This window comes from Onychostoma macrolepis, chromosome 08, assembly GCF_012432095.1.
Source record: "Onychostoma macrolepis isolate SWU-2019 chromosome 08, ASM1243209v1, whole genome shotgun sequence".
Lineage (NCBI taxonomy): Eukaryota > Metazoa > Chordata > Actinopteri > Cypriniformes > Cyprinidae > Onychostoma > Onychostoma macrolepis.
Window position 1 is genome coordinate 11,588,030 of NC_081162.1, and position 242,166 is coordinate 11,830,195.

Below are 242,166 nucleotides of genomic sequence, written 5' to 3' on the forward strand. Positions count from 1 at the left end.
TTTTGTTTATGTATGTGAAATTTTGCTAATAAAATAAAAAGGTTAACAATAAATTCTAGATCCTTATTGCTTTTATTTTCATAATACAAGATAACATCCTTTAAAGTAAAGCAATGATTAATATTCATTAAATTAAATATAAAATCTGCCAAATCAATCCAAAACTTGTTTACGACATTACAGTCAAAAAATAAGTGAGTCAGCATCTCTTTCTCATCATTACAAAAACAGCATATATCATCAATATCAGAGAATCTTGATATTAAAGATTTAGAAGGGTAAATAGTATGTAGAATTTTGAAATGTATTTCTTTTATTTTATTATTAATATTTAAAAAGGAATTAACCAAGCTCTTCTCCAGTCAATATTATCAATTTTAGAGTTCCAAAAAAACTTCCCTCTAGGAGATATTTTATTTTGTTTTTGGAAAATATTACAAATATGTTTGTTATTGCATTTTTTCTCAGTTAGTTCAACACCTTCTAAAATGAATTTTGAGTTTGTCACAGATAAAGAATTATAACAAATATGACTTTTGACAAGTTGACGAAGTGTTACAGAAATAGCTTTAATAACTGAATTAAATTCCCTAAACTGTACGGGAAAACTGTAAGTTGACATGAATTGTTCGTAAGTTAAAAGATTCCCAGAATTGTCAAACATTTTTATAAGATGATTAATGTCTCTGTTGAACCAATTTGTTAAAAATAAAGATTTATTTGAAGCAGTTATATTTCCATTATTCCAAATGAAAGAGGTGTGAGGAGAGAAATTGTGACAGTAACAAATTTTCCAAGCGAGAAGAGCTTGCTGATGAAATTTGGATAATTTAAGGGGGATTTTAGAAATATTATAATCACATGTTAACAGAAATTTCAAGCCACCAATTTGATTAAAGAGACTATGGTTCCAAAGAGAATTAGGGGTGATCAAACATCTCTTAAACCAGTTAATCTTATTTACGTCCTCAAAATAAAGCATCTCCAGACCTCCTTCAGCCTTCTTATTAGTGAGAACCTTTTTTTTTTTTTTAAGTCTTTGGGATTTATTTTTCCAAATAAAAGAGAACAACAAATTATTAATATCCTTGCAGTTAGAATCTTTAACATGCAGTGATAAAGCAGGATAAACAAACCGAGATAAACCTTCAGCTTTGGATAATAAGGCACGACCATAAATGGAAAGATCATGTTGTAACCAGCAATTTAACACTGCTTTTGTCTTCTTTAATCTAGAGGAAAAATTTAGGTTTTGCCTTTCAAGAACATTTTTTTGTAACAAAAATTCCTAAGTATCTGACAGAGGATTCTACTGGAATGTTCATTATATATTTATCATTTAAAGTGTGTAAAGGGAGGATTTCACATTTAGATAAATTTAGTTAAGCCAGAAGCCCTTGAAAAATTATTGATGAAGGAAATAGCATTGGGAATAAAAGATACGTTCTTTAAAAATAAAGCAGAGTCATCTGTCAATTGGGATATCTGAAGTACATTATCAAAAATGTTAAGACCTTGGATTTCATCATTATTGACAATACCGATTGATAATAATTCAACTACTAACAAAAATCAATTGGGCAACCTTGACGCACTCCGCGATTAATATTGAATCTTTTAGTGGTGGAGGTATTAAGAATCACAGAGCTACTAATATCAGTGTAAAACATCTTAACAATATTAAGAAAATTATTCCCAAAGCCAAAAAGTGCCATAGTTTTAAACAAGAATTCGTGTTCAACTGTATCGAACGCCTTAAAAAAAATGTCTTCTACATTCTCAGCATAGTCCAAAAGGTCAAGCACTAGCCTAATATTATTAGTAATGTGACGACCTTTTAGAAACCCCGTTTGATATTCACTGGTTATGTTATTTAACCCTTTCCGTAATCTGTTAGCAAATACCGAAGCAATTAGTATATAATCAATTGTTACAAGGGAGATCGGCCTTCAATTTTCTAAAACAAAACAAAACAAAACAAAAAACCTCAAATCTTTGAATGAATGTTTGGATATGTGATTACGTCATTTTAGTGCGACAGTAGGCACTGTGGATGGCGCCATCCTCACAACGTGCGCGCTGTGTTTAGAGCCGACTGCGAACTGTTTTGATCTCACCCGGCGTTGACATATCTGCGGAAGGTACGTCAACAAGAACTGCAGCTTTAGAGAATGTTTTGGTGCCTCAAAACTCCTCCCGCTGAAGTAATTTGTGATGTTAAATACTTCACTTTGCTCCGTAGGCCAACATGCGTGACAGTAGAGTATCTTTAGCCACCCAGCTACACACTAGATCAGGGATACTCAAATCTGGCTCGCGAGATCCATTTTCCTGCAGAGTTTAGCTCTAACCCTAATCAAACACACCTGAGCATGCTAATAAGTGTCTTCAGGATCATTAGAAAATCACACGTAGGTGAGTTTGATCAGGGTTGGAGCTAAACTCTGCAGGAAAGTGGATCTCGCGAGCCAGATTTGAGGATCACTGCACTAGATGCTTCTCTGCTTTTGTTCGAGTTTGGATATTTCACTGGGATGAATTCACATTCCGAAAGACTGATCAAATTCGCTTCATTGAGATGTTATTTTTAGCGGATGACAGCTGACAGATTTGCCAGTATGATGATAAGAATGATTGACATGTTTCCATATACGTTAATCTTATGCCGTAATTATGATACCGTAACGAGTTACACACTTTTGCCATCCTCTGTTTCACAGATCATGTATAATGTGTACGGTTCAAGGGTTTCATACAAAAGCAGGCCGAGAAGAACCTCTGAGACGTTCATAATTATGCTGCTGCTGCAGTTATGAATGCGTAATAATACAGATACATTCACATGCACGTGGACATGTATTATTCCAGATCTGTCCACTAGTGCTCTTGTGTTGACCTACTCTTGAAGGTTGATGGTACTTGATTATAATGCACAGTATGTTTCGATTTTGAGGCTGATTATAGATCAACGAAAACATAAATGTCTATTTTCAGCCCGTTTGTAATCTGTCAGTCATTTAAATCTGACATGGCTTCAGTGATGTGACTCTGCGCTATCTTCAGATGTTGGGATGTGTTTTAAGAGCACACACAGGGAATGTATTGATTGTTTGTGTTCATTGTCAGCGTTTTCCCTGAAAGGACTTGCAGATTGATATATCAGCCAGGTTGGTTAATCGTTTGATTAGCATTGGCTGATATGAATGCCTGTTTGGTCACTGAACAGTAGTGATAGTTTCTCTTATTTGAGTTTCAAAATCTACCAATAGCGTTGTCAAAGCATAATAAGCAGCATTCAACCTTTTTTTAATGAATTATAGCATAATCTGTTAAAGTATATTTAATATGAAAAATTTGTGAATCCTGTTTACACTAGCATTCAAAAGTTTGAGGCTGGTATATTATTTTTAATGGTTTTCCAAAAATGCTTCTTATAGACTGCATTTATTTGATCAAAAACACAATAAAAACACTTATGATGTGACTTTTTAATGTAATTTGTTCTTGTGATGGCAAAACTGAATTTTTAGGAGCCATTATTCCAGTCTTAGTGTTCTATCATTCTTCAGAAATAATTCTGATATGCTGATTTGCTGCTCAAGAAACATTTCTTATTATTATCGATTACTATGAATATTGAAACCAGTTGTGCTGCTTAAATGGTTACTCCACCTCAAAATTAAAATTTTGTCATTAATTACTCACCCTCATGTCGTTTGTGTACAAAAAGTATTCTCGTAGCTTTGTAAAATTACGGTTGAACCCCTGATGTCACATGGATTATTTGTGACCCTCGACCACAAAACCAGTCTTAAGTGTCAATTTTTCGAAATTGAGATTTCTACATCATCATACAGCTGAATACATAAGCTTTCCATTGATGTATGGTTTGTTATGATTGGACAACATTTGGCCGAGATGCAACTATTTGAAAATCTGGACTCTGAGGGTGCACAAAAAATCTAAATATTGAGAAAATCACCTTTAAAGTTGTCTAAATGAAGTTCTTAGCAATGCATATTACTGATCAAAAATTAAGTTTTGATATATTTACGGTAGGAAATTCACTAAATATCTTCATGGAACATGATCTTTACTTTATATCCTAATGATTTTTGGCATAAAATAAAAATGGATCATTTTGATCCAGCGACTTAAGACTGGTTTTGTGGTCCAGGGTCACATTTTACCGATCTCCTTGCTAAGTTCCTGGACGTTAATCATGTTAATTCCATTGCTGTCTATGGGAGGGTCAGACAGCTCTCAGAATGCATCAAAAATATCTTAATTTGTGTTCCGAAGATGAACGGAGGTCTTACGGGTTTGGAATGACATGACAAAATTAATGACAAAGGTTTCATTTTGAGGTGGAGTAACCCTTTAATATTTTTTTGGTGGAAACTAAGGATTTTTTGATGAAAAGATGATTTTATTTTTGATGAAAATAACAACATTTATTTGAATTAGAAATGCTGTCACCTTTGATCAATTTACTTTGCTTGCTTTTATCCTTGCTAAATCAAACAGTTCATAAAAAAACTTTACTCAACCCAAACTTTTGAACAGTCAATTGTCAAGTTCTGTTATATTGTTATGTAGTGTTACATGAAAACCTGCAAGTAATAGGAGATTTGAAAATAGTGATTTCCAAACCTGAAGAAAAAAAAGTTGGGCTACATTTTTTTATTAAAAGTTTAGTTTTTATTAATTAAAGACAACTGATGGAATCCCTTTATCCATTAAGCATGTTTTATTAGATTGTGCTGGTTTTAACTCGTTGAGAATTGTTTTTATTCAGTTAACTCTTTTGAAGAGATTTTTAACCAATTAACTAATTGAGTTAAGCCAATTACAGTTTTGGAGTTTTTAGCAAAAATAAATTATAAAAACACAATATAATTCAGCCATAATTTTACTCACCATGAAAATAGCCACAGAAGCTGGAATGGCGTTAAACAAACAAACAAACATGCAAACTTGACAACTGATGTGGGTTGATGTAGTGTTATTTGTAATACATTAGGTCTGACAATTACATAAATTGGAAAGCAGTATGTATTGTACATATAAATTATAAATAAAATTATAATCGTGATTCATGTGTCTTGCAATGCATTTTATGTATCAGTGTAGAAACACACTTTTGTCCCCCAGAATCGTGTGCTTATGACATATGCCAGCAGGGGCTGACTAGCTGAGCCTTGACTTCATGTCAGATTTGTCTTTTGTGGCTTTGTAATGTTTGACATATATAGGCTACTAGTCACAGCTTAAATGTCATGTTTTAAAGGCCAGTGAAATATATGTTGCAATACCTCAAATCCACATGACATTCTGCTCAAACACCTGAACCTAAAGCAAGATCCTTTGACCTTTTTTTTATTTTTTTTTTTTGAAGTAAACAATCGTTTTCTGTGCTCTTCCCAGATCTGAACCTACATTCTATATTAATTTGCATGTTACCTAACATTTGGTGTGTACATGGAGGTGCCCAGGTTAATAACTTATCCGTTTACACAAAGACTGTTTATTTTTATTTTTATACCTTTTATTTGAATTCAGATGATATGTGTGCACCAAAGATGGAGTGCTTGAGTCTTTACGCACAAGATTGCCTGGAACCAAAGAGTATAGAAGACCTATACTCTTTGCTGGAACTAACAAATCGCAGCTGCCCCCTACTGCTTGAAACACCTTTGTACATGCTTGCAGAGTAGTTGCGTATATCGCTCTAATAAGTATTAGTTTGTACTTCAAGCATTGCTTATAACGGTGTATTTTTTTCTGCAGCACACAAGGCAAGAGCTTTTGAGCTCATAATTGGAAATGCACAGCATCTGTGCTTTATTTACCAGTGATTAAAAAAATGGGACTCGTTTCTATCACAGCATGGATGCCATTTAACCGGCTACTTTCTGTTTGTCCATGAGATGGGAAACCTCTAAAGCCATCTGCTGTACTAGTCCTGTTTTTGGCATCATTCAGGACAGGTCGCTGAAAAAACATTTGTCAGTTTATGTTTTGCACAAATAGGGGGCAGAGTTGCACAGCAAAGATTTCCAGCTTGATGTTATTTTCCTGGGTGAAATAAACAAGTCTGGGTTTATGATGCAGATTTTAGTTGAATTTTCTTCAGGATTTTTGGAACAGTTGACAGAACTGTCTTTTACCCATCAGGCCAGCACACCGTTGTCTTTACATGCTGCTTTTTATGCCTTTCAAACATAAAAATTTGATTTTTTTTATTCATTGTGGTTGTGATTTCTAATTTCTAATAACTTATTTAGAATATAATTTAGAATAGAATATTATCTAGCTGCCAAGGTTTTGTAAAAAAAAAAAAATAAATAAAATAAAAAAAAGGCAAGAAAGACTTTTGATAGTTTAAGCATTGGATAAATCAGTAATGTTTTGCAATGTTTGCCATCTTTTTCCAAGAAACCTGTGTATGAAATTAATTAACCTGTCAAGGAGTTACAGTTCATCTTACATGTTACTTTTTTTTAATTAAATAATTTAATAATAATAATAATAATAAGCACCAAATAATGAGCACCAAATAAGCATTTTAGAATGATTTATTAAGGATAATGTGGTACTAATAATGTATGTGTGTGTGTGATATTTATTTATTTATTTATTTAAAAACCCAGGAAATTGCAGGAACATGTTACATTTTAAATATAATAAAATTGAAATAAGTTACTTTAATTTGTAATAATATTTTACAATATAACTATTTCTGATTAAATAAATGCAGCCTTGGTGAGCATAAGTGACTTCTTTCAAAAACATTAGGAAATCTGACTGACCCCAAATATTTCAATGGTAGATTGAATATAATGTTAAAAAGGTATATTATATTCTGTGGTATTGTAATATGCTGGTATAAATAAAACTCGTTGTTAAATAGATCCCCTTATTGACCTTGAGTTTCAAATGTATGTGTTACTGAGTAAGTACGGGGTGTGTAGTTAATGTGTGGTAGCTAACGAACTCCAGAATTATTCTAAATGTTTCATAAAAGCAAAGGACTCTGGTGGGTAGGAATGATTCCAGTCTATTGAGATAGTAAATGAGCCGTATCGTGTGCTCTGTTTGTGTCTGCAGCTTTACCTAATGGACATCCAGAGCGCCAGCTCAGTGGTGCTGCAGGCTTTGACCCAGGCCACCAGTCAGGACACAGCTGTGCTAAAGCCTGCAGAGGAGCAGCTTCGCCAATGGGAGACCCAGCCTGGCTTCTACTCAGTGCTGCTGGTGAGAATCTGCTACATACGGCCTCAATATGAGCAGTTTAGTGGTGCAATAGAACAAAGTAAAAGTGGGTAATAATATTTTATGTGGCTTTTACTCTTTTATTTCTGTAATACATGTCAGCTGAGGCTCGTGGCATGTCAAAAATATCTTAATACAAGTAATTTTATATCAAGCAAGGCAACTTTGTACATTAATATAGAATTCAGGCAAAATTCTGTAACAGGTTTTTGTATATTGAAAATGGCCTATCTAGTCAGATGTTTGTTCTGTTTAATTCAGGTGTTACATAATATGAAGCTGTTTTTGTACTGATGCCAGACTTTTGTTGATGTGTGTCCACAAAATTTTAATTTTATTTTTAAGTCACTAAATTGTTTATGATTTTGGTCATATTGCTCTCCCCTAGAGCTAGACACCACAAGAGCCTGCATAACAATTACAACAATTATTTTCCCCTCAGAGAGATTAAATAATCATCTAGGCTTGAGTACAAACAACCACAGCACAAAAGTCTGATCCATTTCATCCATCTTCTGTTTCTAACCTGCTGCACATTTCCACTGAGGGTAGAGCAATAATGTGGTCATTTCTGTTGTGCAGTAACTTTTAAACGTAAATGCAAACACACTCACACACACACACTCACACACAATTATTAAAGTGCGACTAATACCAAAAAACAGAACATTACAGAATTAAAAACCATTAATACTTACTGGTGTTTGTTTTCTTGCCAAAATGATGTCTTTTTCTGAAGTATGATGTCATTAGTGAATTAGATGTTGTTGCTTTTATATATTAAAAAATTAAAATATTGATATGATAATATAATATAGTAAAATAGTAAAAGTCATATACACCTAGGATGCTTTGAGGATGAGTAAAACACAGGCTAATTTAAATTTTTGGGTGAACTGACCCTTTAAGACCATCGTTCATCTTCGGAACACAAATTAAGATATTTTTGATGAAATCATTGAATAAAGCCATCATTTTTGTTTTCTTTGCACACAAAAAGTGTTCTCGTAGCTTCATAAAATTACAGATGAGCCACTGATGTCACACTATTTTATCAGTGTCCTTGGCCTTGAACGTGGTAGTTACGTTGCTGTCTTTGCAGGGTCAGAAAGCTCTTGGATTTCATCAAAAATATCTTAATTTGTGTTCTGAAGATGAACAAAGGTCTTACGGGTTTGGAACGACATGATAGTGAATAATTAATGAGAGAAATCTAATTTTTGGGTGAACTATCCCCTTAATAAATGAACAGTTTTTAGTTTTAAAAGGAAAAATGTATCAGTGTGGTTTACTGTTTTTAAAAAAAATAGTTTTTTTATATTTTTTTCCTAAATATGTTAATGATGGGCACATGAAAATGTGCCACATAGTAGAAATGACCCTTGTGGTTTCTTGGCCGCTGGGCCGTGACATTGAGGGAGATTTTGTTGGAGGCTGATCCACCTGAGCTGTGGGCTGACATCCTCACCAGATGGCCATTAGCTGTCATGACTCATTTTGCAATTCATGCCATGCCACTGTTTTATTTATGAGCACTTTTCTTACAAAATAAAATAAGAAATTAAGCTTTTTAAACCAATGAAGTAGGCAGCAGTTCTTAAGGGATGTCATGTGCTGCCAGTGATGACGAACCAAACAACACTGGTCTAAGTGGTCCAGGAGGGCATTGATTTTGCATACTGAATTCAAATCATTTTCATAATAATATGCAATTTATTTTTTCGTCCTCTGCACTGGCACATGAGCTAATTTATTTGAAATGTGAAATTAATATTTTAAACTTCATACTGGTTGCAGATGAATTAGTAATGACCTTTGAGCCGCACAGAGGTTAAATGCTTCTGAACGCAGAGCGTATAATTCGTTACATGTCTTGGCTTATCTCCTCACAAACACCCTGACTTCTTGTTTTTTGTCTTTAGAAGTGAACTTTTCCAGTTTTTTTGTAAATCTGGCCACCTTTCAGATGCTGAACAAAGGCAGATGGGGAGGACATTTAGACCACTTTGCTGTGTTTACAGTGGAGACTGTGTTGTCCCGGGGCATGATATTTTTTGGTTTAAGCTTGAGTTTTCATTGGCAGGAGGAGCAGAAGGTTCATTGAAGAACTTGGGTCAGTACCAGTAAATCAAATTCCACCACTGATGCTGTTAAATAAAAAAAATATAAGTAGGTAAATATAACACATTATTCATGATTAAAACGAAAGTAGTGACATTTGTTGTTCACAATAAGATCTGTAACATGCATTTAAAAATAGATGAAGTGCAGTGAAGTTTCACTGCATGCCAACTTTAAATAAAAACATATAGACAGCTCTCATTGCCGAAGTGAGTCACTGCTCTGTACTACAAATTCTCCCCTTCCTCAATGCCTGATCAAAAATCTAGCATGTGATATCTGTGCTAAGCTACTTAGTTAAGCTTTTGGAACACAAAGAAAGGGAAATATATAATATTTCAGTAATATTATATGATATAAAATTTAAACATCATTAATAGGGTGATTTAAGAATAAAGTATTTTCTCTAATCTGGCACAAAATAAATTACCCATAAAAAAAAAAAGTTCCAAAGGGAATAGAAATTTTCTTTTCTTTTTTAGTAAAATGATGCTCAAAGGAATGTAAGGAGACGATATGGAAATTTGGGTCAACCAGAACAAAATAAATTTTGTTTATAGGCTAGGAACTTTATAGGGTTTAAAAGATTGACCCCAAAATTGTAATAATTCATCAAACATTGATCATTAGGCCTTCTCAGAGATTTTTAAATTAAGGGTGCAGTTACAAATCTGTGGGTGCAAACTGAGAGTACGGATTAAGAAGTAGTGGGCACAGTTTATCGGACTTAAAAAAACAAACAAAAAAACAACAACTCCTATACGGCCTTAGGGCAGTTCTGTGTTTTTGACGTCCCTATTCAGAAAAAATAAAATAATTCTTCAGGATTTGCGGAAATGCCAGTTTCTGCTCTCGTGGTTGTGTATGACTAAATCTTCTCTTGCTCTTTCAGAGAATGAGGTGTCTGTGGACCCTCAGGCCTGGCCAGTACATCCCTTCTTGTCCCCTGAGGGGGCTCAGCAGCGCCTGTGTTGTCATACAGCACTGGCTATGGTGGTGTAGATGTCCTCTCAAATCCTTTAAGCCTTCAAACTTGGCACAGACTCCTTCATTATTGAGGTTTAGCATGAAATAGGATTGCAAAGGAACTGAGCACAATCCTATGTATCAGCAGACTTTTTTCCTTCAATGATTTCTGCAGGCGTCGACTTTGACTGCAGCGCTATAAGAATGTCTGTCACGTCCCATCAGCCTCTCTTATCTGTTTGTATTTGAGCCAACCTGCTGTCACTCGGTCTGTCACCCAAAGAAATCAGCCTGATTTGTATTGACTCTCATTTAGCTTATTTGTCTACCCAAATGGTGCTTTCGCTGACCTTGAGGTGAATTAGGCGGATACGGCGAGTCGATTTTTTTTTAGTCATGTTTACTTGTCAGCTGTCTATTGATATGATATTCAACTGTCACATTTTGAAAGCAATAAGTGTCTGTTTGCGTCAGAGCCGGGTAATGCGCCCTCTCTGCTGTTGTTTTTGCATGCAACAAAGATTTGTCCCTCATGGTTATCCTCGGTAATTTATTACCCTTTGCTCATCGTCTTGTGTAGAAAATGGGTCTCTGTATGGACTCTTATTTGGCAGAGTGGAATGAGCCCTGGTCTCTGAGCAGCCGAGTTTGGGGGTTTGGTGTCCCTGCGTCAGAGCCTGGCGGCGATGCTCCCTCTTGAACGCAGCTGCTACTACATATTTATCAATGAGCATTAGCTTTCCTTGGCCTGCTCCTCGCTCCCCACGCTCTTATTCCCGACATGGCATGCTGGATTAAACCTCGAAACTCACTCCACTGTGGAATAGCCTTTAATTATTCAGTGTTAGACCTTAGCCTCGCTAACCTAACTTGCCTCACCTCGCCTCAGGAAATGCTTAAATCCTCTTTTTTTTTTTTTTTTTTTTTTTTTTTTTGTACATTGTTGCGTATTTTTTAATGTGACTTCTGTAAGTGGTGTCAAATGGAAGTGCAAAAAATTACTTTTATTTAAAAATAAATTAAATAAAACTAATAAAAAAAAAAACATCAGGCACTCCCCCTCATCTGCCAATAGTTGAGAGGCCAGGGCAGTGGCGAAACATATATTCATATATTGACAAATAATCATAAGTTCATATATAATCCTATAGAGCTCTGGAGGTTGACGTCATGCAATCTAAACTCCACCATTTTGGCAGGCCATCAGGAGAGCGCTAGAGCGGCTGTAGCATTGGTATTGACAGTGGTCGAACAATAATTTAAAGGCAGCGTCTATTTGCACTAAGTGTAAATAGCGATAGAGGCTATTTACACTGTGTAAATAGCAATTAGATGCGATTTACACTGTGCAAATAGCATATTTTCTTAGCGATGGATGCTATTTACACTATGTGCGTGAATATCACAACACTGCGGAGACCTGAGGAAAAGCGGGTTTTAAAGTCCAGAACCTAACCTGGAATAACCTAACAAATCAGTCGGGGCTAAAGCGGTTCCATAAAGTAATTTGTGAATGTTTATTTTTAAGCAGCCCTTAATGTCGATCATGGATCAAATCGATCCACCAAGTCATATATCTCTGTTGTTTAATGCATTTGAGACGTTGTGTTTTCCTCAGTGCATAACTGACATGAAAGACCCAGCCACGTTTCATCTTCAATGCCCTTGCTGATGGAAGGAGGTTTTCACTCAAAATCTCACGATACATGGCCCCATTCATTCTTTCGTTTACACGGATCAGTCGTCCTGGTCCCTTTGCAGAAAAACAGCCCCAAAGCATGATGTTTCCACCCCCATGCTTCACAGTAGGTATGGTGTTCTTTGGATGCAACTCAGCATTCTTTCTCCTCCAAACACGACAAGTTGAGTTTTTACCAAAAAGTTCTATTTTGGTTTCATCTGATTCTCCCAATCCTCTTCTGGATCATCCAAATGCTCTCTAGCAAACTTCAGACGGGCCCGGACATGTACTGGCTTAAGCAGGGGGACACGTCTGGCACTGCAGGATTTGAGTCCCTGGCGGCGCAGTGTGTTACTGATGGTAGCCTTTGTTACTTTGGTCCCAGCTCTCTGCAGGTCATTCACTAGGTCCCCGTGTGGTTCTGGGATTTTGCTCACAGTTCTTGTGATCATTTTGACCCCACGGGGTGAGATCTTGCGTGGAGCCCCAGATCGAGGGAGATTATCAGTGGTCTTGTATGTCTTCCATTTTCTAATAATTGCTCCCACAGTTGATTTCTTCACACCAAGCTGCTTACCTATTGCAGATTCAGTCTTCCCAGCCTGGTGCAGGTCTACAATTTTGTTCCTGGTGTCCTTTGACAGCTCTTTGGTCTTGGCCATAGTGGAGTTTGGAGTTGGACTGTTTGAGGTTGTGGACAGGTGTCTTTTATACTGATAATGAGTTCAAACAGATTCCATTAATACAGGTAACGAGTGGAGGACAGAGGAGCCTCTTAAAGAAGAAGTTACAGGTCTGTGAGAGCCAGAAATCTTGCTTGTTTGTAGGTGACCAAATACTTATTTTACCGAGGAATTTACCAATTAATTCTTTAAAAATCCTACAATGTGATTTTCTGGATTTTTTTTTTCTCATTTTGTCTCTCATAGTTGAGGTATACCTATGATGAAAATTACAGGCCTCTCTCATCTTTTTAAGTGGGAGAACTTGCACAATTGGTGGCTGACTAAATACTTTTTTGCCCCACTGTGTGTGTGTGTATATATATATATTTTTTTTTTCTATAGGATTGAGGTCTGGAGACTGGCTAGGCCACTCCATGACCTTAATGTGCTGCTTCTTGAGCCACTCTTTTGTTGCCTTGGCGGTATGTTTCGGGTCACTGTCATGCTGGAAGACCCATCCACGACCCATCTTCAGTGTTCTGGCTGAGGGAAGGAGGTTCTCATCTGATATTTTATGGTACATGGCCCCGTCCATTTGCCCCTCAATGTGGTAAAGTCACCCTATACCCTTAGCAGAAAAACAGCCCCAAAGCATGATGTTTCCACCTCCGTGCTTGACTGTAGGGATGGTGTTCTTGGGGTGATAGCCAGCATTTCTCTTCCTCCAAACTCGACGAGTTGAATTGATGCCAAAGAGCTCAATTTTGGTCTCATCTGACCACAGCACATTCTCCCAAGCCTTCTCTGAATCATTTAGATGTTCATTGGCAAACTTCAGACAGGCCTGTACATGTGACTTCTTGAGCAGAGGGACTTTGCGGGCACTGCAGGATTTCAATCCATTGCGGCGTAGTGTGTTACTAATGGTTTGCTTGGTGACTGTGATCCCAACTGCCTTGAGATCATTAACAAGCTGCTCCCGTGTAGTTCGGGGCTGATCCCTCACCTTTCTCATGATCATCCTTACTCCATGAGACAAGATCTTGCACAGAGCTCCAGACCAAGGCCGATTGATGGTTGTTTTGTATTTCTTCCATTTCCGAATAATTGCACCAACAGTTGTCTCCTTCTCACCAAGCTTCTTGCTGATGGTCTTGTAGCTCATTCCAGCCTTGTGCAGGTCTACAATCTTGTCCCTGATGTCCTTTGACAGCTCTTTGGTCTTGTCCATGGTAGTGGAGAGGTTGGAATGGAAGATTCTATGGACAGGAATCTTTTATACACAACGAGCTGAAATTAAGAGTATCTTCTTAAAGTGACAGGACTAATCTGTGTTCCACATGTGCACATAACCAATCTGTGGGAGCCAAAATTCCTGCTGGTTGGTAGGGGATCAAATACTTATTTGACTTACTAAAATGTAAATCTTTTTTTAACATTTGTTTTGCTGCTTTTTTCTGGATTTTTTGTTTGATATTCTGTCTCTATCAGTTAAAATAAACCTACCATAAAAATGATAAGCCCTTCTTTTCAAATAATTATTGGTTACACAGGGGATCAAATAATTATTGGTTACACTTTATTTCAATAGTCCACTTTAGACATTCTACTAATTCTCATTAATTTGCAACTACGTGTATACTAACTCTCAGTAGGGTAGGTTTAGGGTTAGTAGAATAAGTTGACATATACTTGCAAAGTTTCTCATAGTCAGTATGTTGTATGTTGTGGACCCATCAAAATAAAGTGTTCGAAGATATTAACCAGACAGTCTACTAATGACTGCTAGTTGACATGTAGTTGCAAAGTTACTTGCTGTTAGTAGAATGTCTAAAGTGGACTATCGAAATAAAGTGTTACCTAATTATTTTCCCCACTGTATATATACAGGTGCATCTCAATAAATTAGAATGTCGTGACTCATGGAAAAGTAATTCAACTCAAATTGTGAAACTTGTGTATTAAATAAATTCATTGCACACAGACTGAAGTAGGTTAAGTCTTTGGTTCTTTTAATTGTGATGATTTTGGCTCACATTTAACAACAATCTCAATATATATATATATATATATATATATATATATATATATATATATATATATATATATATATATATATATATATATATATATATATATGGACGTCATGTATAGGTATGTGTATGCAGGGCGTAACCACCATAGACATTGAGGGGACAAGTACCCCCAATAATTAGAAATTGCCAAATGTCCCCCAATATTTGAAATTCTTGTACTGATCTGCTGTCCTCCATTACGCAGCGCTCTTGTTAAGATGACAGAAAAGCTTTAAAAGTAACATTTGCAATCTGCTCTGCCTCAGCGCGCTAACAGCGCTCGTCAAAATAATTGAACTGGCCAATCAAATCAAAGTAGGCGGGGTTTAGTGTTCACAGATGCTGAGGTAAGATGGAAGCTGTAAATCATTTAATGTTTAGTCAACTGTTTTACGATAGAAATGTTAAATGACCGACAGTTATATTCAGTGAAGCAAACTGCTCGACTTTTTTTTCTCAAATACGCCCATTTTAAGAGAGAGAGAGGAAATGTGCGTGTGTTAATTATCTGCATCTGTTTGTCTGTCCTTGCAAACGATGAAACTGAATTTAGTCCTACTTCAAAAACACGTCGTTGCTGAGAAATATAATGTAGCGATTCAGTATGGAAACTATTTTATTACAATAAAAGTCGCGGGGTAGTGTTTACAAGTTTCTGTGTGCGAGTGACGTTAACGTAATAATCAGAGGCGCGGGAAGTGCAGCACCCCCTTTTTTTTTTCTGTGGGCAACTGTTTAACTGTTGGGAATATAAAAAAAAAATAAAAAATCGGAGTGTCTATTTAAGTGCAAATAGCCCGGTTGTTGGCAGAGACTATTTGCACTAACTCCACTCACAAAAGTATTACTGAGATAGTCAAATTTGCAAAAGACGATAATCAGTCGTATGTTGCAGTGGCACAGATGGTAAAACGCTTGTCATACTTCTTTTGACACGATCGACCGGGGTTCGAATCTGTCTTTTGGTGAACTTTTTTCTCCCTTTTCAAATATCAAATCACATCAGAAAAACATTTATTTTTTAATAAAAATGAAGGAAATAATCAAAAAGTTGTAAATGAAGTATCGGGTAGGTGTAGGGAGGGCTTTTGTCCTAATCCATTTAATAATTTGAAATAAAATTAAAAGATTACACTCAATAAGTTATTGCATACTGTTTTATAATGTATTACAATGCTGAGGTGCAGATAATTGCGACTATTTGCAATAAGTAAATAGCAGAATATCCTGCTATTTTAACATAGAATAAATATAATCTAAAGCTATTTTGCACTGTGTAAATAGCATATCACTAAAAATAATGCTATTTTCACTTAATGTAAATTGCCTCTTTCGCAACCCCCAATTATATATATATATATATATATATATATATATATATATATATACACACAAAATTGTTCCCCAATGTTCAAGACATGATTACGGCCTTGTGTGTATGTATATGTATGCATAAATTTAGAGCTGCAGCGATTCGTCGACGTCATCGATTACGTCGATTAGCATAGGATGCGTCGATGCATGGCACTTTTTGGCCACGCCCATTGCGCGAGGCTGCAGTTATCCCTACTTAAGGCTGTTTTTCTACCATGTTTAACACAAAACAAGACTCTAGAGCAGAAGGTAAAGGCTAGTATGGCAACATCACTTCATAGAGTTGCATTCATAGAGCATTTTATTATTATACGACCGTCAGAACCGCATATAAATATAGCCAAACTGACGCCTTTACATGTCAAGATCCAACTGCATTCTCGCATTCAAAGCTGTGCTGAATGAACGGAACAGCACTGGAAATCGAGTTGCCTATATAATGATGACTGGTTTAATTCACCCACAGAGACGGAGAAATGATTCGCGTTCATCTGAAGATCCACAGGAGCTGCAGTCAGTGCCGTGGCGCGATCGCGCGAGCTCTGAGACGCGCGCACCAAACGCGCTCTCTGCACTCGCTAACAAAGCATTTAAAGTCATTGTTAGTTGTTTAACTGTGATGGATTGGACAAGCCTCGACTGGGCTCATTAACAAGCTGCTCCCGTGTAGTTCGGGCTGATCCTCACCTTTCTCATGATCATCCTTACTCCATGAGACAAGATCTTGCACAGAGCTCCAGACCAAGGCCGATTGATGGTTGTTTTGTATTTCTTCCATTTCGAATAATTGCACCAACAGTTGTCTCCTTCTCACCAAGCTTCTTGCTGATGGTCTTGTAGCCCATTCCAGCCTTGTGCAGGTCTACAATCTTGTCCCTGATGTCCTTTGACAGCTCTTTGGTCTTGTCCATGGTAGTGGAGAGGTTGGAATGGAAGATTCTATGGACAGGAATCTTTTATACACAACGAGCTGAAATTAAGAGTATCTTCTTAAAGTGACAGGACTAATCTGTGTTCCACATGTGCACATAACCAATCTGTGGGAGCCAAAATTTCTGCTGGTTGGTAGGGGATCAAATACTTATTTGACTTACTAAAATGTAAATCTTTTTTAACATTTGTTTTGCTGCTTTTTTCTGGATTTTTTGTTTGATATTCTGTCTCTATCAGTTAAAATAAACCTACCATAAAAATGATAAACCCTTCTTTTCAAATAATTATTGGTTACACAGGGGATCAAATAATTATTGGTTACACTTTATTTCAATAGTCCACTTTAGACATTCTACTAATTCTCATTAATTTGCAACTACGTGTATACTAACTCTCAGTAGGGTAGGTTTAGGGTTAGTAGAATAAGTTGACATATACTTGCAAAGTTTCTCATAGTCAGTATGTTGTATGTTGTGGACCCATCAAAATAAAGTGTTCGAAGATATTAACCAGACAGTCTACTAATGACTGCTAGTTGACATGTAGTTGCAAAGTTACTTGCTGTTAGTAGAATGTCTAAAGTGGACTATCGAAATAAAGTGTTACCTAATTATTTTCCCCACTGTATATATACAGGTGCATCTCAATAAATTAGAATGTCGTGACTCATGGAAAAGTAATTCAACTCAAATTGTGAAACTTGTGTATTAAATAAATTCATTGCACACAGACTGAAGTAGGTTAAGTCTTTGGTTCTTTTAATTGTGATGATTTTGGCTCACATTTAACAACAATCTCAATATATATATATATATATATATATATATATATATATATATATATATATATATATATATATATATATATATATATATATATATATATATATATATATATATATGGACGTCATGTATAGGTATGTGTATGCAGGGCCGTAACCACCATAGACATTGAGGGGGACAAGTACCCCCCCAATAATTAGAAATTGCCAAATGTCCCCCCCAATATTTGAAATTCTTGTACTGATCTGCTGTCCTCCATTACGCAGCGCTCTTGTTAAGATGACAGAAAAGCTTTAAAAGTAACATTTGCAATCTGCTCTGCCTCAGCGCGCTAACAGCGCTCGTCAAAATAATTGAACTGGCCAATCAAATCAAAGTAGGCGGGGTTTAGTGTTCACAGATGCTGAGGTAAGATGGAAGCTGTAAATCATTTAATGTTTAGTCAACTGTTTTACGATAGAAATGTTAAATGACCGACAGTTATATTCAGTGAAGCAAACTGCTCGACTTTTTTTTCTCAAATACGCCCATTTTAAGAGAGAGAGAGGAAATGTGCGTGTGTTAATTATCTGCATCTGTTTGTCTGTCCTTGCAAACGATGAAACTGAATTTAGTCCTACTTCAAAAACACGTCGTTGCTGAGAAATATAATGTAGCGATTCAGTATGGAAACTATTTTATTACAATAAAAGTCGCGGGGTAGTGTTTACAAGTTTCTGTGTGCGAGTGACGTTAACGTAATAATCAGAGGCGCGGGAAGTGCAGCACCCCCTTTTTTTTTTCTGTGGGCAACTGTTTAACTGTTGGGAATATAAAAAAAATAAAAATCAGTGTCTATTTAAGTGCAAATAGCCCGGTTGTTGGCAGAGACTATTTGCACTAACTCCACTCACAAAAGTATTACTGAGATAGTCAAATTTGCAAAAGACGATAATCAGTCGTATGTTGCAGTGGCACAGATGGTAAAACGCTTGTCATACTTCTTTTGACACGATCGACCGGGGTTCGAATCTGTCTTTTGGTGAACTTTTTTCTCCCTTTTCAAATATCAAATCACATCAGAAAAACATTTATTTTTAATAAAAATGAAGGAAATAATCAAAAGTTGTAAATGAAGTATCGGGTAGGTGTAGGAGGGCTTTTGTCCTAATCCATTTAATAATTTGAAATAAAATTAAAAGATTACACTCAATAAGTTATTGCATACTGTTTTATAATGTATTACAATGCTGAGGTGCAGATAATTGCCACTATTTGCAATAAGTAAATGGCAGAATATCCTGCTATTTTAACATAGAATAAATATAATCTAAAGCTATTTTGCACTGTGTAAATAGCATATCACTAAAAAATAATGCTATTTTCACTTAATGTAAATTGCCTCTTTCGCAACCCCCAATTATTTATATATATATATATATATATATATATATATATATATATATATACACACAAAATTGTTCCCCCAATGTTCAAGACATGATTACGGCCTTGTGTGTATGTATATGTATGCATAAATTTAGAGCTGCAGCGATTCGTCGACGTCATCGATTCGTCGATTAGCATAGGATGCGTCGATGCATGGCACTTTTGGCCACGCCCATTGCGCGAGGCTGCAGTTATCCCTACTTAAGGCTGTTTTTCTACCATGTTTAACACAAAACAAGACTCTAGAGCAGAAGGTAAAGGCTAGTATGGCAACATCACTTCATAGAGTTGCATTCATAGAGCATTTTATTATTATACGACCGTCAGAACCGCATATAAATATAGCCAAACTGACGCCTTTACATGTCAAGATCCAACTGCATTCTCGCATTCAAAGCTGTGCTGAATGAACGGAACAGCACTGGAAATCGAGTTGCCTATATAATGATGACTGGTTTAATTCACCCACAGAGACGGAGAAATGATTCGCGTTCATCTGAAGATCCACAGGAGCTGCAGTCAGTGCCGTGGGCGCGATCGCGCGAGCTCTGAGACGCGCGCACCAAACGCGCTCTCTGCACTCGCTAACAAAGCATTTAAAGTCATTGTTAGTTGTTTAACTGTGATGGATTGGACAAGCCTCGACTGGGCTCATTTATTTAAAAACGGGCAACTGTGATAAAACATCCTGGTGTTATGACGCCATTTTTGATTCTGTCGCTCTAGTGTCCTGAATATATAGCTGTGACTCCAGCTGTTCATTCATACAGAGATGTATTCAAGCAGATGTTTTAATCTGCTGAATAAATAAAACTTTTTAAGTCTTTCACCTGTAAGCAACTGCTGTCAGTCCCAAACAGTAACTGTGAATGCAGCCATAAAGTGCATTTCTATTGTTTGTATTGTATCACTGCCCTGTTATTCTTTCTTTCTTTCTTTCTTGCTTCCTTGCTTTCCTTTCCTTTTCTTTCTTTAAATTAATACAAAATAAAAATTAGTTATTTTTATTTTTTATTTATTATTTTCTTTTTCATTTGTATTTTTTTTATTAGTTATTTATTGTTTTTATTATTTCTTTCTTTTCCCCTTTTTTGTTATTTTTTCTTTATTTGTTATTTTCTTTTTTTTCTTTATTTATTTTTTGTAAAGTATTAATTGAGAAAATGTTTGAATAAAATATTAAAAGATATAGCAGAAGTTACTGTTATTATTTAATGATAGTTTAACTAAAGAATTAATGAACTGATAAGAAAATAATAAATTGATTAATTGAAAAATAATCGACAGATTAGTCAACTAATCGGAAAAATAATCGAGAGATTAGTCGACAATAAAAATAATCGTTAGCTGCAGCCCTACATAATCCATAAATTATTGTTGAATTACGTATATGTATTTAATTTAAGTTAATCAAAGGTGACCGTAAGGTAGGGATGCACGATATATCGTTTCAGCATCGATATCGCGATATGCACATCCGCGATAGTCACATCGCAGGATGTGCGATTTTTAGTATACTGACTGTTATATTTATACTGATCGTTTTCGCGACAGCTATCGCATCACGCCACCCCGCGACGCACTGTCTTCACTGGACGCGAAAAAGCGACCGTTGCAAATCCTTTGAACTTTGTGTCAGTACGTCATAAAAAGAATGAGGGATTCACTCGCAAGGATTTGCCGTGTCGCGCCGCATCCAGTGTAGACGGCATCACTGATTATAATGGGTTCTATTGTATTTTGTCAGCGCCCTTTGTAGACACGGTGAGAGTCACTCAGATATATGTGAACACTGATTTCCATTCAGTTCCGTGTCTATTTGTGCCTGAAATGACACATACGCCGAAACTGTCAAAATGCATGTCTCTGCAAGTATCCTTGTAAACACAGTTGCTTATGGCTTAGGTGAAGGTAAAAAATTGATAAAGAAAATGGATAGTATGCTCACAGCAGTTTAATGTTCCTAAGGCTTTCAGTGTCATGAATGTTAATCAAACAGCAAAACACAGAGAAAAATCACTTTTGTAGCTTTAACAGATTTATTAGATTTAATTTATACAGTGTTATTTTACATTTGATTATTCAACCAGTATACCTGAATACTGTTAGACTTACTGGAAAAAATATAAAGCACTGTTTATTTATTTTATATCTTTGTTCTATTATATTTATCTATGTTTGTAATTTGTTCATTTTTCTATGCTGATTTACTCATCTACAATATTTTTTTTCCATATAGAGCTTTTCAAGTCATCTGGAGGTTTTTTTGTTGTTTTTTTCATATCGCAATATATATCGCAGAAATACAAAATATCGCAATGTGAGTTTTTTCCAATATCGTGCAGCCCTACCGTAAGGACATTAATATTGTTGTTGCAAAATGTTTCTATTTCAAATAAATGCTGTGTTTTAACTTTCTATTCAGCAAAGAATTTCCATTAAAAGAATTTCCCCAAAAATATTAAGCTGCGCAACTATTTTCAGCGCTGATGATAAATATTTCTTGAGCACCAAAGTAACGTATCGTTGGAGACATCTTGACATCAAGTGCTACTTGCTGATTAACATATTGAGAAGAATGATTTCTGAAGGTTCATGCGACACTGAAGACTGAAATAATGACTCCTGTAAATTGCCATCATAGTAATAAATTGCATTTTAAAGTACATTAAAATATAAAAGTTATTTTAAAATGTAAAAATATTTCACAATAATGCTGTTCTTTTTCTTTTCTTTTAATTTAAAATATATTACCGACCCCAAACTTGTTGCAATCCGTATGGTGGCTTATAGGCCTACTATTTATAAGATAAAGTATGACAATTCAACTTTTCACTTCACTCCAAAGTTTGATTGTTTTTTGGTTTATAGGTTCATATCTCACTCTTTCTCTTTGGTCTTGTTCAGAGCATCTTCAATAATCACTTGCTGGACGTCAATGTGAGATGGCTAGCTGTCCTTTATTTCAAGAATGGTATTGATCGCTACTGGAGAAGAGTTGCACCCCAGTAAGTACATCTGATTCTTCATCGCCATTTCTAGACTTTTCTATCAAGGTTGTTTCTTTAACTGAGAGATGAACATGATGTTCGTTTCAGAAATGTCTTCATCGCCCACATAGAACCATTATCGCATTTATGTCAAAGCAGACCAGGCAAATCTCAATCTAACGACTAATAACAGCCCATTAAGAAAATCATGGTCTAATGTAAAATTACCTTGAGTTTTTTTTAATAGTCATATTTATTTAGCATAACAGAATTTTGTCTTTGTATCCTAATTGTAAATGCAGAACACTGCACGAATGCGGTGGGATTTACAATTTCTACCACTGTTATTTGCTTTATTCAAACCTCTAATTGTTTCATAAATTTGAAGTGACATTTAGTCAAGCTGGCATTTCATTGTTGAATATGAAACTAAAACAGGTATTCATTTTAGTGAAATCCTCTAAATTACAAAGTATTTAAAGATGTTATAAGCATTTTTGCTTCACTCGCAGCACCAGATGGAATTGCAAAAACAAAGAATTTTCAAAAAGGTTTCTCAAACATTCCAAACTGAACAATCTCATAACTTAAGCTCTTGTCAGAGGACTGAGTTCAAGTTTTATGACTGGCTAACATCTGTGGGCAGCGTGTGGTTTCTTCTTTTTGGTATGTTAACAGAGCCTTAGGCAATGTGATGTAGAAAGTGTTGTTTCTTAGGACATCTATTTCAGTGTTTCATGTCAGGTCGAATGTTATGTATGTTCTGGTTCTTCAAAAATAATGCTTACGGCATATACAAAGTTACATTTGTATGGTATTAATGTGCTGTGTATGAAGTAGAGCTCTGTATTGCCAACTCTCACATCTCACACATCACAATACAGTAATCTTTTTATGTGTACTATACACAACTACATAACGATTGATGCATCACAATCATAATTAAATCACAACTGAAAAGTGGGAGATATTGCTTTCAGTCTCTCATGCCATTAGCTCCATTAATTGAATTGTTGGAAATTATATGCATGAGCACATAAAAAAAAACCCCATCAATACAAGGACCTGAAGTGTCGATGCAATATTGTGAGAAATGGAGTTACAATATAATATTGTATCAGACAGAACAGTCCCGGTATCAAGGGTCCAGTGTAGCTAACTGCAGCTCTTAAAAAACCTCTTTGTCTGGTTGTTCTGTCGTTTTGTCCTCAGAGGTGACAGACCAGCCGATTTAGAGAGACTCTTACTTTAGTGCTTCTGTCACCTATGTGGCCTCCAGTGAACGTCTAATTAATTTGAAGCTGTTGCCCTGCTGTAATTCACAGAAACTCTTCAGTCAAATTCTGGTTAGTCAGTGACCCGCTGGAGATTTTGGCTCTGCTGACAAAAGTGCTCAGTCCTCAATGGTGTACTAGGTTAAAAGGGTGTGATTTTTCTCTCAGCCAGCTTAGAACAGTCTGTACTCATGTTTTAATGCCATTGTCGCTGTACATTTTTCTGTACTGTAATTTTATAGGAAAAACTCTTAGGAAATAGAAAAGTTTTTAATACTTCCATTCAAAATCTTGAGGTCTGAAATGTTTTTTCATTTAAAGAACATTTAAAGAAGTCTATTATGCTCTCAAAGGCTAGATTTTTTTAATGTGAAATATTATTGCCATTTTAAAATTTTAAAAAAGCTGTTTTCTGTTTTGAAATATTTTATATTTCTATATTTCTTCTATATTTTTTAATTTATTCCTCTGATGGGAAAGCAAAATTTTCTGCAGCCATTACTCCAGTCTTCAGAAATCTTTTTAATATGCAGATTTTATTTATTTTTTTTACTAAAGAACATTTTTTATTATCAGTGTTGAAAACATTGTGCTGCTTAATGTTTTTGTGGAATTTATTTGAAATCGAAATCTTTAGTAAAATTATAAATGCCTTTGCTGTCAATTTAATGCATCTTTGATTAAAAAAACAAAAAATAAAAAAATAATCTTACTGAACTTTTGCATGGTAGTGTGATTGAGCAGGATATCTAGTTCACACCTTTTTTTTGTGAAACATTTTGCTTGAAAAGTGTGCTTGGGCTATCTTTATAAAAAATAAATGTCACTTGTATTGATATTTTTTTTCTTTACCTAATGCAATGACATTCATACATTTTTAAAAGTGACCTGAGTGACCAAATACTTTCTGTCTCTCACACTCTGTATTTCCCTCTTTCTTCTCAAGTGCTCTCTCTGAAGAAGAGAAGTCATCTCTCCGTGCAGGTCTCATCACTAATTTTAACGAGCCGGTCAACCAGGTTAGTGTGCACATTCGGTTATACACCTGCACACGCACACCCACGCTTGCCACATGAAGAGAAATGCAGTTCATTCCCTAACCATATGCTCTACCTGTCCTATTTATGATCAGTCATCTAATAAAATGAACTATCAGACATGATTGAGTACCATTAAACTCCTCTGTTTAGTGGGTAAGAGTCTGATCTGTGATTCTAGTGAAAGATCAATGGGCCTGGAGTCGAAAAGCATTTAAAGTCTGTGCTGTAATGTGTTGTTGAGCAATCTTGGAGACATTGATTTTTTGGGGGGGCAGTTTTATACTGTGCATTAATTTGACCCTTGAGTTTGAATAAAGCCTGACTCGTTATAAGAAAAGCCATTATAATAAAGAGGTATGACATCCATGGATTTTAATTAACATCGGTTTCTCTTATAATAACAGTAGATGTTTCATTTTTAAATGTAGTTTTAACTAGTTAACTCTGGTAGTAATCGATAAGCTAAGTTAAAAGGAATGTAACATTTTTATTATTGGTAGATGTTGATTTTGAGGGAATATGGACAATAACGCAAGCAATTATATTGACAAGTTAAAAAGAAAAACATCTTTTGAACATCCATTTAACATAATATTTTTTCTCATTTGTTACTGCATTTTTCAGTGCATTTGCTTCTGTGTTCTGCAGGGGTTTTGGATGGGTTGGTATTACACATTATTGGCTAATGACTATGCTCAATTCTTGTTGTGGAGTTACGTCACAGGCACATGAAAATTAATTGTAGCCTTAAATGTGCTTTCTTATTATAGACGATGGCTGACACTGGAACGAATTGCTAGAGACTTGCATACATTAGTGAATGAAGTAGATGTAGTACACAAACACTACCCTGTTATTTCCATATTGGATGCAAAAGTGAAAATACAAAAGTAAATTAAAAATAAAATACAGAAATAAGTAGTGAAGGGATTTTCAAAAATTGTGATAATGTTAATATGTTATAAATATTTATTCATGTATTTACTTGGTAGCTTAACTGGAAGAGTGTGCTGGTAGCAACACCAAGGTCATGGCAAGTTCAGTTCTCAGGAAACGCACATAATAGTGAACTTTATACATGAAATGCACTGGAAGTTGCTTTAAATCAAAGTGTATGCTAAATGCTTAAATGTAAATGAGAATTTATTTTGAGAGATACAGAATGTACCACTAATTTTTCCTATTATTACAAAACGGATCACGTGAATGGAATATTTTGGAACTTTGGTCTAATTTGCAATTATAATCTTAGTTAGAACATTGCTGTGTAATTTGCATTGAGTGTTAGATAATCAGAACAGATTACTGCTTTGCCAAAAAAGAATTAACAAAACACACAAAAACAATTGTGTGCTTCACATATACACAAGCAGTTTTTCCATAGATTGTGTTTCTGGCACTGAAACAGTTTCCTTCAAACTTCTCTCTATATAGTTATTTATATATGTATATATGTGTGTGTGTGTGTGTGTGTATATAGGGATGTGCGCTACGACTAATTTGACTGTCGCTTAAACGGAAGTTTTGTATCCGACTAGTCTAGAAGCTAGAAACCCCCAAAAAATGACAAAAGAAGAAAAACTGTGCGTGTATAACAGCCTACACTTGAAATACTTAATCTTTGCATCACACTGTCAAATCCCTCAATGAAATCTGCTAAAAATAGGTCACGATTATGCCGTATGCTTGCCTCAAGTTATCATCATTTAATTTTAGGCGGTCGTTAAAGGTCCCATGGCATGAAAATTTCACTTTATGAGGTTTTTTAACATTAATATGAGTCCCCCTAGCCTGCCTATGGTCCCCCAGTGGCTAGAAATGGCGATAGGTGTAAACCGAGCCCTGGGTATCCTGCTTCGTCTTTGAGAAAATGAAAGCTCAGATGGCCCAATCTGGAATCTTCCCTTTATGTCGTCATACGTCATCCCCTTTCTCTGCTTTGCCCGCCCTGAGAAAATGAGCTACTACCGTGCCAGGCGAGCGCAATATTTTTTTTTTCCTCGAGAGACATCATGGCTTGCAAACGAGCGAAGCATGACAGTTGCTCAGTGTTTGGATGTACAAATGAACACCGAAGTATTTTTTTTAGTTCCTTCATCCGAGCCTATGGCTAGCATTAGCTACATGATAATAACTGTAACAGCATTCATAAACAAACCAACTAAAGTACCGTATCCAGACACAATATTTTAAACTAACCATTCGGAGACATCCTGCTGTAGCCACTGAGTTGCAACTTCTTCATCCGGTGCTTCTCCATCCGGATCAGATTCTGGGTCAAACTGAAAAGCTTGAATGACTGTGTGTCTACGAGCCATTGCGATACATCCACTGTCAACATTAGCGCATGGTAGCGCAAGCTGGTTAAGGCCACACACCCACCCTCCACCTTGCCCCGCCTCTCTCCTCCTCATTAGCATTTAAAGCTACAGACACAGAAATGGCATCCAAAAAGCAGCATGTCATGGGACCTTTAAACAGAAAATAAGGAAGAGCATACACTCAACATAAACCAGTGCATAGCTTATTTATTCAGATCAGCTGGAGCAATGCAGAAATGGAAAATAGACTGACAGAATTCTTCATTTTCATATAATGTTAGCCAACATATTAAAACACAATTCAAAAACAATAGGAAAGTTTATCAATACTTGAATACCATTAAAACGGCTTTTAAAAATATGTTGGCTATATTGTCTAAAAACAAAACAATGCTCGTTTTACTTACTCGGGCCATGCGCATTTGTTCAGCGAATTTAACATGTTAATGTGGTCTGGAGAAAGACGGGACTAGAGGCGATTCTGCACTTGAAAAAAAAAACTTGCTCGGCAGGAACTGAAGTTACAGGCACACTGAGAGATAACTACAAGCAAGCAGACAATTTCGAAAAGAGCCTGGAAATCCCGCACCACCACCGAAGTGGGTCTTCGTTTAGAGGAATAGACAGCGTGGATGGGATCGCGGACCGCAGTGGCAGGTTGTAGTGTATGACATCATTGACATTTGCTGGCTTTGGCTAGCCTCCAAGCTAACGCATACGTGCCTGTATTGAATATGATTACGCATCGCTCCAGTAGAGTTATTGTAAGCCAATTTGACATTACGCAGTTTACGCACAACTTTTCCGTTTCCTTCTAATTCAAAATAACCCCACACCATGCTGGTTCTTCGCTGGTCATTTCGAGCTCGCCGCAACTGACATGAAGAAAAGGCATGTGAGGTCTGAGGTAAAAAAAATTAGCTTTTAAAAATATTTATATTTAAATATTTTGATATTTATTATTTTTCAAAAGTTTTATTTTAGCTTGTTGTTAAAATGTTTTAAATATAACGTTAAAATTATGGTAATTTTTTTCTCGTATAATCGACAATTGATTTCAGTGTCGACTAGCAGGAGCTGTACTGTCTAGTCAACTAGACCCGCACATCCCTAAAAAAAATATATATATGGTTGATGAATGTTGTTTTGTCTCTCTCAGTATTGAATATTACAATGTAAAAATGGTGTAAAATGAAATATGCTATAAGTCTCCTCCTTCATTACAGCCACAATGTCAAAGAGATTTAATTGCTGTAATTGCTGCTTTAATGGTGGTAACACTTCTGCATTTATGGATATTGGATTAATTAATTTAATTAAAATGGTTAATTAAAATCTCATAACCATTCAAGATGTGTTTGAAAGGGCTAAATGCCCACATGAAGTGATGACTGTTACTTCAATAGTCATTCATTTCACATTTAAATGAATATTGATGTATTCACAGCCAGCTGTGAAATCTGCTGCTGGATGTGTCCTTGAAATGTAGTTTTTATACTGCAGATCGCCACACAGATAGCAGTGCTGATCGCTAAAGTGGCACGCCTGGACTGTCCTCGGCAGTGGCCCGAGCTGATCCCTATTCTGCTGGAGTCTGTGAAAGTTCAGGACAGCCTTCAGCAGCACAGAGCCCTTCTCACCTTCTACCACGTCACCAAGACTCTGGCCTCCAAACGCCTCACCACTGATAGGAGACTCTTTCAGGATGTGAGTAGAGCCCTCATGCTCCTTACCTTCAGCTGTCTTATTTTCTGCTCAACCTTTTCCTTAGGATTTTTTTTTCTAGTTGACTATCGAGTTTGTGGACATTGACTTTCTTGAGGTAAATATAGTGTTGCATGCCATATTGTTTGACATGGACCATCATTCATCATTTTTTTCTACTCCACTAGCATGTGCCTCTAGGAGGCACTGTTCAGCTGTGCTCATGTACACCCCCTGCCCCAGTTCACCGATCATCCCATTAGATGTATGAGCACTCCTGTGTAAAATATGAGCAGATGTTTTGACTTGGAGCTGTATCACCTTTCCCCCTCCTCTGCATTTCATTGATGTTCTGACTGGCCGCTAGATAAGACACCTGTACTTTCCCATGTTGCTGCAAAACTCGTAATTTTGACAAGTGATTTATCACCAGCATTTGTTCGTGTTAATGCAGGTCCTTTCTTCTCCACAAAGAAATAATTTTCATTTAACCTTTGAAAACTCTTTTCTCAACATCACAATGCGAAGAGCTTCCTTAGAACAGTGATTCCCAACTGGAAAACGGTAGAACTTTGCTTTGTTAAACCTGTAAAACATAAATCAAAATTTAGCGATTATTATTTTTAAACGAGAGCCAGTTAAGTCTTGAGAATGTTTCTACATGAGTTCCTCTTCAACTCCCTAAAACTTATGCATCTCATTAAAGGAAAAAAAAAATACTTGGGAAGTCTAAACATTTAACTGTGCTTAGTTCACCCACAAATTTAAATAAAAGGATATTTTGAGAAATGTCTCAAATGTGTTTTTAAATTAAAAGTCATTTGTATCCATTTATCTTGATTACCAACATTCTTCAAAACATCTACTTTTATGTTCCACAGAAGAATGTAAGTCATTCAGTTTTGAAATAAGGGTGAGTGATTCTTGACAGAGCATTGCGTCTGCTATTTGACATGCTGTTTGGACTTTAAAGACCTCTAGAGGACAGGTTACTTTTCATATAGACTCATAAAGCACTGTCCAGGCTCACTGTAGTAAAACAAGATTAATGAGTAGTGGGTGTGGGCAGGCTAACAAGACTGAATTGAGTGTTCATATGGGAACTATATCCATCAGCCATAGTCATAAACAGATCTGATTTTATTGTGTTGGCATAAGGCTCACTGCTGGCGTCATATTAGCCTTTAGGTTTTCAGAGAGTAAATCTGTGACTCACTAATTCAAAGCAGAAGTGCGCTTCAGCACATCAGTGGAGCTGCACAGTATGCGGCATTTATGAATGCGCCACAAGTTCATTTTGAATTCATGACACGATGCATCTAAAGGTGTGACAAACACACAAGCTCCTCTCATCCAGGTGCTTGTCACACGGGATCTTCTGTGATTGTTGGTGATCAGTATGTACGTTACGTGCGCAGTTATATTTTCTCAAATAATCGAAAGATTCCGAGTTGATTTAATACAAACTCTAGATTTGTGAACAATCTAAGTCTTTAAGTCTATTAAGAGAAATATTTTCTCTAGACATCATGGCAATGTTTAGATAAACTCTTTTCTTCTACAACAGTGTTTTAACATGATAACAGTAGCTGTTTTAATATCCAGAGGTTTAAAATCATTGATGACCAGCGTGCAGCTTCTGTTTTTTAAAAATGCTAGTCTCCGTTTTATTGAGTGAGCATTTACAGAAAGAAAACATGTCTGAAGTTTTACAGTGTGAAGCTGAAAGCAGCTGATATAATTGGTCTCTGAGTGCAAGGATCATTTAAAAGCCTTAGCAGTAACAAAGAAAAAACAAAAAGTAGTGCAGCGGGAAGTAATATATTTTCATGGTTACATGAAAATTATTTTTTGTGTATTTTGTTTTATGCATTTGCTACATCAACATGGATCTAATATAATATTTTTCATTAATCTGCAATACACTGAAAAGCTACATTAAAATTACTGACAGGTGAAGTGAATAATTGATTATATCATTACAATGGTACCTGTCAAGGGGTTGAATATATTAAACTACAACTAAACAGTCAGGTATTGAATTTCATTTGTTGGAAGCAGGAAAAATGGACTTTGACAGGGCCAAATAGTGATGGTTTGAATAGATGATTTAGGTCAGAGCAACTCTGAAACAGCGAGTCTTGTAGTGTTTTTCCGGTATGCAGTGGTTAGTACCTAAAAATGGTGCAAGGAAGGAGAGCCGGTGAACCGGTGTCAAGTGGCCCTAGGCTGATGAACATGGGGAGCAGAGGCTAGCCCGTCTGGACGGATCACACAGAAGAGCTGCTGTAGCTTGAATTGCTGAAAACCTAAAGCTGGCCATGACAAAAATGTGTTAGAACACAGGGCATCACAGTTTGCTGTTTACGGGAAGAAGGCAGGCCGGTGGATTGAAGCAGTGTTATGCCCTGGGCAATGTTCTGCTGGGAAATCTTAGCTCCTGGCATTCATGTTCATGTACCAACTTCCTAGAGATTGTTGCAGACCATGTACACTCCTTCATGGCAATGGTATTCGTTGCTCTCAGTGGTCTGCTTCAGCAGGATAATGCACCCTGTCACACTGCTGAAATTGTTCAGAAATGATTAGAGGGACATTGCAAAGAGTTCAAGGTGCTACCTTGGCCTCCAAATTCGGATCTCAATCCGATTGAGCATCTATAGGATGTGCTGGACCAACAAATCTGACCTACACTGTATTAGGCAGTTGGTTTTAATGTTGTGGCTGATCAGTTTATATATTTCTATAGTTATCAGTTAGGGCTAGGCATGTGGCCCATAAAAATTATTTAATATCAGTCGAAATCGATAATTATTACAGGCAGATTTAAAGTTTAAAGGCAGATTTTTTTTCTCCTAAGTGAAAGTTGTAGAAAGCAGATCATTAATTGTGGTTTTTAACTACTCTTTATAGTCAGAACATGACAAACACTTTAATTTTTTTATTGGATTAACAAAATAAATGACAAAAACAAAACAAAAATTAATTTCTTGGTTTCTGCATATTCTAATGAGTGATGTTGTTTCAAATTATAAAACAGGTTTGTGTTGCCTGACTTTGACATATCTTCAGCACATTTTGCAGTGCAGGCTGCAATATTAATAATATATTTAAAAAAAAATTGTCTCTGAGAAATGTACATTTGACAGTAGCTTGAGCTGACAGTAGTAGCTTAAGTTAGGATGCAGATGTAAGTTTATGTTCATGATCAAAAAGAGTAACATCTGTAAAAATTGTAACAACCTCATTTTTATTAATTTTTTTCGTACTCCTTTGAGTTTTATTCAAATTAACAATTGGTCTTCCATATATATATTTACATCATGATAACCACAGTTAAAACCATACATATAGTACCTCAATAGTATAAACGCACAAACGTTATAGCTTAATCACAAAAAATATGTAATTATATATTCCATTACTCGTTTAATACATTTAATACATGTCTACATTAATAATATGATAAAATTCTATATATCCCACATTTCTGTCACAATGCTGTGGTGTAGTTACTATACTAAATCCATAGTAAATAATGGCAATTTGTAGTTTGAAAACTTTACAATAGATGCAAAAGATAGTATTGTTGCGCACAGTGTTTTTGTCACTGCTGTTTAATCTGGCTTTACAATAGTTTAAATTATCAAGTTTTTTTCTGTTCTTCACTAAATTCAAGCACTTCACACTGGATCTCACAGCGCCGTTTGGTGCTCATGTGACTGAGACTCATCAGCGAATAATATCATTTGCTTTAGTGAGCTCGTGCTGAGTGGCTAAATGGTCCGTGTGGTGTGGTTCAAATGAGTAGCGTTTTTCATTTTTATTTCAAGTTTATTGTCAACAGACAACACATACATTTAATAAGGTATTTATAAAAATGCCTATATAAAGATAAAATGCCTCTGAAAATCAGTCCCGGGGCAAATATTGCCCCTTTATGGAAATGTAAATTTCTGAAATGGTTTTGCATTACAGCGAGTAAAAGCTGTATTGTCTGGTCAGTTTTTGGTTTCAGTGTTTTAAAGTAGTTTACAAGTACAGTTATATCATGTGGCATGTTTTCATTATGCTTCCCATCTAGTAAGAGATATGTCATAGCCAAGCCCAGAGCTCTTATCTGTACACGTTGTGGGTTCTGAACCCCTCAGCATCGTATTCAGTATTCAACAAGCGTTCACTTGCTTTTGGAGGCTCCTGGAGCTCAGTAAAATTCTCCAGTGGTTGTATTGTAATGAGACATGCCAGGTGCTTTGCAGTTGATAACTCCCAAGTCTAGAAGCCCAATACACCTCAAAGCTTCGAACTGATATTTCTTATTTAGGCTAGGCAGCGAACACCTGCCATAGGCATATTTAATTGTATGCACATGTGACAATCTTCATCTGGAGGTGGGGATTGTATGTAAACTGCAGCTGCACGCTGTATTCCTCAGTATTTAGCAACTTGGGAGCAAAGTTGCTTGTAATCTTTCTTCTAGCTAATGAATCAGCACAGAACAAGCGTCTTCTGTTAAACAGTGATACGAACCGCTGTGTAATGAGGAATTAGCAGAAATGTTCCCACCTGTTTTTTTGTTTTTGTTTTTTAAGTCTACTTGGATATAAAGATGATGGATTGGCATTGCTCATCCCTCCAATGGTGGCAATTTGTTTCAGGTAGTTTTGAGTCACTTCAAGGATTTATTTGCTAATAAAGTTTACGAAATTAAATCTGCCTCTTTGCTGTAAAGATACATGAAGCACGAAGATGATTTTGAAAAATGGCATCTGCACTTTTTTCTCTTCAACTTCTTTTCTGGACATTTTTCTAGTATGTTTTCTGTCTTATGGTGTAAATTAGTCTGCATTTATTGAGCGCTAGAGTGAATTTATGACCTGGGTGAAGAATAGATTAAATAAATCGTCATCAATGGGAGAAATCAGACTAACCTTGAGCACTGTGGAAACTGGAAACTGGGATGAGCGCTTTATTGACAGTGCTATAACAGCCACACTTTCAGTATTTCATGTCAAACAAGGCATTGACGTGCAGAGGCCCAAAGTGTTGTTCGGCTTTATCAGGCACTTCACATAACTTGGGCCCTGTTTACAACAGGTATTAAAGAGCGATCTCGGCCAAGGAGGTCCTTGAGAAAAACATCCATTGGCATTCGCATTCATCTTAGTACCAGCACATCTTCTATATTATATTGTAATATTAGTGATATTGTGACGTTTACAAAATTGTTTTTATTGAATGCACATTTGAATGGCTGTCTTTGGAGAAAGCTGCACTTTTCAGCCAGATGGTGGCGAACAGGCCATGCTACATGCCTTGCTTTTGTTTTAGTTTTTTTTGTTTTGTTTTTGTTTGGTTTTATCTTGACAAGACTGTTGTTTTTTTGTTGTTTGTTTGTTTTGTCTTGACTTGACAAGACTGTCGTTTATTTTTGTTGTTGTTGTTAAGACTGTTGTTTGTTTTTGTTTGGTTTGGTTTTGTCTTAACTTGACAACTGTTGTTTTGTTTTAGTTTTTGTTGGTTTTGTCTTGACTTGACAATTCGTTTTTGTTTTGTTTTTTCTTGACAAGACTCGTTTTTTTGGTTTTGTCTTGACTTGACAAGACTGTCATGTTTTTTGTTTTGTCAAGACTGTTGGTTTGTTTTTGTTTGGTTTGGTCTTGACTTGACAAGACTGTCATGTTTTTTGTTTTGTCAAGACTGTTGGTTTGTTTTTGTTTGGTTTGGTCTTGACTTGACAAGACTGTTGTTTGGTTTTAGTTTGTTCTGTTGGTTTTGGTTTTGTCTTAACTTGACAAAACTGTCGTTTTGTTTGCTTTTTTTGGTCTTGACAAGACTGTTGTTTTGTTTTGATTTGGTTTGGTTTTGTCTTGACAAGACTGTTGTTTTGTTTTGATTTGGTTTGGTTTTGTCTTGACAAGACTCATTTTGTTTTGTTTTACTGTTTTATTTTCAGTTTCTATCATAATAGTAAATCTTGACAGGGTGATCAATTTTAAATTGTAGGAGGCTAACTGTACACTATCCCTTACATGCTATATTTTTCATTAATTCACAATATATATTTCTATATTAATCAGTGATACTGGTATTTTTACCAAATTTTGTTTTTCATTACAGGTAGTCAAGTTTTTGATAGGTGAGAAAGAAATCCTTTGCTGTCCAGTGCACAGTTGTTGTTTTTGACTGTTTCCAAACATTTTGGGTTATCTGTACCTGTATTTAGCACTGACCACTTTGGATCACCTACTTGTTAATATCAAGTCTTATGATCTAATGTCTAATCATCATGGCACCAGGAGCAGGACACGGTGAAGTGTGAGCATTTACACTGGAGTATATCCATTCAAGTTAGATCAACAATTTAACAAACTTTCCCTGACCTCAATTTTGGGCGAGGGCAATTGGCACTGAAACAGCTCTTCATCCTCACTGCTCATCTTCAATTCTGATTATTTTTTTTTGTCAGTTTTCAGAAGTTGATGCAAAAGTTGATGTCAGCCACACACATTTTGTTTGGAAAAATGCTACGAGTTCATCGCTTGACTATAAATTCAGTGTAGGTGAAATGTTCAAGTTTCTATCAAGAGGTTATGCTTAGTTTTAAAGTTAACTTATTTTACTGTGCCAAATTAGTTTGGAGCGGAAGAAAATAATTAGTTTGTGCTGACCCCTCCATCTGACCTGTAGCATGACATAAGCTGCTGCTTCTCTTAATGGTCACGTCATGTTTTGTGCAGTGTTCTCAATGTAGTAATGATTGGATTATGCAGAATTCATTATGACATTAGGTTGTGTCCTAAGGATATAAGAATAAGAACTTCAATTTCCATGGTAATTTAGCAATTACTATACATTCTTAAGTGCATGATATGCTTCTGTTAATGAACATCATTTAAAGATGTGCACTCTTAGATGATTATCGCAGCTGTTCCTTCATTCTGGCTTTTGGTAATTGCTGATCATTTCACCTGTCGATAGGCTGTGTTAGCAAGTCCATGTCATACCATATAAATGCACAAATAACAACAAAAAACCCTCATGCTGTTGGAGAGGTTTTTTAAAATGTGCTTCACAGTCTACACATCATTTGCTCTCATGATAACTATCATTTGCCACCTGGTCTTTCCAACAGTTGCTACATTTGCACTACAAATGGCAAATAACTATTTTCAGCCTTTTGGAAAATGTAAACAGCCTTTGCAGTGCAGATCAAAATTTCAATACTAATTGTGCTGAAAAAAGTGTCATCTTTGCAGATGCACAAATTGGACACCTTTTGCATATTCTACAGATGATCTTTCATCTGTAAAATGAGGATGTTGACGTATTTCAGAACAAGAACATTTGCAGTATATCAAATGGCAGTCTGCTGATTGAGGTAGAAGAACTCTTTGCTTTTGTTGCTTCTGAAAATAAATTTTTAAAAGCAAGGATAATAAATTAGTGGCGTGTGATGGAGTCTGAAATGAGGAGGCAATAGCATCTCTCTTGGAGATTTTTTTTCTAGTGTTCCAGTTCCATGTGAGGTTTATACCTATATTTAGATATGTAATATTTAAATATGAATTGATTTCATTTAAAGGAATTGTAATTATTAATAGCAATGCACTTTTTCTTATAATTAAATTAAACTGAATTCAATTAAATTTCTTTTAGAAATCATAAAAATTAGACATTTTTAATAAAAAAAAAAATCAAAAATCAAATATGTTCATCAATTCTGAATTTATTCAATCGAAATACAGTAAAAACAGTGCTATTGTGAAATATTATTGCAATTTGAAATAACTGTTTTCTATTTAAATAGCTATATTTCAAAATGTACTTTATTCCTGTGATGGCAAAACTGGATTTTCAGCAGCCCTTACTTTAGTCTTTAGTTTCACATAATCCTTTAGAAATCATTCTAATATGCTGATTTCGATTAATTTTTTACATTTATTTATTTTACTGTCAGTTATCTCTTATTATTATATAATTTTTTATTATTTCCTTTTTGAGGAGATGCTGACTTTTTTATTTATTTATTTATTTAGGCAGAGCCCTGCAATAAATGCAGTTGTCTGCAATGCAGTGTGTAAAACCAATTGGGAATTTGTGATGTATGGAATTCCCAAGGTCATTTTTCAATATATAGAAATGCTTTGTGTTATTGTCCTGTCCATTGTGGACACATTCTATTACCTGCATTCCCCAACCATCAGTTCACTAGATGCTCTGCCTGTAGCGACAGGTCAGGTGTGTGTTTGTGCCTTCTGCAACCCTATGGCTATCGCAGTGGTGTAAATGATGTGCCACATGTGCAAGACTTAAAAATGTCCAGGGAAATACAGTATACTGTGATCACAACCTCACGTGTTAAAGCGTCACAATAGCAGATTAATATGATCCTGTTGAATTGGATTTGACAGAAGAAACTGTTCTCTTACCTCACTCGGGAGTCATTATTGATTGCTTGTAAGAAGGTGTGTGATAAGAATATAGATGTTGTTTTAATGTGAAAAATAATTAATTAAATAAATATGGATATTGCTGCCTCTTTGTGATCTTGCTTGTGGAAACCTACAGAACAGGCAGTATAAACCGTAATGCAACACCTTTGAGTTCTGATGTAATGTGTAGAAATGCACTTTCCATGTGCAGGCTAAAGTTAACCATCACTTAATTACTCTTCTTTTTGATTCTTCTGGATTGTTCCTACAAAGTAGAGGCTAAAAATATTTTCAAAACACTGTAGAAGTCAGATTTGTTTTTAATTAAAGAAGTCTCTTATGCTCACTGATTTGCTGCTCAAGAAACATTTATTATTATCAATGTTGAAAACAGATGCTGCTTAATAGTTTTGTTGAAAGTGTAATACATTTTTATGGATTCTTTAAGGAATAAAAAGTTCAAAAGAATCTCAGCAACATAATAAATGCCTTTACTGCCACTTTTGATCAGTTTAATGCTTTGTTGTTGAATAAGAGTGTTAATTTATTTAAAAAAAAAATAATAATCAATATTCAGTCACACAGGGGAAAATAAAGTCATATAGGTTTGGAAGACATGAAGCTGAGTAAATGATGACAGAATTTTTTCATATTTTATGCTTTGTTAATATATAGGGGAAAATATTAACCTTACGGTGTATTTAAAAATTTTCTTTCATTTTTGACTACTATCCAAATAAGTCAGTCCAAACTAGCTATTCAGAGATGGCTTAATGTTGGATAAATTTGACTTACATTTGTCTTTCTAATTTTTATGTACATTGAATGTTTAACTATAGAAAAAGTTACACAAACCAAGCTTTCAGACATTTGGTACATTCATACCTCCAATTTCCCCCCGAGGTTTAAGGACCTCTTTTCACTGACCATTTGTTGAAAAGGGATAAAATATTTTCACAGCCATTTTTTTGTGCCCACTGTGTGTAAACTGCCATATACTTTTGTCTCACCCTTTAATGCCTATAACACTTCACAATTTTCAGTCTTTTATGTAATTCCAACTTTCGGTAAGATGTCAAGAAATAGGTCATAAATTTTCACTTTTCGTGCATCTCTCATGGGCATTCAGTCAGGCACGTTGCCATAGTGACAAAAAGGCCAAGCCCCAGTCAGTGTAGATGTGTCTCTGTTCCTGTTATGGACTGCAAATTGCTTTCTTTACAACCTCAGTGTGACACACACCTTCTGTAATATGAGGGTAGAATATGCTGCTTTTCTCCATGCAGTGCATTTTAAGTTAATTTCTCAATAACAGCTGCTTTAGTGAGTTTCTTTCAAGTAGTCGTCATTATGTTCTTTCCTCCCCTGAAAATGCCATTTATCATTATGAAAAGTCATTTATTATGCAGCTCATATATGTAATTAATGCTAATCTATCATCATCTGCTATGCAAAACAGAACACAGAATGAGTTTTTGTTCTTGTCAGGCAGTTCCTCTGAAGTGCTCTTCAAGGAAAGAGTTACGTGCCGCAGTCTTTGATGACGTGCTTGCTTGCTCTCTGGTGATTTGAGAATATCATTAAATGAACCGTGGAAGATATTACTGCTGACGTCTCACTGTCCTCAAGCTATGACGAAAAGGTTTTTCTCTGTGTGCTGGATAATTTTGGAATGTAAACTGTATGAATCACAGTTTTCTTCATACTGTAGTTTTTTTGCATTTGCAGTTTGCATTTTTTTTAAATTTAAGCTTTAAAAGAATCACTGCCCTTTAGAAATATCTGGCTGCTGCTGTGTGAATATTGATGTCATCCGTCTGTTATTGCAAAATAAACCCCTTCAGGTTTATAGATGGTTATGGCTTTTTACCAAATAAATAAATACATGTACATGGAATAATCTTACTTATGAGATTATATGTATAACACTTTACAATAAGGGTACATAAATAATCATGTACTAATGCCTAAAATAATACTTAATTCAACACATACTAATGATTATTAAGGGAGTTAACTAATTATGAACTATCCTTAACTACGACTGGCGTCATACGGATTCTTGCATGAATAACGGCAGCCTTAACTACATGTTAGTACATGTTTGATAGTTAATGCATTAACATTTATGGGTAAACTAAATCAAACAGCCTCGTTAAGAAGGAATAAGAAATACTCTGACTTTGAAATTAATTTAAATAATTGAATATTGAATAATTGAATTCATTATGATTGGGCCCCCTCAAGTGAGGTCATGTCAAAATAAACTTTAACAAGCCATTAGCTGATGTTAGTTCATGGGTAGTTAATTATGAGTTGACACAATGAAACATTAACAATGCGAGAGTGTCCTCCTTATTCCTTACACCACCAATACAACAAACAATGATTTTGTTATTTTATTATTTACATAATTTCACAAATATGGACTCTAAAAAAAGTCCAAACATAATGTTACCTGTAAAGACACACAGAAGCTCAAAACAATGCTGTTAATTACTGTACATCTTTCCAAAAAAAAAAAAGAAAAGAGAAATGCAATCATGAGTTTAATTCGGTTTACAAAAGCAGGTGACATTTATTAGATTAAAATATCGACATTACTGTAACAACAAACCTTCCGCTCCGAGCGAGCGCATAGTGCGCCACTGAGTGTCCCACCAGAAACAAACCGTGCATACTGTATAGTTCTGTTTATTTAAAATTATTAAATTATTGTTTGTTAAAAGTATTAGTGCCATTAATTAGACAGATATGTTAAATCAAACGTAGAAAATAGACCAATAACTAACACTAATATTTTGTATGATTCGTTTATGTTTAGTCATAACGTCTTTTCCTCTCGGGACTACAGTAAGGTTTGTTTCTGGTGGGACACTCAGTGGCACACTCTATGCGCTCGCTCGGTGCAGAAGGTTTGTTGTTACAGTAATGTTGATATTTTAATCTAGTAATGTCGTCTGTTTTTGTAAACCGAATTAAACTCATGATTGCATTTCTCCTTTTTTATTTTTAATTTTTAATTTTTTTGGAAAGATATGTACAGTAATTAACAGCATTGTTTTGATCTTGTGTGTCTTTACAGGGAACATTATGTTTGGACTTTGTTTAGAGTCCATATTTGTGAAATTATGTGAATAATAAAATAACTAAAAATCATTGTTTGTATTGGGTGGTGTAAGGAATAAGGAGGACACTCTCGCATTGTTAATGTTTCATTGTGTCAACTCATAATTAACTACCCATGAACTAACATCAGCTAATGGCTTGTTAAAGTTGATTTTGACATGACTTTACTTGAGAGGGCCCAATCATAATGAATTCACTGTTAACTACTTACTAAACTCAGCTCATGATTTGTGTTATACGTTCTATCAAACACACATGTACTAACACAGTGAGTATTCAGCCCGGTTAAGAGATGCTCTGAGTGGAGGTACAGGATCATCATGGCTGTGTCTGGGTGGACAGTGAACTCTTTCCAGTTTGAGCATTTCATTAGGAATTGTTCTACAAATGTTCTTTGTGGGTTGTTGTTTTTTTTTTTTATTAATCCGTGTATAAGACACAATAGGGTGAGAGATGAACATAAAACAGACAAGATCAGTCATTAGTGTATTTAGTATTTTCTACACTTGATGAGGAGGATCAACTAATCCTTTGCCACCCAATAATGTTTATGACAGCTAAGGATGTCAAATGCTCAAATTATGATAGTATTAAATTATTTAAATTAATTTCAAAGTCAGAGTATTTCTTATTCCTTCTTAAAGAGGCTGTTTGATTTAGTTTACCCATAAATGCTAATGCATTAACTATCAAACATGTACTAACATGTAGTTAAGGCTGCCGTTATTCATGCAAGAATCCGTATGACTCTAGTCGTAGTTAAGGATAGTTCATAATTAGTTAACTCCCTTAATAATCATTAGTATGTGTTGAATTGAGTATTAATTTAGGCATTAGTACATGATAATTCATGTACCCTTATTGTAAAGTGTTACCGGTAACACTTTAGTTTAGGGACCAATTCTCACAATTGACTAGCAACTTATTAGAATGCATATTACTAGCATATTGACTCTTTATTAGTATTAATAAATCACATATTAATATTAATGCCTTATTCTGCATGACACACACACATATTTATTTGAAATTGTTATTTCACAATATTCTAATAAAGACAATAATAAAATAAATGCAGGCTTTGTGAACATTTGAAGAAAAATTTGAGATGCAGCATTATGTAGATCTGAAGATAGCCCAGGAGTGGAAGTATAATGAAAAATGTGAATTTCTCCCATATGAAGAAAACCATTTTGGGTAATCCTGCAGCTTATGCACAGTAGTAGCATTGGGGACTAGCTTTATCTGTCTATGGTGCTCCAAAGTAAAGTTAGCATAGTGGGTGCACCAAATCAAAGATGCACCGAAGCAGCGAAGACTTTAAGCATATCTGCCAAATAGTTCAATCACATCGTACCTCTGAACGCCCCCTAAGAAACTGTCACCAAATGCTAATTTAACCCCTGTTTTTGTGCTTCTGTTTTTTTTTTTTTTAAAGCTGGCGTCAAGCATCTATAGTTTCGCTTGCTCTCTGTGGAATCATCACACGGACACATTCCTACAGCAGATCTACGCAGGAGACCAACAGGCTGCTCTTAGCTCCCTGGAGCGTACTCTGCTCTCTTTGAAAGGTACACACACACACACACACACACACACACACACACACACACACGCATACAGTCAGTGCTGAAACACTCATTGCTTCTTAGAAAATATCCCAGCCTACGCCTGCAGATTACAGACTTAAGCAGCTATACATACAAGCACCGACACTGGTTGAGTTAATGCTGCAAGCCACTCACTGCTCTCGGCTGGATAACTTTAGTAGTTTAAAGACGTCCGCAAGCAAACGCGAACAGAGAGTCAGGCTTAAAAATGGAAAATATTCTGCTAATTTTAATTACTTGCCTCTTTGTCAGACAAACTCATTCAATCAACATTAATGTATTTAAAGGGATTTTGAGATAAAATGGAAGAAGTGGTTGCACCCAAATGTAGGTTACTACCACTGAACATGTTGAACAAATTAATCCAATATAATTATTGTCTAATTATTTCATTTTTTTTTGTAAAATTAGGGCTATAAATCGAAATAGTAATAATGCTGTTTACTTTAGTGTTTACTTGAAAACTTGATTGTAATTTTTCCATGAAAATAAAAATAATTCTGTATTTTTTGTGCTTGTAATGTTTGTTTTTTTTCCTTTTCTTTTTCTTTTTTTTTTTTTTTATTGACTATTTCTTATAATTATATTTGCTTGGATAGCATGATGGAATCTTTGGTGAGAAATACTTTAATTATACATACCTGTCCTTTTTATTAAGGCCCGAGCACCATGGTGCGAGGACCCTATTGGAATTGCTGCATTTATTATTTATTATTTATATATATTACAATTGCAGCTTTAATGACTATTAAATTAGAGAATGCATGAAATATTTGTGGTTAGATTTGTTGCTCTGCAGGACCGTTTTCAGTGTATAAAAATAATTAAAGGCAAAAGAATTTTTGAAAAGAAATGGTGACCCATGATATACACTTTCTTTTTAACCATTCATGTAAATGATAGTAAAATAAGTGAAATAATCGCTGTAAACATACTGAGCATACAGATTGGAATTAAAGGGATAGTTCACCCAACAATGAAATTCTGTCATTAATTACTGGCCCTCAAACCCGTAAGACCTTTGTTCATCTTCGGAACACAAATTAAGATACTTTTGATGAAACCGGAGAGCTTTCTGACCCTAATTGTTGAATAGAATCGTTATTTTAGTTCTCTTTGTGCACAAAAATTATTCTCGTAGCTTCATAAAATTAAGGTTGAAACACTGATGTCACATGGACTATTGTAACGATGTCCTTGCTACCTTTCTGGGCCTTGAATGTGGTAGTTGTGTTGCTGTCTATGCAGGGTCAGAAAGCTCTCGGATTTCATCAAAAATACCTTAATTTGTGTTCTGAAGATGAATGAAGGTCTTACGAGTTTGAAACGGCATGAGGGTGAGCAATTAATGACAGAATGGGAGAACTATCCCTTTAAGGCTTTTTCTTCAGCCTCATGTAAAATACTTTTTATATTCTAACATACATACACTTTTCCAAAAAAACCAAAAAAAAACATTGATTCCTTGATTGCTGTGGGCATAAAAAGAGAAAAAAATCATGGTGTGGCCACCATCATCCCCTGACCTCAATCCTATTGAGAACCTGTGGAGCATCCTTAAAATGAAGATCTATGAAGGTGGGCGGCAGTATATCGCCAAACAACAGCTCTGGGAGGCAATACTGGCATCCTCAAATGAAATACTGCCAGAAACTATACATGGATGTTCAATGGATGAGAGAATTGTTAAAGTCATCTCCAAGAAGGGTGCATATATTAATATGTAACTTCAACTGTAAATAGCTGTTTTGTTTTAAAGTGTTTATTTTTGGAAAAATGATCTGTCCATGCAGCACATATGTGACCCTAGACCACAAAACCAGTCTTGAGCGTCAATTTTTTGAAATTGAGATTTATACAAAATCTGAAAGCTAAATAAATAAGCTTTCCATTGATGTATGGTTTGTTAGGATCTGACAATATTTGGCCGAGATTTCCAACTATTTGAAAATCTGGAATCTGAGGGTGCAAAGAAATCAAAATATTGAGAAAATAACCTTTAAAGTTGTCCAAATGAAGTTCTTAGCAATGCATATTACTAATCAAAAATTAAGTTTTGATATATTTACAGTAAGAAATGTACAAAATATATTCAAGGAACATGATCTTTACTTAATATCCTAATGATTTGTCATAAAAAATAAAAACAAATTATAATTTTGACCCATACAATATATTTTTGGCTATTGCTACAAATATACCCCAGCGACTTGAGACTGGTTTTGTGGTCCAGGGTCACATATGACAGATTTCTGTTTCGAGTTGATTATAATCAATTGGATGTTTTCAAACTGCATTCTGCATAATTATTTGGAACAACATATTTTTTTGTATTTTTTTTTTTTTTAAATATCAATAAAACTGTTGGCATTATCACTTCTTTCACATGTAATAACATTCTCATTGTAAAATAATATTTGAGGAAAAAATGTATCTTTAATCATACTGACTGATTTGGAAAAACAAACAAAGATGGCATGTGCATAATAATTTGGAACACAGTGTATTAACAAAAAAAATAAAAAAGTTTTTTGTGACAAATATATGGCATTTATAAGTAACAGTTGTTGTATATTTGTTTGTTCTACTTGCAGTACTTCGGAAACTTACTGTGCATGGATTCACTGAGCCACATAACAACATGGAAGTCATGGTAAGTTCTGGAATATTTCAAATAATAAAAGAAGGTCTATCATCCTTCATATATAATATAGCAAAAAAGTTTAGTTTTTCTAATATTTACTTACTGCTTGTTTAGATGTGATCTGAAAGCCAGGGTTGATGTTTTCTGGTGTTCACTTTTAAAGCCGCTAATCACTTCTGCACCCATAAAAATTCATTTTGAAGAAAGACAGGTTGAATTGTGAAAATTGAGTAGTTGTTTGCAAGGAAAATCAACATGAGGGTTATGATGTTGGAGTTCTGATATTAAAAATAAATCATTGCACATAAATGAGATGCTCATTCTCAAGTGGAAGATGGGGCTTGGGAAAAAAAAGAAAAGAAAAAAAACAGGTCAGTGTGAATATTTAATGCATTACATGTCCTAAGGTAATTATGCATTAAACATTAGAATATATCTCCTTGAAACACAACATTTTGTATTGCGACGTGCAAAATAATAGTGATTTATTTGTTCATTTTGTTGTTTAAATGGGTTAAATGAGAATTTTGTCACAACATAATCTGAATGCGAGGAGAATTTGCCGGCACAAAGCACACGCTGAAGTGCAGCCAGCCTCTGCAGGAAGCCCATATGGTGCCTTCATCTCTTAATGCATCTGTGGGAGTTGGCTTATCAGAGATAATTTTCACATTACAATGATGCGAGCCTTCCTAAACCTTAATGAGTCTTTGAAATTGAAATTGAAACTGAACAATGAGTCAAAGAAAAGGTTTTGTAGCGTTGATAGTACAATGCAGAAAAGATTTCATGTAATAACTGTTACGCTGAGCTTTAAAATGTATTTGTTAGTCTCAAAGGACAGTTAGAATTGCTTCATATACACACATACTTTCTATATATAGTACATAGAGATGTCTTTATAGTAGCGCTCGGTGAAATATTAAATATTCACAGTATATTCATATGAATGTGACATTCCCATTTCTTCCCTTTCTGCTTCAAAGAAGATCCCATTTTTATTCTAAGTTTATGTATTCAACCCTTGATCCGGCAGTCCATTTGTTGGATTGTCAGGAAGGCTGCGTCTTTGGAGCCTGTGCCACTGACATTTTGAATTTGAGCTTATTAGTTGCGGTAAAGGAAATGATGATGGCACCATTATTGATCCATTCTGGAGGTAAGACAACTCAAAAGAGAATATTTTCAATGAGCTGCTGCCTCCGGCTATCAATCAACTGCCAAGCGACAGAAACACGGTGTTCTCCCGGTAGGGCTGTAGCTCTCTTGTCTCTCTGGAGACTCTTGGACTTTAATGTCGTCTTTCCGCTCAAAGCCAGACAGTCGGTGTCATAAAATATCCAACTTTTTCCCAATCCTCTTCATCCTCAGTGCATCATTACTCCATCATTATCAAACGCAAAACATCTTTAGTCTACCTTTGACTGAAGTACAGTGCCTGAAGTGGACTTCACATGGTGTTCAGTCACCAGTGAGATATCACATCGCAGGGAGTGAATATTTTCAGAACTGCTAATGGCATAAGAATATAACAGGAAATTTACTTACCAGTCAGTCATTGAGTGAATTTGGCTTAGCGCAAAATGTTGTCGTTATATGATATACATTCAGGAGTATTGTATTATATTATTTTTATTGTTTGTTGTATGAATTTATATAAAACTTATTGATTACTTGTATCTTAAAATATATACAGGAATAGGGTGTTTGAATTTTAAATATATATCAGGGTTATTATTGTTAACTAAAACTAAAACTAAAGCCAAAACCATAAAAAACATTTTCGTTACTTGAAATAAAATAAGCATTTGAGCTTGCCAAAGGAACATTTCTCATTTTTGTTTAGTTTGTTACATTACTAAAATAACTAAATAAACTGAAAAGTAAAACTAAAAATACACTAAAAACTAAAACCTAAAATTTGATAAAACTGATAGACATATTAAAAAAAAAAAAAAAGATAATTTTTTTTCAAAATTACTAAAATGTTAACTAAATTAATAAGAAAACAATAAAATCCAATCCAAAATATTAACTGTGTGTGTATATATATATATATATATATATATATATATATATATATATATATATATATATATATATATATATATATATATATATATATATATATATATCTCTATATCATTTTTCGTATTGATATTTATATATCATTTGTTTTACATCTTAAAAAATATTTTCGTTCTTAAATTACATAAAACCTAATAGTAATTTATATATTAAAACATAGGCTGTACTGTATACTTCTGGCATATAAAAACTGTTTATACTAATACTGTTAATGTATTCTTTATGAAGTTTATATAAATACATATTGATGTGTAGTTAATACATTTATATGAAATATGGTCATTTTATATTGTTCAGTAACACTTTATTTTAAGGTGTCCTTGTTACATGTTACATGTACTTACTATTATAATAACAATACATTTTGCATAATTATATGCAAGTAACCCTAAGCCAAATGCTAATTCTAACCCTAACCATATAGTAAGTACATGTAGTTAATTAATATTACTCAGTAATTAAGTACACCTTAAAATAAAGTGTAACCTATTGTTCTTTTATTTATATATTTAATGTATTTACAAATATTCATTTCTGTATCATTGTACTTGAATGTTGTCTGTTTGAAATTGCATAGCACTGAAAATAAGTAAGTTTTGTCAGATAGCTCCTGCTTCGTGTATGTGTGCGCATCTTAAGTCATAAAGAAATTGAATGTACATTAATATACACACAGTAGCATATTCACTTCATTTATACTTCTACAATGACAGTCAGTCAGCCCATTGTTTAATGACTGCAAAGTTTTAGTGTTAAGAGCAAATTTACTGCTGTAATTTACTGTTTGTGGTGCAGAAATTTCCATCTGTCAGCTCAGTGTTACTTGTGCCCTGTGTTGATCAGACTGGTTCCATATATTTAACGACCGTTCTAGGATTGTATCCTGGCACGGCAGGCACTCTCTAAATCTCTCCTCCGACACACCACATAAACAGCCTGTCCTTCCCCAACCTGAGTTAAGATTGCCTGGGGCTTCCTGCCAAATCTGCCTTCAACGTGACCCAAGAAAGCCTAGATGTTGTCAGCACCAATAGCACCGTGGTCGCTAACCACACCTGATACCGATGTTTCATTTACTACCTCTGTCTGCTTCCCTAGGGCTTCCTCAATGCAGTCTTTGAGCGGCTAAAGCAGTTTCTAGAATGCTGTGAGTATTATTACATGCTTTTCTCTTTTTTTCTAATTCCAATGGTGTTTTTGAGTTGTTTTTTCCATCGACAAACTTTTTAACATATAATCTTTTTATGGCGTAGTCAATCACCTGCTGTAAACACATTGATAAATCCTTACTGAATAAAAATTTGAACATTAATGTACATTAATTAGATTTTAAGGTGCACTGAGGATTTTTTATGTTGTGCTTAGTTTACGTTTTCAGTTGTTGCCATTGTAAAAATGTGCTGTTTGCAGTCAGCCATGATTCATTCTGTCAGCAAAAGTATCCAGTAACAGGAGGTTACTGAGATGAAGGATATCTGTGATATCAACCTGTCTACTCCCATGAGGCAACCGACTCCATGTACAACAATTAGGCTAATTGTATGACAGTTCTGTATTTTCAGTACTATTCATTTCTTTGTGGAAAACCTTTTTTTTTTTTTTTAATGAGGACAAATAACTAAGAACTCTGTTAAAGACTTTTTTCACCACAATGTACTGAGAGACTTTTTTTCCAATTAAATTTTATTCAAAGCTATTCAAAGTATTTTATTCAAAGTGCTATTGTATTGTAGCAGAATTGGATTTGGAGGAACAACCATTTAGGAGAAATAAATATTTGATTTGAGGATTTGAAGTTTTTAATCCTCAGCCTATCCAGAGATAACAGCCATTTTTTTCAGGTTACAGAGTTCAGTTATGTGATATTGAGTGAAGAAAAAAAAAAATTCCTGTTCATTTTTGAATGTCAGTTTAAGTCATTGACACATCTACAGTTTTTTTTTTTAAGACTATTAAATAAATTTATATAAAAAGCTGTTCATTTTGAAACATTAGTGGGTCCATATACTTTAACATGATCTTTTCTCCAGCTTAATCGAAAATAATATTCTAAGTAAAAAGGATTTATACGATATTTCTGATTGAGATCATAAGGTTAATTCTGACGGGCTGGGATTCTTTATTGAGTGCATAGTCAAAGGCCGAACTAATTTATATCTGAAAGATCACCACTTCAAACGAAATTTCTGCTCAAGCGAAAGACAATAATGCCATATCTGCATGGTTTCACCTGGAGACACTGTGCCCTGCTTTTCCCAGACTCGTCGTTGCATGAGTTATATATCATCAGATGAGACAGAAGAAAGCTGTTATCTACTGGTGAAATCATAGGCAATATGTTCTCCTGGCTGGGCCGCAGGTCAGGTTCCATTCGGCCTGTTGGTATTTCAGTGTGGATGAGAGACTTAGCTTATGAGCAAACAGAATGTGAAATATCAACTCTGGGCCAGATAAGGTCCCCAAAATAATCCACGCTTTTTTGGTTCTATTCATTTCTTCATTTCTCTCTGCACCAAGAAATTGATGCCCAATCCCCTTGAAAGGTTACCCTGCTCTATCACACTATATCACGCTGTCCTGAGTGCTGACTTGTAAGAAAACAGATTAGTCTTTGCCGTTTGGGGATGCTTTTTTGGTTTTGTAATTTTTGGCTTTCGTTTGACTTATTTAGCCAATGTAATCAATAACAAGAGATGCTTTAAATACACAGTTCACCTAAAAATGAAATTATGTTGTCATTTACTCATCCTCATTCTGTTCCAATCCTAAATGAATTACTGACTTCTGTGAAACACACCCCTCTTTGGCATATAATGAATGTGAATAATAGGGGCTTTCTCACAGTGTAGTTCTAGGAAGCCAGCAGGGTGGTTCCAATAGAACCAATTTCCCCCTCAGGCCATTTTCCTGGTTGCATTCGCGCCGACTGTGTCACTGGCAGTTCCTATAGAATTGTTTTAGACTTGACAGTGTGATTCCTTTGGTCCAGATCTATCTAGGATATGCGACATTACAGAATTCGTATTTGCACCCAATACAATTTCAAAATCCGAAAATTTCAAGATAGGTTGACAAAACAGAGAAAAAGTAGGGTCAGGAGTACAAGGGGCATAAACTGAAAGAAATAAAATATTCCTATTCTCCACTATTGTTTTTATAAGAGTTATTCTACCGTCTGTATCACAACCTTTATCTAAAATAGTAATATTTAATGTCTTCCGCACCAATATTAGGACACCCTTGGTTTTCGTATCTGAAGATGAGTGAGATACCACTTCATACAACTTATTACACCTGCGTATATCCTCCTCTTTCAAATGGGATTCTTGAACTAACACTATATCAATCTTTCTTCTTCGCAAAAAATCCAGAAAACCTGTATGTTTGTGAGGGCCATTTAGGCCTATAATATTACAACTCAGAATATTAAGATCAGTCATAGGTATTGAACAGAATTACTGCATAATAAGACAAAATACAAGTTTGAAAATAAAACCAGTTGAGTCTACCATTAAATAGGGTTGGGTATCGTTTGGGTTTTTTTCGATACCGGTGCCAAATCGATACTTTTAAAACGGTGCCGGTGCCTGAACCGATACTTGTTATATATATATATACACAGGTATATGTATATATAAACATACTGTATATGCAACTCATGAAGCTCCAGGAAATCCCCAATATGGACAAAGGCATTGCTATTGCTGTAACTGAGTAAACAGAAGATATAAATGTTTTGAATGATGAAACAAATACATTAAACACTCGACTACAACAATATATAGTTTATCTGTGTTATTCAAGCCATCGCTGGTATTTTCATAATAATTAAGTATATTAATAATCCATTGCTAATTGATGCATTAGTAGCCTATGGAACATATTTTCTGTTGAGTTGCGAGTTACTATGATACATATTTTCTTTTGAGTTGCGAGTTACTATGATATATCGATATATTCTTTATAAGCTTGATACGAGCGCAGCTGAAAAGATATCTAGGGAGGACACAGACTGAACTGCTGCGGAGAAAGTGCATAATACAATTTGTTCTAAACGTGACAAGCTTTATATGAAGGGCTTTAAAAAAAAAAAACTCGTAAGATATACTAGCCTATAGTTTATAGTTTCAGTTTAAAGCGGCTCTGACAGAGACGTGCTGTTTAATGTGTTTGAGATGTGCTGTTTTCCCTAATGCATACTTACATTTCACAGATAATGTGAATTTACATATTCTCCATCTGTAAATGTTAGAAAGCTATGGAAATATTTCCATTTTACTGTCAGAAGTGCGTGAGCTTTTGCTTTGCGATTCTCCGCTAAAGTTCACAGACTTCATTTAGAACGAGCGCCGCCGCGCGCACGCGCGCCAAACAGACGGAGCGCAATAACTCTGACTAAAATATACATTTTGCTGAAATATTTGTAGTTGGACAATAAATGTGATGTATGCAGAATTTTAAACCTACAAGTAAGTGTATTTGTATGATAGCACTAACTGTAAAGTAATGGGGTAATCAAAATAGCCATTTCTACTCAGTCTGTGTTTAGTAAATTTAACTTCTGCTTTAAAAGCATTATTTTTGTTTTTAGATTGAAATGTTACAATGTTAGAATGTAATGTGATTTTAACCCTTTTTGCACATAATATATGCCAACATGCTTACATTCACTTTATTTGTTTAATCCAAATACAAAATACCGAGATATACACAACACATCAGCCAAAAGATACCGAGATATGAATTTTTGCTCATATCGCCCAGCCCTAATTTAAGCATGTTTAGCTTAGCTAGTTAATGGAACGCTACCTGCTGCTGTCAGAGCAAGTGTAATTTTTCTGCATTCACGCGCTCCTCAGATGCTCTCATTTCCCGAGTTGTGCTTTTAAGTAGGAATGTGAAAACAGCACACTTGCGTTACTACTACAAAGATTTGTTGGACTTGTATTATTTGAGCTTTCCGACGTGAGTTCACGTGCATTTTCTCAGTCGGGAAATTATTTTTTTCACGTGCGGTGCCGGTGATGATGCTTCTTACGTTCGTTTCGGAGAAACAAAGGAAAAATATTTTAATCGATCGCTCAGGCATGGCACCGAAATCTGCGTTCTGATTCGGTTCTAGTACATACCGGTTACTTAGGTACCGGTGCCATATTGGTACTATGTTCACTATTAAAAAAAAAAAAAAAAAACATAAATACATTCCCATGAACTATGGCAGATCAAACCAAGAACAAACTTTGATCTGCCAGCACCCCTTAATATGGTCCGTGGCGTCAACAAAAACCTGCACATTACTGAAGCACCAACATTGGCCCCATAGTCACATATTGATTAGGTAGTATCTCTATTTAAACAAAAAAAAAAAAAAAAGAGAGAGAGAGAGATAAAGAACACAACTAAAACATAAATAAAATTACTTCTTAATCAGTAAGCGATACTGTATGCACAATGAAAGCTTCTAGTAACTATGAATTAAGAAGTGAACATTAAAGTGAACCGTGAAAAACAGTCACCTAACCATTTAGAGCATCTCTTCTCCGATTAGACAGCAAATGTCCAGCTGAAGCTCACTGAGAGTTGGTGGATGAATGAGATGTGAGAAAAACTCTTGCTTCTTCTGGGGAGTATAGCATTTTAGGTTCACCTTGATTGAGAATGACCTTCAGAATTGCAGGATAAAGAAGAAAATTCTGGATGCCAGCTTCTCTCATTTCCTTCCTTACTGGCGCAAATGCACTACTGCTTTTTGCGGTGACCGGAAAAAATCTGGAAAGAATGACAGTGTTGCTCCGTCGGATGTTTTCACCGGGGCGTGACGTCTGGTGGCCCGCAAAATGAGCTCCCTGTCTGTGTACTGCAACAGTTTAAAGATGAAAACCCGTGGTTTAGCGCGATCTGAGGAGAGCCTTGTGTACACGCGATGCACTTGCTCCACTTCAATCTTTTTGCCCACCAGAAACTGGAGCCATGTTCTTTTCAAAAAGCCCATACGGTCGTCCTTTTCGGAACCTTCAGGCAATCCGACCAGATGCAGATTGCTGCGCCTATTGCGATCCTGTAAGTCCACAACCTGTTGCTCGAGCGCGGCTACACGCCTATCGTGATCTACGACAACTTTCTTTTGTTCTCTCATCTCCCCTGTAAGAAGATCCAATTTAGAGCATAGCGACTGAACAACTGACATGTGAGAAGCGAACTTGTTCCGCATCGCCGTCAACTCGGTTCTTAGAATGTCCTCATCATCTTCTAAGGTAGCTTGGATTTCTACTTAATCGGAGAAGCCGATGGAGACATCTCCTGCTGTTTTCGATTGTATGCCATCAGGGAAAGTATTATTAATGAATAAAACTTAAAATAAAACGAAAAAAATCAGCAAAAAGGGGGCCAAACGTACGGAGCTAGGTTCATGAGCACGTCACGTGAATTCTTATGCGCTAAGGCTTTTAAAGCAAACCAGAAACTTTATGTGCAGAACAGACCAGAACAGAATGTGTCTATTTTCCCAGAAAACCCTCCAGTGATCGAATCATCGAGTCAGTGAATGGTAATCCGGAACCGGATCAGGCAAACTTGTGAAATCATTCAGACATATTTTGAACCTTCATGAAGAAGAGCTAGATTGGATTTTCAGTGAGTTACAGCTTGAATTTCGATCTGTTTGGCCTTTAGAAGACTGAGAATACCACAAATGGACAGCTTTTATGATACTTTATGGTGATTTTTGTCATTTTGGAGCTCGACAGCTCCAAAAGGTTTTAAACAACATGTGGGTGAGTAAATAATGATAGAGTTTATATTTTTTTAATACTATTTGCAGGCCGGCAAGTTGGACCAGGCAGTCTTTGCAGGGAAAAGCTTGAGAAGACCATCATTTTGTTCACCAAAGTTGTAAGTCTAAAAGTTTAGTCAGTTAGAGGGCAAAGGAAATAATCTGGGCACTTATACTTGAGATGCTATACTCCTGAACTGTGGTTTAACGTAGCCTCTTATGCTCTTTACTAGCTGCTGGACTTCCTGGAATATCAACCATGGCCTTTCATCCCTCTCATCCAGCGTTCGCTGGAGTTCGCGGTCAGCTACGTGTTCACCGAGGCTGGCGACGGAGTTGTTTTCGAGCGTTTTATTGTACAGTGCATGAACCTCATCAAGATGATCGTCAAAAATGATGCCTACAAACCTGCCAAGAACATTGAAGGTAGGCAGCGTAATGACTTTGGCATGGCGTGCCTCCATTTTAAAGTTCTAGCTTATTCGAATAGGAAATGGATAACAGCCTTTAAACACATCAAGGGCATTTCTGAGTTGGTAGAGGGCAAGAGTGAATCGATGAGATGCTCATAATGAAATTGGCTGTTCGGTCGCTGGCTGAGGCTCCCTAGATAGAGATTGAAGTAAACTGATATAAAAATTCCTCCCGTTTCAATGTTTTATTGCCTTACTAATGGACTGTAGGAGCACATGAGATGGTTTAATGAATGATATAATATCTTGAACATTACTATATGCATAATTGTATATTAAAGTGATGTTGCAATATGCATTACAGACAGTAAGCCGGAGAGCCTGGAGGCACATAAAATTAAGACTGCATTCTTTACACACCAAACGCTGACGGAGATTGGCAGAAGACTGGTGTCCAAATACTTTCTGCTGACAGAGGAAGAGCTAACCATGTGGGAAGAAGACCCAGAGAGTTTTGGTAAATGTGAATTATGAACTCAATAAATTTATGAACTCAAGCTGTGAAACATTGAAACATACATTGTTTGTATTTTTCTGGGCTGTTTGCCATTTGTAATTAGAGAGATGGTAGAGATGGGGAGTAGAATTGATACACGAGACAGAATCTCGTATCCCAGAGCCACAGCTGTACGTGGAAGGAACATTAACTGCTAGGTCACAAAAAAAAACAAATATATACACACACACACAACACACACACACGCATACATTACATACACACACCAATGTAAAACAGTATATTATTAATATTATATACTTATTTACATGAAATATTATATTTTACAATAGAAGTATTGTATTCAAATATTTAATTAAAAATGTTTGGTAATTAAATTTAAAAAGATAATTAATAAATTAGTTTTTGTATAATTATTAGATTCAATAGAAGGAAACATTTTAACAATTTAATAAGCATTAATGCCATTAAAAATTACATAATTGCACATACATATGCAAGTATGTTCTGTATAATTTTTTACTGAAAACATTATCTACCACAGACCTTAAATTATACTCAAACATTGTACATTGCCATTCTAAAATCCCACAGGATGTTCTTTTCTAAGTTTTAGAACAACAAACTGAACCGTACTGTTTCAGGTGTTCATTAATGATGACTATATAAGGCTCAACCTGTCAAAAAGAAGAGGACAGCATAACCTGAAAGCATGAATTAGTGAGGTGAAAGTAGCTATGCCAACAGATGTACTACCCGTGAACTTGAAGTCAAGAAGCTGCCCTGTCCTGTCAGTTAACCGAGCCCTGCGTTATGTTATGCCCAGAGATGCTGAACCGTACCTGCCACAGTAATTTAACACATGTAATACCTCTCAAGGAAATGATGCTTCACAAAGTACAGTTGGCTGTAATTTAAAATCTCTTGGTGTACTTTGCTGGTGTCATTTTCTAATCTATATTCCCATGGTCCAGTAATTTGTTTATTGAGTTGGGAATGCCAGTTGCTGATTCGTCCAGGGGTCCTGCTGTCAAGGCAGCGTAATTGCGATTAATTCAGTGACTCGGCAGCAGACGGAATTGTTCTGGCCTGTTGATGACCAACCCTTAGGAATATAAGGTGGTTAGAGATAATAGAGGAGGTGACATTATCACTTTTAATGACCGGATCATGATTGAATCATGGGTAGAGAGAATCCTGCCACATCTTTGGGGTGCGACAACCAGGATATGGTTTCTGAGAAAGGCTTGCTTAAATGTTAGAATTTGTGACGGTTAAAAGAATAGTTATTTACTGACCCTCATTTCTTTGTTCAGTTTTTTTTTTCTTACATGGAATATCCTTCCTACTCTTATCAATATAATCAAAATGGATGAGGACTGTTACTTTCAAACTCTAAATGACAGCGAAGCACTGTAAAAGAATCATGAAAATTGGAGAAATTCAGCTCACTGACTCAATGATTCAGTCGTAGTGGTTAACAGGTTTTGCTTTTTGAAGCTTGACAGCCTCAGTCCTCCTTCAGCCCCATTATATTAAACAGAATGGACAGAACATTCTTCAACAAAGTTGCACGGTTTGTAATGACATAAAGATGAATAACTGGCTGAATTTTTATTTTTGGGTGAACTATCACTTTAAAGTGCATGATATATGTTGTGACAAGTTGTGTTTAACGTCGTTTCTTTCTTCAGCTGTGGAAGAGACAGGCGGTGACTCCTGGAAGTATAGTTTGCGGGTAAGTGACCTCTCTTCTTCCATGAAATACAGTTTAACTGATTTTATAATTATTTTAATGTTCAAAGCTGTTTTTTTTTGCATATGGAACATTTCCATTTGCTCATCTTGTGGTAAACCACCTTACAGAGTGTTCCAAGGTCAACGGAAGTGTCAGTAAATGCAAAGTGACTGAGTTAAAAGGAATCAGGGGTCTGTCTCATTTCTGTGGAATTTACATAGGGGGGCCGTGACTCTACAGGGTCATTTGTTGCTGCCCTCATGCGACTTGATTTGCATTACATCTGGCTGCCTACTTAATGTGGCTTTTATGTCCTGGCTTTAAAATGACATTGGCTGACTAAACTTATAACCTCAAGCGAGTGTAGCGTTTTACATCACATTTGTCATATACTCAGTGAAAGACGCTGCTGTAGAGTCATTTAACCTTCAGGTAATTTCGAAAGGGAATGTCTTAATGATGTTTTGGGCTTAAATAGTCTTTCTGAGTGCAAATATTTGTAAGCAGTGTGAATGTTGCACATCAGTCGAAAGCAGTGGATCTCAACTCGCAACTTAGCCACAAACATAATGCATGTCTTTTCTGATTGTATTGTGTACAGCAGGAAAAAAAATGTAGTAAATGCAAATAATAATTTGCAATTAACCGTATGATTGGGCCTTAGGAATTTAGGAAAGCAAAGGCTTTTTTTTTTTTTTTATCAAAGAAGAAATAGAAAGAAACGTGGAATCTAGTTATAAAAACAGAATGTACTGTATAACGCGGAATGTCATTGAATTTGTCAAAGTTTGGATGAATAAATCAAAAGTAGGTCATTACACTTAAATCAAATCACGATATGAACTAGTATCTGTAAATGTTAAGCTGCAAAAATACCATTTAAATATGAATCCTGCGTGTCTCGTTATGAATGAATGCACAGACGCGCAGATGAGGTCATAAATACATGAACAACAGTCGGTATCTGCTCTATTACAAATAATTTTTTTTTTTTTTTAATACCCAAAACAGCGGGATTACAAGATGGAAATATAGACTAGAAAGATATTTAAACTTGCTCTGCCCTTACCTCCATGACATTGACTCACTGCGGAGAATAAATACAGGATGGGAGGAAAATATTTCTTTCCCTTGCAGTTTTATCATTGGGTGATCATCATACTGTATATAAAATTGCGGGATTCAGGGAGCCGCTATTATGCATTGCAACTGCTTTTGAATGCACGATCGCTTTTTAGTTTCACTTTCACTTTCGAGACTGGCAATCGCATGCGTTTATACTATGGAGCTGCAGTATTTACCACACATTTTACAAGATTAGATGTTTGTCAGTTTTGCTCATGATATGCAAATCATTCGTCATCGTCCTTACTCTGTTTATGTGGTAAATGAAATTTTATGTACTGTAATGTAACTGTAACAGGCAACCGTTAGCAGTCAATATTCGTTTTCCGTGCCTTTCTGAATACGGATTCACGCTTTGGGCACACCCCTAACCCCACGATGTCATCGTCACATCGTTTATCAGAACTACCTCCTATCTACTGAATAGCAAGATGTTAAACTTGTGTTTAAAGAAAACTTATCTAAAAGGGTCACATAATTTGATGTTTTATATTACATTTTATGTTATATGTTATGTTATATGTTATATGTTATATGTTATGTTATATGTTATGTTATGTTACATTTTCACTGTTTACAATGGCAGGGCCTGCCATCTTGTCTCTTTGGCTTGTTGTTTCTGATTGCACTTTAACCCCAAGGGGGAAATACAGATCAAATCCCAGAAGGGAAAATCAAAACAAAATAAAGTTAAAACTTGTTTTGAACAATTTCTTTGTCATCTGCAGATTGATTTTAAGTAGGGGATTTTTTTTTTTGGCCATATCGTCCAGCCCTAGTATTACTATATAAAAATAATTATAAGTATAAACAACAACAGTAATACTACTGCTAATTATTATTAATTAATTAAAATATAAAACAAAATAGAAAATTATTTAAAAAAATGTAAACTGAATAGTAAATAGTGCTATTGTAGTATTTCACAGTAATATTTTATTAATATTTATTAATATTTTTATTTATAAATAAATAAATAAATAAATAATAAATAAGCAACGATTAAAAAATAATAATGTCCTTGAGTGCCCTGAAAGGTGCCTGTAAGTAAAATGTAGTAGTAGTGGTAATAATAATAATAATAATCCATAATAATAATAATAATTATTGTTATAAATAATAATAAAATAAAATATTCAACAAAATAGAAAAATACAACAAAAAAGACACTGAATAGTGCTATTGTAATATTTCACAGAATAAACAACAACAACAACAACAACAACAACAATAATAATAATAATAATAATAATGTCCTTAAGTACCCTGAAAGGTGCCTATAAGTAAAATGTAATAATAATGTATTTATTTTGGTATTACAATTCTTAATATTATTATACTACTATTTTTGGCTTTTAAATGTTTTCATTTTCTAGTTTCATGATGTCAGGCTTTTATTTTGGTGGAAAAATGCACGGGGGTCCCAAAGGTTCTCTTTTGTTGACAACAATTGGTTTATAAGTGTTTCTCATTACAAGATTGGAAAGGTGTTTGGTGCTTGTTGCATTCCCAGTGCAATTCTAAGTGACCCAAACTCAGAGCAGATGTAGAGATAAGTTGTTGTAGAGCAGCATTTACTGTGATCCGAACCGCTCCAGACACAGAAAACACTCGATCATCAGCTGCTGTGCTGTCTCACTCTGAATCATTCAGTGCATATATTGAATGAATTAAATCCCAACCTTTCCGATTTAATAATCACACTAAGCCATACCGCAGTTTTGGATTTGATTAACTGTGCAACCCTTTTTGATAGAAGTCTTCCAAACCTCCGGGCCAGAATGAAGTCCTTTCTCTTGTCATCATCCATAGTCAGTCCAGGCACCTGCCCTAAGTGCCCTTATTGATTCCGTTCTGAACTGTATGGATTATGTCAGATTTCCTGAAGGCATAGAACATATGATTTGACATGTGTGGTGATTGTTGAGCTTGCCACACTTTGCAAAGTTGTGATATTTGACCTCCTTTATTCCCTTTGGAGGTCAGTGTCCCAGCATGTAATAATAGATGCTGAAGGCCACAGAGTCAGGTCTCGCACCCTGACCCCTCCTTCAATGCACACTATTGATTGTGTTGGCTAGAGTGATGGATACCACGGAAAACCGATGGTTTTCTTTTCATGTTTTTGTGTTGGTATGTAAATGTTTTGTTTAAATGTTCCTATATCGAATGCTTCCTTGTCACATCCTGTTCTCTTTGTTTTACTCGATATCTTTACAGCCGTGCACAGAAGTGCTTTTCTTGGACATTTTCCACAACTACAGTCAAACGTTGACACCAGTGCTTCTAGAGATGGTGCAGAATCTTCAAGGTTGGTTTTATCAGATTTTTTTAATAAATATTATTTAGGCACTATATAGGGATAGAAATTGTACCAAATTAAATGAATCAGTTATTTTAGTAATTTTATTTTATTTGACAAGTATATAATAAAATGTAAACTTTATTCATTTATTATTTGATAATTTTTAACCATGATTTTCATGTTTTGTTTCATTTTCAATTTTTTGGTATTTTTTGTAAAACATTTTGTAAAAATAATAAATTAATTAATTCAATAGATAACTATATTAATGGTTATTGATTTTCATTCCTAACAAAATCCTTGCTGGACAAACAGCTTAAATGCTGTTATTGGTTGGCTTCCCCGTCTTGTCATGCTGGTTAGACTGTTCTGTTTTAAAGATTGTAGAGTGGCTTTAACCAGATAGACCAGTTTAAACAGAAGAGAGAGAGAGATGCAGAGCAGGGGAACATGATTAAGAACCACTGCTGCTTTAGAGCATTGATTTTGAAACTTGTAAAACCATTAGAATCGTTAGAAGACAGATTCGCGATTCATAAATGAAAATATATTTTCGTGCACCCCTAGTTTTGACAGCATTGCAACAACTCTTCCTCTTCTCTAAAACAACGCAACATGGCCTCGCCCCCTTCGTTGCATGTTCCTGAGGGCGGGGTTTATCTGGGTTTGTGACGTAGTAACTCGTTGTAGTCCCTACGAGCCGTTTTTGTAGGCATTAAACTGCCAGAATTTTAAAAGACGATATCTCCATTTGCATTGAACTTTCAGCGTCGTAACTTTACAGATATTGTTTATGCTCAAACGACAACATTACACACTAACTAAAGTAAAAAAAGTGAAATCGCAATCAACCACCCCTTTAAGTTGTTGCTTTTTTTCCAGTAAGGATGGATTCATTACGCTTTAAGGAAAGAAAAAGTGAGCAATGACTCCTGGCATTCAAGGACACAGTGAATGAATTAGACAAGTCAAAGCTTTTAATGTGCTGATTAAAGACTCGCTGATCAAATTAAACTCACTGGTTAAATGAACTGTCATTATGTTGTGATATTGAAAGAAATGTCACATGTGTAGCAGGAGTAGTTAAAACGGTGAAAAAATTTCTTTTTGAAACCAAAAGTTCATACTGCAGGTCCCTTTTTATCTATAGTAATTAAAATGTTAGCATCTTACGTCAAATATTTTGAAAAGCCAACAAAAGGGCAGTGCTGAAAATGTGCCCGGATGCCACGCGGTTTTTAGAGAACCCCTTTTTGAAGTGTTTCAGCATGGAAGTACTGTCATTTCTAGCTTCCGCCTGACATTAACTAGAGAGGCTGGGTTGACATCTAATGACACATGCCATGCCATCAGTTCTTAAAAGCTCTTTTTATTTACAAATTAGGAATTTTCTCTACCTTTTTGTGAGGAAAAACTGACAAAGTCATCTGGGGTTCTACATTAGATGTGGACTTTTTGATTGTAGCCTTTCAGGGCAAATGTCACCTTTATAAAGCTTACCCTGCTAAGCTAAAGCGCTAGTGCTGCACTTACAGCTGCGTGTAGCAATTAAGCTCGCACTTTCAGCCAAATACAAGGACCGTCTGACAAGCGTTACGCTCTCATTGCTTTTGATCTGGCTCGCTAATTAATTAGTGAATGACTCAAATGAGCTTTCCGTGTAAATTAGTTGATTAAAATTTACTATCATGATTAAATTAGGATGATGTGCTGAACAAATATTCTTATGGACATTCATAAGGATCTTTGAGTGTTTTGGCATGGAATTCGAAAAGCCCATGTTTTATTCAAATGGTGACAGCAGCCCTGAAAGTTCTATTTTTTGCAAATCATGCGTCATTATAGCATGAAGTCAACATCATTATAAAAGCACACATTTAGATGATGATTCTAATAATGACCCCTCAGTTAATTTCCTAGTAGTGTCATTGTCTTTTTCTCTTGAGTGTTTCCTGTGTTCTAATTATACTTGGACAATAAGGAGAGTCGCCTCCTCATTGTCGCTTTGGGATGGCTAATTGTGATTGGTTAAGGGAAATGGGACAAAAGTTTTAGTTGCTTATGCTATTTTATTACACGCTCTGCCGCTCTTACTACTGTTTGCAAAGTGCTTGTTTGCAAAGTGGTTAAGTCACAATTATTACAGATGTGTGAAAGTGCTAGATGTTCGCTACAGGCCTAAAGCACATTGTGTGCAGGTTGTAAGGGAGAAAAAAAATAATAATTTAAAAATCACAGTGCCTGCTTTCTCTCTCTCAGGCCCCAGTAATGTGGAGGACCCAGTGCAGATGCTCATGAAGGATGCAGGTACCATCATGCATTACTGGTTACCCTCAAACACACTCAACACCATTGGTCTCAAACTCAATTCCTGGAGGGCCACAGTTCTGCACAGTTGAGCTCCAACCCTAATCAAACACACCTGATCCAGCGAATCAAGGTAGAAACTTCTAAGCAGGTGTGATTTGGAGCTGATTGGAGCTAAACTCTGCAGAGCTGTGGCCCTCCAGGAATTGAGTTTGAGACCACTGCTCAACACCTTTCTCTTCAGTCATACAGTGAGGTCCAAATGTCTGAGACTAAAAATCTGGCTCAATCCAATTTAGAAATGTAAATTGAAAAAAAAAAAAAAAAGTGTTCTCTTATGAAATTCAGAAATATTGAAATAATTTAAAAGTGCACTATTAGTAATGTAAAAATAGCTTAAATATTGCATATGTAATCATGTTTGTGTGTGTGTGTGTATATATATATATACATACAGTATATGTGTGTGTTTACACTGCTGTTCAAAAGTTTGAGATCAGTAAGATTTTTAATCTTTTTAAAGAAGATGCTCATCAAGGCTGGAACTTTTTGATAAAAATTACAGAAAAAAACTGTAATTTTATGAAATATTATTGCAATTTAAAATAAGTTTTCCGTTTTAATATACTTTAAAATATAATTTATTCCTGTGAAGCAAAGCTGAGTTTTCAGCATCATTACAACAGTCTTCAGTGCCTCATGATCCTTCAGAAATCATTCTAATATGCTGATTTGTAATCAGTGTTGGAAACAGTTATGCTGCTTAATATTTTTTGGAAACTGTGTTTTTTTTTTTTTTCAGTATTCTTTGATGAATAAAAAGTTAAGAAGAACAGTGTTTACTCATAATAGAAATTATGTTACAATATACACTACTATTTCTGTATTCCTGTATATTTCTGTTCTACTGTGTTTTTTTTTTTTTTTTTGGTTTTTATTTTGATCAAATAAATACAGCCTTGATGAGCATAAGCGACTTTATTAAAAACATTAAAAATCTTACTGATCCCAAACTTTTGAATGGTGTGTGTGATATTATAAAATTATTTAATTTTTAATATTATTTGTTTATTTAAATTTAAGATGACTTACAGCTCTAGGTGTGTTATATGCATTACATTTCCATGCATTATTTGTTTTTTCTTTAAATTTTTTTCCCCCCATGTTGACATTCAGTCTTTCAATTAAAAATTATTAAATGGTATTTTTTTTTTTTTTTTCAAAATCATTTGTTTCTTTGCAGTTTACAACGCTGTAGGTTTAGCTGCCTATGAATTGTTTGACAATGTGGACTTTGATCAGTGGTTCAAGAACCAACTCCTTGGGGAGCTACAAGTGAGCCATAACAGGTATGATTTAATAAACATCATTAAATTAATCTGAAAGCCATTTTAACCTTCATAAAAACACCTGGAAGTCTGTGTTAGTGAATGAAGCCAGAAAGTCACGGGATGAAACATCGAAACGAAACATCTTAAGCATTGTTTTTGTAGATGAAACCATATTCACTCCTGTTATTGTTTTTCCCAGGAAGTAATGTCACTCCACAGGTGCGTTCAAAGAAGATTGTGCAGTGATAGAGTCTTACCCTTCTATAGATAAAAGACTAAAGCTTTCTCTTAGAAGTTTTTTTTTTATTATTGCATTACTCCTCTGTGAGCTCTGATAGGCGCTTTATCAAAAAGAATATGGGATGAAGCCCAGCACCTTCAAGTTTCTTGCTGTTTTGGTGTGATTGTTTCTGGAAATCTAGGTTGGTTACATAAAGGTGTACAGGTATACACACATAATTTAATAGCCTTATTTTTTTAGTATTTGGCCTCGGGAGTTAAAAAATTGTGCAGGATAACATCAAAATGCCGAATGAGGACAGCCCCTGGAAAGAGCTGATATCTTTCACTTTCTCACAAGTCTTTTTAAGAACAGCACGAAGATATCGAGATTTAGATCAACAACTCAGACGGGAGCCTGGATAATCTTTACTCTTTGCCTCATTGACATTTACTGCCTTCTACAATAGCAGTATTATATCAGCTGTGGTTGATGGATTGGTTAAACAACATTCTTCTGGGAGACTCCAGCGGTGCATTTGATGAGGTCATGAGAGTTGGGAAGATGTGAGGTATCAGATATGTAAAATAAACGTCCTGTGGAGAATGGTGTTGAAATATTCTTTGAAGGCCATGAGGGTTAAGAAAAGAAACTTGGGATTTAAAAAAAGAAAAGAGATTTTAAAAGTGAAGAATAAGTAGGTGCAGAAGTGTTGGGGAAGATGACTTGACAAGCTACTCATAATTTATAGTTAAACTACAGTCAAACTGCCCATTCAAAGTATTCAGCTATACTACAAGATAGTGATAAAAAGTTGCCAGTGACACTGCCTTTTTTAAATAGGGTTGTCAAGTAAATTAATATTTATCTCTTAAACAGACATTACAGAATGGCTGTTTTTTAACATTCTGAATTCTGTCAATTCGCTGTATATAAAAAAAAAAATAGCGATCTAACTAGCGATGTAGTCTTGTTACTTTTTGTTATTTACTCCCCAACACTGCTGTGCATTGCCTGATGCAGTTTTTATGTTTTGGTGACAGTTCTGTGGGAGGACAAGACACAGATACAAAATTTAAAAAGAGGTAATAAAGACTGTGACTCTACACAAACCATCATTTGTGACTTTAGAGAGAGAGAGAGGGGAGAAACAGACCTCTGATGTGGAAGATCTCATTACGATCACATTTGAAACCATGACCGCCAGTGTCTCCTTCCATTCACCACTGTTTGTTTTTGTTTGCCTGTTTCTTTCTCCTGATGAGTGAGGAGAGTGGGATTTAAACCTAATTTGCATATTTCGTAACGTTGATGTTGACATTTAAAAGACTGTGAAATTTAAATTTGAGTTTTGTGACTTTTAGTCCATGTTTTGAGGTCATCTACACTATTGTTCAAAGGTTTGCAGTTGATTTATTTTTTTTAATAATTTACATTAAATTTACATTGATCAAAAGTGACAGTAATGGTATTTATCTTGCAAAATATTTTTATTTCAAATGCTGTAATTTTGAACTTGATATTCATGAAAGAATCCTGGAAAACTGTTTTGAACCTTGATAATAAGAAATGTTTCTCAAGCAGCAAATCAGATGATTTCTGAATAAGGATCATGTGAAGCGAAATTCAGCTTTACCATCACAGGAATGAATTACAGTGTAAAATAAATGCAGCCTGGTCAGAATCAGAGATTTATTTTGAAATCATTTAAAAACGTTTCTGACCCTAAACAGAAGAGCATATGCAAGCAAACAAAACAACAGTGATTTTTAGCAGATACACATTTAAAAATATAGTTTTCCAATCAAATTTAACCAAAATGTTGATGACTCATTCTGTAGTACATCAATTTTTGCATCAATTTTGCAAATTCTTGAAGAGAACTTCATTTGAAACTTATTTTCCAAACTTAGAAAATAAAAAAGTCAAAAACAGTAAGAAACCACACTTCTTTTTGATTTTATAAGATCTTTAAAAGAATAAAAGAACTAAACTAAAGAAATATCCAAAAATGAAAATTTGCTGAAAATGTGCAAAGTACATTGGAACAGATTTGGAGAATTTTAGCATTATATCACTTGTTCACCAATGGACTCTCTGCAGTGAATGGGTGGCGTCAGAAAGTCCAAACAGCAGATAAATACATCGCAAAAGTCCTCAAGTAATCCATACGATTCCAGTCCATCAATTAATGTTTTATGAAGTGAAAATCTGCATGTTTATAAGAAACAAATCCATCAAGGCATTTGACTTCAAATCGCCATTCTGACAGCACCCATTCACCGCAGAGGATCCATTGGTGAACAACTCACATAATGCATGTAATAAAGTTTCTTCAAATCTGGGGCCTGTACCATGATGGTAGATGAACAAATTCAGAGTTACAGGATTAGTTTCGAGTTGACAAAACCAAACCACTCCAATCCGGCTTTGTTGGTACCATGATGCTGATCATCAACTTTCTTTGTTAACTCAGGCTTTGATCCTGAGTTTGTGGAGCATGTGCACATGAATGTGCGACATCAGTGGCGGACAGCCAATCACAAGCCTTGGTTAAAAGTTAAAGGTTTTGCTAAAGGTTAAGAGATTGCAAAATATGATTAATTTAAATGCATTTACAAAGAAAAAGTACTTGTTCAGGAAAGAGGACAAATAAAATAAATTATCTTGCTTTATCAGTGCAGTCACAAGTGAAACTTAAGTTAGTTTATATTGTTGGAAATATACAGCGCTAGAGACTCGAACATGTAAGGTCACAGTCATTTTTAAAGCGTTATCTATTGATTCTACAACTTATTTATATTATATACAATCTGTATCTATTAACATTCATTTAAAATAAATTAAAATAATGTAATCATCATTAAGGCCAGACCATTTTTTTTTTTTTTTTTTGTACTAGTGACCTTTAATTTGGAGCAAGATAAACTGGGAGAGTGACTTTTTTTTGTGTCAGACGTGTCAGTTTGCTCATATCTGATTGGTCCAATTTCAGTTTGAGATCTCTAACTCAGAACATACACTCCACAGCTAACCGGCAGGTTAAGTTACTATGGCAATGAACGCAGCTAAAAGCTAAGCTACTTTCATGGTACCTAAAACCCAGAGTTGGCGCAAGCTAAACTGAAACTTACCTGGCTAACCAGCTAATCCAGCTTCATGGTACAGGCCCCTGTTCAGCTGAAGGAACAAACTCATCTACATCTTGGATGGCCTCAGAGTGAGTACATTTTCAGAAAATTTAAATTTTTGGGTGAACCATTTCCTTAAGGAAATGAGAAGAAAAAGTCTTGCATTTCAAAGTTCCACAGTTGTTTGTAACAATCCACTTGTCTCATTTGTTTTGGCAAGCACATAACATACTCAAGAGTGCCTGTGTTGCAGGCAATGTATGTGCAAATGTGTGTGTGTGTCGGTGGACTTTTTTTTTTGTATTGCTCCAGTGGGGATCAGTCAAGCACTCGAGTGCGTGAGTGTGTGTTCATGGGCATTGAGGCGGTCTCTGCACTCGCTCTTGACAGAGCAAGCAAATGTACGCCTGCCACTCTTTAATCAGGCACATTTGTCACTGTCATGATGAGACAGTATGCCTGAGAAAGGCTCAGAGGGATTTTCAGAGAGACATATGAGTAACCCTGGTGCTGACATCTGCCATCTGTGCCTTGGCCTTTGTAATTTGACAAGTTTATATTCAGCAGGAAGTTACCAATATGCATTATACCTTCGTAATTCGTCCTCATTGCTTGTTATGAGAAACGGCTGCAAATTCCTTGACCTTGTACACTGTAATTTCTCCTGACTGGCAGCCCTCCAGACCTCCCATTGATTCATTACTTCGTTTGACCTAGCGTGTCACGAAGTCCATACTCTTGCGCTTTACCTTGGCAGACAGATTATCTGAGCACTGATCTCGTGGCTCTAAGGTCAAAAGAGGCAGCTGTGCTGAACAGGTGTTGCTATGGACCAGATCAATAGGCTGGGGAAGCCTGTTGCATCCGTCTTCCCCATTTACAGGAACTCTGTCGTGTTTCTTCTCCACCCTGGGATTTTACCAGGACACAATAAACTATTACTTCGCTTGGATAGATTATGGTCCAGGACATTGGGGACAGTGCACTGGGGCCACTAAGTGGCCTCAAACCTGAATAAAAGGGACTTCAGTTAACGTTCATATAGATAGATGTACAGTATGTGCCAGTATTATTAATAAATAAAATTTGCACTAATTTGTATATTTGTACTATAAAATTCATTTGTTTGTGAATTGGCCTACACTGGCTGTGCTGTATATTTTTGATTCAATAATGCAAAACTGGCTCACTTTATAAGTCATTTGTTCATGACTCAGACTACACTGCTCGTGCTGTATGATTGTTTTTGCGTGCAACACTTGTGGACAGCCTAAAAAAAAAGAGATTTCTTGGCATTTATTTTGCAAACTCTAAAGTAAAATTTTAGTTCTCACTGGACTAAAATCCATCTTTGCTACCTCCACTCTTGGAGTTCTTGAAGGCAGGCGTCCTTTCTTTGTCCTAGCTGGGTCGCGTCCTTTGGTGCACGTGGAGAATCAGGTTAATGCTCAGCGACCCTCAGTCTCTCGTCACATGCCATACTCTATTGCGTTTCCAGTACAGCACAGCAGCCACACTGCAGGCAAGCTCGGAGAGCAGCAGCTTGTGTGACGGTGATGGTCAGTGTGCGATTCACAGCAGCGTGAAATGACCTTTTCAGCTCAGAGCTTCAGCATGGCAGCTGTGGTGCCAGTTCAGCTTTAGGGGGACTAAACTGTGTCGAGTGTTAAGTCACAGATGTTACCTCATCCCAGACTCACACTAACGGATGTCATATGACTTATGTTTGTTATGCTGTGTGGTTAATTTGCTTAGCCACCAAGGCGCACCAATTTCGAATAGTCGAAGATTCTATGCTTCAAGAGGAGGAGCCTAATTCGACTACCAATCTCACAGTGGAATATTCGCAGAGGTGTTATAAAAGGGGAATTGTGCCATTTTGGCCAAAGTTAATATACAGCCAATTAGGGGTGGGAATCTTCAGGCACTTCACGATCCGATTCCGATTCTGTGAGTCACGATCCGATTCCAAAACAATTCTTGATCTACATTTTTCCCCTATTAATTCTTCTGCTGTGCAAATACATCTTTACAACTTTACATCTTAACCAAAATTGGAGTTTCTATGCTTTTTGTTTATAGTTCATAGTTCTCTGTGTGTCAGTACTGCCATCTTAAAAGTAGGGGTGTGAATCTTGATTTCACGATTCAATTCAACTACGATTATCATTATCAACTCATTATCACAATGCGTCACATTCTCAGTTTTCAATATTACTGCACATGGCTACATTTTCATATAAATTTTAAATCAAATTTATTTTGTGCAAACTTTACTCTATTTTTATTATTATTATATAAGCAGGCTACTTTTTAAAACAATTACTTATTTAAAATAAGTGTTGTTTTTTTTAAGTACAGTGGGGCAAAAAAGTATTTAGTCAGCCACCAATTGTGCAAGTTCTCCCACTTAAAAAGATGAGAGAGGCCTGTAATTTTCATCATAGGTATACCTCAACTATGAGAGACAAAATGAGAAAAAAAAAATCCAGAAAATCACATTGTAGGATTTTTAAAGAATTTATTTGCAAATTATGGTGGAAAATAAGTATTTGGTCAATAACAAAATTTCATCTCAATACTTTATATACCCTTTGTTGGCAATGACGGAGGTCAAACGTTTTCACATACTGTTGCTGGTATTTTGGCCCATTCCTCCATGCAGATCTCCTCTAGAGCAGTAATGTTTTGGGGCTGTCGCTGGGCAACACGGACTCCAAAGATTTTCGATGGGGTTGAGATCTGGAGACTGGCTAGGCCACTCCAGGACCTTGAAATGCTTCTTCTGAAGCCACTCCTTCGTTGCCAGGCGGTGTGTTTGGGATCATTGTCATGCTGAAAGACCCAGCCACGCTTTCATCTTCAATGCCCTTGCTGATGGAAGGAGGTTTTCACTCAAAATCTCACGATACATGGCCCCATTCATTCTTTCGTTTACACGAATCAGTCGTCCTGGTCCCTTTGCAGAAAAACAGCCCCAAAGCATGATGTTTCCACCCCCATGCTTCACAGTAGGTATGGTGTTCTTTGGATGCAACTCAGCATTCTTTCTCCTCCAAACACGATAAGTTGAGTTTTTACCAAAAAGTAAAAACTCAACTTGCAATCCTCCTCTGGATCATCCAAATGCTCTCTAGCAAACTTCAGACGGGCCAGACATGTACTGGCTTAAGCAGGAGGACACGTCTGGCACTGCAGGATTTGAGTCCCTGGCGGCGCAGTGTGTTACTGATGGTAGCCTTTGTTACTTTGGTCCCAGCTCTCTGCAGGTCATTCACTAGGTCCCCCCGTGTGTTTCTGGGATTTTTGCTCACAGTTCTTGTGATCATTTTGACCCCACGGGGTGAGATCTTGCGTGGAGCCCCAGATCGAGGGAGATTATCAGTGGTCTTGTAGGTCTTCCATTTTCTAATAATTGCTCCCACAGTTGATTTCTTCACACCAAGCTGCTTACCTATTGCAGATTCAGTCTTCCCAGCCTGGTGCAGGTCTACAATTTTGTTCCTGGTGTCCTTTGAGAGCTCTTTGGTCTTGGCCATGGTGGAGTTTGGAATTGGACTGTTTGAGGTTGTGGACAGGTGTCTTTTATACTGATAACGAGTTCAAACAGATTCCATTAATACAGGTAATGAGTGGAGGACAGAGGAGCCTCTTAAAGAAGTTGTTACAGGTCTGTGAGAGCCAGAAATCTTGCTTGTTTGTAGGTGACCAAATACTTATTTTACCGAGGAATTTACCAATAAATTCTTTAAAAATCCTACAATGTGATTTTCTGGATTTTTTTTTTCTCATTTTGTCTCTCATAGTTGAGGTATATCTATGATGAAAATTACAGGCCTCTCTCATCTTTTTAAGTGGGAGAACTTGCACAATTGGTGGCTGACTAAATACTTTTTTGCCCCACTGTATACGAAAGTTTACAGACAATAGTTATGGGTTTTTCTTTGTTTCCTCAGCATTATTGCCGTTTGATTATTACTGATGAGATCATAGACAGTGCTAACAGGCTGCATTCACACTAATGCACAGAACTATTTTGATATATCAGATGTTTTGTCCTGCTCTGAAAACATAACTGACTGTGTACATCAATTTCTTATAAAAGTATTAGAAAATGCAAGTGCATTTAACCGCGGCCGCAAACAAAACACAAAGCGCACGTGAAAGTCTGTCAGAGCGCTTCTAATAGTACTGCATTCCAAATGGTTTAAAGGAAGCATATCTAAAGTAAAACACGGCGGGTGGAAGCACACACTGACAAGAAATGTGAACGTGTCTCACAGCGCAAATTCTGTGCAATGAAGCCCGCCGCGCTTCTAGCGTGCACACGTGCCATATACGAAAAAAAAAAAAAAAAACAAGCTCAGAATCGATTATGAAATATTCAGAATCGTTGAAGAGAGAATCGTGATGCATCGGAGAATCGATTTTACCCCTACAGCCTATTATGATAATGCTGTAAATAAGAATCTTAAAAGAAAGAAGATTTTACAACCCGAATTCCGGAAATGTTGGGACGTTTTTTACATTTGAATAAAATGAAAACTAAAAGACTTTCAAATCACATGAGCCAATATTCACAATAGAACATGGAGAACATAACATTTTACACTTATCCACTATATGAGCTCATTTCAAATTTGATGCCTGCTACAGGTCTCAAAAAAGTTGGCAACAAAGGGCTGAAAAAGCAAGAAATTTTGAAAAGATTCAGGTGGGAGAACAAATAGCAACTAATTAAGTTAATTGACATCAGGTCTGTAACATGATTAGCTATAAAAGGGATGTCTTAGAGAGGCAGAGTCTCTCAGAAGTAAAGATGGGCAGAGGCTTTCCAATCTGTGAAAGAGTGCGTAAAAAGATTGTGGAATACTTTAAAAACAATGTTCCTCAAAGTCAAATCGCAAAGGCTTTGCAAATCTCATCATCTATAGTGCGTAATATCATCAAAAGATTCAGAGAAACTGGAGAAATATGTGTGTAAGGTACAGGGCCGAAGACCTTTGTTGGATGCCCGTGGTTTTCAGGCCCTCAGAAGACACTGCATCACTCAACGGCATGATTCTGTCATTGACGTTACTAAATGGGCCGAGGAATACTTCCAGAAACCACTCTAAGTAAACACAATCCGCCATGCCACAATCATGCAAAAAGGAAGGTATATGTGAACATGGTCCAGAAGCGCCGTCGTGTCCTGTGGGCCAAGGCTCATTTAAAATGGACTGTTTCAAAGTAGAAAAGTGTTCTATGGTCACACGTGTCCAAATTTGACATTCTTGTTGAAAATCACAGACGCCGTGTCCTCTGGGCTAAAGATGAGAGAGAGCTTCCTGCGTATTATCAGCATTCAGTTCAAAAGCCAGCATCTATGATGGTATGGGGGTCCATAAGTGCATATGGTATGGGCAGCTTGCATGCTTTGGAAGGCACTATGAATGCTTAAAGGTATATAAAGGTTTTAGAGCAACATATGCTCCCCTCCAGACGACGTCTATTTCAAGGAAGACCTTGTGTATTTCAGCAGGACAATGCAAAACCACATACTGCAGCTATTACAACAGCATTGCTTCGTAGTAGAAGAGTCCGGGTGCTGAATTGGCCTGCCTGCAGTCCAGATCTTTCACCTATAGATAACATTTGGCGCATCATTAAATGAAAAATACGTCAAAGACGACCACGAACTCTTCAGCAGCTGCAAACCTATATCAGGCAAGAATGGGACCAAATTCCAACACCAAAACTCCAGAAACTCATAACCTCGATGTCCAGTCATCTGTTCTGAATAGAAGAAGAGATGCTACACCATGGTAAACATGCCCCCATCCCAACTATTTTGAGACCTGTAGCAGGCATCAAATTTGAAATGAGCTCATTTTGTGCATAAAATTGTAAAAAAAAATTCATTTTTCATTTTATTTAAATTAAAAAAATATCCCAACATTTCCAGAATTTGGGTTGTAAAATCTTCTTTCTGAATAAATCCAACCACCCCTATTACAGATTTAAGTTTCACTTTCCATAATTCGTGACCGACAGGAGCATCTTGGCGGCAAGGATTTAAATCTTTAACAAGACTCAAATTGACACAGGCAGAGTGAAAGACTGGATCAGGTAGGGTACAAAATTTCAAAACATTTCAGCCGGTTCTAATGTGATTTTTGCATGCTTTAAACAGGCTAAACTTAATGAGATCGCTAAGAAGACGAGGGACAACCTTTTAGTGATTATAAAGGCAGTGCTTGCTTTCTAGGCTACATAGCCTACAATCCATTCAGAATTTGTATAGAACTTTTATTTTTTTGGCCACATACAATGCTGCAAAGTTTTGGGAGTGACATCCGCATATTTATGTGGGATTCACACTTGAAAGAGCAATGGACGGGACAAAAATATACGTGAAAATGTAAGTGAATCAAGGCTAGAACACACTTTCTGTAGCACGCACAGTATTTAATTCTGGATAAAACTAGCTGTTTGAGCAGTTTTCACAGTAGCTCATATTTATACGATCGCATGGAGTTTTATGTGGCAGTAAGCTATGCGTCAAAGTCAGAAAAATTAGCAGGGTATTTGTTAATTTCCTCTGTGAAAATGATTGATTTCATCTTATGTGGATTATTTGGTTTTATTTAGTGCAAATCTCTGGTTTCATCAGCTCTGATAAGTAATAAACAACATATGCGGCCGGCTAATGTTGACTTTTTGTAATCTTTTAATGAAAAAATAAAACATTATTTACCCCATTTTTATCTGCGAGGCATCCGTTACACACATTCCCTGTGTGTTAACGTCAGTATTTATGACTGTTGAATGTATTTTGCACCCCACCCTCAAACATATAATTCGACTATCAGTCGACTATCGGCAAGATTTGACAATTCTGATTCGACTATGTAAATCCTTAGTCTTAGTTCAGTAATTTTTTATTTATTTTTTCTGTGCCATTTTTTTCCCCCCTTTTTTCATTTGTTTGTAAAATATAATTTTTTTATTATTACATAATACACATTTAGAATGTATTGTTATTCATTTAATAATTTTTGTTGTTATACAAGTCTTTGTTTTCTGTCTGAAATTGTCACTTTTATACAGTCAGATTCAGATATGCTTTTCAGTATTATCTGTACACCATTGTGGATCCTTCATATTTTGAAATATGTTTTATTTCTTCCCTCCACTGGCCTCTAAACAGCAATAAAAAATTAAACACACTGTGGCTGGTTACAATACAGGTCAACTATGTGATCTCTTCCCGCGTTAATGGGCAATTTTTGGCTAGAATAAGTTGTAAACTGGACCAGACTTTATGCTACAAGTCAAAAGTCAAGCTATGCTGCCCCATCCTGATTAAGTAGGCGTCTTTTGGCCAGAATAAGTCTGGTTTGAAGTCTGGTTACTTGTGAATACATTTTGATCAGGCGGCATCTTATTGTCTGAGCGTGTGATTCTTGGCAAGAATAAACTGCACACTGGACCAGATTTTATGCTGATCAAAAAAGTCTGGGGTGGCAGATTGTCCCAAACTAAAACTTTACCACCAACTTTATCAGTTATAAATATCCATTCTTCATATGCTTTCAAAGCGAATAGGCACATTTGCAAATGAGTCACAGTGAAACCTTTGTTTCTCATCATGCTTGCTTCATTAAAATGGTTTGTTGCTCATTAGATGTGTGTAATTGAAGAAATGTTGCTGTGCTTTGTGTACTGTATGTGTTTAAGAGCACAGCATGGCAGGGCTCGTATGATGACTCAGCTATTTGAAAACGGTAATGGAGGGTCCTTGAAGCTATGTTTTCATTACAAGTCCCTCTGCTGGATGCCTAATTGTCATTGAACAGTAAGATGTCATATACAGATACTTTCATCCTTTCAATGCTTGCTTTCATGACAAATTTAAGAGCGACAGCCCACAAGATTCAGTCTCCTTTTATAGAGCTTCACTTCCGTACCCTTCTTTTTGACACAGACAAGACTGAGGTTATCAGCAGTCTGAGTGACGTCCCCTGCCATAGTCTGTTTTGACGTGTCTGAGCTGCAGCCACTTGACAGCAGCCCTCTTTAAAATCAATCATTCACTGTGAATAGAGGCAGAGTTTTATGGTCAGCATCTTTCAGGCCTACTGAGAATATATATATTTTTTTACCCCCCTCTTGAAGTGATTCAAATACTAAATAGCAGAATTTGAATTCCCTGGCAACCACGCATATATGAATGTATGCAAGTGGAGGTCATAACTAAATCACAAAATTCAATTTTCAGTGCACGACAGTCACGGCGCTCTGATGCATTTAATAGTTCTTTCTCCAGTCGTACAACGGCAGGAACTCTGTCCCCTTTTCCCATTTTTGTAAGATGTGTTTTTTTTTACAGTAATAATATAAATTACGGGACCATGCTGTGAAAACCCCTTGAGTCTTTCCTTTTTAGTACTGACATTTTATTTCTTGAGAGATTGCGCAGAACATTGGCAAAAGGTTGCATAAATCTGACGAGATTTATTAACCACTTTTAGACAGTACCTCAGGGATGCATACAGTAAAAAGTTTTTTTTTTTTTAAAGTACAAACTTTTTATTTTCTTCATATCAACAAAACAACATCCATTCAAACAAACAACAGGAAGGGGGAGCAACAGACACACCACCAAGAATATCACAATCTGAAAGAAAAAAAAAAAAACTTTATATGGTCATTCCTTTATATAGTCCAAAATGTTGGAAGAAAAACATTGCCATGCATCGATGGTACTAGGTTTAGCCTTGTTAATTCATGCTGTTATACATTCACAAGTCACTATTTTAAGGAGGCTATGAATCCAAAATGTTTTTGCACACGTGCGGAGTAAAACAGTTTTGTATTATTGCCTTCTTTGCAGCTGTAAAACCAGCACACAACATTCTCTTCTTTAATGAACTTATACAGAAGTTAGAATCGTTATTGAGAAGACATAAACCTGGATTAGACACGTAATCAATTTGTAGTAAAAAGGACAAAACCGAGTTCACATGAGTCCATAGATTGACAATAATTGGACATTCCCAAAACATGTGGTGAAAAGTACCTGCTGATACAGTGTTACAGATATGACAGTTATAGGTCGATTGCAGTTTCATTTTAAGCCTCTTGTAAGGAGTTATGGATGACTTTGAAATGGATAAGACGATGAGCCAAGTTTTTAGAAGTTAAGATTGGATTAGACCACACCCTCTCCCAGTCGACTGATAAATCAAAATCTGTTAATTCATGATTCCAGATAGATTTAATAGAAAGAGACTTCGCAGTGTGATCATTAAGTTTACTATATATTAAAGAAACCGATGGACGACCAGAGGGTGGTGCGATCCAATCCCATATAGGATGAGAGGAAATAGGGGATGCCCAGGGAACTCCATAGGCCTTGAGAGCAGAACGTAACTGTAAAAAGACAAAATTTGATGATGCTAGTAAACAAAATTAGTACTTAGTTCTTGAAGTGAGCAGAGTCCCTGGTTATCATATAAGTCACTGCATGTGTTTATGCCCAATGTAGACCAAGAGGGCTTGACAAATGGCCGATTTCCACATAAAAAAATTAAAATTGTGCCATAAGGGTGTGTTGTTAAAAAATTTGAAAGGTCCTCCCATCAGACGTTCCACCCTTGTCCAGATCCTAATAGAATTGGCCACAACCGGGCCAAATTTATATTTATCTTTTTTATTTCCTATCCCAGCAAATAAAATAGCTTGGAGCCTATGTGGTTTAACCTTGTCAGCTTCGATTACTCTCCATGAAACTTTAGATTGAGGATCAACCCAAATATGAAGAGCTTTAAGTTGGAACGACCAATAATATAATTAAAAATTTGGCACAGCCAATCTTCCTGAAAGTATAGGATGCTGCAATGTGACAAGTTTTATTCTGGGTCGTTTATAATTCCAGATAAACTGGGAAAGTATGGAATTGATCTCCTTAAAGTAACCTGGAGGAGGGGAAAGCGGCAGCATAAAAAAAAGAAAATTAAGCCGAGGTAACACATTCATTTTGACGGTGGATATTTTACCTTGAAGAGAGACTTGAAGATCATTCCATCTTTGAGTGTCACTTTTGATCTTGACTAAAATGCTATTAAAATTGTTTCTGGCAATTTTATGAATGTCTTTATATATGGTAATACCCAAATAGATGAAATAATCTTTAATAGGAATGAATGAGGGGATAGGAAAGTTAACTTTAACATTGTTGTTGTTTGGCATTAAAGCAGATTTGGTCCAGTTTATCTTGTACCCCGATAAACTACTAAAGTGATCAAATTCCTTAATTATACTGGTTATTAAAATGATCATCAAAAATGGTTAAAATGGTTATCAAAATGATCTAAATATAAGATAATGCCATCAGCGTACAACGAAATAATATGATTATGGTCATGAATCTTAATCGGTGGAACGTCAGAGTTCCTAATGGCTTGTGCTAGTGGTTCAAAGGATAAACAAAACAATAAAGGGGAAAGTGGACATCCCTGCCTCGTTCCTCCCTGTAAAGGGGAACGGGGGGAGATAATATTACCAGTTAAGACTGATGCCTCAGGTGAGTGGTAAAGTGTCTTAATCAGAGAAATGTAATGTTCACCGAAACCAAAACTTTGCAGAACTGCCCACATATAGTTCCACTCTAGCCTGTCAAAGGCTTTTTCTGCGTCAAGTGAAAAATCCGAACAAGGACTCGGAAGAGAGTCTACAAAATCAAGTACATGAAACAGTCGCCGCATATTATCGGACGTGTGACGCCCCTTAATAAAACCGGTTTGGTCCTCTTTGATTAAGCTATGAATCACTTTCCCCATGTGAGAGGCAAGAGTTTTAGCATAAACTTTTAGATCGCATGGGATGAGTGATACTGGTCTGTAGTTGGAGCAATCTAACGAATCTTTACCCTTTTTAAGAAGCAGTGATATCAGTGATGTTTTCAGTGGTAATTCAAAGTGCTTAAATAAAAGGAAATGAAAAAGTAATTAAAAAAATAAAAATAAAATACAAAAAAATAAATATATGTATATTCTAAATATAATTCAGGAGGGAGGCCATCTAGGCCTGGTGACTTGCCCTTCTGAAGGCTTTTTAGTGCTTCATGGAGCTTGTGTGTGTATATATTTTTATATAAAAAAAGTTTTTTATTTATATATAATAAATCACATTTAGTTTAGTAATTTTTTTAATAATTAGTAATATACAGTTTAATAAATATATACATTTAAGCATGCATACAATATGTCTGTGTGTGTATGTGTATATATATATATGTATGTATGTGTATATATGTATATATGTGTATATATATATATATATATATATATATATATATATATATATATACAGTGAGGAAAATAAGTATTTGAACACCCTGCTATTTTGCAAGTTCTCCCACTTAGAAATCATGGAGGGTCTGAAATTGTCATCGAGGTGCATGTCCACTGTGAGAGACATAATCTAAAAAAAATCCAAAAATCACAATGTATGATTTTTTAACTATTTATTTGTATGATACAGCTGCAAATAAGTATTTGAACACCTGTCTATCAGCTAGAATTCCGACCCTCAAAGACCTGTTAGTCTGCCTTTAAAATGTCCACCTCCACTCCATTTATTATCCTAAATTAGATGCACCTGTTTGAGGTCGTTAGCTGCATAAAGACACCTGTCCACCCCATACAATCAGTAAGAATCCAACTACTAACATGGCCAAGACCAAAGAGCTGTCCAAAGACACTAGAGACAAAATTGTACACCTCCACAAGGCTGGAAAGGGCTACGGGAAATTGCCAAGCAGCTTGGTGAAAAAGGTCCACTGTTGGAGCAATCATTAGAAAATGGAAGAAGCTAAACATGACTGTCAATCTCCCTCGGACTGGGGCTCCATGCAAGATCTCACCTCGTGGGGTCTCAATGATCCTAAGAAAGGTGAGAAATCAGCCCAGAACTACACGGGAGGAGCTGGTCAATGACCTGAAAAGAGCTGGGACCACCGCTTTCCAAGGTTACTGTTGGTAATACACTAAGACGTCATGGTTTGAAATCATGCATGACACGGAAGGTTCCCCTGCTTAAACCAGGCCTGACTTAAGTTTGCCAATGACCATTTGGATGATCCAGAGGAGTCATGGGAGAAAGTCATGTGGTCAGATGAGACCAAAATAGAACTTTTTGGTCATAATTCCACTAAACGTGTTTGGAGGAAGAAGAATGAGTACCATCCCAAGAACACCATCCCTACTGTGAAGCATGGGGTGGTAGCATCATCTTTGGGGTGTTTTTCTGCACATGGGACAGGGCGACTGCACTGTATTAAGGAGAGGATGACCGGGGCCATGTATTGCGAGATTTTGGGGAACAACCTCCTTCCCTCAGTTAGAGCATTGAAGATGGGTCGAGGCTGGGTCTTCCAACATGACAATGACCCGAAGCACACAGCCAGGATAACCAAGGAGTGGCTCTGTAAGAAGCATTTCAAGGTTCTGGCGTGGCCTAGCCAGTCTCCAGACCTAAACCCAATAGAGAATCTTTGGAGGAGCTCAAAGCCAGAAACCTGACTGATCTAGAGAAGATCTGTGTGGAGGAGTGGGCCAAAATCCCTCCTGCAGTGTGTGCAAACCTGGTGAAAAACTACAGGAAACGTTTGACTTCTGTAATTGCAAACAAAGGCTACTGTACCAAATATTAACATTGATTTTCTCAGGTGTTCAAATACTTATTTGCAGCTGTATCATACAAATAAATAGTTAAAAATCATACATTGTGATTTCTGGATTTTTTTTAGATTATGTCTCTCACAGTGGACATGCACCTCGATGACAATTTCAAACCCTCCATGATTTCTAAGTGGGAGAACTTGCAAAATAGCAGGGTGTTCAAATACTTATTTTCCTCACTGTATATATATATATATATATATATATGTGTGTATGTGTGTGTGTGTGTATGTATTTGTGTAAGAGTTTTGCATTTATGGTTTAAATTATTTTACATTATATATTTGTTTACATATTTATAGTAATCAGATTGCAATTTCTTGCTTTTTTTTGTGTGTAGCCCTCCTTGCCACACTGCATATTAAATTCCTATTAAAACTGAATTAAAATTATTTAATAGGAAAAGGAGGACTCTTTGGAGACTCCTTAGACTAATAAGTGAGCAGGAAGGTAAAGTGCCCTCGGCAGCAGGCCTGTTTACCTTTATTTGCATGTTTATATGTTGTGCTGTGCTCTGTTGAGAGTAATCACTGGTTACATGTCATTTAGCAGATGTGTTGTAGAGCAAACACAATGTTTTGATGCGTCATTACCTTAGAGTGGACTCGTTATGACTCGCAGCTTGGCTAATAAGTTTGATCTCTCTGTGGAGTGACCTTTATAGTTAATGTAATGAGGTGCTGGTGATATTAGTTGTGGTGGTTTTGGGTGCGACGCTGAAGTTTTTATCACCATCGGCTCTTAATTACTCTGTCGCTCACTGGCAAGCAGACGAAAGCAGCTTAAACCCCTGGCACGCTCCCTTACTTTTTATCAACGCCAGTGGCACAGCAGCCTGTTTCTCCAGAGATATTTTCTTCCAAAAAAAAAAAAAAGCCTTGAAATGATCCCTCCCAGACTCTCTTTTATTGTCTCCAGTGACCTGAGAGATCCTCGGGGCTCAGAGTCATGCCTGCTTTACTTTTGAGAATTGATCCTGCAAAAACGTTTCAAAACTGGGACTGGTTTTTGGTGGGAAATGCAGGTTCTTTACAAAAGCAAATACCCTGATTCACTGCTTCTGATATATTTATTATTTTTTATTACTGCTTGAGTCTTATTTTGAATGTCCTCTATATTTATGCTTAATATTTATAATATTTATCTGCAGACATCCATAAGAAAGTTATTCTGAGACGTAAAAGCTAGCAGCCATCTGAGCGAGGAGGAGAGTGAGAGTTATTGACAAACATAAATCAATGTACAGATGGGTGAAAGCAGCAGACTCATATTTAAAAGATATTAACCTACATTTTACAATTCATCCTTCAAACTTTTGTCACCTATTGTTGAGGACAAATGAAAATAAATAGATTAAAGTGGAAATAGAACACAGAGAGCGGGACAGAATAGCCAGGAAGTCCATGTGCACATGCATATTCCACAAGCTGTACACCCTAAACTTCTTTAAGCTTTAATAAGAATATATGTCTTGATAGGGAAATGATGTGCATTTCAATGTGGCCAATGAATAAATATAACAGTGATTATGAAAATTAACCATTGATTAGGTTATTGAGTGGGCATAAACTTGGAAATATATAAAGTACCCTTGGATTCACTGCTGTATATGCTTTTTCTAAGACATGTAACGCTCAAATCAATTTCCACATGCACTTTAATTGTTTAATCTCACAGTATAGAGGTATCTGCGGGCATTCTGTAGGTGGAGTTCATTCATGTGTGCATAATTTTAAGATAATTTGCACTTATTAAAGGAGGATTTTTTGTTCATTCATAGGAATGTTTGGAATTTTTGTTACAATTAAGATTATTATATGCCTGTCTTTACAAAGAGCCCCCAGTGTTTTATTCTGGATTCATGCCAGGTTTTATTTCTTTTTCTTTTTTTCTGAACATAAAGTTACTGCAAAGAAAGTTTTTCTCCTTTTGAATACTAACTTTACGCAATTTTTCCTTCTGGGAAACCTTTAAGTTGTACAGTATTTATGGAGATGAGAAAAGTTTAAGGTGTGCTGAATATAAGATTCAAAGATTAAAAGACAATTTGCAGACATTATCTCTATATTGTGTCTTACACCTGCAATTCCATCTCAGATAAAAGAAGTGTTTTGAAGAATTTTTAAACCATTAACAGGACAATGCACAGGAATGCTAATTTGGCATATTTTGTTTTTTAGGTACAAGTTGATCAGAAGGCGGGTGATCTGGCTGATTGGACAGTGGATCTCAGTGAAGTTCAAGCCGGAACTGCGGCCCCTGCTCTACGAGGTCATCCTCAGTCTCATGCAGGACCCTGATCTTGTGGTAAGTGAAGCTTACAGGATGTCCAGGTTTCTTAAAGGGATAGTTCAGCCAAAACACTAGTACTCTGTTATAATTCACTACAAATCTTTCTTTTTCGTGCATTCGCAATGAATGTAAGCTGAGGCTTTCAAGCTTCAGAAGGTACATGAATGCACCATGAAAGTATATTAAAAAAAAAATATAAAAAAAAAATGGATAAATTAAATGGAATAGCCTCCGCACCGACAATTAAATTATTTTAATTAAACCATGTTGTTGATGAAAATAATAAGATAAAAATAAAAGTGGTGGTTATTATTATTATTATTAATATATCAATGATTTTGAAAAAGTATCTTAAAATAATACCACTGTTTCAAATAGCAGCATGCTGTTTTAGCAGCGTGCGCTGCTGAAAGCTGAATGAATACCTGTAAACTGAAGCGCTTATTATTTATACAACATAAACATAATATTATAACTTATATATGCACAAAAAGACGCAAATGTGCAAGTGATCTTGAACTAAGTTATGCACTAATAAGATGTGACGCGCTCTTGGCTCTTCCCGGAACAATGTGCTGAAACACGACAAATTAAGCCAAAGAATTCACAACGTTTTATAATAATATGTTCTCATTATAATATTATATATATGATAGTCCCGATCATTAATGTTGTGCGCTGTTGTTTGAGCTTCATGCGCTGAGCTGCATGCGCTGAGCTAAAGATGATCACTGAAGCACTCTATTAACGCTCTATTAGCTTAACCAAACGAATTATATAGGCCTATGAGATAAATCAGATGTATATGCAATGCATAAAATAAACACAATATTACAACCTACAATTGCACAAAAGGCTGCAAATGCACAAGCGAACTTAACTGTGCAGGAATGTGTAGCTCCGTTGTGGATGCACGCTTCCCGTAACAACACGCTAAAACATGGGTGCACAAAGATTCCATTAATTATTTAACAGTAATATGACAGACTTGTCCTGCACATGTTGCACTTCACTGTATTTAGCTTTTCGAAGTGATTCCAATAATATTTCAAGCAATTAAAAACCATCATGGCGAACAGTGCGCATCTGAAGTGCCTCTGCAGGAAATAATGCGTTATTTATCGCTTTAATATATCGGCCAAATTTTTTTATCGGTTCGATAACAGAAAAAATAACATTTATCAGCCGATTCCGAAATGGTGGCCGATATATTGTGCATCCCTAATTTATATACTATTATAGTTTATTTAAATTATTAATTATCTTTAATTTTTATATTTTTAGTATATTAATGAATATTATAATAAATATTTTAGTAAACTATATTTAAATTTTAAATGTAGTATTTTTGTTGCGTTCTTGTAATTTTTTTTATTCGTTTTTGTTCTTAAATATTACTGTTTAGGATTGATTTTTTTTTTTTTTTGATATTTTATTTGTTTCCAGTAATTAATTTTAGTGCTTCAACTTATTTCAGTTAATAGCCAAGGCAATATTTCTATACATTTTTATCTAATATTTATATTTTATTTTAGCTTGATTTCTGCTAATAAAAATTTGTTTTTATTTAGTTAGTTTTAATTAACGATAATAACCCTGATGTGATGTTATGCAGGAGAGCAATCATGAATTTCAATGCGCATTACCAATTATTGACTTGCTTTTCAGCATTGAAAGTCTTGACAAATCACCCATTGGTTCAAATCAATATTGTCTTCCCCTATTAGGAACGCGTGAGGACTCTGATTAGTCGCGTTGTGTCTCGGTAAATAATGAGAGACTTATGAACAGCACCATTAATCAGCAGCACCAGTAATCACTAATACGACTGCCAGTGACCAAATGCACCCTCCAGTCTGCAGCTTAGCCACATTCAGTTCAAAATCAATTTCATGTGCACTGTGAGAACCTTTTATGGTTTGTTTTGGCAATTGCTGTCCAACACTTTACCCAGTATACAGTCTTGTATTCGTTTGCTGTTCAATAGAGTTTCCTTTTCTCATTGGATATTCAGATATGTAGGTTCAAGCTGTTAAATGCATTGACCGAATTAACTGCCTGCATCAAGACTGTGCAGTTTTTTAAATTTTTAAATTTATTTATTTTTTTATTAGCTTATCTAATTTTTGTTTTAGAGGTGGCTCTTTAAGGGGGGTTAATTTAGAGACTAAATTTCTCAAGGGAATTTATCCAGCTGACGATATTAGCATGCTGTGCTATAGTGTGCCAACAGAGACTGTCAGAATGGTAAAACCCTGTCTGAAAGCGCTCTAAATTCCCTACCGTTACAGCACAGCTTCTGTACTCATCAGAGCAGCAAGGTTATAACACATTCATTGCCTTCAATAAATTTCAAGACAGTTACTGTCTGATCTCAGATAGCCAGCTGTGAGCAGTGTCCCCATTATTTTGCATAATCTTTCTTTTATGGAGACTGTGATAGGCTAAATATCAATAACCTTTTATTGCACAAAACTGTTCATTTGTTGAATCTCCTTCAGTTAATGTTGAGTTTTTAATTGTTGGTGTTTGTACTGCTTGAAGATATCTAGTTTTGCACATTCTTAATGTTTTTACCTTAATGTGGTAAAAAATATTTTTATATGCCTCTAGGATGTCAGCAATAGCTATTGGAATTCACCTTATGCAGACAGATGTTGGTAAGAATCCTTTCTTGTTGGTATTATCGGAGTCTGAAAATGGAATGAAGGCTTTATCAGCTGGCAGAGGAGTGGACACGTTCGTTCAGTGATGGAGAGAGAGGAAAATTATCATAGAAGTGTTTTTGGGATTTCTTCGAACGTTCAAGGCAAAGGATGATCCACAAATCATTTTCATTTCCTTCAACCTGATTGGAATTTTGATTGCGGTCGCTGGCTACGAAATGCTGCGTTCTAAAATAGGGACGGCAGCATGAAATCATCCAAGCATTTTATCTAGGTTTAACTCCTACCTGTTGTCCATTCCTGGCTTGATTACATTTACATTTAAGGCATTGATTACGGCACAGTATGCACCACAGAAAGTTATTACTGTGCAGCATTTAGCATGAAGATGAATATGTAGTAGGGGTGGGCAGTATGATCAATCTTATATCGTTGTATGCATAGTTTTATATCATGGTAACTGCATAAATCACAATATATTTATTTTTGCAGGAAATTAAATGTAAATGTAAAAAACTAAGACTACTAGCTAAAGTGTTTCTACTTTTAATTTTTTTTAAATTGCATTTTTTAATTAGAAATTATATTGACGACACAATTTTTCACGGAAATTCTATTAAATATCCCCCTTTAAAGAGTATCCAAAATGAATATGATCAGTTTCACAAATTTTCAGATTTGATTTGTGACTTAATCTTAAAATATTTCTTATTTTATATAATTTCTCTGTTTTATTTGTTTTTACATGTAGTTTTATTTAAAGGTGCTGTATGTAGGATTGACACTAGGTATTGCAGTCCAAATTCAAAATATTGGAGACAGGTTTTTTTCACCCGGCCCCTCCTCCTCAGACTTGACGCACACGCAAGGTTGCCAGATTAACAACACCAACAGGAACGAGCGCACATGACGATGAATGAAATTAAATACGCTGTGTTTTCCGCCAACTGGCAACCCGGGTGCCGAAATACAACTGGCAGTGGACGGGTTTCACAAACCATAACAAACACAGACATTCCGGGCCGGAATGCACATTTTCAAAGGAGAATAACTGACTGTAGCATTGTTTTTCAGATAAACAAGTATGTTAACTTAGCATGTTTCTTAAATATCTGCAAACATATTATGGTATTTTTATGCTTTAGTAGAGTCAAAATCCTACATACAGCACCTTTATTTAAAGGTTTTAATTACATTTTAAATACTAGATTGTCAATGTGAAATTCAGTGCACATTAGATTAAGTAATGCCTAATGCAACCAGTTAGTAATTTTACCCCCGGTCTGAGCTGTTTCAACTTAAATAAACTTGGACTAACTAATCTTAAAATATATCAGTATATATCAGTGCCTTTGTTTTGTCTCGAGATGCACCCCAGTAATGTTTTTTTCTAAGCATGTTTATAAAAATTTCTTAAACGTCCTAATTGAACTATAGCCTAATCCTGGTTTAGTCTAAGCCCTGTCTGTGAAACTAAAATTCTCTCATATCGCTGTATGGGTAGTTTTTTTTATAATGGTAACTGCATAAATCACAATGTCGTTATTTTTTAAAGAAAATTAAATGTGAATGTAAAAGTCTAAAATTACTAGTGAAAATGCTCATATTTTGCATTTTATAAAATTTACATTTTTTATTTTTTTAAATGAAAAATTTAAAATTTTTTACAAAAATTCAGTTAAGTAAAAGAATGTTTTACTATTTGGTATGTCCCTCTTTTACTAAAATGACAGCAATATGAACAAGTTAATTCTGCTGATCAATGTCACAAATTATCATATTTGTGACATAGTGCAGATTTTTTAATATTTCTTATTCATTTTATATCGTTTCATTGTGTGTGTGTGTGTGTGTGTGTGTGTGTGTGTGTGTGTGTGTGTGTGTGTGTGTGTGTGTGTGTGTGTGATTGTTATTTATTTAAAGGTTTAACACTAGAACCGGCAGAGGTCGCTGTATACCTAAAAGCGCCAGCGGGTAAAATTTACTCACACACATGGCAACTGTTTTTATATGGCTAAAGAACATTATTTCACTGTATTATGCCACTGTCTTCACAAAGAAGTGTCTAGAGTCATGAAATGATTGTCTAGTCGTCAACTATATTTTTACCCTGTTGTTTTATGTTCAAGACTTTTTAATGCAGCCTACACTAATCCATAATGGTCAGTAAGCTAAAAAAAAAAGAAAACAAAAAGCCTGCACTGACATCGAATATTAGTAGGTAGTAAATATTTGGGTGGTGTAATATTATAATACAATGTCATTAATCACTATATTAGGATAACCCATGTTATTAAAATGACTAAAATTGCCAATATACAATAATGAGCAATAATAATTCACCACACTGCATAGGATGATGCTATGACAAATTCAAGCGCACAGCTTCACCTAGGCCCAATTATTAATTTTAGTTATATCATTTATAATTTGAATAAGAGAACAACACCAATAAACTTGTTTTATTCATTACATCATAGATCGAATTTTTTCTTTTTTTCTTCAGGAAACGGCCAGACTAGAATAAACAGTAAACGATATGGCAAGACAAAGATGAAATAATAAAACCAAAGTTAGACCAATTATGAGTAACGTTAGGCTAAAACATCTAAATATGATATCTGGATTACTGACAGATGAGCCGACCCAGGACGCATAACTTACCATCAGACTCTCCATCACTCACGGCATTTAGTGTTTCTAATACCTACCTTCCATAAATCGCCTTCTTTTAGTCATTTTGACTTTATTTATGAAACTGATAACCGCTAAATCAGTGAGTGGAAGGCGTTGCCTAGAAATGTACAATGTTAAAACATAAGTGGCAAGAAAATGACAGTGTGAAAATACATGCATTATATAGCGGGTAAATTTGACCCGTGAGGTATAAATGCTCCGTTTTTTGATCTGGTTTTATCTAAATAATTTTTAACAACATTGGATTGTAAATGACAGAATTTTAGTTAAAGTCAATGACTGGGAGACTTGAATGTTTTGTTGAAAATCTGTTATGTACATTTGAAAAAGAGCCACGGGTAAAATTTACCCCGTGGCGGTTCCAGTGTTAAATAAAATTTTAAAACTAGATAGTCAGTGTGGACTCCAGTGTACATAAATAACTTTTGTTTTGAATTGTGCAAGCATCTCATAATAACTCATCTCATTTTCTTTACTTATTTTTGACACGTCCCACTCTGTAGTTTCATATTCCATATTTCTCTCAAATAGCATGTAAATAGTGTAACACAGTCCTGCCCATTCATAATCCATGTGAATTTTTCTGGCCTCATGCTGTTTGCGCCGTCATACTGCCCGACCTTACTATGTTCTTATTTATTCATTGATCTGTTCATTGTATTTATGGAAGCCTGTGTAGTCTAAGCACCAATGCCGATGTGAGGCCCACTCTCTCATGTCATATCGTCCCTGCAGGCTTCACAGGCTCACCAGATCCAGTTTAAATATTTAAATTGTGGAGATGACAGACCATTAGCATGCTGTTCAAATGTCTGAGAGCTCCCCGCCAAGCACACTCGCTTGGGTGTTTGTGTATGTATTTACGTGCATGCCACGGGAAATTGGAGTCAGAGACCACTGGAACGAGGCAAACCACGGGCTCACCAAACACTATTAAATCTCCTTCAGCTATGCAGCTGGTAGGTACGTGTGACGGGGAGTCCAAATAAAGTTTACATGTTTAATATTAACTTATCAAACCGAGTAAAAACCCAGCTCCTTTTCACTCAGCTGACCCATCCAGAGAGGTAACGGTGAACAAATATTATTGAACGATGGAAGACGGAACAAACTGGGAAGGCCGATAAGATATTCATTTAATGTATTTCACATTTCATCGCATACGTGTCAGGCATTGAAATGTTGTCACGTCTCAGGGGTGAGTCTCAAATGGCGACAGAGCAATATGGATGTAAAACCTGAGGCGTTTATAGCATTTCATCAGCCTACTGGGGCTTATTTTCTAGGGGAATCTCTTGAGATCGTTTAATTTTGGCTCCTTACTTTGGGAGCAGCATTTTTATGGTGTAGCATTAAAGGGCATAGTACACCCAAACGTGAAAATTCTGTCATTGCTTATTGACCCTCATATACTGTATGTGAAGATATGTGACCCTGGACCGCAAAACCAGTCTTAATTTGCTGGGGTATATTTGTATCAATAGCCAAAAATACATTGTATGGGTCAAAATTATAGATTTTTCTTTTATGCGAAAAATCATTAGGATATTAAGTCAAAATCATGTTCCATGAAGATATTTTGTCAATTTCCTTCTGTAAATATATCACAACTTAATTTCTGATTAGTAATATGCATTGCTAAGAACTCAATATTTCCAGATTTTCAAATAGTTGTATCTCGGCCAAATATTTTCCTATCCTAACAAACCATACATCAATGGAAAGCTTATTTATTATTTCATAAAATCGATCCTTATGACTGGTTTTGTGGTCCAGGGTCACGTGTTTTCATGCTGTGAAAGTTATTAGAGTCAAATTTTGCTGTTTTGAACCCCATTGCGGTGTTTCCCACAGAATTTTCCAACAGACTTTGTTGGACCTTGGAAGAAAATGTTGTGTATTTTTAAATTTAAATGCATCAATCTGGTGTACTTTGGGAAAAATTAAAAGTCCCAACCCCCTGTTTGAACAGAGTATGAAGTCTTTTCATTGACTTGTACCTAGACTTTAAGGTGGACTCAAACTTCTTTTTAGTTGATTGTGTCTCAGTCCACATCACTTTGACACTGGTGTTTTAGAAAGCCAAAGAATTAAAAATAAATAAATAAATAATTTAAACAATATAATAATAATAATTCTTATTATTATTTTATCCCCAAGACAGTAATAAATTAAACTGCAAAATAAAAAAGTAAATTAATATTTCATTATACAAATAATTTTATTTATTTTACTGTAGTAAAATTACTTCTCTTGCAAGAGTTAAATCTTCAAGCTTTTATTTTGCTGTAAATCTGCAGTTTCTTTGAAAACAGTTTTACAAATCCAGTGAATTGGTCCATCCACAAAAATGTTTGAAATTATGTGAGCACATGCAGAAATAGAGTTTAGTGTTATTTAGTGTGAACCAAGCCACTCTGCGATGCTTGAAAACACCGGATCATGAGCTGCTTGCTTGTACTGTAAGAACAAAGTGCCATGTATAGAATTTGTATTTTTGGGTGAACTAATCATTTAAATGTAACTTTTGGCTACAGTTTTTATCTGCAACTGTGACCAAAACACATTTTAACCAGGAAGCAAATGGCTACTAAACAGATTTTACTTTCTGCAAATTAGCGGGCTCTACATTCATAGTTTTCGAGGTGAGCCATCAGCGCTCTAGAGGTGCTGTCATGTCAGTGTGCAGACGTGCGGTGTGAGTAGTCTTGACAGTTGCCGCGGGGCCCGGAGGCTTCAGGCAAAGACGAACTACTCTTACACGGCTCCAACATATCAACAACTCTGGAGCTTTTACCCTTCTGCTTATAAAACAACCCATCAGTCATTTTTTGGGTTCAATTAAAGCTCCACGAGTCTAGAAATTCATTATAGGCCAGTCAACCACCATTCAAATAATGACATGTTGTGGTCTGTGTGGTTTTGATTTCAGGCTGAGAGGTTGCAGATTCTAACTCTGTGTGAGTGGCAATTTTTTAACAACCAGTTAAAGTTATATTTGTTTGTCAGAATGTGTTTACCAGGAACATTTTACTTGTGTCCTATACACAGTAAATGCAAGGTATTCCGGTTAATCACAGATCCAAAATGGTCCAGTGTGTAATCTATATGTGAAAATCAGTGATGGGCAGTAGCGTCGCTACAAGTAGTGACGCTACTAGTTTAACTACATTTCTCAGTAGCGTGGCCGTAGCGTCACTGCTTTCTGAATCAAATAGCTTTTCGGTAGTTAAGCTCTTTTTTTGATCAAGTAGCGCGGTAGCGTCAACAAAAGCTAACGTTACATTTTCCAAAGAAAGCATTCTGAAACTCGAGCTCAAATCAGAAATATAACAGCTACGGATCACTGATCCTGGATCAGTAAGTGACACCACAGACACTAAAGCTCGTAACGCCATTGGCTCCTTAAGCTGTCAGTCAAACCTCATTATTCCTCCCGCCTCTCTCGTCAATGAAGTGCGGCACACATTTTGGAGCATCTCAGCTTGTTTGCAGTCTGAAGGTAAATAAAGAACTGTTGATTGAATAAGTACAGCGGTTTCTTTACTCAAAAAACACTATTCATAAAGGCTAATGCCTTTTTGTTTGCTTGTTTGTTTGTTTGTTTGTTTTTTGTTTTTGAGGAGCGGAGAAGAGTTCTAGTATTTGTTGTCAAGTCACAGCCAAATAGCTCGTGCGAGCGCTGAATCTTTCATAATATGATACTTTGGCCAAATAACAGAAAAAAACTGAACGCCCAAATAATGACAGAAAACTGGGGAAAACGGGACACGAGTCAGGAGAAAAAATAAAAAAAACCTTCGCTGGTCAAAACCTTCGTATTTGAACTTGATTTTGGTGAAATGTTTATATTAATATCTAATGACACATGCAACGATGCAAATAAACATAGCCTATCTGTAGGCCTAAACATCTATATGGTAACACTATACAATACGATTTCATTAAAATACTTTTGTTACAGTATTTATTCATCTTTGTTAATGTTAGTTAATGAAAATACAGTCGTTCATGTTAGTTCACAGTGCATTAACAAATGTTAACAAACAACTTTTGATTTTAATAATGCGTTAGTAAATGTTGAAATTAACATTAAGATAAATGCTGCAGAAGTATTGTTCATTCTTAGTTCATGTTAACTACACTAGTTAACTAATCTTAACTACTGAACCTTATTGTGAAGTGTTGCCATTTATATAAATGTATCTGTATACAATAAAGCCACAATACCAACTACAAATAGGAGGTTTCCGGCCAACAGCAAAAATTAATTTTGCCTATGTTACAATATGAGGTAAATCCGGCCCTGTATTTGATACTGATTATGTTGCCAAATTGGTTTGGAACAGCTGTTGAATAAACAATTAAACTGAACATGCCTGTCTATCTGCTTGACTGACAGTTTTATTGATCACTGAGAGAGCATTGACTTGGTATGATGTTGGTTCAGTAGAATTTTTTTTAAATTATTTTTTTAAATAGCTTGGATGTAGTAAACTACTTTTGCCATGTTGCTGTAGCTTAGCTTGCTACATTTCCCAGGGCTGTAGCTTTAATGTAGTTAAGCTTCATTTAAAGAAGAGTAACTGTTAGCTTAGCTCACTACATTTTCCAAGTAACTTGCCCAACACTGGTGAAAATATTTTGTTTTGTTATAATACAGATGCAGATGTATGGAAGAGGATTAGGGCCAGTCAATAAAAAAAACAAAAAAAACAAAGTCATTATAATGTGGGATTAAACTCGTTAAATTTCAAGAAAAAATGTCAAAATAAAATGTTGTGAATTAACTCATTAAATTTAGAAAATAAAGTCGTTGTGTTTTGAGAAATAAAAATTACATTTTAGAGAAAAAAAGTTGAAATAAAATGCAGAGAATAAACTCTCTTGTGTGTTTGATTTGAGTAGATATATAGATTTTTTTTTATGTGTAAATTAAAAACTACATCAGGCCTTAAACCTGAAGCTTTTTGTCGCAGACTTGAAACATATAGGGGGAAATTATATCATATGTTTATAATTATTTAAACTTCATTATAATAATTTATTCAATGACTTTGCTCTGGGTGGATGGCAGCTGTGGTCTTCTAATTATTGACCTCTGTCAATAGTCAATAGCACTGAATGGTAAGGTGTGTGCGAAAAATGTGCAGCGTTTGGCCAGTTCTGAAATGAGGGACCTCACCAGATTTGGAGACAGAGGAGCTCTCGTGCCTCCAGGAGCTTTCAACACAGCAGTAGATCATTTATCTTACATGTTTCAACGTGGCCCGAACTCTATTATGCAAAGGAAATGAGATTGTGCTACTTCTATTTCATGGTTTGTCAGCTTGAAAAGAACAGACTAATCGCTTTCATATGCACGCACCCTCATACATATATACAGCTTGTATGCAGATACTGTACACTTGCGCAGCAGCCCTCAATTGCACTGGGGAAAAACTACCTTCTCTTTATTGTTTTGATGTCTGATTATCCATGTCAGTGTTTTTGTTTTGTATCATCAGTTATTATGGATATTGTAATGTTTATCTCCTCATTAAGCTTGCTGACTCAAAATTAGGTTTTTGATTTTGTCAGCAATAATGAAAATAAGCTGAAAAGAATTGTCATGACAAAATAGATTTAAATCATTTGAATTAAAACGTTTTTTTTTTTTTTTTATAAATATGAGAACAAAATAACACTTCGAGTTATTAAAAATGTGTTTAGAAGGGGAAAAAATGAAGAGAGAATGAGTTTGAGCTGTTTGAGCTTCTTAAGATGAAATACCAGGAAACTAAACCACTTTGCTAACTCACTTGAGATTAGGGCTGCAACAAACGATTATTTTGATAATCGATTAATCTAACGATTATTGGATCGACTAATCGCCGATTAGTTCACTGATTAATCAGTAGACTTTGTTTGATTATTCAGCTTTTGCAACTAGTTAAAATATTAAGTTACACATATTCTAACATAAATAAAGGTCACTTCAGCTTTAGAAAAGCATATTACGTAATTACAATTAATTGGTAACACTTTACAATAAGGTTCATTAGTTAACATTAGTAAACATGAACTAAGAATGAACAATACTTCTACAGCATTTGTTAATCGTAGTTAATGTTAATTTCAGCATTTACTAATGCATTATTAAAATCACAAGTTGTGTTTGTTAACATTGGTAAATGCACTGTGAACTAACATGAACAAACAATGAACAACTGTATTTTTGTTAACCAACATTAACAAAGATTAATAGTTAAATGTAATAAATGCATTGTTCATTGATGTTAATTAATACATTAATGTTAACAAATTATACCTTATTGTAAAGTGTTACCAATTCATTATACAAATAGATGTATTTGGCACACAAAATAAGATGACAGACAGAGACACTCTCTCACCATTTAATTAGCTACATGAAAAAGTAACCAAATGACACATCTTTCACATTCTGCGTAACATCTCCTTTTGTAAGTCATATAGATAAGAAACAAAATAAAAGTAAGTGATAAGACGCTTTGGATAAACTATTTTATTCACAACATAATGTCTTAAAATACCTTATAGGGTTATGATAACCAAAACAGTCCTGAGCTAGATCATGCTTTGATTTCTGTAAACCAAACTATCACTTTAATGAAATTATTTTTTTCCCCACTAATAAAAATATTTTATCATTAGCTAGCTCCACACTGGAGAGCTGCTTTACAGAAAATCAAGTTGTAATTCTAACTGAAAGCAACACTGACTCTGGTTTTTCATGTTTAATACCGTAAAGCTACTTGAATTAAGGCTATCTATTGCATAAAGTACTATATAAATAAACATGATGTGACCGGACTTTACTGGAGTAACGTAACATTACTGAAAAGCAGAGCTCATGCAAACATCTACATCGTTGTAATCAGATGCATTTTTAACTGCTGCTTTCACACTGCTGTCAGTTTTTGTTGTGTTTATTTCGTTACTGAGAGGAAAGCGCGCAATATATATTTACATATTCATCAAACGCCGCTCAGGTTCGGGTGTGTCTTCTTCTCATGAATTGCATCCAGGAGAGCTGAATTACATTCTTGCGCTACAGCGCCACACTGGTCAAACCGCAGTATTGCAGGCTCTTACATTAGGTCATATGAGATCAAACGATTACTCGACAACAAAAGTAATGTCGACTAATCGTTGCAGCCCTACTTGAGATGTAACGATATTATCAATATCGTGATATCGCGATGGCGTATTGTATTTATATCACATTGCTTACATTATTATAACGGTTGTTAATTTTGTAAGTATGTATTTTGTGACACCGATTTTAACTTAATGAAATATGAAACATTAAAAAACAATTGTTGGTAATTATGACTTGTTAGTAGAAACTTTTGTTTATCTGTAAAGCATTACGGATTCATGAATAGGGTTGGGTACCGAAACCCGGTACCAATATGGCACCGGTACCTATGTAACCGGTATGTACTAGAACTGAATCAGAACGGAGATTTCGGTGCCTCATTTCGGTGCCATGCCTGAGCGATCGATTGAAATATTTGTCCTTTGTTTCTCCAAAACAAACGTAAGAAGCATCATCACCGGTACCTCACGTGAAAAATTATTTCCCGACTGAGAAAATGCACGTGAACTCAAGTCGGAAAGCTATAATAATACAAGTCCAACAAATCTTTGTAGTAACGCGAGCGTGCTGTTTTCACATTCCGACTTAAAAGCACAACTCGGGAAATGAGAGCATCCGAGGAGCGCGTGAATGCAGAATTTACACTTGCTCTGACGGCAGCAGGTAGCCCTCCATTAACTAGTTAAGCTAAACATTCTTAAATTAAAATGCCTAAAGCTGAAATTATATTGTATTCACGTTTTTAAACCTGTTGTCCAACCAAAGAGAACATTATAACCTTTTTAGTCCACAACACCAGTTAAATGCTTCCTTTTGTGATCTGATGTAGCATCTTGTCACAGAATGAGGCAGAAAATATGTTCATTAGGCTACTAATACATCGATTGGCAATGGATTATAAATATACTTAATTATTATGAAAATACCAGAGATGGCTTGAATAACACAGATAAACTATACATTGTCGTAGTCGAGTGTTTATTGTATTTGTTTTATCATTCAAAACGTTTATATATTGTTTACTCCGTTACATCCGTTCCATAGCAATGCATTTGTCCATATTGGGGATTTCCTGGAGCTTCACGAGTTCTGCTACTTCTGTGACTGGATATGTGGATTTTTTTGTGTGAGGGCGCCCTCTGGCATTCAGTATGAATGAAAAAGATATCATGTGTTTAGTGCTAATGGCCAATCCAATTATTAATTGGAAATTTTTATTTATTTATTTTTTATTATTTTTAAGTATCGGTTCAGGCATCGTTTAGGCACCGGTACCGTTTTAAAAGTATCGATTTGGCACCGGTATCGGAAAAAACCCGAACGATACCCAACCCTATTCATGAAGTGCTTTTTTAAAGACTTTTTAAAATTTTTTTATTTCATATGCATTTGGTAAAAATGTTATTTGTTGCAGTTTTTGCCATTTTGCAGGTCTGTCTTGAACACATTTTAAGCCATTTTTAAAACGTGTGAAAATAACATGTCGAATATTGAATACAATGATGGGACATTTTCTTCAAAGCACAAAAACTATAGCTAAAACAAAAACTGTGAAAAATGCACGACTCTTGGATCTGTGTTTGCGTGGGAAGTCTTGTGGGGGAATTACTGTGGCAGCTGTGTCTTCTGCGATTGCTTGTGGAGACTAATAGCTATTATTCAACAGCTTCTCCATTCAGACGAGCAGAAGAAAGCAGGATTAGACGCTCATATCCATAACGGAGGCAAGCTGAGCAGACTGATAACAGTGATACGGGCAGAACCTTTGGGTGAGCAGACCCATGTTGATCGACCGCTCTGGTTGGCCAGGTAGCACATGGACCCGTCCGACATCCGCAGGCAGGCGTCTACCTCGTTAAAGAGTTACTGTCACAGAATCCCATCTCGTCACTCATAATTCTCTCATATCTGCTGGGTGGGTGCTCTGTACTCTGGCAGGGAGCGAAGTGCTTTATTTTCAGCCGGTGTTTGATGTTTTATGCTGCAGATGCCTCTGAGAGAGAAGGCGGCCCTGCTTATCTCTGCTTTTATTCCTCTGTAGAATATGTAAGCCCTCCTAAACCCATTTCAATGAAGATGGATTGAATTCGGTAACGGTCGACATGTTTTTTTTTTTTTTTTTCCCAGTTGACGTATTGTTTCTGGTAGTTACATGCCTGTCATTTAGCAATGAAAGTGCTTAGAAAATAGCAGGTTTTGTGTGTCTTAATTGGTGACTAAATAGGAGCATAAATGTAGTGCAAACTGTACGACTTGTCGCTGCTCGCTGCACTTACAGTCTTCTACGAGTACAGTTGTAGCCCCCTAGAGACTTATGGGATGTTCACACTTGACAGTTTCTGTCTCCAAAATCACACACTGCCATCTAACATGCTTTCATTCATCTAACAAGAATTATTTGGTTACACTTTATTTTTATAAGGTGTCCTTGTTTCCCTGTTACAGTGTAGTTATTAAATTATGTACTGAGTAATATTAACTCACGGCATGTACTTATTATAGGGTTAGGGTTTAGTTTAAGGTTAGTTTCCTGTAGTTGTGGTATTTCTTTAGTATATACAACAACAAAGTAATCAAAATTGAGAGTTTCCAGCATTTCCATGAACATGAACGACAGCGACCATTGGTGATGCAACAAAGCAGCTGTCAGCTGTAAACAGACTTTAAATGAAAGAACTATCTGAAGATGAATCAAACCAAAATGTCTTTGTTGTCAGCTTGGGTCTTTGTCCGTTAACTACTTAATAAATGCATTGCTCTAGGCCCTTGGCTATTACTCAGAAAATTGCTTGATCATTAAGTTTGATGTGTTGGGGAAATTTCATCATCTCCTGCTATAGCTCGTTATAAAGCTGTTTGTGGAGCGCAGCATGCTGTCCCATCAGCCTGTGTAATAGATCATTGTGAGAGGGTGGCAGGGTCTGTCATTAGCCACCTGCTTGAGTCGCACTCTTTATGCGATCCTTGCTAACACCCTCAGGCTCCTCCGTTATCCCATACCGGCACAACCTTTTAATGATGTTAATTTTGTTTTGGTTACAGGCTAACTCTCAAGATTTATATGTTGAGGAAACTTGAGTAGGCTTAGAGGTCTCTTGTCAACATGCACCACACTGATTTAAGGTGAAATTAATGGCTGTCCTTTAAAAGAGTTCTTTGGAGGTGAAGCGTGTAAAATAGTTTTGCCTAGCCCAGTTTAGGGTAAAGAGAAAACTATAAGTAAGCCACCTGTATGCAGACTTCCTGCAGTGTACTCTGGTCAAGGCAGGGGTTGGCAGACGACCTGAGTGGGACTACCTATTTGACTGAACATTGACAGATGGGGATGGGGCGAAAGCGATGGTACGCTCTTGGGGAATCGCGTATACTACCATTCAAAAATGTTGGTAATATTTGGTATCTTTTTAAGGCTGCATTTGTTTAATTAAAATGCAAATACAATAAAAACAGTAACATTTTGAAATTGTGTAATTACGTTTAAAAATAACTGCTCTCCATTTTAATATATTTAATAAATGTTTTTTTTTTTTTTTTTTTGACACAGCTGAATTTTCAGCAGCCATTACTTCAGTCTTTAGTGTCACATGATCCTTCAGAAATCATTCTAATTTGTTGATTCAATCAAGTTAATTCAAACAAGTAATGTGATGAATCGGTAAAAAATGTCTCAGAAATGCTTTTGTTCAGAAGGTGTGGAATCTCTGAATCATTATTTCCATTTCATTTGGTGTCACTAGTGGTGTGGAAGAGACACACTTCAGCATTAAAATTTCATACTTCACAGCCCAAATCATGCTTTATTAATTTTTGTATAATAATGCAATTTTTCTGTGTTTCAGGTTCGCATCGAAACAGCCACAACTCTAAAGCTGGATATCCTTTCCTCTGATGATGCTAAGCCCACCGTAGTTTACAGACTTAACACCAGGCTGGTCATTTGTCAGCTTTAATTGGATGCATTTAAGCACTCTTGTAATTAGTTTGCCTATTAACCCGTAGCCATTCAACAACTCCCACTTGTTTGCATGGCGTCGTATGATTACTTTAATCACTCTCATCCTCATTCATCTGCATGTCAGATAATCATGTGTATTTAAGAGTTCATTGCTTCTCACCTGCAGTCATTACACTTAACTCAGCCTTACCCGTGGATGACTTCGAGTTCAGAACTGAGCAGTTCTTACCGGTAAGATTGGTTGTTTTGAACATGTGACATCATTGCATTTAATCTGTTGAGTTAAAGGTCTTCATTAGCAACTCTTTTATTCCTTTTCAGTACTTGGAGTCTATATTCAGCCTGTTGTTCCAGCTGTTGCAACAGGTCAACGAATGCGACACCAAAATGCAAGTTCTCCACGTTATTTCCTGCGTCATCGAGAGAGTCAGCATCCAGGTGAGCTTCAACCCTTCCTAGAGGTCAAATGAAGTCATCTGAACGCACAGGGTTCAATCTTGACTCTACAATCAGTTGCTTTTCTAGATATTCCTCAGGCCACAATTTGTTGTTTTTGCACACTGAAAGACACATATTGATGTCATATCATTACTAGACCATGCTGACTGAGGACAAGGCCACAACCTGCTTTGAAAATAACCTTTAGCTATTGCGTGAGCCTTGACTCTGAGTCATTTGATGAATGACATTTATTGTAGTCATGTTAGAATGCAAAGCTTGTGATTTAAGCTTTGTTCAGTCAAACGTGCATAAATTACAAGCGGTTCGTACCGTGTGTGTGTTGGAAGCAGAGGTGGGGACAAGTCACATGTTCAAGTCTCAAGCAAGTCCCAAGTCCCTACCATCAAGTCTCAAGCAAGTCTCAAGTCACAGTACAAACAAATCAAGCAAGTCAAGTCAAGTCAGTGGCTCACCTCAAGCAAGTCAAGTCGAGTCCTGATAAGGGTCAAGTCAAGTCACAGTATCAGACAGGAACAATTATATTTTTGCCACACGACCTTATTCATTTTTCCTTTTTTTCATTTCCTTTTTTAATTATACATTTTAAATACTAATGTTTTAAATATAACATTTTGAAAATAGACAAAATACTACTTTGTACGTCTGATAAGTCTGTAATTGAGAAAATATTGATAAAAATACAAGATAAAAATATGTATCTCATATTTATGTTATATTGAGTTTGACCATCCTAGGAGACAAAGATAATAGATGTTTGAAAATGATTTCGCATTAAATATCTCCAGTGAAGACTGGGATTCAGTCTGGGAGCACGCTAAAGAATTTCAGTGTGTAACAAAACATGCTATTCAATTTTAAATAATATGCTGACTACAAATCACCCCTTATATCAGAAATAAAATGGACCCAAAATTTTTCATCGGATATAGACACCCTATTTGGACTGTATCTTTCACTTTGCATGATTGCCTACATTGTTCTTGAAAACTATTGTCATCATGGCTCAAAACAAGAAGCCTATTGCTGTTAATGTTTATGTATCTTCCCCTGTAGCTTATCCATTTCTTTGATTTTATCTTAATAAGAACTAAATTGACAGCTGTGCATTTAAGGTCTGCTTAAGCTTTTTGTTTTGTTTCGTTTTTGTTTTCTGTTTGTTCTGTAGGAAAAATAATTAATTAAAAAAATCGAATATAGAAATATGAAATTAACTGATAGACCAACTCAATGTCATTAATGCCGCCAGTAAGTGGTGGCAAATCACAGCTTTATCACAGAAGGGTTCACTGAACCGATTCATTCAAAACAGTTGATTCGTTCATGAACAAGCAAGAATGGGCCACTGATTCACTCAACCGATTCGTTCAAATCCCTGGATTGGTTCAGTATTCAGTGTGTTGCTTAGAGACGCGCGTAACTCTAGCTGTGGGCTCAACGGAACTGTTGGCAGCCGCGCTGAAAATATTACTAAATATCGTATATTATAAATATAAAAACTTACACTAGGGCCATTTTGACAACATATCTTGGATTTTGGGTTCAAGAGAAATATCACTAATCGATAAAACACTGTGGTTTCCGTGGTACAATTCCATATAGCCTATTGATTTACACAGAGGGATACTCGACACTAAAGCACTGTTTTGAGAGGCAAACGCCAGCGAAATTTAAGTTTGACGTCGTTAATTATAAACACGAGATTAATAATTTATAATCACTTTAATTTAATGACAGACCTAAACTGAATTTAAGACCAATGCTGTTTTCAACTAACGAACAAGCTTACATACCTTCCTTTATGAAATGGTGACATCCTGGCTTTGCAAATGCATACAGTTTGGAAGAGTGTTAATCCAAACATCGCGAGATTCTCTTGCTCCATGTTTTTGGCGCGCTGTGTTCCTGTGCTCGTGCAGTGTCATGAACTGCGCAGACTCGGATCACTTCTGCCGCTGGTTCAGTGGCTTGCCTTTTGTTTACCAAATTATGTCGTAATGATTTATAATAATAATAATTAGATTTGTTATAAAGTCAAGTCCTGCCGAGTCATGAAGGTCAAGTCAAGTCAAGTCTCAGGTCACTGGATCTCAAGTCCAAGTCAAGTCGAGTCATTTTCTTTATTTAGTCAAGCAAGTCACAAGTCCTTAAATTTGCGACTCGAGTCAAGTCATGTGACTCAAGTCCCCCACCTCTGGTTGGAAGTAACCTTCCATGTCAACTTCGCGCAGCACAGGAGATACTTAATGCCCTATCGAATGATTTAGTGCTCCTCAATATTGCCCCGTAGGAGCAGATATTCAGCTTAAAGATTAGTCAAATCACCAGTATTAAATATGAAAGCGTTTTCATGCAGCACGTCCATCCATTTTTTGGTTCATGCTAATGGGCCGTACCACCTTAGGAGAAAATTTATTCTCGTTTTCCATCATTATGCGCTCAGAAATGTATCTTTTGACAAATCTTTTTGACATTTCAGTTTTTTACCTTTTTCGCTACTTGTGCAATAATGGCTTTTCTGTCATACTCTCCTTGATCTTTAACTGCTTTGTCATAAGTTCCTCTTGCCAGAGCTTAACTCTTTTCACCTTTTGTTAAAGTTTATGTCACTCATGGTATGAAATCTCAACTGGCCGTGCCATTTTAAAAGGTGTGGAATGTTTTAGTGGGGCTGTGTATTGGCAAGAATCTGGTGATATGATACGTATCACGAAACAGGGGTTGCGATACGAGATATTGCGATACTGTACACAGACCAGAACACACTGGGATCTGCATTTGCAATAATCAGTCCCTTTAACATTCAACATTATTGAACCACTTTTTGTGCAGTACGAGTAAAGGGGGGAAAATTCAAGTGCTTGCAGGATTCTTTAGTCAAATGTATATGTATAAAATGTATTTTATAAAAAGACCATATGTATTTTTAGACCCTACTTTAAAGGTTCACAATTTAAGTTTACAATTGTGACATACAATGTCATAACATTTGATCTGAACAAAAAATGACATCTGCTTAATATCAATGAAAAATAAAGTGCTTGCAGGATTCCTAAAGAAAACAAAAATTTTTTTACAAATGTTTCAGAAACGTTCTCAGAACCTTTCAACTTAGATTTTTCAGTTTGTATTTATGTTCCTCGTGGAATCGGCGAGACCGCGACGCAAGCACCGCCCAACTGTACAAAACGCCCCCAACACGTTCCTGTCTTTGTGTAGCATCTACAGCTCTGCATTTTCTTTTGAAGGATCCTAGCATTAGGGATGTGCAGCATTTTAAAGAAAAAGAGAAAGTTTCTTGTGAATACGATCCTTTCAGTCTTACATTGAGGGAAGCATTTTTTCTGCCTGTTTCTGCGTAATAGTGAGAGAAAGTTTAAAATTAGAGTCACACTGTGAGATATAAAATCACAATTACAAGGAACCATAACAATTCAAATCTGTTGAAGCCGTTTCAACCTAGAGTTGAAAAATAGTCAATTGCATCTTTATTTCTTCCAATTGCAATATCTGAAGTTGTAATTGTGAGCAATTAACTTTTGATTGTTTTTTCAGCACACTTGTGCTCATTTCACATGGGATGTTGTTTTGTCTTAAAGGCACAGCAGTTAAAAAAATAAAATAAATCTATGTTAAGACCTTTGTGAAAACCCTAGTTTTGTCACTTGTTGTTCAGGCAGGGCTTAAAATTATGTTTAAAGGTTCAAATTGGCAGTGTAATCTGATTAATTTACAAAATATTTAGCAGTTAATTTAGTCATGTTTCTTTTTTTAAAGATATGCAAATACTGTCATCAGTGGTTTGTGCACAGTGACAGACTGCTAGCGGTGTATGTTTCCTTCGAGCAGAAGAAAATGCTGATAAAGCACCAAAATGCTAGGAGCTTGACAGCAAAAAAACAATGTTTTCTAAATGTTTACTAAGCTACTGCATTCAGTTGCAATGAGAAAATGTTAAGTATGTTAGAAATTTACATGTGAATTATCATTAAGACGTCAACACTGGAAGCACTGAGTTTTACATTTGTATGTAAATAAGATGTAATTTAATGATATTGTTCTGAATTTCATTTTTTTCTTTGCTGGAGAAGCATTCCAACAGTAAAGGATGCTAATATGAAAAGTTTTAATGCACCACTGCAAAATAGACCAGGAGAGAGATGTGAGAGAGGATTCAGGCAGATATTCCTAATCCATAGGAATAATTCATGGAATATAGTTCATTAAATCAGGTACCAAATCGCAGGGCAGAATAATGCAAGAGCAGCATAAAAATAAAACCCTGCAACACAGTGCTTACTAAGACTGAAGTAGCTCTTGCCACAAAAAAAAGTCTCTCGGAAAAATTTAGAATTTTTATCATTGATTAAATTGAAAGATTCTATATTAGTTTTATCAGTACTATTGTTTTTGTTTATTTTTTGTTTTTTTTTGTATAGTGATTTTAAGAAAAATTTTATATTATTGTAAATGATGTATTGAAATGATATTGTTAATGTTGCCATGAATATAGCCATTGTTGCTGATATGGTATTAAAACATACATAAATATATAAATTGTACTGACATTTCAGGGCCGTTCAAAGAAAAACAGGATAATAATCATTAATAATAAATGGTTGTTTTTATTATTGAAACATTTTTAGAAATGTAAATTAATAATTATATAAAAATAATATAGTGATGATAGTAATGATGATAATACTACTGCTATACTAGTTTTTATAACTTGTCAATTTTTATAATTTATTGACCTGTTCTCAGATTTTTTTAAATTTTTTATTAATCTGAAACAGTCAAGTTCAAACAAACATTTATTTTGTGTGTGCGCCTTTGCAATTGAGATCAGTGCTTGACTCTACCCCCTCTCTTCTAGATTCGACCGTACGTGGGCTGCTTGGTTCAGTACCTTCCTCTTCTTTGGAAGCAGTCTGAAGAACACAACATGCTCCGCTGTGCCATCCTCACTACCCTCATCCATCTCGTACAGGTACGGCATACACGCGGGGCCAAGAATGAAACAGATAACGAGCCTTTGAAACGGTCGAGTCGGGTGTTTAGCATTCTGTCTGTGTTTCAAGTGCTCACTTGAACGTGATGCGCGTACCTTCACCGATGGGGGGCCTTATTTTCACTGTCGTCGTCTGTGAATATGAACAAATATGCCCTCGAGCCCTGCTGAGCACTTCTCTGGTTTTCTGATGCTTGCAGAAGACCTTTATTTTTGTACGATACACTTCATCCTTTCCTGCTGTGAGAGTATGAACACACATGCGGACAGGGGCTTGTTATTGATGGGTGTATTTGAGAATTGCCACAGTGCTTCTCCATCTTCCTCCACATGGGATCCCGCAAGCTGCTCATTTCATCCTGTCTTTTTTTTTTTTCCTTTTTTTTTTTTTTGCTCCATGAGTCAGAAGCAGTTTCTGTGTCACTCCGGCCCCTGAGGAGATGACTGACACTAACATTTAAACCATACGAAGGCTGCAGTAGCTGGATATCTTGAGCTTGGTTTAACTGAGAACTCCACTGAGCAACACTTTGCTGATGCAGGAACAACCCTTTTCACACTTTTTGCCAATTTGTGATATATATATATATATATATATATATATATATATATATATATATATATATATATATATATATATATATATATATATATATATATATATATATATATACATACACAGTGATGTGAAAAGTGTTGGCCCCTTCCTGATTTTTTTTTTTTACATGTTTGTCATACTTTAATGTTTCAGATCATCAAACAAATTTAAATATTAATCAAAGATAACACAAGTAAACACAACATGCAGTTTTTAAATGAAGTTTTTATTATGAAGGAAAACAAAATCCAAACCCACATGGCCCTGCGTGAAAAAGCAGTCAAATACCACTAGTATGTGTGTGTGTGTATGTGTATGTGTGTATATATATATACATATACATATACATATATATATATATATATATATATATATATATATATATACACACACTAGGGGTGTCAACGTTAACGCGTTAACGCATGCGATTAATCAAAAAATTTTAACGCGTTAATATTTTTATAACGCAAATTAATCGCTTGATAAGGTTTGACCCCAACTTCTTCCCGTCGTCGCAGCGCGGAAGATTATCTATCATTGTGTGACGAGGGTACAGAGAACCAGTGTTCCCAGGGTAACGACACAAGTGGGCTATTTTGAAAATACAGTCGCAGGAAAAATTACAGAGACGTTTTGAGCTACTTTTTTAATGTACCGCGGCCGCCCAAAGTGTATATAGACAAATAAAAATTAAATAGATCCTTTTACTAATGTGTATTATACTTGGAATGTATCCCTGGCAACTTAAGAATGGAGAGGCGGTTGTAACATCACAAACAACTTGAGTTTCAGCCAGAGCAGCAGAAATAAACGTGACAACAGCCACTATAGATTATTTAAGATAATAAACACATGATTACGATAGGATATGGTCTGTATGTGATTTTTTTTTTTTAGATTAATGTGTACATCTGAAATGCTCATTTGTGCAGCAATATAAAAGGCTATAAATAGCATATTTTAACAACAGTAAACGACCAAATTCCACATGTGATCGCAAAAGGAAGTTATTACAAACACTCGATGGTGGTTTGAAGTGAGTTCTGAGTAAAAGTGTACTATTAATCTCATAAATTGTCTTATGAAGCATGATGCTTGATGTAATGTTAGCTCTAATGCAGCTGCAGAACAGGTCCAATTCTTCTTCATAATGCATTGTGTCATAATACTTCACGTAAGGTCGCAAGAAATGTTTTGTTGTATTTATTTAGAAATACTTTTGATAATAGTTGGGTAAATGTATACTGGGATTGAAGCGATGTGGCTTGGTAAACGTTTTATTGCCAGTTTAAAGGCTGATAATGGTTGAATAAAAACAAAATAATAATGATAAAAGAATAATAAGGATTATGTCTCATACCTGGCGGAAGTGTGAAAGGTTCCGTTTCCTTAAACTAGTTTGTCATGCATTTCTTTATTTCAACACACTTACAGGTAAATCCTAGTATTTTAAATTTGCGATTAATCATGATTAATCACCGTCCACGACTGTGATTAACGCGATTACATTTTTTAATCGATTGACAGCACTAATATATACACACACACACACACACATTAGTGCAGTCAATCAATTAATCGCAATCAATCGCATCCAAAATAAGTTTGTTTACAAAATGTGTGCACTGTGTATATTTATTATGTATATATAAATAGACATACATGCATGTATATATTTAAGAAAAATATGCTGTTTATATATTAAATATATTTATATATTATATAAATTATATGAATATAAATATATTAGGGCTGTAACGTCCCAGTCGATTAGTCGATTAATTGGTCGATACGGTCTGGTTCGACCAAAATTCTGATTGGTCGATTTTTTTTGCCGCGCTCATTTCATCAGTTTGGCCGCGCTCATTTCATCAGGTGGAAAGCACTAATTGCTAATGGGGGTGTTTTCAGAGCACCCCTGTTTCACAGGTAACAGTCTGTTTTCAGAACACCCCCATTGTTTTTTTTTGGATTAGCCCAACCCACTGGAGAAGAGAGACAGATAAGTAGGCTTTAGAAGGTTTGATGCTGAATATTATTTATTTAATAATAAGCTAGTGGACTCAGCGGTTTGGAACACATATCAATATACATCAGTTCTATTCTAACATGTCAACAACAAAAAAATCGACAGTGTGGCAGCATTTTGTTAAAATTAATAACGGGAAAAAGGTTGAATGCAAAGTTTGCAAGCAACAGTTTGCCTTCCACAGCTCGACGACAAACATGACGTATCATCTGAAAGCGGTAAGCTAACTTGTCTGCGTTAGATTGCCCTGTCTGTTTTTGAGTAGGCTACATGAACATATCAGAATTGGCATATTTCAATATTTTAGTGTAATAATCGTTTTATAACTGCAGGCGCACACATCCGTAATGACGGTAGAATCCCCCAGACAAACCCAGACCACGCTGGATTTTAAGACTCTTTTTTAATATTCTTTTTTTATTAAAGTGGACGCGCATTTTGTGTTTATTAAGAGTAAAAGCTTTAAGTCTCTTATGTTCAGCCTCACTCTGTGCGAGCTGCGCAGAGCGGCTGAAATGATAGTGTCTGACAGTTATACTTATAACATATGGCAAAAATAATTTTCTAAATTATGTTGCACATTCCTCAAAAGTTCTTGTGATATCACTAGTTGACAACATAGTACTGTTTTCAGAAATCACAGGCTATGATATTGCGCAGGTGCACGTGATGCACCGCTGTCAGAGACGACAGACTCGTTGGTCAGACTCATTTCAGTGCAAAATAATTAGGTCAAAAACGATTTAATATACTGCAAATAGCCTATTAGTTTTTTATGTTTATTTATAATTAATTTAGGCAGACAACAAGGCTACCAAGTACTGAGCACAGTGCGCATCTAATTAATGTAACGTACGTTTTTTTTTTTCTCCACAACGTCATTTTTAGTCGATTTTTAGTCGAAAGTTTCAGGACTTCAGTCGACCAAGATTTTCTTTGGTTGATTACAGCCCTAAAATATATACATGTAAAGCTAACACTTTACAATAAGGTTCATTAGTTAACTACATTAGTTAACATGAACTAAGAATGAACAATGCTTCTACAGCATTTATTAATCTTAGTTAATGTTAATTTCAGCATTTACTAATGCATTATTAAAATCATAAGTTTTGTTTGTTAACATTAGTTAATGCACTGTGAACTAACATGAACAAACAATGAACAACTGTATTTATATTAACTAACATTAACAAAGATTAATAAAGAGTGTAATAAATGTAGTGTCCATTGTTCGTTGATGTTAATTAATACATTAACTAATGTTAACAAATGACACCTTATTGTAAAGTGTTACCCATGTAAATATATGTAAATGTTTTCAAAATGTATATTTTGTTTGTATTTTTATATACATAAATATATACAGTACACACATTATGTAAACAAAAACTTTTATTTTGGATGCGATTAAACGTCACAAATTGATATATATATATCAATATAGGTAACACTTTACAATAAGGTGTCATTTATTAACATTAGTTAATGTATTAACTAACATGAACGAACAATGATTAACACATTTATTATAGTATTTATTAATCTTTGTTAATGTTAGTTAATAAAAATACAGTCGTTCATTGTTTATTCATGTTAGCTCACAGTGCATTAACTAATGTTAACAAGCACAACTTGTGATTTTAAAAATGCATTAGTAAATGCTGAAATTAACATGAACTACGATTAATAAATGCTGAAGAAGTATTGTTCAATCTTAGTTCATGTTAACTAATGTAGTTAACTAATGTTAAGTAATGAACCTTATTGTAAAGTGTTACCTCAATATATATACATGTCACAAATTGACAAAAAGTGTGAAATGGGGTGCGTGTACATAAATTGTTCTCTGTTTAAAATTTGTTGCTTTGTAAAGTGTTACAAAAAAATTCAAATAAAATAATGCAAACAAGCCATTGGACAACTTTACTTAGGCTACATAAAAATATAAATATAATAGCTGGACAATAAGGAAATTGTTTTAATCAAATTTAATAACTCAATCTGATACTCGAGAGTTGCGAGCAGTTTGAGAGTGTGCACACTTTTAGCTGAGAGTATATTGAAGACCATCTCTCAGAGAGTGTGCGAGGACTTTATTGGTTCAAATAGCTGGAATGTTTAAATTGGCAGGATTTAAAGGATTTGACGTGCAAGTGTCAATTTCAACTGTCCAAATGTGCACTAGTCAGAGCAAACTCAACGCAGACATGGATGTGAGGTCATTTGTGCATTTTGAGAGATGAGAGAAGACACAGTACCATTTGATCTCAATCGCTCACACAGTTTGTGAAATTTCATCTCACAGAAAGTTTTAAAATGACTGATCTGCTCTGATGATCTGTTTGGATTCAACCTACATACTGTATTGCATAAATGTTTGCAGGAATTTCCCGCTTTATAATTGCGAAACCTGCGGGAATGTGTAGAATTACGCACTCTGCCCGCAATCTCGCAGGAAAATGCAGGCCCTGATTTTATACATAGTTACGAAGACAAAATGTGTAACTCCTTCTGTGGACGTGCTTTTTGTAGGAGAATTCATTTTTTACAATAGTGCTCTCATTATAACATTATGTATATGACAGTCCTAGTCATAGTTATTAATGTTCTACATTTCTGCTTTGAGTTGGGTGTGCTAAAGATCACCAGTACAATGAAGCACTTTGATAGCAGGTTTTGTTCAAATCAATGGTATTTAAAGTCCCCCTGTAGTGAAAATCATGTTTGTTATGCTGTTTATTTTTCTATGTGGTGTTTTTAATTTGCTTTTAGACAAACCAAGTGCCAAACCATTAATCAACACCATTGCTGAGTATTTTCTCCTTAATACGCGGTTTGAAACAGCCCTTTTTTTGCTACGTCACAAAATTAAATAACCAATCACATCAAGGGATAGATTCTAGTGAGAAGGCAGCAGGTTAATCCAGTATAAATTATAGAGTTTGTATGCAAAATATGCCAATAGGATTACCAACACAAAACCAAAAATAAAATAGAGCAAAAAAAACCCATGAAACAGTGGTTTAACGTGAATCTAGAACCGCTAACTTGAATAATAACCCGCAGCAACCGTGTAAAAGTAGCCCGGAGTCAGACCCACTTCTCCCGCATCGGCGTCTGCACTTCACACGCATTTGCTCACGGCTGCAAACTGGAATCACAAACATGGCTGCATTAGAGTCTTCAAGGAATTTTGAGGACAAAACATCAAGTAAGTAACTTTTTAACGAATGTTACAGTATCCACTCTAGCTGTCCGCTAGTAAAAACATTGAGGTCCTGGCTGAGTGGAGGCGGGGCTAATTTGCGTATTCATAGATCCACATATAGTAAATAAGGCAAGGGTGTAGAGTTGCATTCAAGCTATTTTAAGGCATGAGAAAATTATTTTCACAAGAAAAAAACATTTCACTGACATTTTGACTTTTAAGGGATAAGATTTTTGACTACAGGGGGACTTTAACTCATCAGATATATTTCCTGTAGGATACACTTCGTTATTTATACTACACAACCTTATAATTATGACTTATACCTGCACAAAATGCCTCGAAGTGAAGGCACGCAACAACTTGTAGAAACGCGCAACTAAACTTTAAAAACTCGCCGTTTTATTGTAATAGTGTTCTCACTATAATGTTATATATATATATATATATATAGTTATTAATATTCTGCATTGCTGTTTGAGCTGCTCTCGCTGCACGCTGAAATGATAATCACCGTAGTAAGCCTACCATGAGGCACTTTACTGCAGCGCAACTCAGCCTGATGCATTTTGTATGAGATAAATAATATATTCACGATATATATAAAAACTAAATATTGCAACTTACAGTTCTACAAAAGGCTGTGAGTGACTGCAAAAGCGAACTTGACTGCTAGTCATGAAGATATAAGTCTGTGGATGCATTCTTGCGAATATCGTTAGAATGTCATTACGTTTAAATATCATTACATGTAAAAATGTGAATTTCAGTAATGACATTTAAATTATTAAATTAGTACTAACAATTATTTGAAAAGAATTTAATAATAAAGCATATTTGACTCGTGCTTGCAAAATGAGTCGGAATGTGCATGGGCAAATTTTGCGCAAAAGGCGAAAAAAATTGAAAATTTCGAATTTTAGGGTATGTTTTCTGAGAGGAGTACCTTTGACATCCAAGCACCCACATAAAGACGACTCCGATGGCGATCTATCCCAATACACACATAGCCTGTTATATCTTAAGTGGACGTTTGGGGAACTTGGGGAAAAACATTGGATGTGTAACATTAAATTAGATCCGTGCATTACACAATGTCAATGCAGGCCGTCTATTGCAGTGGTTTTCAAACTTGTTCCTGGGGACCCACAGCTCTGCACATTTTGCATGTCTCACTATTTTACACACCTGATTCAGATCATCAGCTCATTAGGAAAGAGCTCCATGAACTCAAATGAGTGTGTCAGATAAGGGAGACATAGAAAATGTGCAGAGCAGTAGGTACCGAGGAACAGGATTGAAAACCACTGGTCTATTGCATTAATGTTAATTAACCGATAAAATAAAAGAGAAGCGCTCAATGCTTTTGATTGATTGAACTGCTTTTGCAGTTTTCAATAATCAATTTATTTGTAATGAACACACTTAAGTGATTTTTACATTTTACTTTTTGTTTTTCTTACTTAAATGTTTATGTTTAGATGTAAAATGAAAAAGTAATACAATAGGCCTACACTTGTTTCTTTCTTATATTTGTTCTTTTTTTTTTGCATCGGTTCTTATTTATAACAACACAGATTTAAAAAAAATAGCTGTATTGTGATTATTAATCTAGTAATTATTATTAAGAAAAGAAGTGGGGGAAATGATGCAATGTTGCTGGGTGATTTTGCTTTGGAACCTTCAGAAAACTTTAAAATCATTTTTTCTCTAAATTTACTTTGCTGACTCCATCGATTTCAAACAGGTGTAGCTCAGTCATTTTTCGTCTCAAATTATATGTCATTTTGAAGGTTGTTTAATGGAGAATGTAAAATGTAAAAACTTTGAAAATTTGCTCGTTGTGAATGTCATTTTGCCAGCACAGGTCACATATCAAGCCCCCATGCCTCAGTTATTTTTTGTATGTTTTAAATGTATTGAGCACATGGAATTGGCCTTTCAGTGAACTTTTCTATGTACAAATGGTCAGTTATACTTGTGTGGATCAGAGTTAATGTTCATTTCATAAAGATTCCTTTGAGGAGTGTTACTGATTAATCATCAGCTTGAATGAGCTGTTCTTTGTCTTTGAAAGTGCTCTGTGCTTCAGTAACCACATCTTGCATATTAACATTTCTCGCTCACGTTAAAAACCCTTCATTACAGCATCTTCAGTTCTTGCAAATCACAGGCACATGAGTCAGTCTGAAAGATCGCCCAAGGCTTGGCCGAAATTTGCATACATCCTAAGATCCGCCACTTGTGCCAGCTTAGTTGACCAGCTCTCATTATGTTTTATTTATTTATTTATTTTTGCTCAAGTCCTTAGATTTGCATATTAAAATGCCAGCAGTCCTTCAGGAAACCATCTATTGTGTGCACATCTTACCACCCGCCATCAACAGTTTGCTATTAACCTTGCATTTGTTTGTGTTTTCTGTGGCCTCCTCTGCCAGCCATATGGTATCACAGCTGCTGCTCTCCAGCCTGGCACAGAATGCTGAAGAGACAATATTACCAGTGAACATTCAAAGTCAATCATCCCTAAATGGCCCTATCATGGGTCCATCCCCAAAAGCATATTTTTGGCAGATGCTTCAAAATGGATGCTCTCTTTACTACACATTCGGATATGATTTGTTGACCTGCAGAAGCCAAATTGCCTTGGCACATGCCATGGCTTGCAAAATTGGCCATTTTTATGGACAGAGGTGTTGTTTGGGAACATTTTTTGGTAAACTAGAAAATTCTGTGAGCCAGCTGGAATTGTTGTTTGGTAAACTTGATAGTAGTGGATAACTACTACTTTGTGGTTGCACTCTATACATCAGGCTAGGGCTGCACAATTAATCAAAATTAAATCGCAATCGTGATTAGGCAAAAGCTGTGATTGTCATGCGTATATTTCAGTGAAGCACGGTTCTGTGATCAGTAGTAAACCTCCATTTGAAGGTCATAGGGCACTTTCGCGTTGAAACTCCAAATATGCCCCGCAGAAGAAAACATCGTTCCAGGAAAAAAAAAAAAGATTGATCTGCTTTCATTGATTGAACGTGACTAATAAACACAGGACTACGACAATATAGTTTATCTGAGTTGTTGTTCTTATTTTTTTCATTATAATGAAGTAGGGCTGCATCGTTTCAGCATCGATATCGCGATGTGCGATGTTTACTTGCGGTATATTTATACTGATCATTTTCGCGACAGGCTCGTGTTATGTCGCGCCATAACAGCTAGAGGCTGTCTGCACCAGATGCGACAAAGCAACTGTTGCAATTCATAGTCATAAATAGAACGCGGCATCAGTTTAATGTCGGGATTTGTCGTGCGCGCCGTATCCGCTGTAGACAGCATCACTGATTATGGGTTATTATTTTGTCGCGCCGTTCGCATCCAGTGTAGACACAGTGAGAGCCACGCAGATGCACGTGAACACTGAATTCCATTCATCTCAATATCTATTTATGTCTGAAATTACACATATGCGCAAAACTATGTCAAAATGCATGTCTCTGCAAGTATCCAACATGGTTGCTTATGGCCTAGGTGAAGGTAAACCATTGAGAAAGTAAATGGATAGTATTGGTTCACAGCAATTTAATGTTCCTGAGGCTTTCTGTGTCATGAATGTTAATCAAACAACAAAACACACAGAGAAAAATCACTTTTGTAGCTTTACAGATTTATTAGATTTAATTTATACAGTAAAGACTATGCAGTGTTATTTTACATTTGATTATTCAATATCTGTACTTAAATACTGTTTGACTTACCTGAAGAATTGAAAGCACTTTATTTCATTTGTATCGTTTTTCTATTTGCTCGTTTTTCTATTTATCTATGTTTGTAATTTGATTATTTTCTATGCTTATTGATTCACCTACTAAATCACCCCAATCACTGATTATTTTTTTCCAAATAGAGCTGTTCAAGTCATCTGGTGATTAAACTCTCTGGAACAGAGCTACACAGAGCTGTAGTTCATTGACAAGCTACACAAACTGTTTTCATAATCTCAGAACGATTTCATCAATTTCATAGTCATGCAATTAAATCGGTCTGCGATTAAGAAAGCGGTTTTGTGTAGCTTGTCAGTGAACTACGGCTTCATTGTTAATTTCTGGCCGCAGCGGTCTCCCTTCTAGCCACAACCCTGGAACGACGCGCATTACCTTTCTTTTGCAAGGCTTATTTGGAGTTTCAACACGAGAGCGCCCTCTGGCCTTCGGATGGAGATTTACTAATCACAGAACCGTGCTACACTGAAAGATGCTCATGACAATCGTATTTGATTAATCGTGCAGCCCTACATCAGGCATAGCCAACCACCCTTGCTACTGAGCTACAGTATACATATATGTAAAATTCAGTTCCAAATCTGCTCCCACATCTGTCTGTCAGTCTTAAATTTAGTTATATTAAATGTTAAGGCCATAAACAGTCTTAAACGGTACAAGAAAATCTTAATAATAATTTCAAGAGGCCTTAAATTTGCAGACAGAAAGTCATATGGTTGCAATATGGCTGAACATGATGATTAAACTTCAAAAAGCTATGATTTCATGAAATAAACATGAACGCTGCATGTTTTAAAGTCAGGTGCTGCGCTGCTTTGTGTACTGCTGTTAAGGGGAAACGGCTACATTTCTGGTGTTCCGAAAGTGCCACCTGCTGGCAGAGAATGAAGTTGCATTTTCTACAAGTCCTGCTGTTTTGCGAAAATCAACCTATGTTCAATGTTGACTTAACTTAAAAAATTTGAGGAAACCCGTTGCCTTAAAAATTTTAAGTAAATGATCATTTAAAAAAAATAAGTGAAGTGAATTGTCAAGTTCACTTAACTTTTTTTTTTTTTTTTAATTATTATTCACTTAATAATTTTAAGGCAACAGGTTTCCTCAATTTTTTTAAGTTGTCAACTTATCACTTTATACAGTGTATGTTTTTATTCTGCAGACATGCAGAGTTGTAAATGTGAACTGGTGCATTAACAAAAGGGTAATGCATTATAAAAATGTAAATAATTAAGACACTAAGATATACTTATTTGTTTTAAAGGTTAATAAATTAAAAATTAATATAATTGATACTGTTGACTCATCATCTTCAAGTTCTCATTACTGATTTAAAAAGAATGTATTCTCATTTTCCTAGATCACAAAAATCTTATTACCATGCTGTGGAAAAAAAAAATTATATTAATATTTAAATAATAATAGAATAATACTTTTATGAGTAGTGACATACTTAATACACCGTGTTGGTGTTTGTTGTACTACCCTTTTTATAATAAATGCTGATTTTCCAGATTTTTATGCATATTTTTGGACCAAAAACTCCAGCTTTTATAGTTTGGTGCTAATACAAACTAGGTAGTAAAACATCTGGACGCATGACAAAAGTACATTGTTGTACTCAACTTTCAAACTACAATTGCTCAATACCTTGTCGTCTTGCCAAGTTATGACTCTTGGTGTCTACAGTGGGTGTCCTTGGATTTTGTTTGTTGTTTTTCATCTTTGGCCCATTGACAGTTACAAAGCTTCACCTGGATCCTGCAGATAATGCATTTCTACCCTCTCTGAGCCCCCAGAGCTCTCCATCTGTGATTTTGATGGACAGCTCTGAATCAGCGGACTGTCGAAGGCAGTCATGCCCTGAACTTAAGAGCCCTTTGCGGTGGTCTTTGTGATGAGCCCTCATCAGTCAGAGGCTGAGTGGACGTATCTTACTCAGGGGAGAGCACGGCTGCTCTCAAGACCGGGCCCTTGAATAAACCCAGAAAACACATGACCACTGGTGTGTTCCTGAGATTCCCGTACTAGAGAGCATGGAAAGCTGACACTATCGAAACCTGCTGCTATTCAGTCAGAAAATGATGTTTCTTGTGCTTGACTGTAAGATGGAATGAAACTCATTTTGGCAGCATTTCCTTGAATTTCCCTTGACAACCTGTTATCACATTTTTATCTGAATACAAATGTTTTTTGCCTGCATTTTCATCGCACAACCTGTTGTTTTGGTAGGACTGTATAATACAGCTGATATTCAGAGATTTTAAAACAATTGTAGGAGAAGCCCAAGCTTGTTAAATTTTATTCTGAAAAGTTGAGTGATTAGTTTTCCTTATCCTGGTATGATGGGTTGAAATGTTTTTGTGTTGTTCAGGGCCTGGGAGCGGAAAGCAAGAATCTGTATCCCTTCCTCCTACCGGTTATCCAGCTCAGCACAGATGTTTCTCAGCCCCCTCATGTTTACCTGCTGGAAGACGGTCTGGAGCTGTGGTAAGTCTCCAAGAGTGTATATGAGCCAAAGGTTTAACCTAGGAAAAAAGTTTCAACCCAATCCCTAGGTTCTTATACCTTTTGTACAATTCCAGTCAAAAGTATTTGCATACCTGACTGACTTAATAGGCTTAAAGGTGTATGCTTTAATGGATGAAATGGGTTATGTAGACAAATATGAATTGTGGCGTTATGAATATCTTTTCAAAACTGTTTTTTGGACTGTATAGTGTAAAAAAAAAAAAAAATTGAGGTCAATAAGTGTTAGTGTACATTTAATAATAGTCTTCAATAAGCTTCCCAAGTTAGAAAATGAAAATCTGCAGGGCTGTGACATTTTCAATGTGGTAACTTCTTCCAAATGTCCATATCTGTTATTTCATAGTACAAAGATTTACAGAACAACAAGACTGGCTTGTGTTTTTTTTTGTGTTGTTTTGTTTTTTGACTATCATCCTGCCTACTTTACTGCCTAATTTTACTTTATTTATAACTATTTATAAATAAATGTATAACTATTTAGTTAATTATTAGAAAAAAATAACGTTTATAATGTTACAAAATATTTCTATTTCAGATATATACTGTTCTTCTGAACATTCTATTCATCAAATAAACCTGAAAAAAATCTACTCAGCTGTTTTTAACATAATAAAATAATATTTTTTGAGCAGCAAATCGAAGGATCGCTTTGGATCGAACAAATGCTGGCTTGGTGAGCAGAAGAGACTTCTTTAAAAAAAAAAAAAAAACATTAAAAATCTTATTCAAAAACGTTTGACTGGTAGTGTATATCAATTTTTATATAGTTTAGAAGTTGCTCAAGTAAGTGGCATTTAACCTTTAAAATAGTACTTCTCTTAGCATGATTATCACTTTTTAAATTAAAAATACATATGGACAAAATACATACGGCATACGTATAATACTTTACATACTACAAATGGATAGTGTAAAACGGACATATGATTAAACATTAGGTGTTCATTAGTTGGCACTGTCCATGCCAAGTTGTCAGTGCAACAAAGCAATATAGATAGCAGTTTGCAAATAAATAAATATGGTTTGATTTTAATCCTTATTATTAGAATTGGCGAATTCATCAATTTGAACAGTTTTCTAAACTTCAAAACTGTTTAGGCCATATCAGATGTTGTTTAAATAGGTGATTCAGCCTCATGTCTTTGACATATGGAGGAATGGTAAAATAAAAAATAGCACACCAATAGAACCAATATAGTTCACAATAAAGGCCGATCGATTTGGTGGAGATTGAAAAGACCACATTCAATCAACTCAGGATGAAAAGAGAACACATTTTGTTTCTATACCAAAGGGGTCAAAAGTTATAAGTGAATGAAAAGTCAAACTTTGAGTGGATCAGAGCACTAGTCTCAAGCAGTGGCTGCCATAGATCAATACAACAAAGACAACAGACACACCTTTGGTAAAAAATGAGTTGGTGTATCCACTGTCCAAACTTGGCTGGTAGTAGGGGTGTGAGTTATCACGATTTTTGATTCGATTAAATTGTCTCCATGATCTGCTTTTGAAGAAATATTGTAGTATCATGCATATTCTATCAGTTGCAGTGTGGCGCTGTAGCACAAGACTGTAATTCAGCTCTCCTGGATGCAATTCAAGAGAAGAACACACAGCGTGTCAGAGCAAGCGCAGCCAAATGAACCTGAAGCTGTTGAGAGGCATTTGGATGAATGTGTAAATATATGCTGTGCGCTTTGCTCTTAATAGCGAAATAAACACAACAAAAACTGACAGTGGTGTGAAAGCAGCAGTTAAAAGCGCATCTTGATTACAGCGATGTTTTCACGAGCTCTGCAGTAAAGTCCAGTCACATCATGTTTATTTATATAGTACTTTATGCAACAGATAGCCTTAAATCAAGCAGATTTACAGTATTAAACATGAAAAACCAGAGTCAGTGTCGATTTCTGTTAGAATTACGACTTGATTTTCTGTTATAGAGCAGCTCTTCAGTGTGGAGCTAGCTAGTGATAAAATATTTTTAATAGTGGGGAAAAATATTTCATTAATGTGATACTTTGATCTTTGCAAACCAAACTTTGATCTAGCTCAGGACTGTTTTGATTATCATAACCCTATAAGGTATTTTAAGAGATTATTTTGTGAAACAATTGTTTATCCAAAAATAAAACATCTTATCACTTACTTTTATTTTGTTTCTTAGCCATATGACTTACAAAAGGAGATGTAAGGCAGAAGGATGTGTCATTCAGTTACTTTTTCATCTATTTTGTGTGCCAAATATATATATTTGCATAAATTAATTGTATAATAATTGTAATTACATATGACTTTCAAAAGCTGAAGTGATTACCATTATATATTTGTTAGAATATGCATAACTCAACATTTTAACTAATTGCAAAAGCTGAATAATCAGTCAGTGTCTACTGATTAATCAGTGAAATAATCGACGGTTAGTTGATTAATCATTCCAATAATCGTTAGATTAATCGATTATCAAAATAATTGTTTGTTGCAGCCCTAATATAAATATCAGTGATATCTCAATTCATTGCAGGAGTAGTTTTATCTCTTCTGATTTCATTAAATTGTCATTGTTCCCTATTGGTCCCTATTACTTCCTTGGCATTGTTAAAGATTGAATTCTGTTAAAATTCATTATATTATATTATACAGTGGTAGCCAAAATTGTTAGAACACTTGGCATATTTAAGAGGTTTCAGTTGTTAATGCTGAATTGGTCATAATACTCATAAAACAAACTATTGCCTGAACTATCTGCGACGGAAGGATTCTGCTGGAACATTGAAAATGATGGACTGGCCCCCTCAAAGTCCAGACCTTAACCCCATCAAGCAAATTTGGGGCGAGTTAGAAAATAAACTAGACAGATCTATTGTGCATTCAAAGGAAAGCCTTTGGCTTGAGCTGCAGAAGACATGGGATAACATTAGTGTTGAAGTTCTCAGGAAATATATTAACACTGTGCCAGAGAGATGTGCTGCTGTAATTGCTGCAAAAGGTGGACATACTAAATATTAAAGTTAAAAGTGGAACAAAAACAGTACAACTCACTTCATCTGATATTTGTTGTGCTCAAAGCAACCATCTGCATGTTTCATGAACATTATGAAATTAAATCATGTTTTGGAGGCAAAAAAGGTCAATATTTTCAGATCTGTCATGTTTTCTAATAATTTTGGCCACCACAATGTCTATTTTTTTTTTGTACTGTTAACAGAGGAATTGTTGACAATTCCATTAGTGTGTAAAACGTTAAAATCTCTCATAAAATGCTCCAAAAACTACATGTGACTCATGTGGCTTTTTCACCTCTGCTTTCCACGCCGCTCAGCAATGCCGATGGTGAGGGCAGCACAGAATAATGTGGCATGTACCCTCCTCCAGCTCTTATGCTGTTTTGTTCACGGCATGGGTTCAACTCTGCAGCTGGCCACTGTGGTGAACATAAGGAGAGGACAAATTTCCAGCTTTCTGTCAGCTCTCTTCATACAGCTAGCTTGCTGCTCACAGTTGTACAAGAAGTTTACCCGGTGGCATACTGTTTATGCCTGCAACATCACTATAGCAACCAAAGTGGATATGCCTACACTGTCTGAATTCCAGTCCTGATTTTGGGATGCAAAAACAAAAAACACTTTGTGATTGTTCATAATATGAATTCAGTATTGAATTGGCCTCATTTCAGTTTAAGAGTTAATTAGAATTAAATTAGCCACACCTCACTAAAAGTTGAATTGGAATGACAAGAAAGATGAATTTTAATTCAAATTAATTTCTGGAAATTAAAGTGTAATACCGATTACCAATTAAGTTTCCTGGTAAGAACTCTTACAGTTGCTTTTTGGAATAGCTGTAGCTTGTTTATTAAAGATGCAGGACAGCCACCTAGTAGTGCATTTCAGTAATCCAGTCTACAGGTCATGAATGCATGAACTAGCTTTTTTGCATCAGAAGAATTTAACATGTTCCATGGCTTGCCGATGTTTCTAAGGTGGAAGAAGGCTGTTTTTGTAAAATGTGAAACATTATTTTCAGAGTTGCTGTCTAACAAAACACCCATGTTTTTGACTGTTGAGGAAATAACAGTACATCTTTCTAGAAGCAAATTTTATTCTAAGAGATTCTTTGTACAGGTTTTTGGTCCAGTAAGTAATACCTCTTTCTTATCTAAATTTAATAGAAGAAAATTCCTGGTCATCTGGTCTTTCACATCTTTAACACACTCTGATATCTTAGATAATTCATCTGGTCTTGATGAAATATATAGCTGAGTATCATCAGCACAGCAATAGAAACTAGTCCCATGTTTTCTAATAATATTACCAAGAGGCAGCATGTATACTGAAAAAAGCAGAAGGCCCAGGACAGGTCATTGTGGCACTCCATACTTTACTGGTGCTATCTTAAATGATTCCTCATTTAAATAAACAAAGAGGTAACAGTCAAACATGCAGAAGTTAAATAATTTTAATGCCTGTCACTGCATACAAGTATAATTTTGTAATCAGTCTTTGAGTATGTTGTGGGCTACAGTGTCAAACACAGCATTAAGATCAAGTGAAACTGGAAAGGAGATGCAGCCTTGGTCTGATGCAGGAAGCCATTTGTAATTAACAAGTGCAGTTTCTGTCATGATGGGGCCTATCACTGTTTGCACAAAATTTTTAATCAGCACTGCACAAGTGTTATCAACATTGATAGTAATAAGAAATGTTTCTTAGGTAGCAAACCATCATTTTAGAATGATTTCTTAAGGATCATGTAATTGAAGACTGCCATAATATTTCTATTTTTACTAAATTTCATTTGTTTTTCAAAAAAGGTGTTCAATTCAATTCTGAATTGCACATAAAGAGTACATTTTTTCGCACTTTTATTTTAACAACATTTTCATGTACAATATTACATAGCCTTTAAATAGGTTGAGATTTACCCAATTCATTGACCTTTCACAGGCTTGACTTAAGGAGATGGGTGTCACATTTCAATTCAGTCCTTTGTCATCTTTGTTGAACTAATTTCTAACTTCAGGAATACAGCTAAAGCATTGCAGTGGTATTAACTACCCTCAGTCTAAATGGGTTTCCAGTTAGTGGCTGTTTCCATCCTGTCGGATCCTTTGTCCTGTCAGCCAGTGACACACGTAATGCTTAAAAGATTTGTGAGACAAATTGCCTGTCCAGATGCGAATGATAGCATGAATCATTGGAGTCGTGCCTCAGAGGAACGGAGACAACCCTTTTTTTTAATATATAAATGCCACACATTACACTTAGCTGTGCTGTCAAGCGACAAGAAGATGCGGAGTCAGGAGAAATCTTACGATTAAATTAATTTATCTTTAAACTGTGTCCTACATACTAATCGATATTGTCTGTGATAAGCTCAATGCTGCTTTGTATTTACCATAGATTTCTTTTCTAGCTCTGTAATTCATACACCCCCCATCTTTATCTCCTTTCTGAGTGAATTTCTTTTCTCTCCATTCTGTCAGTCTTCTCATTCTCTTCTCGATCTCTTTAAAGAGGGTTTATTTCCCCCCTTTAAGTTCAAGGCTTCAGACTCGCTCTCTAGGTTTGTTGTTCCTCCCTGCTGTCCATTTATCATTTTCTCTGAGTCACTCTATCTCTCTTGTATCGAGACAAAGAGAGTCGCTCTGTACAATAACCCGACCTGCACAAAGACTCCTCTGTAGCCTCTGGATCAAAAATAGCAGCACTTCAACAAATTTAGCAGCATCCATTCATTTTCTGGAATGCTTTTATAAAAGATCGCCTGTTTTGTTTAAAGATAGAAGATGTTTGGCTTGCAGCAGGCCTTTTTATGAATTGATGCTGCTGTAGTAGAGTTTCCATGGACACTAAAAGCATAGTTCTTTCATTGTAATATTACTATCATTTGAAGGTTTTTTTTTCCATGTAATGATGACATAGCAACATCTTTGATTGAAAAATGGTATTGCATATTAAATGAAGGCTTTCTAAATGGCATGATCTTTCTCTCCATGCAGGTTGGTGACTTTAGAGAACAGCCCTGCCGTCACCCCTGAGCTTCTGAGGATCTTCCAGAATATGTCCGCCCTACTTGGTTAGTAGTTGCCTCTTTAAGTGTGCACTTTCTTTTTTTTCTTTTTTTTATTAAATATCAAGCTGAAAGCCAGTGCCAATTTAACTGTCAAATGGACATGCCCTGAAATGCAGGTCACAGACTTTTTTAGCTGAATTCATCATCTCAATTTGAATTCTTGTTGACCTCAATCCTTTGAAATCATTTTTAAATTATATATTTTGCCATTATTTGTCTGTATTTTCTTATCCCTGTGTTATTACAAACTCATAGGACATTGAATTTTTTTTCTCTGAATCACAAAAAGCGAAAAAATATCCTGGACACTCCTTTTAATTTAATGGAGGTGAATAAGGACTTGATTGGTTTAGCTACAAAAAGGATGCAAAAGCACCGTTAAAGTATCATGCAAGTGGTATGCTATATTCCAAGTCTTCTGAAGGTTTATCAGAAGACCACACTGAAATTTGTTGTTTACTGAAATTGTATCATCTGAGATGGCTTTCCTTTGTTTGTTCATGAGAGAAGTAGTGAGATCCATTTCTTTTCTTTTGAGTCATATCATTTCAGTGAATCTGATTTATATTTCAAGCAGTGAATTTTGGGCTTCAGAACACTTAAAGGGATAGTTCACACAAAAATGAAAATTCTGTCATTAATTACCCACCCTCATGTCATTTCAAACCCGTAAGACCTTCGTTCATCTTGGGAACTCCAATTAAGATATTTTTGATGAATTTCGAGAGCTTTCTATGACCCTGCATAGACAGTCAAAAACTGACGCATTCAAGGCCCAGAAAGGTAGTAAGGACATTGTTAATTGTTGTGATAGTCCATCAGTAGTTCAACTGTAATGTTATGAAGAAGAAATTGTTGAATAAAGTTGTTATTTTTGTTTTCTTTGTGCAAAAAAGTATTCTCATAGCCTAATAAAATTAAAGTTGAAACACTCATGTCACACAATTGTAAAAATTGCCCCTTCAAGTTTGCTTTTTTTTAATACGGACCAACATTAACTGCCTTATGGCCTTGAAATGCATTTCACTGATTTGTCTTGCTGAATTTACAAAGCAGGACTTAAAGAGGTGGTTGACTTTTTTTTTCTAGGCTTGATTGTGTTAATGCTTTGTTTGTTAAAAAACGCATTATTTTTCACATAATTTACCTTTATTCCACACCGCTCTGTCCCTTCTCCTCTAAACGCGCTGGTCATTTCCTGCTTTTATGAAGCCCCTCCCTCAGAAATACACGATTGGCTCTGATTGGTTAGCTGACCCAGAGTGTTGTGATTGGCTAAACAGCCTCCAGGGTGCATCTGAACGTCCCGCCCCTCACCTCAGCGGCATGTGCTCCGGTTGTATTGTAAACAATGGCGTTGTCTATAGCCCCTTTCGCACCGCTTTAGTTCCAGAACTAAAAGTACAGTACTAAAGTACTGGGACGATTTTGCGCGAACTATTTCCCAGTACCATTTAAAGAGTTGCATTCGCACCGACAGTGGGTACTAAGAAGTGACGTAAGCCGGTTGACAGCGACGTCATTTGTGCGCGGCGTTCAACAACGAAAACAAAGAAGGACAACGTTAACAACAGGAGGATGGAGGACGCTGTGATCGGAGCTGTGTTTTTGTTGTGTCTTGCGGGGTTCACAATAATGGACATGGAATGTCGACGTAACGTATACATCAAGCGATTGAAAGATCGGAAAGGAGTTCAAAATGTTCAAAAGTGCCTTCACTTCAGCGTCCGTCCATCTATCGCTGTTCTCCATTATGGCGAAATATAAGTTAATGCGATGTTTACACAGTATGTGTTTACGCAGCGTTTTAAATCATGGTGGGTGAGGGCGTTTTCGTACGCGTTTAGCCAATCAGCATACACTTACGTCACGATAGTTCCTATGGAACTGTTTTAGACCTTACTCTGAAGTAGAAGCTAATTAGTTCCTCCAAACGGAGTTCTGGGAACTAAAACAGTTCCTAGTTCCCGCGGTGCGAACGCCAAAAAGTGGGTAGTTCCACAATTAGTTTGGGTACTATGAAAAGGTTCCTGCGGTACGAAAGGGCCTTATATTGCTTATCAGTTTGAGCCCGATTGAGACCCGCAGGATATTAGTGAAGAGGATCACGCAGAACCTGTGCAAGCACGGCTTTTAATTAGCGGGGATGCTAAACAGCCTCCAGGGTGCGTCTGAACGTCCCGCCCCTCAGCTCAGCGGCATGTGCTCCGGTTGTATTGTAAACAATGGCGTTGTCTATATTGCTTATCAGTTTGAGCCCGATTGAGACGTGCAGGATATTATTGAAGAGGATCACGCAGAACCTGTGCAAGCACGGCTTTTAATGATAGGCCTAAGTTTTTTGTTTGTTGTTGTCTCATACTTTTATATATGCTGTTATTTGTAAATGCTACTATGTTAGCTTTTAATATATGGTTTTATCCTGATTAAAGCTTTAATACAGTACGGCTGATGAACTGAATGAGAGAGAGAGAGATGCAGAGCAGGGGGATGCGAGGAACAGTATTAAGAACCGCTGCTAGAACATTGGTTTTGAAACTTGTGAATTCATTAGAATCATTAGAAGACAGAGTCACTCCTTCCCTCTCTCCCTCCCTTTGACTGGACTTTGAGATATTGAGTATGTGTCTGTTGTTGTTGTTTTTTTGTTTGTTTGTTTTTTTTATTTTGGATGTTATGTATGAAAAATAAAAAATGTTGATAACAAAAAAAAAACATACATTTGCATAAAGCATCAAAAAAAAAAAAAAAAAAAGACAGAGTCACGATTCATATATGTAGAGATTTTTACGCACACCCCTAATTTCCTCTTCCTCTTCTCTAAAGCAGTTCCCGGGGGCGGGGTTTATGTAAAATTCTGGGTTCTTGACATAACGGACCTGGGAAGTAACTCGTTGTAGTCCCTTACCAGTCGTTTTTGTAGGCATTAAACTGCCAGAATTTGAAAAGACGATATCTCTGTTTGCATTGAACCTTCAGCTTCATAACTTTGCAGATATTGTTTATGCTCAAACAGCAACATTACACACTAACTAACGCTAAAAAAGTGAAATCACAGTCAACCACCCCTTTAATTCATCCTCTTCAATTTTTTCAATTCTTGTTGGCTGAATATTAACTAGTTGACCTCAATCCTTTAATGAAATGGGTTTTTAAAATTTGAAGTCAGTTTGATTGTCAATCAGCAGCTAATACATTTGATGTACTCTTTTATTCATGACGGTGTTATTCAATTAATTGAACAGAAGGCAATTTCATATTCTGGTTGGTAGTTGTTGAGCTCTTTATTCTGCTCAGCCAGATTCTTTTAGTGGTTGTCTCTTGCTAGCATATTTTAATTCACTTAAATGTTATTTTGGTTGTAATAGAACTGTTTCTCAGACGCGAATACGATGATTTACAGAGTGACTGAGGCAACACAAAAATTGCTGGTTTTGCTTCCCTGGGGTTGTATTAGAATTAGATAATTAATGGTTTGATTGGGGCACTGTAATTAAATATGCTTGCATCACCGCCTCCTAGCCTCTGGGAAATGTCACACAGAAGTGTTCGCTCCAGAGGAGCCGTTCAAGCGTAAGGCCAACACCTCTCATAACCTCAGACAGTCGGAAAGATGCGTAGCCATCGGAGTCGAGGGTTGCTAGAGGTCAGCACAAGAGAGAGAATAAGAGAAAGCATTTCATTAAAGCATCTGCCGGCGCATTGAAATGCAAAGAGAGGCGGCTGATTGAAGCGATTTTTCCATTTGCATGCTCATTTCTCCTATCCTCGTCTCTTTCAGGTGCTGATGGTAATATTAGCACAAGGGCCTGTTAAGACTCAGTCTCTTTCATCCATTCTTCGGGAAGCCAGTTAGGAAAAAAATTAAATTTCTCTCTATGGATTGGAATGAGGATGGCCTCTGACCGGAAATTAATCTGTATCATCTAGAGATGTCGAAAGTACCTTTGTACAAACTTGATACTTATATATACAGTGGCATGTGAAAGTTTGGAAACCCTTTGCAGAATCTGTGAAAAATTTTAGCAAAATAAGAGAGATTAGGGATGCACCGATACCGATACATGCGTTGTGCATGTTTTGCTTGCTTCATGAGTGTTTCTGCATTAGAAAGAAAAGCAAAGAAAAACGTGACTTCTATTTCTGAAAATATCACAATTAGGAGATTTATAACGAGTGGTTCCCTGCATTATTACAGCAAAACGCGTGATTTTAGCAGCTCTAATACCATAGAGCAAAAAAAAAAAAAAGAACAGTGAAAGTAACAAAAACTTGTAAAATACATTTTAATGTGCATAATTAAGTGTGAAAATAATCGAAGGATATACAGTCAAACCAAAAATTATTCAGAGACCAAATATAATTTTTGATATTTTTTACTAGTGGGTGCAGGACACTATAGTTAATTTATGTAAGTGAGGATAGCAAAATAAAGTAAACTGTGACCATATTATATCCAAAAATTCTTCATACAGTGGACTACCAATAAAATTGATACAAATTTGGAACCAAAAATTATTCAGACTGAGTCTGGGGAAAAAAACTGAAGTTCAGGTTTGCATGAACCTAGTTGACAGCTTGCCCAGGAGACTACAGGCTGTCATTAAGGCTAAGGGTTGCCTGACAAAGTATTGATAGTTGTGTAAATATTTTCATACTAACAGCTGTCTGAATAATTTTGGTTGATTGTAATCCATCACATACCTTTCTATCAAAGTTATCTGATATTATCGAGCTGAATTTGTTCTGACACTGTTTAACTCTGAGTTCTTGTCATATTTTACTGCCATAAACTATAGCGAATAAACTGCGATAACGTGAGAAATGTTGAAGGTGTCTGAATAAATTTTGGTTTGACTGCATCTGTTTGATAAATTAAGTTAACCAACTAACATTATAAATACACTTTTGGTTTCTGTACCCAATATTTAAAAAATTTACAAATGCAATGAAAATATCGGTATTGGTACTCGGTATCGACAAGTACCAAAAATAAAAGTATCGTATCGGGCGAGTACTGGAAAAAGTGGTATCGGTGCATCCCTAAGAGAGATCATACAAAATGCATGTTATATTTACTTACTGTACTGAGTAAGATATTTTACATAAAAGATGTTTACAAATAGTCCACAAAACAAAATATTAGCTGAAATTATTAAAATAACCCCCTTCAAAAGATTGGAAACCCTTTGTTCTTAATACTGTCTGTGATTACCTGCATGATCTAGGACTTTTTTGTGTGTGTGTGTGTGTGTTATGGTTGTTCATGAGTCCCTTGTTTGTTCTGAACAGTTAAACTGCACATTGTTCTTCGGAAAAATCCTCCAGGTCCTGCAGTTTCTTCAGTTTTCCAGCATCTGTTGCATATTTGAACTCTTTCCAGCAGTGACTGTTAGGGCTGGGTGATATATCAAACGCAATGATCATGCGCATCTCGTCAATAAAGCCGGTTCTGTGATTAGCGGTAAATCTCCATCACCTGCTTTCAAATGGAGCGGCATTTAATACACAGAGCCGTAGTTCACTGACAAGCTACACAATATTGCGTTCATTATTGCAGATGAATTGCCTTCGATAATGAACGCGATATTGCGTAGCTTGTCAGTCAACTTCGGCTCCGTATATTAAATGCCGCTCCATTTGAAAGTAGGTGATGGAGATTTAGGACTAATCAAGGAACCGGCTTTACTGACGAGATGCGCGTGACAGTCACATGCGATATATCGCCCAGCCCTAGTGACTGTATGATTTTGAGATCCATCTTTTCACACTGAGGACAATTGAGGGACTCAAACACAACTATTAAAAAAGGTTCAAACATTCACTGATGCTCCAGAAGGAAACACAATGCATTAAGAGCTGGGGGGTGAAAACTTCTGAAGATGTCCAAATTTTCCTTATTCTGTAGAAATATCTTTCTTTTTTTTTTCCATTTAGTACTGCCCTTCGGAAGAAACAGAAGATACTTGCATGTTTCCCGGAAGACAAGTACAATTTACTTTGATCTTCAAATTTAAAAAGTTTTCACCCCCCGGCTCTTAAAGGGATAGTTCACCCAAAAATGAAAATTCTGTCATCATTTACTCACCCTCAAGTAATTCCAAACCTGTATGAATGTCTTTGTTCTGCTGAACACAAAGGAAGATATTCTGAAGAATGTGGGAAACAGAGCAGTTCTGGGGCACCATTGACTTCCATGGTATTTTTTTTTCCTACTATGGAAGTCAATGGTGCCCCAAAACAGCCTGGTCACAAACTTTCTTAAAAATATCTTCCTTTGTGTTCGGCAGAACAAAGAAATTCATACAGGTTTGGAATTACTTGAGGGTGAGTAAATGATGACAGAATTTTCATTTTTGGGTGAACTATCCCTTTAATGCATAGTGTTTCCTTCTGGAGCATCAATGAATGTTTGAACCTTTTTTTAATAGTTGTGTTCGAGTCCCTCAATTGTCCTCAGTGTGAAAAGATGGATCTTAAAATCATACAGTCACTGCTGGAAAGGGTTCAAATGTGCAAAAGATGCTGGAAAACTGAAGAATCTGCAGGACATGGAGGATTTTTTCCTGAAGAACAGTGCTCAGTTTAACTGTTCAGAACAAACAAGGTAATCATGAACAACCATCACAAAACAAAAAACAGTCGTAGACCATCCAGGTAACCACACAGTATTAAGAACCAAGGGTTCGCAAACTTATGAAGGAGGCTATTTTGAGTCACTAGTAACCACTAGATACTGTATAATGTACGTTGTATATTTTTGTTTTCTCAGTGTAAACAAAAACAGCAGATTTGTGCCACAAAATCAATTGCAAGTGTATTTTAACCTAATATATCTGCTGATATTGTCATAATTAATCAAACAACATAAACAAAAAATATTATTTCTTCATTCTTTATTTTAATACTCTGTTGTATCATTGTTTTATAAAAGCTTAAAGCAACATTTATTTCATTGAGATATACTTGAAGACTGTATGCTTTTGTTTTAATTTAATTTTATATTATACAGGTGCATATCAATAAATTAGAATGTCTTGGAAAAGTTCATTTATTTCAGTAATTCAACTCAAATTGTGAAATTCGTGTATTAAATAAATTCAATGCACACAGACTGAAGTAGTTTAAGTCTTTGGTTCTTTTAATTGTGGTGATCTCAACAAATTAGAATATGGTGGCATGTCAATCAGTTAATCAACTCAAAACACATGCAAAGGTTTCCTGAGCCTTCAAAATGGTCTCTCAGTTTGGTTCACTGGGCTACACAATCATGGGGAAGACTGCTGATCTGACAGTTGTCCAGAAGACAATCATTGACACCCTTCACAAGGAGGGTAAGCCACAAACATGCAATACCAAAGAAGCTGGCTGTTCACAGAGTGCTGTATCCAAGCATGTTAACAGAAAGTTGAGTGGAAGGAAATGGTGTGGAAGAAAAAGATGCATAACCAGCCGAGAGAACCACAGCCTTATGAGGATTGTTAAGCAAAATCGATTCAAGAATTTGGGTGAACTTCACAAGGAATGGACTGAGGCTGGGGTCAAGGCAACAAGAGCCACCACACACAGACGGGTCAAGGAATTTGGCTACAGTTGTCGTATTCCTCTTGTTAAGCCACTCCTGAACCACAGACAACGTCAGAGGCGTCTTACCTGGGCTAAGGAGAAGAAGAACTGGACTGTTGCCCAGTGGTCCAAAGTCCTCTTTTCAGATGAGAGCATGTTTTGTATTTCATTTGGAAACCAAGGTCCTAGAGTCTGGAGGACGGGTGGAGAAGCTCATAGCCCAAGTTGCTTGAAGTCCAGTGTTAAGTTTCCACAATCTGTGATGTCATCTGCTGGTGTTGTCATAATTAATCAAACAACATAAACAAAAATATTATTTCTTCATTCTTTATTTTAATACTCTGTTGTATCATTGTTTTATAAAAGCTTAAAGCAACATTTATTTCATTGAGATATACTTGAAGACTGTATGCTTTTGTTTTAATTTAATTTTATATTATACAGGTGCATATCAATAAATTAGAATGTCTTGGAAAAGTTCATTTATTTCAGTAATTCAACTCAAATTGTGAAATTCGTGTATTAAATAAATTCAATGCACACAGACTGAAGTAGTTTAAGTCTTTGGTTCTTTTAATTGTGGTGATCTCAACAAATTAGAATATGGTGGCATGTCAATCAGTTAATCAACTCAAAACACATGCAAAGGTTTCCTGAGCCTTCAAAATGGTCTCTCAGTTTGGTTCACTGGGCTACACAATCATGGGGAAGACTGCTGATCTGACAGTTGTCCAGAAGACAATCATTGACACCCTTCACAAGGAGGGTAAGCCACAAACATGCAATACCAAAGAAGCTGGCTGTTCACAGAGTGCTGTATCCAAGCATGTTAACAGAAAGTTGAGTGGAAGGAAATGGTGTGGAAGAAAAAGATGCATAACCAGCCGAGAGAACCACAGCCTTATGAGGATTGTTAAGCAAAATCGATTCAAGAATTTGGGTGAACTTCACAAGGAATGGACTGAGGCTGGGGTCAAGGCAACAAGAGCCACCACACACAGACGGGTCAAGGAATTTGGCTACAGTTGTCGTATTCCTCTTGTTAAGCCACTCCTGAACCACAGACAACGTCAGAGGCGTCTTACCTGGGCTAAGGAGAAGAAGAACTGGACTGTTGCCCAGTGGTCCAAAGTCCTCTTTTCAGATGAGAGCATGTTTTGTATTTCATTTGGAAACCAAGGTCCTAGAGTCTGGAGGACGGGTGGAGAAGCTCATAGCCCAAGTTGCTTGAAGTCCAGTGTTAAGTTTCCACAATCTGTGATGTCATCTGCTGGTGTTGGTCCATTGTGTTTTTTGAAAACCCAAGTCACTGCACCTGTTTACCAAGAAATTTTGGAGCACTTCATGCTTCCTTCTGCTGACCAGCTTTTTAAAGATGCTGATTTCATTTTCCAGCAGGATTTGGCACCTGCCCACACTGCCAAAAGCACCAAAAGTTGGTTAAATGACCATGGTGTTGGTGTGCTAGACTGGCCAGCAAACTCACCAGACCTGAACCCCATAGAGCATCTGAAGGCCACTGTCAAAGAAACCTGGGCTTCCATACCACCTCAGCAGTGCCACAAACTGATCACCTCCATGCCACGCCGAAGGCAGTAATTAAAGCAAAAGGAGCCCCTACCAAGTATTGAGTACATATACAGTAAATTAACATACTTTCCAGAAGGCCAACAATTCACTAAAAATGTATTTTTTATTGGTCTTATGAAGTATTCTAATTTGCTGAGATAGTGAATTGGTGGGTTTTTGTTAAATGTGAGCCAAAATCATCACAATTAAAAGAACCAAAGACTTAAACTACTTCAGTCTGTGTGCATTGATTTTATTTAATACACGAGTTTCACAATTTGAGTTGAATTACTGAAATAAATGAACTTTTCCAAGACATTCTAATTTATTGAGATGCACCTGTATATACGTATATAAAATAAGTTATAAATAGTCATTTAAATGCTTGCTTAATGTTAATCTTTACAAACACTAATAGTTTAATAATTCAAATGTAATTTCGCTCACACTTTGTTTTAAGGTCCAATTCTTCCTCCTTTTAGAAGCTTTTGCCTAAATAAACTACTAATTTGCTGCATATTAATAGTTAGTAAGGTAGTTGTTAAGTCTAGGTATTGGGTAGGATTAGGAATGTAGAATATGGTCATGCAGAATATGTGATTTTTAAGTACTAATAAACAGCCAATATTTTAATAATAGGCATGCTAATAAGCAACTAGTTAATAGTGAGAATTGATCCATTTTTCATATGTAATAATGCATATAAAATGTGTACATCAAAATGCAGTGATTCCTAAATTCACTTGTAGCATTTAAAACAACTGGTTTTAGTTTTTAGTGTTTTATTTTTGTTTAGAAAATTGCACAGAATATCATCCATTTATCTGTTGTAAGTCATAATATGAAAATTAATGGCATATGGTTTTTTGAGTAGAATAGTTTTGTTGTTGCATCAAAACTGTATTTCACTGGTATTGATACTGTTTCGGTATTATGTCAACCCTAGTATCATCTCAGCAACTGAATTTTCTTCTCTGAAATCTTGTATTCATAGCTGTATCGCTTTTAAAAATGTGAAGTAGGACAAGAAAAGTAAAAATAACTCCTCGACAGAATGTGAAAGAAAAAGTTTGAGGTTGTCGCCAGCACTCTAGCGATCGCAGCGCAGCGTTCGGGCGAGCTTATCTGCCTGAGTGATGAAATCTCATCATCTGTTGTAACTCTGTGTTCTTAGCACTGTTCGACAGGGGAGCAGATCTCTCGCTGTGCGCCAAACAGCTCACTTTCCTCATCTCTCACTGCTCGCAGCTCCTCACCTGCTGAGGTCTGGGATGAGAGGCTCCTGCCACGGCCCTCCTGCTGACTACTGTCTTTCTCTAAATCTGTAGCGTGTGCGTGATACTGAGCTGGTTTACTGTGGCACTCCCATTTGCTTCCAGTTACAGTGAAATGGCTTTAGTAGTGCATTTAGCTTTTAAATGTGGAAATTGGTCTGTGATCACTTGCTATCAAAGTGTAGAAAACAAGCTGCTTGTATTTTAAAGTAGTTGAGGTCAACATTAAAGTAAACCAAGTCTAGTTTAATTTAAAACTATATATATATATATATATATATATATATATATATATATATATATATATATACATGATTACATATGCAATATATATATATATATTTTTTTTTTAAATAATTCAACGGCCCGTCGTCAATTATTCCATACATATATATATTATTCCTTACATAAATGCTACTTAAATCGCTATTGTGAGTAGGATTATTTCTTCTGCATTTCATCCAACACCTCCGTTGCTAATTCCAAAACGTCATTTTAAACCTAGTAACTGAGGCTTGAGCCGTTGATAACAGACTAATAATGCAGTTAATACAGTTAATAACCAAGTTATGAGAGAGAGAGAGAGAGAGATTACCTCTGTGCGTCTCTCAATAATGTTCGGCAGCAATGTCTCTAGTTTTAGTGAAACTTGGTTCCTTTTGTTCACGAACAGTGCCGTTGTTGTTACCTCGCTTGTGAGAAGTCATGTAGTTTTTAAGTTGTTTACTGATAAAATCGTCAGAGTAGCGCTAACAACATTAGCGCGATGTATGTTAGCTTGTGTGCAAACTGTTATGTGTGTGCGGTCTGTGAGGGAGAAAGAGCGGGAGAGATATAGTATGTGCTTTCCGTGTACATAATAAAGCGTAATTTTGTGGCAAAAACATGGACATGATCTGTCGTTTTTATCCATTTGTTTACTATATTTATTTGTTTGGCCAGTGTCGTTGTGGGTTTTGGTTATTTTGCTGTTGTAAGACCTTTGAAATAACAGAAATCATTTGGTGAAGTGATATGGTCATGTAATAGAGTGGGGGAACTATGACTTTACTTTGTAGGCGGATCGGCGGTTAGCATGAAACTGGTTCCCTCGACAAAAAGCCAATGGGATTTTTCCATAAGCTTTTGGATTATCGCAAAAAATAAGCTCTGTGTTCAATCATAGTTCATGAAACTTACACGTTTTGTCTATCAAGATAATCTTCACAAAATAATATAACGTTGATGAATTTTGAAGCATAAATAAAAGCGCCAGAACTGAAAAGCTAAACTTAGGCTATAAACGAACTACAGCACCACGGTCGCTCGCCTTCAGCGTCACGACCACCGTGCTCCCGACAACTGTCTCAAACTTATTTTTAACATGTTTAGTGAAACGTATTTACTCTGTATATGAATTTTAATCCACACTACATGAACCTTTTCATATAAACTGGAATAAATACAAAACTAGAGCCAAAATAAAACTGAAATGAGACATTAGTAATAAATAGTATAGTGAATAAATGAAATAATCTTAACTAAAGGACATTTAAAGCACATATTTCTGTACATTTTGAAATAAGGTGCATTAAAAGTCAATAAATCCTTGATTAATATGAATATTTTAATTAAAAACGTATCCCCGCGTATTTAATCTTTTAAATAACAACAGTTTTTGGATATGGTAATATTAAACTTATTTTAGTGAACAAAGTACCACATTTCAGCTATCGTTTTGTTAGGGTGGATACACAAAATGTTATTTTATCCTTGCTTTACAATCTCTTTCTAACAACTTCATGCGGCCGTACACATTTATTTTTGACGTGGCTTTAAGCACTATGCATCATTAAAGTTTCACTTTCACCACGTAAAGCCAGTAAATGTGGTGTTTACATGTAATAATCATAATATGAATTTACCTACTGTGGTATGAACCCAGAGTCTCCGCATCAGTAAGCCATAAAACGAGCATCTTCCCTCCGAAGACATGTGTCGAATTTCGGGGCAAAGCAAAAAAACATTGTCAAACAACAATATAAAATGCTGTAAACTATTCATTGGTTATCCTAAAATTAATTGTATTGTAAATTATACCACAACTGGAAAATACTAAATTGATATACTGTTCGGCGTGATGACGTTTAATGTCTCCGACAGCACCTGTAGTCCCATTTAGCAACTTGTTAGCAACCGTCTTTTTTAAGAAACGTAACAGCTTAAAAAACTCACAAGTGTGGTGTGACTGGTGTGTTTTATGTCGTAGAATAAAACGTGAAAGTATCTTGAGCCTGTGTGAACCACGGACCTTATTTAAGGGATTTAACCAAAATCCCATTCAAAAAAGCCATTGACTCTGAGACGATGGAACCGGAAGCGCTAAAATGCTAACTCGCTTCCGGGTTTCAGTTCATCTTTTTTAATAAATCTGCAAAAATGTCAACAATTCTGTGTTTTTCTGTCAATATGGGGTGCTGTGTGTAAATTAATGTGTGTGTGTGTGTGTGTGTGTGTGTGTGTGTCTATATATATATATATATATATATATACAGTGAGGAAAATAAGTATTTGAACACCCTGCTATTTTGCAAGTTCTCCCACTTAGAAATCATGGAGGGGTCTGAAATTGTCATGAGCAAATTATTTGAGCTGTTTAAATAATCTGCTTTACAGTTGTTTTTTTATTTATGGCATTGTATTGTCATGGAGACAAAGTTGTAAAATTGTATATAACTATGCAGAAAAGGTTTTGTTTATAGTTGACTTTCCGCACTTAAGTCATGTTGATAAACATTATTTACATCATGTGGTTTATACAGGAACCACTTCATGAAAACCCAGGACTTTCATGGACTTTTTTTCAGCATTTTATACAATACAAAGACTTCATCTAATACATAAAATTTTTCCCAATTGACCTTTTATTTTTCACATCTTTTTTTTTTTTTTCCTTTATAGAAGGATTTACATTTATGTATTTGGCAGATATTTTTATCCAAAGTGACTTACATTGTACTCGAGGAATATGTACATTTACATTTTATCAGTTCTTGCTTTCCCTGGGAATCGAAGAATATACAAGGATATTATACAGACATTTAACTCTTATACAAATTAGGCTAAATAAATAAAGCATTATAAAACCGATACAGCATTTAGACCTACTATTGAAGCTTTTAGTTGAACTCCAAAGCAAATGTTGAACCTGAATAACTTTTCAGATTTATCTTGTATCAGAGGTATTCATTTTTTTTTTTTTTTTTTTTTGCTACTAATAGTTTTTCTTTCCTCTATTTTGTATTGTGCGTGTAAACCACATACACCTTTTCTTTTTTAATTACCTGCACTTTTAAACTGAATTTTCCAGTCAATTTTACAGGTCTTTTAGCCTTTAAAATTTCTAAAAGCTAAATTCGAGCACTTTAAAGAACCTTCTGCGAACCCTGTTACATTTACTGTTTACTGTTTAAACAGTGAATATTTAAACACCCACAGTTTGACCCTATTTACTTCCATTTTATGTGCTTCAATATAACCTTGATTTTTGTTTGTGTTTTTATATGTGTACATATACATAGAAGTCCTGCTCAGTTTGATAAAGCAATGATTTTATATCAGGATACTAAAAAATATAAAATATAAATATAAAAAAAATTATAGAGTTGCTACCTATTACCTTCTACTCAACACTTTGTTGACAAAGTTTTTCATTAACCATGAATGAAAAATTGCAGCACCTCTAAGAACACATTTGATATTAACTGTGGTATACAGAGGTGGAATGGCATTATTCAGTGGGTTAAGTTTGTGCTTTACACATTTACTCTGTGCTATTAGACCTGCAAAGTTACAGGAGTTCAGTGACTTTTCTCGTAGCCCGCATGGGGGTTAGAGCCCATAATGGAAATGTTGACACTTGGTTTAATAAGATTTTCAGAAATGTAATGAACTTCTCTATTTGTGACAGCAGAGCTTCATTAGCAGTGTAAATACTCCTACTCCAGTGGATGAGGTCACCATGCGTATTCTCACACATACAAGGGATGTGCATCTCCATAACTGAGGCCGATACGATACGCACAAAGATCAACCTCAGTCACTGTGGCTACTTATGCTGGAAAGCTAACCTGGTTCAGGGCAGGCAAACTGTCAGGCTAAGCTGAGCTCACTGACCAATAGGAATGCAATGATATTACCACTGACTCATTTCACATACTAGCCTTTCTCTCTGGTTTTATAACAGCTGTACCTTTTATAGTTAGAACAGATACAGTATCTCACAAAAGTGAGTATTATATCTTCTCAAGGGACAATACTATAGAAATGAAACTTGGATATATTTTAGAGTAGTCAATGTGCAGCTTGTATATAGCAGTACTGTCCTCTAAAAATAACTCAACATATAGCCATTATTGTCTAAATAACTGGGTACAAAAGTGAGTACACCCTAAGTGATAACCTACAGTTATACGTCATTTAACCGTGCAAAGCCACATCCTATTCATCATGTTCATGTTTTTGTCTGCTTGACAGGACCATACAAATTTGTGTATCTTGTATTAGAGCAGTTAAAATTTGGTGCTTTAAGTACAGTTCTTTCATAATGACCACTGGATGTTCAACATGGCACCTCATGGCAAATAACTCTCTGAGGATTTGAGAATCAGAATTGTTGCTCTCCACAAAGATGGACTAGAAGTTCGGTAACACCCTGAAATTGAGTTACATGACAGTGGCCAGTGTCATACAGAGGTTTTTTCAAGACGGGTTCCACTCGGAACAGGCCTTGCAAGGGTCGATCAAAGAAGTTGAGTCCTCGTGCTGTGCTTTAGGTGCAGAAACTGGCTTCAAAAACAGATGCTTGAGTGCTGCCAGCATCGCTTTAGAGGTTGCAGAAGCGGAAGGAAGCCTCTTCTGAAGCTGGCTTACAAGAAAGCCCATAAACAGTTTGCTGGAGACAACCTGGCCAAGAGCATGAATTACTGGAAACATGTCCTGTGGTCTGATGAGACTAAGATAAACTTGTTTGGCTCAGATGGTGTCCAGCATGTGGTGACACCCTGGTGAGGAGTACCAAGAAAATTGTCTTGCCTACAGTCAAGCATGGTGGTGGTAGCATCATGGTCTGGGGCTGCATGAGTGCTGCTGGTTCTGGGGAGCTGCGGTTCATTGAGGGAAACATGGATTCCAACATGTACTGTGACATTCTGAAGCAGAAGATGATGCCCTCCCTTCAGAAACTGGACCGAACAGCAGTTTTCCAACATAATAACGACCCCAAACACACCGCCAAGATGACAACTGCCTTGCTGATGAAGCTGGAGGTGAAGGTGATGGAGTGGCCAAGTATGTCTCCAGACCTGAACCCTGTTGAGCACATGTGGGGCATCTTCAAGCGGAACGTGGAGAAGCACCATGTGTCTAACATACAACAGTTCTGTGATGTCATTATAGAGGAGTGGAAGAGGATGCCAGCAACAACCTGTGCAGCTCTGCTGAACTCCATGCTCAGGAGGATTAAGGCAGCGCTAGATAACAATGGTGCCCATACAAAATATTGACACTTTGGTCACAGTTTTGACATGTTCACTTAGGGTGTACTCATTTTTGTTGCCAGTTATTTAGACAATAATGGCTATATGTTTAGTTATTTTTAGAGGACAGTAAATTCGTACAAGCTGCACATTGACTACTCTAAAATATATCCAAGTTTCATTTCTATAGTATTATTTCTTGAGAAGATATACTAAAATGTTTGCTGAAATGTGAGGGGTGTACTCACTTTTGTGAGATACTGTAGCATTAGAACATTACAATCTAACATTGCTCTTTAAAGCATTAACAATCACTAACCTAAAAGTTAAAATCACTAAATTCAAACTACATTTTAACTGCTACAAGAAACACACATTAACTCATCTGAGTTTAGTAATTAGGACTGTATTAGCTTACATTTTATTTACCCATTACAATAGTCCCTTTACAGTTACTGCTATCATAAAATGCATATTTGACTATTATTGCACTCCGTCTGTTTAGTGCGCAGAAGCGCTCGTCCACTCGCGTAAGCGTCCGCTCCTGACAGCAAAATGGATATATTTGCATGATTTCTAACATTTGCCCATGAAAAATATATTCGTGACATGTCAGTTATGCACTGAGGAAAACAAAACATCTCAAATGCATTAAACAGCACATAAATATTCGCTGTTTGCCATGGTGGATCGATTTGATCCATGATCGACATTAAGGGCTGCTTAAGAATAAGCGTGCACAAATTAGTTAGACTGTGTGAACTTACATTTTCGTTTATAACCACTTCAGCCCCGATTGATTTGTTAGGTTATTTCAAGTCAGGTTTTGGACTTTAATCCCCGCTTTTCCTCGGGTCTCCGTAGTGTTGTTGTGATTGGTCATATTCACATGCAGCGGTGATGAGAGAACACACTTGAGAAACAGTTTTGAGAGGAGAAATCAATCTACATATAAAATATTGGTCACAGATTATTGGTCACTTTCTAAATGATAAAAGTGTAGCGCAACCACTAGTAATTATATATAAATAAATCGGATTTTACCAATGAAAATATGTTAGAAATGATACAAATGCCAACTTGTATCCGATGCACACTTTTTAAACCGATGCATCGCATCGTTAACTTTTTTTGCCGATGCACAGAGCGAATCTGGGAATCTTCCCATCCCTAACACATACACAACAGAAATCCTATAATAAGTAGACTTAGGGCCGTGAGATTGCCTTTTAAATGCCAAATAGTTTGCGGCAGTTTTAATAACCTAAGGAAAATACGTTTGTGTGGCTATTTCAATTAGGGCTGTGACGATAACCGCATCACCGCGGTAATGAGATGCCGACCGCGGTGTTATGTACCAACTGGGTGTACCATTATCACCACACTTTTTTTGCAAGGTATTTGCAGGAGGAAGCTAGAGGTCTGCATTCCGCGGGACCCGACCAGATTTCTTGCAACGCGGGATTAAATTCCCGAATAAAACACGGCAGCGGTCGGTAACTCTGGTGTAATTTGAACGGGAGTCGGCAGTCTAACAGTATCCCGCTCCCGACGTCCTTTCAGAACAGCATATCTGCACTTTACTCACTCTTATCGCTCACGCGCTGCACGCACTGACCAGTGCTTTCTGTGTCATGTATTTTATTGCGGGGTCTGTGTGCGCAGCATGTGCATAACGGCCCTCAGACAGAACAGGCAGGTTGTGATGAGTGACAGAGCAGAATAAGGATGGCAAAGCAAAGTGTGGATGCGCTGTCCTTGAAGGACGTTCAACTTGGACTGGAAAATGGTCAGTTTACTGCTAAGAAACCCACGTCAGGCAAGTCTGACTCGGACATTCTTCTCAGGGATGTTAAATTGTTCGGTTAAAAAGTGATTTAATTTCGCAATGTCTACAAGCCAACGGTTTTGTTTATAAATTTAAATGACAGATGTTTTTTTTTTTTTCTCTGCGGCACTTTTCCTACTGTGTTGACAGCAAAATGTTAAACGAATTTTGTATTTTGACAAGATGAATAAAAATAACAAATGGGGGGGTTAGGGTTAGGTGTGTCGTGTGATTAACTGCCAAACCGCGTTATTTGTTGCTTCTTCACCGCGGTAAGAAAAAATCCCATACAGTCACAGCCCTAATTTCAATAGTGCCTCTGAATGTCTGAAATGCCATCGGGCTGATGCCTAAGCCTGTTTGCTTTACTTACAGCAGTTCACAGTAGCACAAAAGTCATTGCTTTTTCAAGAAATATGTTTCTGTGGTGAGTTATTTCACTGTTACTGATGGCAGCGGTTAATGATACTGACAGCACTGGAATTGTCCCTTCTTTCCACCCCGTTTTATCAGGCCCTGCAGTAGAAACTTTCACCGAATTGTCTTTTTTTTTGTTGACCCCAGCGGCAAAAGCCCATAGATTTTCTCAAACCAAATTTGACTTCACCTCATGGACGTTTCAACGACCCTTTGACTGATTTTCTGAAGAGGTGGAAGAATATTTCTTTTTTTTTAGTCCGTCTCACTTGAAACTGCTGAGCATGCACTACTGTGTGTGTGTGTGTGTGTGTTTTTCATACTTGTGGATGTTCGTTACTGCAAGGACAAGTAATGAGGCACCCGCTGTTTCTGACATGCTGAGAAACACTTTGCACGCTATAGATATGCTGTTTGTCTGGATTTCATCTCATCAAAGGATGCTCCATCTGTCTTCTTGAATCTCTATGGTGAATCTCCTGACTTTTTTTTTTTTTTTTTTTATGAAAACATTGGCCTAGATGCTCAGGCTGTTAGCAGTGTTTATTGGCTGTCAAAGAGACATAGCCACAAGCCTTTAGCAAAGATTAGTGCCCATAAGAGATGCTAGAAATGGAGCGGTGTCTACATCTCATAACAAGCTCTCAGAGGCATGAAAATTTTTTTAAACTTTTAAAAGCGCTACTCAAATATCAACAAGGGGCTATGTACAAAGTCAGAATCCACTGACTATGTGAAAACAAAGTAGTACTTCGGTTTTGGAATTTAAAAAAATTAATATCCGTCTTTCGGTTTGTCTGTAGTATCTATCTGTCCATCTGTCATTCTATGTTTCTATTGTTCTGTCTGTCTATCTATCTTTCTGTCGTTCTATCTGCCTGTCTATCGTTATATTTGTCCATCTATCATTCTGTCTGTAGTTCTATCTCTCCATCTGTCATTCTGTCGTCTATCGTTCTGTCCTTCTGTCTGTCCATTATTCTGTCTGTCTGTAGCTTCTATTTACTGTCAGTCTGTCTGTCTATCATTCTGTTGTTTTGTCTGTCCATCTGCCATTCTATGTCAGTCTGTCCTTCTGTCTGTACGCCCGTCCATCTGTCTGTTGTTCTGTCTGTCCATACATCCATCTTCCATCTGTCTGTCATTCTATTGTTCTACCTGTCCGTCTGTCGTCTATCGTTCTGTTCTATCTGTCCATTTATCGTTGTCATTCTGTCTCTTCATCTATCTGTCATTGTTATTCTGTCTGTCTATTGTTCTGTCTGTCTGCCATTCTGTCATTCTCTGTCCATTTATCATTCCTTCATTCTGTCTTTTCGTCCACCTGTCTGTCTTTCTGTCTTTCTATCTGTCCGTCTGTCCATCTGTAGTATCTGTTTATTGTCTTTTATTCTATCAGCCTATCATTCTGCCATTCTTTCTTCGCATCTGTGTATTATTCTGCCAGTCTATCATTCTGTTTGTCCATCTGTTTGTATTATCTATTTATTGTTTGTTGTTCTATCTGTCCATGTGCCATTGTGTCTGTCTGTCTATATCTATCTATCTATCATATATCCATCCATCCATCTATCTATCTAAAGGGCCATTATATCAATAAATTGCTTTTTACAATTGCTCCTTTAATTAAAATACTAAATTAAAAGATTATGGTTGAATTAAATGTTGAAATGTCAAGGTCTTGTCTGGCTGTTGCTCTCAGAAGATCACCTTTTACAAAGCTTCTCTTTCAGTCTCTTTTGTTTCCAGTCACAAGATCTGATTTACAATAAGAGAGAATGAATTTAAATGTCTGTTCTAGTGGAAATCTGTGACATGTCTTTTGTCCTGCATGTTTTGTATGTCTATTCATAACAATGGACCATACAGGGAGAGAGCAGTTTATAATCATCATAACAGTGATGGCACCATTTGAAAATCTGGATCACTTTAATATCCTACTTCAAGAAATAGTATAGAACGAAGATTTCATTTCTGTGAATAAAAAGATTACTGTGTTCCTTATCAGTTGAATAGCCACTTGTATTATGCATAGAAAAGTATAAAAAGGCAGAACTTTTTATGCCTTGTAGCTTGTCATGAAAAGCATAAAAATGTCTGTGGTTTCAACACTGTGCTTAATAGCGCTGGCAAGGAAACGAGTGAGAGTGTCACATCATTCATACATATTGAAATGCAGTTTATTTACATAATTTTCTCTACAAAAGAAGTTTTTAGCACACCGGTGGGGCTCTTCACAGGGTACATCTAATTCTCTACTGCAGTTGAATTATTGTAGCATTATCACCACCTCTGTGACAGCAGATGCATATGTGAAGCTTTTGATTAACATTTGATGGCAAAATGTCTGCCCATTAGCTTGTTTGAGTTTCTTTTAGAAATGTGGCTTCATGTTGACCAGACAAATCTTACAGTTTTTCTTGTGTACATTGATTTCAGTGATATTTCGTATTGTTAAGGTAATGTGTTTACTCTTACTTTGGTTCGTTGCCTCAAGCTATAGCTAGCATGTGACCTTTTTAGAAATAATTTAATGACAAAAATCCACTGAGTTTGGGTTGGTTCTTCGAGAGGTTATATATCGCTTGTCTTGATTTAATGCCAGTGAAAAAGAATGGCAGCCGTGTGAGATTTATAGAGCGGTTTATTTTTTTATTTTTTTTCGCATTGTCAATGCCCTGCACACATCTGTTCAGCTGACAGTTTTTTTTTTTTTTTTTTTTCCTTCATGCCTCTGGGCGCTTTGTGCTTGGCCCTTGGCCGTCTGCACTCTCGAGCACTCAACAATTCTGAAGGCCTCAGATCAGCTCTTAATGTCTTAATGGAGCAAGAAACAATGGCTGAATATTAAAAGGATGCTATCTGGCACAAGGGGCGAAATTATGAGATTTGTTTCCCACTTCAGTGCACAAGCAAATCCTTGTATCCTAGATATTTAAATGGTCACACATCATTATTATAAGCGCTATTCAGTTTTTTCTAGTGTTTCTCTTGAAATTCCACAACTTTTTTTCAGCTTTTTAAAATATTAATAGGATTTTTCCAGCAAATTTGAGCACTTTATTAAATAAAGACACTAACTTCCTCATTTTTATTTGTTTATGAATTTATTTATTTTGGCAATGTTGTCCAGATTTATCATGATTAGCAAAGTTAGAATGAGTACTTTTTCATTATTCCTAGTTTATACTTTAGTAATTTATACATGTAGTCCCTTCCCCTTCCTCAGGATTGTTTAAAAACAAGACAAATCTTTGAATTCATCCATTTTAAAGCTTAGTTGCTGACAGATAGATGTCTTACGCCATTGTCTCTTGTCGTTTTTATGTGTGTCACGTCATGTGCTTCTGTTTTTTAAGACATTGTGTTATGTTAATAATAGTTAAGAAACATGCTGTTTGATCCCATTGTTCCTAATCTAATTGTTGTGTAGTTTTTAGTTGTTCAGGTGAAATGCTTACTATTCAGATTAAATAATTATGTAATTGTGCTGTTTTTTATTGCATTATTGCTTATAGTTTATTTTGGCTCATGTATGATTATTACCTTTTCATTTTCTTGTTTGTAATTTGTATTTGATAGAGGTGTCTGTAAATGTATTTTTGTACTATTTCAGTTACACCAAAGTTGTTGGGTTTTTTTTTTTTTCACCAGTAATGCATCTGCCTTAAAGGGATAGTTTACCTTCAGTTGGTCCCCATTGACTTGCATAGTGTTGTTTTTTTTTTTTTTATAATATGGAAGTCAATGGGGTTCCAGCAACTGAAGGTGAACTATCCCTTTAAGATTTAAAAGTACTTCAAAAGTAGTTCATAGTTAATGCTATTTAATTGCCATTCAGGTTGCTTATACAGCCTATATCAAACTGACGTGAAACTAGAAGGGAAAAAAGAGATTTGAAGTAGCTGTATAGCAGCATGTTTAATCATGCATTAATGGACTGGTCATTATATTCTCAGAGGGAGCAGGGTTTAGTCAGAGCAGGATTAGCTCATAATTCAGTCTGACTGCATTAGTCCAAGAATTCCCAGCTAATTATGCTCAAACATGGATTTGAATACAAGCTCCACAAATATTCATTTACAGTTCCCTGTGGCATCAGTAATAGATTTCAGAGAATCCTAGCACTTTGTTCCTTCCCAGAAAAAAAATATTTTATAATACTCGGATTTAGCTTTTATGGTCTTTACATAAACTCCAGTAATGGCAGTGCAGACATAATGATTGTGTTTTCCAGACATTGGCTTTATTTATTTATATGTGTGGCATTGCCGTTGCTTAATTGACATCACACTGTGCTGTCAGAAGTTTTTTGTCAACTTTTTCAATAAAAAGAAGGGGAAAAAAGCTTTGAAAGGGATGAAGAATGTATCTTTGGTATTAATTGTAGTGTATAATGTACCCTGAATGGTGCTGCACATGTTGGTTTGGCAGATTTATTCAGTGTTACCAAACCTGCTAAATGACATGACATCAGTATATTTTCTATTATAGGCTTTAACTCCATGTGGGCTACTGAAATGTTGACACTTGGCTTATTAAGGTTTTCAGGAATGTAATGAACTTCTCAATTTGTGACAGCAGAGCTTCATTAGTGGTGTAAATATATCTGCTATATCATCAGTAATAGATTGAACACTTCAGAGTTGGAAAAAAAAAAAAAAAAACCTGTGTTATACTCAGATTTTGTGGTTCACCAAAGCATCTTCTCAAAAACCTATTGTAGGCAGTTAGAAGAGAGATTATGATTGTTTGGTATAATTGTTTTTTTTTTTTTTTTTTTTTAAATTTAAGGCACTTTTCTGTCTTAGGTTATTACATAGAAGCTGTTTAATGCAAACAAACAAGCATTTTCAGTTCTGTCATTTCCACCACACTTAAGAGAAATCAAGAAAAATTGAATATTTTTGAAGTGAGCTATGAAATTATAATTTGCAAGACTAAGAACATAAGTGACTTTTTTTATTTATTTGTGCAACTGTCATTTCAACCACAGAATACTAGTAAATTCAGTATAATTTGAAATATGATGGAAATGACCTTTTCATCATATTGGAAAAATGACAAAATATGACACCTATGATGTTTGTACATCAACTGTTGGACATTGTCAGTATGCAAATAAGTATGTCTGTGTGTTTTAACCTGCTTTATTTTAAGTCCACAAGGCCAAAAGTGGCCACAGGTGAAGAATTGCCCAGGAGTTCTGTCGTCTGTGGCTTTGAAATAATATCTTTCATAGAAATAACATCAGTCACTCTGCTTATATTCATTGTACCGGCACATACATTAAATCAGATTTGTTTACACAAAGCCGGAAAAATAACTGCCACCTAATTATGAAATAGCAGGTTTGTAAGTATGAGCCGTGTTGCAAATTTAAGTTCTTTTTTTCCCCTCCATCTTTATTCTGTTCTTCAGCTCGTTTTTTTTTTTTTTTTCCTCTGTATAATAACAGTGTTCATGATGCACTTGTTACTGTGCTCTAGAGGCTGAGCAGAGCTGCTGTTCTTCTGATGACATAAATATTCATGGACTGCACGAGATGGTAGAAATTAATTTGTTTCGTACCTCATCATCATTATCTGTCTGCGAATCATGGCTAGGGGAAGCAGAGGAGTATTTTCATTTATTTATTGTGGAATGGGAATGATTTTAATTTTATTCAAATAATTTGAAGCATTCTGCGGACAGTGTTCTCATGATAGTGCGGTAAGAGGAGGAAGCGTAAAGTGCTCTTGTACAGGAAATGGACCACTCAACGTTGTCGAAAAAAAACCCCATTTCAGAGAACCAGCTGCATTATATGAACATTGTGGGGCTGTTTTGATATATATATTAAAATAGTAAATTTTGTAACAATATTTCACAATATTACTGTGCGTGGTGCGCATTAAAGCTGCAATAAACGAACATCTCCTAACATCTCCTTTTGTAAGTCATATGGGTAAACAAAATAAACGTAAAACATTTTATTTTTGGATATTTTATTTAATCTCTCTCAAAATACCTCTCACAGGAAAAAAAGTAAGTTTTGATATATATATTAAAATAGTAAATTTTGTAACAATATTTCATGATATTACTGTGCGTGGTGCGCATTAAGGCTGCAATAAACGATTATTTTGATAATCGATTAATCTAACTACTATTAGAATGATTAATTGACTAATCATCGATTATTTCACTGAATAACCATTGATTATTCAGCTTTTACACTTAGTTCAAATATTGAGTTATATATATTCTAACAAATAAATAAAGGTAATCACTTCAGCTTTTGAAAATCTTATTATGTAATTACAATAATTATATACAAATAAATATATTTGGCACACAAAATGAGATGACAGAGAGAGAAACTCTCATTCGCTATTTAATTAGCTATGTGAAAAAGTAACTGAATGACACATCATTCTGCCTAACATCTCCTTTTGTAAGTCATATGGGTAAACAAAATAAACGTAAAAGTTTTATTTTTGGATATTTTATTCAATCTCTCTCAAAATACCTTTTAGGGTTATGATAATCAAAACAGTCCTGATCTAGATCAAGCTTTGATCTCTGCAAACCAAACTATAACTTTAACGAAATACAATTTTTTTCCCCACTAATAAATAGATTTTATCACTAGCTAGCTCCACACTGGAGAGCTGCTCTATAACAGAAGGTCAAGTTGTAATTCTAACTAAAAGTGACACTGACTCTGATTTTTCATGTTTAATACTGTAAAACTGATTGGTTTAAGGCTATCTGTTGCATAAAGTACTATATAAATAATCTTGACGTGACTGGACTAGAGTACCGAACTGGAGAGTTTGTGCATTCTTAACTGCTGCTTTCACACCGCTGTCAGTGTTTGTTGTGTTTATTTTGTTATTGAGAGGAAAGCACGCAGCATATATTTACATATTCATCTAAACGCCACTTAGCAGCTTCAGGTTCAGCTGCGTTTGCTCTGAAGCGTTGTCGCCTTCTCTTGAATTGCATCCAGGTGGGCTGAATTACAGTCTTGCATTACAGCGCCACACTGGTCAAACCGCATTATTGCAGGCTCTTACATTAGGTCATATGAGATCAAACAACATTTGTCAACAATTTTTGTATTGTCGATTATGTTGACTAATCATTTCAGCCCTAGTGAGCATAATGGATTTCTTTCAAAATCATGAAATTTTAAATATATGTGAATGTCGATGGATGGATGGATTCATTCCTTCAAAATGGCCTCTGTATTTTCTGTAGTGATTTGTGCATTTTTGTGTCCATCCTGCTGTCAAAGGGGATTGTGATGTTGAGTTTGAACATAACCAGCTCAGAAAAGCAATTTTATCTTTAGATCATCAGCTGAGGATGGCAGAAGTGCTGTGTGTGTCACCGTGAGGTTGTGCAGAATGGAGACCCTCTTGACCTTTGAAAAGTACAAAACGCGCTGCGGTTCCAGGCACAATTGAAGCAGTGATTCTGCCATCTCTCATTACTGTTAACAATATAAGGGTCACCTCATCCTAAAGCCCTTGAAATTCACCCCAAATCCTGTTCAGCCTTTGAGACATTTTTCACTGTTTTTTTCAGCTCAGGTCACCATGGCTTTGTGCAAGGTCATCTGCAAAAGGGAAGTCGGGACAGTCGGCCTCCACGGTGTCCTGATTTTCCCAGTAACCAGTAGAAGTCCATTAAAATCATTTTAAAAGATAATATTAAAGTCTTATTTAACAGGATAAAGGCCACAGTTCAGTTCAAGCTCAATAAGATCAGCCACAACATCTAATTGAAAGTACTGCGTCAAAGTGATTATTGGATTCCATAGCAACTGTAGCAATAAATAGCAAGATAAGCAGCAGATGAGTGGCTTGCTCCTTGCTTGCAGTTGCTCTGTGGAAATACACTCATTGTTCATTGTTGTGCCGATATGTATTGATGTAATTGCTATATGATTACCTCTTTATTTACAGATTAGTGTAGTGTATCCTTGATTTATGTGCTTCACTAGAGCCCCAAAAGGAAAATAGGGAAGTTTGGAAAAGGGCTAATTAAAATTAATTGCATGTATAGCTGAGAAAGGTCTCCATATGAACTTCATTCAAAGACATTACAATATTTTAATGAACACAATGAATAGACATCACAAAGTGGCTTTAGATGTCAATATTTTATTTCCACATCAGTGAACATTGTAAAACACTGTGCCTATGTATATGTATATGTATATGTATATAATATTATTGTTCTAGCATTCATTTTTTATCTTTTAGTTTTTAAAAGGATGTTCATACTTCTATCAAGGATGCATTAAATTAATCAAAAGTGACAGTAAAAATGTTGTTTACATTTTAACCAAAAAAAAATCTATTTCAAATAAATTGTTCTTTTCAAATTTTTATAACAAATATATATATATTGAGCAGCACAAATATTGTCAGCCTTGAAACTGATGATAAATTTTTCCATAATTAATCCCACTTAAACTAAAAAGATGTTGTTGCGTAAAGGTTTAAATGCATGAAGGTCTACCACTGCGGTTGTTTCCTGTTGTCTTGTTTTCCGTCTGCAAGGAGTGTGAGTTCTGGATGAGTCAGAGTTGCGGCGCAGAGTTGTTTGTGCTCCAGACTGATGTTTTGTTATATGAAATGTAACCATTTTCCTGTCTTTCCACACAGCTTCTGTCTCCCTCACTGCTGGTGTTCATGTTCTCTCCTACCTGTTATTTTTCTCTCAGAGATATTGCTCTGTGATATTGCTTCACCCTGGTATCGTTCTTACTTTGTTTCTCTGTTTCAGAACTGAGCTCGGAGAACGTACGCACGTGCTTTCAGATCATCAATGCCTACATTTATCTCTCGGCTACAGATTTCTTACAGGTTGGTGGAAAAAAACTTCAAATAAGCAGACATTCAAAGATGGGAATGGCTGTGTGAACATAACCTTATTTGCACTTTCTCAAAAGATGAATGTGGCATAAATCTGAACAGACTAGTGTGTGATGTTTCAGTTTGAAATATTTTTTAATAATGAGTGACTTCTACAGAGTTGTTCTTGTTTGCAGGACATATTAAGCTCTGTAACTTTAAAAAACAAAAAAACAATACAATTCTATGCAACCTTTATAGATTTTGTGTACACAACTGTAAGTAAATGAATAGAGTGAATAACAGGTTCCAAATAAAAGGTAAAGTGAGCTCAACTGAGGATGTTGATATGTGTTGATATTTTTAATCATCCTCTGAAAATCTGACATTATACCAAGTAATGTTTTAACAAACCTTATTTAAAGTTAGACAAACCGATCCTCAGAATTGATCACATTCATTGCTAATGTTGTCATTTTCAAAAAGTGAATTTAAGGTCTCCGGAACAATCAATTAATCATGAATTAAAAGAGGGTTCCCAAAATGTTTTATTGGGAAACTTCTAATTGGATAACAGAAAAAAAATAAAAAATGATGAAACATCTGGAATATTTCTCATAATTAAAAAAATAAATTGAACTTTACATTAGAAGGTGATAGCAAAAATGGCAACAGACACTATTAAGTGAATAAATAGACACTTTTGTTTACTTAATTTATGATGAAAGAATGTTAACTAAAGATAGGATGTGCGATATATCATCTGCGATAATATCGTAATTGTTGTTTTAACGATGTGCGATTTGACATTGAGTATTTTGCCAAAAACATTCAAAACGCACCCTCGGAGTGCAAATGTGAAATCTAGACAAGTGCACGTACGCATTTAGAGTGCGTTCTTCACTGCATGATTCAGTCTATTAAAATACATTTAGAATGATCACAAATTCAAAACATGAGGGCAGAACATGTATGTATTTTACCACTTTAACCATAGTTAATCAATTTCACACGAAGAGTGCCGTTTTTCTATAAAAAAAAATTACCATGATTACAAATGTGATATTGATTTTTTACAACAGTTCAATAACCAAGTTAATTAAGAGACTTCTGTTTTAGACACCATATTTCCTGTTTTTGCGCTATTTCGACGACAAAAATAATTCCAAACACAGCCACAGCACACAACCATTTAAATGATTCGGTTCAATCGCAATGACTCACTTATTAACAGTGACTTGCTGCCACCTACTGGTGGTTTTAATTTCACATTTAAAGTATCTTTTATTATTTAAATAATTTCAAATATCACTGTTTTATGTTTAATATATCAAAACATTATTTATGCATTTGTTATTGCAGGTTAAATGCATTCATGTCTTGTATTAAACAGTGTGTAAATACATCTAAATGCCACTTCAGACGCAGCTTCTGTTTCCTCTGCATTGCAAAGATGAATTTTGTTGATACTGATATCATTTGTTTGGTAACAGCCCAAATGTCGTCTTACTCTAATTCACTGATTTAATGGACACTTTTAGAGAAATATGGCTTTATAAAGGTACAAATGCCCATAAAATGTAAAAATCAGTTTAAACTTATTGGAAAAGATTCATTTCTATCAGTGTGAACTGACCACCACACAGAATATGAAAAACTTTAGGAATCAGCTGTCTACGGCAGTCCTTAAGATATCAGCACAATAACATATCGGCAAAATATCGTCTGATTATCGTTATCGATAAAATCCCAGAAAATATCGAGATTTTTTTTTTTGTCAATGTCGCACAACCCTAACTAAAGATTTCCCTTTTTTTTATTACTTTTCGTTATTTTAATATTTTATTTAAGCAATAAGCCCTAAGAGGTTGGAACAACTAAGTGGCATGACAATTATTACATATAAAATAAACACAGCAATAAAAAATTATGTATTAATGATAAATAATAATCATTCTGCAAAGCAATGCCAGTTCATCAGTGATGTAATACTGATATATTACAAGTGTATGTTATAAATCAAAACAATGTCTTCAGCCAGTCATAAACAAGGACTGAAACTATTCGTCTTACAACCAGATATGATGCACAGCATGACAGAAATGATTGTGCTCTGTTTTTACATGTGGTCATCTTTCTGTAGAACTATGCTGAAGCCCTTTGCAGATCTTTCTGTGAACTGCTGAGAGACATCACCACAGAAGGCCAAGTCCAAGTTCTGAAGGTACGACTCGATCCTTCCCCGCAAGGCTCTTTTGTGCTCGTCGTCTTGATGCTCTATTGTGAAATGAAGTGCCCTGGCACTGCTGCAGAATAATCACTAGAAAACGCATTCCTCAACCCTGTCGTTTTGGTTTTGAGTAGTCCTCAGTCAGCTCAGCTTTTTTTGAAGCCGTTCTTGACTTCGCTTGCTTTAGCTAATGCACTCGAGATCTTAGATCTGACAGAAGGGGTGTGCTTTTTGACACTGTTTCACACAAACAGTTGGGGCAGATTTTTACTTTGAAGAAATGATGAAAGGGCTACGTGCGGGACCCCAATATTTTAATAACTTATTTTCAGCCATTTTAATTCATTCATTTAGCAGTGTGACCAGTTGGACCTTCTAGCACAGATAATTATCATACAGGGGTCATACAGCTGAAGCATGTCTGATGTGGGCTTCAAAGCGAGGTTCTTGTCTGCACTGCAGTTCCGGTTCTCTCTGGAGGCGGGGGGACAGAGCGCTGTGGAACGGCTGCCAGGATGCTACCATTAGAGATAAAGCTTTTCGTTTTGGCCTCCAGCTGCTCCTTCATAGGTTAGCAGATGCTCATCGGAGACCCCAAGCCAATTTGGAGCATAAAACACGCTCTGCGCCTCCACAGGAAGAGCTGGAGTGCTAGGAAGAGCGACGTTATCCAAGGTTTTGGATATTTGTGTTAATATTAGTGTTGTATTGTGACAGCACTGTGGTTGTGTCATCTCTTAAGGGCATTGTGAAACTTTTCTAATTAACTTTAGTTATTTTTCTCCCTCAATCTTAAGTAGCGTGGAGCGCAGGTGTGTGTGCACGTGTTTACCCGCTCCACATCTTCCATTGTGCCAATAGGCAGCATCTTTCCACGAGAGTGAAGCCAACTTTAATTGGAAAAAACGAGCCCAAGGTTATCTGAGACTTACATGTATATTTTTTGACAGTTTGATAGAAATCCTCATTTTGTGCCTTTTGATGGTGGGAATCTGTGTGTACAAGACGTCTGTTGAAAATAAAAAGTAGGGTATGCTGGAAGAAAAATCAACAGCATTCTCAATCTGTTTAGATTGATTGTTACTGAATCCCTGTATATTATTCCTTCAGAACCAGTTTTGGTGGTCCTTTTGTCCTTACCGTGTCGTCTTATTTGTTGTCTTGTACAAAAGAAACAATAAATTAATAAATTAAATGTACAGTCTTTATATATTAAAATCAGAGATTGTCACTAAGAAGCGTTTGCTATTTTACAAATCTTCTGAAACCATGCAAACAGAATATGCTTTCATTTTTTGTGAAAACTCCTTAAAAATGATCCTTCAGAAAACATTCTAATATGCTGATTTGGTGCTTAAAAAAACATTTATTATTATCAAATGTTGAAAACTTTTTTTTTTTTTTCAGGATCCTTTGATGAATAGAAAGTTCAAAAGAACTATATTTATTTGAAATTGAAATATTTTGTAATATTTTGTAAAAAAGGGTTTTACTTACAATTTTATTCAGTTAACTGATTAAAATAATTTTCTTTAATAAAAAATCTTTCTGAACTTTCTGGAAGGCAGTGTAAATTCAGTATGTTTCTCACAAAGACGGTGAATGACTTCAGAAGACTTATATTAATAGCACATAAGTCATATAAAAGATTTATGATACTACTTTATCCTTTTTTAATTTTGGCAATATAAATCATCATCCACTTTCACTCTATAGAAAAAGCAGCATGAACATTTTGCTTAACTCATTTCGTGAACAATTAAAGCTTTAGAATGAATAAATAACTTTGTCATGTGGTGAACTGTTCTTTTAAGGGTTAATAAGTTACAATTTTTTCTACATATCAAACAACCTGTCAGACCTGCACTCCTCCATTTGCTTCTCTACATGGGAACTGTTCTGAATGCATTAAAGCATCTGTGTAGGCAGTGAAAGTCTCAGACGTGTGGGCAGCCATTCGATTAACCTCACAGGGGATCCCCTGCCTTCTTACACCGCAGGTAGCATGTTTGATACGTAAATCATTGGGTCCATGGGCAAGAGCTTTGTAACTCTCTAATTGACTGTTCATTTTCATCAGCAGTATCTAGCGGCGCCGCTTTCTCTTTATTGACATTTTTAATTAACACAGAAAGAAGGGTCCATCTTCTCAGTAAAATTAGTTTGGAGAGATTTCACTAGAGTCAAAGGCTAAAGGACAATGAGAGATGACAGGCCATTTAACTGTCTGACGGTGTACACGGATCAAGGACTTTACAGTTCATGTCCTTTTATGACAGAAATCACCTTTTTCAAGAGGAACTCATTTTAAGGCACTTCTGTTAAGAGTACTCAAAAATCAGATAGAGATGTCGCTCACCATGTCAATAGGATTTACCAGGCTTAAAGTGATAATTCAGCTAAAAATTAAAAGTCTGTCATCATTTATTCACCCACATTTTTTTCCAACTTTTATGACATCTCTGTCTGTTGAATAAAAGGAGAAAATCTGTGCTGTTTTTTTGATTCTATGCAACTTCAATGAATGAGAACCCAAAGCTTTCAAGCTTTGTTCCATAGAAGAAGCAAAAACATAGTTTACGACAACATGACAGAATTTTCCTTTTCATCTGAACTATCCTTTAAGAAAACTTGCATGAAACTAGGGCTGTGTGTCAGGCCAGCTTGAATGATTTCAGTGAGGTTTAGGAAAATGTTTTTGGCCTTCTATCCGCCCTGGCCAGGACATCCGCAGGGAAACATGTGGTAGTTAGTGATTGATTTGAAGAGCAAACTGTGCAGCTGGAGCCAAGTACAAGTGGGAGCCCGTAGGGGCGTCCTTGGATGCTCACACACACTGACCACTAGCTTGCTAGACTGTCAGTGCCCAGATCCTCCTCTGAGAAACATTCTTATAACTACTTACAGAACTGATGTGGTTTGTGTATTTCTATATGATGGATAGTAATGGAATGTTCCGAATTCAAGCTGTATCAATAGTTGTAGCATATCCACCTTTTTCGTCAATGCGGAAGTAAGCCTATGTGTAAACTTCTGGTTCATTAGCCGCTATAGGTAAATAACGAGGAGAATAACAACGTGCAGTAAACGGTAAAACAGTTTGCACTACAAACCAGTGTGTTCATAATTAAGATAATACATTAAAATAATATAAGACACACTAATTTTCAATATCAAGCAGCAAAACGAACTGTTTTGTACAGCTAAAAATAGCTGGACGCGGATGAGACCGGAAGCTAGACCCATAGAATTTACAAATGGCCGCGCCCATTTTTACGTAAAGAAAAAGGTGGATAGTTACCTCAAGAAATAGTTTTGAATCATCCCTCTTTTTTTTTAAGCAAAAATGCTGGTTACAGTAAGACATTTGCTTATAAATGTTCATTCTGTATGTTTCAGAACTCAAAACTTTCTTGTTAGTCTAAAAACAACTTATATTGAAGCCAGAATGACAGCTTGTGGAATGTGCCACTTTGATGTAATAGTGTGACTAAACACCACCTCCAAAGAAGAAGATCACCTGCTTCTACATCACTGCCTGTTTAGCCCCGCCCACCGATTTGCGCATGTAGTATAAAAATAACGAGAGTGGAAAACACAGGTCTATGCAGAAACCAACTGATAAACTATATTTGATTAACTTTATTCTTAATGAAGTTCCAGACCGCGTCAGTAAGAACTCGGTCCTTTGTTCACTTCAATTTACCACGGATTCGTTTACAAACAAGGCACAATTCGATGCAGGGTTTTCAGAAAGATTGAAACTGAAAGATGATGCTTTGCCTAATATATTGCATCCGATATCGCACCACACAAGTGTGAGTAACTGTTTTCTTTACGTGGTCACTATTGCTTTGTCTGTTATTACAGATCATTTGATATGAACTCTATGAAGGATGTAGGCTGCCAAACATACTCAAATGTTAAGGCCCGTTCACATCAAGGACGATAACGATAAAGATATACAGTAGTTCTAAAAATAGTCTTCAATACTAAAGAATAGCAGAGTCCACACCACAGCTATAACGATAAATGCACAGAGAAATTGTGTAGCTGGAATCACTTTCAGAATAATTTTTTTTCTAGCTGATAAACGATAAAAACATTGACACTCAATCAGAATCCTGTTATAACGAGCTCAAGAATTTAAAGCAGCAGAAGAGCATGCGCTAAGAATAAACAGACAATATCATTCGCTGGTGTGGATGCTAATATTGTTATCTTTATAGTTATCTTCATAGTTATCATCCTTGGTGTGGACAGGCATGTAGCCAATCATAGCAGTGGGTGTTTAGTTCCGAGTTTACAATCCACCACGCCTATTCAAACAGAGCGTTCTGATGAAAATAGCCTATTTTAAAATAGTTTTTTCAATGTAAAAATCTTGATAACATTATAAGTGGACCTCAGAGAACAGTTCAAAATAAAAAAGACAAAGGCAGTTCATGACCCCTTTAAAAAAAAAAAAAAAAGTGTTTACAACAATGTGCAAAATGTAAGTGAACCTCAAAGTTTCTTTTTACGCTTTAAAAAAGAAAGTGGCATAATTCCCACAGCAGTTTGAGTTTGGAAAGGCTGTGCCAGCTCAAGCTTTCTACTCCATCATGGCTGTAATCCAGATACATCAGACGCATTGGTTTATTCATGTTGTTTCTAGATTACCCCACTGCAGTCACTTAAGTAAAGTTCGGCTCTATGTGCCAGGCTGTGTGTGCACCAGTGGCTTGAAGAAGAAAAATGAAAACCATAGCGCACCTTGAGGGAGAGGTTCATCCTGCATCCTGTCAAAGTGAGGCTGGAATAGGAGGGTAATGGCCTTGGGCTGCCAAGATCCCTTCTCAAGCCAATACATAGTCTGACAACAGAATTCACACAACTACAAGCTCCTCTTACCCTCTTTCAGAACAGCTAGGCAATTTCACATCATTGAAAACTAGTTGGTTGTCCTCAAGGTCAGAAGTATGCAGCAGGGCTGGGTGATATATATAGAATATTTATGATATATTCAGTCTGATTTTGCTGGTGATATGATATTAAACAGAGTTGTGAAATTCACAGTAATTTAATGTGCTTTTTATTTGCCCATTCCATTTCCTAAAGGCCATGCCAGTAGGCTTGTTCCAGGCATTCTCCTTCTTGATTCACGATGATGTTAAAATATATTAATAGAGTCCCTGTGGTTTGATTCCTGCATAAAAAAAGACTTGAACACTGTGCCCTTGAACAAGCCATATATGACCCTGATGTTCTGTTAAGATTTCTCTTTCTTTATGTGTGAGTTCCCCAAGACCTCAGTTCCCTAAAACAATATTTTCTAATAATTTCTAAATTAATCTGTATTGGGATCTAAAAAATATGATCGATTTGAGTACATTGATTTATTCCCATTTGAACAAGTTTAATAAAAAATGTTCCAAAAAATTTTGAAATTTCATTCATTTTAAAGTTTGCTTATAAAAATATGTAAGTTATGTTTGTAGGTATAGGTCTATATATTAGACATATGTTTTTACTTCATTTTCCTCCATAGTGTTATAATTAACATACCGCCCAAGTTATGTGGAACCCATGTCTTTAATGTTTTTGCAGAAAACACAACTTAATGCAGTAGGAAGGTTTTGATTTCACACTGTGGATAAACCGAGGAATTTAAAGATGAGCATTCAAATCGTTCACAACCTTTTTTAGTACTTGGAAATTTTAGGCTGTTAAACTTCCAATTTCTACTCTTGCCCACTTTAATTCTCTTTCCTTTCGTTTCTTACAGGTTGTTGAAATTGCCATAAAAGTAAGTCCTGTATTGGGCTCCCATATGTTTCAGCCTCTTCTGCCAGCTGTGTTACGGGGGATAGTTGAAGGCGAAGTGAGTGTGAACACAGTACAGTCTATTACAGTAGTCCTGTTGTACTCACCTAATTTCTGTTAAAATGTACTCTTTCCAGTTTTTATTGTTTACACATGCTTGTGTGTTTGACTACAGAGGTATCCTGTGGTTATGTCGACATACCTGGGTGTGACAGGTCGGATTCTCCTGCAGAATTCAGGCTTTTTCACATCACTTCTCACTCAAATGGCTATGGAATTCCACCAGGAGGTAAGGATGAATGCCAGGCCACCCGATAGAGCAGTGCATTATAAAACAGCTAGTTCTGATGCAAAAATACCTGTTCACTTAACTACACTGTAAAAATATTTACAATAACAAAGTTGTAAATAAAACAAAGATTATTGGAGTATATTTTACAAGAAAAAATATTTTTTCAGTCTTTCTACTGCAAAATTTCACTGTTAATTCCATGTTTACTTGCTGTTTTTTTTTTTTTTACTAGCTATTTACAAGCAATATAGTTTTACCAATATTTAATTTTTCAGTGTGTATACATACTGTACAATTTCTTTTTAGATTTATTATTTGTGTATTTTTCATATACAAATCTAATTCAATAATTTAATTCAGTTTTAATTTTAAGGTTTTAGTCATTTTGTTGTGGTGTTTTGTCATTTCTGTTTTTAATTATATTTCTGTATTTTTTAGTTCAGTTTTTATTTTGAATGTACTTTATTTCAGTTTACCTTTATTTTATTTACATTTATTTTATTTATTTTATTTGTTTTCGTTTTTAAATTTGTTGTAAAGAAAAAAGGTCGTCTTTACCAGTGAAACTAAATAAAACTAAAGTAGGCTATATAAATAAATTATTCCAAAATGTTAAATCAAATAAAGTTTAGTGCAACAGGTAAAACAAAGATGCTACAGCAGGTGCTTTTTAAATCAAATTAAGTCAATGTAATTTTAAGGTAAAATAAAAAATAATCATCCTGTACATAACTGACGTTTACTTCTGACTTACTTCTGGCTCTTATTTGTGCACCAGTACACCAACGGCTGTTTGCATCTTGGCATCTGTTTTTCTGTGTTTGTTGTGCTTGTGCTGAATGTCTTCCACACAAATTACTTGTTTGCGAATGATTACAATGTAATGTGCAAGCGGGTGCACTTCCAAGACAAAAAAACGGTTCCGATTTATGGCCGGTTAACTGGTGCATCCCTAATAATAACCCTGATATAATACACAATAAATATTCAGTATTGCCTAATAACCGATATGGCAATGTATTGTGCATTCCTTACAAGAATAGTAGATTAATAGAACATTTAATCAATAAGTTATAAATTATAAATAACCATGGCTCAATATACACTTTAATAGTTGTTATAAAAGCCAAAAATTCAATATTGGTCCATAACTAATTACTGTTATGGTTTTAAATAAAGAACTCCAGCTCACATGCCTCAGATGTTGGAGGACTAAACATAATTAGATGAAAAAATCTCCTCTTTCCCCGATACTTCCTTTATACTTCTTACCTTTATGTCAAGGTCAAGTACACTGAAGCAAAAAATTAACAAACAAACAAAAAATCCTCAAGCTTGGCCTAGTTTTCTTCTGTGCAGCGTATCTTTAGTTGGGTTTGTGGGAGCTGATCTTACTGTAATTTGATCCCAGTGGACCAAGATGCTTTGCCGAGCCACCCACACAGCATCATTCCCTTTCAACCCTGGGCCGTATCTCCCCACCGAATAATTGAACTCATTTGCACTATTGTAGTCTCAGCATATATCAGTATTCTTCTTAATTTCCTCAATCCCAGAAATATCTTTCCTGCTGAGACCCCTTCATTATTTACAGTATCAGCCAAATAACTTCAGAGATGGAGCTTTTTATATATTCGCCCTGTCCGGCAGCTCAACATACCTTAATGTTTTCCTCTTATCTTATGAAGGGTGTATTAATCTTGTTCCCAGTGTGCCTGGCTCACCTGTGCACGGCTAAATTATAAATGAGAATTATGTGAATGAGATTGTTTATCATGGTGATCTCTGCTTTCTCAGGCAGACCAGCTTTTGGGGAGTATGATTGAGATGTGGGTGGACCGCATGGACAACATCACCCAGCCTGAGAGGAGAAAGCTCTCTGCCCTGGCGCTCATGTCGCTTTTACCATCTGACAACAGGTTCGTCATTATATAAACACCTGCAGGATCATCCTATCACATTTGCATGCAAATGTCTGAAGCTTATATAGCAGAAGTCATCAGCAAGCTGTACAAGTGATAACATTTAAATAAATCATTTGACATTTACCTCGGAGACCATACAAATAAAAAAATCACTTTGTAATGATGACTCGCCGGGAGAAATGGCTTGTTGGTTTTAACCACATCAGTAGTTTGGATATTACGAGTCATTTACATTTTCACGCCTCAAAAAGCACAAATAGCAACACCTGTAGCAACATCTATTAGAGTAATGGCAGCCAGTATACACAAGCAATATTAATTTGGGTAAACTTACCTATTAAGCTCACCAAAATCTACATTGAGATATTTTTAGTGCACAAGATATTGGTTTCAGTACAAAAAGTTATGTTAAAATAAAATATTAATCTCACACAAAAATATTTAATTTTATTTTAAATGACAAAGGCATTTCAATTAAGATATACATCATTAAATTCAAAAAGTCTGGCTGTGCTTAATGGGTATATTTTTGTACCCTTTAAGCACACCCCTGTTCCCATTAAGCTCACATCATGTTTTATAAAAAAATTATTGTTTATTTTAAAGAAAATTTTTAAAGAATAATTAAAAAAATATATTTTTTTGAAGGTACAAAGTCAATCACAAAAAACAGAACACTAAAATCAAGCAACAAGGCATTCAAGTCGATCAGTTATTTATTCATAATGAAGTGTCATCTAAGCACATTGCAACATCTAGGCTAGTAACACATTCAAAAATCAAATAAAACAAACCAATAAAACATGAAACAATGAAACTAGCCTCATTATGAAAGTTCTTGTTAAATGGATGTCAACTTATCTATAGTCTCTTAAGGCTGGAATACACTACACAATTTTTTCCCCCGATTTTCCACAGATTTACAGTTTGGAGAAGTTGATGCTAGTTGCCAAAGACCAGAGCCAGTCTGCAGATTTGAGTCGACAGAATCCATAGAAAATCGATTAACTTAACTTATAGTGACAACCATCAGTTAATATGTAAAATCTGTTTATGAAGTATTTACATAGACGTTCAATGTGGAAGACCTTAAAGAGAGCACACTGAGCTTAATTGGAGCAGCAACAATTTTTAATAAATTTCATGTAATATTTATTAAAATGACAGGATTTTGCTATTAAGTTATGTATTAAGTTCATACATATTTTAATATGAACAACTATTATTAACAATATCTATGAAATTATACTTTTTCTTATTGATGTCACACTGAAGCTGTGTGATTTTCATAGTAGTGCACCCTTTAAGCTCACCTTACAATAATATGAAATCTTTCAAAATTACAGCACTGTAAAACCACAGACTCAATTTATAATATTATGGATGTAAAAGTACAAGCCAGTAATGCCTGTGAAGTAATATATTAGTGTAGCACACAATTTTATACAGCTAGTCAGCTAACTGTGTTCTGTAGCATCTGTGCTATGTTGCTAAAACTATCTTTTGGATCTAATGTAATTATTTCCCACATCCAAGTTCCAGGTTATAATATGCAAAAGTCTGAACATTAATCTCTTAATTTTACAATAAGTAGTGAAATTTACCCAAAATAAAGGCTTAAACATCTAAAAAAAACACACATTTAAGGGGCTCCTCTTTTGGTGAAAGTTTTCAGACAGCTTTCAAAATGGCCGCCAGACAGTGTGCACACATGGAGACACATATCTCAGCGTGAAATGATCTGATTGACTTGAAATTACAGGAGGTATATAGTAACAAACATATCATTCAGTTAAGACATCAAGTAGGATAATAAATTCTTTTTTCTTTTTATAATCTGATCTCAAAATGGAAGTGTGCTTAATGTGTACGTGAGCTTAATCGGTACGTTTACCCTATAAACTTTGCCAAAATGGAGTGATCTTCCACATTTTTTTCAATGACCCTGGTTCTAGAAATATTTTTCTCATTTATTTTCTCTATTGGCATTTTTTAAAATTAAATCCTCAATAAACTGTGAATAGCTAAGCTATGTAAAAAAAAAAAGTTAAGCTATGAACCAAACCATCTAGAGAAGAAACACATTATACACCTTGATTTGAAGCATAGGCCTAGACTTATTTGAGAATCAGAGAAAAAGACAAAGGAACAAAACGGTATACCTGTCTTTTTTGAGGGAATGAGGTACTCATCCTTTGATGCATTGCAAAAATAAATGTATTCATAAACAATTGTTTGATCTGTCATTTGACTATGAAGCTGAAGTCATAATAAAGTTTCCATCTTGGCCGTTTATTAGTACTTATAGGGCCCTATTTTAACGATCTAAGCGCATGGTCTAAAGTTCACGGCGCAAGTGCACTCAGGGCGTGTCCAAATCCACTTTTGCTAGTTTAACGACAGGAAAACGGTCGGTGCACCCAGGCGCATGGTCTAAACTGGTTGTCCCTATTCTCTTAATGAGTAATGGGCATTTTTTTGGGCGTAACGTGCAATAAACCAATCACAGTCTCATCTCCCATTCCCTTTAAGAGCGAGTTGCGCTCGCGCCATGACGGATTCGCTATTTAAACGGAATAATTTTTAATATTTGGCATGTTTGTGTGCTGCTGTGCGTCCCTGTGTGTAATAAGCAAAGTGAACGCGCATTGTGGACCCGCCCAGAGGGGCATTTTCTACTAACGCACTCTTTAAATAAAAAAAATATTGCGCCATTGACTTTAGACTTTAGACCAGGTTTGAGTTGGCAGTCTATTTTCGGTTGCTCAAAATAGCAACGCGCCAACAATGCGCCTGAACACACCTCTTTTTTAGACCAGCACGCCCATGGGCGCACAAATGGGCGCAAATGCATTTGCTATTTAAACAACGCGGCGCAGGAAGGAGAAATGAGAACTGCGTCAGGCTGAAACTAGCAAAAACACTTGCGCCGCGCCTTGTGCCATATTGCGCCGGGTGTATGATAGGGCCCATAAAGCACATATTCTGCATGACCATATTCTATATCCTTAATCCTACCCAATACCTAAACTTAACAACTTACTAATAATGAAGTATTAATAAGCAGAAAATTAGGAGTTTATTGAGGCAAAAGTCATAGTTAATGGTTTATTAATAACAAGAATTGGACCTTAAAATTAAGTGTGACCGGAAAATTCAGTCATTTCAATAGGAATCCACACAATAGGGAATTTCTCATTAGGATGAAAGATTAGTCCACACAAATTTTCAGCAGGTTGAAGATGATTACACAGATTCGTCCTGTTGATCAACAGAAAGCTGCTTGGTTTGAAAGTGAGCAGTGCTTTCTATTTTGCTACACTATTGACAGTAGATAATAAACTTTTTGCTCACAAAATTTCACAAATTGAACTTCACACCATTAGTCTTAAATTAGTGCTGTCAAACGATTAATCGCATCCAAAATAAAAGTTTTTGTTTACATAATATATGCGTATACTGTGTATATTTATTATGTATAAATACAAATACATGCATGTGTATATATTTAAGAAAAATGTTGTTTATATATTAAATATATTTATATATAATATAAATATATAAATGTATATACATGTAAATATTTTCAAAATATATACTGTGTGTGTGTGTGTGTGTGTGTGTGTATTTATATATATATATATATATATATATATATATATATATATATATATATATATATATATATATATATATATATATATATACACAATAAATAAACAGTACACATACATATATTATGTAAACATAAACTTTTATTTTGGATGCGATTAATCACAATTAATCGCTTGACAGCACTATCTTAAATATAAAATTCTAACATTATCCCAAGTTTAAGAGCAGCAGTAAAATATGGTCATATAAAACTAATTTGTTTGATAATTTTGTTGGTTTTAGAATCTTTGACTTGATTTTTAAGTGGGAAAACACATAACCCTTGTACACAACTGTGATACTCTGAGGGTTTTTTAGTAGCTTTTTTGCTCTCAAAGGGGACACTTTCTTATGAATTAGATTCTATTGTGAACAATGGTAAAAAAATAAATAAGGATCTCTGCAGAATAACACATTTGCTTGAGTTACTTTTCTTTTCAATCTTTTCAACTCTGCATACATGATTCTGGCAGCGACGTTGACAGTCAAAATCGCATCATTAAGGGAAGAGATGCACCTGTTTACCTCCACAGCACACATAATGTAGTGAATGGCAATAACAGTACACAATGAGGTGGTAATTTGCATGATTGTCTTTTCTAGGAAACAGTGTCAAGAATCCTGCACTGCAGACATAACATATTTTTATTCCATGTGGCAGAGTGATTAACAAGATATATTTAAATTTCATGTCAAACAGTTTGCTGATCCTTGCCACCTTAAAGACCAGACCATCTGTCCAGTCATATTGCTTTTACATGTGCAGATTGTCAGGGGAAGAGAAACGGTGGAGAAAGTCATGATTGACTCTCCTTCTCATTTCTCATTACAATGTAAATATTCAGTCTGGCCACATGAAAATGCTTGAGCATGTCTCTGCATGCAGGCTCTTCCTTTTCTGAAGGGCAGCCGGTCATCTGCAAAGTATTTGACGCTCTGGATTTATCTGATCTATTGCATGTGTCCACACTTTGTATGTATGTATGTGTCTGTATGTGCCCATTGTGAAATCTTGTATCATGGAATTGCATTGGGGAATGTGGAATCGATTGCGGGTCCGCAGCAGGTCTGTTGTCACCTTATTTCATTGAGATTGATCTTACGGGTCATTGTTCTATGAGATCAATAATGGCATCAATACCAAATCCCTTCGTTGTCAGTCTCCCTCCCACCCAAAGTAGTGATTAACTGGCAACAATGACAGCTCCATCATGGCCTTGTTTTCCTTCTGCAGTTTTGAGGACTTTCCTGTCATATACAGGAGAGGCTCCCCATGCGGCTTAAACCTGAGTCTTGGGATAGTCATGCATTATCACGCTTGTAGAGACAGCCTGGATCCGTGAGCCATATCTCTGAGCCTCAGTCTCTGAAGCGCAGATGCATGATGTTGTTTTCTCCATTATTGCCACATCTTGCCTTCTGCTCAAATCCAATCCAGTGTCAGAATTAAACTTTTCCATTACTTTTTCGGGGTAGGGCTGCGCAGTTATTAAATAACCATTATTACTGTTATGGCTGCTACAATTTAACTGATCAAGAAGAAAAAAAATTCCAAAAATATTTATTATATTTTAGAGATACTGTCAAATGTTTTCGCTTAGTGTGTTTTTTGCAGCATTGGAATGCAAAAGGCATCCATTCAGTACTGGACAAAACACCCAAATAGTATTTCTTTTTTATTTTTATTTTCTGTGAATCAACTTTAAGAATTGTGATTACAGTATCAAGAGCAATAATCAACAGTGTTTGATTATTTGTCAGAATTGTGGAGCTCTATTTCAAGAGCTATTTTTACTAATTAAAAATGATGCTGATGTGAGTCATCGTTTATGTCAAATGCTTAAATTAAATGCATTTATTAACATATTCAATCAGAATAATTCGATTTGAAAATTATTGCCTATAAATCCGTTTTTAGATGAAGAGTATTAAGCAACATAAAATTGAACACTGATGCCTAACCAAACAACAACACAAAGGCCATAAGTGGATTTTTTTAATAGAAACATGCTACCATTCAAACTTTGAGTCAGTTTTGTTTTTTAGAAGAAAAATAACAAAGTAATACTTCAATTCAGCAAGGATGCATTAAATTCAATTCATAAAGTCAAAAGCGACAGTAAAGATGTTTATAATAAACTTTTCATCAAAGAACCCTGGGAAAAAAATTTATTTTGGTTTCCACAGTGAAATGATGACTTCTGATCATGTGAAACTGAAGCCTGGGGTAATTGTATTTTTAGTTTTCTGAAACTAAAAATACAATTTCACCTTAAGTTTCAGACCCTGATCCAGACAGGGATTTTTTTTCTGTCTGGTGTGGCTTAAATTGCCATTTTAATGACTGTTATATTACAATATTGCAATATACAAACTTATTTTAGAGAGGAATTGTGCTCTGCCAGTCAACAATCATCCTTATTCAGATGCTTTTTCGTCTCTCTTTGGACTCGTGTGACTTGAACGGCGCCGAGAAAATTATGAAAGCAGACTCTGAAAGGATATTTAGTGGCGCCGAGAGGCTTGCATGAAATGAGGCCCAGCATATTAATTTTCACAGGCATTCAGGGTGCTTTGAATGGCATTTTCTGATCCTGCCATTACTATTCTATTTGCTGTGTTCTGACTCCCTCTGAATAAACACCTGTGGACTCACAGCAATGCCCAAGGCACTGAATGTTTCTTCTCTGAGGCGCAATACGTCACAAATAATTTCACCCCCTAATGAAGTATAACCGCAGTGATGACAGCAATGAAACGATACAGATTTGTCTCTGCTTCAGTCATTTGGAGAGCGCAGAATAAACAGATGATGATAATAATGATGTAATGATCTCCGCACATACAGCCAGGCCAAAAAAGAAAGAGGGATATGCAGATTGGGTCTTGGTTTTTACACATGCACAAACAGAACCATTCAGAGTGTTTTCAACCAGCTGCCTTTGGAATAATGATGTTGCAGTTTGCCAGTACATTTAGACAGTTTAGAGCAAGCTGCTTGCTTGATTACAATTGGAATACTTGTGGAATACATGATGTAAACAGTGGTTAATTTAACATAAATATCAAGTAGCATTGCCAACACTTAACGACTATTCAAAAAAAATAATCACATTTTTATATATATATATATATATATATATGACTGCAAAAAATTTACATATGGCAAAAAAAAATTTAAATTTTTAATGTATATTCAATTAATCAGCATTAATAATTGCAATAACAATATTAAGAGCAATAACCAACCATTTTGATATTTGTGTTTTGTCAGTACTTTTATGTGTAATTCACATTGCAAAAGGGTGTTGACAGTCTTAAAGGGTTAGTTCACCCAAAAATGAATATTAGCCTGTGTTTTACTCACCCTCAAAGCATCCTAGGTGTATGTGACTTTCTTCTTTCAGACGAATCCAGGCCAGAATCCAGGTGAATAAAGGCCTCCTGTAGCGAATCCATGAGTTTTTGTAAGAAAAATATCCATATAGCTTATATCGAAATCCTCTGACATTTTTCTTTACAAATCCTCATTTTGTGCTTCTAATTCTTGACCAGCGTTTTGTTTTGTTCTCTTTCCGCGTTTGTCACTAATCACACAACGCCGACGTCCTACATCATCCGCCGGAATGGCTTCTGAGTACCACAGTCAGCACAAGTGAGAGTTTGAAATATGTATATTTATCTTACAAAAATGCATGGGTTCGCTACAGGAGTCCTTTATTCAACCCCCGGAGATGTGTGAGGCACGTTTTATTATGGATGCACGCACTTTATTTCATGTCGTCTTTACTGTTGACAAAGAACACCCGCTTATCCCCATTGTAATGCTTGGAGGGGCCAGGACAATTTTTAATAACTCTGATTGGATTCTTCTGAAAGAAGAAAGTCACATATACCTAGAATGCTTTGAGGGTGAGTAAAACAGGCTAATAGAGGCCCTAAAAAAACTGAAAAAGCTGGAAAAAAAACAACAACATCCTAATTCTAAAGGTCAAAGATTCTGATGGTTAAAGGCTGAATTATCACTTTTTTGTGCATGAAAGCTTAACATTTATAAAAGCACAAAAAAAAGAGAAAAATATTATTTGATTTTACAGTAGTCTTACATAAATGCAATTCTTCTGATATGTTGTCCTGTAAAATCCTTTAAAAAACGGTAGTTCTGCAGGTTTAATTGTCCAAAGGTGCTGGTTTGAGTGTCATTAGTTGTTATACAGGCCTCTTTTTCAGGTCCAAGCAGTGATAAGAAATCTTTAATATGATGCATCTTTGATAGGTCACTAGCGCAGCTCTTGTAGCTCTAATATTGGTGGGTTGAGATAAGATTGCCCCCTACCCTGTATTATACTAAAAAAAAAGTAATATTAAAGCTGTAAACTTTATTAAATGTATAGCTGAGTAGATATTTAGCTAGCTATGGTGTTTGCCAAGTTTGCTTGTAGCAGACTTTCAGGGTGTCTTCAGGCAAAACAGTAATTGGCTTTTCATATATTCTGATATATGCTTAGCATGACACAGTTTGAGTTATTTAAAACTTTTTTCAGTCATCAGTTTTGAGTGGTGAGCCATATGCAATACTGAGAATTTTACTTTCATGTATGAAAAATGAATGAGGGCGCAGATAAAATGAAATGAGCACCTCGTTTTGGATTAAGGAAACACTCAATTCCTCAGGACCAGGTTGCAGATGGGTGATAGAGAGGCACATGTCATATTGCAATTGTAATTTCATACCACCCGTCTTTCATTCCTGACCAATTTTTTTTATTAAGTCATATCGGCTGTGCCCCTCTCCCTTAGCAGCTACAGTACCTCATCATCTACCTCTATTTCACCAAAGCAGAGATGTGATTGCTGCTCCAGAAACGGTATCGACTAGTTCATTTCACCAAGCAATGTTTTTGAGATTTAGAACTGACCCTCCTTATCTGGCTTTTCATTGAATGCTGCATGTGAGCAGATCCGAGGCGGAGAAAGAATCGTCACAGGGTTCTAAGTGGACAGTCGAGGGATCTCGTGTGTTTCAGCTCTGAGTGACGAATGAACCAATTTGACATTGGGGGGTTATATTGAAGACTGTGATGGAAAGCGCCAAACACAGGAAATTTGGCCCTGCCACACATTATAGAAGAAAAATGTGCTGGGAAGGTCAAGACCATAGGATGTTTTCATCCTTAAAGGGATGGTTCACAAAGAAATAACAATTATGTCATTGTTTACTCACATTCGTGTCCTGTATTTCTTCCGTGGAATACAAAAAGGAAATATTTATAGCTGAATGTCTGATATTTTAGATCCAATGGAAGTGAATGGTAACCACAGCTGTTAAACAATATTTTCAGTGAATAATTCTTAAAATTTCAGACTGTTTCTCACACAAAGCTGTCGTATGGCTTCAGAAGACACAAGTTGAATGAATCAGGGTTATTATTAATTTCTCCTTATTTAACTTTCTTCAGTTAAATAAGGAGAAAACTGAAGTCATTGCATTTGGAAACAAAGATGAAGTTCTCAAGGTGAATGCATACCTTGACTCTAGGGGTCAATCAACTAAAAACCAAGTCAAAAATCTTGGGGTGTTTCTGGAGACAGACCTTAGTTTTAGTAGTCATGTCAAAGCAGTAACTAAATCAGCATACTTTCACCTCAAAAACATTGCAAGAATTAGATGTTTTGTTTCCAGTAAAGACTTGGAGAAACTGGTTCATGCCTTTATCACCAGCAGGGTGGATTATTGTAATGGTCTCCTCACCGGCCTTCCAAAGAAGACCATTAGACAGCTGCAGCTCATCCAGAACGCTGCTGCCAGGATTCTGACTAGAACCAGAAAATTTGAGCATATTACACCAGTCCTCAGGTTCTTGCACTGGCTTCCAGTTACATTTAGGATTGATTTTAAAGTACTTTTACTTGTTTATAAATCTCTAAATGGTCTAGGACCTAAATACATTGGAGACATGCTCACTGAATATAAACCTAACAGACCACTCAGATCATTAGGATCGAGTCAGTTAGAAATACCAAGGGTTCACACAAAACAAGGGGAGTCTGCTTTTAGTTATTATGCTGCCCGCAGTTGGAACCAGCTTCCAGAAGAGATCAGATGTGCTAAAACATTAGCCACTTTTAAATCCAGACTCAAAACTCATCTGTTTAGCTGTGCATTTGTTGAATGAGCACTGTGCTACGTCCGAACTGATTGCACTATGTATAATCACTTTCTATTCTTAAATGTTTTAAATTCTTTTAAAATCAATTTTTAAATCACTTTGTTTTTATTGTTGTGATTTTTATTATTTTTAATAATGACTATTTCACTTCCTTTTATGTAAAGCACTTTGAATTACCATTGTGTATGAAATGTGCTATATAAATAAACTTGCCTTGCCTTGCCTTAATAATTAAAATATAAAATAAGGTTAAAATACAATATACAGTGGGGAAAATAATTATTTGATCCCCTGCTGATTTTGTAAGTTTGCCCATTTAAAAAAAATAAAAAGAAGGGTTTATCATTTTTATGGTAGGTTTATTTTAACTGATAGAGACAGAATATCAAACAAAAAAATCCAGAAAAAAGCAGTGTACAAATGTTAAAAAAAGATTTACTTTTTAGCAAGTCAAATAAGTATTTGATCCACAAGCAAAACATGACTTAGTACTTGGTGTAGAAACCCTTGTTGGCAATCACAGAGTTAAGACGTTTCTTGTAGCTGGTCACCAAGTTTGCACACATCTCAGGAGGATTTTGGTCCACTCCTCTTTACAGATCCTCTCTAAATCTCTAAACCACAGATTTTCTATAGGATTGAGGTCTGGAGACTGGCTAGGCTACTCCATGACCTTAATGTGCTTCTTCTTGAGCCACTCCTTTGTTGCCTTGGCGGTATGTTTCGGGTCACTGTCATGCTGGAAGACCCATCCACGACCCATCTTCAGTGTTCTGGCTGAGGTTCTCATCCAAGATTTTACAGTACATGGCCCCGTCCATTTGCCCCTTAATGTAGTAAAGTCACCCTATACCCTTAGCAGAAAAACAGCCCCAAAGCATGATGTTTCCACCTCCGTGCTTGACTGTAGGGATGGTGTTCTTGGGGTGATAGCCAGCGTTTCTCTTCCTCCAAACTCAACGAGTTGAATTGATGCCAAAGAGCTCAATTTTGGTCTCATCTGACCACAGCACATTCTCCCAAGCCTTCTCTGAATCATTTAGATGTTCATTGGCAAACTTCAGACAGGCCTGTACATGTGACTTCTTGAGCAGAGGGACTTTGCGGGCACTGCAGGATTTCAATCCATTGCGGCGTAGTGTGTTACTAATGGTTTGCTTGGTGACTGTGATCCCAACTGCCTTGAGATCATTAACAAGCTGCTCCCGTGTAGTTCGGGGCTGATCCCTCACCTTTCTCATGATCATCCTTACCCCATGAGACAAGATCTTGCACAGAGCTCCAGACCAAGGCCGATTGATGGTTGTTTTGTATTTCTTCCATTTCCGAATAATTGCACCAACAGTTGTCTCCTTCTCACCAAGCTTCTTGCTGATGGTCTTGTAGCTCATTCCAGCCTTGTGCAGGTCTACAATCTTGTCCCTGATGTCCTTTGACAGCTCTTTGGTCTTGTCCATTGTAGTGGAGAGGTTGGAATGGAAGATACAGATTCTATGGACAGGAATCTTTTATACACAACGAGCTGAAATTAAGAGTATCTTCTTAAAGTGACAGGACTAATCTGTGTTCCACATGTGCACATAACCAATCTGTGGGAGCCAAAATTCCTGCTGGTTGGTAGGGGATCAAATACTTATTTGACTTACTAAAATGTAAATCTTTTTTTAACATTTGTATGCTGCTTTCTTCTGGATTTTTTGTTTGATATTCTGTCTCTATCAGTTAAAAATGATAAAACCTTCTCTTTTTTTTTTTAATTGGGCAAACTTACAAAATCAGCAGGGGATCAAATAATTATTTTCACCACTGTAAATTTTGAAAAACATTTCAGTTAGCTGGCAACATTTCTAATTTTCGTTTAGTTTTAATTGAAGGACTACATTTACCATCAGGAAATAAATAAAAACTAGAACTAAACTAAACATAAAACTGGAATTAAAATGTGAAAATAACCTAAGTAGTTATATTAAAACAAAGTTTAAAAAGAAGAATAAAAAAAGCACAGTTACAGTGAAATTAAAAGAAATTCCAAAAAAAAAAAAGTACAAAAAAGCAAATAACACTTAGCTTCTCTAATCTTTTTTTATTCTATCTATTTTCTTTTTATTTATTATAAAAATAACAAAAGCAAAAAAGGCCTCTAACACTAGCTTGCTCTATTCTGTTTTCTTTTTATTTATTATATAATTTAAAAAAAAAAAGAACTTGCTACATGTACTGCGTTAAGCTAAGTGAGACTTGTTATAGCACTTGCATATTATTGCTCTTTTGTTGATTTTGATTGCTTCCATTGTCCTCATTTGTAAGTCGCTTTGGATCAAAGCATCTGCTAAATGACTAAATATAAATGTAGATTCAAAATGTTGATACAAACTATATATAAATAATACTAAAATAGCACTGGTATTGTTTTTATTTTGTTTGTGTGTTTGGATTAGATTAGAGCAGCTCAGACATTCCTTTAAACTTCTCCATTTGTGTTCCACAGAAAAAAGTCATACAGTATGTGTTTGGAATGACATGATGGTTGTAAATTATGACAGAAGTTTAATTTTTAAATCAGCTATGTCAAACATATGGCTTCAAGGCTGTGAAATGGAGAGACTGTTCTTCATAAAGTGCTAACTATTGCCGTGTCACAGAAAGCATAAAGAACAGCTGCATTAAGGGTTTAATCTAATGAATATCTTCACATTTATTGGCAATAACTGCTTCAGATAATATGTGCGGTCTAATGTGCAGGTCCCTTAAGTGTAGTTCAGATTTTAACAGTCAGTCAGACTGAATATTTCTCTTAAGCTTTTGATTGTTCCCTTGCAGAAAGGGTTTGTGAGTGCAAGCTATTTCCAGGCTAAAAAGGTTTTTTTTTTTCAGACAGAAAATCTTAATACCCATGGGTAGGGTTGTCAACGGTACAAGTGCTTTGCTACCAACTCGATGCAAAAACCTAAAAAAAAAAAGAAAAATTGAATACATAAAAAAGTCGCAATAGCAGTCTTTCTAAAGTTTAGTTAAAGTCGAGTAGCAACTCTGTACCCACGCTCTGTCACACTGACAGGTGACTGCTTTTCGACGCTCATACGTGTGTTTTCCCACATGCAAAGACATTCTTTGTTGAAATAGCCATTTTGATGTGGTAATAAAGTTTAATTGAGAAATAATTGTTTTTTTAGTTTGTTTACTAACTGAAGTAATATTTTGAATAGCATATTTATTTTCCAAACTGTTATTGAGTATTGTGAAATTTCATTTTCTTTGCTTTCGACTACTAAAATCACCCCCATGACATCCCTTCTCACAGGCTTGTGAAGACACCTTAAAACATATTTCTGTCACGGTGCTCTCAGAGTGTGAATGATGGAACATTGTGTTCATTTTCTAAATAACATTTTCCTCTGCAATCATTTTTCAGCGTGATCCAGGACAAGTTCTGTGGGATCATTAACATCAACGTGGAAGCGCTGCACGATGTTATGACGGAAGACCCTGAGACGGCTACCTTCAAGGAGTAAGTTTGATTCTCTCTTTTTGATGACACTTCTCCTCCATAGAGGCATTTTGTCTGCCTAATGACCTGGAAAATGGTGGACAAGGGCACACACTGTCATGGCGGGGTATTTCATGAAACAAATGCTCAGCGTTAGGAGAAGGGACTGTGATCTGTGTCAGTGTTTTCTGCCTTCTTGTTACACATTATATATTCAATATAGAAATATAAAAATATATATATATATTTAAAATATTTATTTTTACATTTACATGTAGTACATTTTATCTAAAGCGACTTACAAATGAGAAGCAATCAAAACCAACAAAATAGCAATAATATGCAAGTGCTATAACAAGTCTCAGTTAGCAAACGTAGCAAGGGGGGGGGGGATGTAATAAAAAGAAAACAAGTAGATAGAATAGAAAGAGGATATGGAATGCTAGTGTTAGAAGGTCTTTTTATAATAAATAAAAGTAGATTGAATAGAAAAAGAAATAGAGAAAGCTAGTGTTAGAAGCATCTTTTTAAAGGAAACAGGCAAATAGAAAATGAAGTGTTAGAGCTTTTTTAAATAAAAAAGAAAACAAATAGATCAAATAGAATTACAATAGAGTACTAGAGTTAGAGGGTCAAAATCTTCTTATTATAAGATTTTAATTGTGTATATTTTATGAAATTATATTATATTATATAAAATGTATAAAATATATAAAAATCCCACACAGTATATATATGCAATATTACATGTGTATATGTATGTAGTCTATACACACACACACACACACACAATAATTAAAATAATATACATTACTATATGATTATAAATTTAATTATAATATAAAAATTTTATATATAATATTAATCTGCAATTATATATTAATTAAATTATGAAAAAATATTTTACAACTTACATTTTGATGTGGATGCTTGTATATAATTCTATTCTGTAATAAGAGTAATACAATTAATTGTATTTTAATTATATTAACAAATAAAGTTAAATTTATAGTTATGTTTCTCTCTCTCTCTTTATGTCTATCTATATATTAACTAATTAAGAATACAAAAATTAATTAACTTCTAATATAGAATTGATATTCATAATGTTATTCTGCAGTTATATATTAATAAATAAAATAATATTTTACAAATTAAATTTTGATGTGGATGCTTGTATATAATTCTATTCTGTAGTAAGACTAATAAAATGAATTGTATTTTAATTACATTTAACAAATTATTAGTTATATTTATAGTTATGTTTCTCTCTTTCTATCTATCTGCCTATATACAGTGAGGAAAATAAGTATTTGAACACCCTGCTATTTTGCAAGTTCTCCCACTTAGAAATCATGGAGGGTCTGAAATTGTCATCGTAGGTGCATGTCCACTGTGAGAGACATAATCTAAAAAAAATCCAGAAATCACAATGTATGATTTTTAACTATTTATTTGTATGATACAGCTGCAAATAAGTATTTGAACACCTGAGAAAATCAATGTTAATATTTGGTACAGTAGCCTTTGTTTGCAATTACAGAGGTCAAAGCGTTTCCTGTAGTTTTCACCAGGTTTGCACACACTGCAGGAGGGATTTTGGCCCACTCCTCCACACAGATCTTCTCTAGATCAGTCAGGTTTCTGGCTTTGAGCTCCCTCCAAAGATTCTCTATTGGGTTTAGGTCTGGAGACTGGCTAGGCCTCGCCAGAACCTTGATATGCTTCTTACAGAGCCACTCCTTGGTTATCCTGGCTGTGTGCTTGGTCATTGTCATGTTGGAAGACCCAGCCTCGACCCATCTTCAATGCTCTAACTGAGGGAAGGAGGTTGTTCCCCAAAATCACGCAATACATGGCCCCGGTCATCCTCTCCTTAATACAGTGCAGTCGCCCTGTCCCATGTGCAGAAAAACACCCCAAAGCATGATGCTACCACCCCATGCTTCACAGTAGGGATGGTGTTCTTGGGATGGTACTCATCATTCTTCTTCCTCCAAACACGTTTAGTGGAATTATGACCAAAAGTTCTATTTTGGTCTCATCTGACCACATGACTTTCTCCCATGACTCCTCTGGATCATCCAAATGGTCATTGGCAAACTTAAGTCAGGCCTGGTTTAAGCAGGGGAACCTTCCGTGTCATGCATGATTTCAAACCATGACGTCTTAGTGTATTACCAACAGTAACCTTGGAAGCGGTGGTCCCAGCTCTTTTCAGGTCATTGACCAGCTCCTCCCGTGTAGTTCTGGGCTGATTTCTCACCTTTCTTAGGATCATTGAGACCCCACGGTGAGATCTTGCATGGAGCCCCAGTCCGAGGGAGATTGACAGTCATGTTTAGCTTCTTCCATTTTCTAATGATTGCTCCAACAGTGGACCTTTTTTCACCAAGCTGCTTGGCAATTTCCCCGTAGCCCTTTCCAGCCTTGTGGAGGTGTACAATTTTGTCTCTAGTGTCTTTGGACAGCTCTTTGGTCTTGGCCATGTTAGTAGTTGGATTCTTACTGATTGTATGGGGTGGACAGGTGTCTTTATGCAGCTAACGACCTCAAACAGGTGCATCTAATTTAGGATAATAAATGGAGTGGAGGTGGACATTTTAAAGGCAGACTAACAGGTCTTTGAGGGTCAGAATTCTAGCTGATAGACAGGTGTTCAAATACAATAGTTAAAAAATCATACATTGTGATTTCTGGATTTTTTTTTTTTTAGATTATGTCTCTCACAGTGGACATGCACCTACGATGACAATTTCAGACCCCTCCATGATTTCTAAGTGGGAGAACTTGCAAAATAGCAGGGTGTTCAAATACTTATTTTCCTCACTGTATATCTTATGACATTAATTAGTTACTAATAAGAATTATACAAATAATTAATAATGAATTTATAATATAGAATTCATATGAATTGGTGTGCCACATCAGAAAACAGTATGTATGTTTGTTTGTATATATAGTTTTGGGTTGTATGTAAGTTGGTCATGAAATGTGCATGATACTAGGGCTGTGCAATTAATCGTATTCGATTATCATTTGATTGTCTGTATGATGAAACTGACAAGCTAGGCAATATCGCGTTCATAATTGAAGACGAATCGCCTTCGATTTATGAACGCGGTTTAGTGTAGCTTGTCAGTGAACTACGGCTCTGAGTATTAAATGCCGCTCCATCTGAAAGCAGGTGATGGCGATTTACTGCTAATCACGTAACCGGCTTTACTGACGAGATGTGCATGATAATCGTATACGATTAATTGCACAGCCCTACATGATACTGTGTGGCAACCAATATTTCATGACTTCAAGATATGGTGTTATACCCTTAAGTTCACCTCTTAAGGCATTTTATCATTTCCAGGCAGGATGGATTCACAACCTGCCTCATACATACTTCAGTGGGGTGTCAAAAGAGTATTCATAAATGGAGTGAGAGATTACACAGCTGCTGGAGAACAGGGAAAAGTGGCACATTTTAGAAATGATGTGTAACATGAATGTAATTTCTCTACTTTGCTCTCGCTCTTTTTACACACACACAAACACGCACACCTTACACACTCTCTCTGGCTGCCTGTCCTCTAGCTGCATGCTGATGAGCCACTTCGAAGAGCCAAAGCTGACAGATGATGAGGAACCCCCAACAGAACAGGACAAGAGGAGAAAACTGGTGAGTGTTTTACCCTGTGCTCAAAGGCCACAGGTGTGACACCCTCCTGTCGATGACACATGCCACCAAATGGCTGTTATTGATGAGATATAGCGGATGCTGATATAGAACATTAAATTGATTTGACGAATTGAATTCACTGCATTGCTACTTCAGTTCACAAACCAACAGCTCAAAAAGTGTTTAATCTAAAGAAATCAATTTCTCATGGTCAAGGTTGACGAACATCCTACATAACACATAGGGTGTTCAAATTCTTCATGTGTCGCTATGGTTCTGGCACAGTAAATACTTTGTATGCATTAATATAGGTGTAGATTAATCAGCTAAATTGATGTGAGGCCAGTATCAATAATAACTGGTATTTTAACACTATAATCTAGACTGTACGTTTGCAGTTTCTTTACAGAGAATTACTGCATTTGTAACTGATATGTATTTGGTGATACTAATGTCCCATTAGTTAACGTTAATAAGTTAATACATTTACTAGCATTAATTAACAATGAGCAATACAGTTGTTACAGTATCTATAATCTTTGTTAATGTTTAGATAATTGTTTCTTCATGTCAGCTCAGATCCATTAAATATTAACAGACAGCTTTTGATTTAAATAATGTTTTAGTAAATGCTGGAATTAAGTAAGATCATTAAATTCTCTGGGAGTATTTGTAATTTGTTAGTTTATTGTTAAAAATGTAGTTAACTAATATTAACAAATGTGAAGTGTTACTACTTGTTTGATTAGATGAACCTTGGTAGAAAAGTACCGACTCGTGGGCGGCAAACTGTGTGGTTTGTTTTTGTGTTTCTCCTCTCTTTTTATGGGAACCGTCTCACCAGAAGTGTTTCAATAAAAACAATAGTGAGAGAATAAAATGCCATTGCAGTGTTTTGGAGAGGATTGTCATGAAATCTCAGTCTGTCTTTTCCTAATGTTATTTTTGTGTGACACCCACATGAGCATGTTTCAGCTGAGTGGTGCTTCTGATAGAAAATCTGCCAACAACAATAGCTTTCAAACAGCCACTGAAAATGAGCAAATGTACTATGTGAAGTGCAGTAGTTCAAAAGCATGTTCGAGCACTTTTAAGTGAGTCATTTCTCTTAATTGTCTGTATGGTGAAACGGTCCTGGTGGTATTTGATGCTTTCAGCTGGTAGCTGGTTTGAAATGAAGCACATTTTTGTATTTGTAAGTCACAACCTTTACTCAATGGTCTTATGACAGTGTTTCTTTGTTAGAGAATGACGTGGGATGAACCTCAGTACCAGAGTACTCGAAAATGACAGTGGTGACTAATCAAAACACAATTGGCTTTTTTTTTCTACAAAACATTCAGCAGAAGTATGTATAGTATCAAAAGTATCATTTTTAATTGAATACAGTGCTGTTGTTGATGATACCTTGTCTTTGCAAATTACAGTTTGCATTAGTACTATAGCCGGTGACATGTAGACCGTTCACAGCATCACAATGCAGCTGCTTTTTAGACACATAAAGGTCATTTACACAGAATATGTTTTTGCATTTAAGGGATAATTCACCTAAAACTGAACATTTTGTCATAATTTACTGTCCCTCAAGTTGTTCTAAACCTATATCCATAATTAATTAACACTTAATTATTGTCCTAACCAACTCCTAACCCTAAACATACCCGTTGGTAACCCTCTTGAAATATTTAACCTAATTTATTTCAATATATTCTATATATTCTGGTTTTAAATTCAGTTTTCTTGGAAAGAAAGACTTGTGTCTGTGAGAGACTTCAGTTCATTAGCCGCAGCGCTTCACGTCTGATGTGTGACAAACTTAAAGTGCAGTAAATGGTAAAACACTTGCGGTACAAATTGGTGTGATTATTAGTACTTTAATAAATGTAAACTAATTTGAATACAAATACTAATTTACAACATCCAGCATCACAATGAACTGTTTTGCACAGCTAAAAAGGCTAAATGGAGATTGCTGACTCCCCCTCAAACGGTTCACGCTAGCTCCTACATTAAAAATAAGATGGAACGAAAAAAAATGAATAGTTTCCATGGATCTAGTCTTTGCATCTGTTTGTTTAATGTTTGAATCAGGTCTCCTCTGTTGGAGTAGATAGCGCTGTCCCAAAAAATAGGGTCCTAGAACTGCAGCCTCCTGTATTGCAGGAACATTAGGTTTTTTGTTCAATTTTATTTGTGCAGGTCTTAAAAACGGTCTTAAAAAGTCTTAAATTTGAGCTTAAAAATCCTGCAGAAACCCTGGTATATATATGTATATGTATATATGTATGTGTGTATATACTGTATATATACGTGTGTGTGTGTGTGTGTGTGTGTGTGTGTGTGTGTGTGTATATATACAGTGGGGCAAAAAAGTATTTAGTCAGCCACCAATTGTGCAAGTTCTCCCACTTAAAAAGATGAGAGAGGCCTATAATTTTCATCATAGGTATACCTCAACTATGAGAGACAAAATGAGAAAAAAAAATCCAGAAAATCACATTATAGGATTTTGAAAGAATTAATTGGTAAATTCCTCGGTAAAATAAGTATTTGGTCACCTACAAACAAGCAAGATTTCTGGCTCTCACAGACCTGTAACTTCTTCTTTAAGAGGCCCCTCTGTCCTCCACTCATTACCTGTATTAATGGCATCTGTTTGAACTCGTTATCAGTATAAAAGAAACCTGTCCACAACCTCAAACAGTCCAACTCCAAACTCCACCATGGCCAAGACCAAAGAGCTGTCAAAGGACACCAGAAACAGAATTGTAGACCTGCACCAGGCTGGGAAGACTGAATCTGGAAATGGAAGACATACAAGACCACTGATAATCTCCCTCGATCTGGGGCTCCATGCAAGATCTCACACCTCGGGGGGACCTAGTGAATGACCTGCAGAGAGCTGGGACCAAAGTAACAAAGGCCTCAAATCCTGCAGTGCCAGACGTGTCCCCCTGCTTAAGCCAGTACATGTCCGGGCCCGTCTGAAGTTTGCTAGAGAGCATTTGGATGATCCAGAAGAGGATTGAGAGAATGTCATATGGTCAGATGAAACCAAAATATAACTTTTTGGTAAAAACTCAACTTGTCGTGTTTGGAGGAGAAAGAATGCTGAGTTGCATCCAAAGAACACCATACCTACTGTGAAGCATGGGGGTGGAAACATCATGCTTTGGGGCTGTTTTTCTGCAAAGGGACCAGGACGACTGATCCGTGTAAACGAAAGAATGAATGGGGCCATGTATCGTGAGATTTTGAGTGAAAACCTCCTTCCATCAGCAAGGGCATTGAAGATGAAACGTGGCTGGGTCTTTCAGCATGACAATGATCCCAAACACACCGCCCAGGCAATGAAGGAGTGGCTTCGTAAGAAGCATTTCAAGGTCCTGGAGTGGCCTAGCCAGTCTCCAGATCTCAACCCCATCGAAAATCTTTGGAGTCCGTGTTGCCCAGCGACAGCCCCAAAACATTACTGCTCTAGAGGAGATCTGCATGGAGGAATGGGCCAAAATACCAGCAACAGTGTGTGAAAACCTTGTGAAGACTTATAGAAAACGTTTGAACTCTGTCATTGCCAACAAAGGGTATATAACAAAGTATTCAGATGAAATTTTGTTATTGACCAAATACTTATTTTCCACCATAATTTGCAAATAAATTCTTTAAAAATCCTACAATGTGATTTTCTGGATTTTTTTTTTTCTCATTTTGTCTCTCATTGTTGAGGTATACCAATGATGAAAATTACAGGCCTCTCTGATCTTTTTAAGTGGGAGAACTTGCACAATTGGTGGCTGACTAAATACTTTTTTGCCCCACTGTATATATATATATGTATGTATGTATGTGTATATATGTATATGTGTGTGTATATATACATATGTGTGTGTGTGTGTGTGTGTGTGTGTGTGTGTATATACATATGTATGTGTGTGTGTGTGTGTGTGTGTGTATATGTATATATGCATATTAGGGGTGGCACGGTACACAGATATCACGGTTCGGTACATACCTCGGTTCAGGGGTCACGGTTCGATACAATTTCGGTACAACAGGGAAAAAAAAGAACTCTACTATGCTCAGTTTCTTTTCATTTATTTTGAACAGACAGTAGTGCAAATTACAATTTTTCCCATCTAGATGTGAAAATACTAAATATTATTACGTTATATATAAAATCTGTTTTGTTTTCATTGTGAGTGTACACAAATAAAAGCAGACCTTTATACAGTGATTATTAATAAGACAATAAGTGTTTAAAGTTGATTCTGCTGGTATAAGGAAACAGTTGAAGTGATCGCGCCGGAGAGCACACATACACACACACACACACACACACACCAGTTCCAGCATTGCTAAATTGACAGCAGTTGGTACTTTATCAAAATAAAATACAGTGAGCCAAACATCAGCACGCGCGCCTCTGTGTCACCGTTGGAACGCAACTGAAGTACAAAGCCTATAATTTACATAATAAATAATAGCTTAGCATTCAGATACTTTACATCGCAAATATGGAAATACTATAGAATATTTGGATTTGTGCCGAATGAGAGAGGTAGGATACACGAGCACAAAGCTCCATTTCGCAAACAGTTGAGTGCGCAAGCCTTTAAAGTATACCCCCTTGTCAGTCTATGTGAGAGACGCTTTCAGAATCAGCACATGGTCACTGTCTAGGGGGCTTTGTTTTCAAGTGCGCAACTCATGGCATTCGCTGTTCTTCTGCTGGCGGTTATCAAACAGCGTTGCATTACTGCGAGCGCCCCCTTCTGGATTGGGGGTGAATTGCCTGTATTCGTCATAAGACCTCATGAACCGAACCGAGACGCCCGTACCGTGACGGTTCAGGACGAATACATGTACCGTGCCACCCCTAATACATATGTATGTGTGTGTGTGTGTGTGTGTGTATATATGTATGTATATATTAGTGCTGTCAATCGATTAAAAAATGTAATCGCATTAATCACAGTCATGGACTGTGATTAATCATGATTAATCGCAAATTTAAAATACTATGATTTACCTGTAAATGTGTTGAAAAAGAAGTGCATGACAAACTAGTTTAAGGAAATAGAACCTTTCACACTTCCACCAGGTATGAGAAATAATCCTTATTATTATTTTATCATTATTCTTTTGTTTTTATTCAGCCATTATCAGCCTTTAAACTGGCAATAAAATGTTTACCAAGCCACATCGCTTCAATCCCAGTATACATTTACCCAACTATTATCAAAAGTATTTCTAAATAAATGCAACAAAACATTTCTTGCGACCTTACGTGAAGTATTATGACAAAATGCATTATAAAGAACAATTGGACCTGTTCTGCAGCTGCATTAGAGCTAACATGCTACATAAAACAATTCATGAGATTAATAGTACACTTTTACTCAGAACTCACTTGAAACCACCATCGAGTGTTTGTAATAACTTCCTTTTGCGATCACATGTGGAATTTGGTCGTTTACTGTTGTTAAAATATGCTATTTATAGCCTTTTATATCGCTGCACAAATTAGCATTTCAAATGCACACATTCAACTCAAGAAAATCACATACAGACCATATCTATCGTAATCGTGTGTTTATTATCTTATATAATCTATAGTGGCTGTTGTCATGTTTATTTCTGCTGCTCTGGCCGAAACTCATGTTGTTTGTGATGTTACAACCGCCTCTCCATTCTTAAGTTGCCAGGTATACATTCCAAGTATAATACACATTAGTAAAAGGATCTATTTTTATTTGTCTATATACACTTTGGGTGGCCGCGGTACATTAAAAAAGTATCCCAAAAAACCGCAACCCACGGCTCTGTAATTTTTTCCTGCAACTGTATTTTCAAAATAGCCCACTTGTGCCACTGCCCTGGCAACACTGGTTCGCTGTACCCTCATCACACAATGATAGATAACCTTCCGCGCTGTGACAACGGGAAGAAGTTGGGGTCAAACCTTATCAAACGATTAATCTGCGTAAAAAAATTTTTTGATTAATCGCATGCGTTAACGTTGACACCCCTAGTGTGTATGTGTGTGTGTGTGTGTGTGTGTGTGTGTGTATATATATAGACCTTGTTTATATTAACATTGTTTAAAATTTTTACACTTGTTTTTACCATTTTTATTCTGAGCTTTTTTGAACATTTTATTTCAAATTAAATTCTTAAACTTCTAGATTTTATTTGTAACTATTTGAACTATTTGCCGGAGTTTGATTGACAGGCAAACTGACCAATCATAATGAATAAACCAGACAGGAGAGTAGATCAATTGGTGGACTTGAAATTAAAAAATGGAGTGTATTGATTTCTGCGGTTGAAACAAGACAACTTCTGATGTTTATTCCATGCTATAACTAGTAAAGAGGAAGAGTTCACGTGATGATTGGTTCACGTGCCGCTTGAACTGAGGCACTACCACAATCTATCATGACACATTAAAGAGCCACTAAACGGTATTTATTATTTGAAATTCTTAAAAAGTATCAAAATTTGAAAGCTGAGACTGTTTCATATGAAAATTAACCTGCTTTGTCTTGTGTTGACACATTGTCCATTTCCTCTTTGCTCCGCAATGTATGTTTCACTGTGAGAACATGATGTATGCCATGAGATCGCCATGGCTTGTCAGACATAGCAACAGTAACTAAAGGGGTGGTGGGTTTTGCAACAAGTAAATTGACCTATTGGTAAACCAATCCCCTCGAACGCAGATGAGCCAATGGCAGTCGAGTATCAGTTGCACGGGGAGCGGAACTCGGACATCTTTAGGCAGTGGTGGAGGTAACGAATTACAACTACTCACGTTACTGTAATTAAGTCGTTTTTTCGGGTACTTGTACTTTTTTGAGTATATTTTTAAAGCTGTACTTTTACTTGTACTTAAGTACAAATTTTGCAAAATAATCTACTTCGTTACATTTAAATCATAATTCGTTACTGAGTACGCCCACAATTTGAATTGATATTCAAACCTTTGACGGCATTTCAGTAGCCAATAAAAATATCCGATCGTAAACGGACCAATAAAAGCCCTGATATCTGAACCGCGGGAAAAGCCACAGCTGCAGAAGCAGCAGGTTTTGAAGAGCTGATCGGACAGTGAGGGAGCTCAGCGTAACTATGGAGTCAAAGTTTGGAGAAACAAACGACATGGTAGTGTTATCCTAAATATCTATATTTTGATACCGATACTGAAATATCTGATACGGTTCCAAATGTGGCGAGCGCTTTATTGTAACATGAGAACACAGTCATGTAATCTCAGAAAACTGGATGCGAGCTCTCAAATAGGCCTAACTTATACACATGAACTGCTTGTCCTCTCACTCCGATATTGCTTGTGTGCAGACTGTGTGCTATCGCGATCTCTCCGTGCTTTTAAAGTAGAAATTATTTCTCTTTGCTCCTGGATTAAACTTTGTGAAAGGTTATCAACCATTCAGAATAGATCCACGCCTGACCGATGGAAATACTACTGGAATTTTTATTGGCTGTAAGTGAAATGCACCAGAAAGTCTTTCAACAATCAAAGATGGATCTTTAATTTCTTTACAATGTAAGTTTATGCTAGAAATGTTTTGGAATGGGATATTTGTATGATTTGTACAAATAAATATCCTAGTCTGTGTAACTGCATCATTGTACAGACATTACAGGTCAAAGCCATCTGATGTTCCTTTTATCAAACTATATAACATATATGGCTCTTAAAACACTGCCTATAAAAATTTAGTCTTGTCATATTTTGAATACCTCAACTGAATTGTGGTCATTTGTTTTATAATTTTGTTACTGACTGTGTATTTGCCTTTTTTCTGTAAATTCAATTCAGTTTGAAATCAAATTTGAAATCAAGCTTGCATTTGCAACAAAGTTACCCTATTTTAAAGACACAAATACACAGAATGAGCAAATGTTTAAGATTGAGATTTTGTAATGGTAATTGATCACTGTTTATATGTGTATTTATTTGAAAATGTTCATCATGTAAAGTGAATGTGTCTTTTTAGAAGACTTGGATTAAACCACTCAAAGCTTGACATAATGATTGCCTTGAAAAAAATGGATGAACAAAATAAAATATGATGTTAAAATACCTATGGCAGTATACAGTATAGTTTTTCCAGTGGTATTGAAAATGATTAAAGTCGTCATGAAATTAAAAAATGACCCTACTTACTTTTTTATTGCACATTACTAGTCTTGTGGTGAACAATTAAACTGTGCAAGTCAATACACCGAAAAAAAAAAAAAGTCTGCCGTCGTAATCTTTAATCAAAAACTGAAAATTTGCTTCTGCTCTGGAATGGCGTCTCGCTCTGATGACGTCAGTTTGAAGGCTTGGGGGAATCCTCTTGTTAAGTATGACGTAAGGAATGCTGTTTCCAGGTCCATGACTCTACTCATTTCACTTGAGAATGCTATCTCAACAGCCATTTATGAGCACTATTTAATACTACATATTTAAGCTAAGCATATACAAAATTTGCTGTGCACACTACAGTCTCTGTGTTCACAGTGTCTCAGACACTAATATTTTAGTTGAAACACTGTCTGGCCATCTGGGATTTCAATATGGAGATAATGGTTAGGATTATAATTTTTCAGTATTACATGAGATCGTGGGTGTATATCAGCACAGTTTGGTGTTTTCTTGGGTCTGGCAGAGCGTTAGGACCCAGAAGTGGTGTTCTCAGATATTCTTAACCGCTCCTATCCAACCATGAATCTGCTATGAACAAGAGGTGAAGAGAAGGTGCGCCACAATAAAACCCCGCCCTTTATTCAATATTCGCTTGAAAATACATCACAACACTGAAGTCAGTTGCAACTTCCGGTTTATGGGGACCTTACTATTGATATTTTTCAAGGTATTGAAGTTAGAAATAACTGTCTCATGACCACTAATTCACGTACTTTGCTAATAAGTTAAAAGTGGGTTTTGTTCAAAGTAGCTATTATCCACATAGACCTTTGATATGAATGAATACGAAAATCATTAATATCGCCGGCCAAAAAGTAACTAGTAACTAGTACTCTGAGTAGTTCTTGAGAAGAGTAATTTGTACTTTTACTTAAGTACTGTTTTTACACCAGTACTTTTACTTGTAATTGAGTATTATTTCAGCAATGTAACAGTACTTGTACTTAAGTACAAATTTTCAGTACTCTTTCCACCACTGTCTTTAGGTTTCAGCGCCATAGAGAAACATTGGAAGATCTGAAGCTCACATCGGTTTGATGGTGTGTATGCTACAAAAATGGAAAAACTATGTGCCTGGGGTACTTGTAACACTGATTCCAGGTATCCTGAGAGGATTGGCAATAGAATTTATTTTATTACATTTCCTAAACCCAAACAAAACAGAGCAAAATGTCCGTTAGCATTCAACTCTAATTCCAATGAAGACGAAAATGTTCATTTTCTGGTTGTCATACTCTCATTAAGTTACAGTTTTCATCTGCTCAAGCAGAACATTAATATCATCTTAACCAGCTAACGTTGAAGTTAGTGAGTCCATGCTGACGTACAAACCTAAATAGCGGACTGTTCTCACGTCATGTACAGTATAGGTCAAAAACACATAAACGGTCTACATTTCAGTGCCTCTCCATATTGAAATGGTTAAATGTAAATTCATCATACCCTGCGATACATGAACAGTGTTGATCTTACATGTTGTCATCTGTGATCGTGACTACTGTAACATGAAGCTTCTCCCGCTTGCATTGTGATCTGTAAACCCTCGCTTCCAAATTAATTGAGTTACCCACCATATTTATTTTAAAAACTTTTATATATTCATAGCATATTTAAGTCCCACTTGAATGGTGGTCCTTCTGTGTCCAAAATTGTTCAAGAACATCTTGTGAAGGCTTTCACACTGACAGCTCCATTTGTTTGTCCGAGGGAGCAACAGTAACTAAGGGGGGGCGGGGCTTACCGATAGGTCAATTGCGATGGTCAGACACATCTGTCTAGCTTATGTTTACATAGAAAAGCAAAGACATCCATTGATCAACAATTAAACAATTGCAGTTAGATACTATAACCTCTGAATACCCTGTTGATTTGTCTGTCAAGTGCTCGAGTAGACAAAATGACCAAATTATTCATCCCTAATAACTAAACTCACACCTACGTCCCCTGAAAGACTGAAATGCTTCAAGTAGGAGGGATGAGATTGACAGGTTATTATCTAGTTAACATGATGTAACCACTTAGAGACCATTGGACTCAAATAAGCTTGTGTTTTGTCTGGTAATGACGTATTTACTTATGGAACATGTACCTGGAACACTTTGACACGGTGGTACTCAAAAGCAGCGGTATATTGAATTACCTTATATTTCCTGCAGGCAGTAGTACAGTGTTCAGAGCAGTTTTGAAGAAGCACCGGAGTGCAAATTGCATTGAAAGAGGAAGGCGACAGAGGAAATGGACACAGCGAGCAATCAGTCCGCACATAACAGGCGGTGGGGTGCCGAACAGTCAGTAGATAAAGTCAAAGAGATGTATTACGCTACAAATCTGCCCTGACACAGGGAAGGTGTAAGTTCCTCCTGGTTAATGATGCACAAAATGGATTAAAAGGAAAAATGTCCTTTTTTTTTATCACTTCTCCCAGCATGAATGCAGGTTTAGATTTAAAAGGTTTATTTCGAATCATCGGTGCCATTAACCACCAAACTGTCATGATGTTACGGACAGGGTGATATTTGTGCAGTCGTTCCTGTACGAAATTGGTGCCAGCGGCTTTAGACAGCAGGACAGTTCTGGAATTGGGGGGCGTTAACCTTGTTTAACCTTGTTTCCCAAACTGGTTAACCTGTCATTGTGTTGCGACTGATGTGGGGGTGTTTCTCATTGCCATTATAAAAAGAAATAGAACTGAAATGGTTTCACATTGGTGTTTTATAGGCAGTCTGCTCTCATTTTTCTCAGACATATTTTGTAATTTACAATAAGGCGCCATAGTCCCAACTCAATGAAAGTAAATATAAACAGTGTAATTAAGGAGATGGTTTTGCTTACATTGATTCATACTGACAAGTATCTTCCAAGACGGCATATAGCGTCCCAACGGCTATTTATTTGAAGTGGATTAGTCAGTTTTGGATGACGTGAACAGGATAGGTTAAACATGCGTAATCTGTTATTGTTGATGCTGCCTCTTGCATTTGTGTCTCTGTCATAGTCAAACTCAGTACTGAGGCTCCTCCCGGCCTCCTTTTTTTTCTTGTCAGTGCCTGCCTTCTCTCATTATTTGTTTGTGCGCATCAGGGTTTGAAGGTCAATCCAAACAAGAATACTGAATCAAAACCGTTTGCTTTCCGGGATGCGATATTGCATAACGGATCCATCCATTGAATAAGCACATTTCTCTCCGATTTATTGCCTGTGAATCCCAGGGTGTGCCAGATTCAGTTAGCCTGTTAAAAGTCTTTTTATTTAATGCTGCTCTGAGCAAAACGCTCCTCATTTCACACACTTTTCATTTTTCACTTTTCATTACCCTGTGGTGGCGGGTTTTCCTTGTTTTTGTTTGGTTCAGGGAGAAAGTGATTGTTTTGAAATTATTGGCACTTGATATCATGTGCATTCAAATATTTTATGGCATTGTTTAGATCTAGCCTACACTACTGTTAAAAAGCTTGGGATCAGTAAGAGTTTCATAATTATTTTTTTTGGAAAGTAGTCTCTTATGCTCACCAAGACTGTATATATTTATTTGATCAAAAATATCTTAATATTGTTAAATATTATTACAATTTAAAATAAACTGTTTTCTACTGTAATATATTAAAAATATTATTTATTCCTGTGATGAATTTTCAGCAGCCATTACTCCAGTCTTCAGTGTCACATGATCCTTCTGAAATCATTCTAATTTGCTGCTTAAGAAACATTTTTGCAAAAAATATGGTAATTGTTTTCTTGGGATTCTTTGATTAAAAAGTTCAGAAGAACAGCATTTATTTTAAATATAAATCTTTTGTAACATTAAAAATAAATGTACTGCCACCTATATCAGTTTAATGCATCCTTGCTAAATAAAAGTATTAATGAAAAAAATAATAATCTTGCTGACTCTAAACTAAATGATAGTGCAGCTTTTCTAGTGTAACTTATTAGCTAGTGGCATTGACATATTATTGAGAGGAATTAACCTGTGACAGGGTTTTCTTTTATCTTTGGATTGGTGAAATTGCTATCACTTGTTGCTATGTTGTGGTTTGAACATTTAGCTTTTAACTTATTCCCAAATCATTAATTAGCTGGATGTATTAGCATATTGTCAGTGAGAGAATCAAAACCAAATTAGAAACCAAAATTTTACATAAAGTATGTCATTTCACATAAAATACTTTGATTCTGAAATAATGACAGCTTTCTCCAGTCTGCCTATAAAATCTTTCAAGCCGGCCCTCGTGGTTTTAGCCTAATTAGATTATTATGCAATTGTCATCACATCATAATAGTAATATGCCAATTTTGACTGGGCAGCAAGAGGGAGGAAAATGGCACGTTGGAGAAACAGACATTAACTGCTTTGGAGGCTCAGACATTGGTTCAGTGGAGAATAACATTTAGTAGGATTTTGTCCTTGGGATATTTAGTCTTTTAATGGAACTTGTGACTTTTGTGTTGGGTATCAGAGTTCTCTTGTGTGAAACGTTTGTCATTTGTTTACGCATCCTCATGTCATTCCAAGTCATATACTGTTTTGGGTTTTTCTGTGGATTTTGGATTGTATTCCTAGTCATTTAAATACATCAGGGAAATGAGTTTGTTTCCAATCATTCATTGTGGATTTAATTTTATTTAGATGGTTATGTTGTCATCATTTACAGTGTTTGTTTTCCCTTTCAGAATATTTTTTGGTTACATGCAAGAATTTAAAAAGGTCTCTGACCTTTTCCACACCTAAATGAAGAGCTCTCAGCATGTCTCAGACAGCTTAACCTTCAGTCTGTTGATAGGACCACACTGAGAACCCTCTCAAGCGTTCACTCCTCTCTTCTGTTTAACGTGGCCATGCATTAGCGCCGCTAGCATAACAGCACTCTGTCCTCTAGAGCTGCCTCTTAGGATCGAGCAGCGCCTTTCTTTCCTCAAGTGACTGGAGAGGATCGTGTCAGTGGTGCTTTGAGTCAAGTTGATAAGTGGTGTCGGACACATTTTTGCTTCATCTGTTGGAAGTATCATGCAAGATAAAGATCTCTTTCTCGTGCCTTCTCGCATTTTTGAGTTATTTACGTGGTGTTTTTAATTATTTGGTGACAGACTGAGTCTCTGGTATCCAGTGAGCAGCTCTCAGCGAGTGTTTCCGCCAGAGTCACAACTGACTCTTAATCTCAGATTGCACCAAGGGAAGTTTTCCGGCAATTAGCAAATAAACATTAGCTTAAAATGCATCTGCTAAATGGCTTATGGGGAGAATGGGAAGAATTGCGTCACCCTCTTAATCTAGTACAGTGGTTTTCAAACACTCGGGTGGGTCGCTAGACTTAAAAAATGGGTCGCCAGGATGATTTAAGGAAAACGTATGAAACCAAGTTCAAGACTCAGGAAAGAAGCAACTAAATAACAAACAACAAAACGAAAGTAACCGGCAGCCGCCTCAGGTCAGAATCAAATGTGTATTTGTGTTTACGCTCTGTTTTTGCAGCGTTGTACATTGTAGCAAATCAGAGACATATCTGTTGATTTCTATAACGCGATGGCCAATCAGAGGAGCTTTAGTGAGTCAGAATCCACTCACCGCTCAGAACGCGAGTGTTCTTGTTCAGTCCAGAGTTCTGGAAGCTCGCGACGAATCCTCTGATTATAATGAACAAAGTACAGAAGTGATGTAGGCTAAATAATAGATTAATTGTGCTGTGTTGACAGATTCATTGATTATAGCGGAATTAGTTTGCGATAAACTGAAATGAGTGACAGCTTCTTAAGGAAGCGCACTTTGCTCGCTTTCTTTGCTGTATATAGCCTATTCTCCATTCAGAATTTGAATAAAAGTTTCGTTTTTCATGCTGCTAAGAGTACTTGCAACAAACCTTCGGAAGTGACATGCGCATATTCTCTCGAAATTGCAATGATATTGAGATAATCATAACTATGGACTGGACAAAATATGATATGTCAGAATAGATGTGCATGAAGGTAAGAACCCTCACTAATTTCAGAAGCACTGTATATATATATATATATATATATATATATATATATATATATATATATGGGTCGTGTCAATTTTAAAAGAAAAAAATAGGGTCACTCTGAAAAAAGTTTGAAAACCACTGATCTAGCAAACAGTGGACATTTTTGTCATGTGACCTTTTTTTATTAATTCATTCATTTTATTAATACATTTTTTATTCATGTGACAATCTTTTTGGTTTATTTGTTTGTTTGTTTTTTATTTATAATTCTATAATTTATATATTTGTATTTTTTGCTGAAATATAATTAGACTTAACTTTACAATTTAAGTTAAAACTGGCACTGCTTTACAGTGGCCCAGTAATGCACAACACAGTGAAATCTCCACAACACAACGGAAATAAGCCGCAACACAACAGAAAAAAAAAAGCCACAGTACAACGAAATTAGAACAACACAATGTAAACAAGCCACAACACAACGAAACTAGTCGCAACCAGTATTGGCCAAGTTACTCTGAAAATGTAATTAAATTACTGATTACTCCTTTTAAAAGTAATCTCATTACTGTTCTGATTATATGATTGTACTTTATTTCAAAAGTAATTAGTTATGTTACGTTTTGCTACATCCATGAAATTTATGAAATCCCAGCATAAACACTCCCGAAAAATATTTATTAAAGCATCAACATTCACAAAACACTGTTATTTCATGGCAGAATGCCAGCAAAGAGCGCTGCATTTATAATCTCTAAAAGACATCTCAGTTCATCGCAATCTCACAAATCTCTGTTATAACACAATGAATATATGCACAATGAATCTTTCATAATGTCTACTATTCGTGTGTTATGATGAGAGGATTCGTGAGCACGCAAATTTCAGCACTGCACTCCTGACTGGCCATTGCATTCCAGAAATCAACATTGCTCAACGCTGCAAACACGTGTTATAGCCTAATTAGAAACTCTGCCTACATTTGCGTCTGTTAATTGTTTATATTTTATACTAGTTCTTGTTGTTTTTAATGCAATAGTTGAATAACAATTTAGATATTTTATGTTTAGATATTTCTGTTTTACCAGAGTCCCGCGAATCATTTTATTCTCCTGCATCCCGCACACACACGAGTGTCTATCCTCCTGCACCAGCACTCGTCCATCTTTTCCTGTTGTGTCGGGTCTTGCTGGAGTGCAGGTCTCTAATCTACTGGCAATGGACTCGACAGTGCATGTGCTACACCATTTTTACAATCTAGATGATAAAACACTGCATTCTATGTTTCAACAGAAACAAGCCACAACACAATTAGCACAACACAATGGAAACAAGTCGCAACACAACGGAAACAAGCCACAACACAAAGAAATTAGCACAACACAATGGAAACAAGCCACAACACAACAAGATTAGCACAACACAACGGAAACAAGCCACAACACAACGAAATTTGCACAACACAACAGAAACCAGACGCAACACAATGGAAGCAAGCCCCAACACAACAAAATTAGCACAATACAACAGAATAAAGCGACAACACAATGGAATTAGCACAACACAATGGAAACAAGTCGCAATACAACGGAAACAAGCCACAACACAACAGAAAAAAGACCCAATACAAAGTAAGCAAGCTGCAACTCAATGAAGTTAGCACAAACTGTGTTGTGCAAAAACTAAATATGATAAAAATATGATAATTGTTTATCATTTAGATAAGTGATCATGGAGACCATGATCACTTAGGCTACCTAAATAAGCAATTATTGTATTCGTGTTTTTATTTCAGGTTAAGTAAATGTTTTCAGTTTGTAATCTCTTGTTTCTGTAGTAGCAGAGTTTTTTTGTTGTGCTGATGCTGTGCCAGAAATTCTAATTTTGACCTTTCGTAATCTCCTGCTTCAGGGGTATATTTTGTCTTGAGAAATTTCAAATAAGGGTGTTAAATCTTGAACGTTAACTTCATCTAGACCTTTGAAAAGGCCTGATTAGCTTTTTTTTTTCCCCCTCCGTAAAGCACAACTGTGTGGCAAGGGAAATATAATCCAGATTATATTTTATGATATACTGAATTCACTTTGACACTGTTTCAGTGGATCTCTTCCCAGAAGTGATATCCATTTTCAATCTGTGAAGGGAGATGCATTTAACTTTGATACTATTGAATTGCCTGAAACAATTCAATATAACAATTTAGAAATTTGTGTTGCATATAAGATGTCAGACTTGGTAGCGTTTCTTTCTTCAGTTCAGACAATTAAAGCGAATAGGGATTATGTTTGACACATTCTTGTTTTACAATGTACAATAATGCCAGACTTCTGCTTTCACAGACAGTTTGATTACTAGTGGGGTTAAAGCTAATCAATACAGGGATTCTGTTTTATTGCACAAAGGGTAAAATTGCAAAGTCTTTCTCTCATTCATCTGTCAGGGTTAACCCACCAAGACAGTTTGCCATCTTATTTTAGTGAACCAGAACTGTAGTGTTCCAGTAGTAATTTTACCAGTCTCTGATAACCAGGGGCTTGATTCACAAAGATCTTCTTTAAGAAGTTAGTTAGAAAGTAGTTTGTAAGAATGTTAAATTCTTGTAAAAATTCATGTCAAGTTTAATCATGAGCAATCAATCTTTACATTACTCATAATTAGTGTCACTTCAAATGTTTTCACACACTAATATGTATTATATGTAACTAATTTAGTGTTACCATGCTTAAAATTTGAAACATTCAACAAATTCAATAAACATCTCACCTTTGGGTATTTAAGACAAGTTGGAGGATATCCTAACTTATTACAATGATTGTCTTAAGAGTAAAGATAAAAACAACATTCTTTGGGGCTGTTCACACAGAATGCATTTTGCATTCCACTGTGCTGCTTTCCATTGTTTTTCTATGTCGACATTCACTAGATGGATGTGTTTGACTGTTGCACTCAAGTTAAAGTAGTTCTTTAAAACTTGTTTCTTTTGGCCACTGCTGCAAGTCTCACATTTTTAACTGCAAAAATGCATTCTGTGTTAATATTTTTGGGAATACAAAATATTCTTAACTGCTATTTTCTGCTGCTATAGAATAAAGTTAAGAAGAATATTTTGTGAATCCAGCCCCATATTGTTATCAGTTTAACTTAATGGAAGAAATTTATAACAGCCTTAAGATTTACCATTGCAAAAAAGTTCAGCATAGCTGCAATTCACCATTAATGTCATAGGATTACAACTTTGTGACGAGCCGTTTCCTCTCCAAATGCTTTAAGACTACAGCAGCCTCTGACTTTGAGAATCCACTCATTATTAAATGATCTGCTGCTGTGACACATCTGTCAGCCAGAGATATTAAAGTCACTGGCCCGAGTAGGGCCACCCGCGACTCCTTTCACTTCTGTGTGACCCGACAGATTAAAGAAAACCATTGTCTGCCAAGAACACGGTAAAAGACAATGTCGCTCACAGAAGAGGATGATGGTTGATTCTGAATGACTGATGCGCGATTTGTATGGGAAAGCGTCGTTCTCATTTAGTCCACGGCCTCTTTGAGTGACTTGATGAGGCTTAAAACTCTAATTAGAAATTCATGAAGCATGGCTCCATCTCTTTGATCCACTCCCTCCCCCACACCCTCATTACCAGCCCAGCAAAGTGGATGCAAAGCACACCATTAATATCATTTAGAGTCTATTTTAAGAGCCTGAGGAAGTGCAAAGTAAGCAAACGTGGGCTTAACCTTTCAGACAACTTTGTAAGGTAAGGTAGGATTTATTGGCAACTCAGGAAGTAAATTACAGCTGCCCCATCATCCCTGAAAATTTTGATCTACATAAACAGTCAGGTTGACCTTTCCTTTTGGAAATGTTTCATTTATGGCTTGGCTTTTAATACCTTACAGTGCTGGAGATGTGCAGCTGTAGTCAGTGGTCATACAATTCACAGGGTTTTGAATGCACAGTTGGGCATCAGAAAATGTATTTACCATTTCAATACACATCAGTATTTAAGAAAATAAAATCTACTTTCATTATATTATGTATATTGAATTATTTTTTAAATAGTTTAAGATGATAATTAGTTCATATTTAGTCCATCAATTAATGTTAATATAATGTATGAAAATAATTCTGATCATTTTAATGATTATTTTGACTCCTGAAGGTCAAACTCTTGGATATTGTCTTCTAAATTGCAGAAAATGCACATGGAAATGACATGCAGATGAATTTATGCATAATAAAAAAGGTGGTGTAATCTCCATTTTAGTTACTTTGGGCAGGAGACAGAATGAGGATTAAAGTTTATACATTTATGCACAATCTTCTGCTAACTTGGTTTTCATAAATTGAACAGGTGTTTGTAAAACATTCATGGGCGGGATAGAATTCTGGAATCTCAGGTATGCAAAATCTGCAGCAAAGATTTTTATGCATGAAGTCTCGGGACCATTTGAATGAAAGTTGATTTATGTGTAAAGCATTAGAGACTGTGATGTTTGAGACTGGGTTAAATGGAACTGCTGTGATCGTCTCAGACATCTTTTCTTTTGTGGAGTAGACACTTTATGGGCAATATGAGAGAGAGCCCATAATCCGATTTTCTCTAATGGCTTATCTTTTCCAAATGTACATAAATGGATTTTGTTTTTGTTGTTTACTTGAGACTGACAAACCTCTTTCAGGTTAGAAGTATTTTTATAAGTGTTTTTTTTTTTTTCCTGCAGTCACATCAGTGCCCCTTCATGAACACCAAACCAAAAATATCTTCCTAATAACCAAAACTCTAACTACTATTGTTACAACTACTATTTTTATTTTAATACATGCATGTTACAAACGTTAATGAGACGAGGACTTTTGTAACATCTGCAAAACTTCTGCAAACCATGACTTTTTTTTGTGAAAATTGATTCTGCACAAATCTTGCTTTGGTCTACATTTATGAAACAAGCAGAATGAATTCATGTGGATATGATATGTAAAACCATTCTTGCATAAATGATTGCATACAAATCAGTGGGACAGTTTACAAAAGAATAGATTTATGAATGATTTAAACAGAAATTAGTAAAGTGTTTCATGAATGTGGCTCATTTTTCTTTTTTTCCTCAGAGCAACTGAAAAAAAAACATGACATTATTAATATATATTTTTTCCCCTTTTGTCCGTTTTAAAAGTTAAACTTTCTAAATACAACATGTACCTCAGGGTTGGGAATAATTTACAGGTTGTCAAATTCTAGCTGTTATCGATTTTCTGATCTCCTGACTAATTATCTGTTTCAAATAATATAATGTGATGTTCTTAATGAAAGTTATAATACAGTGATACTGAGTAAATCTTGCTTTTTGACTTGAAAGTCTGTATGGGGGATCGCCCAGACTAAAATACGTTGGGAAAAAAATGGATCAATGGTCCAGTTGAGCTTAAATATAGATGACTGTCTTTACTTTTGAGTACAGTTGGGATTGACTTTATTGGCATTTACTCATCCAGTCTTCAAAGTTTTTCTTACTTTATTCATTTGATGAAATCCATTAAAAGTTCACAGCGGCTCGGGCAGGATTTCTTCCAGAGGCCTCTCTGCTTTATAGCACTGGCTTTGCTCCGAATAATACTTCAAAGTTCCTTTTCGGAGTGCTTTCTTTCTTAAAGCCATCCTTGTTTTTCAACAAAACCCTTCCTAGTGCTTCCTGCCATTTCTAGGTCTCAACAATGCATAGTCTTTATGGTCTTGGAGGTTTCGGTTATGCAGAAGGATCCATGTCTTACAATAAGAACCCATTTTGAGGACTTCAGATTTCACTCTTCTATCCAGAACTAATTGATTTTTCAATTAGATAATAATACCCACTCAAATTCAGGCTCTCTCCTGTGCGAGTGCCGACAATGGTGCTTTCTATTGTCATTCAACTTACACGTATAGCAGTAGATGCTGTTTTGTGTGAATCACAATTGCATTTTGGTGATCATATATCGCTTCATTTCAGCCACTCATAAAAGAATCCTTGTGCGTCTTTACCGCTACTACTAATGACGGTGTCTATAACTCCTCAAAGCTCAAGGATGCTTCTTTGAGCGAACAGTGGAGTTTAAAACCACTTTTTTTTTTTTTCCTGCAGTCACATCAGTGCCCTTCATGAACACCAAACCAAAATATCTTCCTAATAACCAAAACTCTAACTACTATTGTTACAACTACTATTTTTATTTTAATACATGCATGTTACAAACGTTAATGAGGCGAGGACTTTTGTAACATCTGCAAAACTTCTGCAAACCATGACTTTTTTGTGAAAATTGATTCTGCACAAATCTTGCTTTGGTCTACATTTATGAAACAAGCAGAATGAATTCATGTGGATATGATATGTAAAACCATTCTTGCATAAATGATTGCATACAAATCAGTGGGACAGTTTACAAAAGAATAGATTTATGAATGATTTAAACAGAAATTAGTAAAGTGTTTCATGAATGTGGCTCATTTTTCTTTTTTTCCTCAGAGCAACTGAAAAAAAAACAAGACATTATTAATATATATTTTTTCCCCTTTTGTCCGTTTTAAAAGTTAAACTTTCTAAATACAACATGTACCTCAGGGTTGGGAATAATTTACAGGTTGTCAAATTCTAGCTGTTATCGATTTTCTGATCTCCTGACTAATTATCTGTTTCAAATAATATAATGTGATGTTCTTAATGAAAGTTATAATACAGTGATACTGAGTAAATCTTGCTTTTTGACTTGAAAGTCTGTATGGGGGATCGCCCAGACTAAAATACGTTGGGAAAAAAATGGATCAATGGTCCAGTTGAGCTTAAATATAGATGACTGTCTTTACTTTTGAGTACAGTTGGGATTGACTTTATTGGCATTTACTCATCCAGTCTTCAAAGTTTTTCTTACTTTATTCATTTGATGAAATCCATTAAAAGTTCACAGCGGCTCGGGCAGGATTTCTTCCAGAGGCCTCTCTGCTTTATAGCACTGGCTTTGCTCCGAATAATACTTCAAAGTTCCTTTTCGGAGTGCTTTCTTTCTTAAAGCCATCCTTGTTTTTCAACAAAACCCTTCCTAGTGCTTCCTGCCATTTCTAGGTCTCAACAATGCATAGTCTTTATGGTCTTGGAGGTTTCGGTTATGCAGAAGGATCCATGTCTTACAATAAGAACCCATTTTGAGGACTTCAGATTTCACTCTTCTATCCAGAACTAATTGATTTTTCAATTAGATAATAATACCCACTCAAATTCAGGCTCTCTCCTGTGCGAGTGCCGACAATGGTGCTTTCTATTGTCATTCAACTTACACATATAGCAGTAGATGCTGTTTTGTGTGAATCACAATTGCATTTTGGTGATCATATATCGCTTAATTTCAGCCACTCATAAAAGAATCCTTGTGCGTCTTTACCGCTACTACTAATGACGGTGTCTATAACTCCTCAAAGCTCAAGGATGCTTCTTTGAGCGAACAGTGGAGTTTAAAACCACTTTTTTTTTTTCTTTTGAAGCTGTCCAGTTGCAATTGATAGATGTATTGATCGTGTTCCCAGGAAAACATCAAGGTTACATTGGATCACTGGAGAGATCTGATTTAGTCTGTATGTACAATTCTGTGTGACTACCAAGGTCACAAGCCCCACCATTTATCTAGAATCAATTGATTCCTATGTTTCACCTTTGATACTGTAACTGTGAGGCCGTTCTTTTAAAAGCACATGGTTTTCCAGCTCATGGAGTAAAGAGGAGTTTTGTTTGGAGTGTCGGAGTGCCTTTCTTATCAGCAGCTGCATTACAGTGAGACGAGCTGTGCTAGAGGTTTTTGTATTAATATTTTATTTTTGTTTGCAACTCAACTACAATTTAATTTTGTTATGAATAACCTCACTTATTAAAAATCACCTTTTTTCTAGCCATGCCATTTTACAGCATCTTAAAGCTCTTCAAAGGTTGAGTAATTAGCATGAAGGGTCAAATGTGTTTATCATACCACTATGCTGGAAAAGCTAAAAGCTCTTTAAGGCTGTTGAGACAGACTCTGTTTATAACATGTTGATGCCATCTGGTTTAATTGGGTTATAGTTGTTATAGTATATGTCAGCTGTATGTGTAGTCAGCAGTGTCAATGCAATGCTCTGTGAAAACTACTTTTCTCAGTGGTGAAGTGGTGTTTTTTTAAATCATGTGGCTTTTCTGTAGCAATGTTGTTTTGTTAAGTTGCAGGCTAGTGTTAATAGACACTACATTACATTTTACATGATACCATGGTACATAAATGTGGCATTTATTCAGTGCTATCTGATGACTTCTAATTATCACTGTACCATCACAGTAAGCTAAATTTTTTTGGAAGAAAATTTTGAGAAACTTGCTGCTGCTTGTGAAAATGTATTTTAGCCGTTTTACATACCTAGCAACTACTAGTAATACAGTTTTTATGGTTTACTTATTTTGTGGATGTTTTTGTTTGTTTGTTTTCTAATAAATATGCATACTACTGTTCAAAGGTTTGGGGTCAGTAGATTTTTTAGGAAATTAATAGTTTTATTTAGCAAAGGTGCATTAAATCGGTCAAAAGTGACAGTAAAAACATTTATAATGTTACAAAAGTATATTTTTTTTTTTTTTATGTTTACAATTTTAAATGTCGTTTTGGAACTAGCAACGATAGTGTTGGGTGAGATGCATAAGATATTAATCCTACTCACAGGAGCGTTTTAAGGACAAAACCCTAATTAATGTCTTTAGATACAACATCTGAACAATATTTGAGGTAGGGCTGCACGATATATCGCATGCGATATTTAATGCGGTTCTGTAATCAGCGGTAATTTCCATCAAGCTGCGCTTATCAGTGAACAACGGCTCTGTGTAGTAAATGCTGCTCCATGTGAAATCACACACATGATGGAAGTTACCACTGATTACAGAACCGGCTTTACTGACAAGATGCGCATTAAATATCGCATGCGATATATCGTGCAGCCCTAATTTGAGGTGTGTTAACCGTTGTATGTGAGGAATAATTGCCTCCGGTAAGTTGAATTATTAGAAAATAATGTACACCCACATCCCACGGGTGTGCATTATTTTCGATTAATTCAACAGACCAGAGTCAATTATTACTTACTGAAAGTATTTATATACAGTCATGACCAAAAATATCGGCACCCTTGGTAAATATGACCAAAGGCGGCTGTGAAAATTAATCTGCATTGTTAATCCTTTTGATCTTTTATTTAAAAAATTCACAAAAATCTAACCTTTTATTGGATAATAAGAATTTAAAATGGGGGGGAAATATCATTATGAAATAAATGTTTTTCTCTAATACACATTGGCCACAATTAACGGCACGCTTTTATGCAGTACTTTTTGAAACCTCCATTTGCCAGTTTAACAGCTCTAAATGTTCTCCTATAATACCTGATGAGGTTAGAGAACACCTGACAAGAGATCAGAGACCATTCCTTCATCCAGAATCACTCCAGACACTTTAGATTCCCAGCTTCTTGGGAATGGCCAGCAGAAGCTTGGTTTTGTGCTCAGTGACCCATTTTTGTGTTGTTTTTGAGGTTTGTGTTTGGATTATTGTATAGTTGGAAGATCCAAACATGGCCCATTATAAGATTTCTAACAGAGTCAGTCACTTATTGATTTTTTTATCTGTTGGTATTTGATAGAATCCATGATGCCATGTGTCCAAAAAAGATGTCCAGGACCTCCAGCAGAAATATAGGCCCACAACATCAAAAATACAGCAGTATATTGCATTGTATATAATATACATTGTATATACATTGTACAGCAGTATATTACATTGTACACATGGGGTACTTTTTATCACCAAACCCATCTTGAGTGTTTGCTGCTAAAAAGCTCATTTTTTAGTTTCATCTGACCATAGAAGCCAGTGCCATTTGAAGTTCCAGTCGTGTCTGATAGTGATAACTAGGGTTGGGTACCGAACTCGGTACTTTTAAGGGTACCGACCGAATTGCGTCGGTACTACCGAGTATCGATTCACACCAAATCATTCGGTACCACATTTCGGTACCTGAGAACGCATTTGGGCGCTTACGAGAGAGACAGAGAGAGAGAGAGAGAGAGAGAGAGAGAGAGAGAGAGAGATGATGTCACCACTACAACTCTTTAAAACACAACACACAGGGCAAACCGAAATGTTCTGACGTGTGCTTAAATTTCTAGGGTCATGGTTTCCGAGAAGACGCGGACAGGATACGAGTCCATTCATAAACCGAATTTACTCTATAGCGGAATGCCACGCAATTTGTCAAGTTTTGGATGAAAAAAGAAGGTCTGTCACTTAATTCGATTCGCAATATGAACTAGTGTATGCGAATATTAAAAGCATAAAAATACGGTTTAAATATGAATCCTGCATGTTCCGTTATCCTCGGTATGTATGAATGGCGGAGACGCGGTTTAGTTTACTACACAAATATTGAAGCACACGTGAACTCTGCATCTCACAACATGAACACATGAACTTACAGGCTGTTAGAGTCACTTCATGAGAATTTTACCATTACATTTGAGAAAACCAGCATATTATATTGTACACACACACTTCACGGCAACCTGTCAAAATAAAAGTGCGGTTTAACACGTAACAGAAATATATTGCTCTTGTATTACTTTTGTACTGTATAATGTACATCTTTATATATTCCACTTACTGAAAAAATTAAATAAAACAATTAAATGAAAAAAATAATTACAACCACATTAATAACTTAATTGTGGAAAAAAAATACAATTATTATTAGAACTTTTTTTAAAGGAATATTCACACAATTTTTCTACCATGTATTAATTTTAACAGTAAACCTCTGTTTGTTTGCCAAAAAATAAAATGGTTTCATTTTCATATGATTAAAAATAAATAAATGTTTAATGTCTTCATTTGATTATCAGAAAAAATAAAACCCAAAAATGTCTGGAAGAAAAAAAAAATTCTAGGGCCCTATTGTTAAAAATGTTGAAATTGAGAGTTTTGGACTTATTTTTTCACTGAAATAAATGTTTTTGTTATTACACAGAGAGAGTAAAGTACCGAAAAAAGGTACCGTTGGGTACCGGTACCGAATTTCAGGTACCGGTACCGGTACCGATACCGGTTCAAATGTGAACGGTACCCAACCCTAGTGATAACTGAATATGCTGGAGTTTGTTTTTGGATGAGCTCTGAGAATTTTTCTTGAAACCCTCCCAAACAACATGTGGTGATGTAGGTGCTGTTTGACACATTTTTTTAAAGGTTTTCTGACCCCCAGACTCAACTATTTTCTGCACTTCTCCAGCTGTGGTCCTTGGAGAGTCTTTAGCCACTCAAACTCTCCTTCTCACCGTGCATTAGGACGATATAGACACACATCCTCTTCCAGGCAGTTTTGTAACATTTTATGTTGATTGAAAATTCTTAATTATTGCCCTGATGGTGGAAATGGGAATTTTCACTTCTCTAGCTCTTTTCTTAAAGCCACTTCACTAATTTGTGAAGCTCAATTATCTTTTGCTGCACATCAGAAATATATTCTTTGGTTTTTCTCATTGTGATGAGTGATTAAGGGAATTTGGGCTTTGTTTTCCCTCCTATTTATATTTCTGTTAAACAGGAAGCCATGGCTGGATAATTTCATGTTCATAATCACCGTGGAGTGCTCAAAATTGTGAAATAATGATATTTGATAATGATATTTCCCCCCATTTTAAATTCTTATTATCCAATGAAAGGTTAGATTTTTGTGAATTTTCACAGCCTTCTTTGATCATATTTACCAAGGGTGCCGATATTTTTGGCCATGACTGTAAGTACTAGTATAATATTAGTAATATAATAATAAGATGCTACATTCACACCGCTAGGTGTTAATGACAAGTCTAACATATTGCCAGCATATAGAAGAAATTACAGAGTGTACCTTTAAACTTCTCAGAAGACCTTTAAACTTCTCAGAAGACCCTTGGCTTTGAAACACTGATTCATTGAGCACATTGCAGAGTGAGTCTGACTCTGGAATGTTAAAATGTCATCTGGTGTAATTGAGTTATAGTTTGTTCAGTGTATATTACTGTGTGTATAGCCAGCAGTGTCAGTGCAGGGCTCTGTGAAATCAATCCGTTATGACTTGTAAATTCACTTAGAAAGAAAAATAAGCGGTTGTTAAGGTTAAATCCCTCTGGACTGAATATGTTAAGAACTCGCACAGTCCATTAAGTTCAGACAGTCCATTTTTCCTCAGACACAATATTTTTGATTATCAAATACACATACATGTCAGAATCCCCAATTTAAAGCGGTTCATCCGGTTAGGTTATTTTTGCATGTGGCTCAGAAGGGCTGTGAGAGCATGATGCTTCTGATCTGGTGCTTGTATTCACATTGAGACATGTTTACCTGAGAGCCATCACAGAGTCAGATGAATCAGTGTGATCAAACGCCTCGGGGGAGATCTGAACACAGCTGCTGGGAGGAAGTTTTCTGTGCAAATGTCTCAGGGAAGGTAAATGTTGAGTCTTGTGTTTTACACCACTATTATGTGAGGAGAGAGAGACTGTGTGTTAGACATTTGTCATATTTAACCTTTTTGGAGGATATTACAGTTTGCAGATGGTGGCATTTGGAATCATTAAATCCAAAAGTACTGCGGAAAATGACTTTTTCCTCTTTGATTTTTCATATGCCGCAGGGTTAGCTGCTAGAGTTAATTTAGTGTGAATAAGTATAATCACAAAAAAATCACAGCTGGCACTGTTAATGCTCATCACACTGACAGATGTACGCTCCATGACACATTTAATGTTTTTTAAATAAACGTATAATGTATTAATGAGCTGTTTATGTAATATTTACAACCATAACATTGCTGTTGAGTTCGGCTGAAAGCATCGAGTCTCAATATATCAATCAGCAAGTGTCAGAAAGAGGGTGGAAATTACACCATCCTAAATAGATTTCCCGCAGTGTTGCGTTTACGTCGATTTTTCTAGTCATTTGTTGCATAATAGAGACTGAAGCGTCAAGGTTAATGTATGCAACTACAGTATGCTAATTCTCGCTCTATTCATGTCCCTCCCCCTTCATTAGCAGAGCATTATTTATGGCTTGCGTTACAGTATTCAAGAGCTTTACAGTTTGACACTGGGTGAGTGCAGCGATGCAGATACATCAACAGACTTTGCCTTCTGAAACATTACTACTGAAAATATAAAGATATTTTAAATTAAATGTAATTAAAATTTTATTTATCTATTTATGTAATTTTTATACTAAAAGTTTTTTTTTAAATGAAAGAAAATGTTTAAAAAATAAAAATTAACTCTTGGTAAACTATTATTATTATTATTATTATTATTATTATTACTTATATTAAATGTGTTTGATTAAATTAAAAGTTGAAAAACTGGAATGATGCATGTTTCTTTCCTAAACAAATTGACTTTTTGCCTGGTGGACCATAAAGCGATCAAAAATGTAAAATGAAATATAAAAAAAAAAAACTACAGTGATTTATCTTTTGTACTTTCATATTCAGAGGCATAGCGTTTTTTTTTTTTTTTTGGTTTTTTATTCATTTTTTCATTTATTTTATTTTTTTTTTATATATTTTTTATTATTAAAAAATAAATGAATAAGAGTGCATCTGGAATCATGCTTGTTGCCTGTTCAGCTCGTGCTCATGGAAGCAAAGCTATTCAGGCAGAAGAGGATGTAACAGAATACGGTTTCTATCCCACAGCACAGTTTCAGTCATTTTATCAATAAACCCTAATCATGTATTATGTTTCCCAGTGTATGATGGAAAGAAAGTGTGATACTGCTTTGTCTGCGCAATGGAAAGCAAACTCAATTAATGAATTCATCTTAATGAGGGTCTAGACGTCAGCCCTTTGTTTTAGCTCAGGCGGCCACAGCAGTGATTAGCATATAAATACTGAGAGGGAATGAGCGTCTCGTGTTTTCATTTCTGTCTTCAGTTGTTAAGTCACATGTGATACGAGCTCGGATCAATGCCTTTGCTTTAACACCAAGAAAATTCCTTCACAGTTGTCTTCTGACGTGTGTCACTGTCGGTCTCTGTCCTCCAACAAATACAACAAACAGATATGCATGTTGAATATATATTGAATAGATTTGATGTAATGAAAAGAGAACAGAAAAGAATACTTAAGATCATGTTCCAGTATTGAACCTACAGTAACAAAAACACATTTGTTTCTTTTCCATGTAATTTTTATTTGTCTTATATCAAAGCAGTTCTTTAACAAAACTCAAAAAGGGCTTTTGTTTCAGTTTTCATTAGCTTTTTAGAATGATGTTTGTTGTTGTTGTTATTGTACTTTTTCTGCAAGCAGGTGGATATTTTATCGAGTAATTCTAATGCTGGGTCTATTCATGTCCCTCCCCTTCATTAGCAGAGCATTATTTATGGCTTGCATTACAGTATTCAAGAGCTTTACAGTTTGACACTGGGTGAGTGCAGCGATGCAGATACATCAACAGACTTTGCCTTCTGAAACATTACTACTGAAAATATAAAGATATTTTAAATTAAATGTAATTAAAATTTTATTTATCTATTTATGTAATTTTTATACTAAAAGTTTTTTTTTAAATGAAAGAAAATGTTTAAAAAATAAAAATTAACTCTTGGTAAACTATTATTATTATTATTATTATTATTATTATTACTTATATTAAATGTGTTTGATTAAATTAAAAGTTGAAAAACTGGAATGATGCATGTTTCTTTCCTAAACAAATTGACTTTTTTGCCTGGTGGACCATAAAACGATCAAAAATGTAAAAATGAAATATAAAAAAAAAAAAAAACTACAGTGATTTATCTTTTGTACTTTCATATTCAGAGACGCAACGTTTTTTTTTTTTTTTTGGTTTTTTATTCATTTTTTTCATTTATTTTATTTTATTTTTTTTTTTTTATATATTTTTTATTATTAAAAAAATAAATGAATAAGAGTGCATCTGGAATCATGCTTGTTGCCTGTTCAGCTCGTGCTCATGGAAGCAAAGCTATTCAGGCAGAAGAGGATGTAACAGAATACGGTTTCTATCCCACAGCACAGTTTCAGTCATTTTATCAATAAACCCTAATCATGTATTATGTTTCCCAGTGTATGATGGAAAGAAAGTGTGATACTGCTTTGTCTGCGCAATGGAAAGCAAACTCAATTAATGAATTCATCTTAATGAGGGTCTAGACGTCAGCCCTTTGTTTTAGCTCAGGCGGCCACAGCAGTGATTAGCATATAAATACTGAGAGGGAATGAGCGTCTCGTGTTTTCATTTCTGTCTTCAGTTGTTAAGTCACATGTGATACGAGCTCGGATCAATGCCTTTGCTTTAACACCAAGAAAATTCCTTCACAGTTGTCTTCTGACGTGTGTCACTGTCGGTCTCTGTCCTCCAACAAATACAACAAACAGATATGCATGTTGAATATATATTGAATAGATTTGATGTAATGAAAAAGAGAACAGAAAAGAATACTTAAGATCATGTTCCAGTATTGAACCTACAGTAACAAAAACACATTTGTTTCTTTTCCATGTAATTTTTATTTGTCTTATATCAAAGCAGTTCTTTAACAAAACTCAAAAAAGGGCTTTTGTTTCAGTTTTTCATTAGCTTTTTTAGAATGATGTTTGTTGTTGTTGTTATTGTACTTTTTCTGCAAGCAGGTGGATATTTTATCGAGTAATTCTAATGCTGGGTCTCATATTTCATATATTTTTTATCTTGGTATGATCTCTTTTTTGTGTTAAGTGCTTTATTATTTCATTGCAGTTCCGCATCCTGATATTAAAATCATCCATTCACTCTTATAAACTCGCTCTGGGCTTATTCTGAAAGTCTGATTCTCTAGAGTCTTACACTGGCGTCCCATAACTCACATTCTGTTTGTTTTTGTGAAGTGTCGAAGATCTGACATTTGGCACATACCAAGTTAAAAATAGACACTAAAATTAGAATTTTTTTTTTTTTTTATTCAGGAGGATGTATATATATATATATATATATATATATATATATATATATATATATATATATATATATATATATATTTATTTTATTTTATTTTATTTTATTTTATTTTATTTTTTGTTGTTGTTGTTTTCTACAACCCTGTTACCAAAATTGTTTAAATACATTAACACCAATTTTTTTAAGCGTTTTTTTCATTTGTTTATTGAAATTTCTAGCAAAATGTAATACAATCCATGAAATATGTTTTTTTTTTCCCTCTATAGCTGGCTCTTGAGGACCCTGTGCACAGCGTCTCTCTTCAGCAGTTTGTCTACGAGAAGCTGAAGGCTCAGCAGATGTTGATGGGGGACCAGGGCTTTCAGGCTCTCATGGAGACGGTGGACACGGAGATTGTGCGACAGCTGCAAGAGTTCATCCAAGGCATGTGAGGAAGAGACGACAGCAGACCATTAAAACCAGTCCTCTGAGGCCCAAGATGTCAACGTTTTAATGATAACCCAGAGAAAAATCTTCCATATTTTTTAAACACACACTTTCATTTGCTTCCTCAAACACACCTTTTTCAAAGTTTGAGACGGGGCAGAGAGGAAATCTATACTTAGACTGAAAAAAGAGACACTTTAAGAAGGTATGTTGTGCTGCCAAGTTTTTGTAATGGGGAAAAGAGTTTTGAAAGAGCCAATTAAAGGGCCCAAGCAGTGTTTACACTGAGTCTTCATATAAAAAGTTGTAATTTTTGTATTTATGTAAAATACACTGCATGACATTACTTTTTTTTCCCCTCGGGTGGCTTTTCCCAATTACATTTGCTCCTAGATCAGTATATCAGGAACTGCTAAAAAGTCATTAACATTTTTGATTGAAAGTATTTTCATATCAGATACACCTAATGAAAAATGAATGGATGTAAATGTTTACCTTCCCGTAACTATTGCTGCTAATGCTCCAACACTGTACCTCTCACATGAGGTTCACAGGAGATCATAAGAACCAAATACATCAGAAACAAATGTCTATTTTAATCACAAGTACAGTGAATATCCTTACTGCCGTAGCAAGCTTTCTTTTATTTTTTAAGTTCATGCAATAATAAATGCGTATACATTTATAGAAATGTTTTTGGTTGAAAATGAGATGTTAAAAAGCACAGTCATACAGTACAACGACTGTCACTGTGAAATTAATTTTGAGTCTGAATAAAAGCCTTATGCTTTAAGCCTTATTTATCCACCACTAACACACCTGATATTGTATCTCACATCTGTAGTAACATGCATATGTTACATTACTGCACATTTTGCTCTGTAGTTATCACGTATGAACGATATTTTTTCATTGATGCAGCTTCAATAAAGTTCAGTACAGTCTGAAAATCACTGCTCACTTTGGTAGCTTGCTTGAATAAACCTAATGGTTGGCATTTTCTGAATGTGTACCATGACCCGAGGAACAGAAATCAGATGCGCTCAGAGCTGAGCTTTTGAATGTAGTAGTAAAAATAGCTGAAATAATTTTTACAAAATTTTAAAAATCCACTTGGGTGAATAGTTTTGGCCTAGCAGCCTCCAATGATCTCGCTTTCCCCTCTATATAAAAGCCCACACTTTCATGCTGATGTAATAACCAGAAACAGTCCCTGGTGGCAAGATGTGTGAATCACGTCCAATTAAATGTGGCATTTCTGGAATTACTGTTATTATTTACGTCTCTCACTTTCAACCTCCATATTGATTAAGTTCTTGACTACTACTTAACTTTAAAGTGGAAGTCTTAAGTAGTGCTAGTTATTTAAAAAGGCTTACTAACCTTAAGGCGATCTGTTTATAAACGGGCTTTCTAAGCAAAATGGTTTCTGAGATGGGTTCAAGCAAACCCATTGCTGGTTCATTTCTATTTTATAATAGGTCTGCCATCAAAGTCTTAAACTATTAGTCTCAACTTCATACACCCACGGGCTGCCCGCCTTCTGTTGACTGACCACCTGATTGTACTGAAAAACAGCAGAAACTGTGCGATAAGCTTTTGCAAGGAATATTTTAGTGATGTCTGCAGTCATTAATGGACTGGGACTGATACACCATTACTTGAATCAGAAATATGCAAGGAAAAACCTCATCCATTCTCATAGAGACAAACATATTTTTATGAAAAATATTGCTTCTAGAATTTCACTGACGTGATGAAATATTTATGGCCAGTAAAAAGTTACATTTGGATCCTGATTCTTGATTCAGATGAATAAGATTGCCTGTCTCGATGTGTATCTTTACTTGTTGACTGGCAAAAATCAATATTGTTGACTGGCGTCTCATAAAACCAATATGGCAGCTGAACCTTTTTATATAATAAAGCAGAATACTAAGCTGATAGTGTACATTCACATAGAGACATCTGAAAAATGTAAGATTGTTTTGGCTCCTACAGCAGCTGAAACTAAAAATATAACTTAATTTCAGACACGAGTTTTCATTTCCATTACTGATACTGTAATACAGTGATTTTCAACCAGGGGGATGGAACCTAATAGCATAATTCTAAGGGGGGCAAAAGATGGATTTAAAACTAGTCAAAATATGCAATAAAATAAATTGTTGTTGTTTTGTTTTTTGTTTTTTTCTGAAAAGTGTGCAGTTGAAATGCTCAAACAACTACACTGAACAATATCATAAAACATAAAATCACCAGTTGTGAATCATGCAGGTAACAACACAGTATTAAGATTCAAGGATGTGTCAATTTTTGAATGTCATTTTTATAAAATCTGTTATTTAGCTTGTGGAACATATGTACACATCTGAAACAACATGCAATTTTCATGATCCCTCTTATTTTGTTATAATTATATATACATAATTTAAATTTCTGTGATATACATTGTTCCAGTTATGCCAAGCTCTAAATTTATAATATAATATCAGGTAAAATTTACTGAGAAATTACTATAAATGAGGGGGAAAAAAATTACTGGAAATAAAAATTCAGTTCTTGAAACTTTTGGAAGTCTGGAATTTTATATATAAATATAAAATGTGTTTGTGTGTGTATGTATATGTGTGTACATATTTATTTTTCTTTTTTTTTTTTCATTACCACTCTGTAAAAAATGTTTGAAAACAAGCAGCTTTTCATTGCAGCAGAAGAACCAGAAATATTTTATCATAAATAGTGGTTCTTGGACAATGAGGGGACTTTGAATCCAAAATACTGAAGAAAAAAAAAACTGCTGTTATACACTATTTGCATGTTATTTTACGTAACAACTCGTTCGGTTTCACACATTTTATGCGATTGATGTAACAAAAAACAGTTCAGGGCAAGCTACCTCATCACACTGATGAGGAGACATTCTGCGTCAATACTACGAAAAAGATAACGACACGAAATGAGGACAGATTGACTTCAGAATGTATAGGAGATGATTATGATATAATTAAATCCCCCTCTGGGCACACAAGCACTGAACAACAACCATCTTATATGAGCAGTCATTTCAGTTCCCACAATGCAGTGCTGTGTTGCTATTTTAAGAGTGACTTCAGTGTAAGGCAATCACTTGAGAATAATAACTAGGGAATCAGTGCTTGACAGTGGACCTTAGGATTCCATTTCGTCTAAATTATAAGAGTTTACTCAATGGTAAATACTGTTATCAATTAAGTGAAGTGTTCGGCCTGTCGCCCTGATCGTTTAAAGGAGCAGTTTAAGTATACACTGAACTGCCGGAGGCTGAGACTAATGCGGAAAGTGCTTATTCATCATGTGAGATGTGAAGATAGAGTTTGTGTCACTTATATAATGTTATTATCTACTCTCTTGTAAGCATTTTTGCTAGTATTTAAATACTAAAACTCAAATTTTAGTCAACTATAGAGAAACAAAAAACAAAAGCAGTGTTTTCCTGGAACCAGCAAATGGTTTATCAGATCCATCCACATTCAGACAAGTTTTTGGCCCATCTCCACCTCACAGCTTGCCCTCGCTTCCCGTCATGCTGCTTGTTACAGCGGCCTGCTTAAATCAATTAAAGGGACATTTCTGTCTGCAGTGCTAAATAAACAAGTATAAATTGCTCGACAAGTTCAGTCAACTTAGTTTCCATTCAGCTGGAGTAACAATTGTCCAGAATTTGAGTTAAAAAGTCAAGAGTGGCCGTGCCAGGCATTGGCAGGAACAAAGCTTCGTGCCAAGGGAGATTTATGTGAGGCAGAACATCCTGGAAGACTCTTGTTAGACACAGAGCAATCCAATTGTTGTGGTATTGACCGAACAACATCGTTCACACTGAAAATCACTTTCAGCACAAATGGGGTTTACTTGAGAGTGTTTTAAGGACAGAAAGTAATGCGTTATCTATATAAAGCTAAACTTTTTGTCCTAAGAACAGGCAGAGATCAACAAAAAGGATTTTTTGTTTTCTTCTGGGACAGTTGGGTCAGTAGTTCAACTTTTGCTTGCCATGCCGATGCTTTCACATTTTATTTTTTAGAGACCTATATTTATGTCTAAAAAAAAAGGATTACTCTAAAATTTATTTATTTTTTTTGTTTTTTTTTACTTTACTATGAAAGCTTCTGTATAAATTCAAGCAGATCATCAATCAATGTCATTTTCAACCCCTTCCTACTGACTCCCAGGACTAGATTTCTTGCGATCCAACATCTGCGTAAAGAAGATAGACCTAAGTGGAACTGAATGCTCTGTGTCTGAGAGAGTGAAATGTTTTCTTTTGTGTCACTGCTGTCATTGCTATGCAGATGATACTCAATTGTATCTCTATCCTCCATTCTGTTTCCACAAATGCAATCTCAAAGAGGATCTCAGCATGCCTCTCTGACATATCAAACTGGCTGCCTACTCATCACCTCAAGCCTAATCTTGACAAGACCGAGCTCCTTTTCCTCCTTCACCAAATCTCTCAATGTCCTAGTTGAAGGTCACATAGCTGCTGCCTCCAGGTGTGCAAAAACGCTTGATAATCATACTAGATGACCTTTGAAAATGCAACCTGCCAAGCTACAATCTATAAGTACTACAAAGACTTCTGGAGACTCTTTTTAGTGATGACTTAAACAAATCGGTGAATCGTTGTTTGATTCAGTTCATTGCAGGGTCAGTGTGCTTGATATACTTTTCTATTGTGCCTTATAGGTTTTTTTAGGAAAAAAATTCATCAAATTTACTTTAATGAGAATTAAATCCTATTTTAATCTAAATACAAATCGTAAATATAATTCTAAATTATACAATGCAAATATTATACATTATTAATTTGCTATCTAATATTAATTTGCTATCTAATATTAATTTGCGTGAAGAGTTCAGCTACTTTTAAAAATGTAAAAAGTCACTTGTGATTTAAATGTAGATATATAATATATTATATTAGATTTTGTGCTGTCAAACGATTAATCGCGATTAATCGCATCCAAAATAAAAGTTTTTGTTTGCATAATATACAGTGAGGAAAATAAGTATTTGAACACCCTGCTATTTTGCAAGTTCTCCCACTTAGAAATCATGGAGGGGTCTGAAATTGTCATCGTGGGTGCATGTCCACTGTGAGAGACATAATCTAAAAAAAATCCAGAAATCACAATGTATGATTTTTAACTATTTATTTGTATGATACAGCTGCAAATAAGTATTTGAACACCTGTCTATCAGCTAGAATTCTGACCCTCAAAGACCTGTTAGTCTGCCTTTAAAATGTCCACCTCCACTCCATTTATTATCCTAAATTAGATGGACCTGTTTGAGGTCGTTAGCTGCATAAAGACACCTGTCCACCCCATACAATCAGTAAGAATCCAACTACTAACATGGCCAAGACCAAAGAGCTGTCCAAAGACACTAGAGACAAAATTGTACACCTCCACAAGGCTGGAAAGGGCTACGGGGAAATTGCCAAGTTTGGTGAAAAAAGGTCCACTGTTGGAGCAATCATTAGAAAATGGAAGAAGCTAAACATGATTGTCAATCTCCCTCGGACTGGGGCTCCATGCAAGATCTCACCTCGTGGGGTCTCAATGATCCTAAGAAAGGTGAGAAATCAGCCCAGAACTACACGGGAGGAGCTGGTCAATGACCTGAAAAGAGCTGGGACCACCGTTTCCAAGGTTACTGTTGGTAATACACTAAGACGTCATGGTTTGAAATCATGCATGGCACGGAAGGTTCCCCTGCTTAAACCAGGCCTGACTTAAGTTTGCCAATGACCATTTGGATGATCCAGAGGAGTCATGGGAGAAAGTCATGTGGTCAGATGAGACCAAAATAGAACTTTTGGTCATAATTCCACTAAACGTGTTTGGAGGAAGAAGAATGATGAGTACCATCCCAAGAACACCATCCCTACTGTGAAGCATGGGGTGGTAGCATCATGCTTTGGGGTGTTTTTCTGCACATGGGACAGGGCGACTGCACTGTATTAAGGAGAGGATGACCGGGGCCATGTATTGCGAGATTTTGGGAACAACCTCCTTCCCTCAGTTAGAGCATTGAAGATGGGTCGAGGCTGGGTCTTCCAACATGACAATGACCAAGCACACAGCCAGGATAACCAAGGAGTGGCTCTGTAAGAAGCATATCAAGGTTCTGGCGTGGCCTAGCCAGTCTCCAGACCTAAACCCAATAGAGAATCTTTGAGGGAGCTCAAACTCCGTGTTTCTCAGCGACAGGCCAGAAACCTGACTGATCTAGAGAAGATCTGTGTGGAGGAGGGCCAAAATCCCTCCTGCAGTGTGTGCAAACCTGGTGAAAAACTACAGGAAACGCTTTGACCTCTGTAATTGCAAACAAAGGCTACTGTACCAAATATTAACATTGATTTTCTCAGGTGTTCAAATACTTATTTGCAGCTGTATCATACAAATAAATAGTTAAAAATCATACATTGTGATTTCTGGATTTTTTTTTAGATTATGTCTCTCACAGTGGACATGCACCTACGATGACAATTTCAGACCCCTCCATGATTTTTAAGTGGGAGAACTTGCAAAATAGCAGGGTGTTCAAATACTTATTTTCCTCACTGTATGTGTGTGTGTGTGCTGTGTATATTTATTATGTATATAAATACAAACACATGCATGTATATATTTAAGAAAGTTATGTTATGTGCACACACACACATATATTATGTAAACAAAAACGTTTATTTTGGATGTGATTAATCACGATTAATCGTTTGACAGCATTAATTATATTGTATATTATATTAATCCAGGGATTCTAGCTCATCTGTTAACCTACAGGCTTCCTTGCCATTGTGCACATGACCAGAAAAAACGTACAGAAGAGGCGATGCACGACGAAAATACCAATAGTAGTCAGCATGAAATATTCCAATTCGTATTGTGTAATTGTAATAATTATAACTGCACTGGTAATGTTTTTGTGATATGAAACCAGTTAGCACACATACTTGTTGGAAACAGTACAGTGTTACTAGAAAACATTTGCAATTTTGAAACTATTAGTTACGTTTTCTGCCAACATTTAGGATACTTACTGTACTAACAACACTAGTATAATTCACAGGTCCAAAAGTCTTCATGCTGCTGCTAATTGGTGGAATGGATTCTTAGTAACAAAACAGGTGACTTACTAGACACATTCAGACAAGGCTTTAAGAAAGGCTCTAGAACTTATATAAATCACTTATGTAAAACAAAACTTTGTATCAGTTTAGTGACTGCTTGATATAGGACTTCAGTTCATTCACAATTAAATGTTTATGGTTTTGAAAAGACAGTGATTATACGAAGCCAGGTGTTAAAGATGAGCATATTAAATCCTTAAAACATGTTTTGTCTGGTAAAGTATGATTACACAGAAGCACATACAAAGTTTTCATTGTGACAGGAAAACCACTATCTTTTATCCATTCAAGTGTCAAATCAATTTAAAGTTTCTAAACTGGAGGAGGAACAAAATGATGTGTCAAGGTGTCAAAACAGAGAAATGGGAAGCCGGTGTACTTGGCTTGTAGACGTGGGAGGCTAGAATCTTTTGTGTACTAAAGATGGTCGACCTGAAATGTATTTCAGTGTGTTCATGCACATGCACTTGAAAAAGGAGCTAGAGCAAGATTAAAGACAGATGTTTTCTCCTTTAGGCTGAATTTGAAATTTACATTCGAGTAAAAAAAATATAGACGCTGCTAAAAACAAAATATAGATATAATCATATAAGCTGAATGTCATTGTACTTGGTGCAGAAAATGGGTTATATATGAAAAATTAACATCCCAAAGTGTCAATCTACAGTGAAGAAAAATGAACTATGAAAACTGATGAATAGTCATGCAACCCGTTATTATTTTTGAATTATTATTATTATTTTTCAAAGATTTTTTTAATGAGCAGTGGAAATGTCAAATGTCAAAAAAAAAAAATTGGTGGTAATGCACATAATGTTTTCAGTTATTCTCTTAAAAATTAAAGTTTATTCATTGGCATTGATGGTTTCATGATACATCCATGGAACTTTCTATTCCACTTAAAATTCTTTATAGTGAAAAAGGATCTTTGATGTTCTTCCGACTAAGAAAAAAAAGTGGTTCTTTTAAGAACTGCTCACTGAAAGGTTCTTTGGGGAACTAAAAAACAGTTAATCTATAACAGTTAATCTGCGAAAAAACCCTTTTGGAAACTTTATTTTTAAGAGTCTGCAAGAATAACATTACCCCTCAAGCGTTTTGAGAGTGGAAAGATGTTATATTAATGCTAGCAATCCTTGTGGCTCTGTGGGACCCCACTTGCTGTGTACTACTGCTGTTAGAGTTAAAAGTTGCAATTAAGAGTCTGTGTAATTGTGCAATTGAAGTGAAGCAAATGATCGCTCCAGGTGTTGTTGAACTCAGCGCACATGAACACAACAATGTGCTTAATCAGTGCGGTCTCTTTCTTTTTGTTATGAGCAGCCAGAAGAATTTAGTGATGTGCCATGTCTGGAATAGGTCAATACTTTTTCATTAACAATGTCTTTATGCCTTTAGGCTCTCAATGTGTCCATTCATGCCTCCAGCAAAGCTTATTAGCCGCATGCACCCTGAGACTCCGACGGCATTCCAGAGCTATCAGAGATTTCAAATGAATCATTTGTATGGTTTCATCTCTCTGATGTATTTTGCACTGAATCATGGTTTGATTTTTTTTACATTTTCATATGGATTATAAATAAATAGAACAGCTGGTATCACATGCGTAAGGAAAATAGTTGCTATAAGAGGTCATTATAGTATTTTTGTGAAGCCCGTAGGCGGTTAATTAAGACCACAATCTTGCAAAGTTCATTTCGCAGTTTGTCTCAAATGATTATAGTTCTTTTGAAAGTGATAAACCAGCACAAACATCAGACGGTGACTTGATTATTCTCTTTGAAAAGACCCTTTTTAGTCGGTCGAGAGCTTTCCATGTGGTGATGTCAGATTTGAACTCTTAAGCTGATGTTGAACTGTTCAGCTCAGGTTTGATGATTTCTGATTGCAGTCATGTTTATCTGCACCAGGCGTCCTCCACCCTTTGATTTGCACACTTTTCAGTCGTGTTCCATTGATTCCTTTGGGGAATTACACAGCTCCCCTGTGGTTAAGAGATGAGGAAATGACTCCAGACAGTCACCTATATTACTCTTCTCTCCTCAATTAGGACCTGGAGATGCTGGTCTTGATGAGACATTTTGACTCCAAAAGAATTCATTACAGCTCCTTTGACATGAGCGTCAGTGATCTGTTATCTCCCTGAGGGGGCGTCTGCGCTGCTGGAGAAGCGTGTGTTCTCTTGCAGTCATCAGAGACTTGGCATCATATCGCTGAAATCAGGGCTCAGAAATGCAATGGGGGATTGTTGAAGCCGAAACGCCTCAGCTAGATCAACGAATTTCACAAAGTGAAGCAGTGTAGCAGGGTTTAGTCATGAACGATACAAAAATAAATCAGGACAAATAATTTATTACAATAAAAACAGTAATATTGTGAAATATCATTACAAGATATTTTTAAATGTAATTTATTCCTGTGATGGAAAAGCTACCATTACTCCAGTCTTCAGTGTCATAGCATCCTTCAGAAATCATATGATTATGCTGAATAGAAAATCCAAGAGAATATCTTTCAATGTTATTAGAAATGCCTTTACTGTCAGATTTAAATCTGGTAATGCATCTTTGCTGAATAAAAAATGTATTATTTTTAACGGTAATGTCTTAAAATAAAATAAATGCAATAAATAAAATACTGCGTACAGTAGTACTAGAAATCAATGCATCTGCCTTCTGGATTTTATCCATGTTTTAAGTTAGTACTGAATAGCTCAACACCGAGGTCATGGGTTTGTAAGGCGCATGATTAAAGTAAAGTACTTTAAATGCACTCTTAGTCATTTTATATAAGAACATCTGCCAAATTAATGAGTTTTATGTTGCTAAAATATGAATTTCATTATATTTTGCCATTACAAATATTTTTGCAGACTGTGCATTTATCTAACAGCAGTTGGTAAAAGACATTTTATCTGAATTAATTAAATGTATAAGCCTCTCTCCATCACTCAGACCAGAATTTCACCTTAAGTAATCTTACAACCCGAAATTTGAATAAAATGAAAACTAAAAGAATTTCAAATCGCATGAGCCAATATTTTATTCACAATAGAACATAGATAACATAACAAATGTTTAAAGGGGTCATATAATGCCCATTTTCCACAAGTTGATATTATTCTTTAGGGTCTTAATGAAAAGTCTGTAACATAGTTTGGTTAAAATTTCTCATTGGTTGTGTACAAAACACCTTTTTACCCTGTCAAAATCAGCTCTTGTCAGAGCAAGCGGTATTGTCATTCTCCTTTAAATGTTAATGAGCTCTGCTGACTCCGCCCCTCTCTTCCAAGCCGCTCTATGAGGGACTGTTTACTTTAGCCGCATTCATCGTGAAACTTGCTAATTAGCACATTATTAGGAAAGGCGATTTGCAAAGATTCATTTGGGGAATTACACAGCTCCCCTGTGGTTAAGAGATGAGGAAATGACTCCAGACAGTCACCTATATTACTCTTCTCTCCTCAATTAGGACCTGGAGATGCTGGTCTTGATGAGACATTTTGACTCAAAGAATTCATTACAGCTCCTTTGACATGAGCGTCAGTGATCTGTTATCTCCCTGAGGGGCGTCTGCGCTGCTGGAGAAGCGTGTGTTCTCTTGCAGTCATCAGAGACTTGGCATCATATCGCTGAAATCAGGGCTCAGAAATGCAATGGGGGGATTGTTGAAGCCGAAACGCCTCAGCTAGATCAACGAATTTCACAAAGTGAAGCAGTGTAGCAGGGTTTAGTCATGAACGATACAAAAATAAATCAGGACAAATAATTTATTACAATAAAAACAGTAATATTGTGAAATATCATTACAAGATATTTTTAAATGTAATTTATTCCTGTGATGGAAAAGCTACCATTACTCCAGTCTTCAGTGTCATAGCATCCTTCAGAAATCATATGATTATGCTGAATAGAAAATCCAAGAGAATATCTTTCAATGTTATTAGAAATGCCTTTACTGTCAGATTTAAATCTGGTAATGCATCTTTGCTGAATAAAAAATGTATTATTTTTAACGGTAATGTCTTAAAATAAAATAAATGCAATAAATAAAATACTGCGTACAGTAGTACTAGAAATCAATGCATCTGCCTTCTGGATTTTATCCATGTTTTAAGTTAGTACTGAATAGCTCAACACCGAGGTCATGGGTTTGTAAGGCGCATGATTAAAGTAAAGTACTTTAAATGCACTCTTAGTCATTTTATATAAGAACATCTGCCAAATTAATGAGTTTTATGTTGCTAAAATATGAATTTCATTATATTTTGCCATTACAAATATTTTTGCAGACTGTGCATTTATCTAACAGCAGTTGGTAAAAGACATTTTATCTGAATTAATTAAATGTATAAGCCTCTCTCCATCACTCAGACCAGAATTTCACCTTAAGTAATCTTACAACCCGAAATTTGAATAAAATGAAAACTAAAAGAATTTCAAATCGCATGAGCCAATATTTTATTCACAATAGAACATAGATAACATAACAAATGTTTAAAGGGGTCATATAATGCCCATTTTCCACAAGTTGATATTATTCTTTAGGGTCTTAATGAAAAGTCTGTAACATAGTTTGGTTAAAATTTCTCATTGGTTGTGTACAAAACACCTTTTTTACCCTGTCAAAATCAGCTCTTGTCAGAGCAAGCGGTATTGTCATTCTCCTTTAAATGTTAATGAGCTCTGCTGACTCCGCCCCTCTCTTCCAAGCCGCTCTATGAGGGACTGTTTACTTTAGCCGCATTCATCGTGAAACTTGCTAATTAGCACATTATTAGGAAAGGCGATTTGCAAAGATTCATTTAAAAAAAACCTTGTACTCACTTCTTCTGGAGTTGAAGCTGGATTTAAGTAGATGGAGGGCGCATTCCCTTCAGAACAAACCTAATCTTCTTCAGCGGCTCAGATGATTGGAGTAAATGACTACTGCTATGTTCATTATTACATCCAACAACAAAACACCTCAATCGCTTAGGAGTCATTCTTGTCTACATCTGCTCCGGCGGTGAAACAACTGATGACAGCTCACTCAGGGCGGGTCTGAGGTTGGCATGGGCTGGTATGAGATTCTGACGGTATGATAACCTTAGATAAAAATATCACGGTATTGCGATTATAGCTCTAAAATATGTTATTTTTAAATGTCTGGGTAAAAAACAACAACGTTTTTTCCACTGAACACAATACATTTTATTTTTAAGAAACATATAGAACATTTTGGAATGGTAAACATGTCAGGCATAATTGAATTCTTGTTAATTAAATTACGTGCAGTCACTTAAGTGAGCCTAAACCTGCAGCTCAACAATGTTTTTGGAGATATGCTCACTTTCTACACATTCATCTTTCAGTCCAAGTTATGAGCGGTGAGGTACAAAGATGTGTGCACATACACATTAGGAGAGTGCGCGATTGCGTCTCACACACACACACACACACACACACACACACATACTGTCTCTCTCCGTATAACACTCAAACAGTGGCAAAGACACCTGAGCCAGCAGTTTGTTTCTTTTTTAAATGACGTGATTTTGAACAGATGTAAACAATGGCAGGAGGCTTAAAATTATAGACGTGATACCAGCTAAATTTATTATACTAAATCGCAGAAACGTAGTACTTAGTCTGCTATTCCCCGCTCTGTGAAGTAACGTGAGGGAGGAAACTAGTTGACATTAGCTAGTTAATTAGGTATGTTATCTGCCTCGGTATCAAGCAAAATAGTATTTATTTCAACACTGAAACAACCGGCGAATGGGTCGACTGTCTTGATTGAGGGTGAAAGAGGGAGAAATGAAGACGACACCGATATATCGTTTGTGTACGACCTGGAAGTATTTATTTAGCGATCGGCGCCAAAACGGCATCTGTACGGAACATCATTGTGTACGGAACATGATTGGTCTATGTTACCCGAGAAATTCCCGTACAGCAGACTCCAGGGATTCACCTCACGCGGCCATCATCCTTCACACAGGTTACTCTCACTGACCGCTGTCCGGAGGGGGAGGGGTTATGTGACTCGTTATGCTCTTCACTTCTCACAACTGAGGGAGTCCGGCACTTTCCGTCTTTGACGACACGTAAAAAACTACTAAAGATTTTAGTAGATAAAAAAAAAAAAAAAACACTGGGTGGATTATCATTATAGGGTGGTTGTGTACACACACTGCCAACACACATTTCAGTTCAAACAACTTGTAAAAGTGCATGTAGCATTATATAACCCCTTTAAACTAAGAAATTTTACAATGTTATGCTCAAAATGAGCTAATTTCAAATTTGATGCCTGCTACAAGTCTCAAAATAGTTGGGATGGCGGCATGTTTAACATGGTGTAGCATCTCCTCTTCTTTTCAAAACAGTTTGAAGACGTCTGGGCTTCGAGGTTATGAGTTTCTGGAGTTTTGGTGTTGGAATTTGGTCCCATTCTTGCTTGATATAGGTTTCCAGCTGCTGAAGAGTTCATGGTCATCTTCGATGTATTTTTCATTTAATGATGTGCCAAATGTTATCTATAGGTGAAAGATCTGAACTGCAGGCAGGCCAATTCAGCACCCGGACTCTTCTACTACAAAGCCATGCTGTTGTAATAGCTGCAGTATGTGGTTTTGCGTTGTCCTGCTGAAATACACAAGGCCTTCCCTGAAATAGATGTCGTCTGGAGGGGAGCATATGTTGATCTACAACCTTTATATACCTTTCAGCATTTATAGTGCCTTCCAAAACATGCAAGCTGCCCATACCATATGCACCCCCATAACATCAGAGATGCTGGCTTTTGAACTGAACGCTGATGACACGCTGGAAGGTCTCCCTTCTCTTTAGCCCAGAGGACATGGCGTCCGTGATTTCCAACAAGAATGTCAAATTTGGACTTGTCTGACCATAGAACACTTTTCCACTTTGAAACAGTCCATTTTAAATGAGCCTTGGCCCACAGGACACGACGGCACTTCTGGACCATGTTCACATATACCTTCCTTTTTGAATGATTGAGCTTTAGTTGGCATCTGCAGATGGTACGGCGGATTGTGTCTACCGACAGTGGTTTCTGGAAGTATTCCTGGGCCCATTTAGTAATGTCAATGACAGAATCATGCCGATGAGTGATGCAGTGTCGTCTGAGGGCCTGAAGACCACGGGCATCCAACAAGGGTCTTCGGCCCTGTCCCTTACACACAGAGATTTCTCCAGTTTCTCTGAATCTTTTGATGATGTTATGCACAGTAGATGATGAGATTTGCAAAGCCTTTGCAATTTGACTTTGAGGAACGTTGTTTTTAAAGTATTCCACAATCTTTTAACGCACTCTTTCACAGATTGGAGAGCTTCTGCCCATCTTTACTTCTGAGAGACTCTGCCTCTCTAAGACATCCCTTTTATAGCTAATCATGTTACAGACCTGATGTCAATTAACTTAATTAGTTGCTAGATGTTCTCCCAGCTGAATCTTTTTCAGCACTTTGTTGCCCCCGTGACAACTTTTTTTGAGATCTGTAGCAGGCATCAAATTTGAAATGAGCTCATTTAGTGGATAAAAGTGTAAAATTTCTCTGTTTAAACATTTGTTATGTTCTCTATGTTCTATTGTGAATAAAATATTAGCTCATGTGATTTGAAAGTCTTTTAGTTTTCATTTTATTCAAATTTAAAAAACGTCCCAACATTTCCAGAATTCGGGTTGTAAACCAAGGTTGTTACATTACCCTTTACAAAATATACTCTACAAACAGAAACTCCTTGGACTTTGTCAAGGTCTCTTGTCTTAGCTAACGGTGGCATTTGTTCAAAACCCATATGAACACAAAAGGGGAGAAATGCTGAATGCACTGGCCATTCTTTTCAAAGTATTACAATGAATGGGGACTGAGGCTTTAAGCTTTAAACAGTGCACAACGACCATAAAAGTATCATAAATGTGATCCAAATAGGACTAGTATGCTACGCATTGTATGTTAATCTAATTTATAAAGGGAAGCAAATACTTTAATAGACATAGTATGAATATAACATTATTAAATAGTTGTATTACATTTGGTTGTGTCTGTGATAATGCTGGTCTCAGTGAATAATGGCTCAAGTTTCAGTCTGTTCCTATATTGGTATCTAGCACACAAGTCACATGGACCAATTTTTATGGTGCTTCTGCACCGTTTTGAAGCTTGAAAGCTCCAGTAATAATAGAGACTGATTGCATGGAAAAGTGTGGCCAGTGCAATTCATTAAAGCTTCTCCTTTTGTGTTCAGACAGAAAGTCATGCAGGTTCGGAACAACATGATGTAAGCTGAGGTAAGTAAGTGATGATAGAAGTCCAATTTTTGGAGAAAACTTACCCTTTAAGATCTCCCATCACAGCATGGGCTTGTGTTCTTGTGTTGGATGATAAGGCTGGTATATTTCTCGTGTCTTCGTTTGCTGTGATCTTGGACTGATCCTGACAGTTGCCCTTTGCGTCTCTCCTGCAGCTTTCTGACCCTCAGCTTCGTGTCGGCTTCAAAGAGCACACAGACTTCAAACTAGTGACAAGGTTTTAATTCTTATATCTTGACATCTTAAATAACCTCCAATGTGTTACTGATTGAGTGATTTCCAGAAACGCTCCTAGGGCTCGCTGTTGAAAGGAAGTCCTCTGAGAACACAGGCAAGACTAGATGCAGGCTTTGTGGGATATACTGCAGGTGGCATTCCTGCTGCCAAAAAACTCAATTTCCTTAACAAGCTGCCATTAGACACACCATTACTGGTTATCAACAGCTGAAATCTCCTATTCTGCTTTTCACCATCCATCTTTAATTAAGTTACATAATCCTTTAGTTTTTGTCTTTCTGTGTGTTCGCCCACTTATAATGCTGTGGATTTCATTCAAGATGCTTCTCAAAAATGAAAGCCATTGATACAGTGTCTGAATTGGAAGGAATGGCAGGCATTTGGGGTTCAACAGCTAAAGACTAAATGACCTTGGTTTGAATTTACAGTGAACAATATAAAATAGAGATTTTTAAAATTTTTCCTGCTCTCAAATATTTTCTTTTCCAGTTTGAAAACCCCTTGTCTGTTTCATTTAATTGGCTTGAGCAGTCATATAAGCAGTTCTTCAATTATTTACACAGCCAGTAATCCCGACATTTAATACTTGGCCAGAAGTATATGGACACCCCTATCTAATTAATGGGTTTAATTAACAATCTCTTAATTCTACTGATCTTAAAGTTGTGGCATACAATTGCTTTAAAGAGGAATGAGTGTTTCCAACTTTACTGCCAGAGTTTGGGCAGGACACTTTTCCCTTCCAGCTAAGCGAAAAATTTAGCTTTATTTTTCGTTTACTGAAAAGCATTCTGAGAGATCAAGCTTTCAACTCCAAGTAATTTGCTTTGGGTTTAACAAGATTACTAAGTTTAGGTTCAGATTTGAAAGCAATATTTTCAGGTCCATGTAGGATAGATGACAAATTTAGGTGGATTAACTCAAATACCTGGATCATAATCACAAAACTCATGTGTCTGATTCTTGTAGAGTACCAGACATGCCTATGTGTGCCTTGTTTCCACAATGCCTTTTTAGATGCTGTCTTTCCATTCATAAAGGAAAAATGTTGTGCTTGTTATTCTTGAATAACATTCAGATTTATATAATGTCAGATGAATTTTCAAATAAAGTATTCCTTTCCTTGCGGTTTTATTTTTACTGGTTTATCTTGTTATCCTGGTGGTGTTGGCTTCTGAAGCAGTTGTTTGGTCTGGACAAATACATTCTATTTCTGGACCACTGGTTTGTTCCCCTTACTCATTGTTTGCATGGACCGTAAATCCACGCAAATACAAAATCAGGACGAGTGCTTTAAATCTTGCCATTATTAAGCCTTATTTTACAATTATTTATCCTCCTATTATTAGTTTTACGAGCCATTTTGAGATCTGAGTGGTAGAACCGGATAACAAAAGTGTTTTATGTCTAGCTACCCACATTTGTGAATGTACACTGTCAGTAAAAAATGGTATCTTAATGGGTTTGTTAACTTGCCAGGTGGGAAATTAGGGAAATCAAAAGGATTTCTTTCTTTTATCCAATCCTTGCAATGAAGGAATGTGCAAACACACCATTCTTTGCTCGCAGACCACAAATACACAAAAGTGTATGAAACATAATACACAAATAAATACTGAACCATATTGGTCTGCTTCCTCAAGATGTCTGTATGAAGTCCCAAGAAAGCATATAATTTAGTTGAAGTGCAGCTGAGGTCAAAAGTTTACATCCCCCTTTCAGAATCTGCAAAATGTTAATTATTTTACCAAAATAAGAGGGATCATACAAAATGCATGTTATTGTTTATTTAGTACAGACCTGAATAAGATATTTCACAAAAAGATGTTTACATATAGTCCACAAGAGAAAATAATAGTTGAATTTCTAAAAATTACCCCGGCATTTTGCAGTCTGATTTTGAGATCCATCTTTTCACACTGAGGACAACTGACGGACTCATATGCAATTATTACAGACGGTTCAAACATTTAATGATGCTTCAGAAGGAAACACAATGCATTAAGAGCAGATTCTGAAAGGGGGTATAAACTTTTGACCTCAACTGTAGGTTTTCAAATGCTTTGATGTCAGGGACCTGATATAAAAATTGTAAGAGTGATATTATGAATGAAATAATTGGCGTTTTTTGTCACCGTAATAAAAAAAATATTTTCTAGAAAATAATTTTATCAAAATAATTTTATCACACCTTTCACAATAAATATTGCTCCAATATTGTCTTTTTTATTTTCCTGATGGTCTTAATATATTATAGACGTACTTATATTTGAATAGACTTCCCCAACTAGGGTCGCCCAGCGAATCTTGGCCATTTCCAGCAGTGTGTATATGATATAAAATATAAAATGCCCTGAGCTGCCACATTCACTCAAGGCTGAATATGCTAAATGTCCCATTTAAAGCTGCTTGTGTGCAACAAACTGTACTTTTAAAGGCGGGTTTAAGTACTGAGGTTCAGTTTCCATTCTTTTGATGTGGTAGCAAGCTGGAAAATTGTCTGTCAGGACTATCATAGCTCTTACATGACACAACGTAAGCAAAAAAGAACATCAAGGCCAGCCAGGAGACAAATAGCACTCTGAGTAAAAAACAAATGCCTCCATCGAGCTCCTGAGGAGCCGTGCTGACATATTTCAAAGATGTTTATGTTTCATGACTGCTTGCTGATGCCTTCTGACAAACTATGAAGCAATAGAGTGAATGAACCTGAAGTGTAAAAGTCATGAACAAAGGCACTCAGTCCATTGAGAATTCACCTTCGGTAATACTGCATGAGCAAATCTGGAAATTACACTGGTGAGAAATCTCAGTGGAATTGTGATTATGGAAATGACTTTGATATGACTCAAGGCAACATTAAAATTGAATGAAGCATGCAAGAGCATAACTGACATATTCACATATTTAAAACCCACACAAACACAGAGTTCACGAATAAGCGGCCATGCAATATTAAACCCTTCTTGGACTCACGGTCTAGTCGTTATGCTGCATTCAGTCACTATATCTTAATTGATTGGCGACAGCTATTTCACATTCAAGGTCTGCTCTCATCTTGGTGCATTTTGTCATTGCCTTCTTTCTGCAACTAATTTTCTGTTGGGACGTCTCAGCATGACAGCAATGTAGCAAGTCTTTATTGCTCCACATGAGCAATATTTGGCCCTTGGTTACACAAATCAATTATTAATAAGAGGGGCCTGCCAGATATATTTTGTGTGGACTTCCATCTTATATTTCAGAAGATGAAGCAGCACTAACCAAGGTTAGAGAGTTGTAGCCCATCTTTTTGAAGATTTAGGACTCTGTAATGCTCAGTCGGTTGGGGTATTAAAAGCGCTGAATTAATTTTTTCAGCGTAAATAACTTATTGATTACTGCTTCATGCAATCTCGTTCCTCTCCCTCTGCATGTTCGGCGGGTCTGATCATCTGGCAGCCTGGGTGTTTTGTCAGTCAATGCAAACGCTCGCCTCCTCGCCTGCTCTTAATCCAGGTCACATGGTCCTGATCGATTGTGCTACTACATTATGGAAGATGTTGTTCGGAGGACCTTGACATAATGTACTGTGCTTTAACAAAAGCCTGTTTGTCAGGTTTATGCCAGGAGATGATTTCGAGTAGTGCTGTCGCTATGCACTTATTGGCTGTCGAGCAAGTTCTCATCACAGACAAGTCAATGAATCGATGGTCGTTGATTTAATCCCTCAGCGCCGAGACTGAATCACTGCATCTAGGATTACGGGGACTTTGTTAATTTAAACAAGAAGAGACTTGAATCATGATTCAATTTTCAAGAGAGGATATGCTCTGAATGAATTGATAAATTCTGACCTTCCGGCGAAGTGAGCATACTTAGTTGCTTTTCAGGATCAAAGAATCACTTTATTCATGGTTATAAAGTGACAGTAGCTGGGTATGATGCAAACTCCAGGCAATGTGAGATGGACGTGATCTCATTGGGTCTTTGGAATATTTTGGGCAAATTTACAAACTTTTGCAATCTTGAAGGTCACTGCAGGAACGGGATGTAGAGTATACAAAAGTGAACCACTGAATCAACTGATCTACATCTGAAATGAAGTAGTTTTGTTGTTTGTTGATCTTGAATAATAAGTACACTTTAGCATAATTAGTATAAAAAACATGTAATGTTTTCTGACACAATTGCATGTTAATTGCAATTCAATGAAAATGTATTATAATTTAAATTTGTAAGAAAAAGTGCAGCTGAACTTTAATTAGTTGAACTTTAGAGTGCTTTTTTGACCCACTGCTGTAGGACTTAAGTACATCCTTGTGTAATACTGTGTAATATATTTAAACAATACCCTTAATTTATTTATTTTTTATTATGAAAATTATATTATCTCAAGCAAAGACACACCCTCACAGCTTTAGTTCATTTATTTAGTTTATTTAGTGAACATTTATAATTATAATTATAATCTTGAGGCCAGCAGCACCTATTGACCAGCAAACATAAATAGCGCTCCTTTTTTGGCTCATTTTCAAATTCAGATTTAGATGATTTATACCGAGACAAAATGTTATGTTTTGACCTTGCCTGCATTTTTTTTCTTTCCTTGTCTCTGTTTCTTTTTGTGTGTGTGTGTGTGCGTGTGCATGCGTGCGTGTAGAAGTAAGAGCGTTTCAGCTGATACTTTAAAAAATGAGAGATTGTGCTCCTGAATGCTGCAACACAATTGTGGTTCAAAATAACCTGGAGGAGCTACAGCTTTGTTGCTTTCTGATTCTCTAATTAGATAAAATGACACTGCATCCAAGATCATAATAAGTGTATACTTAATATATTGCTGGTTTTCTGTATTATTCTAGAGTATTCTAATGTAATACATTAATTTGTATGTATTTTGTGCAAGATAAAAATGTCAGTAATATAAATAATGAATTTACTGTTGCATGTGCAAGCAGATTTTTATTACAGTATTGTTTTTTTGTCCTTACACTCTCAACAGGAAATTCTGGTCGCCTCAAGCGCACACATTACAAAGCAGAGAGGGAAAACAAAACAAGCGGATATGATTGCAAAGGTATTTTACACAAGCCCCAGAGCCTGAAACAGGGAGAACACCGGATTCACCTCATTTCAGAAAGCAAGATCAGACGAACAGGAAATGAAGACTTAATTCACAAAGATCCAAATGGATTTGGACAGGTCTGTTTCCTTGTACGTGACCAAACATAATGTGCTTTCAGAGACAATTGCTTTTTAAAGCAAAAGAAGTGAATTATACAATTTTTGAGCAAGCAGCCAACCGTCTTATTCATATTAAATAGTACATATTAAAATGCCAGTATTTATTTTGTGCCTATAAGGACAGACTTATTCAAATGATTGTCTGAACTATTAAAGCAGTAATTACTGCTCAAAAATCCCTCAAAGGTAGCAAAGTGTTCTTGGCGCTGAAGGATGTTATTTTATTAAACTACCGACTGTGAAGCCTTTTATTGTGCTTTTTTTTTCAAAGCCTCTGAGTGCTCGGAGTATTTTTTTTATTTATTTTTTTTGCCATTTCTGAAGCCCAGTTCACTCTTTTCTCTTTCAATTTTGACAGGTTTCAGAAGTGATCTATGTTGGACTTCTTCAGCTCTGAGTGAAGTGCTTTCATTGTTTTTCTTTCTTGCCCCCACAATGTCCTCCCACTGCTCCTTACTTCTTTAAAATTAAATGTGGTCATGCTTTACTTTAGTCTTCATGTTGGAGTTTAATTCCATAAGTGCTGAATAATTTTAATGAACAACATTTAATTCTTTTGGTTAACCGCCTAGAATTACACCTGATTGTTGCTTTTTGTATTTAATTAATTATATTAGTGGAATAAATATTTATAATAATACTGAATAATAATATATGAGACACCTTAAATGAACTGGTTTTATGACGCAATGGTCAAAGAATTAAGAAAAGAAAGACTGAACATAAAGCCAGAAGCATACTTTCAAGCACAGTGTGAACACTTTCGTTTCCTTTATGAGAATAAAAAGAACTGAGAAATCACATTTTCTCCCTTACATTATTATCGCAGTCAGAATGGCTTGAATGAAAAATGACTGCATGCATTTGCACTTTCTACTAAGTAAAGTTTCCGTGCTTGGATGTTTTTACCAGTTTAGAATCAGGTTTATTCTTTATGCAGAGAGAAATATCAGTGGAAGATTTGCATTGACATAAAGGATCTCTTTTCTCAGTTCTCGTATGGGTAGGACTCTTCATTTCCTCTCGCTGTCAGTCTCTTTCTGTCCCCTGCCCTCCTTGAGATACAGTGGCGTTTCTCTTTACCCAGAGTTCCTTACTGTCTGCCACCTTTAAGGCTTCTACTTTTTGAGCTCCAGGCAAAGGAACTCGCAAGAGGGATTCTTACCTCTTAAAAGTATAGACTACAAAGAACAAGGGAACAAGGCCCGGTGACTCAGAACAGAGCAGCGAAGGGAATAAATGAATGCCAATGGAATCCCAGAGAATCCCATAATGATCATGGGATTGACTGGGGGTGAAATTTGACAGCTTCAAACAGAAAATCTTATTAGTGAAGTGTCCAAAAATTAAGACGAGCCATCAAATTGAGGGTTTCCTTTTGAACTATAAATATATGAAGCTTCTTAGCATCAATATGTCCTATATCCTTTTAAAATATTTATGATCTTGAACTATAACATATGTCATTCGGCCATTTAAGCTTACCTGCGACATGCTCAAATGCAGCAAAGTATGCATCAACCTCAGACTCGCGAAAGGGAGGCACAAGCTTGATGTATTTACTGACATCCCTTACATTTGAGATTACAGGTGCAGCAGGAGAAGAAACAGAGGGCGGTCTGGAGCGTGGAGGGGGAATGGGTTTCCTGCTCGTCTCCCCTGACCGTAGCGCTAAAGTACGGAGTTTAACCTCTCTGTCAGTTTCTGCCTCTTCTGCCTTTTCATTCTCCTGCTGTTTAACTTGAAGGTCTAATTCTTTTAAATGAATGGATAAGGCCGGATCAAAGTTCGCACTTTCGGTGGTATTTACACCTGAAGCAACCTCTTCAGCCAAGGCATTTGTCGTAACTGCAGGTTGTTCTTCAACTTCTGGTAAAATACCATTGTGCACAAGCTGTTCAAACAGAGAATCCTTAATTACTTGCTTTTTATCTTCTCTTGGTACTTCTATATTAAAGAATTCTGCAATCGAAAGCAGGTCCTTTTTTCTACATTTATGGAAGACCTCTGTGGTGGGAGAGATAGTAAATGCCACAGAGACGCTCTCCCCCCACACAAGCAAAGGCAGCGAGAACTAGAAGTTACGAGAGAAAAGAGAAATTGTACTCACCAAATTAACGTAGCCGTTTAAAAAAAAAAAACACACACACCGAGCCCCCACTTGTTACGTGCCCCTTTAAAAGTCTAGGGGTAAAAAGAAAATAGCAGGGAGAGGCTGAGAGAACTGCCGTCTCCAGGTCTGAGGGCAGATACACAAAAATGCTTCACCAGTTTCAAGCAAATAAAGCAGGGTATTTTATTTAACAGAATGTGGGAAAAAAACTTAAACGAAGGCTTCAGGAGGGGAAAAGGCCAAAACAATAAACAACAAGGTATGCTTACTAGGTTTTTAAGAAATAAATTCCTTACCAAAAGAGAATAAAATAAAACACAGAGACCCTTCCCTGACTCCCTCTCTAATTTAAAAACAGGAGAAAAAGGAAAATGATCATTTTCAAACTAAATGGCATCCACCTCCCTAAAAAATTTTCCCATTTAAGTAAGTTACAAAACACACTTAACAGCTTTACCTTAACACTACAAGCAAAGCAAACAATGAACACAGAAGATATCAACAGCGCTGGGACGAGAAGATGCTAGTTGTGAGCACGGAACACCTCAGCCTCTCTCTCTCTCTCTGGACTGCAGTTCTGTGGGTTCCCTTGTACGCCAGTCTGGTGGCACTCATGAGCCTGTCAAGCAGAGAGCAGGAGGAGCAAGAGAGAGGAACACAGTATACACAACACACATTGTTGGTCAAATCATACAAAATAAAGTCAACTTATATGTCCCTATGGACGTAACAATTGTAAAAATTATGATTGTTTCCCAAACACTCCCACTCCGCACCATTAAGTCCTTTCTTTTTCTCGATTGTAGTAGTACAAAATTGAAGTCCTGGCTGAACACATGCAGTGGGTTGGTGTGTGCGAGAGCTCTCCTGGGGTAAGTGCGCTGTCTCTTAAAATCAGTCAAGTCCTGTGAAGAAGTGCTTGTGTTTTCTGCGATACACTCAAAATGGAGTTTCCCGATAAGAGCTGAAGGATAAGGTCTGTTCTTTAATGGCCTCCTCTAGTGTTTTCCACATAGTAAATCAATCTAAAATAATATAAATAGCTTCACCGTAAGAGGAGACAAACATCATATATTTGAAATCAGTTTAAGGTTAGTCTTCCAGCTGTGCGATAAAACCGTTTAAAGTACTTAAAATTGAATCAGGCTGGGAAGTTGCTGGACCTCTGAGATTTTCAATTTAGTTCAAACCAATTTATTTGTATCGTGCTTCACAATACATATTGTTCCAAAGCAGCTTTACAAAGATAATGTTTATTTGAACATTGAATTCAAACACATGGAATAATGACATCTAATGAAATAAAAGAACATAAAATGTAGATTAAAAAAAAAAAAAAAAAAGCAAAAATGTATTTTCCTGGCCAAATCAAAATATGTGATAAAATATTATTAATTATATGAATAACATTGTGATATGATGTGACAAGCATGAGTAAATGGTGTATGTTTGCAGTTTCCTACATAATCCATCTTGACCAAGGTTATTTTAGTATACCAGAGATCATAATTATAAACAATTAAAAAAATTATAATAAAATAATAATATGAATATTTTCATAAAAATTTATATTTTAAGTTCTTATTTTGTCTGTTTTCATTTAAATTTTAGTTAAAGTTTTAGTAATCTTGTTGATTTTTTTGTAATTTCTACACTGTAAGAAGTGATAAATTGACTTAACTTAAAAAAATTGAAGTAAATGATAATTAAAAAAAAGTTAATTGAATTGTCAAGTTCACTTAACTTTTTTTTTAATTATTATATACTTAATAATTTTAAGGCAACGGGTTTCCTCAATTTTTTTAAGTTATGTCAACTTTCACTTTTTACAGTGTATCAGTTTTTTTAATATGTCGATATCGTTTTAATTTGTATTTCAGTGTTAGTTTTAGTACGTCAGTTTTAGTACATCTAAATAAAAATAAGAAATATTTCCTTGGTAACTGAAATAAAATAATTTTAGGATTTTTAAAAATATGTATTTTATTTCAGTTAAAGCTGCTGTATGGTTTGTTAGGTATAATCAATTATTATATAATAATATATATTATTGCAGGTTTATTAAAGTGTATTTGGTAAAGACCTTGATTTGCAAGATGGAATTATTATTTTTTTTTTTTTTTTTCAGAAGTGTTAAAACTAGAGGTCATGACCTTGAACAGTAAACATTATAATCTGTAGCTTGTCATAAATACAACAGACATAATCAGCTATGATGCTGGATTCTTATTTGTTTTTATCTGAGCACAAACTTCTTGCCTTGTTTCTGTTTATGCATTCTGTTAGTTTGATGTCTCTGTGTTGCCCATGATCATGGTAATCCTCTGTATATATAGCAATTACAGCTTCCAGGTTAATATTGCAGAGGCTTTTACAGATCAAAGACATGTAGAAAAGAAATGTGACACATTAATCTGTGACATTTTATGCCACATTATACAAACATTTAAATGTGCACATCACATCACAGGATATTTGCCTGATATTTGCTTTCTAAAATTTGCATGAAACTTTTTGTTTCCCGGGAAGAAACTTTATGCACATTAGCTAACAGCATTGACTTTTAATGCTCGACTAAGAGATATGTTATCTATTGCATGCAAAACAAAACATCCACTAACAACAACAGGATTATAGGAGAGGAATTTGCATTGTGAAGCAGAGTTAATTATTACTCTTTGTATAAATGCAGGGATGGATACAGGAGGATTAAGGTGTGTTGCTGCTTTACTGACTGACTCGTGCAGGTCACAGTAGGGGATGAATGTGGGGCGTAAAGAGAGCTCTTTGTAGTAACAAGTATGTGCACAGTGTGTATGTGCTGAGGCTATTACAGCTATATCTAGGCACTCAGGCCAAAGATGTTGATGAGTTTGTTTTTTCGGTAACACTTTACAATAAGGTTCATTAGTTAACTACATTAGTTAACATGAACTAATAATGAACTGCACTTATACAGCATTTATTAACCTTTGTTAATGTTAATTTCAACATTTAATAATACATTATTAAAATCTTGTTAACATTAGGTAATGCACTGTGAACTAACATGAACTAACAATGAACATCTGTATTTTTATTAACTAACATTAGCGAATATTAGTAAATCCAGTAACAAATGTATTGCTCATGGTTAGTTCATGTTAGTTAATACATTAACTAATGTTGAACTAATGAACCTTATTGTAAAGTGTTACCGTTTTTTCATTAGTACAGATTTTGAGAAATTTAACATCACTTGCTCTCAAATGGATCCTCTGCAGTGAATGGGTGCCAAATAGCTGATGAAAACATCACATTAATCCACAAGTAATCCACATGACTCCAGTCCATCAGTTAAAATCCTGTGAATAAAATTGAACATGTAGCTTTTAATTTCACAAGATGTTAATAGATTGTCTAAAGTCATGTGGATTATTGTGATGTTTTTTATCAGCTGTTTGGACTGTCATTCTGACGGCACCCATTCAGAGCAGAGGATCCACTGGTGAGCAAGTGATATAGTGCTAAATTTCTCCTGTTTAAACCTGTTTTGATGAAAAATTCAACTGCATCTTGGATAGCATGAGACATGAGTTAATTTTCAGCAATTTTTCATTTTTAGGTGTACTATTCCTTTAAGGGAGCAAATCTAAGACCACGGACCTCTTACTAAGTTTGAGAAACCCATTAGAAGATGTGTCAGTAACTGAATTATGCCAAACGTAGTGGCTAATTGAATGAAAATTATTCAATTTTTTTGTCTATCACTATTTGGCAGATGAAATGGCTGCAGATTCTGTCTTGAATAGTAGAAAGAGAGTCAGACAGGTGTGGAATGACATGAGGGTGAGTAAATGATTTTCATTTTTAGGTGAACGATCCCTTTAAAGTAAGACTTGTAAAGTGTCATATTAAAAGCAATGAGTTTGACCGAGAGATCAGTAGAATCTTTCACCCTTTCATGTTTTATAAATGACTTCTGCACATGTTTCGGGTCTCCCTTAATGAGGACAACACGATGTATAGAGCCACTGTACAGAACATTGTCCACTGGAGATGTGAGCTATACACAAGATTACCCTGAATGCATTTTTCACCTTATACAAGGTGAGAAACAACACATTAGCACTGCGTAGTAATAAACAATGATGTACTTTGAAAGTTGCTCATAGTTTATTAGACAGATCATTTGGATTCAGAGTGACTTTTTGTACACTAATTGCAAGGACAGGTCCCACTGGAGCAATGTGGTATTAAGTAGCCCAAGGACACAATTGTGTGGAAGACTGTGATCTCTGACTCAATTACCGGCCAATCCCTGCTCACAACTGAACTCACATCCTGTGTTCCAGTAACTCAGACTTAACCACTATGATACAACTACACATATGATTCTGAGCCTTACGCTCACCAAGGCTGCATTTATTTGATGAAAAAAACTGTAATATTACGAAATAGTATTACAATTTAAAATAACTGTTTTCAATTTGAATATATTTTAAAATGTAATTATTCCTGTGATGGTCATTACTCCAGTCTTCAGTGTCACGTGATCCTATTATTATCATCTCAAGAACCATTTAGTATTTTTATCATTGTTGAAAACAGTTTCCCTGTAGTATTTAAATATAGCTTAATATAGCATGCAATATTTTTGTGGAAACTGTGATATTTTTCAAATGAACAGCACTGAATTGAAATATAAATATTTTGTAACATTATTAATGTCTTGACTGTCACTTTTGATCAATTTAATGCATCCTTACTAAATAAAAGCATTAATTTCTTTCAAGAAAAAAAATCTAATGACTGCAAACTTTTGTGGTAGTTTAAGTTTTAATTTATTTATTTATTTATTTTACTGTAGTTTACATTATATTTATTAGAAAAAATATCACCTGCAAAATATTACTATTGCTAATAGATGCTAGGTGTATAAAAATAACAAAAAAATTTAAATGCAGCAGCAAGCAATTATTTTTTGTTTTTAAAATTATATTTTTGTCCTTTTTTTTCACAGGTGAAATATTCAGCTGATTTGTTTCCTTGCATATACAGTAAGTAACAGACAGCATCATGTTGCTTGCTCCCTTTTTCTCTTATATTGGTGTTTTAGGGGTTATTGCAGAGAAGAAGAAAATTTGGGTTTGTGCATGAGAACAGATTGTGTTAGATAAAGTGACAAATTTCAGTGAGTGATCACTGAATAAATGAGCGGCGCTGTTCCCTTCCTGACAGAACCCTACGCAACATATGTCTGTTACTTAATTTTGAGTTGCATGTCAAAAAAATAGGTTAGCGTGCTAGTGGTCGCTACTGTTTAATTTCATGTGTTTTCCCCACTCCAACTGAATCAAGTTGAGCTGGAGAGATCTTGCTCTCACTGTGTCACTGTAAGGAACTGTTGGTACTCGTGCCCTTGCAAAAAACTTTTGAGTGTTAACAAGGGAACTACATCGCCTGCCTTCCTGGAATGCTTCAATAATGCTGCTAATTTCCTTCACTCTCCACAAGCGTAAGTGTACTTCCCAGTACATCAAACATTGTTTACTTTTAACATGTGATTTGCATCCTGCCGTTGCTCTCTGCTCCGCGGACACGGAGTGGAAATTTCATGCAAATGAGGAGAATCTTCAGACTAATTTGTTTGAAGCCTGTCTGTCCTGCATGCTTCTATTGTGCTGCTGAAGGGCTTTGATGTCATCAGGTAATTGCTCCCTTAGAACTGCAGAGGTTCGGCTTTAGAGTATCTCCATGGTGACCAGTACAGCTCTCAACACTGCCTACAAGTATCCAAATAGCTGGGTATTATTTCTTATGAATGGGGGGAAAGGACACAGCTTATGCCACAGACATTTCTGAGCACCGCGAGGGGTCCGGTCTAATAAAGTGCGATACTTCTTGCATGTTCAGTGTTGGTCTGATGGTAGTGACTGGAGAACAGCTCTTTGTGCTACTCGTTTGAATGAAATTGTAGTATTGTACCCTGCATGTGGACAATTTAAATAGATTAGCATGTCATTAAAGATAATCTGCTGCCTAACAAAGTCAACATGATACACGAAGTTGTGATATTCTGTTTCAGTAGACTCTGAGAATTGCACTGCACAAGTGTATTTTATTAATTGGTTTGTAAATAATTTTTTATGTAATTGATACATTTTGATATAATTATATAATTTATAAAATGTTGATAATTTTTGATAAACATCTATATATTTATATTTCTTTACATATTTATAATAAATTGTTATAATTTGTAAATATATTATGTTTATTATTACAGTTCTTTTCATAATTATTTTTATAATTTTTACAAATATATTTGATCAATTATTAAATATGCTTTATAAATTATTGCATTGTTAAGTATTACAGGTTCAAACCATGCACCTGACTGTATTTCGCTAATTGCTGTTTTTGATCTTGGCAAAATTGAATGCAATTACAAAGTATTATGATTAAATGTGTCATAAAATATATGTAGACAGAGGCCATGCTGTGATTATTCATCAGCTATGCCTTCTCCGTGCCCCACATTCGCCGTCTTTTAATGTTCAGACACACTCTCTCTGAGCAAACCACTGGCACTTAGGGAAAGTTGGCTGGAATGTGCTACAGGTCAATAGCAGTGAGATGTTCAGCTGAATCTTAAATGGCTGGGTCAAATGTGTGAAAGAAAGCTAATGGAATTACTCATTTAATGGAGCCGGTAGTAGAGCAGTCGAGCAGTGCGGCTGAAGCCCAACACCATGAAGACAAAGAGAGCAGTGAAGAAAATCTGTCTCATTTTATTAAGAACAGTCTGTATTCAAACATTGTTAAAACTGTGTCAGTACAAACATTCGTTTAAGATAAAAATAAGGAGATCACGATATCACGCTCTGAAGTAAACAAGAGCTGTGCGGCCCCGGAGCCAGACAGAGGGAATCAAAAACGTGACTTCAGTGACGACTGTAGCTGAAGAGGTGACTCATGACCAATCACACAATGACATTATTGTGCCCCTTGGCTAGTCTCTATAGAGATGCAAAGACGTAAAATTGCTATTTTTTGCAGTTGCTAATTTTTGATTTTGTTCATGTTCAGTTCATTTCAGCTGAAGCACCATGAATAAGAGAAAGAGAGAGCAATAAGGAAAATCTACATTTTGCATTCAAATGTAAATCGTCTTTTAGATTCCGTCAAATGAAATTACCCACATGCTTGTGTCCTCTTCTCCTTTTCTGCTGTATCTATAGGGCTTAAATTAAACAATCTAATATGCACACACACACACACACATACATATATATATATATATATATACACAGGCAAGTTTATATATATATATATATATATATATTGTCACGGGTGAAGAATCACACGACAAGGAATGCAAAATAAATGCCCCGGAGGGTGTATTTATTTGTGTTTAAGCAGGGTGAGTCAAGTGAGTGGGTGCCTCTGTGCCGTGGATGCTCTCTCTCCTCCTGTTCCTTGGCCGTGGGATCGTGCTCTGTGATAAGTCCTGTGTCCAAGGGAGTGCCGCTCTGTCAGCTGCTGCTGTCTAAGGGGAAGACGAGAGAACGACGTTAGTTCTTGCCTCATGGAGAATGAACTCACTTGTGGCTTGGCTCGGCGTGGTTTTGTAGCCTGGCTGGTAATGAGCCGCAGCTGTGACCAAGCGGCCGGTGATGATGGAGTGCAGGTGTTCCTGATCCGTTTCCAGGGTGATGCTGATGAATGATCGGGACGCACGTCACACTCCCCCCCACCTAAGCGTCGTCCTGATCCTGTTGAGAATGTGAGTTAGTAGGGGAGAAAAAGGGGGTGGGTGGGGAGTGACCGCTGACAGACCTGCGAAAGCTGCCCATATCCGAGAGAGACCATCGGCGTTGGCGTTTGCGGCCCCGGCAACGGCCCCGGCCCGGTGGCGCACGTCAAAGTGGAAGTCCTGGAGCACGAGGAACCAGCGAGTCACCCTGGCGTTGGTGTCCTTGGCGCGAACCATCCACTGTAGAGGCGCATGGTCAGTGACCAGGGTGAACTTTCGGCCGAGGAGATAGTACCGCAGCTCCAGGACTGCCCACTTGACGGCCAGGGCCTCCTTTTCCACTGCGGCATAGTTTTTCTCGGCGGGGGACAGCTTTCGGCTGATGTATAAGATCGGATGCTCTTCACCTGCTTGGACCTGCGAAGGGGCAGCTAAAGTCCGGGGCTCGAAGTATGGGCTCGGAGGTCAGAGCTGCCTTAATGTCCCGGAAGGCTTTCTCGGCTGCTGATGTCCACTGCACTTGCTCCAGCTGCCCCTTCCTGGTCAGATCTGTCAGAGGGGCGGCTAAAGAGGAGAAGTTAGGGATGAAGCAGCGATAATACCCCGCCAACCCCAAAAAGGCTCGTACCTGGGTCTTGGTCTTCGGCCTGGGGGCGGAGCGTACGGCCTCCACTTTCTTTTCTTGCGGCCGAATCAAGCCCCGCCCGACTTGGAACCCCAGGTACTTTACTTCGGAGAGTGCCAGATGACATTTGCGGGGGTTGGCGGTGAGTCCAGCCCTCCGGAGTTCCAACAGCACCCTCCGTAACCTCTCCACGTGGTCTTCCCAAGTTTCGGAGTGGACTACCACGTCGTCCAGATAGGCGGCGGCGTACGACTGGTGGGGCCGTAAGAGGATGTCCATCATCCTTTGGAACGTGGCAGGGGCCCCGTGAAGGCCGCTAGGGGTGGAAAAGGCAGTTTTTAGTTTGGCGTTTTCTGATAGTGGTACTTGCCAATAGCCTTTGGTGAGGTCTAGGGTGGAGATGTACCGGGCCCTTCCCAACCTATCCAGCAACTCGTCGACCCTAGGCATGGGGTAACCATCGAATTGGGAAACCTCGTTCAGGCGGCGATAGTCGTTACAGAAACGAAGGGTGCCATCGGGTTTCGGGACCAAGACGATGGGGCTGGACCAAGGGCTGCGGGATGGTTCAATCACCCCTAACTTCAGCATTTGTTGGATCTCTGCCTCAATAGCCTGCCGACGAGCCTCAGGGACCCGACAAGGTCGCTGCCGGATGATGACTCCAGGAGGATGTCATGCTGGATGACGTTGGTCCGCGCAGGGAGGGGGGAGAACACATCCGAGAACTGACCGATCAGGTGCTGCAGCTCTGTCTTCTGGGCGGCCGACAGATGGGGGTTGATGTCTACAACCACGGGCTCCGAGGTGGCGAGGGCGACGAGCTGGTCCCTCGTCCCCACCCATTTTTTTAATAAATTTATGTGGTAGAGTTGCTCCGTTCTTCGGCGGCCGGGTTGTCGGAGGCGGTAGTTAACTGGCCCCACTCTTTCTAGCACTGTGTATGGGCCCTGCCAGGTGGCGAGGAATTTGCAGGCGGCTGTGGGGACGAGGACCATAACCCGGTCTCCGGGCTGGAATTCCCGTGGTTGGGCCGCCCGGTCGTAGCGGCACTGTTGGGCCTGCTGCGCGTGGCTCAGGTGCTCCCGGACTAATGGCATAACCCGGTCGATCCTCTCCCTCATCTCCTTAACATGTTCGATGACTGAACATTGGGTTGGGGGGCCGGCTGCTGCTCCCAGGCCTCCTTCGCCACATCCAGGAGGCCTCGAGGTTGTCGTCCGAAGAGGAGCTCAAAGGGGGTGAAGCCAGTTGAGGTCTGGGGGACCTCGCGGATTCCGAAAAGGACGTAGGGGATCATGAGGTCCCAGTCGCGCTTGTCTTCTGCCGCCACTCGTCTCAACATCTGTTTCAGGGTTTGATTAAAGCGCTCGACGAGTCCGTCTGTCTCGGGATGGTAGACCGTGGTCCTCAACAGCTTCACCCTCAGCAGCCGGCAGAGGTCAGCCATTAGCCGGGACATGAATGGGGTCCCCTGATTGGTCAGAATCTCTACTGGGATTGAACAGAAGGAATAGCTTCTGGGCGATCGCCTTGACTGTGGCCTTCCGCAGGGGGATCGCCTCTGAGTACCGGGTGGCATAATCGACGATCACCCGAGTCTAGAAGGGCTCGGAACGATTTTCCATTCACCTTCACCTTGGTCTCCGGTGCCCCAGCAGGAAGGTCCCTGTGCATGCTGCAGCCCGCCAGCCAGGTTCGAGCGGGGGGTTCCATTGGCATGGGTTCGTCTCGCGCGGAGGGGGCCGCCGGCCTACTCGTGTGTCGCGGGGTGCCCTCTGGCGCGCGTCGCTCCTGGCTCACCCTCCGGGGAAACGGCGGCGCTCTCTCCCCCACATCTCGCTGTTGGGTTGCATCCGCCAGCTCCACTGCTTCCACCAGCTCTGACGTCGAGGTCGGGTTCCTCATGCCGACCGCTCGGCGGTGAGAGTGAGGAAGGGCCCGGAGGAACCGGTCGACGACGACGCGCTCCATCACCTGCGTCACTAATGGGTCCCCTTCTAATAACCAGTGTCGCGCCAGTCGTGTAAGCTCGGCAGCTTGGGCCCGGGCCGGTAGTCGGGCTTTATATTCCCACTCGTGGAAGTGTTGTGCCGCACATACGGCCGATAGGCCCAGTCGGGCTAGGATTTCGCGCTTTACCTCTTCATATTGGCCAGCGGTAACCGTGGGAAGGCTGAAATAAGCTCGTTGAGCTTCACCGGTTAAGAGGGGAGCCAGCGCCTGGGCCCAATCAGCGGGCGGCCAGCCTTCCAAGGTCGCGGTTGTTCGAACATCTGGAGGTACGCTTCAACGTCGTCGTGTGGAGTCATTTTCGGAAGTAGCCTCACAGCCTGCACACGGGCATCCGAAGGTGACACGGGCGGGTTAGCGGCTCGGAGAGCTGCGATCTCCTGTTCCGTCTGGCCTTGCCGAGCGGCGAGATGTTCGGCTATTTGCTGCTGGCGGATGCTAACCTCGGTGAGGTGTTTCAGGAGTTCATCCATGTCTGAGGAGGGGGTCGGGGAAGGAGCGCACACCTATACGGGAAGAAAACCAGAGAAAAAAAAAATCGGGGGTGAACAGCCAGGCAAGTGATCCCGCTTGTCGGTGATCCTTCACTCTCATGCCCGCATTCTCCACCACTTGTCACGGGGTGAAGTATCACACGACAAGGGAATGCAAAATAAATGTCCCGGAGGGTGGATTTATTTGTGTTTAAGCAGGGTGAGTCAAGTGAGTGGGTGCCTCTGTGCCGTGGGTGCTCTCTCTCCTCCTGTTCCTTGGCCGTGGGATCGTGCTCTGTGATAAGTCCTGTGCCCAAGGGAGTGCCGCTCTGTCAGCTGCTGCTGTCTAAGGGGAAGACGAGAGAACGATGTTAGTTCTTGCCTCATGGAGAATGAACTCACTTGTGGCTTGACTCGGCGTGGTTTTGTAGCCTGGCTGGTAATGAGCCGCAGCTGTGACCGAGCGGCCGGTGATGATGGAGTGCAGGTGTTCCTGATCCGTTTCCAGGGCGACGCTGATGAATGATCGGGACGCTCGTCACACTATATATATATATATATATATATATATATATATAAGGGGTGTCCCCGACTAAGGATTCTCATAGTCGAATCAGAATTTTCGAATCTTGCTGATAGTCGACTGATAGTCGAATCATATATTTGGGGGTGGGGCAAAATACATTACCAAGACTCAAGTCAGACATTCGACAGTCAAATACTGTAAATACTGACGTTAATACACAGGGAAAATGTGTATTGGACGCCTCGCAGATACAAACGGAGTGAATAATGTTTTATGTTTTGATTAAAAGATAGTTAACATTAAACGTCAGCGAAACCCTAAGAATTCACAACATTTTTTACAATAGTGCTCTCATTATAACGTTATGTATATGACGGTTATTAATGTTCTGCATTTTTGTTATGAGCTGCGCGCGCTGAAGATGACCAGTAGAATGAAGCATATGATAGCAGGTTTTTAATCAATGGGATTTAACTCATTTATCTCATATAAAATACGCTTCCTTATTTATACAACATAACCTTAATATAACAACTTATAGGCTATCTGCACAAAACGCCCCGATGCATGAACGTGTCTGCGCTGCTCTGAATGAACTCCTTTTGTGGACGCGTTCTTCACGCAACAACGTGCAGAAACACGGGAACTAAACTCTAAAAATCCACAGCGTTTTATTATGATAGTGTTCTCATTATAATGTTATGTGTATATGACAGTCCCAGTCATAGTTATTAATACTCTGCATAATTGTTTGTCCTGCGCACTGAAGAATGACTGTACAATGAAGCACTTTACTGCACCGACTCAACCAAATGCATCTTTTACAAGATAAATAATATAAACACCATATATATAAACCGGCTGAAATGTTTTGAAATCACTTGCATCCTACCTGAACGAAAAAAATCGTCTTTCAGTCTGCCTGTGTCAATTTGAGTCTTGTTAAAGTTTGAAATCCTTGCCGCCAAGATGCTCCTCTGTAGGTCAGGGATTATGGAAAGTGAAACTTAAATCTATAGGGGTGGTTGGATTTATTCACACACGTTAAAATATTTATTTAAAGCTTTTTTTCTTTTCAGATTCTTATTTACAGCATTATCATAATAGGCTGCATATTAACTTATTGGGATAAAACCGGTAGTTCTATGTGAAATCAGACATTGAACATCCCCATATAGCCAAAATGGCATGATCATAACACCCCGCGAATATTCGACTGTGAGATTGGTAGTCGAATCAGGCTCCTCGAATCGAAGCATCGAATCGTCGACTATTCGGGGTC

General features: G+C 36.2%; 1 protein-coding gene across 1 annotated transcript; it reads left to right on the forward strand.

Annotated features, from left to right (window-relative positions):
- The first annotated feature begins 2,005 nt into the window (after nucleotides 1-2,005).
- ipo11 (importin 11) lies at nucleotides 2,006-207,414 on the forward strand. The gene is made up of 30 exons (XM_058783964.1): nucleotides 2,006-2,141; nucleotides 7,111-7,257; nucleotides 22,208-22,308; nucleotides 24,511-24,583; nucleotides 28,429-28,632; nucleotides 41,632-41,764; nucleotides 44,398-44,456; nucleotides 47,634-47,682; nucleotides 53,356-53,426; nucleotides 53,541-53,733; nucleotides 54,085-54,237; nucleotides 55,932-55,975; nucleotides 59,321-59,411; nucleotides 61,665-61,712; nucleotides 62,956-63,061; nucleotides 81,303-81,429; nucleotides 97,740-97,773; nucleotides 98,046-98,086; nucleotides 98,177-98,293; nucleotides 103,191-103,304; nucleotides 115,317-115,432; nucleotides 121,476-121,552; nucleotides 148,501-148,580; nucleotides 150,712-150,792; nucleotides 156,566-156,661; nucleotides 156,779-156,892; nucleotides 158,693-158,814; nucleotides 172,057-172,152; nucleotides 175,720-175,804; nucleotides 206,281-207,414. The coding sequence occupies exons 2-30, from the start codon at nucleotides 7,120-7,122 to the stop codon at nucleotides 206,443-206,445; spliced, it is 2,928 nt and encodes a 975-aa protein (XP_058639947.1). The 5' UTR covers nucleotides 2,006-2,141; nucleotides 7,111-7,119; the 3' UTR covers nucleotides 206,446-207,414.
- The last annotated feature ends 34,752 nt before the right edge of the window (nucleotides 207,415-242,166 follow it).

What these genes read in the sequence shown, in the direction of transcription:
- ipo11 (XM_058783964.1), top strand. Translation starts at nt 7,120, where the DNA reads ATGGACATCCAGAGCGCCAGCTCAGTGGTGCTGCAGGCTTTGACCCAG. An exon ending in TGCAGGACCCTGATCTTGTG is followed by an intron (nt 81,430 to 97,739) that starts GTAAGTGAAGCT and finishes TCTGTGTTTCAG; the next exon opens with GTTCGCATCGAAACAGCCAC. An exon ending in GAACTGAGCAGTTCTTACCG is followed by an intron (nt 98,087 to 98,176) that starts GTAAGATTGGTT and finishes ATTCCTTTTCAG; the next exon opens with TACTTGGAGTCTATATTCAG.